Below are 288,358 nucleotides of genomic sequence, written 5' to 3' on the forward strand. Positions count from 1 at the left end.
CCGTATCCAGAACGTAATTGTGCCAAGGTTACGCGGGACTCTCGGGGCAGCTGTAGCTCTTCGTCTGCAATAGGTGGTGGTTGGACTCCGATAACGGCATTCGGAAGTCGGGAGCTTAAGAAGGTGGTAAGGGTCTCCCGATGAATGTCGTTAATGGCCTGTCTGTACACTGTCTGATCCTGGAGTGGTCTGTCTGTTTTGTCCTGGATCTCGTCCACGTAGTTGAGGAAGTGTCTCCTGATGTGCCTGGGAGGTGGCTCAGGCTCGAGCAGGTGTCTGCATGGGTGAGGCCTACGGTGACACCCTAGCAGAAACTGCTTGCCGAGCATTTTGTTGTGCTCCTTAACAGGGAGCATGTGAGCCTCGTCATGCAGGTGTTGAATTGGGGACATCAGGAGACATCCTGTCGCGGTCCTAATGGCAGTATTTTGGCAGGTCTGGAGTTTCGTCCACTGCGTATCACTGGTTCCAGGCGACCAGACAGGCGCGGCATAGTTGAGAACCGGTCGGCCTATTGCTTTGAAAGTCGACAGCAACATTTCTTTGTCTTTGCCCCAAATGCTGCCGGCGAGCGATTTGAGGATCTTGTTGCGATTCTGTACTCTCGTTGCAATAGCGGTTGTGTGCGCTGAGAAGGAGAGCAAGCTGTCAAAGGTGACTCCCAAAATTCTGGGGTTATTTACCGTCGGTATTGGGGTATCATCGACGTGCACCTGAAGTTGCAGCTTGACCTCCTTTGTCCACGGGGTAAAAAGGGTCGCCGTGGATTTAGTGGGAGAAAGTTTTAAGTTTCTCGCAGTGAAGAAGCGAGAAAGGCGGGCGAGGTAGTCGTTTACTTTGGAGCATAGGCCATCAATGTCATTGCCCGACGCCATTATCGTGCAGTCGTCGGCGTATGAGACCAGTGAGACTCCCACTTCTCTGTTTTGAAGTTTGGTCTCGAAATATCACCGACGAGTGACGACCACTCAGGTAGTTCGCGGTCCACCTGGAGTCAGGTGTTCTGTGAGGAGTGGGAGTAGAAGGGCTTCAAGCGTCTTCACTACTGCGGAAAGGAGAGTTATCAGACGATAAGACTCCCCTTGGTTGCCGGGTTTCCCAGGCTTCAGTAGTGGGACAACTCTTCCTAATTTCCACTATCAATGAGAGTGGCCATAGACAGGTTGAAGACCTTAGTGAGGAATTCTACTCCCCAGCTTTTTCAGCATCAGCATGTTCAGTCCGTCGGGGTCAATAGCTTTTGATGGTTTCATGTGTTTGATGACCCCCTGAACCTCGTCGCTGGTGAAAGTAAGCGGTGCACTGTTGTATGGCAGTTTGTGCAACCGTCTGGTGGCACAACGTTTGGATCTGTCGACTGTAGGATGCAGTATAAATTTCCGGCTAAAATAGCTCGCGCATCTCTTCCGATCCGACGAAGTACGACCGTTGAAGGTGATATCCACCTTGTCGTTGTACTTCGTCGGGTTCGACAGGGACCTTACGGTGGACCAGAGCTTACTCACACCAGAGGTGAAGTTACAGGACTTCAGATGCTCTACCCATTTGGTCCGCTTATGTTGGGTGACCAGTTGCCGGATCTCCGAATTGAGATCCTTTATTCGAGGATCCCCGGGATCGGCCTGGCGTAGGCGGTCACGCTCGTTCGCCATAACGGCTGCTTCGGCTGGGAAATTGGGACGCAATTCCCGGATCCGTCCAGCAGGTATGAAGCGAGCCGCGGCGGCTGTGATCGCCTTGCGGAATGCGCGTTCGCCTGCGCGCACTTCGGTGGAAGTGGGTAGGGCTGCGAAGATGTCCTCAGTAAATTCCGCGAATCTGGTCCCATCAGCTTTGTTAAAGTTGATGTATGACCGGTGATCCGCGGAAACAAAGTCGGTAGGTCTCTCGATCGAGATGATAATGGGCAAGAGGTCTGATGCAAGCGATAGCATAGGTCGCCAGGTTATGCTATTTATCAGACCAGCGCTAGCAATTGTTATGTCAGGCGATCTGCTGCAATTGCCCACTACCCTAGTGGGGGTGTCGTCGTTTATAGTGCTGAACGTCGAATCGTCTATCTGCTCTGTTAATAGCTGTCCCCTACGATCCTTTGGCAGGCTTGAATGCCAAAGATCGTGATGCGCGTTCAAGTCACCTACTACCAATCGGTTTTCTCCCCTGATGAGCGCACCAATATCAGGGAGATATCCTGCCGGGCAGCAGGTGACAGGGGTATGTAAATATTAAATATTTCGAGCTCGGCATCGCCTGACCGGACAGCTATACCTTGACCTTCTAAGGTGCTGTCCCTGCGGTCGATGCCTTCATCGATAAGACGATACTGCACGGAATGGTGTACTATGAACGCTAGGCCACCACCGTTGTCTCGCTCGCGGTCCTTTCTGTGCACATTGTAGCCGTCCCTGGTAATCAGGGGGCAGCTAGCATGCAGTTTTGTCTCCTGGACCGCAGCTATCTTGATTCCGAACCGGCTCATGAAGTCGACTATTTTGTCAATCTTGCTCGTAAGTCCGTTGCAGTTTAGTTGCAAAAGCTTGAAACTTCGCGGGAGAGATGTCGTAACTCGGCGGGTGAGGGATGCGTGATGTTGTCTGCGTTGGTCCTGCTGTGCGTTCCGCAAAATGGGTTGTGGCCCGATGTTGACTGATGGCCGCGCCACTGGGGGCGGTTGCGGGTGCAGAGTTCTGCAGCAGGGGTCAACGTAGTCGCGTGTCCACTCACGGGTGGTGTGCAGGCCGGAGCACCTCCGAAAATGGCACCAGCCACTGCAGGAATTGCATTGGACAGTTGTCAAGTTCCGAGGAACTACGGTCTGACACACGGAGCAGACTGTGCGGGGGACCAGGAGCTGCTGGTTTGTCCCCGCACTGGGGTAGGAGCAGGAGGGTTGTGGATTTGAGAGGGAGTTGTGTTGCTCGTGGGGGCTCCTTACCGTTGAGGTGTTGTTGGTGGCGGCAGTGTGATGTGCCTGTGAGCGGGAGCAACACGTGGCCACATACCTTGTGGACCACTCCCTGTGTGTCTTAAGGCCTGAGCAGGTCTTAAGATGGTACCACCCGTTGCACTGGTTACACCTAACCGAGGTGGAGTTCGGGTGGAGCCGTTTGTGGCAAATGCAGCAGCAGAATACCTCTGGTCCGGGGTAGGGTTCGACGCCAGCCCGGAAGAGAAGTATTTGGAGCAAACTAGCTCCAATGAGTTGCTCCTGTGACGAAAGATTTCTTGGTAAGAAACGGTACACTAGACAGGGCTAGTATACTGAGGCGGCAGCCCTTGGTCGGGAAAACCCCGAGTCATTCCGGTAACGTAGAACCGGCTGCCATGGGAATGTCGTGGCGTCACTTCGATGCAGTTGCATGAGAGAGATGTGAAAAAGCGAACAGGAATGCAATAAAAAGAAGAAATTAGGTACACAAACAACACCGAAATAAATTGCACAAGTACGACGTCACACACACAGCGATTTTGGCATATTCGCTGAGAGCAAAGAGGCGGTATCACGTTCGGCGACACCTTATTATTCTCTCCATCATGGGTTGCTGCACAGAGAGATTTTGATCGAAGTGGCATGTACTAGCTTGCTGAACCGTATGCAAAAGAACCTCTTCGGACCGCTCCTAGTGAATTGCAATAAAAAACTTTCTCCGTGGTATGCATTTCTGTGCACATGCCCATCTTGGCCCTTGGAGTATTTAGAAGAAAGATTATTCTGAAGATTTATGAACGTTTGCGCGTTAGCCTACATCTTTCTGCACTGTCATAACCGCGACCAAAAGCGGACACAAAAGCATAGAACGCAGATGACGATATTATACGTAAATTATACGTATGTAAACAAGTTTTGCTGGGACGCTATAGTAGGAATCGCAAAACTTCTCCGGAATGTATGAAAAATGTTAATCAGCTCTCTGACAGCATCCAGAAACACGCATAACTCTTGGACTGGCCGAACAAGTGACCGGCATTAAGGATATTCGAGACAACACTAGTTCCGTTAATGCCGTTATGGAAAACCATTCACTTTCTTTCGAAGACTTGATTAAATTCACATAATATAACCATTTTCCTGTTGATACTAGTACTACAATTTGGGGAGGTGCAGACATCAATTTCAATTCCTTCAGCTCGGAGTGCTGAGATCGTCTTGTTCCCATAACAGTCGCTTCTACAATAAGGGAACGACCCGGATTTATATACGACCAAGCACTATCACTCCTACAACATATCCAAGGACTATCACTCCTGCATACCAACCATTCATTTCCTATTGCAGACATAAATCTGAATTTGCGTGTAAGACCCGAGTGACACCTACATAATTAATTTCCAGTTGTCCTAAACAAATTTCAGAGCTCCACAGACTATCGAAAGGCTCTAAGGCAATCGACACTTTGAAGAACTTTCCTATCCTTATGTGAATACCCTTAAGAGAGATGAATGGCTTCGCATTGCAGACATAGAACCCGAATCGTCCCGTTAATGCAGGGTGACGCTGACACACTTATGTTTTGAACATTGGAGCATTTTTCCCTTCTGGTTCAAGGCTGTCGAAATAGCTCTTTTTCTGAATCTGCAGTTAATGTTGCTAGAACGACTTGTATACCATATATCATGCATACCTTTTCACTCAATACCTATTCACATTCTCTACTTAACCAATTCGTTCCACCCTCTTCCCTTTAATCTGATAGCGCATCTAGTCTAAGTCTAAATTTGATTCAAAACATCTAATGTCCATGTACAATTTAGAGTAATTAAAAATTAAATAGAAAAATTCAAATCAACTGCTTTTCACTGCTTCTGAATTGACGACAGAAGGTGGCGTCTTCCCAAAACAGTTACCTCCTTTTGTTTGTATGCTCTACTACTTTGTGTTTGCTGCTCTACTGATACTACATTTTCAAGACGATTTGGTTCCCAGAATGATAGAATACAATATTGCCCCTTCCGCGTTCGCTGTGACGTCATTTCTTAAAATAAACAATCAAAAAGAAGAAAAATCGCTTGTTTGTGAATAAGAAAAGTAACCGAGTGCAATGAAAACTGTTAATTCAAGAATTTATTTGTGGCGTGCGTCTTGATGTTGTTCCACAAATGGAGGGACCTGAGGATCTTTTTCATGGCAGAAATACACTCGGAGGTTTGCCATTGCCTGCCGAGGGGCGACCGCTATTAGAAAAATATTTTCTTTCATTTTGGTGTTTCACCGAGATTCGAACCTAAGTTCTCTCTGAATTCCGAATGGTAATCACGCACCAACGCAGTTGGCTACGGCGGCCAAGGAATTATACACACACATTATTAGTATGGCGTTTTCGAAAAAAAACGCAAAAACAGGCATTTGGTGGTATTATTATAATTCGTCCTTCGCAATTGAATACGCGGCACTTCATTTTTATTAGTTTACTTAATTTAAAAATCACTAATCTTAAAATCGTAATGCTGCCAAGCCATTCAATGAATATTCACAAACAGGTAACTTCTCTTCCTTTTGTCTATTTATTGGAAGATATTGCGTCATCGGTTGTCAAAATCGCGAAAAATGAGTAGTACACCGTGCTTTGGTTCGATTTTAAAATCAAGATTCGGCCATACTTTAAATAAAATGAACTCTTTTAGAGTAAAAAACAGTTAATACAAATATAAGCGAATGTTTATGGATCGAAGTAAATGTACACTCATATGCATGTACGGATTAAAAAGTTGTTTCTATTAAAAATCTTAATTTTTTAATATAAAATACGCTTCAAATAATAACGCGTTAAGAAAACTACAGCCGTTGTATTACCTGCTCACACAGCGCAGCTCTCTGTTCAGCCGTTGACTTGGCAGCACTGTATATGGAGCTAATTATTCTGCCCCAATCGTCATTTGCCTTTAGTAGTCGGGTATATGTAAGCAATAACGGTAGTTGTTTATAATCAATTCGGTGGGAGTGTGGAATAATGGGAATTTATTTTGATACAGTTTATTTTGGATACGGTATTTAAGGTCACCGCTTTTGGAAATATAAAGTGAGCTAATTTAAATCAGCTGTATGATTAGTGTTAGGAATTCCAACAAAGCAACAGCTTGCAGACGTGAAAGATCACTTGGTAGGCCTTGAAAAACGGCGAATGGTATTAGTAACAGTACGCCAAGTAAAAGCATTTGCAAACAAGTCCGTCTATTCGCGCTTACACTGCTCACTATTCTGTTTGGAATTCAAGACTCTTCAATAAGTTGCAACAATGAGTTCACCCCGTTGCGTCGGAATTTTCGCCATAATAGTAATGGTAGTGAGACTTTCTATACTAACATCTGCTAGTGTAATTCCAGCTGGATTGGGGGGTGGCCCAGTTTCGCCTGAATTAGGTCTTTATGATCTCAATGATAAGGTGACTGTCCTTACAGTGAACAATTTTAATGACACGGTACTACATCAAAATCGTTCCTTGCTGGTGGAGTTTTATAACACATTTTGCGGTCATTGCCAACGTTACGCTCCGCACTACAAAGAGTTAGCGGAAAGATTGTATCCGTGGCGTGAAACTTTACTAGTTGCAGCCATCGACTGCAATGCATTCGAAAACACCGGAATTTGCCGTGACTACGAAATATTTGCATATCCCACATTACGTTATTTTTCACCTGGTTATATGTGCAAAGAAGGGAACTATGGTCAATTTGTTAAGCCAAATGTCAAAGTGGATGAGCTTGCAGCGAATATGGCTCAACGATTGGTAGCAGAAAATGGCACCGATAGACTGCCAAATTTTCCAAATCTACATAGTGTGACGGAAAACGAAGAAAAAAATATTTTCGAGGGCTTAGATAGCAATAGAAAGTTAGTGATATTAGCCTATGAACCGGAGAACACCACCGTGGGTCTAGAGAGTGTTTTAAACTTTCACTTATGGCCGGATGTGCAGGTACGCCGGATCACTGATTTAAATGTGGCCAACAAATTCCAAATCGACGGAGTACATTATAAGATAGCAACAGTAGATAGACAAGGAAACGTGGTACCATATAGTGTGAAAGAAGACACACCACAAGCATACGTGGCTACAATTCAAAGTATTCTAGAAGCGCAGCATTTTAAGCCCCGTTCAGTAGAAGGGAAAAAAGGTGTAGCTAACACTGCACAAGTCCCTGATGACGAAACCGGGCGAACAGCTATAATTTCTGAAGTGCTTCGCAATAAGCATCTCGTTTATCAAGTAAGTCTGAATATTTTACAGATACAACAGAATTATTAACACTAATTTCAGAATATGCAATAAATTGTGGTTGTATTGACAAAACTAGTAATATGCCTAGGCACATTTGTTAGTACATACGTGTGCTTGTTTAAGCTAAATAGGAATTGCTCAAACAGCTGTACCATCTAATGCGTCGCGTGCTTTCATTCACATAACATAGCCACTAGTAGACCGAAAGTAGTGAAGTCAATTCTTGAAAGCGACATGATAAATCAAAATGATTTCTTATTCAAAGCTTTTAGATCTAATTGTAAACACTGTTATAGCAGCAACAACAACAACAACAAAGTTTTTCCCAATAGCCTTTTATATTTGGTCCTTATGGGATAAGCTAATAATTTGATAAAGTCAATAATTTAATATCTAATCGTTATTCTTAGTGCAACGCTTCCATAATTACAATATTTGTTATTAAATAGGTATCGTGTTTCCACAGATGACTAAAGGCATTTGAAGAAAAGGAAAATAAATATAATATATTTCGAAAAACACAGTACTCATTACCTCTCACTCCTTCCGTGAAGGGTAGTTAAATCAAAGATATACAAGTTTCTCGAAGCATCAAAGTAAGCCAATAGGATTAATTAGAATTGTATTTATTAGAGTTCCTATCTGAATTGTTTCAGAGCTTATCAGTTTGTTATCAGGCGTGTTGCAGACAGAAAGAGTGTGATTTTTTAGTCAATTTGTTAAATTTTTGACAATTCAACTTTGCCACTAACGAAAGCAAATTCGAAATGCAATAAGACAAAATCCCGCATTCTTATTACAGGAAATCTTATTTCAAAATACAAAAATTAGCTTTTAAATAAAATATCTTAAAAAATTCATATTACATAATTTAGAAAAAAATTGTCATCTATGACTCCACATTATAATTTGCTTTAATTTGCATAATACTGCAAATGTTTATTTTAGCAATAATTGTTTAATTTTAGCATTCCGAAATTGCGCTTGACGCGGGTGGTAGACAGGTGTCATAGCTAGCAATTTGTTTTATCGCCTTAAAAAATACCTATGCGCATGACTTTACGGCATTCGTATGCAATTTATGTAAGGAACTAATTGCTTAGAATTTATAACACACAAAAGCACAAAAATGAAGTATTAAATTATTTTGTATTTAAGTTAGTTCTAAATGCCATAATAACGGTAAAATGTGAACAGGTAATTTTTGCATACCAAAATATAATAAATCAATGTGAGCACAAGTACAGCTTTGTATATTACGCTACAAATTATTTTCACAAACAAGCTTCAAGTTGTTAGTTTGTATTTCTATTTGTATGTAAAAGCGCTATTAACTTTTTGTTGCTAATATAAGTTTTTGACTGATGTGGAATATGTGACGGTCTATCGTGCACTCTTATCAACTGATTAAAAATATGTACAAAGGTACATCTGCGTATTGGAAGCGCTTGCTTGATAAGCGCTTAAAGGGAAATGATCAAATATCTGTTAGGTAATTAATATAGGAAAGCAATCCATAAGAGACAGTTTTCACGGCAGTAGGTTCTACGTAACCGGAACTACCCAAGGATAAAAAAAAATATTTTTTTATTTATATTTAGTTTCAATAAAATTTGCTGTTATACATCGAAGAAAATAAATAACGATTTTAAAACCACGATGTTCTAACAAAATCATCGATCCCTACCTACGAGTATTTAAATAAAATAACGGGGAACATCCGTTTCCTACATGCCTTGATCATGTATATCCTCTTAATTCGTTCAGCTCAGCAACTAAATATAAAATATCATCACCTGAAATGCAAAAGGCCATAAGGAAAAAAAAAATTTAATTGATTTGTATCTATTACACAATATTCAAAATATTAGTAAAAAATTTAAAAATTCTTAAGAGGTACATACATAATTGGGCTTTAATATTTTACGAAAAATAACCAAACGTAAGTTTTCAAAAAAAAAAAAAAATCGGCCGCCGTAGTCGAATGGGTTGGTGCGTAACTACCATTCGGAATTTACAGAGAGAACGCAGGTTCGAATCTCTGTGAAACACCAAAATTAAGAAAAACATTTTTCTAATAGCGGTCGCCTCTCAGCAGGCAATGGCAAACCTCCGAGTGTATTTCTGCCATGAAAAAGCTCCTCATAAAAATATCTGCCGTTCGGAGTCGGCTTGAAACTGTAGGCCCCTCCATTTGTGTGGAACAACATCAAGACGCACACCACAAATAGGAGGAGGAGCTCGGCCAAACACCCAAAAAGGGTGTACGCGCCAATTATATATATATATATAAGTTTTGAAAACTAACACTCTATAAGGCTCTCATCATGCCCACCCTAAAGTATGGCGCAGAAGCTTGGACGAGGACAATAGACGTACGAGATAGTATTTGAAAGAAAGATTCTGCGTAAAATTTTTGTACCTTTACACGTTGGCGACGGTGAGTATCGAATAAATATTCAGCGGCTACTATCCAAATGGATACAAACGCTCCAACTCTGAAAGTATTCGATGCGGTACCAGCTGGTTATAGTAAAGGAGGAGTAAGGGCTTCTCTACGTCAAAAAGATCTGGTGGAGAAGGATTTCGCTGTTCAAGTGAAGTTTGAAAAACTGAAGTTTTGAAAGCAAGTCCCCGATATTTGGTAAAACTATTTATTTAAATTTGCTGTGAGCAATATTTTATTCAGAATAAAATGTAGAGCAAGCAATGAGTTTTCTTAAATTTGGAAACTCTTGAGAACGAGACATTGATTCGCCATATTTTTATAAATATAAACTGTGCTCCTAACCAAAAGATAAATCTTTAGCTTCTGTTTGAAACTATTGCAAATGCCAGCTCTTATTTATTATTAATTTTTTTTTTTGTTTTTAGAAGAGGGTTTTTATTTTTGTACTAAATACAATTTATTTGAAAATTCAGGTTTCCAAAGAGTTTTTGAGTAGAATTTTTTTCTTAATCTAGCCCATATAAATAATTTCATATGAGATAAGTACTTGTACCTATGTGTAAAATCATCTCTCCTCGAAAAAATAATCTAATGAGAGAATAATATGTATACACATTTTATTAATTTTTTTATCAAAAAAATTTAGAAATGGAAATATTTTCTTGTTTCAAGGAATTTTTTTACTATGAGTATTTTTTAGTTATTGAGAATTATTAATTGATTGACGAAAGGGTAATTTTTGACTCGCGAAATTAAATATTTGTCCACATATTTCGTGTTTCACATTAATTTAATCCATATTTTTCAAAACATGCTATTATTTAAAAACCAACGACTTGCGTGCTACATCCATGCATACATATGTGAAATGCAACGTTTCTCAATCCTGCTTTCAATATTGTATTTAATTAAATATCTTGTTTGGCCACCAATCATAGTTTTATTTTTATTCAAACAGTTGTTTAAACTATTTATTTTTCCTCATTATTATTATAGGCGGACCTCGAAATGGCCATACGTCAAATGCTATTCAACGAAATACCTAAAGTACATGAGATACACGGCGAGCAATTGTTGGCACTACAGCGTATACTTGGCGTACTGCAACGTTATCATCCACTTGGTCCACAAGGCAACGAGGTCATTCGGCGTCTCCATGAATATGTACTGAATGCTAATGAATCGGTTAACGGCGGCGACTTTCAAACCATGTTGGAACATTTGAATAAAACTCTCGGTCCAATATTCTCTTCAAATCACTTTGTCGGTTGTGTAAGCTCTCAGCATAATAAGCGTGGCTACACCTGTTCGCTTTGGACAATCTTCCATTATTTTACTGTACAGGCAGCGCGTCTTGAAATCAGTAATGATCCGCTGGAAGTATTAACGGCCATACATGGTTATGTGAAATACTTTTTCGGCTGTACGCATTGCTCAGAGCATTTCCAGGTAAGTCAGTGCATTGAACAAAGGGTTAAAATACACGTAGTAATAAAGTAACGTAAACACATACATACCTACATAAATTACATATGGCTATGTATGAATAATTAGTTTTGAAGGTTGTCAACAGCTGTGCACTGAAATGAGTCCCGGAATCGTTTTAAACTGATAAGTATTGATTCAGGTTTTGTTTTTTTTTTTTTGCAAAAGATTTTTACAAAGTTAATTACTTGCTGGTAGCGTATTTAAAGACGAAATTGAAAAAAATCGCTGATACATAGTAAAAAGCTACTATATCAGCAATAAGTTTCACTAGAAACATATCGACACTTACAAATTAAAAACAAACAATTAAGGGGGAACACCACTGTGAACGCGTGAAAATTAAGTGATTTTCATGATTTTTTTTTTTAATTAGGGATGATTATTTGAGGATCGGACAAATTATAATTTATTTAACATATATTCAACTATACTGACACAAATTTTTATAAAAAAAATATTAAAAATTATAATTGATATTAATATAAATGCAATGACGTCATAAAAAACTGATGCACCCTGGTGGCCACGACACAGCGCTGAAAAATCATCTGAAAGCAAAAAACCAAAAAAATTCTTAATCTATACATCAAAGGCTATCATTGTACGTGGCGGTTTCTTTTTTATTTCTTTTCTTTTTTTTTTTTTTTTTTTTTTTTTTTTTGAGAAAATAGTGCAGATGCAAAAGGAGTTTATGTTTTTACCCTTTTTTTGTTTTCGAAAGGCTTGAAAAAATATAAATTTTCGGAATTTTAAACAACGGCTATGTACGACTGTAGCCAATACATGTACAAAAAAAAAATTAAAATCGGTTCATAAGTCTTCGATAAATCGAGGCCACCGTGTTCAGAAAAGTCGTTGAGAAAAACGCGTTTAAAGTTTTCATTGGCCGTTGTAACTCACTACCTGCACTTATTGCATTGGGTATAACTTCGTCAATTTTCAAAATTTTAAGTTAAAAATTTTTTTTACATATTTTTAAATATATCTACTTTAAGGAAATGCAAAAAAATTTAGGTATACACGCACGATAAAGTGGGATTTCTAATTTTTATGTTTTCCGCTATTTATGCTTTATTCGTACTCTTCATGACATGAAGTCGCAGAAGATGAACGAATGCAGCTTGAGTCAAACTCTAGAACAAATGGGAACCGTAAATAATGATAATTTTTCTAATTTCAACAAACTAATCCATCGGAAGGAGAAATGATGTTTTCATAAGGAGTACACCAACATAGCCCTTGTTACAGGGACTACCTTCAGCTGCATTAATTTTTATTTTTGTTAAGTTATGAAAAAACTCAAATTATTTGCTGAGATTTATTTATTATTTGAAGGTAAAAGTTATTTTTTGACTTCATTTTTTTGCATTCATTTTTATTTTTGTTAAGTTATAAAAAAACTCAAATTATTTGCTGAGATTTATTTATTATTTGAAAGTAAAAAATAAAAACCTGAGTTTTATCTTTGCTTAAAAAAAGTTGATTAGAATTGTGCTTATCATTATTATTATTATTGTCATCTTCATTATTTTTATAATATTATTATCGTTATAAATATTATATTTTAACACTATTTTATTTAATAATAAAGTTCGTAGTCGTTACGGGCTCGGGTTGCAAATAAACAGCCATGATTATTTAAACATACATATTCTGCATACAAACAAACATTTGTTTACACATTTGGCTGCTTTTCTACCCACATTAATGTTTACGTAATTTTTACTTTTCTCGAATTTTTTTTTTTTCATGCCACTGTCTCTTCTTAACTTAGGTATACAGCTGTTGTCAGCTAATTAGAAACGCTCCCTTTTGATAAACGCTTGATGAGCATAATATTAAACTGTTTAAATTTACCGTTATTTTTTCTCTTAAAATCATTTGCATTGCTTTTGTTACTCTATTTACTACCCAATGCGCCTAGTTTTGTAGTTGTGAAATTGAAGTACCGTTAATATTATCCAACGCAGTGCATGGGTTACTTAGTTCAAGGTAAATAAACTGAGACGACTAATTAGAAACAGTTGTTCAATGGAAGCATATTCGGCAAGTTGTGTTATTTTAATAGTAATATAATCGACTTTTTGGTGTGTATATATTTTAAATTGGTTGTTTAAAAGCAACTAAAATATTCGTCTTCAAGATGTGTAATGGGAAAAAGCAGCAGCTGTACACCTGCCCTGCGGAGCTCCATTTTTGACCTTCGTAAAGCTGGAAAGTCGTACAGTGAAATTTCTAAGCAAGTCAAATGCTCAAAAACGCTTTTTAACGCCTTAAAGCATATCCAACTTTTTAAGACTGTTGACAATGTTCCACGTAAGAAAAGGCCCCGGAAAACTTCAGCAGAAATTGACCGCAAGATAGCAATCATCTCCAAAAGAGACCCAAAAAAGACTTTCACTGACATCCAACGGGAAATTCATGATCAATACAATTTCGAAATATCCAAGAGGATAATTGCTCGGCGTCTGGTCGAATCTGGACTGCATGGCAGAGCAGCGCGCAAGAAGCCCCTTCTAACCAAGATACAAAGGAGACAGCGAGTAGTCTTTGCGAGATTCCATTGGTCATGGACTCCAAATCAATGGAAATATATCGTTTGGAGCGATGAAACCAAGATAAATCGCATAGGCCAAGATGGTAGAAGTTAGGTTCGACGGCCTCAACCAACCAAGAATTCAATCCTCGCTACGTTTCACGGGTAGTGAAGCATTGTGGAGGATCACTCATGGTGTGGGGATGTTTCTGGTGGAATGGTGTTGGCCCAATCCATAGGATTGATGGAATTTTAAATAAGGAGAAATACGTCGATATACTAAAAAATGTAATGTTGCCGTGGGTTGAGGAAAATTTGCCTGTTATATGGAAATTTCAACAGGATAATGATCCAAAGCACACGGCAAACTTGACGAAACAGTTTTTCGACGAAAATTCCATCAATGTTTTGGAATGGCCATCATCCAGTCCGGACTTAAACCCAATAGAGCATCTCTGGGGTGACGTTAAAAAAGCCGTAAGTGCCGAAAATATCCCAAATATGGATGCCCTTTTTGCCGAAGTAAAAACAGCATGGCAAGCAATACCTGTGGCGCGCTGTCAGAATCTCATTACATCAATGCGCAATCGATGTGGGGCAGTGTTGAAGCAAAAGGGTTATGGAACCAAATACTAACATAATCTTTATGTTGATCTGATAATACATTACTGTTTCTAATTAGTTGCCCTATCCAAATCGTGCATTTCACATGCTTTAAAAAAATATATATATATTTAATAAAGAATTGGGATAAAATTGTTTTCCACCAGTTTTTAAGTTTATCATATGTTTAAATAAAGTTGGCAACAAGTTATGAAAATACGTGTTTAAAAGGAAAATGGAAAATTTATTTTGAAATGAGTGTCGTTTCTAATTAGCTGTCAACAGCTGTATGTTGTGGGAAAGAATTATTTAGTTCATTCAGCGAATCAGAGCTCCATCTTCACGGTTTTTTTTTTTTTTTTTGATACTTTAGTTCATTGAACTTGTATGTATAGGGTGTTTTTTTAACTGCATGAGAACTATCGATATCCATAACTATGGTTGGACACCTCAGAATGGCAAACTGTGTTGACATTTCTGTTCAGCACGTCGTTTGACAAGTCATCATAAATCGCTTAACGCCAAAATAACGCTTCCAAATTAAAGAAATTTACTATGAAAAAATAAATATGTTGGCAAAGCTCGGCCCTTATTTCTTTCGAAATGAGAAAGGAGCTACCGTTACAGCGAATGGCGAACGCTATCGAGCCATGCTGACTGAATTTTTGTTTCCAAATATTAATCAGTTAAACATCGACGACATTTGGTTCCATACATTCAACGAGCTTAACAATTGAGTTATTGCAATATTCAAGCCACCATACGAACAAAATTGGACTGATCGAACGGACTATGAAACTCGTAGCCGCGGCCGAATATTGGACTCAAAAAATAAATTCCACGAAATATCGGCCAAATTATAATAAAAAAATACATCCAATATTTTTGTTCTTTATTATCATTTAAAAGTTCTAAAACTCTTAAAAAACACCTGATATATAAGTATAAACGACTGTATGTTTCCCTATGATCGATTTTTACGTGTTTTTTTTTTCAATTATCCGCACATTTATAATTTTCATAATATAAAAGCGTATTTCTGTTTGTTACAATGTTCGCTACATTTACTTATAGAAAGTAACGATATATTTCTGGCTGGTGCTTACCTGACAGTCCTTGAGCAGATGAGAATCCCGGGTTTTCCGATAACATAGAAAATAAACGTAATTTTGCTTAGGTAGAAAGACCTCTTTGTATGATATATTTCGTTCCTCTTCCCGAAAAAAGGTAGCTCAATGTGCACTATCCTCGCCTGATGTCTTTTGATAAGACGATCGAATTGAAGATGCATTTAGAACCAAAAAATTACAATACGTTGTTTTCGTTGTTGTAATAACATAAAACATTCTCCATACGTGTTTGGGTAATTAATGTTACTGTAAGGCCAGTCCTTTGGCGGTTATAGAAATAGACTCGTTAACGTAAATTGTGTGTTTCAGGTTTCCACGCTCGGCAATATCGATTATGAGGCTTTGCTTATAATTCCACTTGATAAATCGTGATAATCAATAGGCTATATAGCCTTGGAGGAAACCTCCTTATTGTAATTTCTGCAAAATATCGCGACCCTGATGCCACCTAGCGAGCTCATTATTATCTTTTATTACATCGTTATCGAGATCTGAGTTATGCTGGAAACTTCAAGTTAAAAAATTTGTGCTGATCAGGCAAGATTGAACCAACCAACTTAATGAAATTAACGGGGGGGTTTTATTGAAAACTATATTGCAACGGAACCTTTTGAACATTTCTTCTTTACCAGTTTTCAAAAGGTCGGTTTTTACAAAAGAACGAATTTTGGAGCATCCTAATACATACACACCTGCATACTTATATAAAGCGTTTTTCAGTAAGAGCGCTTCAACTTTTTTTTTGAATAAAACACAAACGGTTTGACTTTTTTAACAATTTTTTTTTTTATTATCGAGTTTAAACATATACATTTAAGTATGAAATTCGATTTCTTGCAATCGTTGCTCAAGTATGTAGCGTTCCATGATGAAATGTATACTAATGAAGTTTACAAATGACAAGCGAAAAATAAAAAATATTGCGTCGTTCGCTCTCCCTATCGGAAAAAAGTTGAAGCGCACCTATTGAAAAACGCTTTATATGCAAGTATATTTCCAATACTTAAAACGATTTATTGTACAGTCCCTGCGCTACCTAAAGCCCGATTTCAATAACCAGTTAATAATGATAATGAATGATAATTTATTATTATTATTATTTTTATTAATAGGTCTATGGATAAGTTCGTGCGGTTTTACAACAGATGGCGTAACTTGATTATTATTCCATCGATCCACATTTCCAAACATTCATTGGAGAGCTACTGTCGTAAGGCACAAACGTCAGTATAAGTTTTTTATTTGAAGCGTAAACAACAATATTTTTACCACACTTGAAAATGTCGAATTTCGTGCCAAATAATGTGTTTTTGCGGGGAATTCTTCTTCATTATTTTAATATGAAGAAAAAAGCAGCCGAAAGTCATCGTATCTTGGTGGAAGTTTATGGTGAGCATGCTCTAGCTGAGCGAACGTGCCAGAAGTGGTTTGCACGCTTTAAAAGTGGTGATTTTGGCTTGGAAGACGAAGAACGCGAGGGTGCGCCGCCAAAGTTCATGGATACCGAATTGGAGGAATTGCTCGATCAAGATCCGGCTCAAACGCAAGAAGAGGTTGCAAAAACTTTGGGAGTTGATCAATCAACCATTTCCAAACGTTTAAAAGCCATGGGAATGATCCGAAATTCAAATTTCGAAAAAAAAACCGCACGAACTTATTCATAGACCTATTAGTTTTTCGTGATAATATAAAAAATAAGAAATATTTGTGTTATTGGCGTTGTAGGTGTAGGTGCAGGCGATAGAAGAGAAGTTTTGCAGTTACACCTCAACTGATTTGCTTATTGGATAGTTTTGTCAGTAAGAGCTGGACCGCAGACAACAAATACGGATATTAGCTGACTTGATACTAGGAAATAATTATTTATTTGAAAAAAAAACTCTTAAATTACAATTTCTTAAACTGTTCCGAAATGTCAGAACAATTAATGTGATTTCGAACGCGTTAGTGCAAACTAGCAAATGCATCCAGCCTTTCTTGTTCTTCTCTTTAAAATTTTGATTATTTTTCATTCGCAATAGATATTAACTGTCCTTTCTCGGCAATTTTGCTATCGAAAATTCCTGAAATTATGAGAATTAAGTCTAATAGTTAATCCGCATTAGTTGCCTTAATTCCTGAGATAATTCCGACTTAAGCTATTAACGCCGTCGTCTGTCTAGGCTATTACATGGCTGCACTTACATAGAAGGGAGGGACACCTTTTATATTCATTTTGATTCCTTGTTCAATGCTAGTGAATGTACTTTTTTATCTATAATATTATTAACTGATGCACACTAATCACTTATATGCAATTCCCGCAGGCCATGGCAACTCGTCGGAAAATTTGGAACGTACCCAGCAAAGATGAAGCCGTGCTCTGGTTGTGGGCCGCACACAATGAAGTAAATAATCGGTTAGCTGGTGATGACACTGAGGATCCTCAATTTGCCAAAATACAATTTCCCAGCGAATCAAGTTGTCATCAGTGCCGCAGAAGTGATCAAAGTAAAACTGACGTCAACTGGGATAAGGATGCCGTACTCAGTTTCCTTAAAAATATACACAATCCCGGCTTTGTCAGCCGTTACGGTATCGACAACGAAGCTGTGTTGCAGCCATCGCTGGATAAGTTGCGCCAAAAACGCAGGGTCGGTAATGTGTTCTCCGAAATGGACATGCGCATGGGTATGTTGTTGTATGGGTTCTGTGTCATCATGATGGTTGTTGCATTCAAACTATTCGCCATTAAAGGTTATCGCAAAAGGCCATATATGCATGACGCGCTCGGAAAAGTCTAACATAGCACCATGGAGATGTCAAGTAATAATAATAATAATAATAGAAAACGCAGTGAAAATGACAAAGTTTCACCATTATGTGAAACAGAGTGATACATGAGACGAAAACTTGTTTTTTACAAGACAAAGACAAGGACTCTCAATTAAGATTCCATTTATAGTGTAATATGTATATAATGATGTGAAGATTATGGCTTGAGCATAGACTTGAGGTGTAAGCATTTGAGCATTTCAAAAGAAATCGAAAGTAACTATTTTTAAAAGCAAAATAAATTCTAAAATTATTGTTGATCAATTACGTTGCTTAATATACATATTTACAATGAATACAAAAATTCTCAATACTGTAATTCCAATGATGTTAGTTAGCTATACATATGTACATTTATACAAGCCTTCCATACATAATATTGTATATTTTTAAGAAATGAGCGATTGTTGTAACGAACCCACAGAAATTACATACATTTATGGTATATTATAAGCAACTGCACCTACAACAAATTTTTATTACTTTTTTTACTCTGACACGCGACACGACAAACATAAATATATATGTACGAGTATGTACGAGTGTTTATGGAAACAAGTAGCATTTTCTTTATGCCAATTTGTGATCCGTAATATAAAATCTAGTTTATGATTGCAAAGTCAAATAAACCGAGCAGCTGATAATTTGCTATTGTGATGCACATCGGACTCATTATATTAATAGATTTATTTGTAAATAAATAGAATAAAAACATCATTGAATCTCTCTTTAATTCCACACCCAAACAAAGAAGACACATTTGAGCTGTGGCAGTAAATTGATAAGATAAGCTTTTGTTGTACGAGTTTGTTTGCTGTTATTGAAAGTGTAAGCGTGTAAAACACACATCCGGGGCATGTCCACATTGTAGTAACAAGACAATGAAATCGCTACCGAGATGTAAGATGTAGTGAAACAACAAATGCAAGCAACCATTCACAGATAACATTGCTAAATTTAATTATTAACAATGAACACATAATAAAACTGCAGGCCATCGCAAATGTAAACAAGTCGTTACCATAGACTACGGTACAATACAAAAACGAATTTCAAAATTTTTGTTTTTGGAAATTTCGTTTTTTTAGCCATGTGGTTATAATTTCGTGATATGGAGTTTGGTATGTACATATATATATTAGGTTAGGGAAAAAGAAATACATTATTTTTTGCGAATGGTTTAAAAGTGTTTTATGGTCGAAATTTAGTTCCTGGACTGTGTTATTGCCATGCCGGTCAAGTTCGATTATTTCTGTGATTTTAACGACATTTTCTTTAACAACAAAAATGCCTGAAAGGCATTGATGAAACCAAAATTGCCCCTAATTAGCTGTTACAGTATCGGCACCATAAACACTATTCACAATTTCAGGCCCGGCTTGCATTTTCGTCTTTATCGAATTTTCCATTGTTAACTTCCTGTAACTCACAACTGAATAGAACAAACAAAAAACAGCAAACAAATTTTTTTAATGTGAAATGTCACCTTGACAACGAGTATAAACTTTATAACTCTAACACTTTAAACACTACAGCCATTTACTAAAAAAATAATGGATTTCTTTTTCCCCAAACTAATATATCTGATGGCGGCCGCCGTAGCCGAATGGATTGGTGCATGACTACCATTCGGAATTCGCAGAGAGAACGTTGGTTCGAATCTCGGCGAAACACCAAAATTAAGAAAAACATTTTTCTAATAGCGGTCGCCCCTCGGTAGGCAATGGCAAACCTCCGAGTGTATTTTTGCCATGAAAAAGCTCCTTATAAAAATATCTGCCGTTCGGAGTCGGCTGCCGAATCCGAATAACAGATGACAGTACAACTCAGAGGCTTGTCATTGCCTCCCGAGGGTGCCCGTTCCAGAAAAAACTTGTTCTATCGTTTGGCGTTTCATGCCCAAGTTTCAAACCCAGACACTATCGAATGGTAGTCACGCATCAACCCATTCGACTCTAACTACCGCCGGTATAAGGCAGACTATTACGATTATGTTGACCTTAATTAGTTTTGTCTTTCAAATATGCTGTACTAAGAATTGTCTAAAAATATTCCTGCTAAGCAACACAACTTTTTGCTTACGTTATAAGAAAATATCCCAACTTTAAGGGGTTATATATGTACCTTGTGTTGGACTAAAAAATCGAAAATTTTTTTATGGCATGTTCTAAAAGTGCATCATCTTAAAAATATAAATTCAAAAAATCATAAAGATCGGAGCACTAGAACGAAAGTTACAGACCATGGAAGCGCGCGACCTTTCTTGGAACGAGAAGTGTACGCAAAACTTTAGACGCGATTATCTCGAAGTCGTGTTTATTGAAAATTACCGTCGCAGTGATCATTATTTATCAAAAACTATTTGACCGATTTGCATACACTTTTTTTTAATTACTCGAAGTTACAACCTCGTCAATCTGAACGGTTCACTTTTTATAAATATTTGCATAGTTCGCTGGAATTATATTAATTTTTTTTTTTTAGTTTTTCAACCTCTCCAAAATCGTTTTTTTGGTGCAAAGCGGTTTTCATATCGAGAAAATTTTTGTTTGGGTAAATAAACCGTTCAGATTCACTAAACAACATTTTTCTACAATAATCATTTAATTTTTTTGATTTCAGACTCCGGATGAATATCGTCCAAAGCCGGTATGTAACCTGTTAGGTTCAGTAGATATTGTGTATGGTACTGGATCTCGTCAGCATAGTCTAAAAGATGCCTCCTGACATTCCAAGAGGTTGCTTAGCCTCCAGCAAGTGCCTGCAGATGTAATTCCTGGGGTAGCAGCCCATCAAGAATTGCTTGTTGGATATCCTACTATTCGATTTAACAGGGATCATAGTAGCCTCGCTATGAAGATGTTGTAAAGGATGCATACCATGGCAGTATTTTGGCAGATTTGGAGTTTCATCCACGGCGTGTCACTAGTCACAGGCGACTAAATGAGCGTGCATAATTCAGAACCGGCCGGCCAATTGCTTTACTTGTCACCAGCAACAGTTCTTTTTAGACCTTACTGAGGAGAGCAAACTAATAAAGATTACATCCAGTAATTAGTAGTTGTTAACAGTCGGTATTGGTGTGTCATTCATTTTAATCTTCAGCTGTAGATTGACCTCCTTCATCCACATGGTGAATAGAGCCGCCGTGGATTTAGTGGGGCAATTTTGGATTTTCCTTACAGCGAAGAAGCGAGAAAAGCTGAAGAGATAAGCGTTCATTTTTGAGCACAAGCCATCAGTACTATTGCCAGACGCCAATATCAAGCAATCGTCTTCGCATAAGATGAGTGAAACTCCTTCTGGTCGTTAGGGATGCTTTGAAATATACATAGACGGTAAGAAGCAAGGTTGAAAGGGCACTACCCTGTGGGACACCTTGCTTTTTTCTCTTCTGTTTTGAGTTTTAGTTCCGAAATATTACTGACTAGTGTCGACCACACAGGTAGTTTGTGGACCCCTCCGACGGCGGAAGAATCAACTGTTGAATATCATTGAAAGGCGAGTAATGGCTAACTGTATCGAAAGCCTCCAATAAGTCTGACGTCCTACTCCCCCAGAAGCAGTTTTGGTTAAGCTCGCGGTTAATCCGTGTGTTTATGGACCTGTGGTGGTATAAACTAGACTTGTCTAGTGCGCTGAACCCTACCAAGCTCTTTGCCCTCTTTGCCTTGGGAAAAAATCAATTTTTTCAATATTTTACATATATGTAATTGGATGAGGCATTGTGACGAGTAAAAGGAACAAAAGACCTTTAGGTCGAAGTGCAAATCTTCAATTAATTTAATTCTAAATCTCATACTTATAAATTATTTGCAATAAATTTATTCCAGATTTATTAGCATTTAGTTAATCGCAAATCGCGAATCGTGTATTTATTATTAGTTCATAAAATCATCAACGTCTTACAACTAAAAATCATGTAGGCATAAATGAGCGTCAGCTTACAAACGAAACTACAATCACGAAATATATGTTTTTAGTCCAGTAATTTCTTCTTCGACTTAGGTGTAGATATCGTTTTGAGCGCCACTCTTCTTGGCGTCCTATTGCTTGATATGGGTGTTTTCGGTGTTGGGGTCTTCATAGAATCTTCATTTGTAGTAGATGTCTCAGCAACTATAGATTTTTCGGCATCTTTATTACCTAGTTCAGTTGTCGCCTTAGCAGTACCTGCCATAGAATTGTCTATGGAATCCTCGTATACCAAACGTATATCTTCTGTGCACTCCAGCGTGGTATCGTTGATTACGGCCGGTTTTGAAGTACCAGTAACATTCAATTTAACAGTCAAATCGTCTTTTGTTGATTGCGGTGCCGTCTGCTTTGCAGATCCCTCATCGTCCACTTCCATAGGTGTTGGCCAAGCATCAAGCGCTACTTCCTCCACACTTGTGGTAACCGGTGGTGCTGGCGCTACAATAATTGCACGCGGCGTTCGCCGCACTGATATTGGTGTTGCACTCTTAGACTGTCGCGTTGCACAAGCACTTAGTTTAGCACCGGATGCTGGAGACTGAATGCCCTGTGCTGGTATATTTGTAGCCATAGTAGAATTAAGAGTAGCTCCACTCGTTGATGGTGTGTTAGTGGTTTTGATTATGTTAGGTAATGGAGCACCACGGGGAGTGCGTCTAACCATTATCGGTGTGACTGGACGACTCTTTTTCTCCGGCGATTCAAATCTTTCATCGGAACTAAGAATTTCTTTGTCGATAATAATTGTAGCGCCAAGTGTTTTCGTAATTGCCAAAGCTGCTGTAGAATTACTAGAGTTCTTTAGTGCGTCATTACCAACAATATCTTTATCTGTTGGTGGTATAACTTTTTCTTCGCCTTTCACACATTTTGAGTCTTCAATGGATTTTCGCTGTACTGCTTGCACTTCTATTACTTCATCAGTTTTTTGCTCTTCGGGTATTTCAGCTAGTGGATCGCGCTTCGCCGTACCAGACTCCTTCTGCTCATCGGTAGATGTTTTACTCTCTTTTACGCTTTGCCCATCGTTTTCCTTTTGCTTCTTGGTTTTTTTTACTACTGCGCTTGTATCATTGGCACTAAGAATTTGTGCCGCGTTTTCATATTCTTCTCCTAATTCGCCTGCCTCAAAGGTGATTAGCGAACAGAAACCATCGGTGCTTGATACAACCACAATGCGGCCATCACTTGACCAGGTTACATCGGTCAACCGGGTGTAATGGATGTTCGAGATAACAGCAAAAGGTTGGCGCTGCTGTGTATCATAAAAGTAAACCGAACTACGTGTAGCTACTGCGAATATCATGCGATAAGGCAGTGGCACAACTGGTGGATTAACATCGGCTTTATGTGGCCGCAATCTATACAGAATCGGGCAACATCGCACCGCTACAGTGTACTGTCCAGGACAAGGTAATACAATAGCAGGCTGACGAAAAGCGTGACGGCTAAAGACATAAGTGGTGTGCAACGATTGAGCGACACCTTCAATTTCCGCAACACCAGCAGGTGTCAGCAGCAACTTGCCATCTGGCGTAAAACAGAGTCGACGAAAGAATGTTTGTAGCGTGTCATCGTGGAATAAACGCAATCGTTGTCCATGCAGTTCATGGCCCTCACTCACAGGCAGCGATGTTTTGTTAATACGATACAGAACCCTTTTTGTTTGTATGTCGAAAATACGCAGAAATCTACAGGAAGCAAACAGTTATTTACTTTAGTGCTGACTAAATAATGGATATCGGTACTATTAAAGTTTCATGAAATAAAGAGATCTAGAGAATCGGAGTTATAAATATCAATTGTAAATGTAATGCGCCGGAAAAACAAAAGGTACCATAATTACTCAGATTTATATTGAGTAAATATTTTGTTTTCAACTGCATTCCACAAAAGTATGTGAATAAGGATGTATGCTCTTACAACTGATCTTGAAAAATTATGTCAGTATCCCTTGGCATAATATTCATGAATTTTTAATAGTTCCCCTTTGTTTTACTTTACCTATCTGAGCTTAGTGTTGCAATATACTGATTTTTTGGATCCCAAGCCACTCCTTGAACAAACGACTTATGATCCCGCAACATGCCAATTGATTTGCCTTTGTGCACATCCCAAACAATAGCTGTGTTATCCACTGAGCCACTTACGAGAAACTGGGAGTTCGGAGCCCAGCTCAAGTCATAAATATCCTCCATGTGGCCTCGTAATACCTTCAAAACAATCCATACTTCTTTGTCTTGTTCGTTAGTGTTGTCTAATATATTCAACGGTTCCAGTTCACCTTTCTGCTTCCAAATAAATACGACACTCTCGTCGTCTCCGGATGCTAACAGTTCGCCATTTGGTGACCATTTCACAGCATTCACAGCACGCTGATGGCGCGTTAGATCTGCAACTAATTCTAACTCTATATCGTTTTCGTTCTCGGTATAATTCATGTACCAGATGAGTACGTGGGCATCCGTTCCACCAGAGGCAAGGCGATGTTTAGCAATGGATTTTTCTGCCAGCCCGACTGATTGAGGCTGTATATCAACACTCAGCACTGGATCGCGATTGTGCCAAGATATTTCGGGTATTTTGCACTTCATGCTTCAGCTATTTACTTTATAATTTTACTTGAAGCTGAAATCTTTATTAACAATCACTTATTGCAACCACAAGTCAATCGAAAGCAAAAATTGTATTTACGCGCCAAATCCCCATCAACAGAACACACCTCTGCTTTGCAATGTCAAAAGTAAGATAGACCAAAACAAAATAAAAATAAGGTTACCGCATACAATTTTAATTTCGGAAATATACAATAATTCGGAGTTTTAGGATTATATGAATATTTTCAAGAAAGTATCTTAAAAACCCAGTGTAAAGATCTGCAAAATTAAAATTTATGGGGCTGTGCTTTCCTTTTCTACCACGATATATTTGCTTATAATGTCTAAGTGCGTGGCCCGAATTTAAAAATTATAACACGCAAATGTAGTCACTATATCAGCCTTTTGATTTATATTACTTTTTATAAATTAAAATTAAGAATAAATAGCAATATTTAACGTTAAAAATACGTCTTTTTTGCATAAGCTTGAAAAAATGCCCTATTACAGACGCCTATTTCACTTAAATACAAACACAGAAAAGTACCAAAATCACTTATAAACATTCCTTATTACATTAAGATTCGATTTAAATCTATTTTTACTAAATAATAGTCCAAATTCTATTAAAATTCTATTATTACAAATGTTCTTCTAACCGTTTGTAATACCGTGCAGAATAAATTTGAGGAGCGAACTGTCAAACGAACGATGAGAGAGAGAAGAACAAAGCGAAATAAGAAAAACCCAGTCAACCAAAAAGGAGCACTTCTTTTATTGTTATTTCTATTATTTATAGGGGCGCTTTTTTGATTTCAAATATACATATTTATATACAATATATGTAACAAAAACAAATATTTTTACAAATACTGAAAATTTGGAATAAAAATTGCGCGATTTTTAGTCCAAATTTTCGCCTGCGGCGCTTTTTTGCTTTCAAATATACATATACAAAAAAAATTTTTATAAATAGTGAAATAATGCAAAATCGGACAATTTTTGACCTAAATTTTCGCCATCGGCACTCATAACTTTTACGATAAAACCACGTTTTAATAAGTGCTATGAAATATAAAACCTAATTTAAATGCTTGCTGCGTTGACGACTGCTGTATACTCTTCTCTTCAACTGTATTTCAGTACAAACTGCAAATGCGGTCGGACAAAACCTAATTTTTAAACTTCTCCTGGGGGTTCCATAGGGACACCAGGAGGTTGGGACTTTCACAGTTATAATGGTGTGACCTTGCTCTTTCTAAAGGGCGTGGTGGGTGGTGCCACGCTCCCTCCCTCTCCGTCCCCCATTCAAATATATCGTGGTAGTAAAGGAAAGTTTTGCCATTTATGGTTATGCATTTAAATTTCGTATTAAATGAATTCGGAAACAACTTTTTGCCACTTTACAAGTCCCATATACTATCTAAAGAAAAAGTGCACAACAGCTCGATCTGAAACTTCAAACGAAGATGCCAGTTTAAAAATAATAAGGATTTTGAAATATATAACACAAAAATATACTTTAAAGTTTGAATTTTATTATATTTAAATTTGATTGGGACAGTATATTTTTTCTGATAATTTCAGTGTTTTTTTTTTACAAAAAATGTAAATGCCCCTGAAGGAGAGGAGGTATAATGGCAATATCGCTTATATTTTAAGTATAATAATAATAATTGAAACACTATGCTATTCTAATCGAATTCTAAAATTCTTTTATGGCTCACCGGTTTTGAAAGAAATTTAATACTAAATATTGAAAAAATTTAACAATAAACCTGAATGCGAACTTTCGACATAGCTAAAGCATTTACAGCCTCGTATATTTGGTTTACAAAAATGGAATACGTTCTTAAACTGAATAAAAATAAATACGAATAAGTAGCTTAATTTACATTTCAATGTATGCATTGAAGAGGATGTTCCTTCCTTTTTTGTAATCAACTATATATTTTTATTTTATAAATTACCTTAAAATTTAATAGACCATACCGCACGATCGGACGAAGGTCGATTGCCGCCTCTTTAATTCCCTCATTCTTATCAATACTTGTAATAGCTAAATGAATTTTGTTTTGCCAATTAGAAGCAGTTACAGCAACACAAGGAAAAAACAAAAACATAGTTATACAATCCAAATGTATATTCCTTCAATGGTTGGATGAACTTTCAGTGAAGTACGGGTGTTGCATGGCCTGTTCCGCACTAATGCGCTGATTTGGCCGACACACTAATAGCTTCTGCAGTAAGTCCCGACCCTTGGAATTTAGACGGGGTACTATTTGGCTCCACGATGTAATAGGCGGAAAGGCTATAAAAAAAAGTTTATCCATATGAAATTTTTAAAATTTTCCAGAGGTTATATTCTGCACATACATGGAAGCGCCACATAGTCAGCCAAATGAGTCACTCCAGGCCATGATTCTTCTGAAGGAGTACCAAGTACACGGAAGATTTTCATCAGCTGATCCAAAACATCTGAGCCAGGGAAAAGTGGGCGACCGGCATCGGCAAGCTCAGCGAAGATGCAACCAGCCGACCACATATCGATGCTGGTTGTATATAGCTTTGCGCCAAAGAGTACATCTGGCGGTCGATACCACAGCGTAACTACTTCAGCAGAGTAGCACTTGACAGGAATGCCAAACGCACGCGCGAGACCTTTAAAACAATAAAGCACAATACAATTTCACTTTCTCTTCACAAAGTTTTTTGTTTACCAAAATCAGCTAGTTTTAGCTCCCCGTTTTTATTTATTAATAAATTCTGTGGCTTCAAGTCACGATGGAGTACATTGTGGCTGTGACAGAACGCAAGTCCACGCAACAGTTGTAACATAAAGCTGCGACAAACTGCCATATCGATTTCTCCATTTAAACTATCAAAGTATTTCTTCAAATCCTGGTCGCAATGCTCAAAAACCAGCGTCAGCTTCTTGTCTGAATGCAGCACATCATAGAGACGCACAATGTTTTTGTGCTTCAACTCCTGTATTTACATACAAACATATTCATCGTGCAAACATATTAAATCGAAAACAAACAAAAAAATTTTCTTCCTCCCACACACCTTTAGAAGACAAATTTCCCTAAGGGCTGAGCTGGGTACTCCCTCGTCGTCTTCATCCAAACGGACACGTTTCAATGCCACAATCTCCATGGTCTCGCGATTGCGACCCTTAAACACAGTACCATAGGTACCCTCACCGATTTTTTCCAATTTTTCATATTTTTGCATTTTAAGCAACACACAAAACAACCGGTAACTAACTTAATTTATAGCCAGCAATTTTATCAAAAATTTGCAAATTTCTTAAAACATTTACTCCAGTGTTGTAAATGTTCGCTTGAGTTTTAAAATAATACGAAAATAGAAATGTTCTAAAAACTGATAAGAGATGTCTTGTGAGGAGTTGCAGATTGGCATAACACGAATAAATAAATTTTAAACTACCGTCTATACTAAGTAAGTACGTCTTTCACAAACAAAAATTTAAATATTTAGTTAAATATTAATTCTAAAAGCTATTGTTAATTAATTCTAAATAAACACTTTATTATTGTCTAATGCGTTCTAAAAGTGAGTAGTGTTGTAAAGCAGCTTAACAGCTGTGTATTTTTTCGCATTACCTTTTCCCAAGGCTTCTTAAATGTCAATTGGGAAAAATCTGTTGTGGATAGAGTAGTTACTTTGCAAAAAATCCTATCAAATGTACATTAATTGTAAACTATTATTCGGAAAAACGTATTTAAATATATCAATTTAATGTCTGTGTTCTACGCAGCAGAGTGGAAGATGTATTAACGTAGCGGAAAAGTAAATATAACATGAGTAAATTGAAGTCATTAGCCGCGGTGAGAGGCGCTGTTGCTCGTTTTGCCCTGCTATTTGCAATCGTAGTCGCAGTCGATGACGCTGTCTTGTTGGCCAACGGGCGGCTTTGTCAGCATCGCAGTCATAATTGTCGCTGCCGCTGTTTTTAAAAGTCGATTTACTTCAGTGATAATTACTCCCCCTTTTTGGATACCTCGATATGTTCTTTACTGTGTTTGGCTACTGTTGCTCTACTGATAACTTCAATTAGGCAGTGCAAAGCAAAAACTGCGCTGAAATTTGATCAATGATAGGAAAAATTTTTGAGTATTAGTCAACGTTGATAAAAATAATACCTTAAGAAAAATGACGAAATTTGAATGTTGATTTGCTTAATTACATTCTACACTTTTTATTTAATTTCAGAGGGTCATCATCATTGAATTCTTCACTTGTTATCGCGAGGTCGTTGGGTCATCAACGATACACCCGCTGGAAAGAAATAACGCAGTTACCAGTGTTGCCTCTAAACAGTGCACATTTTAGCTAATTTAAGTTTAACAACTTTACGATGGTGCCGCCAAAGGATAATGTGGACCTAGAGTGCTTTCTGGTAACAAAGCACTCGTGGAAGGGGAAATACAAACGTATTTTGGCTATTGGCACCACGGGCATCTCCACATATAATCCGGATAAATCTGATCTGACAAATCGTTGGACTTATTCAGACATTGTTTCGGCGGCACCAAGCAAAACCTCAAATGTTAGTGAGCCCATTTCGTTTTACACAAATGTTTTAATAAAAATATTTCATTTCATCCACTGCAGATACCTAATGAATTTGTGATAACTATAAAAAAAGAGAAACGCGTCGATTCCATACGACTTTCATCTGAATATCGCAATGACATACTTTGTTCGATATTAAAATACTACAAAGAATTTGCTGATAAGCCGAAAAATTCACAAGTAAGTTTGTTGAGCTAACACGCCCATTCGATTTATTTATACCAGATTTGTCTTTGTTTATATGTACGTATGTAGGTTTTTGTTATTTTTACTTAAATGTTTGTTTACATTATGCTTGCAGCGTTTCCCTGCTTATAAGTATCATTGGTCCGGCATCAGTTTACCCACAATGCTTGAAGTCACGCCGTGCTCATTAGATCAGTTAGATCCAACAACCAATGAAGTGCTCACAAGCTACATGTACAAAGACATAGAAGGCATAATAGGTACTAATAGTTCTTTTGTCATAATATTCTGAAAACTGAATGCATGTAATGGGCTTTAACCACATATATAATTGAATTAAATGTAAAATTAACACTGATTGAGACAATTGCATTGAGCTAACATTTTAGGAATTTCAGAATCAGTACAGGACTCCCAAGAATTTCATATAACACTTTTTTTCTGAACCTAATGCATTCTAACCAGTTAAAGTTCCCTTAAATCACTTAAAAATTTTTCTAAAACAATTTTTTTCTAACCCAATTTAATTTGAATTACTTGTCTGCCTTCTCTACGTTATAAGTAGGCATTTCGGACTATGACGGTGGCATTGTTATGGCCCATGGTGGCTTCAGTCGTCTACATCTCTTTCGAGCATTGAACCATCATGAGATTGTGCAGAATATTGTTCAACGATCAGTTCAGTTTCTTGGTATTGAAACTAAGATACTCAAAAGCCAAATAACACTTGAGCAATTCGAACGCCAAAGGTTTGGTGAATATAGGTAAATATTTTGTGTGTGTATATTCAAATTGCCAAATTTACTTCATACATATACATTAATTGTAATAATATAATACTTCACTAACAGCGGTGATCAGTACCAAACGTCTATGACCGAGTTCACTGTGCAAAAGATTACACCACGTCATCCGGATCCAGTGAAGCGCATACTTTGCCTCACGGAAGCAACACTACTGGAACGCGATCCGCAGACATATAGCGTGTGCACGTTACGTTTATTATCGAATGTATTTGCGCTTGTGCGCGATAAAGACAATTTACAACGTTTTTATATAGAATATAAAAATGGAATATTGCGACAGTATTTAACAAATGATCGCGATTCGTTATTGGCTACGCTATTGGATGCTGTGCGATCGAGCGGTAACAAGGATGTGCATGTACGCATAAGCAAGACACCGCGCGGTAAGCGTTATGTACCATTTAATTGTTCCGTTGATGAGGAAACCGAAGCGAATTTGCTGCGTTTGATTATCAATAATGTGCAAAATCCAACGAAACGATTCGAAGTACTGGAACGCTTCAATGCCAATATTCCGCACAGTGGCCTCAATTACAGTGTAACGCAAGATGTAAGTAATAAAAAACACCCATTGGGAATGTTAATTAAATTTTGTTTACTAAATAATTTTCAGAGTCTCTTTGCCGAGAATAAAGAGAAACTCATCTTGAGTGCATTACAAGCACTGGCACAAAAAGAACTAGACAATCCAACAGCACAATTGAACAATCTCGAAATAGAAGCAATTTTTCACGCGCTCACACGTTTACTTGCTAGTAAAGTGGGCTATGGTGCATTTACAAATTTACCGGGGTAAGCTGTTTTAAAGTGATGTCTTTGGAAAATGCTATTCATAAACTTTCTAATGTAAACATTCTTATAGTTTTCGCGAAATTATTGGTACCAAAATTGTTGCCGCTCTACGCCGTAAAGATTTGGCTGTTACATACTCCGCCATCGACATGATTAACTCACTGATGCATTCAGTGAATGCAGACCATGATTTGAAGCAAGAACAATTAAATAAATCATCGATACTTTCGTCAAAATCCTTTTTGGAAACATTGCTCAATATGTGGACAATGCATGTGGTATGCCCACGATTTAAATTTATTTTGTCAACAATTTTAATAGAAAATAAAACTGATATCAATATCTACTTTTCGTCAGAGTCATGGTAGCGGTGCGCTGGTACTTTCCGCCATGTTGGATTTCCTCACATTTGGTCTATGTGTGCCTTATAGCGAAACAACAGATGGCAAACAGTTTGATATTTTACTTGAATTGGTTGCCGAACGTGGTCGTTATTTGTACAAGCTATTTCAACATCCCTCACTGGCTATCGTTAAGGGTGCTGGACTTGTTTTACGCGCCATCATCGAGGAGGGTGAACTGCATGTGGCACAGCAGATGCAAGCGCTCGCTTTGGATGAAGCGGCTCTGTGTCGTCATCTACTTGTTGCTTTATATACGCCATCGAATGATCCAACATTGGCGACTCACCGCCAGTTATCGCGGCACTTAATTGGACTTTGGATTACGGACAGCGAGGAAGCGTTAGAATTATTTAAACGCATATTTGTAAGTGATTGAAATTGGGGAATAGCAAAAAAGCTTAACCATAAATTTTTGATTATAGCCCGCTGGCTTACTGATGTTCCTGGAGAGCGAGGAGAGCGTACCAAAGACTGATGTGGAGGATGATAAGTTGAATTTTCGGGACAATTTAAAACTTGCAATACAGCATTCCAATAGAAATAGAAAGAACGTAATAGAGAAACACTTACAGGTATGAGACGAAAATGTGCCAAATATTTTTTGTAGCAATATTAACCAAAGTTTCAGTGCATGTTTTAATTTAGTAAACGTAATTGAGTTTGAAAGTAGCGCTAAACATGCATTGAAAAACGGGGCCTTAAAATTGCCTCAAAGTATGTAATCATTTCATTTAATTATTGGAAATTCACCGACAATTGCTTCTCTAAGGCTTGTTTATTTTTTTATTCTAACAGGATATTAAGCATTGGGGTATGAATCTCTTGGAACAACAGGACCCCGCTGCTCAGGCTATTAAAAATCGTCCAGTAGTACTACGTAATAGGCGGCAGCGCAAGAAAAAAGACGATACTGTTTTAAATTTACCTTATTTCTTTTACAACTTTGCCAAAGACCACAGCTTGCCGAATTTGATATGGAATCACAAGGTTAGCTAACAAATTAAATCAAACTCAGGGTAGGGTAAATGCTAATTGGGGTGCCTAACATTCAGAAATCTTTCATTGACTCATTCAACATTTATCGCCAAGAATTTTTTATTTGTCTTGCCTTTCGCTCATTTGAATCGGTAACGAAACTTAAGGGCGAATAAATTGAAAAGAGTACTTCATACTTTCATCACATATACACATATGTGTGTGTATGTAGGTAGGTGAAATGGTGGAAGTATCAGTCTGGCACTCCCCAAGTAGCATTAAAGCACCGTTTTGCTAACATTTTGAGACCCCTAATGACACTGTATGTACTTCACATAGATATTTTTCAATTAAATTTTTTTCTTACAGACACGTGAGGAGTTACGTATTTGCTTGGAGAATGAATTACGTCAATTTATGAACGACCGTGACTTAGCAGGCAATATGATTGTGGCGTGGAATTACCAGGAATTCGAAGTCACTTATCAGGTATAATCATTTGAGAAGAAAATCAAACAAAAATTTACAGGCATAAAATAATAATTAAAAAACCTTCTTTCCTTTTAGTGCTTGGCTGATGAAATCCAAATTGGTGACTATTACATACGTCTAATCTTGGAGAAAGACGACTGGCCCCAAAATCTTGTGAAAGATCCGTAAGTATATTATATTTTTAGCCCTAGCCCAGAATCTATTTATTTATTTTCCTATCGTTTTAGTATCGAACTTTTTAATGCACTTTATCGCCGTGTTCTCTGCCGCCAGCGTGTCAATGATGACCAACTTACAGTAGTGTCATTGCAAGCACTTGCAAAGGTCTATCGTCGTTATCACAAAGAAATCGGCCGTTTTAGTGATATGTCATATATATTGCAATTAACCGATCGTGTATGTAGTTGTATAATTTTTGTGCACACATTTTGTTCTAATAACAAAATTTTTAATTTGAAATTTGATTTGTAGTGCCTCTCACCATCACTGCGCGATGCACTTATTAATCTTATATCCTGCCTAGTGTTGGAGAAATCTAATTGCCGTCCACTTGTTGATCACGTGCAGTGCCTTGTCGACTTGATCACTCTGGCACACTTGCATAAGGGGCGCGCACAGCCTAATACAAAAACTAATGTCATAGAGGCTGGGCCGAATATGGAGGCTTATGAGGAGAAAGATTGGTATTATAATATCGAAAAGGAAGGACAGAAGCCGGAGCGTCAAGGTCCCATTACATATTCAGAATTGAAAGAACTCTGGCAAAAGGGTGTCATTACACCGAAAACTCGTTGCTGGGCTATCGGTATGGATGGTTGGCGCTCGCTACAACAAATTCCTCAACTAAAATGGTGCCTTATCGCCAAGGGTACACCCATTTACAACGAGACCGAACTGTCATCAAAGTTGTTGGACATACTTATAAAATGCACGAGCTTCTTTCCAAGTCGCACACAAAACGGCACTGCCGTACTTATTCCCGGACCTAAGTTATCACGCAAATTGTCCGAATTTGTGTGTTTGCCACATATTGTGCAGGTGTGTCTTACACATGATCCCGGCTTGCTCGAACGCGTTGCCACGCTACTGTGCCAGATTATGGAAGACAATCCGGAAATGCCGAAAGTGTACTTGACGGGTGTATTTTATTTTATGCTCATGTACACCGGTAGCAATATACTGCCGATAACAAAGTTCCTAAAAATGACACACATGAAACAGGGCTTTCGCAGTGATGAGGTAAATATTATCAGATTAATTTTGTATACGCAATTTTATTGTAAATATTTTCAGACATCGCAATCCGGCATAATGCATCGCAGTATATTAGGGCAATTGCTGCCAGAGGCAATGGTATGCTTTTTGGAAAATTACAGCGCTGAGAAATTCGCGGAAATATTTTTAGGTGAATTTGATACGCCTGAGGCGATTTGGAGTTCAGAAATGCGACGTTTGCTCATTGAAAAAATATCTGCTCACATTGCTGATTTTACGCCTCGTTTAAAGGGCCACACGATGGCGCGGTAAGTTTTACAGCAATTGAATTAATTCACAAATAAAACCTAAAATGAAGTGCTATTAAACTAATTGATTCACATCATCTATTGCAGCTATCCTTACCTTGCCATACCGGCGATTAGCTACCCGCAGCTGGAAAATGAACTCTTCTGCCATATCTATTACTTGCGTCACCTTTGCGATACGCAAAAATTCCCCAATTGGCCCATTGCTGATCCGGTGCAGCTGTTGAAACACACCTTAGAAGCTTGGCGCAAGGAGGTTGAAAAGAAACCACCACAAATGACTGTGCAGCAGGCATATCAAGATCTCGGCATCGATTTGACAAAAACACCAAAGCCAGATGAATCGATGATACGCAAAAGTTACTATCGTTTAGCGCAAATGTATCATCCAGATAAGAATCCAAATGGTCGTGAGGTATTCGAGAGAGTCAATCAGGCTTATGAGTTTTTGTGCTCGCGTTCGGTGTGGTCTTCAGGTGGGCCGGATCCCAAAAACATAGTCCTGGTATTACGTACACAAAGTATACTTTTTGAGCGTTATGCTAATGGTGAGTTTACTTATATTAGTAAATCTTATCTTAAATTTTAGCCATAAATGCTTATCTGTTTGTTTTGCATCCATTTAGTCTTGCGCCCCTATAAGTATGCTGGCTACCCACAGTTGATTAAGACCATACGTCTGGAGACGCGCGATGATGATCTTTTCTCAAAAGAAGTGCAATTGTTGTCGGCCGCATCAGAGCTTTGCTATCACACTGTACATTGCTCAGCATTAAATGCGGAAGAGTTGCGACGCGAAGAGGGCATTGAAGCACTTTTGGAGGCCTACACTCGATGCGTATCAATTTTGGGCGTCGATTCTAAACCCGACTCGCTACACTATCAAGTAATTTCGAATGTGACGCGTTGCTTTGAAGTGGCCTGTAACTTTGAGAAATGCAAACAAAAGATTATTACCTTGCCACAATTGCTTTCGGATGTCTGCCGCGTAGTCTACTTTAAGGTACAGAAAAACATAACCAAGTTATTGCTCTATTGAGACGCTCTTTTTACTACTCCCCTTAGCATACACTCTCGGTTAGCCTAGTGACCAGCATGGCGGCGAACAACTACGAACTTCAATGTAATTTAGTGCGTAACGGCGTGCTCTGGTCGCTTCTCCTCTTCTGGTTCGATTATGATTATACGTTGGACGAAAGTGGCGTGCAGGCCAGTGATAAAACCAATCAGCAACAGGTTGCTAACACCCTAGCCAAAATGGCTGTTCTGGCTTGCATTGCTCTCGCCGGTTACGGTTTGGATTTACATAAGGCGACGAATGGCGCTGATAATAGTGGCGGTGATGGTAATGACTCACCTACCACAACTGCAAAAGCGTCAAAAATAAATCCTGCTATCGCTTCGCCATCCTCCTCCGCGTATACGAAAAATGCGCACAACCCACTGCAAAACACCAGCAAACAATTAGCAATAACGAGTAGCGGCTCGGTCGATGCTGAGCCAAAGACTGCCGTTGCTAAGCAGGACTCTAATGCCAGTAACAAATCCGATGCACTTTCTAATGCATCGTCCACTGAGAAGGAAGGAAACGGCGAGACGAATGGCAATACAATCGCTAAGACAAACGACTCGAACCTACCGAAGTATACAATAGTCTCTGAGCCGAGAAATACAATCGTGAAGCAGGTGCTGGATCGCTTGCTCACGCCGTACATAGCAAATAAATTGCCCAAAGAGCGCGCCGGCGATGTGAGTTGAAGAGCAAACTTTTAATTGATTTATGTTTTTTTTTTGTAATTTTCTTTTTCCTCTTTAGATTTTGAAAGTACTTACATCAAATACGCGCAACCCCTACTTGATATGGGACAACGGCACACGAGCGCAATTGGTTGATTTCTTAGAGACCCAGCGTACAACAGCTGTAAAGGAAACATTTGAAGATATAGCTGAGGTTTATAATTTAGTATCAGAATTCCAGTACGACGCTTGCAAGTAAGTGTAATAAGCCAAAGCACGCTAACGAGATTTATTAAAAAAAAACCTTCGTTTCGCTATAGAGACGAGCTACAAATTGGCGGTGTCTACATACGCATCTATAACGAAATGCCAACATTCCCTATAACTAAACCGAAACAATTCATTATTGATCTGCTGGAGTATCTCAAGCAAGCATATCATTTCTTAACCACCACCAGCAGCAAAGAAGAAAATACCAATTTTCCTCCTACACCCATTGCGCCCACAAAAATTGTGCAAGATGGCATTCTAACACCCACACTTGCACCAAACCATCCACAACTACAACAGCAACCCGCTAGAATAGGCAAAACATTCGATGAGGTGCTGAACGCTTACAATCGCTCAAAGATACGCAATAAAATAGAAGCCAGTGCATTACTCGAACAACAACAAATCCAACAGCAATACATATACGATTTCGCCAACGATGCGGCATTGCAACAGCATGTGATAATGGTGCTGCAGGCCCTCATGGCTGTGATAAAGTGTAACGCCGAAGTAGAGATACAATGCATTGGTAATTTCAATATGATTTTCGGTTTTCTAGCACATAATTTGTTCAAAAATGTAAGTATAGGTAATTTTTATTTATTTTTTATATTTATTTATTGAAATATGCGTTTATTTACATTCGCAGAACACCGCCGTAAAAACGATTGCGCTTGAAGTCGTCGCCTTGGTGTCTCGTAATAAGGATTGTGTTTCAGAGATAGCGGCATGCGAATTGCTCGGCCAATTTTTGGTAGCGCTAAAAGACCCTGATTTACGCAACAGCCAAGTTAAAGTGCTCGAAACCATGTCTGGCCTCATGAATGTGCAAGAAATGATTAAGGAGGCGCAGAACAAAGGTGCCATCATTTATTTGCTGGATATGTTTTGTAATTCGCGCAATCCACAGATACGTGAAATGTGCGCCGAAATAATGGCAAAGATGACAGCGGATCGGTTAAGTGGGCCCAAGGTATGGACTACCCAATCAAGTATTTTTTATCTATATAACATGGAGATGGACATAGTGATATTCTCAGACCTCATTAATACGTTTTCTACAAAACTAAAACAATCAAAAAGCTTAGCAAAAGATGATTTCAAAATATTATGTATTATGGCTGGATTTCTAGTTTAAAATTTTATCAAGTTTTTCTTATAGGCATTATTATAAATGGCGCTTATACCCGTTTTGGGTGTTTGGTCGAGCTGCTCCTCCTATTAGTGGTGCATGTCCCTCCACATACGGAAGGATCTACAGTTTTATGTCGCCTCTAAACGGCAGATGGTCTTTATGAGACGCTTTTTTCATGGCAGAAATACACTCGGAGGTTTGCCATTGTTTGTCGAGGGGCGACCGCTATTAGAAAATCTTTTTCTATAAATTGCTATTTCATGGCCGGGTTTCAAACCCAAGCATTACCGAATGGTAGGCGCGCTCCAACACATTCATCTACGGAGACCGCTATTATCCATATTTTTAGCCAAACCTAATGCGATTTATCCTCAATGTTCTACCTATCACTGTTTTTTTCGCTTTTTACAGGTGCGCATTACAATTTCAAAGTTTCTCCCTCCACTTTTTGTCGACGCTATGGTTGAATCGCCACAGACTTCAGTGCAATTATTTGAATCAATACACGAGCATCCTGAACTGATATGGAATGATAAGACGAGAGGGAATGTATGTGAAGCGGTAGCAGATATGTGCGAGAGGTATTTGCTAGTGACTAAAATCTGATAGAAAATTTGAGAAATTAAATTTATATGGATTTTTTTTCTCTCTTTACAGCTTCTTTAGAGCGCAAAAGATCAACGATAAACATCTGTGGAAAGATCCCGAAATGCTCAAGGACATCATCTCCAATGAAATTGTTGTTGCGGGTGTATATTTGCGTTTGTTTGTGAGTAATCCTGCCTGGACATTACGCAAGCCGAAACAATTCTTGGCAGATTTGCTAGATTTTGTTGTAGAACAAATTAGCAAGAGATCCTCCGAGGCAAGTGTTCTTAAGTTGTAGTCAAAGGTATTTTAAATAAAATAACATTCTTCTTCCAAATAACAGAAAGACGCATTGGAGTTATCTACAAACGCTTTAGTGGAGTTATTACGCTCGCAGCCAAATCTGGCCGACGATATACCTATTTTGGGGCACATACCGAAGCTATTCAATTTACTGTCCGTACAGCCTAAAAGCACGCTATCAGTATTACATCAGCTCTCACTATCAGAGGTGATTACTTGTGAAGCTTTTAAAGCAGATTGTTTCTTTTTTTCAAAGCATTTATATTAAAAATTTCACCTTATTTACCGACAGTTTTGTGTAAGCGCTGTGTCGCAAACTGAATGCATACTTCCGCTAAAAAAATGCATGGAACAACATCGGGATTGCATTGAAAAGTCCTGTGAAACGCTAAGCAGACTATTCAAATACCAACACGTAAGCACTTTATAATATTTTATATACGCTTTATCTCATCGCACGAACGAAAATTATTGTAGGATTCGCTGATTAGTCAATCGTTAGAGGTTAATTTGGTGCCATTTTTATTGGGCCTCTTGGATAGCCGTCTAGAGTATGTGGACAATGCTTCGGCGGTGAAGGCGCAAATTGTTGCCGCCCTCAAGGGTATGACACACAATCTCAATTACGGCGAACGAGTTACGCAAATATTGCTGAAGCATCCCATATGGGCGGAGTACAAAGATCAACGGCACGATCTCTTCATAACAGACACCAATATTAGAGGGTATCTAACAGGTAATGTTATATGTATATATATTTGGCTATTCGGAGAATGTTGCACAGACGTTATAATGTATTTTTCTATTCAGGCATAAATCCCACCGCTGGGTATTTAACGCAAGGGCCAGCGCAAAATATTGACGTACTCACCTCGCCGCCGCCTATTGATCGTGATGATCCGTCAGCGCGGCCGGCCATAGATTAGTCAATATTCCAGGCATGCAACAACAGCATGCAGCAATATCTACGTGCTGTAGCTTTCGTTGTGATGTGGCAACAGCATCGGGCAATCAACTGTAGTGTCAAGGCTTTAATTGAGATAACAATGTGAAGCAAAGCAAGCATGCTAGATGTGCTACTCCCAATCGATTTGTGTATAACATAGCGTAGGCACTCAAAACAAATGACTCCGAACTAAACAAAAAAGGAAACATTATTGAAATGCACTTAATCGTAGAATGATTTATTACTTGAGGATTTTTTTGTTTAATATTATTATGTTTTGTATAAATTTATGTGCTATATAAGGCGCATATGCACGAAGAAACTAAATGATGAAGAGTATTTTTCGAAATTAAGAATATTTAATATTTCCTTAAATTGTGTATATTTACTATTTACTAAATGAATTGAATAATTTTAATAATGCACTCACAACGGCGTCGATGTGTGTGTTTCTCGAAGACACCAATGCAAATTATGTTTACAACAATGGTGTATATTTGAAAATTGCAGCGCAGTAGCTATGACGCAAAGTAAACCAAGCAGAACATACAAATTCAATATTCTTACAATTTTCAAGCACACTCACACATACACACATACGTGGAATTTTTATATTTGTAGATTATAAAGTTTACAAAATGCATATATACATATGTAGGTGCATACAGCAATAGTACATAATTACACATACACATACTGCATATAAATATATACATACTCATATATATATATGTATATACATAAATATATCCAACTTAAAGTGATACAGAATGAAATGAAACTTAATAAAAATCCAAATTCATTTTTAATGAATGTGCTAAGCATTGCTGTTTGGAATTTGTAGAATTTCTCCCGTTTTTTCATTTCGCTTCTAATTTGATGGCATCTGCAAGCGCAAAATCTTCTATTCCACTGCGAAGTACTAAGTATTGAATAGTAAGCAGAACGCCAACCTAACATAGTCAATTGTTGAGGCGATGGCGGTGCCTAATATGCGCCAACGTTCCAAGTACAGGATCAGAAAAATGTTGTACTTTTCATTGACGATGCGAAATGAGTAGAGGCGATGTAAATAGCCCAGCACATCAAGTTTCTCGGGAAAAGCTATGTCATAATGGCTGAAAAGTGGTAAGAATTAGTAGAATTTTATTTTAGTATGACTACTGTTAGCGTCAAAAGAAAGTGTACACCACACTATGACTACTTATTTATTTTGTAATTTCAATTATTTTTTATATTGTAAAAATATAGTTCATACTACAATAAGAACTATATAAAGTAAAGTTTCGAACTTGGTATAAAATTTGTAAAAATTGAGCAAATATTCATCAAATTTTTCGGCCATGCAGTTTGATAGATCATTGAATTTTGGTATAATAAAGTACAAATTTCAGGTGGTTTAAAAATTGCGTTAATTTTTGACATTTTTTTACTGCTGACGCGTGATGGGTGTTTTCTTGCATATAAACAAAGTGGCGTTAAATGGAGAAAATACAAGACCGCGATCGAAAAAAAATCTCAAAAATCAGTGTGATTTTTGACCTGCTTAAAATTTGCACTTTACTTAAAGGGGGCAGCTCCTCCAGACAACGAGCTTTTCAATAATTTTTTGGTGAAAAACTGAGAGTATTTATTATCTTAAAATAATTTGCATATTAATATGCATACTTAAATGAATATAGAAATTAAAAAAAAAGTGGTGGCGGTACAGCTGATCAAACGTGGCTCCTTTAATTTACGCCGTACAATGTACAGCCTCTTGTAATCGGCTGAAATCAACCAGACAAAAATTGTTCATTAAAATTAAAACTTGAAGTGAAAAAGAAAAAAATACATTTTTTTATAAAAAAATTGATCAAAATGTCGTTCTTACTCATCTTTCGTTCGACGCTCATCACTTCACTGACTTTAAGGGACTTTTTAGACTTTCCATTAAGCTTAAAACATTGAAAAGATATTCTTTAGATTGTAAATGAATTTTTAAAGCAAAAAAAAAAAATTGAAAAATTTGAAAGTGCTGGAGTGCTGCCCCCCCCTTTCGGAATTTTGAAAACCACTTTTGCGCAGTCTTTACACTCACGGTATCCTCTCCATGAACAGTGTTTATTTCTGCAGCAGCAGTTGTTGCATTTTTACCACTTTTATAAAAAAAATACAAAATATGCCTCTCATACGCGTTCGAAGATTCCATTTTATTTTTTAACAACACGTGCTTCTATCCGGGATTAAAATCACTTGTTGAATGCACAATATATCAAAGAAAATACAAATAGTTCCGTTATATTCCGTGAATAATTATTTGTATGCAAAAATCGTACAAAAGTGAAATTATGGACTGATATTTAAACTTTTTCGTAAAAATCAGATCTGTTTGGTATCTAGTTTGGCAAAGCAGCTTATTTGAGTTTAGCTGTTTATGATTTTAGATCAATAAATCTCGATATTTCATAAAGCATCTTATGATAGGTATTTTAATTCAAATGCATGTTTTTAAAAATATCTAAGTCGACCTAAGTCCACATTTTACTTTAGGGAAGTTGATGATTCAATTAATTGCAGAAGAGGAAGTGACTAAGAGATAAAGAAATGCCGTGAATTATTACCCGTTATAGTTTTAATTTATAAAAAATTGGATTAAAAAAAAATTGGTTTTGTTTTTCTTGCCGGAATTAGTCTACTAAATTAAACGCTGGTTATAGCCATTGCCACCCAGATTACCGTTAGGTTGTTTAGGTTGTTTCTATGAGAAGTGTGGGCCTTAGCTGCCACAAATAATATAAGATGCCAGCGGCATGTCACTTCAATTAATTTCATAAACGAGTTGAAAATTTCAGACTTGTCTTGTTTTTCAGGACTACAGATATGTACGTAGTTATTTTATTCAAAAGAATTACAAAGATTTTAGTTAGAAATTGAAAAGCTTGGCCTAAATCTCATCCATGGTGTTGTTATTGTAGCAGCATAAACATTCCCCATACATGTACGTGAATGCTACTGGAGAGACAGTCCTTGGCCGTTGTTGTAATAGCATAAATATTTCTCATACATATACGGGGAATGCTGCTGAGGTAACAGTCCTTGGCTGGAAATAAATCCGGGTCATTCCGGTAACGTCGAACTGCTGTCATGGAAATGGTTGTATAATCTATCATATAGGGTGGTGCAAAATTAATCACCCTATCGAAAGATTTATAATTTTTGCAAACACTTATGAACTAGAGAGCTGCAGTATACAAACAAAAAAGCAATAGAGCGTGATTAATTTTGCGCCACCATGTATTTAATACGCAATTGTTTTTCCTCAAGATTTAAAAAATTTCCCATCACTCAAAATAATTTTTTTTATTTAGTAAAAAAGTTATTTAAAAAAAAATTGGATGATTTATTTCGCGCCACCTTGTATTTAATACGCATTTGTTTCTTCTCAAGATATAAAAATTTCCATAACTCTAAATAATTTGTTTTTATTTAGTAAAAGGTATTCAAAAAAAAAAACTGGCTGATTAATTTTGCGCCACCTTGTATTTAATACCCATTTGTTTTTTCTCAAAACTTACCATACCAAATTATGACTTACTTTTCGAGTATATACTGCACCTCAGCGTACGACCAAATAAATATTACAGCTGGATATATCGCACCCTAAATACAAAAGGGTCACAACTCAAAATATGCCTTCTGCTGAGATATGAACGAGACGTTATCAATAAAACGGTCCGCGGATGACATATGGCAAAAATAATTTTTTTGTTTTTTGATAGGACTGTTATAAGCTTACATGGCAAATTTCAGCGTGATATGTCACATAGTTTCTTTTCTGTGCTACTGTAAACAAGTCAAGCTCGAGTGTGGAAAATTTTGAGTTGTGACCCTTTTGTATTTAGGGTGCGATATGATGGGCAGCAATACAAATATGGCCAAGATAAAGGTGAAAGCCACTTTGAGAATGGTGGGAAAAGGTAGCGGCTGTAACCATGTGCTCACTAAATGATCGATAAATGGTTGCTGATAGTAAATTAATTTACTAAACAATGACATCTGCTTCCACTGTTTCTTATAGAAAAGAAATGAAGAATAAATTTTTGATTCTTAATTTTTATACGATTTCAGAATCTTCAGAACAAATAAAACCAACTTCTACGAACCATATCAGTAAGAAAGCAACACAAAAAAATTTACAAAAGTAGTTTTTGGGGCTTGGATGAACCCAAAATGTGCATATATTTATACAGCAATCGAAGCAGTGTTCGAAGCATTAGGCCTCCACCACGGCTAGTTTTACAGTACCGCCAGAATGCATAGGTGTAGAGCATCCAAGTATTTACTATTACCAGGGCTGGGCCGGTGGATAACGAATTATTCGAGTGATTATCGTCACTCACCTATCTGCCATCTGGATCTCGACGTCCAAGATTGAAGAACTCCACACTCTACAACTAACAATAAATGTACTCGTATGTATGTATATGTATTTCTAACTCGTTAGTGTGTTGCATTATACGGAACAAACATCTTTACATACATACATACGTTGTGTAAGTATTAAATAACGAGACCGACGCAGCAAAACCATTTATTTTTAATTTTTCACATATTTACTTATTAATGCCTTCAATATACATACGTCCTTCTTCTATTCTTAAAATACTCCATGCTGTTGTGCATGTAAAATCCCACCTAGCACTTCTTAAATTCCAAAAAAAAATATATATATATGTATATTCCATGCAAATCTATTATTCTTCGAAACTATGCTGCAAACCTTTTGTTCGCTCCTTCAGGATGCGTACCGTTGTTGTTTGTAGTAGCATCAACATTTCCCATAAATGTACGAAGAATGCCTTTGGAGTGAGAGTTCTGGGTCTGATATAAAATGACTCGCCATCCCAGTATCGCAGAACTGACCCTTGTAGGAACGAGGACGCGTGCTGTCTTCTTTTCGGGCACTCCGTGCGTGAATCATATTCAATCTCTTTTCGGTCATCTTGAAAACATTCATTGTCATGCATTTATTTGACAAACCATAAATTTCAGTCAATCTGCTGAACTTAACATTTTTCTATAGCAGCGTCAGATTCGTTATTTGATAGTAATGCATGATTCAATTGTTAATTATTATTTATTACTGAATCATGCTGGGTAGCCATGTATTCATGTATGTATGTATGTATGTATGTATGTATATACATTTAAAGCAAATAAACCCAAAAGCAAAATTGTTGTCTGTTAACTTCAATTACTCACAATTTTTCGTTGATGTAAGGGTTTATACCAAATTTTTCGATACATCTGCTTAAACCATTTTTAATCCACAAAATAACTAAAATTGCGTGATATGCAAACAAAAATATGTAAATAAATAAATATTGATTGATTTATGAATGTAAATAAATATAGCTTTTGAAACGAAAAGTCAGTTAAAATAAAAAGTACTGAAATCTCTTGCGAATAAATGAATTCTCTTTTTGTTCCTTTGTGCCTTGTACCTTTTTTAAAACGGATAAGTTTACTTAGTTATGCAAAATATTAGCGTAAAGAGATAAGCCTGACTCCAATATTTTCCTTCCTTTATGAACAATATGAATACGCGCTTTGTATGTCACTGGGTTGAAGAGGAGGAGCTATTGAAACAAGCACTAATTAAATAAATAACAAATAAAATAAATAAAGCGCTAAGACCCTTTACTCGTCTGTGGCTTGGCCATACAATTACAAGGTCTAGCACTCGAAGTGTCACCAACTTCAGACCATTCAGATGCTAAAAATTCCACCGTTAAAAATGTGCAATTAATGTATAACTGTCGGCAAGAGGTTGATTTGCTCAGACGAAATTGAAAGAATTGCTTAAGCAATTCATAGACTTTTTTCGTTGCATGGCACAGCTGAATGCCTCTATCGCCAGTGCTGCGAGTCGATTTTTTTTTTTAGAATATTTAATTTATTGTATAAATAAGTAAGAAACAATAAATAAATAAAGAATTTGTTTTTTTTTTTAGATGAGTCCTGCACAGTGGCAGGACATAAATCTCGATTGTTCCGACAACGAAAATCGTATTTATTTCTTAATACAAATACACTCACTTCTCATACACTTTTATGAGCTGCTATCAAATGTCTTTACTTACTTTTTTTACTTACTTTACTTACTTTTAAGTATTTGCGCACAAACGATATTCAATAACGCGGTGGCATATTTTGCATAAAATATTGCATTTGTTGTGGCTGATGTTGTCCCATGTTTCCGGCCATATGTTGCTGCTGCTGCTGCTGATGTTGTTGTTGCTGCTGTGCCATTAAATTGTAATTAGTCATTTGCGCATGATTTCCTGGCGCGCTACCACTATTACCACCGCCACCTACTCCACCCATTGGCACATTTTGTTGCAATTGTTGTTGTTGTTGCTGCTGCTGCTGCTGTTGCGTTGGTTGTTGTGCATTGCCACTAGGCTGCATTTGCACTTGTTGCTGTTGCTGCTGACTCTGAGCGCTGACCATATTCGATTTTTGTTGTTGTTGCTGTTGTTGGAGCTGTTGAGCTTGATGTTGTGCGACAGCAGTTAGCTGTTGTTGTGTTGCTGTTTGATGTTGCTGTTGTTGTTGTTGCTGCTGCTGCTGCTGCGCGATAGGCATATTGAGACTGCAAGAGCAAAATGTGAAGTTTCGCGATAAATGAATGTCTGTGGGTGCACTTACTTCTTCTCGGTGTTGATATCTTCGATATTCAAACGCGTTATAAAACGTAGTCGCAATTGCAAAGCAGGTCGTAAACGCTTGATGATCACTTCTGATTCGTTTTTGATGACATTACCGACATGAATATATTTGATGTGGTAGCTGAAATTGGAAATACTCGCTTGTAAGGATGCAACATTTATTTATATGCAGCTCGAATACTTACAGAAAATCGCATATAGTATCTATGTACTCGAGTGGGGCAGGCCCGTGCGCTTTGTCTACCACATCGAGCATTTCGTATATCATTATTGCAATGCCTGCCACAGTGTTGGGCTTCTCTAAATCGATACGCTGTAAAAATGGACCAAATACATGACACAGGAAAACCAGCTGTTGCTCGGTGCGCACACACGGCTTCAACTTATCAGCGATGTACCTAAGCGAGTGAACGATTAAAATAAATACGTTTGTGGCAAAATAAAACTCTCACTCACTTGGTCATTGACGCTAACTTAAAACCACCCATATGATGGAAAATGGAGTGCGCCACGGCCAGTATTAAGACATAATTCTTTTCAATCATTGATTCGCAAACGGTCTTGAAATTAAATAGTTCAAAAGCCGAAAAACGGTAGTTCCATTTCACCATTTTAGGCGCATTTAATGCGTCTTGCAAACGATCATAGATAACACTCCAGTGTGTCTCGGGTAGTGCGGCTAATATAATACCCACCGCATTGATGTAGTTATGTATCTCCTTTTGAGGTATCAACGAATAACCCTTGACAATGACATCTACAACATTGTTTGCCACAATCGACGGTGCGATTGGCAAACTAAGCAGCTCGACACAAGTGACATACAGCGCATGGGCTGGTGCATTGGGGAACTCATTGAAACGCCAATCGGTATTGAAGAAGAGATTTTTGCCCGTTATCGCTGCAATGAATTGAAAAGGTGAGAATCAGAGTAAATTGTTGAGTCCTACATATCAAAAAAGAGTAACCTACTATCAGAAAGACGCCGCACCAAGTTGATATAGTAATTTAGTTCTGGATTCCACAGCAACTCCTGATTTTGCATAAATATCTTGTATGGTTCACTAACACACCAATTCGGCGGACGTATGTCGCAAAAGGCACCAGTAATGGCGCTGACCTGTAAAGTTTGAAATTAAAATATTTGCATTTTTTTTGTTGCTCTGCAGATGCTTACCAATTTCTTTTTTAACGATGGTCGTTCACGCAAAATACGTTCATAGAAATGCAATGTGTTGTATAAATATGTAATGGGGCGATCTATGTAGTAAAATATGAAACATTAATCGCAAATTTTCGCGCGCTACAAAGATGTCTAATGTACGCACCATGAAATTTGTACAAAATACTTAGATGATCCAATATCACTTCACATATTTGGTGCACATGTTGTATGGGCAGTTCAATAAAGCGATGCACAACAATGTCCAATACTGGCAAAAATCTTAGACAAACATTTGAGAAATATACGGGCAATGGTGGATGTGAGGCCGATTCGTCAGGCGCGAATTTTTCGGGGTACTTCTGATGAAATGACAAGTGTTTCTCATGCCTGAAAATGGCCAAAAGGGACATTGACAATTTTTGTATTTTATATTACAGTAATAGCATTAATAAATCCTACCAATTATTTTGCTTCCAATGATCGGGATGATTCTCTTTGCAAAACTCCTGTATGCGATTACGCAACTCCGATGTCTTCAATAGCAGCAATTGTATTATGAGGAAGCACACCTGTGCCTCATTGCCCTCTTGCGTGCGCAATGCCAAGCACAGTACAACACGATCAATTGTTACGATATTGTATTTCCAAATCATATTGTTGATGGTGTCCACACATTTGTGTATGAAATCTTTGCCATTACTATTGGCCACTTCACCGACTAAGTAGTCGCATAACTTGCGTAAATGTGCTGATAATGCACGTGCGCTAATCCCCTCCAAGATTCTGTAATGAATTTTGTTTAGAACTATGCAAAGTTGTTGCAAACTAATCATGCATTATTTACTTGTATGCCACCGGACTGACGTTTTCAGTTTCCCAAATCATTTTGAAGAGCAGGCAAAGGAAGAGTGGGTTGGTACTGGGCCGTATAAAATGATTCATGATATCGTTGTCATTCGACATTGAGGTCCAGTTACGATATTCTTCCTCCACTGACTTTTTAAGTAGTTGTTTATTCTCTAAGGGATGATTATTTTGCACGAAAAATTCGTTCAACGCAGGCGGGAAACAGGCTAGAGAATGTGAGGCCCAAGAATGTGGCGTGTTTTGCATAATAATACTGAGCAGCTCTTTGCACCAAGGCTGCAGTTCATCGCCTGTGTGTAAGAGGAGAGTATTGTGTAAGCTTAAAAAAATATATATCGAATTTTAATAACTTACCTAGCCCAGTCATGTGCATTGATCTTGCCAGCGTTAGTATAAGCACGCGATTCAGTTCTTCACTTTCGCTCGACGCCACAGAACCAGGTGGCTTCTCACTGAAATAACGCGACATTTGCGGCTGCATTTCAACTGAGCCCAAGCCAGTGATAAGGCGCAAAGCCGTCGACTCAAAGCTAAACAGAATTTTTTAATTTTAAAATTGTAAGTTAATATTTTTATTACTGCGAATATAACATACCACAAATTTAGCTGCATTTTGTTGGTTTGCGGCGAAACGACCGTACAGTGCGAAAGTAGCTGTAAACGGTATTGTGTTGGTATGTGATGTAAGCGATATAGGAACATTTCCAGCAGCGTATGCAGTATACCCCAGGCTTGGTGTTTGAATACAGCGGGTAGTAATTGTTCTACAAAAACAAAAAAAAAAAAAATTATATAATAATTGTAATACGAAAGATATAGAAATTGGATATTTGAAATAACTTACGCAAGAACCCTTTAATGCCCAAAGATTCGATTTCAGTGTAAACGAGCAACCGTGCATAGGTTTCGACTAAAGCCGGCGCTGGTATGGAGCTCTTTGCCTGCGCTTGTTTAATCATTTGCGTAAAAAAACTGCAACTCATACATTTAATGCATTTATTCTAATTTGTAGAAAACTTATTTTCATGTTACCTGTGTATGAGCGACATTTTGCTGTGCACAGTCAAGCTATCCAAAACCACCATAGAGAATGGCGCCGAGGGTACTTGACCACCCGCTGCAGTTTTGGCATTGCCATTTAACGCCTCGGTTAGTATATTCATTGGACGTGAAAAATACTCTTGATTAGTTGAATATGCATTACAAATAAGTATAATACGAAAATCATTGCCCAAATTCATAGACATCATTGTGTTCGGCATAACTAGGTGTTGTAGAAAACTGTAAATAAGCAAAGTAATTATTTGGCGTACAATACACGTCTAGTAGAGAGACATACTCATGATGGTTTTTCAATGCAATTGGCAAGGGTCTGTTGATATTCATATTTTCCAGCCTAGCTTTTTTCATCAGGTGTATCCAAATGCATATGGGCGCCATCTGTATATAAATAGTAGTAAACATTTTTTCTCCATATTTTTTCTTTACTTACCTGACGCAATAATGAGGATTTCGTGCAATCTGGTAATTTTAAAGGCTCCTGCTCGGGGTAAAGCAAGTCAAATAGTTTGAATGTAGGTAGAAAATTCGCTATCTATAAATGCAATAAATTAGTTTTTGTTTTGTTTTCTGAACTTTTAGTGCTACGTACTGGATTTTTCTGTATGCTGCCAGAAATGAATTGCAAGAGTATCCACATAAGCTGATCGCGTCCCTTTCGCAACTCCTTCTTGGAAAGCTACAATAAATCAATGAAAGCAAATGTGAATTGGACAAAATTATTTGTATATTTTAATTTGATCGATTTTACCTTCTCATACAATGCCGTCACTATGTGCGAGAAACTTACAAACTGGAAAAGCACAAAGTAAATAAGCTGTGACGATAGATGCAGCCATACCCATTCGTTCATGGAAGTTTGCTCTTCGTATACATTAAAACTACTGCCCATCATAGAGTCATTGCTCTCAGTCATTTCCATTGCCGATATGATCAAATTCACTAATTGCTCTTCAAGGGCATTGCAACGTTGCTTTTGTTGCTTCTGCAAACTCATCATGACAGATACCATTTCTTTGGAGTATGGTTGATCAAGCACGTAACGTAAAAGTTTGGTTTGCTCCTCTAGCAGATCCGCATCGTAAGGCAGATTACCTTTAAAAACGAAACGTAATGTATTCGGATCTAATTTCCAAGAATTCATCATATGATCCGCATAGCCAAAGCATTCAACAATAGGCAACATATGCGAGTGACCAATGATAGAGACCATTTGTGCGGTTCTACGGAATTCCTCCATGAAATCAGTCATCATTTTATTAATTGTCTGAAAGTTTATGCAGTACGATTTTAATTATTGTTAAGAAAACTGGTAAATAACAATTACCCAATGGTATGGTGGTGGCTTCATTATTTCATTGGCAATAAAGTAACCCGGCAGTAAGCAGTTATTCCGATCAAATATGTAGTTCAACGTATCCCTCAAAGCCTGCAACTGTGGTAAGAAACAGACGTTTATGTTCACGGGGAAGGTTTGAGCCTTGTCACGACACATCTGAAAGATTTTTTCATATCACTGTAGGGTATATATAATGAACCAATTAACGTCCCGTTTCTCTATATGCATACCTTCATTATCTCGCGCACTCCTTTATAGTCTACAAGCGATAGCACGCGCTTAATTATTTTGAAACTTTCGACCCAAAAGTTTGCATTTTCATATACTAATCTATCGCAAAGCAAAATCTTATCACACAGCATTCTGCAAGTAAATATAAAATAATTATATGCAACTAAGGAAAAGCAATTCGTTAGACATTAGACATTATTACCTTGCTGTTATAGCATGTGTCTCCGCCAGTTTGCTTAATGTATTCATTAGCACACGAAGGTGTGATATATTCGTGGCTGTTGCTGCACGTTGCAAATACTGCCTCACCAAACCCTCTTTGTTATCCTGAGGCACATCTTCGAATTTACGCACTATTTTTTTATGAAAAAGCAACATTTTTAATTCACATCCATGCCAAGCTATCTTATATAGTTTGGACTACTCACAAATGCATTCAGTAAAAGAACTCGCCTTGTCCTCTTCGGCATTCGACTTATACACAATAACACTGAGAAACGCTTCCTCAATTGGCTCCACTTTCTGTGAAATATATAAAAAACACTTGTAAACATGCACACACGGTAGCTCAATGTACTTACAAGGAAACTGTTGACTGCTTCTAATATTTCCGTGTCCATTTCTCTCTTGTTTCAGATAATTAATAGTCGTTCTATTAAAATAAATATTTTTTCTAAGGAAAAACAATAAAAAGCGTCCTGTAGAGCTGTAGACCGGCTACGTAAACAAACAGATGTTGCATATCGGCAAATTTGTTTGTTATAATGCGACCAGTGCTGCCAGACTCGTTTTTAAACGCCACTATAAAATACATTAAAACTTACACAATTTAGAATGGAGCGACTGTATTCAAAAGCTCTATTTAGAAAATACTTCCACAATATATTTCATTACTATTCTAAACCACTTGGAAAAATAATTGTTCTTAGTCTACGCACTTAAGGCTGATAAGCTGTAAAAACACGAAATAAATAACACTTAGATCTGATCATTGCACAGATCCCTAAGTAAAAACACTCTCAACTGGTTCAAAAAATGTCCACAGCTGAGAATCAGGTTCTAAAACATTCTTTTCTGTACCATAGTTACATAAACAATTATTAAATTTCATAGAAACTCTTGTCAAAAAGTCTAAAACTGTCATACGAATTCAGATATTTCTTAATAAAAAAGCATTATTACAGCTATTAAAAAAATATTATTTTGTATTTTTTTAAGTGAGACTTCTTAGGCGTCGATGGACGAGCGAGAATGGAGAGTAAAATTTCAAGGCCATGCAACTTTTTGGACATTTTCGTTCCACGAGAGAGAAAAAAGATATAACTTCGAGAAAAAGGAGAGAGAGAACTATACCTTACATATATCTTAGATACACTTTAGGCTATTTTTCCTGAGTTTTTCCTTGTGGTTGCTAATTTCAAGTGAGAAATAACACTACTTTTGGCGCATGTTTGTTGGTGCAAACTTGCAGGAAATATATTTTTGGTGCCTACGTTTTGGCGCGTATTTCCGTTTCCTGGCTAGTGCTTGTGCGTACTATAAAGTGCTATCCATTTCGGCGTCGGATTTATTGGTATTGCCTTGCGGTAATTTGTGCCGTTGCTGCGGTCCTGGAATCGCTACGTTTGTGCGGGTGATAAACGCTCGGAGTAGTGCGCGTTGTTGCCACGGTTTGTGTCCGGCGTTTACCTACACCGGTCGACCCTTCTCCGTTTTTTGTAAATTTTGTCTATTTGTATTCTCTGCAAATGTTGTGAATTTATTTAGATATATATTTTTACTCTCTATTTCTCTCTATCATTCTCTTTCGGGTCTCCCCCTCTTTCTTCGTCTGCCTTGAAAATTTCACTTCTGTTATGTGTACTGCGCTAAACGCACTTTTTTTCAATATTGTATTATTTTTAATAATACCATAAAAGTTCTAATTTATCATCCCTACCCTACCAATAATAAATAAAATAAATAATTGGCGCGTACACTATTCATTGTCTGTCTGTTGTGTGTTTGGTCGAGCTCGTCCTCGTGTGCATCTTGATGTTGTTCACTAATGGAGGGACCTACAGTTTTAAGCCGACTCCGAAAGGCATTCGGAGGTTTACTATTGCCTGCCGAGAGGCGAAAAAAAACTATTATTATAGGTATTTAACTAAACGCTATTTGAAAAAACTGTTTCTATTATTTGATGTTCATGCACGGATATTCGAACCTATGTACTCCGAATGGTAGTCACGCAAAAAGATCAAGCACACCGGAACGACCCGGATTTACGATATATCCGGCCAAGGATTGCCACTCCAACAAATAAAAAGTACTAGAATTTTACTGAAATAAAACTAGGTACTGTCAAAACATCTATTGCGTACTGGTTACCCCTCGTTGCATTTATATGAAGATTTTCTAAGCGATTCAACATCGCCTATGAAGTACCTTAAAGGGTGTTTACGAGAGACGATTTTATAACATCAACCACATTTACGCAGCAACCTTAGTTGAACGAGTGCTGAGCAATTTTCAGCGTATTCACATTTTGATAAACTTTTGAAAGGTTTTATAAAATTTTATTTATGTTAGATCTAAGTTTGTTGATGGGATGTTCGTGCTAATAAACATATGAACAATAATGCACATCCTTTTTTTTATTATTACAATGTATGTGTTGAAATATCGTTTGTACAAATATTTGGAGCTTTTACATTTATAAACATTTTTTATTTATTATATGTGACCTGGTCTATGAAAAGGTACCTTACGTGTCAAAAAATCATTTTCCACTTTTTTGTTGATTCGAATAGTGTGTGAAAGGCTCTTTAAAATGGTGAAAACCAGAAAGTCATAATTTGTTTAAAAGTTTGTTAAAAGTAAAAAAAAAAAGAAAAGTACAAATACGAAAAAACTGAAAAGTTTAAACTTTAACTGCTGTTTTCTCGAAAACTTGTTTTCACACGTAAGGTACCTTTTCGTAGACCAGGTCACATATATTTTTTAAATATTGCTTGTGTACGTGTGCAATAACGCTTTATTTTGTTTTAATAATTAGTATTTGTTATATTTTTGGTTATTGTTTCTGAATTATAATAATTAGGCGAACAATAAAAAATTGACAAATATTAATGATCACAAATATTATACCACACTTTGTTTGGAAATCTATCATCCCTGTTTTGTTGGAGATCTACCACTGCTTTTATTAATATATCATTACTGAGGTGACAACACTGTTTACAACCCTGCGAAAATTCTCTCTCTTCATTCATTTGTTTTTGACTCTCTTAAACTGTTCTATAAGGCGGTGTTTGTTCGTAGATGACGTTTGTTTTCGTTTGATTTAGTGAAATTTTACTATCGGCGAAACAAGTTAAATAAATTAATAGCGTTTGCGGCTTAATTGTTTCTACACCATAGAAAGAATATAATAAAACTTGTTTAATAGTTCTGACGTATAATGGGTTGGGGATTTGTTACTTGTGGTCCCAATGAAGCGCTTGTGGTTTCGGGTTAGTATTTTTGTGAATTCTAATTGGGATTCTAATGCCAGCAAAGAAAGTGAAATTATATATGACGTCATTTTGAGGGATATTGATTTTTTTTTTATGTTCGACTTAATAGCGCTGTACGAATTGTGCCAATTTAAATTTATAATTTTGCGATGTGTAACATTTTTAAGTGGCGCTTTAGCCACTAGGTGCAACTGACCTTGGGATAGAACGAGGTTCTAGTATGTACATTTGTATAAAATTGTTCCACCCAATACTGTCAGTATGTATATATGTACATGTAGGTATGTATATATTTGTATATATTATGAGACGGGTGTTTTTTTAGCGGTAATGAAATCATTCTTCAAATCTGAATATTATTTCTTATGACAAAGCTGGTTTAGTAACATACAGAGGCCAATGACTTGACGTACTTGCACAAAATGTAGTCCAAAGGAGTTAAATGTGCTACTTAGACTATCTTTTACCTAAAAGGTCCTTTTCTTAAGAAGATTTGGTCACTAAAAGGAAATTAATGGTTTCACACCATTTTGCGCCGTTTTATCTGGAACCGCTTTTGCAGAATAAAAAATTCGTGCGATATTTGCCTGTAGTGCTCACCCGTGATGTTCTTGTTTATTTCATCATTTACTACATCTAACTGAATTTTTCGGCGTGTATTGAGGCTTTCAAGAGCCTTGCTAAAATTGTCATGCCAACAAAGGCAATTGTAATATAAATGGCAGTCGCATTCGTGACACAGCTGTGATCGGTGTGTTTTTTCTCAGTGCTCTGGTTTCATTTGGAAAAAAAAAAAAGAAAAGGCGTAGTGAAATAGAAAATACAAAAGATAGTGACATTTTTTTTCGCGGAATTCGGTGTATAGCGCTGTAATAGTTCTGTTTGTGAAAACCACGTGTTTTTTTTTTTTTTTTTTATTACTTCCTGGAATTTCTACCTGAAAGGCTAACGTATAGAGTTTTCCTACCGCAAAAGTGCCTGCGGTAAGCCGCAAAAAAGGTGATGCGATGGCGTCCTCAACGCCTTCGGCATCGTGCTCAGCAGAGGATTTTGAGGAATTTTGCGCTAGCAATGAATCTCTGATCCATAAACCTGCTAGTGATAAAGTAGATACAAATCTGCGAAAGACTAAAAATAAAGGTCAAAGCGATATATTTAAGAAAAAAAGAGTGAAACATGTTCTTGATCCGACCAAGACACATGCTTCGGTTGAGAAGAGTGGATCTCAGTCAGATGGAAATGAGAGTGAGGAGATGATGGAGTGTGAGGTTGTAAAATCTTCGAAAGACTCCGTAAAAATGCAAACTATTTCTAATGCTGAAACTGGTACAGTTGATAAAAATGCAACTACCAATAAAATCCAAAATACAAACAAATCTGATAGCTCCGTTTACTATCCATCAAATTTTATAGGCAAACCTTTTGTTTTGGTAGACACCTCAGAGTGTGACCTATTCAAAAATATCAAAATTAGAAATGGCATGAGCCTATATCAGCATATCCGTCACTTAAAAATACAGGATATTGATATAATTGAAGCAGTTGGTGTCACCTTGTATAAGGTATTCTTCTGCAATCCCAAATCGGCAAATAATTTCGTAACCAACAATGACATTCTAAAAATGAAACTTAAGCCGTTCATTCCCAGAACGGCCTTTGAAACATATGGCGTAATTCGAGGAGTTGCGCTTTACCTTTCAAATGAAGAAATTCTGAGAGATATAAAGTCCGCTAGCAAGGTAAACTTCGTACAACGTTTCCTTAGACGTGATCCGGAGGATTCAAGCAAATTTCTCCCAACCTTCTCAGTTAAGCTGGGATTTTTGGGCAACAGCCTACCTAAGGATGTGAAGCTTGAGTATACAAATTTTCAAGTAGAACATTACTATCCATCTGTTAGACAATGCTACAACTGTGGAAGATTAGGACACACACAAAAAGGCTGTAAAAGTAGTAAACGCTGCTTGCTCTGTGGAAGTATGGAAGTTTGTATACCGCCCTGCAAAATAACTCAATGCATTCTATGCAAAGGTAACGACCATAAATATTCAGATAGGGAGAAGTGTCCAGTATGGAAGAAGGAGAATGAAATTAATAAATTGAAAACAGTAAAAAAGTTATCGCGTAAAGAAGTGCTAAATACTTTCTTTCCGAGAAGCAACAACCGCTTCGATGTCTTAGATGTTGAAGATACGGATTTTCCGGTACTGGTTGAGAACGACAACATGATCGACTCTAATGAAGTCATAAATCGTTCCTTGACAAAAAAGAAATATAGCTCAGTTGTCAAGAAGGGTGCAATTCCCAAACAATCTTCTGTCAAGCCTGATAAAGTCTTGAACAAAAATACTAAGCCTCGTGTGGTTCCAGTCTTTGAAAGACAAGACTATCAAATTACTTCCCAGCTAGAAAAGGTGTTATGGGAGCTAGTGAAGATAGCTAAAGCTACTTGTGTAAGACTAAATGATACTGAGACCCTTGCCCAGGTCACCAAACTGAGCGGTATGAGGGATCAGATTTTGGCTAATCGAGACGTAGCACTTTCTAAGTGCGGTTCGGCATCAGTAGATTCATTAGATGAAATGTCTGCAATATAATTGCCAATCTTTGAAGACAAATATAGACAATATTGATTATTATATTAATAATAATCGTGTCGATGTGGTTTGTCTTAGTGAAATATTTGAGTATAATGAAAATAAATGTAGAAAATTTATCAATTTTAATATCATTAGAAAAAACAGACCAGATGGCTATGGGGGTGTTGCCATAGCCCTGAAAAAACAGATTCAATTCAGGAGCATAACTTTTGCTTCTAATCTGGATATAATTGTTGCAAAGACGGTTAATTTAAACCCAAACTTTGTAATTTGTGCGGTCTACTTCCCTCCAAGTCTACACTTAAATGAATTTGCGACCGAAGTCAAAAGGTTGTTTCAGTTTCTAAACGGTTTTAGAAATGTGTTAATTTGTGGGGATTTCAATGCCAGATCGACTGTATGGGGTGACAGTTTAAATTCACCCAGAGGTAAGAAATTGGTTGAACTTGTAAATTCATCCGATTTCTGGTGTCTGAACAATTCTTGTTTTACTTTTAAAAGAGATCTAAACAGGACCGATGGGTCGGTTTTGGATCTAACCTTCACAAATGCTCCTACCAACTGTACTTGGAATCTTCTGCCTTTTCAGCTTGGTGGTAGCCACCATTTCCCAATTCTAATAGAGTTCTCCAAAGTTAGTATTAACAATCCCAAATTTCTGGCCAAAAAGAAGCTTCTAAATGCCTTAGGGGATATTTCCTTTGATCCATGTTTCGAAATGATTGAAAATAAACTTCAAGAAGAAATATCTGCTGCCACCTTCCGTTGGTCTGAGAAATGCAAACCAAAGGCTTGGTGGAATGAGGGACTAGCCAAGTCCTATCGTCTACTTGTTGCTGCTTACAAAAAAGCTAAACACTACCCATCTCCGGAAAATTTGGAAGTAGCTTTGCAACGCAAGAAGGTGTGGCAAGCTGAAGTAAAAGAGGCCAAAAAAGAAAATTTTGAGGAAAAAATAGCGGAGCTGAATTGTAATTCAAATTCGAGAGAGGCGTGGAATTTTGTTAAATGCCTTAGAGGAGTAAATGGATATTCTGCAGACTCTAAGTGGAACTCAGACAATAATGATGTGTACCTTAAGCATTTGAAATCACAGGTACCACCCAACTCTGCTGTCTGGCAGGAATTACCTAATACAACTCCTGTATCCAGGCTAGCCTTTCAGTATGATGAAGTGGTCACGGTGCTTAATGCCAAAAAACGGCGCTCAGCAGGAGGCTGTGATGGAATAACCTACGACATGATTCGCGCTCTCTCTGACAAAAGCTTATGCAACCTTCTAACAGCTCTAAATGACGCTTTTCTTGCAAATAATATTAGAGAATCGTGGAGATGTATTAAGATTGTTCCCATTCCAAAAAAAGATAAAGACCTCACAGACTTCAAAAATTTTAGACCTATTTCCTTGATTTCAGTCATGTTAAAGTTAATTAACCAAATGCTCAAGCTAAGAATAACCGATGCCTTTGATGGGAGTCGCGCCCTCCCCAGGAACTCTTTTGCGTACAGGAAGGATAGATCGGCTGCTATGTGCATCAATCAATTACAACATGAAATTGCTATATGGAAAAATAGAGGTCTTAAGGTTATACTCCTTACTTTGGATATAGAAAATGCCTATAACTGTGTAAGGGGTAATCTGTTAGTTGATATACTCAGAAAAAAAGGCATAGAGGGTCATTACACGTCCTGGATTGCGAATTTCCTATCCAATAGAGTCCTAAAAATTGGTACGGATTCGGTTGTTGTAAGTGACGGCTTACCCCAAGGTAGCTGTTTATCGCCTATACTTTTTAATGTCTATACGGCTAAGTTGCACGATATTCAGGATAGTTGTACCGCTATCTATCAATTTGCGGATGATTTTATTATTGCCTCATATCATAGAGATTTTGATTTGGCTGAGGCCAATCTCCACAGTAAAGTTCGAGAGTTTAATCTTGTGGCAAATACGTTAAATCTGTCATTCAACCTTGAGAAATGCAACCTGATGTATGTTGCAAAGGGAAACCGTAAAACTCTGAACAATAATTTTGGCAGTGTGATGATTAAACAGACAAAAAGTATCAAGTTCCTTGGTCGAGTAATAAGCTCATCACTAACCCTAGGAACGCACTATGATCAGATAATCAAGGACTCGGCCTTCAATTTAAATTTTTTCAAGATGTTGACTTCTGTCAGGGCTGGGTTACACCCTCAGACTGCTATGAAGTTCTATAGAAGCTTTATAAGATCAAAAATTGAGTATTGTAGGACCACCACCGGTCATGCAAATAAGACTGTGATCAGAAAGATTACTACCTTTCAGAATTGCTTCCTTAGGAGAAGTTTAGGGGTTCCTCCAGCTACACCAGTTCCCTTGTTGTATGCTGTCGCCTATGAGTTACCACCCACTGAAAGATCTCTTTGGCTTACGGCCAAAGAAATCGTGAAATTAAAACAAACAAACTCTAGCATTTACAAAATGATTGAAAACTCTGCAGAGGTTAAATCCAGTTATAGCTTTGTTTTCAAAAAATTTGAAGAGATTTTTGTGAATACCAATGTAAAAGTAATGACCGTAAACTGTGAAAACTTGGTGGTGATAGACGACTCCTTGTCGAGAGCGAAAAGCAAATTTTCTAATCATGAAATTAAAGCTATTTTTGCTGAAAAAATCGATGAACTCAAGCGTAATGGTGTCGATCTTCTGGCAACTGATGCGTCTGTTGAGCGTAATGCCGTTGGGTGTGGCATTTTTAATGTTACGAACAACACGGAGCATTTGTTTAAAATAGAAATGCGAACCTCCTCCACTTTTGGTGAGTTGTGGGCCTTGCTTAAGGCCTTAGATATTGCGAAAGAATGCAAAATGAGCAAGATCTGTATTTTTACTGATAGTCTGAGTTCATGTCTGCTGCTCAAGAAAGCAAGCTCCAACAACTGCTGTGTTACTCTTTTTAAACAAAAAGTAAATGAATACGGTTTTGACAGTGTTCGGGTGATTTGGACGCCTGGACATGTTGGTATTCCAATAAATGAAAGAGCCGATGCTATTGCAAAAAAAGCTGTTTGCTACGGCTCAATATTGAGCGTAGAATTCACTTTTGAAGAGGCACTCAGAATTATAAGAAATTTAATATTCAAGGATTGGTATGACGGCTTTCGTTCTTTCTCAGAAGAAAAACCAAACCTTTTTGCCAAACTGCATGATTGCTTGCCGACAAAGCCTTGGTTTCATAAAACTTCCTTTGATGTCAAAATTATCAAAATGGTAAATAGAATACTAGTAGGATGTACTTATGACAGCGTATATTTGCACAAAATAGGGGCAAATGACACTGATCTTTGTATGTGCGGTGAAATTAACTCTTACGTTCACAGAATCTTTAACTGTCCACTCCTTAATCACATCAGAACAAATTACAGCTTTTTTGATTCATACACGGACCTCGTTTCCATATTTAAAAACAATGAAGTCTTTAAGTCTTTTATTGCATTTCTTGGTGCTGCCAACCTTTCCTTTTAAATAATGTCACTCTCAAAACTTTGATGCGCCAGAGCACTTAGTTTTGCATACCGAAAATAGGTATTTTTCAATACCAAACGTTGAACACCCTGGCTTTTTGTGGATGTAAAATCCCGCCAAACACATCTCAAATTCCAAAAAAAAAAAAAAGTAATATAAATGGAAAAACAGGAGTAAGTCTCATCACGGAACACGAATTTGACTATCGAAGATCTTTTGGAATTAAATTTTCACGAGTTGTATAAGTATTAAAAACATTGTTAACTTCAAAACATTTTCACAAATATTGCTATCGAAAATTCTACAGCAACACCCGGTGCCTACAATAATTGCGTGAAATTGCTTTTTAACAAGTGGTTATTTGAGTCATGAGACGCTGGTAATTTTTTTTTTGTATAAAAAAGATAAGCCATAAACGATTTTCAATAAATAATGGCTTACATCGAACATAAATGCATATACATACATACGTGCATTTATAATTATATGAATAATAACAATTTACTTGCATTACACAAAGGATGCTGCTACATGAAGCCATTGCTGGTTCCTGGCGGACGGGCCTTCGTATGGCCTACCATACAGCAAGTACAAAGGTATGTTAATTATTTGAGATATTCGTTAAAACAAATATAAATAATGGATTTACTGTCTTAGAATCTCACTCAATACGATGACACTGCAAGTGGAGAGTCCCTGTGTTTACACCAGTCAGGGTGTACCCATTTCGGTAACTGGCATTGCACAAGTAAAGATTCAGGGACAAAACGAGGATATGTTATTGACTGCTTGTGAACAATTTCTCGGCAAAGGCGAAGCTGAAATACAGCATATTGCGTTGGTAACGCTTGAAGGGCATCAGCGTGCAATTATGGGCTCCATGACGGTTGAAGAAATCTATAAGGATCGCAAAAAATTCAGTAAACAAGTGTTCGAGGTGGCGTCATCTGATTTGGCCAACATGGGCATAACGGTTGTCTCGTACACCATCAAAGACATACGTGACGAAGAAGTGAGTTTTAATAATAATTTATCATAGCTAAATACACAGTACAAACAAATGCACCACTTGCACAGCTAACCTTAAAAATACTCAGAAAAGACAAATTATTTCGGCATCCTCTTGTTTTGCGAACTCAAACTACAATTACCCTTTGTAGTATGCAGTTTGTTTATACTAATCGCACACTTATATCCTTGATATCTTTTTATTTAGATTTACATTGTTTTATTTTACTTCATTTTATTTCATTTTACACGTATCTCACTTTATTTAATTTAATTTTGCTCTTTTTATGGCATCAACCAGTCTATTTCAGGAGATTATATGTTACTATTTAAAGTTCACAAGTACTTTAATTTATCAATATGCTCTATAAATTCACGTAGGATCTGGCTTTATTGTATATCTATCCATTTACCACTATCTATTGCTTTGCTAATTAATAACCAAATTTCAAGTAGTACCTATAACATAGTTTGAATGAATTTCTGCTGAAAATAATTTCTTCTTTTTTCGGAATGGTGAATGCATACTTAATGTGATTTTTACAAATTGCGTTTTTCGTAATGAAGGGTGATTCAAAGGTATGTTTAATATGTTATAGTTTTTTGTAGTAATTTATAATTGTTGGTTTGTGTTGCTTTTAGTGATTAATTTCATATAGAAATATATAAAAAACACACGGAACTATAAGATTGTTTATAATATGTAAGCACTTTGAATATACAAATACAACAAAAGTATGAAAGTAATTAAAATCTTTAATATTGTGAGTTAGTTTTTGTATCGCTGTTCGTATTTTAAAATATTTTTAGTTTTATTATTGTTACTATTAAATGTAAAAAATAATTAGTAGTAAATTATAAAAATTAAATTATTAATTATGAAAAATAATTTATATTAAGATAATGATTAAAGGTTATAAGTTAAAAATAATATATATTTAAATATATTTATGCATGATTTACAGTTTTTTTATGAACAAATAATTTTTTTATCTGCTCAAAGAATATAAATTGTAATTGATTTTGATGAATATCAATTGTTTCATGATTGTAATTTTTTATTTAGAAATAATAAATGCTTAATTTTTACTTCGCTGTTCAGGAAAGTAATTATTGATTTTTAGTTTTTTATTTGAAATTAACAATAAATCTTCTTTTGCTCAATAATAGGGGTTATTTTTTATTATTCGTTTTTTTACGCAAGAATAATTTTTTTTATGAGATTGATTCATTCGTTGAAAAAAAGAATAATTTTAATTTTTAGTGACGGGTAATCAAATAAAAAATTAAAAATATGTGCAAAAATAGAAGTAATACATGTTTAATTTTCATTTTTCTGTTCAAGAAAGTAATTATTGATTTAAATTTTTATTTGAAATTAACAAAAAATTTTCTTTTGCTCAATAATAAGTGTTATTTTTAATTAGTTTTTTTTTTACTCAAAAGTTATGGTTTTCTTTATGATTGATTCTATTCTTTTATTTTTGTTAATGAGTAATCATATAAAAATTTAAAAATATGTGTAAATTAGAAGTAATAAATGTTTCATTTTCAATTCTCTGTTCAGTAAAGTAATTTTTGAGTTTTATGTTTTTAATTAAAATTTAAAGAAAATTTTTGTTTGCTCAATAATAAGGGTTATTTTTAATGTTTAGTTTTTTCGCTCGAGAATAATGTTTTTTTATGACATTTATTCTATGGTATTATTTGAGGAAAAAATTATTTTTATTTTTATTGATGAGTAATCAAATAAAAAATTATATTCGTACTACACAAAAAAAATTAAAAATATAAATATTTAAAGAATTTAAATTAAATATAAAAATTTAAATTAAAATAATAAAAAATTAAAAGCTATCAAAAGGCGATTATTTTTTTCCCAAAATATTTAAATGCTCAAAAGTAAATAATTTCGCTCAAGGAATAATGGCTATATTTTAGATAAAACCAAAAATTACAATGAGGTTTATAATTTTTGTAATGAGGCTCATAAAAGACACTTTTTCATGAGTTGGAAGGTCTCAGTAATGTGAAAATCAGGGATCTTCTAAAATTTTCGTAAAGCACATATTGGTTTTAAGAGAGATACGGAGCAGTTCTCACGTGGAATCACAATGGGCTATGAAAATGGAACAACTCGGCAATCTAACCTAACCTAAAACTCATATAATAAAAATCATTGCAGATAGGATTGAAATTTAGCAATTCAAATATTTGTATGTATTCAAAAGTTATTTGTTAAATATAAAATATGTTTTTTTAACTTAATAAAATGTAATGTTATTTCTTATGCATGCAATAAAAAATGAAATTTGCACAGATATCGTTTCTAAACCTGATGTGAGTTGTGGAAATGTACAGGAAATATTTTCATTGGTCACTAAGAAATAAGGCACATACAATTTACTTACATACACTCATTCATACATGTATGTGGTTGCTTATGAATTTAGCATTATTGTAAATACTGGCTTTAAAAATTTTACTCAATTAATCGCATGTTGTCATATGTATGTATGTATGTATAATTGGCGCTTACACCCTTTTTGGGTGTTTGGCCGAGCTCCTTCTATTTGTGACGTGCGTGTTGATGTTGTTCCACAAATGGTTGTCTTATACTTGTACAAAATACAAAGTGTATTACCATAAATATGGAACGTTTATGTATTTGTCGCCATGACGTAACGCATAAAAACTCTATTCCTGCTATCTATTCGTACACAATCCCACTAGTGGTGCATCTCACAAATTTTGAATTTTCTATTTTAACATTTTCAGGGTTATCTAAAATCTCTGGGTATGGCACGCACCGCCGAGGTGAAACGTGATGCACGCATTGGTGAGGCCGAAGCGCGTTGTGATGCCCAGATTAAAGAGGCCATTGCTGAGGAGCAACGTATGGCATCACGTTTCCTCAACGACACCGAAATCGCCAAGGCACAACGTGATTTCGAATTGAAGAAGGCCGCCTACGATGTAGAAGTGCAAACGAAAAAAGCCGAAGCGGAAATGGCTTATGAGTTGCAGGCTGCAAAAACAAAACAACGCATCAAAGAGGAACAGATGCAAGTGAAAGTGATTGAACGTACTCAGGAAATTGTCGTACAAGAGCAGGAGATACAGCGTCGCGAAAAAGAGCTCGAGGCCACTGTACGTCGACCAGCTGAAGCAGAAAAATTCCGTTTGGAAAAAATAGCCGAAGCTAATAAACTTCGTGTCGTTATGGAGGCTGAGGCCGAAGCTGAATCGGTATGCTAGATGAGGAGTGGCAATTTTTCTTTTTATAAAGAGAAGCATTTTACAATATTACTTCATAGCACTACTGAGGCATTACTTTTGTTCATTTTAGATTAAAATACGTGGTGAGGCTGAGGCATTTGCTATTGAAGCTAAAGCGAAGGCTGAGGCAAGGCAGAAGGAACAAAAAGCGCTAGCTTGGAGTGAATACCGCGAAGCGGCCATGGTCGAAATGCTGCTGGAAACATTGCCAAAGGTAATTGGAACCTAGTTTTGGTGTTATTACTATTTTTTTATTCAGTTTAGGCACAAATAACAGAATTACTATTACTAAAATAGCATAGCGTACGGTTCAATTTATCTATAGACTGCTAGAAAAATTATTTTTAAAGTATTTTCGTTAGTTATTTGTAATAAAACAACTATTTTTCTCATGAATAGGTTGCCGCCGAGGTTGCTGCGCCATTGTCGCAAGCTAAGAAGATTACCATGGTTTCAAGCGGACAAGGTGATATCGGTGCTGCCAAATTGACCGGTGAAGTGTTGCAGATCGTTAACAAAGTGCCAGAATTGGTGAAGAATATTACTGGGGTCGACATTGCCCGGGTACGTCCTAATTCTGAATTTATTTAAAAGAGAAGGAAAAAAAAAGAAAATCGAAATATAAATTAGTAACCAAATGAGGGAAAGTAGAAAATTTTTTTTATTGTACAGTTTGAAAATTCATGCGCGGAACTAAAAGACTTAATTAATTGACAATGCATTTATTAGCTTAACGTTAAGAAAGTACATGAAAAATGTTTAATATGTGCATCAGCGAACGTTTGAGAACAGCGAAAATTAATATTATATTTATTTCTTTTTCAAACTTTGCCAATTTATTACTTTGCATTAAAGCATATATGTATCTCGTCGTATGAAGACAATTTTTGTAACATTTTAGCCACATTAAGGTGGGCTTGCTACTTTTCAAAATTTCTTTCCATTTTTCTGGCTTTTGATTTTTATAGGAAAAAGCTTATCGAAATTGCAAAATTCTTGTTTCGGAAAGAGGCAAAAAAAAGCAAAATGCTGCTATACTAAAAAATTAACTTTTTATAGAGAAAAAATATAAATTATAACTTTAAATTTTTTATTTGCGCATAAAATTATAAAAAAACAGCAAATAACACACATTTTTTGGTATGTTAAACCTAACTGGGTTTCAGCCACCGCGTCGTATTTATTTGCTTTAAAGCTTTTAGTCGTCTTTATTTGAATTCGAATTATTTGAAAAATTATGAGTAAACCGCTTTTAGCATTAATTTTGTCTTTTTGTGTAGTTCTTTTGCAAAATTTCGTAAATTGGGTTAGTCGGGCGAAATATTTGTTTGGTCGAAAATAAATCCATTATTTTTTCGATAGATGGCTGTAGTGATCGATATCTCGTAAAGTATCGATCAGACAATATAAAGTTTATGGTCGTTGTCAAGCTGACATTTCACACTAAAAAAATCCTTTTGCTGTTTTTGTTTGTTCCATTCAGTTGTGAGTTACAGGGTGTTAAAATGCAAGCCAGACCGCCGAAATTGTGAATGGTGCTTATGGTGCCGATACTGTAACTGCTAATTACGTGCAATTTTGGTTTCGTCGATTCCGTTCAGGCATTTTTGATGTTAAAGGAAATGTCAATAATATCGAAAATGTCGATAAGATCACAGAAATAATCGAAATTGACCGACATGTTAGTAGTCGGAGCAGCGCCAAGGAGCTAAAGATCGACCATAAAACAGGTTTAAACCATTTGCGTAAAATAATGGATTTCTTTTTCCCCAAACTAATATTTAACAAAAAATTTCAGTAGGGATTACTGAAGAAAAGTATTGCGTAAGGATTATAAAGAACGAAGAAAAACATTGACTATTTGGAAATAGCTTTTTTTAATTCTAAAAAGAGAACTGTTATTATGCTTTTGAAATGTATGAAAACAACGTTTTGGTACTTCTATTTAGTAGTCAAGCGTTCGCACAAAGCAAACAAAAAATTCTATAAAAATAGTTAAAGTTCTAAAAAAATGTACAAATAATTTTGATAAAAAAAATGTTTGCTTTCAATACAGTACCACCTCGATATAATAAACTAGTCATAGAAGAAACACTATCGCACTGCTGCGTTGCTTGAAAAATATTTTTATACAAAAATTACCTATAAAAAAGAAATTTGAAGCACCGAAAAGCATCTTAAACTGTACATATTGATTTCATAGTAAACTTAAAGCCTTAGTTCCGTTTATGCAACAGTCGGGTCCACCTTGTCAGAACCACATGTATTTATATGCGTTTGAAGACTGCCATTCTAGTAGGATTAGAGAAAACATAGCGAAATGCTCACTAAATAGCTTGAATAACTTTTTTACTAATATAAATAAAAAAAAAATAATTTTGAGTAATGGAAATCATTGTTTTGACTTTTACGCGCTCTATTGCTGCTCTGTTTAAACACGGCAGTTGTTGCAAGTGTCAAATATGATTGCAAAAATTATAAATCTTCCGATAGGGTGATTAATTTTGCGCCACCTTGTGAATGGATTTAGAAGTTTTTAATTTTTAATTGGTTATAAGAAATAAAAAATAAAATTCAAGCAGCTAAATTCATCCGAATTTATTATATCGAGATTTTGACGATATATGTATGAATGTAACGAAACCATCGATGTACCGAAATACTTGTTCACAACCTTGTAGATTTTATATCAAGCAGTTTACCATATTCTTATATAAACTGAACCTGAAAATCATATTTTTACTTAACGTTTTCATGCACATTTTTCCCACATTTTTTCTCAATTTAATTTACTTACGCCTTCTTTTTTGTTCATTTCAGTCTGTGCATGCTGGCTAAATTACAAACACTATGCTTCTACCAAAAAAAAATAATGAAGTAAAGAACGCACACGAATATGTATTGCACAAAAGAAAAAAGTGTCAAAATTCTTAAACCAAAGATTCTTAAAAGACGTAACCACAAAAAACAAAAAAATTGCCATAACGAATTATGTCCTGCACATAAACATATTTGTATGTAAATTTGGAAAATGACAACGATACATTTTTGGAAAAAAAACATTTTCGACAAGTGTACATAAAATTTATAAACAACACAATAAGTAAGCACAAGAAAATTTCCAAATTCTCTAAAAGGATGTGGGATCGAGGAATTTGACATTTTGCTTCATGCATCAAGGTGTTGTTAGTCTTAAGCGCAAAATCGCAAAAATTTACTTTGAAAACAAATGCAAAAAAATCTATAAAAATCTAAAAAAAATAATATCGAAAAATACTTGTAATGGAAGACAAATTTATAAAATATAACCAAAATGTAGCAACTGTACTGCTGCGCGAATTGCATACAAAATTTTGTCTATCTTTCTAACATTTACAATTTTCAAAACATACTCGCTCTACTTATAGTCGTATATCAAGTACACTTTCAAGATTAACAGCTATACACACACACGCACGCCTACTTACCCACTTAACGCCTGTACTTCGTTGCAAGTAAATAAATTTCAAGTGAATTGTTTTTCCAAGAACAGCCCATAATTAATCAGCCAGTAAGATTGTAAGCAGTTTTATACTATGTAACTCAAACTACAGAACTATTATGTCGGTTTGGTTGAGACAAGTCGCACTGGCTGTTTTAGTAGGAAACCCATTTAGTTTGCGAATATTTGCTGAGATAAAGCTTGTATGTGCGTGCATGTGTGTGTATGAAAAGACTTCTGCGTAAGAGCAACAATGAGAAGTGGAATTTTGTATTGTGACGGTAGTTGAGATTAGTGCATTATTTTGCAAGAAGTTCATATTTCCTTAAACGTAATAAAAAAATTAATATGTAAAAATATTATATTTATATGTATGTGTTTTTTTTTCAATCCAATCCAGTATAGTTTTGAAACTTCGTTTACGCTCTACATTTACTGCCTTTATATATACCGTTTGGTTGAAATAGCAACTTTTCTAAGCGCGGAATAACATATTTTTCTAATTTTTTTAAATAACTAAAATTTGTACATTTTTGGAAAATAAAAAAAATGTGTTAAAATTGAACCGAATATTTTAATTTTAGTAAAGCGTGTCGAAATTTAAAAATATAAACACTCTTATAAGCAGAAGTTGACAAAGACAGCAGACAAAAATTATTTTTATGAAATGAACATCATTTGTGGAAGAACAAGAGAAAATTATAAAAATTTGCATTCAACTTTTCGCGTCACTCTACACAGTTGGAGTTGTAAACGACGAAAACAAAAATATTTATGAAACAACTATCATTTGAAGAACAACTTCCTTAATACTTATTGCATTTATCTATCTACCGAATATGTAGCGAATATTATTGGCTTTAAAATTTATAATCGAATTTGTATCCTTCACCTTTTTAATTTAGAATATATTTATATTTGTGTATCAAACTTGTAATTTGTTTGTCTGAATAAAAACATTTTTTGAACTTCGAATATAAAAAATATGCATCTGAATGAGGAAGGGAGGGAGGTAGGGTGAGTAAGGTAAGTTCAGCATTTCACCATGGGAGCCATTTTCTTCAACTTCAAGGTACTCAGTTTTACAGTCCATTCAATTTTAGTTTGTAAATTAAACATTATATCTTGAAGTCGCCCAAAAACCGCGTTGATTTTTGAAAATTTGTTTTTCATACGGTGCTGAGAGGTTTTTTCCAAATGAAGCACGTGTTCGGAAGTTTTTTATAACGCAGAAAATCCTCAATAGCTCGGCGAAAAAAAAAAATTGTCAAAAATCAACGAGAATTTTGAGCCACTTCAAACTTACACCAACATGTAATGGGCTATAAAATAGCATACCAAGAATTTTTCTAAATTTGTCTAAAAATTCTGAATAAAAAGTTGGAAATTTTGATGAATTTTTTTAAATCGTTAAATTTTTAGGAAATTTGTACAAGATATGAACTTTGAGTTGTAAAATATTTAAAACTTGGTAATTCGTCGCACATTATTTTGAACACAATTGTACTCCCTCAGCGCAACCAATCTAAGGAGTCGGCTAGAAACTGTAGGTCCCTCCATTTGTGGAACAACATCAAGACGCACACCACAAATAGGAGAAGGAGCTCGGCCAAACACCTAACAGAAGTGTACGCGCCAATTATTTATTTTTTTTATTTTTATATCTTGTGAGTGGCCTTTGTAATTAAGTTAAGAAAAATTTGGCCTACTGATTTCGCGAAGAATCCCACTTTTTTTTTCTCGGTAAGCATTCCAATTACTCCAACCTTTTGAAACTTGACAAGGGTCAATTCTTGGTCAAAACGCAATGATTCGTTGATCAGATAGAGATTCCTCTTGCAAAAACAGCCGTGCTTTGATATTATGCGCCATAATTTTGTTGATTAAGGTAAAGGATGATAGCCTACAAAGCTTGCCCATCTGAAGCAAAATTGTGAGAGTAACTTCGGCTGCCACGTCATTGGAGATTTTGCCCGCTCATTCCACACGTATTCTTTTTTTATATTTCTTTGACAATAAATTGAATACCAAGCAAAAAAAAAAAAAATGAGTGTAACCTTACAATTTAGTGTCGTTCCTAGTCAGAACAGTTTTGCCTGTCATATCAAATTTTTTATAGCGAGCCACTCCCTTTCCACGTCGACGCCTTTTAACGAAGCTTACATCTTCGACCTGTGAAATGAATGACATCTCATTTCTCTTGGTCCATATTTCCATATTTTAAAATAACACGTCTGGCACCAAATTACTTCATCAATATGGCGGTAGCTAATTAGCCAATTAGCCGAATGGGTTGGTGCGTGACTACCATTCGCAATTCGGAGAGAAAGTAGGTTGGAATTTCAGTGAAACACCCAAATGAAGAAACGGGGTTTTCTAATAGCAGTCGCCCCTTGGTAGGCAATGGCAAACTTCCTTGTGTATTTCTGCCAAGAAAAAGCTCCTCATAAAAAAGATCTGCGTCTCTGAGTCGGCTGTATGTCCCACCAACTGTTTTTCGAAAAATTTGTTTGTGAAATTTTATTTCCTATGCTTAAACATAACGATTTAATAATAAAATGTTTGCTTTCTCGTTCCCTCTTGACAAATCGGCTCCCTTAGCAAGGCACTGGATTACTAATTCTAGAAATCTTGAGTAAAAGTGGAGGAAAAGTAAAATTTGTAGGAAAAACATTTTGTCTTCTTTTGTTTTCTTTTGTGTGTTTGCTTATGAGCAGAAACTTGCCCGGTATGTTCAGGACCACCACGATATGGAATACATCCTGACATGCCGCTTAAATCAGGATACTATGGAGCATCTTTTCAAGGCAATCCGCGTGAAAGATGGACATTTTGCCATTCTGAGCTCGATGCCTTTCAAATACAGGTTGCGGAAATATTTACTAGGTTGCTTTAAAAATACATAACTTGCCTAAAAGAGTTCATTTAGCATAATGTTATTAATGATAGCCTTCAAAGAGCAGGTTTTTTATGAAGATATTGTTCATGGCAGAAATACACTCGGAGGTTTAACATCTCCAGTCGAGGAGCGGCGCTATTGCAAACAACATTTTCTATGGGTTGGAGTTTTGTGCCCGAGGTTTCGAGCCCGTGCACTTCCGAATGCTAGTCATGCACCAACACATTTGGCTACGAAGGCCGCCGTCGATATAATAATGATTAATTTAAATAAGAACAGGTAGTTTGTCAAGTTGGTTAGTTACGAATGTAAAAATAATTGTGACTTGGGAGTCAAAACTCCAAACTTACGTGGGTGAAGCATAGTAAAGTAAGGTGTGGGTATGTTCAAACTTTACATATATAATCATATATGATGCTTTACATATATATATATACCAGGTGTATAAGCTTAAATCCGCTGATTGCTCATAGATGGCGTTAGTGAGCATATCAAGTTACCATAGAAATGCCATATTTTTTTTTTGCATGGGTTCGACACCTGTTTACATCAATCACTGCACATCATCAGTGATTTCATACAGCAACACACTTTTTTCCTTGCGTAATCATGTCTAATTTTGTGCCAAAAAAAGAGCGTATGCGGGAAGCTCTGCTTTTTTGCTTTAATTTGAAGAAATCGGCTGCCGAATCGCATCGAATGCTTGTGGAGGCCTATGGTGACAGTGCATTATCGGAAACAACTTGCAGAGACTGGTTTCGTCGGTTCAAAGACGGCCATTTTGACTTGAGTGACAAGAAGCGTGAAAATCGGCCCAGAAAAGTTGAGGACCATGAATTGCAGGCTCTTTTGGATGAGGACCATACTCAATCGCAAAAAATGCTTGCCGAGCAGTTAGGTGTCACTCAACCAGCCATTTCCATGCGTTTACGTGCCATGGGAAAGGCCCAAAAAGTCGGAAAATGGGTACCCCATGAATTGAACGATAGACAGATGGAGCGACGCCAAAACACATGCGAAATCTTGCTGGCTAGGCATAAAAGAAAGTTGTTCCTGCATCTTGTGGTGACTAGCGATGAAAAGTGGATATACTTTGAGAATCCTAAACGAAAAAAATCATGGGTCGATCCCGGCCAACCATCAACTTCTTCATCAAGACCTAATCGCTTTGGACGCAAGACGATGCTGTGCGTTTGGTGGGATCAGAAGGGTGTCGTTTACTATGAGCTGTTGAAACCTGGTGAAACTGTTAATTCTCATCGCTACCACCAACAACTCATCAAATTGCGCCGTGCTTTGCGTGAAAAAAGGCCTCGTTATGAACAAGGACATGAGAAGCTGATTTTCCTCCACGACAACGCCCCATCGCACACGTCAAGAATGGTCCAAAACTACTTGGAGACAATCAATTGGGAGGTGCTACCTCATCCCGCTTATTCACCAGACCTGGCCCCTTCGGACTATCATCTGTTTTCATCGATGGGTCACGCGCTCGCCGAACAGCACTTCGATTCGTACGAAGACGTCCGGAAATGGCTTGACGAGTGGTTCGCCTCGAAAGATGAAGAATTCTTTTGGCGTGGTATACACAAATTGCCCGAGAGATGGGAAAAATGTATAGCTAGCGAGGGCAAATACTTTGAATAAATTATTTTTTTGCTTTCTATAAAAACAAAGGGTTTTTTTTTTACTAAAAAACAGCGGATTTAAGCTTATACACCTGGTATATGTATATAATAGTCGCGTAAACCCTTTTTGGGTGTTTGGCCGAGCTCCTCCTCCTATTTGTGGCGTGCGTCTTGATGTTGTTCCACAAACAACAGGGAAACTTTGTTTTTAGTCAACTAAATTTATCATGAATCCGCTTCTTCTATGAAAGAATTCATTAGGCTCATAATGCTTAGGTAATATTGCGTAGGGGAATAAGTTTCTGCTTTCGTAAAAGAGGTGTCGCTAGTGATACTATTTTTGTGTTCACTCTAGTATTACACTGGTGATTTGAAGGTGTATATGTAAGGACTCGATCGCAGTAGTTGACATCCGTTTGAAGCGTAAAGATCCTTTTTTATCTGACGTCAATGCGGGAAGTCATGCTTCATTATTACCTTTTAAACAAAAGTGCAGCTGAAACGTGCCGTACATTGATCAATATTTATGGTAATCACGCTCCATCAAATACAACTGGTTTCGTGTGGTTTCGACGGTTCCAAAGTGGCAATTTCGACGTGAATGATAAAGATCGCGAAGGGGCATCGAAAAAATTCGAAGATACTCAACTACAACAATTATTGGATGGAGACGCATGTCGAACCCTTGGTGATAAGTTTAAAGAGCTGGATGTTTGCACGCGATGGTATTAGTCCAGAAAGCAGGTAACTGGGTGCCACATCAATTGAAGGTGAGGTATATCGAGAGACATTTGGTGACGTGTGAGATGCTTCTTCAACGGCGGAAAAGAAAAGGTTTTCTGCATCGCATCGTGACTGGTGATGAAAAATGGTTCTATTATGATAACCCTAAGGGTCGAAAATGTTGAAGACTACCAGGTGAACCAGGTCCATCGACTGCGAAAAAAATATTAATGCTTCAAAGGTTATGTTGTGCATTTGGTGGTATCAGAAGGGTGTTACCTAATATGAACCCCTTAAACCATCTGAAAGCATCACTGGCGATCGTTACAGATTGCAGCTAATGCGTTTGAATTGAGCTCTCAAAGAAATGCGGCCGGAATGGGACGGTCGACATGTCAAACACATTTTGCTACATGACAAAGCCAGGCCACACGTTCCTAAATCGATCCAGAAATATTTAGAGGGACTGAATTGGGAAATCTTGCCCCACTCACCGTATTTCACAGACATTGTACCTTCGAATTACCATCTGTTACGATCAATGTAGTCAGCCCTTATTGCAGAGCGGTTCACTTCTTGGATGAAGTCAAAAAAACTCCAATTTTTCGTCAGAGGAATCCGTATGCTGCCTGAAAAATGGAGTAAAGTTGTAGCTTCCAATGGCACATACTTCACATACTACTATGTATTATTTAGTTGTTTAAATAATTCGTAACTTTGGCTAAGAAAGGACGGAAACTTATTCCCATACCCATATAATACTTAAAACCATTTTTTTATTATCAATAATCAATAATTGTGAATTTCCGTTTCTCCCATATATTATATTTATTTATAATTTAAGTAAAAAAGGCACTTTTTTGCTACTATTTTTACCAAAAACGTATTTAATTCTTCCACATTCTTCGCCCATCTTAAATACGACCTTTTGTAAGGGAGTATTAGACTTCTAATGACCGAAGTGAGCAAACCTTTAATAATTGAATAATACTCAACCATTCAATTTCAATAATGTTACTACTTAACACGTTATCTTTAATATTTCGAAACAACCTTGGGCACAAATGTGAAGACTTAATTTGATCAACAAAAATAAATTTCAAGCTCCAAGGATCGAAGGCTTTGGGTGATTTGATATACTCACACGACGCCACGAATTTCGCTATCCTCCCACCTTGACCTTGAATTTTCCACACACAACAACACATTTTGATATTTTTTTTTTGTTATTTTTATTTATTATATATAATTCAAGATGATCTAACACTGTGATTTTTGTTTTATTTTCTTTTACATACAAACATGTTTAGTTTTTTTCTCCTTGTTTATTTCTTTTTTTTTGTTTTTCTTCAACTGTGTTGTGTATAGTTGTGAGTGTAACTGTGTGAGTGTAGCTCGTGTTTGCAAATGTGGTCCTGTGGCTGTTCTTCGATTTGTTTCTTTATGTGTTCTTATTATAATCTTTGCAGTTTTCTAAATTATTATTATTTTTTTTTTATTTTTTAATTTTTATTAGCAAGTAATGCCAAAAAAGTATCGATTACATTATCATTCTTTTTTTTTTAATTTTTATTACATAATTAATTTGTTGCTTATGTACTGCTTTCATATTTTTTAAGTTGTTCCTTTTAATTATGTATCAATAAATAAAATTTGTTATCGGTTTGCATTTTTTTTTGTTTTTTTATGTTTTAGTGATATACTATTAATTTCATACCGCACGTTCCGGTTTGCTTTCATATACTTTTAGTATGTGAAATGTGAAAAAATAGTAAGTATGTATTAATGTTGCATGTATTGAGTTTTTAAGTTTATTTAATTTTTAATGATTCACATAACTAGCAGTTATTTTTTAGTTTGATTTGAAATTATTAATAAATGAAAACGATAATTATTGAATTGTAGTTACGCGTTTTGTCACCTAAAAGTCTGCATTAGTTGTAAATGAAATTTGTCGAACGACTCTAAGGATCAGTTTTTCGGTGTAAACTTAACTCCGCTTTCCAGGTAAACAAAGTTAAACCCTAATTTGTTAGGCACTGAAAAACTGGTCACTGAACTCAAATATGAAATGACGTAGCACAATACTTATGTATGTTAGAAGCTCAGCTGAATAACATTGCATTCACAAAAATCGATTCTAACTGGTCAGAAACTCATGTAATAAATAGTGCGCCTAAAAGATGCAACGAGAGAAGAAGATTTTTCTTATGCAAAACTCCAGCAAAATACATAACAAAACTAAAGAAAATTTAGGTGCATTATTATTTTAAGCTATGCAGCGGTTAAAAAAAATTAAAATTTCTGGCTGCAGCTTAAAGTGTGAGTAATTGCCTCATCTTCGTTCAGTTATATTCGATAGGGGTAAACTCAATTTCACTTACATAGACACCTTTTCAAATCGAATTGGGAAGTGTACTCGGGTTGAACGTACACATTTTTCCTGCGTTGGCGGAAATTTTAAATCGGCTGCATAAACGGTTTTGGAGTTAAGTTAACTGCCAAATCAGTCTGCCAATCAAGTATTAAAATGAAATAAGGAATTTGAATTTGCTTAAAATACAGTGAAAGAAGATAATTATTTAGCTGGACGAGACAGTTATTAACTTATTCGCTGTTATAAAAGAAAACTCGATTTTAAAAGTCCTGAATGATAAAATCAAACTGAATAAAAACATTTTAGGGATGCCCCAGCCTTTGGACTAACTTCATTCAGTTTTGAACTCGCGTTGAGTATGCACCGCTTATGCTTATTGGCTTTTTTAATAAACTAACACTTGTAATTTATCTTGAATCCTAATATTAATGAACGTTAGAGGCTGCCTAAGCCACTTTAGTGGCTATGCATGTGTGAGAGCCGTTTTTCGCGATTCGAAAGCGAACGCTGCGCCACGTTGGTGCAATGCTATTGAACGCCGAATACGAGGCGGTGGAATAGTTTGCCCGTTCACTTCCCATTATCACTCTGCATTGCTTGAATGAACATTGAAATTGGCAATTTGTGATTTTGCAGACCCGTGTTTCTGCATGCAGGTAATTTAGAGTTTGTACATAATTTTAGGTTTAGGCAGCTTAGAAATTTAAAAAAAAATTAAAGAATGTAAAATGTTAGTTATCAATTACTTCACTTAAGTTACTGTGCTGTGTATTCTTACAAAAGAATAAAAAAAATCACAAACAAATTTAATTAAGTTTAGTAAATATTTATGTTGCAGCTTGAATTTTTTAATAAAAATTTGTTTATGCTTCTAAGGTTTAATTTAATACATACATACGTGTGTATGTGTGGTTTTTCCGTTTTCAATTTCATTTTCTTATCGTTTTTTACCTTTCTTTGGTACTTAGGAGTAGATAAAGAGAGCGCAAATGTCAAAAAAGAATTCAATTAATTAGTAAAAATATTTAAGTTACATCTTTTGTATGTACGCATGTATGTATATTACAATTTTTTTTTCGTTATGTCCATAAGTAAGCGAATGTAATGATGGAGAATAAGTACATAAGTTTGTATGAATGTATTTATGTATGTATGTATATATTTATTAAGTAGCGACATCCTAGTCCGCCACCAATATATATACATATGTATATATGTATATGTATGTATATATATGGATATATTTTTTTCTAACTTTCATGTAACTAAACTAAGAAATATACATAAATAGTATGTACATAAGATTCTGTACATTCGTGTGTATGCGTGCACATGCGCATGGTACGTGTATGTGTGTGTGTCCATGTAATCGCCTTTGCATGGCAATGTATGCTTGTACATAAATATTTTGAATCGAAACAATCTAATTTGTATGCGAGTTGCAGGTTAGAAGAATAAATATTCGTACAAATTGGACGATTGTACATACATACAGTTTCAGTTTTCAGTTTTTCGTCTTCAATTTACTCATTGTTCTTTGCCCTAGTTATTAATCATTAATCATTAATTTTTTCAGTTATTTATTATTTTTGTCTTCATTTCTTCGCAATTCTCCGCTTTAGTTACCCTTGCTGGCTTACATCTTTGTTACTTGTATGTATATCTCTAAGTTACACATATGTATGTATGTATAGAAATTGATTTATACATATTTCTTACTTTTGAATTGTTTTTATTTGCTTTTATTTGCATTTTGCTTAGTTCCATTTATGTCATCATTTCAATCATTTTAATCTTTACTTTTCGTGTATAGAAACGGAATACCTCTTCGTAAAATTATTGAGAAAAAGTTTTATGCTTTGGTTTGTTTGTTAAGCAGAAGTTGTACGCAAATTCGAAAAAGAAACGAATTGTACACAGGACAGTGTGCAGAAATACTCACTCGCAGGCCGCTTATAACCGTCTCTGGTTAGGGGAATTAACACATTGTGTACGTAATTAATATATTTCAATATAAACTACATAAAGTTTAGGTTAAAAAATTAAATAATTTTCGATTTATTGAGATTTAACCGAATAACTATATTTGAGCGCAGAATTCCTGCGTGAATTTGAATTTCAATACCGGCATGATTTCGCCGCGAAATGAACTTGCACGCAATATGTTAAAACGCAAAGTAATCCAAAGTTTATATATTAAGTTCCATCCTTTTTTTGATTTGGACCCTGTGCACACAGAGCGATATGTTGAGTGATACGCTATGAAAGCGACATCGACCTTCTGAGAACGTGCGAGTTGAATGAAAGCTATAAAAACAGTGCACACTTGTGTGACAACGACACATATCGCTTGCGTATCGGCCAAGTATGTTCCTACGTCGCTTTCATAGCGCATCACTCAATGTATCGCTCTATGTGCACGGGGCCGCTTTCATAGCGCATCGCTCTAATATGCACCGTGCCTTAGGCTCGCTCGCTTGACTCGCACTTGATGCGAACCCTATATTTTTTAGCGCACGAGTTCTACTCTCCTCTTGTTGAAAAATAACACAAGGTTTGCATATAAATTCGGTTCTCGTTTTTTCTTTACTTAGTGCATTTTTTTGGCTCACTGATATTTTTTTAGCCCTTGCGCACTACTGGTGAGTTAAAATAAAGCCTGTGAGCGAGCTGCAAATACAATAAATAAAAAAAAATGAAATAAAATAAATACAAATATTCGCTGCAATTGGCTAGTGAATGCACTAAGCTGGAAAGAATTTCGCACTCTGCTTATGGCCATTGTTTTGACGTATTTTCGTTAACATTGCATTTTCACTTTTTTTCTACATTCAGTACCCGTTTTTAAAATTTTTATTAATATAAATCAATTTATATTCAATTATCAGAATCAACAAATACTTTTATATAAATACATACATATGTGTGGTTGTATGCTAATTCAGTTTAGAGTTACGCATTTTTGTTTTTTTTTTCTTTTACCTTACGCCTCTGCAACGATTCACTTGGTTCTATATAAATCAGAAATAAGTAGTCAAATTAAATTGGTTATTCAGCGAACACCCCTTGTTTTAGAACATTAATTTAATTAAAGTTTTTGTTTTTCGCCTTAAATGTCTCACATCTCCATCAGTTTCTCTTGAGCCTTCATTTTAGCTCCATAAAATATGAAGCCCATCAAATGTTAAGCTCAAACACATCGTCACATACACATGCATTATACATATGTATGTATGTAGGAATGTATTAAATGCATGTATGTATGTATGTATGTTTGTGGATGCATTAAACGCACTTATGCGTGCTTACATGTGTTGTCTGTATGTTGGTTTTCTATGAACTTCTGTTTGTCATAAACAACTAAAGCGAATTATTTTAGGCTACAAATCAGATTCAACATCTATAGTTTGTCTACCTATTAAATTTTTCTTTTTCTTCTTAAATTTTCATATTTGTTTTTTGTTTTTTTTTTTTTTTCAAGGCATTCACGCCACTCACTTACATCTTTTTCAATGCAAATTTATATTACTTTATAATATTTTCATTATTAATTTAATTTTTAAATTTATTTTTATTAAAGTTTAAATTTTTTTTGTGTTTTTTGTAATATTACGTTTTAATGCTATCAATTTTCATAGATTTAAATTATTTTATTTTATTACTTGTTTCTTGTTTGTGTTTTCTTCTGCTTCTAGTTTTATTAGTTCTTAATAATTCTTTTTGTCATTAGTAAAATGTTTGAAAGTTATGATAATTACAGTTTTTGGTTTGTTGCGATTATTTTTCTCCGTCTTCTCCTCTGCTTGCTGTTGGTTGTCGTTTTTTGTGTGTAAAAATGTTGAGTTTTAAGTAAATAAAAATAGTTGTTTTTACATTAAACGGTCAACAATTATAGACACTTCCTGTTCTATAGTATGTAAATTGTTGGTATGACATGTCGTATGATGAACGTCCGATGAGTTTGAGTCGATTGTGTGCAAGTTAGTTACGTATACGCCATGGCGATGAAACTCATCCTATGTTAATCACAATTTCGTGTGCGATTTTGTCTGTTCTGTGTTTAAATCAGTTATCTGAGAATTTTCTTTTCGGTATTTTCTACGAAGATGAAAAGTAGAATTTATCTTATTGGATTGAGCGGATTTATTTCAGTCCACTTTAGCTGCGTGCTTCCCAGACTACCATAATTAGGCATATTTTATTCTGTTGCAACAAAAAAATCCTTCTGTGCAAAAGGTTATTATATAATTATGAGGTAAATTTAAGAACCGCTAAAAATGTTGTTAGAATTTATATAGTGCTGTACACTAATTGATGTTAGGGACAGGGTCGGTGAAAGCAGTTAAAAAGTACTGGTTATTCAGTTTACTGTTGTCCATTTCTTTCTAACATTTCCTCCTTGCACACTTTTTATTTAATTTAGCGATTTGCACGCAATGCAAATATATGCAAACTTAGTATTAAATTAAACTTAAGTGTAAATTGGTCACGAAAGAAATAGTAAGTATTCCCTTCTATGATTTAAAAAAATTAACTTCATATATTGGAGAATATTGTAACGGGCGTCTAATTTCTTCGAAACTGCAAAGGTAAATTCGGTGCGGGCATACAGATGTATAAATATACAAATAGGTTATAATGAGGCGGTCCTCTACACACAAAGTATAATTCAATTTCAGGCTCAATTTATCCCAACATTCGAAAAGAGACCGCTTTAGCCTCTTTATAATAGTTTAAAATACATGAATTCGGAAAACTGCATTTCTATAACCGCCCTCCAGTATATCTATAAGTGAAAAATAGTATCACATACAGCGATGGAATGTTTTCAGGATTTTTTTAGATATCCGATACTACAACTCAAATGCAGTACATAAATATGTGGTGTTAGTTTCTCTTTTATTGTATTTTCCAAAGCGTCAGTCTCGACCTAAGATTCGAAAATATTTAATAAAATTAATCTGTATGAGAGGTATCAAATGAAAGATTACGCGGAAAATGTAAACAATTTATTTGTTTTTTTATTTACAATTCCTGTTTTTAAAAACATGCGAAAATTTGAAACTTTTATCCTTCAGTATCTTTGTAGATAAAACAAATTGCCCAATTTAAAAATGCTACTACTTCAAAATGTGCATATAGGTATTGACTATTGGCAAACATTTTTACTACCGTTTTTGCTAAAGACTATCAACAAAAAGGGAACAAGGCAATTCAGATCTCGCATATACTCGTATGTGCGCGCCATTAGGCTTTGAAGTGGTAAAGTAACTGAGATGTCGGTGTTTCACACACACGATAAGTTTAATTAAAATTTGTTTTCTCATTTTCCTTTCTATACAGAAATGCTGAAGCACTGCGGTAAAGTGAATAAAAATATTAACAGCTAATAAAAAACTTTATGTATATTTTTCAGTTAGGCGTTTGGCCGAGCTCTCCTTCTCCCATTTGTGGTATGCGTCGTGATGAAGGGACCTACAGTTTTAAGACGATTCCGAACAACAAATGGTTTTTTCACGAGGAGCTTTCTCTATGGCAGAAATACACTCGGAGGTTTGCCATTGCTTGCTGAGGGGCGGCCGCTATTAGAACAACCTTTTCTATTATGTCAGCAGAAAAAAGGAACCGCCGAAGCAGTGGTATATTGCCTACTATTGATTTCTCTTATACGAGTACTGAACACAACTTCAAATTGGTTTTAAATGAATTACTGAATAGTTTTTAAAATGTGTTAAATAAAAAAAGAAACCCAAAAAGAAAAAAAAATAATCCTAGCAAGGTAAAAAGTATTTGCTTATTTGCTGGACTACTTGCTTTTTAATAAACTAAAATCAGCTCTGATATTGTTTTCACTACTACTTCCCTTTTCACAGGCATTTTTTTGGGAGCTGTAAGCTGCCCTATGGGCACAAAAAAAGGAATCAATAAAACTGTGTGCTAATTAAATAACTAAGACTTAAGGAAAATTTTTCACTTAAAGAAAAGTCTTTGAAATGAATAAACAAATTCTTAACATTAGCAGAGAATGTTTTTTTTAATTATTACGCAGCAATGGCAGAGTCAAAGGCCGCGTACTCTTTCGAGTCACGCTTTTAGTTTATTTGTTCGGATGGTGACTTTTTGTATTTGGCCAATTTAACTTTAACTCAGCATTAAACGGATTGGCAAAATTGATTAATTTTTTCAACTCAATGGTATTTCAAACTTTTACAGATTCGTTACAAAGTGAACTAACAGCGTCATTCAAAATGATGCAGAAAAACGCACTTTTAATTATGGTATTATTTTTTTACTTATTCTATTATAGATTTAAATTTTTGAAAAAAAAAACTATTTTCTAAAATATTATTAATTATCTCAAAAAAACTATTTTCAAAAAAATCAATCTTTGAGGTAATTAAAATATAATATTATATAATTTAAGGCGCGTTTTCGACATGATTTCGAATGCCCCGCGCGTTCATTCTAAATCTGTGAAAGTTTGAAAAAAAAAAAAATTAAAAAAAAAATCAATCTTTGAGATAATCAATGAAAAAAAAAAAATTAAAAAAAATTGTTCCTTTACATTTGAAAAAAAATTTAAATCAGTCTTTGAGATAATTAAAAAAATTACATAATTTAGTTCGCGTTTTTCAGCATCATTTTGAACGACGCTTATTAATGACAAATATATGTAAACGAATCTGGAATTTAACGTTTTCGCTCGCGATTTTCATCATTTATTTTTACACCCTATTTTCAACTCAGCAGTTAACATGCAGGCCAGCATAGAACACATTTTCTTTTATACAATATTAGGCAAATATCATTTGGTTTAGGTTGGGTTAAGGTGCCGATTAAGGGACTCATTGCCGCAACAGTATTCGGTAGTAAGAGGGTTATTTTGCGACACACTACTTGAAATATTCAACAAAAGAAATTCCTCGAATGAAATAAAATTTTTCTAAAGTGTCCAAACCTTATTCGCAATATACTGAAACAGTTTCATTGGCCCATTAACTATCTTCCAATTATCCCCACTTTGTCCGCGGTGTGCGGGTGTTGTTTTAATAGCAATTGTAATGTGTTACCTAATACTTTGTTTTTGTTGTAGTTTAATAAATGCATGTATTGATGATTGAGGCGAGCTTAAATAATATTAAATACATATTTATTTAGACTTTATTAAAACTGATTTTTGGTACAATTGCAACTTACGAGTATGTGAATATACGTAAGAGTAAGTAAATCTGTGCAGACAGTGTACATTTATTTATTTAAATAACTTAACTACAGTAGCATCGAATTTATATATGTATATGTATATATTTAGGGGAAAGAGAGAGAGAGAGAGGGAGGAGAAAAAGGAGAAAATTGAGAAATAGCAAATTTAAGCGGGGGAAACCCTTTAAGTTATACACAGAAAAATTTACAAATAGGCGCTTTGTTGTAATGCTGAAATATTCGACAACTATTATATACGAGAATTAATCACACATTTTACTATGTTTGGTGACACACTTTCACGAAGAATATGAAATATTCTCGTTTTGATTACGCAAAAGTTTGTTAAGTTAAACGCCTATCTCTGTGTTTTTCGTAGTAATTAAATGGCGCATAAATTAAATTGGATATGGCGAGAGAGCAAACTAAACTTAATACTACAAATCGCAAGTGGTAATTATTTTCTAAGACAGTTAAAATATTCGAAAAGACATTGAGATTAGATGCAACAGTTTTTTGTTTTGTAACTGTAGAATGTGAAAGTAAAGCGAGTAGGGGGGAGAAGCAGTATATGTACGGCTATGGGCGCTCTTTGACTTTTTTCATGTGGACATTTTGACCGGCATTTTTTATGTGATGTGTATTTGCTTACTTTTCAAATAAAACCAAATAAAATGCAGTGATTTTACATATTTGTACAAAAAACAAATGCAATAAAAAATGCTTCTATAAGTTATCAAAAAACAAAAAAAAAAAAACAATTAAAAAAAATACCCACAACAATATTTAGTAATTTCTATTTTCAGCAAAAGGCAATGTAAAATTAAATAAATTCAATTATTTCGAGCCTTCGGCTCACACATAATATAAATACATATACATTTATAATAATACATATACATACATCATAATCAATAATAATAGTATAAACAATTACACGTAAATTGTGTTAAATGCCATTTCACTAAATACATAAACATTATTCATTTATTACATATTTATTTTAATGGTTAAACATATTTATTTAGTATAAATCTCCCATTTACATTTCTGTTTACTTTTTCTTTTTTTTTGTAATTTCGTTATTATGTTTCTTCGTATGTAGCGTAATTGTATTGTATTGTACGCATGAATGTGCGGCTGTGTTTATGTAGAAAAAAAAAATCCAGCTGAAGCGGAAGCCTTTTACAGACCACGAGCAGAAATATGGAAGCGATGCAGAAGCTCTCGTGGCACAAATATTTATTGTGGCACGAACAATTTTGTATAGGCGGAAATACTTATTGTGGCTCGAACAATTTTGTATTGGCGCAAATATTTATTGTGGCTCGAGCAATTTTGTATAGGCGAAGAATTTTCTAACGACAGCTCTGGTTTTATAGAAAAAATGTGCGTTTGCTTTTAGCATAAAGTTTACAAATTTCTAATAATAGTTCCAAAACTCTTGGTTGTTTTGAAAATGTACTTGCCTTAACCACTATTATTTCGTACACCTATGATTTCTGCTCATATACACAGCTTGTTGTAAAATATAAAGCACACCACTGTGCTTTTATAAACATATACATAGTTCATAGTAGAACAAAAACAATATAAGGCAAAGTTTAGAATTTTGCACAATTTTTAATTTTCTTTAAATTGTTTTAGTTACAGCATTTTTTTTTATTTAAAATTTTGTACATATTTCAAAATTTTTTAAATGATTTCTTTGTTTCGAGTTTTGTACAAATTTTTAATTCTTTTTAATATTTTTAACCAAATTTTGAATTTTTTTTTAAATAATTTTATTTAATGAATTTTTTTGTTTAAAATTTTGTACAAATTTTTATTTTTTTAATTGTTTTATTTAAACATTTTTTTTTTTGTTTAAAATTAAACATTTTTTTTTTTTAATTATTTTTTATATTATTTTTCAAAATCTCATCAAAACTTTAAACTTTTTAACCAGGTCTTTTAGAATTTTTCCGGGTATGTAGTTTTATAACCCATTGAATTTAAGTATGACAATGCAAGATTTTAGGTCACTATAAAATACCTTCAATTTTTGGTTTTTCTTTTTAACTTTTATTTAAATGGCGGGATGAAAATTCACAAAACGTCAGGGTATTCCATCGTCTGTGAGATCATTGGTATTTAAGGCAATGCTAAAACTTAATGGTAGCTTCTTTAACAAACGAAAGCAAATTTGCTGTGTATGCCTTTGATTTTTTTCTTTTTAACTTTTATTTAAATGGCGGGATGAAAATTCACAAAACGTCAGGGTATTCCATCGTCTGTGAGATCATTGGTATTTAAGGCTATGCTAAAACTTAATGGTAGCATCTTTAACAAACGAAAGCAAATTTGCTGTGTATGCCTTTGATTTTTGACAATGTTTTTTTTCGCTCAGATGTTACACTTTTTTTCGATACTCACTCCATAATTATATGGAAGACAAAGCCTAGCATCGTCAACAAATAAAAAAAAAATTACAAAAATCAGCGGTATTTTGTAGTCACTAGAAACTTGCACTTTGTTATACTAAAGGTCAAAAGTTTAAAATTAAAAAGTTTAAGGCTTAGATAAAATTTTAAAGAAATTTTAAACTTTGCATTCTGTTGTATTGTGAATGTTTTTTTTTTTTTTTTTTAGTATAAACTATATTTTTTTGATAATAGTGTATTTATAACTTTGCAATCCAGTATATATGAGCAAAAATCGTAGCGATACGACTTTATAGTGGTTAGGGCAGTAGGTGCGTGTTTTTTTTAGCGCATATGTAAAATTTTATAACGGTTGTTCAGACACGAAATTTCACAAAAATTTTCAAAACTTATAAAATCTTATATTATTATCTACCTTTTCAATTGGAATTGGAATACTAAAGAGGCCTGTCATTTCCAGTACAAATATAATGAATGGCATTCCCAAATGACTAAAAGTATTGAATAGCTGTGAAGAGTAATGGATTATTATTTTTTACATGGTTTCTGCTCTAAAACGTTTGAAATATTCAAAAGAGCAACTAAAACTTTATATTTCATGCCTACATATTTGTTGTAAATTAAAGTAATAAAATAGAAACAGTATAAATATAATTTAATAAAATACTAACAATCTCTTCGAAATATTTTGCCATGTTGGAAAATAAATAATAACAATTTCTTCCGGCATATTTGCATAAACTGCTCTTAGAATGATACTTTTAGAGTTGCAAGCAGTTAAATAAATGTTTGCCATGTTTATTTTTAAATAACGCGCGAATGAATGGGGAAATTCAGTCCGTAAACGTGTCGACATTAATGAGTTTGGTTTGAATATGGCTGAAGAAATTTCAAAAAGAAATGGCAGCAATGTGTGCATTTTTCATTTATCTTTCCTACCAACGAAAAAAGTATATATTTCGATAGAAGCTTAAACAAAATAGGACACCCTTATTGCGAATGCCGACTGGCATTAGAATAGACTTTTATCTATTGAGTTATATGTACTCGTACAACTAAAGCCAAAGATAGTCGATAATTGCTTGGCAGTCGTTTATCTATTACTAAGCGACACTCGCAGAGCGGGTGAAATATTTTTAAATTTTTGGAGAATATTTTTAAATTAACATTCATCGTGAAATAAACATACAATATTGCATTTTTTTATTCTGTTAATTTTACTAATTCTTTTGGAGCTTAAACAATTTCAAAAATTTCAATGAAGTTCGCATGATCTACATACATGCCCCACAAATTTACAGAAAAACTTTAATATTCTTTTAAATACTACTTTCCTTCTGAGAATTTTATTAAAGCTCACTCTGAGATGCATAAAGAAACATGAAGAATTTCGCTGAAGATCGCACGATCAGCAATGCTATAAGAATTGCATACTGTATCAAAAGCGTAAGCTCGCTAGAATAAGTCCCGTATTTTCTCTTTGCGCCATTACTAATGCAGGGTGTAGCCAAATTTTGAGAAGCATAAAATTTAGTATGCAATAAGGGGAATTCTCTAAGCTTCACTATTAAATATTTTCCTTTTGAGATCCTTACTGCGCTTGATCAAACTTTAATAACAATACAAATGGTAATATTTTAATTGATTATTGCTTTGGTTGAAGAAACACATACATCGCCAGACTATCAGAGCCATAAGCATTGCAAAATTTTCTTGAAGATCAAGGTGATTCAAAATTTGGTAAAAATACTATAGTACTTTATTATGAAAAACAATTAGTGATGAGCAATCCAATAGGCGAGAAGCCAAATAAAAATATTTGAACACTAATACGCAACAATATAGAAAACAAAAAATAGCAAAAAATTCGGATTTTTTCTTCGTAAAATACTATGGCCACAACTTCAGTCGCTCTTTCAATAACATTGCAATACGAAAAACCTACAAAAATAGCCGTCGATCTAAACACAAAATCAAAAAAACAACAAATATAAAAAAAGTATTTCTGCAGTTTTTAGCAAACCACTTCGCCTTGATATCAAATGTGAAATCCGTACACGCAGTCTAAAGTTAAAGTTAATTAAAAAAAAAAAAACAACACAAAAATTGTCTAAACTGAACTCATTTGTGCCGATTTCCTTTCATACGTATTTTCTGTTTATTTGATTTTGCACTTTTAGTACATTTTGCATTTGTGTGCGTTCGTTCCGTTCCTATTTGTGCTGATTTAAAGGTATGCATGTAATTTATATAGTAGTGTGCGTGTTCACCATCAGCGTTCTACTAGCAAAGGAAATCAATTTATAATTATGTTTGTATAATGTCTCCATGTGTATGTAATAATCGGTCACTTTAGCTTTTAGTCGTCTTAGTATCAGCCTAATGTACATATGTATGTCGTTTAGAGTACACTAGAAGAGAAGTAACGGTGCATATGCTCTAAGTCGAATTTTTGATTTACGTATTACACTTATTTTGTTGTTTTCACCTCTTTTCTAATGTTTGTATGTATCTACAGTACATACATTAATCATTCGGCTTTTTACAGTGAATCGGCAAAGATTTTACATTACAGTGACCAGGTTTTTTTTATGTATGCATGTATGTATGTATAAGAACTTAACATTGACTGTTTCTTAAATTGTTTAATTATTTGTTTTCTCTGGCTATTATAATAAAGTTTGCTTGTTGTGTTTTTCTTCTTCTTCTTAATAAGCTTAATAAGTAATAAAGTTCCTTGTGTGTTTTGATGCCATTGTGTGTGTGTGTTTGTGTGTGCGTTTATGTTTTACTTTGTTCTTTTGTTTATTTTGCTTGACTAAAATGTACATTTCGCTCTTCTGCTGCTACTGCTGTGGTTGTTGCGTTAGCTTTCGGCTCCAATTTAAAGCACAACGCCTTAACAAACCATTCAATCAGCTATCCATCACTCACCGCCATCATCGTCATTATATAATCACATAAATCTTTTGCAGTTTAAATATTAGTCCTGTGATATTTCGAAATTTTCTTTTTTTGTTTTGGTTCTCAAAGAAAATAATAAAATCATGGAACTAAATTTGCAATTATTTAAAAGTAAAATAGCTAAGTAGTAGATTTAATAATCCATTGAATTGGTACAAAAACATTTTTGCCTTGTTTCGTTACGCTGATGTTTTCGATAAACTCTTGTCTCGTTCATATCAGAGAAAATACTAAAAATTCTTGAAATCTTTCCGCAGTTATTCACAGGTATTAAAATGAGTCTGCTTGGCATTGACCTCTTTACTTTAGTTTGGTACTTTTTGGATGAGTTGATAATGTTAGTATTTAGTTAGTAGTAGCTGTTGTTCTGGTTGCGTTTGTGATTGCAGTAGTGGTATGTAGTTGTAGTTGGTAATCGTAGTAGTAGTTGGAGCGGTGGTGATGGAGTCCGACAATGATTCTTGCAATGCGCTGCTTGTTTGCTTGCGGCACTGGACTTTAGTTTTTATTACTTAATACAGACCGCAGCCTCTCAAATTGTTGGCAATAATCACATCCGTTACCGCATCAAAAACAAACTGTATATTGTTCGTATCTGTGGCGCACGTCATGTGGCAGTAGATTTCTTTTGAGGTTGATTTGTTTTTCGCTTCGAATTGTGCCTGAATATACGCAGCAGCTTCACTGTACTCTTGACCACCTGCAAGGAGAAAAAAAATTATGGAAGCATGTATCGATTTGAAGTACAAAAGAAAGTGGAAATTATCGTAATAAAATAATATTAGTTAGGGGAAAAAGAAATCCATTATTTTTGCGTAAAACTTTGGCACAAATGGTTTAAAACTATTTTATGGCCGATCTTTAGCTCCTCGGCGATGCTACGACTACTAACATGCCGGCCAACTTCGATTATTTCTGTATTTTTATCGACATTTTCGACATTATCTACATTTAACATCAAAAATGCCTGAATGGAAATCACACGTAAACACCATTCACAAGTTCAACGGCCTGGCTTGCGTTTTCGCCTTTGTCTGTAAAATGTACCGAATTTTCCTTATTTGACTTCCAATTTTAACACCCTGTAACTCACAACTGAATGGATCAAACAAAAAACAACAAAAGAATTTATTTAGTGTTTAATTTCACCTTGACAACGAGCATAACCTTTGAATTGTTTGATGGATATTTTGCAAGATATCGATCACTACAGCCATCTAGCGGGAAAATATTGGATTTCTTTTTCCCAAAACTAAAAAATGATTTCAGTTACTTTTTAACAATTTTTTTCTGTATGAGTTACGTTTTAATTTTATTGGAAGAGTCAATTACAAGAACAATCTGGGGTATATTTTTGCGCTGAATGCGAATTAGGCCTTTCCTGTCTGGCCTCTCTGTCCATCAGGTCAGGATTTTAAGTATTTCTACGTAAATGTCTTAATAAAGTCTACTTTCGCCATTTTTAAAACTTCTTTTAAAAGTTCAAAAACTTTTTTTATTTTGTATTACTTTATATTTATTTTATATTATTTTTAAATTTATTATGTATTATTTTTATATTAATTTTACGACATTTAAACATTTGTAAAGCACTTCAACTCTTTGAGAATCATCGTCCTGCTAGGGATAGCAAAATGCATGCATCGTAAACCAATTTTTGAAATGGAGTTTAGAAGCTAAGAATGCATACTAAATGATTCCATATATGAAAATAAAGAACAAAAGATATATTTATGCCACAAATAGAAAATTTACTTAGAATTACTTAAAATTCTGACGCGATGGACTATTTTAAAGGTCAGATTCATATTCAGCGCAAAAGAATACACAAGGGATGCCTCTGCTTGTTCTTGTAATTTAAAATATGTTAATTTTTGTATTAATCGACTTGTTAATGTCGGAATCTGTGTTAAAATTGCATGTAACTGGTTTCATTCTGTTTATCTAAGCGTAGAGTCCGCGACAAATGATAGCTCCTCAATATTTTGATCAACTTTGACCATTTCTCTTTTTTTTTTAATATTCATTATTAGTGTATAAAACGATTACTCATTGTCCTAAAAAACTTAGTTCAAAAATTCGTACAAAATTTAGAAAACTTTCTCAAATTTTTCAGCCCAATTCCACGGATTTTAATTAGAATTTCTCGAAAACTTTTCGGTTTTTATTATAAAAAAAATTATTCCTATTTCCTACTTTAATACCGCGCAAGTTTTTTATATAACGAATGAACGCGTACGACATTTTTTTAATACGGAAAAAATGCGCAACACCGTGAGGGGGAAAAATTATGAAAAATCAACGAGAATTTTCAGCCACATCAAACTTACACTTCATTACGCTCAGATTAAGAACCGTGAAATTGGGGTGTGCGTATATCAAATTTCAACTTACCTGTATATTCTGGGAAGCAGATTGTCAATGGACTCTTGCGAATCTTTTCCTCAAACAAATCCTTTTTATTTAAAAATAAAATTATGGAGGTGTCCGTGAACCACTTATTATTGCAAATGGAATCAAACAGCTTCAAGGACTCTTGCATTCGGTTCTGAAAAGGGAAGATTATCCAATAAGAAATTAAATATAGCGAAAGTAAATTTTATTATTGCTATACTATTTTTTCAGCTCTTTCTAAAAAACTATTAAATCTATTGCTTTTGCTTTTTTTATAAAAGAGTTTGCTTTGTAGATCTAAAAGCAAAAGCTGCCCAAGTCAAATGTGATGATGTGTTAAAAGTCTAGAGAATTGTTTTACTAATTTTTATTTTGTATTAAAAAAAAATAAAAAATTAACCAAAGCGCTTAAATTCCATGAGCTTTTGGCATACCGAAAATGAAGATATAGTTATATACATATATGCGCATAGATATAAGGTGGCGCAAAATTAATCACGTTATCAGAAGATTTATAATTTCTGCAAAAGGCGACATGCGTCAATCATATTTGACACTTGTTAGCTAGACAGCTGCAGTGTACAAACATACAATCAATGGAGCGCGTTAAAGTCAAAATAAAGATTTCCATCACTCAAAATAATTTTTTTAGTAAAAAAGTTATAAAAAAATGTATGCTTAATTTTGCACCACCTTGTATATGTAGTAGGCTTCTACTCCCTTTGTTGGGTGTTTGGCCCAGTTCGTCCTCTTATCAGGTCAGTCCATAAGTTCGTGCGTTTTTTAAGGTGGTTTTAAAATTAATAAAAAAGATGTTTAAAGTACTTATTAATCAATAATATATTTCCCTTCATTATTTACAATGTCTTCGCAACGTTTAGGCAAATTTTTAATTCCCTGCTCAAAAAATTTTTTGTCCTTGGAGCCAAAATACGCTTCGATATCCCTTTTTATAGCTTCTTTTGAGGAGTAGTTCTTGTTACTCATATGGGATTGAAGTCCACGGAAAAGGTGATAATCACAAGGTGCAATATCAGGAGAGTATAGTGATGCGGCATTAGCTCTCATCCGAGCTCGTTCAGCTTGCCTAATGTTTGCCTTGCGGTATGAGGTCTTGCGTTGTCGTGGTGAAACAAAACTTTGCGTCTATTCACTAAGCATTACATAGTTTCATTATTTCGAAAGCGACGAAAGGTTCCGCATGGCATCATCGTTAGAATGGGATCGAAATGTTTCTTGCTCTGCATCTTTCTTGTGCGCCATTTCATTGGCTTGAAATATTCTCATTTATCGCAATTCAGTTAGCTCATTTGTTTCGGCGCTACGACAATCGAGCATACAGAATGACACTGATTTACTCCTAACCAAAAACTGGCACTTAAGCAGCATACCCCAAAAATTTATGGTAAATCTTGTACGCAGTTACAACCACAGAGTGCTTGTTTAAGGTCATCTTGAAATAGATTATCGGGCAGGTTGTAATTTTTTCCGAGTGGATTTCAATGCAATTCAATGAAAATTTCAATGAAATTCACTTCAGGACACCACAAAAACTTGTCATGGTTCGTACCACTCAATCAAAATGCCAATTGGTGGACAATAAAGGATGCCAATTCGACGTCTTGGAGCTGCGAAAAGACCCTGCTAGACTTTATTTGTGGGGATAAGTATGATTCAGACCATTAATACGACAGTGAGCCGAGCCAGAAACCGTCAATTGAGCTGACACGACACTACTGTGCAGGAGTGCATTTGAATGAAGTAATACTCTAAAATTAATCGGTAGGTTTACTCTTTCTAATAAAGAGAAAATCCTTAAAACGAGATTTTTGACAGGATTTCTAAACAGTAATCAGTCGATGTTCCACTATCTATAATGGACTCGTGTATATTTAATGAAAAGCTTTGCTTGATGTAAACATATCTAAACACTTAAATAAATAAAACAAAAAATAAAAAAGAAACTAAAACTCAAATTTCTTTCGTGCTTACCGTGGTTTCATCTTCATGCAAGACTTGATCATATTCAGACATGGCAACGCAGAAAATAATCGCAGTCACATCTTCGAAGCAATGTATCCATTTCTTTCGCTCCGATCGCTGACCGCCAACATCAAATAGTCTATGGAAAAATAATAAATAAATCAGTGTAAGTAATTGGAAAAGTAGAAAGCGTATCCCATGCAAATGCTCACTTGAAATTGAGATTCTTGAAGGAAAAGTGCACTTCAACAATACCAGTCGTCTTGACACGAGTGCGTAGAATGTCCTGCTCGGTTGGTTGGTAATCCTTGGCGCCTAACCGATCCAAATCATCGAGGAAACTGCAAGTAGCAAATGGAAAGGAAACATTTAATCAGATAAATTCATAATTCAGTTTGTGTGTTTATTAATTGAATACAATTACACATAATTAAATAAAATACGGGGAAGTGATAAGTACTCTTCTGCGAACCAGTACACTTTTCGCAGCCAGTGATTGAATTTAAATAAACTTTGAAATAAAAAAAATGCCCTCATTCAACTGCTCGTTCGACTACGTAGAAAATCGCTAAAACAGGAAAAATGTCACAGCAACAAATTCAATAAAAAAAGTTGAGGGTTCAGCAGCTTTAATAAAATCAGCAACCAACTACCGGCATAACTCCGCTGAGTAAATATATTTTAATTAGCTACTATTGCCATAAACGCAGTTACTTGTACATACTCCTGTGTTCAAAATAATGGAACGCGACGAATTATCAAGTTTTAACTATGCTTTTTGTGTTTTGTATTTAATTTTTTTTCTGTTTTTTATGTTTCTGTAAAACAATATAGTGCATTCTACAACAAAAACCATATAATTCAAAGGTTCAAACTTTGTACAAAACACAGAAAAATTTAACAAATTAAAAAAAAATTCTGATCGAAATTTTGAACTTCTAATCAGAATCTTTATAAAACTTCAAATTTCAGTACAATAAAGTGTTTGAAGTCGCTCAAAAATCACGTCGATTTCTGACAAGCAGCACATAGAAGAAAAAAAAATTCAAAAATAAACGAGAATTTTGAACCACCTGACACTTACACTTTGTTAGACTAAAAATTATCTAAATTCTAAACATTATGAATAAAAAGTTGAAAATTTTGAAGTATTTTTTTTAATAATTAGTTAAATTTTTGTGTGTTATATACTTTTTGTTGCAGAATGCACTATACTCGTACTTTTGGAAAAATCTGTAAACAAAAATTTAATAAAAAAATAGTTAAAACATGGTAATTCGTCACGCTCCTACTACTTTGAACACAGGTATATATATATACGTGCACTCGCCAATTAAGCCATAACAGAAATACCACAACACCATCAACAACTCATTGTAACCCCCATTAGCTGAGGGACTGCAATTGAAAGCATACATATATATTAGAGTTAGACATTTTGTGCAGAGAAGCTGACTAGGCGAGAAGCAACGTGTGCTGGAGCGGAAGCAGCATTGGTTGCAAATAAATACATATTACTTTGACAATACAGATATACATATAAATAGAATTGATGATAGCTACGTGGTGGGTGAATAAGTGGAATACGAGGTGCTTTTCCGTGATATAGGATATGCCATAAGAGTAGGTAGCTCATATAGTGGTCGCCGTTGCCAGTAGGCTCTAGATTTGATTTCCACTGTGCTTATTAAAATCATTCAAAGATTTTTTTTTTGAAGTGAAACTTCTTAGGCGTCGATGGACGAGCGAGAATGGAGAGTAAAATTTCATGGCCATGCAACGTTTTAGGCATTTTCGTTCCGCGAGAGAGAAAAAATATATAACGTAGAGGAAAAGGAGAGAGAGAGAAATATATATATATCTTAGATACACTTTAGGCTCTTTTTCCTGAGTTTTTCCTTGTGGTTGCTAATTTTAGTAAGAAATAACACTGCCTACTTTTTGATTGTTGGTGCAAACTTGTAGGAAATATATTTTTGGTGCGTACTTTTTGGCGTTAAATTTCCTTGGTGCCTACTGTTTGGGGCGTTTTTTGGTCCCAATTTTCCTTATTTTCCTTTCCTGGCTAGTGCTTGTGCGTACTATAAAGTACTATCCACTTCGGCGTCGGATTTATTGGTATTGCCTTGCGGTAATTTGTGCCCTGCGTTTGTGCGGGTGATAAACGTTCGGAGTAGTGCGCGTTGTTGCCACGGTTTGTGTCCGGCGTTTAACTACACCGGTCGACCCTTCTCCGTTTTTTATAAATTTTGTCTATTTGTATTCTCTGCAAATGTTGTGAATTTATTTAGATATATATTCTTTCTCTCTCATTTCTTCTCGGGTCTTTCCCTCTTTCTTTGTCTGCCCCGAAAGTTTCACTTCTGTTATACGTACTACGCTACACGCACTTTTTTATAACGGTGTCAATACGCGACCACCAACCTTGGGTTCGATTTCTGCCAGGGAGTAGCTTTTCATAAACATCTCATCTATCATATATTATGTAAATGGAAATATTAATGAAATCGCTTAGAAGGACCCTAGTCATGAGCAGAAAATACAGCAGAACTCGGGTTAAGTTATTTTTTGATGACTGTTCATACGGATGCAAATTTAAGAGAGGCGTAAGAGGTTTTAATGGGAACTAAAACTTGTTATTGTATCAGACAGTCTTTAGTTACTTACTCGATCTAGAAACGCTCAGAGAATATAAAAGAACAGGTTGTCCACATAGTGGATTATACCCAGAAAATATCGAAAAATGAGTTATTAAAACAAAAACTGTACGATAAAATACATTTTTTCCAGTAAAACAATATTTCGTTAATGAAATGAAATATGTATACATTTGCCGATGGTTTGAAAGTTAGAGTTCGCATTTTTTAAAGGGCCAAAGCTCCCACCAAGTGATTGGTCATTAGATTCTGGTAGAGGGGAGAAAAAATATAGGGTATAGGTAAGTTCATGTCGTAATTTTATTTTAGGTGGTCAAAGTTTTTACTCTTTTGCTAATACTTACGGGTAATTGGCAAAAGATTATGACAAATGAAATTAAGTGATCCTTACATTTTAGATATAAGGTGTTCTCAGCGGTTCTATACCCAAAATAACGTTCAACATTTCTTCCATTCTTCAAGAAATGGAACACAGGGATATAACGGGTTAATGTATACTACAACAATATTTGCCATAAAATCTTACTATACGTCTCTTAAGGGGTTACATACGTTCAGAATTTTCAAAAAACCGATTTTTTTCGATATTTCGAAAGTGTAGTATCTTAAGAATATACCGTGAAATTTTCATGCGGAAATTCCCAATATTATAGCTTCTACAGCCCATTAACTAAGTAGAGAGCAGTCCGCGCGCTCCTGTACCTCAAACTTTAAGCTCGTTTTTCTCGAAACTACTTTTTCCGTCACGTTCTGCATAATAACTTATACTGTTTTTAATATTTTTTGATGCGGTTTTTTTAATATTCGAAAGTGTTTTCTCTATAGATTTGATTTTTGATATTTTTATTGGGAGGTTGAATTAGTTTTAAAGGTGACACACAGATGGCGCTATTTATCACTTTATCGCGTTGGCAATACTGAATATATATTCATGACAAAGCCTCATCCCTAGGCTTTGTTTATCAGTATCTGTCATTTCGCTGAAGTATAAACAACGCAGTGTTTTCGTGCTCCGAGTATGTCAACTTTCGTGCCGTCGAAACGCAATTTGCGGGAAGCTTTGCTTTTCTGCTTCAATTTGAAAAAAAAAATACAGCCCAAGCCCGTGAATTGCTGCAGGAGGCCTACCCAGACCATACTCCGTCGATTTCAACATGTGAGTACTGGTTTCGACGATTCAAAAGTGGTGATTTTCACACCGAAGACAAGGAGCGTCTTGGCCAGCCCAAAAAGTTCGAGGACGCGAAATTGGGGGAATTGGTAAACGAGGACTCGTGCCAAACCCAAGAAGAGCTTGCTGAATCATTGGGCGTTGATAAATCAACCGTTTGCAAGCGTCTAAAAGCGATGGGAATGATCCAAAAGCAAGGACATTGGGTCCCGTACGAGTTGAAGCTGCGCGACGTCGAACGGCGATTTTTTACGTGCGAATTGTTGATCGAGCGACAATATCGGAAGGGTTTTTTGCATCGGGTGGTGACTGGCGACGAAAAATGGATTCACTACGATAACCCAAAACGCAAAAAATCATGGGGTTTGCCCGGCCACGCATCAACGTCGACGGCCAAGCAGAATATTCACGGCAAGAAAATCGTGCTCTGCATTTGGTGGGATCAGGTCGGCGTCGTATATTTTGAGCTGCTCCAACCGGGCGAAACAATCACGGGGGATCGTTATCGACTGCAATTGATGCGTTTAAGCCGGGCATTGAAAGAAAAACGGCCGGAAACGGTAAAAAGGCACGACAAGGTTATTTTTCAACATGACAACGCTCGGCCGCATGTTGCTCAACCCGTCAAAAAATACCTTGGAACGCTTGGCTGGGAAGTGTTACCCCACCCGCCGTATAGTCCAGACATAGCTCCCTCCGATTATGATTTGTTCCGGCATATGAGTCTCGATTTGACGGACCAGCGGTTCTCCTCGTACGAGGCTACCAAAATATGGGTTGAGTCATGGATAGCCAAGCAGCGGCCAGAATTTTGGAGAAACGGCATCCGGAAATTGCCCGAAAGATGGGCGAAAGTTGTAGCTAGCGATGGCCAATACTTCGAATAAAATATTTTGTACCGTTTTTTCACAATAAAGCCCCAAATCTTCGAAAAAAATCTTTAAAACTAATTCAACCTCCCAATATTAAAAAATTTTATAAACATAATTAAAGTGTGACATTTATGACGTAAAACCCATACTTTTTTTAAAATGCCGTAAATTGCAAAATTTTTCGAAATTCGAGAATCCGGCTTGACAGACTATAACTACAACTTTATTTTATAAGAATTTTTTCACTTTTTACACATCCATCAACATTTCAAGGAGAACTGATGCAGAGCGTGGAGCAACTTTTTTCTCATAGTATTTTGGGTTACGTGTTTTTTTATGTACTAATTTTTGTAAAGAAAAATTGAAATAAGTTTTTTTATAAAGTTTTACTACTAATAAGCAATGCATAGACATTTTTTATATTTATTTCTATTGTTATCTCTTCTAAAAACAGTTTTTATTTTTTGGCGCTGGTGGACGTATGTAACCCCTTAATACAACAATACTCCAAATTCAACTTAAACGCCTGAAATTTTACTAAAACAATTTTGTTCCGTAAACGCAAACGAAATTAACAAAAAAAAAATAATAATAATAATAATTGCCAGGAATTGGTAATTTTTTTAAATAATTATATATTGTTTTTTGACCGAGTTTTTAGGTGCTCAATTCAAAATTTGTGCTATGCAAGCTAACATGCAACCAAAAAGGTCAAGAGCTGTTGGTTTATATACGGACGAAATAAGTAACTTTTACGAGTCAAACTACCAAAGGGTTATTGGGTTAGAATTACCATTCGGGATTGCATAGGTTCGAATTTCCGTGCATGAAATACTACAATGAATTTTTGTTTCTAATAGCAGTCACCCATCGGCAGGCAACGGCAAACCAACGAATGAATTTATGCTATCAAAAAAGTGTCTCATAAAAACCCGTTTGCCGCTCGGAGTCGACTTAAAACTGTAGGTCTCACAAATAGGAGCTCGTCCAAACACCTGACAGAAGTGTATGTCCCATAATTTATTTATTTTATTTTTTTTTAGTAATATGGAAAAGCATTTACATAATTGATTTATAAAAAAACAATCGATTGTTTTCTGTTGTTTTCATTTTATATTTTTTCTTATTGTTGCAGATAAAACAAATGAAATAACCTTCAAAATCAATTAACTTATAGAATCATTAACTATCTAACAAAATGTTGCTAATTTTCACGCTTGTTAATAATCTTCTTCTTCTTAGTAACTATGTACACATAACAAATTAACACACATAGCAAATCAAAAAAAAAACAAAAGCCAATGTTGGAAGTTTAGTTGACTTGAATTTCAAGGCATCACATAACTAAAGCTTGAATTGAGTACAAATGTGTCAAAAGTACGTATCGAATAAAGTGAAAAATATCAATATTAAAATATATAAGTTAAACTCATCTCAAATCAGCAAAAAACAATCATGTCTCATATTTATACGCAGTAGTTGACAAAATTTCATAAAAAAAAAATTATAAGTAAATAAAAAATACATAGATACAGTGGCGAGCATAACTGAGTGCAGGGTGATTTTTTATATTTATTTTATTATATGTAATATATATATTGTATATAAAAATATATTATATTAGTTTGGGGAAAAATACATCCATTATTTTCCCGCTAGGTGGCTGTAGTGATCGATATCTTGCAAAGTATCCATCAAACAATTCAAAGTTTATGCTCGTTGTCAAGGTGACATTTTACACTACAAATTTTTTTGTGTGTCTGTGTTTTGTTTGTTCCATTCAATTGTGAGTTACAAGGTGTTAACAATGGAAAACAACAAAGGGAAAATTCGGTACATTTTACAGTTTTTCTTTGATAAAAGCGAAAATGCAAGCCAGGCCGCTGAAATTGTGGAAGGTTTTTATGGTGCTGATCCTGTAACAGTTAATTCGTGCAATTTCGGTTTCGTCAGGCATTTTTTATGTTAATGAAAATGTAGATAATGTCGATAAAATCAGTGAAATAATCGAAGTTCACCGGCATATTAGTAGTCGTAACATCGCCGAGGAGCTAGAGATCGACTATAAAATAGTTTTAAACCAGCTAGGAATTGTACGAGTATAATGCTTCTAAAAAATGAATAAGAAAATACGCTTCACTTTTAATAATATGTTAACTATATCATGTTATGTTAAGATTACATTACAGATGTGAACTTTACATTGAATTTTTGATGCCTTTTATTCTATGATTTTCCAAGAGAATTTGTACTTAGTTTAACTGTAACCTTTTCTACTTCATTCAAAAGCGAAGATATGAGGAAGAGATTATTGTACATTAAATTCAATAAATACAATAATACAAATACAATAAATTTTACGCATCGTTTACTGAAATATCTAGTCGTTTTATGTTGTTGGCCATCGCGTTTAGCAAAACTTAGACGCAGCTTGACTCTTGCGGCTAGTTTAGTTTTGTTTTTGGTTTTAAAACAGCGCAAAATTTTTAAAAATACAAAACTTCCAAAATTTGTTTATAAACAAATTTCTTTGATTGTTAAAATTTAGAGTCAGTCAGACAAGATTTGTACGGGTTATGAGTTTGGCTGACTTAAAAAATACGTTTAAAGTTTTCAGTGCAATATGCACAGCGTTGAGAGAAGCGTCAAATTCAAAATAAGAATTGCTTTGAAATTTTTTCAGCAGCAACCCTTTGAGTATGTCATGATTAAGGCATCAGAGTGTAATTTAAGCAAAAACAAATTAATTTTGTGTAATCTTACTTTGGACTAACCCGTTGAATTGTTTAGAAGAAACAATTCGTTGAAAACTATAATCACAAATTTTTTGTGTACTAGATTTTTTCCACGAAATATCATTTAGCTTTCAAGGTTGAAATATGGGGTAGCATAATTTCGTGTGTTCATAATTTCGTTTCGCTATTACCCTTTAGCAATTTTTGATTAAAAACCTTATTTTGCAACACTAAAATTTAAATAGTGGCGCAAGTCTCAATTGAGTGCTGACGGCGAGCATCGAACTCGATGACGGAAAATGTAATTATGATTCTTGGATTATTTAGCGGCAATGAAATAAAATTTAATGAAAAATAAATATTTTGTATTTTTTAACGCTTGAAATGTTTAAATTATCGAGTCGATTTAAATTGTGCTTTTACAAAAAAATCGATTATGTATTGGATATTTTTAAGAGCTTGAGAACTTAAAATGAGAATACGAAACATAAGTATTATTTTGAATGAATTTTTTTTTATTATAATCCGGTAGAATAATTTCATAAATTATCCATTCGATCAGTTCAATTTTCGACTCTTTTTTTCCAATAAATCTGGCCGTATGGCGTCAATGGTGACTTGAATATTACAATAAATCGAAGTGTGCTATATGGCAAGTTGCGCCGTGTTGTTGGAACCAAATGTCGTCGATTTTTAGCTGATTAATTTTTGAAAATAAAAATTCGGTCAGCAGAGCTCGATAGCGCATGCCATTCACGGTAACAGGAGTTTCTTTCTCATTTTAAAAGAAATAAGGACTGATGATGCCGCCACTGCTATATGAACTTCGCGAACAGATTTATTATTTTTTTTCAAACAAATTTTCACAATTTTTAAACGATTGATGATGACTTGCCAAACCTTACTGAATGGAAATGTCAACACACTTTGCCATTCTCAGCTATCAAACCATATATATCGATATCGAGAGTTCTCATGCAGCTAAAAAAGCACTCGATACTTAGCATGGAAGAAAATGCATGACACCTTAGCGCAAAAAATTGTCAAAAATCAACGCTAATTTGGAGTCACTTGAAACTTGCACTTTGTTGTACTAAAATTCAATGGGATATAAAACTGCTTACTCAGAAATATTCTAAATATTCTGGTTAAAATTTGAAAGTTTTGTTAAAGTTTTGAAAAATGTTGTACAAATTTTGAAACTTTGTGTTACATGATTTTTGTTGTAGCATGAACTCTATTTTTATTTTAGATTACTGCCATTTTTCAATACTTATATTTTATTTTATAATATTATCTACGTTAGCTTACATAGTATAGTACATATATTTGTATATGTATGCCATATTTTGTATTAAACATACAAACCTACAATAACAATAACATAAATGTTCCGTATCACTGCACAGGCTTGAAATCCACTATGAAATGGAGGAGTGCAAGTCTCTGGTTCACATCGTGATGCTACAATTGCCATAATAGTGCAAATTTACTTAAGCTATTTTCCCCATTTACTTAGCCATATGTACAATTGTTTGCCTTGCAACACTGCGATTGCTCAAAATTTAATAGTATAAGTAATAACTCTTGAACATTTTTTAATGATGCCATACGTTGGTATGTATGCATGTGCCTAATTAAATTGCGGCAATATGTAAACAAACTGATGGGTGTTACAGCTCATGCAGCCCACTGTATCCCAAGTGATTTTTCAACATTTGGGAGGTCTTTCGTGTTTATTGACGGCAGTGCTCTCTTCTGAATTCATCAAAAGGAGATCGATTGCCATTAATAATGTGAAAATTTACTTTGGCATATTCACGCTGGTGTTGCAACCTACGTATATATGTATATACATACTTTCATTAAGTTTCAAAGCAATACTCTTTAAATTTTCAGCTGAAAAAAGTTTAACTTACTATTGAAATGGTTCCTAAATATAACGCACACCTTATGAGGGTTAAACGCCTTCACGCGGAAGTTGTTCAATGAGGTGTATGTTAAATGCTAACTGAGAAAGTAACGGAAGTAGCACTCGTGGCACATTCGATTGCCAAAGTATAGATGTGCAATGGATTTTGAAAAATTCGATTTTTTATTTGCAAATTTACAACATTTATATAAGTACAAAACTATTAACACCAATAATCGCAAATATTTCATTTCCTCATAGTCAGAGGGACGCTGTATGCTCTCGAAGGTTGAAGTGCTAAACAGAAGAAGGGTAGATAACTTTATAAAATAATACAAAAGGATACTAATTAGCAAGTTTCATTTGATAAATTGACTTGTTTGAAATTCATTTTACAGGTTTTCCAATAAGAGGTTTTTTTTTTTTTTTTTTTTTTTTTTTTTTTTTTTTTTTTTTTTTTTTTTTTTTTTGTCGGGACAACTAGCAAGTGTAGCACTCAGACATTAATTGAGTCCATTGTACTACACTTGGATTCCCTTTTAATTTTCTTTAAATCTACCCGATCTCCGAAGAAATCTGAGTAGATCTTGTGGTGCCAAGGAGCCAAGATGGTCGCTTCTTAACACATCAGTGCCAAAGACCTCAAACCTGATTCGGGCGAAGGCGGGGCAGACACACAGGAAGTGGTCCGCCGTCTCATCCTCCTCTTCACAAGCTGGGCAGAGTACACTGTCTGAGATGCCCAACCATTCCATGTGCTTTGCCCACAGAAAGTGGCCCGTCATTAGTCCAACCAGCTGTCTGCACTCCTCTCTGCCTAATGACAGAAGGGTTTGCGACAGTCGATCGGACATGACAGGTAACATCAGTTTTGTCCATCTGCAGCCTCTCTCAGCCTGCCAAGCTCGCTTGTGGGTAGTAGTTACCCATTTGCTAACCGTGGCCGTGATGGCCGCAGAGGGGAGTGGCAAAGCGGGCTCTGGGCCAAAGAAGTTGGCTTCAGAGCCCATCTTAGCTAAGGAGTCAGAGGTCTCGTTACCCGCGATATCCACGTGTCCCGGGACCCATGTTAGCATCAGGCTGTTATGTCTGCCGACATAGTTCAGCCTGGATTTACAGGACTTCACTACCCCTGATGTGGTTTGAGGGCTGTCTAAGGCCATAAGCGCTGCTTGGCTGTCGCTGCAGACACATATAGATCTGCCTCTCCATCGTTTTTCCACAACAAAGTTCATCGCTTCTTGAACTGCATACACCTCCGCTTGAAACACAGATGCATGCATTTCAAGAGCAAAGTGCAGTTTTGTCCCGCTGGATTCCACGTAGACCCCAGAGCCGGAGCCATGCTCGGTCCTGGAGCCATCCGTAAAAATGCGAAAACAGTGTTTGCCGGGCTCATTTTCTGAGTCTCCCCACAACTGAGCCTCTGGTAGCACTACACTGTATCTCTTTTCAAGTACGACTCTTGATGGCATTGAGTCAAGGGGCATGGAGAGAATCGTTGGATCGATGTCCATACCTTCTCTGTGTTCCAATGCCGGACAAGGGCCGTACCAGTTCCCACTGTGTTTCAGTCTGCAGATGGCCTTCAGGGCCTCTCCTCGGATGAAAGCATCAAGTGGTGGTAAACCAATCAGAGCCTCTAGTGCCGGGCCTGAAGTAGTCGGAAAAGCTCCGGTGCAACAGATGGCCACAGTGCGTTGTAGTCTCGATAAGGTCCTCCTGACTCCCACTAGGGATAGTCTACTCATCCAGACCACTGATGCATAGGTGATAATGGGTCTTATCATAGCTGTGTAGATCCATAGGACCTTGCTAGGAGAGAGACCCCACGTTTTCCCAAAGACACCTTTGCACTGCCAGAAAGCTGTCAGCGCTTTGGATGCCTTTGTCTCAACGTGTGATTTCCATAGGAGCTTACTATCGAGGATTACTCCTAGATATTTAATTTCCTTGGATAGCTGGATTGTGACTCCTTTTAGCTTTGGCAGAACGATTCCGTCAAGCTTCCTCCTTCTGGTAAAGAGGACAATACCAGTCTTGGCGGGATTTGCCGAGAGCCCGTTCGCACAGCACCAAGTGTCAATCCGATCCAGAGTTTTCTGCACTTTCCTGCAGATGTTCATAAACGAAGAGCCTGTTACCAAACCAATAAGAGGTGCTATTTTGATATTCAAAGAAAACTAATACTTTTTAATATATATGATCGGAGGTTTACTTCATTATAAAGAGGAAGGTATGCCGTTAATAGTGGAAAATAACATCAGGCAAATGATCACCACGACCACGCTTACAGGAAAATATCCTTTTCATGAAATTTTCCATAACCGAATTGCAAAGTGGCTGCCCTATGTCCTCGATAGCCTCACGAATTCCATCTTTGAGGTCTTGAATCGACCCTGGGCTGTTGGCGTATACCTTCTTTTTCACGTGGCCTCAAAGAAAAAAATCACAAGATCTCGGTGGCCAATGTGCTCACACTCTTCGAGAGATAACACGGTTCGGAAACTTTTCCAGTAAAAGATCAATGGTTTCGTTGCTTATGTGGCACATAGCACCGTCTTGTTGAATATAAACGTTGTCCAGATCAATACCATCCAATTCCGGCTACAAGAAATCGTTAATCATCTCTCGATAGCGCAATCCATGCACCTGTAACATTTGTTATTAGAAAACCCTTTATAATATAATCGCTATTCGCACTTCATAAGGCCTACTACCATTGTGCGTTTAAACCTCTTCGAGAAGAAATTAGCCGAAGTAAACAGGAAGTTGTATCGTTGATATGATTTTTTAGTCGCTATTTGTGCGCTATTGCAAATTGCTTCGTTACTTCAGCCACAGTTGGTATGCCCAGATCACGATGAAGGGCGCTATTCCTTATATATAAGTAGAATGGTGCGTTTGCTACGATGCGTAGGATTTTATTTTGCAGACGTTGGATTGAGGTGAGGTACTTTTGGGAATATCGATGCATTGATGAAGATTGTCTTGTAAGTACGCTTTTCAGGAAAAACACTTGTTTAACTTTATTCTCCAATTGTTAGCCCTTGCACCTTATTCGTTGCGTTTTCGAAGTATAAAATAAATGTATTAATACTTGCAGCGTACTCACGAGCGCATATAGCGCTAAAACTTTTGAAATATTGATGAACATTTGTCGAATTTTTATAAATCCTGTACAAAGTTTGAAATTTGGATTATTATGGCATTTGTTATAGAATGAAACATATTAAAAAAAAAAAAATATTAATAATTTAAATAAAAAAATTAATAAATAAATAGTCTAAATTGTCAATATGCGATCCCTCCCTTTATAATAATTTCGGGAGATGTAATACCTGTATATTTCTTAATGTTTCATTCGTCTACGAGAAATGGCAAAACAAATATTTCTGCATAAATAAAAGTAAAGTAAAGGAAAACGCTTTCAGCAACAATTACAACAAAAACTATCAATAGATCGCGTGCAACTGCAGTAGGCAGCCAACCAAACCAAAAAAGCAAATGTAAAAAAAAAAATACCTAACACACTTTCGGTTTGATGGCATTTTCAAATCCAAACATGAGTAAAGTCTATTTAAGTACGAGCAAACATGCAATTTGCTTGTTTTTTTTGCCTGATCGTAATTTAGGTTTAATTCGCCGCCAAGTTGTGGACAGGTGATGGCAGCACAATACACATATACACCAATACATCTTGCATGCATTTACGAGGGTGCCTTATACTGTGAACCCAGACACCTACTTGCTTAGCCCTTCGCTGCTGCATTGGTTGAAAAGATATTAAATAGTTTTACAATTTCAATTGTCGAGCCCTTTGTACAGTATTATTTCAACAAACTGTTGCTTTATTCATTGAGCAAGAGCTCACATTCATACTAATCTACATTGAATATATTTTAAACGGATTTTAATGTACACTCATTGGTTTTGGCAGTTTTGTGCTTGGTTCGGTGTAAGTTGTTGCTCGTGCTGCAGAAATGGTTGAATGCATAAATGTCGGTATACACGAGCGTACATTTGTGCTTGCTCCGTGGGAGGAATGTATGTATGTTAGAATGTAGTTACAGCCGAAATTCACACGCATGCAGATTTATTAGAGCGTGCAATTGGTTGGTGTCCACATGCCAGTGGTTTGCGCTCTGATAATATCTGGCGGCATAGATTGACAGGGGATGCAATTCCATGCTACGGGTAATTGAGGTTTCAGATTAGTGTGGTGAAATACGATCATTGGAAACTTTTGCCATCACTTCAAAAAAAAAAAATAATAATAAATAAATAAAAAAATAAACAAATTTTTGTGATTGAAACCTAGCACTTCCTATAAATTTACAAAGATTAAGTGCCATTTTGCTTTCTAACTAATAAAGTGTGCTTCACTAATCGAGCCGATAAGCTATCTGATAACGTTCAAGTGCACTTCAATAAAAAAATAATAATATGCCCAACAAAAACAATATAACTAAAAGCTTTATTTATAGCCCATTGAATTTTAAAATTAAAGCTTGAAGCGGCTCAAAAATCGCGCTGGTTTCTCAAATATTTTTTTGGCGGTCTTGTGAATTTTCTTAATATAAAAAAATCGTCCCTTCGAAAAAATTAAAAAAAAAAAAATCAACGATTATTTTGAGCCGCTTTAAACTGACACAATATTACACAAAAATTTATTGTGCAACAACAAAACTGCACACCGAAAAGGTTTTTTAAAGATTCTGATTTCAAGCTTTTTAATTTTAAAGATAATTTATAAAAAAATTTAAATTTTGTACAAGGTTGGTAACTTTGAGTTAAATTATTTTTGTTTTAATATCAACTATATTTTTATAAAAAAAATTTAAATTTAAAAAAATTCAAAACAAAAAATGTTAAACTAACAAAAAATTTTTAATTAAAAAAAAATACAATATATAAATACAAAAAAGACACAAATAAAAAAATAAATAAAAATATGAAAATAAAAAATGCTAAACTAAGAAAAAAAATGTAAAAAAAGTAAAATCAAAATAAAAGATTAAAAAATTACAAAAAAAAAATGTATTAAAAATTAAAACATAAATAAATATTAAAACAAAAAAATATATAAAAAATATATTTTTTTTTCTATATTTATCAAATCTGTAACAGTTACTATCAATAAACAGATAGTAGTTCCCCATCTGCGAATCCGAATTTGAAATACCCTTTACTGTAATTAACTGCCTTTCGCCTATTTTTACTATTGTTTTCCAGTCTCATTTAGTGGAGATTAACTACTCTACTTTTATGCATACAACACCACATCGACTTCAAAAGAGACACAACTCAAAACTTTATGTTTGCCAGAAAACATATAGCAATAACAGCAGAAATATAATTTGTTTTTGGAAGGAATTCACAACAAATATATATAAAATCGATTTTTGCTTAATAGGAGAGATGTGAAGTGTGAAAGTAAAAATATGAAAATTCGTTTCTGAAAATTTTAAAGTTAGGCCACTTTTGAGGAATATGTGCGGTATGTACAAGATCTAATTGGCGTCTAACAACATGCGGAAATCGTAAAATTAAAATATATGCCTATGAATGTATGTAAGTATAACCAACAGAGACAAGCGGCTAGAAAGTAGAAAGGCTGCAAATGCTTAAAGTACGCAAATTTGTAAGCAGTTGTCTGTAGGCCTTCCTAATAGGGTTAATAGTTTGCTTTGCAACATTATGTCAAAGTAATATTTAGGAAAATTGCAATCATAGCATTAGAGTAAAATTACAAAATTAACCATGCAGAGAGGAAAATGCAGTCGACCGAAAGCGAGCAAGGCTTGTATAACTGCATTGCGGCAATGCATTGCCGAAAGAAGATTGTGAAATAATTGAAATGTAGACTAATGACTAATAATAATCCACTAAGGAGAAGTGACCGACTTGTGCAAGAGAATTCGATTTCTGGCAAAAACATTTCTAAGCTATTTCTCTGAAAATTCGAAGGAGTAGAAAATTGGCGGAAATTATTGTGATTTAATTTTTTGGTTCACTCTTCATTGTTATTGCTCTCGATTTTCACAGTATTATAATATATATAAGTCTATAATATATGTACGAGTATATGCAGGTATGTTAAAGTTGTGTGTTTACAATTTTGTCACGCCGTGTATATGAGAAGAAATTGTAGGGGTACGAATTATTGGTCGGGCGAAAATAGATTTAATTATATAATAAAATAAATTCTTATAAGCTATCAAAACCATTTTTATTTTATTTTCTTCTTTGTACTATGTTAAACAAAAAACTCATATGAATTCTTTATGCTATAAATAAAATGGAGCCATTAGGCGATGGACATTAGTTTGGTGAATCTCTCTTTTTGTTTTCAGCAATCTCCTTTTAACAATTGCCCAGTATTTTTCAATGGGTCGCAATTGAGAACAATATTTACCTCGAGATTTTCGTACCAACTCATGGCAAAACGACTATAAGGACACGATGCTAAATCGGGCCAGAACAGAACTGAGCCTTTATGTTGTCTTATGAATGATAGCAAACGTTTAATTTTTTTAGCATATAAATTAGCGTACTTTTCGGACAATTAAACGTTTTTGCTATGACAGTGTGCGACAAATGACCATTTTATTGCTTATAGCGCATACTTTTCTCTGCAAGCTCAACCTTAACCGAGCACATTTTGAAGAATACGTAGAAGTGACAAAAAGTGAATACGCTAAATTAAGAATGACAACAAACACTATGAATTTGCATATTTACGCAAATGATTAGAAAACACAATGGACTAGTTTTTTTCCATTCTTCATTTTGCCCATTCTTTAGTGGTTAGAGCAAGTACACTTTTATTGTTTTTTCACGGCATAAATCTAAAATAAGTTTCTAGGCTCCACAATTTGATTATTATGAATCAGGTTTAGCTTAGATAGAATTGTCAAGGCATTTGAATTTTTTAAAATCATTTTTTCTGTGAAAATAAGTATTCGGGCATTTATTGGTACAATGAATTTATTTTCTATATTTACTTTTACTACAGGTATTCGATAGAGGGTGCTTTCGAATATTTTTTATACATATTGAAACTTTTTTTTTGCAGTTTTCAGTTATTTTAATTAAAAGCAATTTTTTTCCTTCTTTATGCGTTTATATGTATGTACATATCATATATGTATATATTTATATTAATAAATGACAATGACAATTTTCGCATACGAGCAAGAGGCGCGCCATCTACGACGCGATATCGAAATATTTATTTCATACATTTATATTTTTTTAGCAACTTCAAGCCCTCAGAAATGTAGCAATACGCGAGAGAGCCCTTAAAGGTGTATTCGAGAGGAAACGGAAAATGTGTGAAATGCACGACTGAGTTTTAAGTTGCCGAAGATGCGCACACAACAAAGCTTATCTTCAAGCAAATGACGAGCACGCACCCTAAACCCACCTACCAACCAGCTCACGTCTTGCGCTATTGTTGATGCTTAGTTGGATTGCTCAATGAAAACGCTCGCAACATACGTAACTTCGAACAGCAGCTGCACTCGTACAAGTGGAACCTTGCTTGAGCTGAGTTTAATGTGGCTAATAACAACAAATCACATCAGCCGCGCATTGTTAACATGGTCTGGCTTTTCTGAATTTCATATAAGACTGCATGAAAAGCTACGACGAAGTTTAGTTTTGCGCGCGCGTTTCGTGAAACAAGTATTTGGGTCCCACTTTCGGTAACTTATTGCTACGTTCGAGTTTGCGTGCCACATGCTTACCTAACGTGCAACTAGCTGTGGCGATGTTTTTTTTTGGTTCCATATATTGGATTAATGCAGTGATATCTCCAACACTATAAAAATTTGCTATCTAAAAATCCAATTTCGTGTTGCAATTTGGCAAAGTGTAATTTACCAAAAATATTGCAGTTTTTACTGTTGCTGTTGTAATTGTTGCTAAAGTGCTTGTTGTAGTATTCCAAATTTTACTCACTACCAATTCCACAGTCAAACAAATAAGGCATTTGCTGAGTGCCTCCACCGTCGGTGCATTCAAGTGTGAAAACATTAGCAACAAATGTTGTTGTTGTTATTTCGTTTTTCTTTGTTTTTGGTTTTGTTCTTTGTTGTTAAGTCGTTGCAATTCTTTTGATATGAACATTGTTATACTTGAACGAATGCAATAAAAGAATTGAGGCAGAGCAAAACAAAAAGGAATAAATAAAAAAAACTGTAAATTGCTGGTGTCACTTCAAGCCAAGGTAAGGAACCACCGCCAAGTGTGGTGCCTGTTCGACATTCGAATGTTCGACATTTGTGAATCTATGTATGTAGATAAATAGCAGAAATTCAGCTATAGCTATGCGTGAACAAGACGCGCAGAAAAAGCGAGATTTAAGACAGCAAAAACAAATATGTTGAGAGCCTTGGTATTGCAAGAAAAGCGCGCAACGAAACATTTGTGGCATAAAAACCATTTAGGGCAATACATTTTTTGAAATGTTCAGTTGAAGGAGTAATTTTGTAAACGAATATTGAGATAAATTAAGAATTTCGCTGAGATTGTAAAAATGTCGAGCATTTCAAACTTGAAAAAATGTTTGGAAATCTGTGAAACTAAAAAGTATGGATGCCACTGTGAGCCTTTAGAAAAAAGAAAAAAATGTTCGGATATTTATTTTTAGGGCAACCAAAAAATTGCTAGAAAATATGCATTTTTGGCACCGAATTTGGCACAGTAAATTAGCTTTGAAAAAATTTGTTTTACAAAAAAATGATTCTTATTTAATATTATTTCATATTCCAGTACGAGTAACAAAAATATTAAAAAAACAAAAACATAACTCAGAGCACAGGCACATAAATTCTGAAAGTTTCGAAATAAAAACACTAATTCAATTATGGCGGCCGCCGTAGTCGAATGGGTTGGTGCGTGACTACCATTCGCAATTCACAGAGAGAACGCCGGTTCGAATCTCGGTGAAACACCAAAATTAAGAAAAAAAAAAAAATAAAAACATTTTTCTAATAGCGGTCGCCCCTCGGCAGGCAATGCCAATCTCCGAGTGTATTTCTGCCATGAAAAAGCTCCTCAAAAAAAAAAAATATCTGCCGTTCGGAGTCGGCTTAAAATTGTAGGTCCCTCCATTTGTGGAACAACATCAAGACGCACACCTCAAATAGGGGGAGGAGCTCGGCCAAACACCCAGAAAGAGTGTACGCGCCAATTATATATATATGATTTAATTATGTAACAAGACAAAAGTATTAATTCACATGGTTGTTGTAATATAAAAAAAATGTTTTAAATTTTCGAACAGAAATCAATGTCTGTATGTTGGCCGCCATAGCGGAATGGGTTGGTGCGTGACTACCATTCGGTAGTGCCCGGGTTCGAAGCTCTGATAGAAGGAATAGAAGATAGAAAAAAGTTTTTCCTGACAATGGGCGTCGCTCGACAGGCAATAACAAATGTCCGAGTGCATTTCTTACATAAAAAAGCTCCTCATAAAAATCTATCTGTTGTTCGAAGGCGGCATAAAACTGTAGGTCTCTCCATTTGTGGAAAAACATCAAGACGCATACCACCAATTGGAGGAGGACTTCGCCAAATAAAGGGTGTAGCGCCCTTCGCGACAAATACTATTGAACATTGAAAATGTTTTTTCAACGTTCACCGTCATAATAAGCGCATATTTGAGGGTTAAAACTTCGAAAATTCTGCATATTGAATTTTGGTGTGATATGGTTTTTCTTGCAATTCAGCCACCAGTACTTTTTATCTCAATCTAGCCTTTGTTTTTCGATAACATTGTGCAGAGATTTCCTTCTACTTCCAACTCCGAATTGCGGATTGTAGATGAAAAACGTCAACATTGATAAACATGAAACGACGGGACGCCTGGACGCTCACGGCGGCCATAACTGGCTTGTCTTCGAGAGTCTCGAACAACTGTCTGTCTTAGATGTCAACAACCTAAAAAGGTTCTTAAACCGCCTGGACTGGCCATCGTCATACTGTAAATAACCGCTAAAGAAGTTGGTAAAAAGGATGTGGCAACAAAATGGTGCGCAAGCGCTAGTTGAATTCTGGATGGTGATTCAACCAACTAACCGTTAAATTTACTACTTATTTCATAATAAAGGGTTTTCCAATAACAGGTGTTAGGCGTTAAGCAGGAGATGTGATTAGCGATTTTTTATGACCGGAATTTGATGGTATTGATCTAGAAAAAGTTTTTTTCAACAAGACGGCGCTTCGAGCCATACAAGCAGCGAAACCGTTGATCTTTTACGGGAAAAGTTTCCGAACCGTGTTATCTCTCGAAGAGGTGATCACAATTGGGCACCGAGATCTTGTGATTTAACACCTTGTGAATTTTTTCTTTGGAGCCACGTGAAAGAGAAAGTTGGCGTAGGCCAACAGCCCAGGGTCGATACTAGACCTCAAGGAAGGAATTCGTGAGGCTATCGGGGACATAGGGCAGCCACTTTGCAATTCGGTTATGGAAAATTTTTTATGAAAAGGATATTGTTCTGTAAGCGTGGTCGTGGTGGTCATTTGCCTAATGTTATTTTCTATTATTAACGGCATACCTTCCTCTATATAATGAAATAAACACCCGATCATTTATATTAAAAAATAGCATTATTCTTTGAATATCAAAATAACACCTCTTATTGGAAAACCCTTTACAATACAATAAATAACTTTTTATTAAATAAAAAACAAAATGTTTTTGAGTGAAGGAAATCTATATTTTGAGCTTAACGTGCTCCATTGCTTGTCTGTTTGTATGCTGCAGTCTAATTCACAAGTGCCAAGTATGCCATTTGCAAAAATTATGAATCTTCTGATAGGGCGATTATTTTGCGCCACCGTGTATAATAATTTTTAATGCAAAGAAACTAAAAAAAGCAATAAATATTTATTCTAATACATTTTTTTACACCCGGTTAACCACAGCTAGTTGATTGCATTGACCCCCCACAGAGAACTTTTTGCTCGCCAATGTACTAAGTTCTTTTGCAAATGCAAATAATCTACTAAGTTTTTTTCTGTAAACAAAAGGTGAATCACCACCACCAGTAACGCCAACTAAAGAAGCATTATTGAGCATAGGGCGCATGGTAGCCAAGGATAGAGAAAATAAACACAACTTTATAACGCAATTTTTCATAAAGTTAGTTTCATTTACTACTACCAACTATGTATGGGCTAAGTGTTGTTGTTGCATTTGTATAAAGTTGGCATATAAAATTTCATTTTAATATTTTGTAGTGACAACAAATTACTTAGCATATGTATACATGTATGTATGTAGGTGTACAAGTATATAATGCAGAGCGTAAAAGTGAGTTTTCGCCATTATGAAGTCTAGTGCAAATGGGTGTTGTCAACAATTGCAGTTGCAGGAGATGGAGATGTACAAATGGTGGTGATGATGAAAATGCTGATGATGTTGACAAATAGCTGTTTAGGCGATATTAATGATACTTGAAACCAAATATACATATAAGTATAATATTTATGTATCGAATTTTTTAGACGTGTGTGTTTGTCTAAGCGTAGATTGCCAAATAAATATTTGCACGATATGAGTGATTACAAATTTATTAAGCTAATGAAAAATTGATAGATATAATAAAGACGGTAAAGTTACAAAGATTAACTTGAGGAAGATAACAAAAAAGGCATTTTACTGTATTTGGAGATACCTCGGTGTCTGTACTTGCAAGTAAATACTGAATACTTTTTCTCCAAAGCAGGTAATTTTTTAATCGATGCTGTTTTCGAGTTTGCTACTGGTATTCATACTTTTTTGCAGTATTTGATATATGGCAGCGCTATAACTATGTATTATTCTTTCATGTCCAAGTAGGCCATGTAAATTTCAAGCATCCGTTATTTTTTCGAGTTTTCTTTCCTTGTAACTTTTGCGTATAATTTATTTTGAGAAGTTGAGACTTTGCGATTTTGCAGTAGAAAAGTGTGATCTTTTTAGAGAGCGAGCTTTTTATAGACTACACCAAAAAGGCTAATCGTAATATTGATGAAGTGAGCCGCTACTTGAATTGTGAAATTCATTGTACCAATTTGCAATATGTCAAAAATTGTGAAAAATGATAGCACGAAATTATTGACCGTCTAATTCCATTTTTGTCAGAGATAAATTCTTAAATCCATTGTAAACAGCACTAATATGGCTTACACATAGAAACTGAGTGTGCTTATGGTACACGGTGGCGCAAAATTAATCATCCAATTTTGAGTGGTGTAAGCCTTTATTTTGACCTTTACGCACTCCATTTCTTGTCTGTTTGTGTCAAATTTGATTGAGGTATGACGACATTTGCAAAAATTATAAATCTTTCGATAGCGTGATTATTCGCCACCTTGTACCTGATTTGAAAGAGAAATTTGAAAAAATTAAACCTTATTTTCCGTCACTTTATAAAATTTCACTTGCTTATTTAATTGTCGTATTAACCGCTGCAGCGGCCGCTGTAGCCGAATGGGTTGGTGCGTGACTACCATTTGGAATTCACAAAGAGAACGTAGGTGAATCTCGGTGAAACACCAAAATTAAGAAAAAGTTTTTTCTAATAGCGGTCGCCCCTCGGCAGGCAATGGCAAACCTCCGACTGTATTTCTGCCATGAAAAAGCTCCTCATAAAAATATCTGCCGTTCGGAGTCGGCTCAAAACTATAGGTCCCTCCATTTGTGGAACAACATCAAGACGCACGCCGCAAATAGGAGGAGGAGCTCGGCCAAATATATATATATATACATATATTTTAAATATATTAACCTCTGTTCCTTGCGAAAGATTTCTCTTGAAAGCGGGATATTGATATTGATTACCAGCCACAGAGGATATAAGGGCCAATTTTATATTATTAATATATTTATAGGACATAGTCAAAAACATGGTTTTCCCACTTTTTTCGAGTTATGTCATGTATGTATGTACATATATGCCCTGTTCATTTCACTACCTTCCCACATTCTCATAAAGGGTTTTCCAATAACAGGTGTTATTTTTGAATAGCCCGCTATTTCGGATGCCACTTTTGAAGCTGCCATTTTTTGATATTTGACAAGTAGAAACTACGCTATTAATAAAAATGGAACGTTACACTCTTAAACAACGCATTGAAATTATTACAATTCACTATAAAAATTATCGAAATTTGGCAGGGACGGTTCGTAAAACTCTAACATTTTTGGGTCATCGTGAAGCACCTTGTCGGACCGCAATACAGAAATTGGTTAAAAAATTCGAGCTGTTGGGGCAAGTTAGTGATGTGAAGAATAAAACCAGTGCACGTCGCTAAAGAACAGCCGAAAATATTGCTGTTGTAGCCGAAAGTGTTGAAGAAAACCCAGGTTTTTCCATTCCTCGTCGTTCTTTGGAATTAGGCATTCCACAAATGTCATAACACCGTATTTTGCAAAAAGATTTGGGCCTTAAGGCTTATAAAGTCCAGTTAACACAAGAACTCAAGCCGGCCAATCATCAACAACGTCGAGTCTATGCTGATTGGGTCGTTGAAATTCATGAAAATTATCCGGAATTCCATCAAAAAATTATCTTGACTGATGAGTCCCATTTCGACCTCGGTGGCTTCGTGAACAAGCAACATTGTCGGATCTAGGGGCTCAGAAAATCCAAGAGTTATTGTTGAAAAGCCTCTCTATCCTCAACGTGTGACTGTTTGGTGCGGTTTATGGTCCGGCGGAATCATTGGACCTTACTTTTTCGAAAATGAAGCTAGAGCAACACTTACGGTGAATGGATTGCGCTTTCGAGAGATGATTAACGATATTTTATGGCCGGAATTGGATGGTATTGATCTGGACAACGTTTATTTTCAACAAGACGGCGATACGTGCCATACAAGCAACGAAACCATTGATCTCTTATCGAAATAACACCTCTTATTGGAAAACCCTTTAGTGTTTGCTGTCTTATTAATTAATTCTATCATAATTTGAGAAACAAACTTTTAGAAAAATCCAAGCACTTGCTGATTGTTGAAAACATTAATGCAACTGGATAAGAAAGTAGACTTAAAAAATTGAGCAATTTATATGCCCGTAGCAACCAAATGTTATTTCAAACAGCAAACCGTATCCACTTGTGTTGGCACTCAAATTTTTTGTTTGTTAAATTCTCTGTAGATTAAAGATTTATAAATCCCTTTTGCTCTCATTTTTCATTACCAGCAAAAACATAAATAATAAAAAATCAACCAGCCTGTTGGAGCTGTGGAAGCGTCATGACTCATCTACGTAAAACAGCAACAGCGCTTGTGAAGCGTACTTCTTTTTCGGCTGCCGCAACGGCAATACCAAATGCAGTGACCTTGCCAGAGGCGCTAACGCATGCGCCACCATCAAGGGCGAGTGCACCAGTAACACCAATAGCAACACACGTGGCCGAGGAGAAACCGACGAGGTATGTAAATATATGTCAAAAAAAAAAACACAAAAAATATTTGCTTTTAATTTTACAAAAATTGTTCCTTTATAGTATTCCTGGCACAAATGCACGTCCTTACTCAGCCGTACCAGGCCCCTGGGGCATGCCAGTGTTGGGCAACTCATGGCGTTTTGCACCGCTAGTCGGTAGGTAGAGCGCAAATACTTAACCATAAATCGAAAATATTTTCCTATTTGTTTCAGGTCAATATCGCATACAGGATTTGGATAAGGTTATGAAGGAGCTACACATTAATTACGGCAAAATTGTTAAAGTTGGTGGCCTCATAGGACATCCGGATTTGTTGTTCATCTACGATGGCGATGAAATTAGAAATATTTTTAAAAAAGAGGAAACCATGCCACACAGGTAAGCAATTTATTTAATATCTTTATTGACTTTGAGTTACAGCTTCAGGAGCTACTTTTAATGCATATGTATATATAATGCGTATATAGTATATAAAAAATAAATGCATTTCTAAAACTTAAGCAAAATTCACAATACGAGCATACACGTGGCTATTAGGGCTTTGCGCTCAGACCTGCCTCGACTCAGTGACAGGAACATTTTTGGTATTGGCCTCTTGCCGAATTCTCATATAGCACTTTTAAACAACCGAGAGCGAAAACCACTGCCTGCTCTGTGAAATGAAAATATTTGATTGCCAGTTATTATTATTAGTAGCATAAAGGCCGTATAATTTGAGGTTTCAAACTTCGTCCAAAATGCGTAAAATTTTCATCAGAATTCCGAAGTTTTTATTCAGAATTTTTATTTTTTTCTTTGATCTTGCACATATTTTTCCAAATAACGACTGAAGGGAATGAAATGCAAAGACAGTCCGCATTCAAAGTTTTGGAAACCAACGAGATGTTCAGCAACTTGCACTTTGAAACACTGGATTTAAATGAGCTATAAAATCACATACAGGAAAGAATAAAAATTAAAAATCTCCACTAAATAGTTCGAAAATTTGTAGAACATTTCCTGCATTGTTTTTTTAAGTATTACTTTCGAAACTTTAAAATATACTGATTTCGTTGTAGTATGAGCTATATTTTTAAATAAAATTAACAAAAGAAAATTGGCATAAAAATCATTGCGAATGTTGTAAAAATCGCTGTGCCAACTTTTTTAATTCCCTGTACATCTTCACAAAAAAATTAAAATTAAAAAGAAAATTGGGTTCGTTGCTTTCTACCCAATTAACATTAAAAATTAAATAAAAATGTTTTACATTCAACAAATGGATTAAAAGCGCAACGTTGGGCGAAAAAAATTATGAAAAATCAACGAGAATTGTTAGTCTTTAAAAAATGCACAGTATGCTATTATACTAAAATTTAATGGGCTATAAAACTGCATACTTTGTTTACGGATTGGCTCAAAGTTCTACGGAAGAGTTGGTGGGGACATTGTTCGTTAAGTGTCCATGCAGTGAGACTTAGAATTGCTTGAAGTCCTTTCTGCAGAAACTGTCTGGAAGGACGAGGTGGAATCACCTTAACACCTTCTTCGCAGCTGCCATGCACTCTCACTTTTTCGCTACACCTGCGGATATTGCGGGTTTAAATAACACACACTTGGTGAAATTCATGAATAGCTTGAAGCGGTTAATACGAACGTAAATAGTCACCATCTTTTAATCCAAAGCCCCTTCTTTCTTTTTTCTACCTGTCTGGTTCCTTTCCTTCTTCTTTCCCCACTCCCCCTATATGGTATGGTAATTTTGAATATTTGTCCAAGTGGGCTAATCGCAAGGTACGCCATTTATCCAAAACTAACCTAAAATACATATTTTTTTAAATTCTGAATAAAAACTTTGAAATTTTAAATTTTTTTTTTTCAATTTCGCACAAGGTTGAATTATTTATTTATATGGTTTTCAGCTGTACTTTTATGATGAATCAGTTAAAGCTAAATAAAAAGTTAATACATAGTTGTAATATGTTCAACTGCTATTATTTAATCACCACTGTACATGCCCAAAATTTATTAAATGGTAAAAATGTGTATTCGTGGAACATGTAACCGTCATCACTTCAACGCCGATTTACCTATCTATTGCTTTCGAATATTAAGTGCATTTTCAAAGAGTCCTGTGCTGCAAAGTCACATAAGTATAGATATGTATGTCAACAGACGTTGCAGCAGAATGTCTATCAGAAAAGATATGCGTATGTGTATGAATATAGCAGTTACAGCGACCAATTAAGTTAAGAGTGCACCATAGGCATACTCGTATGTATGTATGCATAACATGTATGTATAGGTGTGTGCCCTTTGCACGCACTCTCTAGAGATTTTCCACTGTTGTCGATGAGTTTCCTCTTTGTTTTTATGCACAAACTTAATTAGACATTTAATTAAAAATTGATTGCCGTAAATTGCATTTATCCATAGACCCAACAGCAAGAGCAAAAAATGCAAGTGCATGTGTAGGTACAAAGCTAAAATTTGATCTTACATAAACACGTTCTCCTGAGCGGAGATAGAAATATGTTTTTGCAAAGAATATACGGGCCTGGTTCATTAAGTATTAAAAAGCAAACAATTGCCGAGGTATTCATGCGGATACTCTATAGAAAATTGAAGGTGTATAACTAATTTCGAATTGGCTGAAGGTGAAAGTTTATTTTGTTGTGGTCCGTTTCAAGCTGTCACTGCTTTATGTACGGACTAATCATTCGATTTTCTTACTGTTTACATTACTTTTTGTCAATAAATAATAGAGAGTGGCAGAATAACAGGTGAATACTACCTAAATGGTGTTTCGACTCATGAATTACGTCCCTAGCCTTGATTTTATTCAGTGGTGTCAACTTATTCCCCCTGTGTTTTATATATAGGTATATATAATTGGCGCGTACACCCTTTTTGGGTGTTTGGCACAGCTCCACCTCCTATTTGTAGCGTGCATTTGATGTTGTTCCACAAATCGAGGTACCTACAGTTTTAAGCCGATTCCGAACGGCAGATATTTTTTATGAGGAGCTTTTTCATGGAGGTTTGCCATTGCCTGCCGAGGGGCGACAGCTATTAGAAAAAACTTTTCCTTAATTTTGGTGTTGCACCGAGATTCGAACCTACGTTTTCTCTTAATTTCGAATGGTAGTTATGCATCAACCCATTCGGCTACGGCGGCCGCCGTAATAGGAAATTTTAGTTTGATAATTTAACTTTACATGCAATTTACAGTTTTTCCGAATTTCAGCTTTGAACGAATAAATTTAAATAATTTTAATTTTTTAATTATTTTTTAACTACAATAAAAAATTCCAGCTCAATTTGAATAAAAAAATATATAAAATAAATTAGAAAACGCAATGCTGCTCTGGTATTTGAAGAAAAAATTAAAAAAAAAAATAACCAAAATAGTTCCGATTGTTCTAATTTTCATATAGAAATTAAAATAGCAATTTACGAAAAATAATAAAAAACTGAAATGAATTTCATTAAAACAAAATGTCATTTAATTTAAAAATTTCAGTTCATAAAGACTGTTTTTGTTTAATTGTTTATGTTTATGTTTGTGTTTTTTTTTTATGAATTGTTATGTTTATGTTTTTTTATGAATTGTTATGTTCATGTTTTTTTTTTTTAATAAAATTAGAAACCTTAATTTTCCAAAATCTCTTTGTTGGTACAATATGTTGGCCTAAAGTTGCGATTTTTTTTTTTTTTTTGAAATTTACAGTTTTTGAAAAAAAAATTTGGCAACAAAGTGCCGTACTAGATCACTCTCTCCGACCAAAAAGTCATGCGAGTAAATCAAAATTTGACCGGACAAGAACCGTGAATCCACCTTAAGACTAGCCTTTTCGGTAAGGAGGACCAGCAAAAAATTTAAAGATTTTTAAGCTATGAAAACTCTGACAAAGGCACTTACTTTGTACTGTAATGCCTATTTTGGTATTGTTTTCAATTGGATTCAAATTACTTATCATTTTTAGAGTACTTCTTTTATTTCAGCTTCAAGGCATTTAGCTCTATCAATAAACGAAGCGAAATTTTTTTTTTTTTAAGAAATGTCTGCCATAAAATACTTGACGTTCAACCACACTTCAGCGCCCCTTGCTTGAACGTAAACATCATAAAAGCCTACAAAAACAGTAATCGTTTCATAAATAGCCTACAGCTGATTGTTATGACGCCACACTCTGAATTCCATTGACGCCTTTTTCACTCCATCTAAGGCAGCGTTAGCAGACGCGCATCTCGAAACAGACTGAGCAGGTATGCAATGCGCCACGAGCTATGCGTGATACAGCGAAAAAAGTAATTAAAGAAAGTCACAAAAATTAAAAGAAAAAAAACTAATAATAAAACATTAAAAGTAAAAAGAGCAACACAAACATACTCGTACATATATATTTATAAAGAATTACCGCATTCAAGCTTCTGTTGGCTTACATGCAGTCGTAACCACTCATGCACTATATGTACCTACAGTCATATATTATATGTGAGCATAGGTACCACCCATACACACATTCACACATTTACATAATTGCGTGCGTGTGAAACTTTTTTAGTAACGATAATCGAGCGGCATTGGCTTGTGCGTAATTTTCTTTACCGGTGCCGGTGCTGGTGCCAACTATCCGGTGAATGAAGTTGTGTTAGAATCGTAAATCTTGATAGGAAGCACTGGCCCGGCAGGCGTGTTGGCCGAATATGTAAAAAAGCGTTGCGCATTAATGGCGGGTGAATATCACAGGCGACGTTCACATTTGCACGTCCGTTACCCAGGCATAGTCTGTTGAAAGATCGCAACTTGAAGCTGTTAAGACGAGCCGAATTTGGGTAGATACAATATTAAAGTTGCATATACAAAGCCGGGGTTTATACATACTTTGGCGTATAAATATTTATTTTTTGTTTGTTTTTGTTTTTATTATTTTTTTTATGATTTGTGAAAGAAAACTTGACGCAGACATTGTAAACTAAGCATTTCGAATATCGTTCCGCGAGTCACATGTCAATTTGTTTTAATAGAGCCGCAACATAGGCGCTGTGTGTGACCTCATTACGCTATGAAGGCATACAAATGTATTTATTTATTATTATTTTCATTTTTTTATTTTTATGGCACATGAAATTGTGCGTCTTTCAATTTTTTGCTATGTCAGTTATCAGTTCCTTTTTACGCAATGCGAGCCTACTTTTGCGACTGCGAAATTTAATGGCGATATTCACTATTTTTTACTAGTACTCGTACATTCCCTCCATTCAAATATGTATCCTACGCTCCTTTGCTGAAATAACGTCGTTACAAAAAAAAAAAGAAAACATGTTTATGCAAGTATGCCCACCTGCGCTCAAAATGATAGAAGCGCGACAAATTACTAGGTTTTAACTTGTTTCGCAAATTATCCTTAAAATTTTCAATTCACGACATGGAGTTTTACAACCCATTCAAAAAAGAGTAAGCTTTAAGTCACTCAAAATCACTTTGATTTTTGATCATTTGTTTGCATACGCTGTTGAGCAATTTTTTCCATATGAAGTCAAATAAAATATAGCTTAAAAAAACTAAAAAACACGCTTTTATTGCTAATCGAACTAAAAAGTAGAAAATAAGTTTTAATGACAAAGGGAGTATGCATTTTGCTTCACTGGGATGCATTTTGCTTCACTTTCATAACCCTCTGTACATAGGTAGTTGCCAATAGAATGATTGTAATATTTACTATATCAAGCATCCCACGCTTTTAACTCTAATTTGAATTACTCTATTTGTATCTTAATTTTTGTTATAATTCTGTTCTGAGGTAGTTGACTATGACTGATCCTTCGATTTGCTATTACTTCATTATAGGTCCCTTTGTCATTAAAACTTATTTTCTACTTTTTAGTTCGATTAGCAATAAAAGCGTGTTTTTTAGTTTTTTTTAACTATTTTTTATTTTTAGTATATGTAGGTGTTTACGAGTAATATACTATTACACAACCGCACACTAAATACTAACCTCAATGGTGGTGTGGAAACTAAAAATTTCCCAATTTTTGTTTAAAAAAATACCCAATTCATGTTTCTACCGGTATGGCAATATTGGCAAATGTTATAAAAAATGCACATTTTTCAGCGCTCTCACGAGAAAAAGAGTTTCCCATCTAGTCATCTATGTTGTGTGTTCCGAGTCGATCAGATTTTTAGAAGCCAGCGAAAATTAAGCTCAAAGATTCCGTTACAGTCATTCATACATACAACCCGAGCTAATAAAAGTGTGTTAAAAAAATAAAATATTAATCCTGGCAATCCTAATAAGGATAATGGAAAATTTATCTCACATGTCTCACACTGCACTCGTTCTTCGTGACTATTTCGCCAAAAATTCCACGCATATCGTTCCGCAACCACCGTATTCGCCTGATTTGGCTCCGTGCGACTTCTGGCTATTCCCAAAACTCAAGAGACCACTACCGGAAATGAACTATTTAGCATGTTTCGGGGATTGCAAAACTCGTTGGCATAAGTGTATTTCATCGAGAGGGCATTATTTTGAAGGGGATGAAATTGATTTACAAGAATAAATGACGATTTTTCATATTACAACCAAATTCACCTTACTTTTTGCCCACAGGTAAAAAAAGAAAATATTAATCCTGGCAATCCCAATAAGGATAATGGAAAATTTTTATCAAATTATTGCATTGTCATCGGTCCTTGATAGGTGTGCAAAATTTCAAGTCGATCAGATGTTTAGAAGCCAATGAAAATTAAGCTCAAAGATTCCGTTACATACATACATACATGCATGCATACATACATACATACATACAACCCGTCCTAATAAAAGTGTGTTAAAAACAACGGAAATTTTGTCCCACTTAAAACTTTCACTTTGTTATACTAATATTAAAGGGGCTATAAAACTACCATACATAACCGGTATTCTGATTTCTAAAAACAGTTGGAAATTTTGTTGTATGTATTTTGTGTTTTTTGAAATTTGATAAATTCTTGTAAATTTTATACGAAATTTGCAGGTTTGAGTTATATGATTTTTTTTCTTGTGGAATGCACTGTACTTTCATTAAAAAAAAAACACAAAACTGGTTAAAAAAACATTGTTAGATCTTCATGATTCGTTACACTTCTATTATTTTGAACACAGCTGTATAAATGACCACGAACTTGGCTTTTATGATATGAAAAAAAATTCATGGCGTTATCCCCTAACAGTATCTCTTTCATTAGTAGGAAATATCTATGCCTTTTTGTACTTTTACTTAGGCAGGCATAGTAAATTGAAAGCTTTAGGGCCGCATTGCGCGAGTTTTCGATTTTTCGAGTTATCACGTTCTTCCAGCAAACGAGTATTGCATGTGTACCTAAATATTTAACACCTTTTATTTGATTTTTTGGTGTACGCCTATTTCTTTTTGTTGATTTTCATAACCCAACGGCTTTGGTGCGAATTCGCACTTTCGATTTCAGCTTAAGAGTTTTATTTCTTTTTTCTGTGTATTTGAGCTATCAGCACTTTTTGTGAACGCATGCTAAATAATAGCACAGTAAAACCTCTTTATAACGATTCGATTGGAAAATAAAAAAAAATTGTTATAAAGAAAACTGCAGTATGGAACTTCTATCAACTTGTGTTAGAATAAAGTCATTCGTTGTCGCCTGTCGACATCGTTATCTCAGCTAACGGTATACCATGGAAACATACTGTTTTGACGAGATCGATCCATAAGGAAAGAGGTGTTAGATAAGGCACATGAGGAGGTGATTAGGTTATGGTGGTAGTTGGTCTATACGACCAACTCACTTAGACATTACAGGTCCGTTGTGATACCACTGAGTAACACGGGCACCTCATTTATTCATGTTCATGAAACCATTTTGTGGCTCTTATAGTAGCGCAGGATTGGTTCAATCTCAACGCCGGGCAGTTCCGTAAGAGAATTCAAAAAGTATCTACCTAGAAACCCTGCTCGGATATTAGCTGAGGCTGGACAATTGCAGAGGAAGTGCTCAACTTTTTCTTTCTCTTTCCCTTCCGCATCTCTACAACTTCTACAATATTCATGGAAAAAAACTACTAGTCTCAAGAAATACCCCCCAAATAGTCAATGGCCGGTTATATGTTACAAGCCACGAACTTCGAGATATCCTCCCTTGAAAGGCTAAGCAGTTCTTTTGTATTTTTCTTATTTATTTGTGGCCACAGTAGCCTAGCTGTTACGCATATGGATACTGTTGTTTTTCATTATTAGTTTGCACGAGAAAAGTAGTACCTTTCCTGGCTAGCTCAGCGGCTTTGCAATTTCCCTCAATGTCTTTATGACCGGGAACCCAAATGAGGCTGGCCTTGAATACAACACTAATATCATTTAGGACTGCCCGGCATTCCTTTGTAATCTTTGATCTTAGTATAGCCGTATTCATAGATTTAATGACCGCCTAGCTATACAAGAAAATATTTATTTCAGTTTTTGTTAAGGCATACGTATTTAGATACGTAGCCACTTCTTTTATAACTAGAACTTCTGCCTAATAGACTCTGCAGTAGTCTGGTAGTCGAACGGATAGTTCAAATCCTAATTCCTAAGGAGGTGATTAGTGTCGTGCGGAGCACCTTCACATGTCGGACTTATGTTGAGTGTGTCAGCGTCGATTCTGGTTAGACAAGAATCTATCCAAAGCTTTGAATACACATTTGCCGCCGGCGATGGTTTTATCCTTTTCAAGATAATCTATGTGGATAACACCGCGTGCATCATAAAAAACGTTTGCCATGACTTTGTTCGCCGACAGACCCACCTTGAATTTCTTTAGGGCATGTCCACCCGAAGAAAACACTGTTTTGATTGTTCCTTTGGCTGCGGTTTGTGATGATGGATCCATGTTTTGTCCACGGCTAGACTCCTTAGAACTAGTCACACGGTTGCGCTTACGGTCGAGTGTGAGCAGTCGTGGCACCCGTCGCGTATGTAACTTCTTCATGTCCAAATATTCATATAAAATGTGATGCACACGCTCAGTTGATTTGCGGACACCAACTTCAGCTAACTCACTTCGATTCTGCTACCTTTCAATACCATTCTATAGATTTTATCGACGGTTTCTGACGTGATGACATCTTTTGGCCGACCTGCGTCAGTTATGCTGATATGCTCGCAACGGATTCATAACCGTACAAACCCCACTTCTTATCCATACAAATTGATAGCGCAGAGTCCGTTGATTTCGGTGATGGCTTTTTTACGCAAAAAAATAAAGCTTAATGAGAAAATGTAATTCACGTTCTTCCATTTTCGTTGAAACTCGCGAACTCGTCTGCTCTGAATGATTGTAAAATACAAATTAAATGCCGCAGTTTGGCCAAAAATTTTACAATATTTGTTTCATAGTTGATTTTATTTGTAGTCGATAGCAGCAGTCTTAAATTTAATGCTACTATTAGGCAAATTTAAAAACTCGCGGAATTAACAAACCGCCCTCGTACAAGTCCAATTATACTGAAAATTAATTTTTGTATTGCATATTTCGCTTTTCACACTCACAGACCCTCAATGCCTTCACTCAAACATTACAAAGGGAAATTGAGACACGATTTCTTCGGTGACATCGCTGGACTCATTGGTGTGTAAGTGTTAAAGAGCGAACAGAGAGGAGATTACAATTCGCTGTTAAAAGTTTTGATGTACAAACACATATACACACTCATTTGGTGAAGAATCGTGTAAATGTAATGTAATGTATTTGTAATTTTCTAGACATGGCAGAAACTGGGCGCTGTTCCGACAAGAGGTACAACAAATACTACTACAACCACAAACAGCAAAGCAGTATGTGCCGTCACTTAATGAAATCGCCAGCGAATTTATGCAAAGGTAGAGTTTTCGCACAAACAATTTAACGTACATACATATGTACATACATACATGACATACATTTGCACAAAAAACATTTTCATAATTTCTTAATTTTCTTTTTTCAATGCTAATGTTTACTGAATTGTCACAAGTGAAACAGAAGAAATGCGTTGAGTGTTATATCACCATAATGATGTTGTTGCTTATTATAAATTACAGAGTACATGAAATGCGCAATGAAAATGATGAGCTGCCTGAAAATTTTCTACATGAACTACACAAATGGGCGTTGGAATGTGAGTATAAATGATAGTAAAAGTAATATGACTAAAAGGACATTTACAAGCGCACACATATATACGTACGTGTGTGGGTGTATGTGTGAATTGGAGGTTGTATATAAATACGTGTGCGCATAATAAACGGAAATATTTCTCTTTATGTGTTACTTGTCAGCTGTGGGACGCGTGGCATTGGATACACGCCTTGGCTGTTTATCACCAGACGGCAGTAAAGAGTCGCAACAAATTATAAATGCCATAAATACTTTCTTCTGGGCTGTGCCACAACTGGAATTGCGAATGCCATTGTGGCGTTTTTATCCAACGAAGGCTTATCGCTGTTTTGTAAAGGCGCTGGATCAGTTTACAGAGTGAGTTTTGTAATGGATGGGTAGGCGTAAATCCGGATTTTGAGATAATTAGTTAGAATAGTAAAATATTGATACTGTTTGCAAGCCAGTTATTTTGGAATACCACACATAGTTGCTTTTATTAAATTTAAAATTTGTATTTTCTACTTTCTAGAATCTGCATGAGAAACATTAGCCGCGCAATGGATCGGGCTGATGCTGCGGCAGGGATGCAAAATGCTACGACCGATTCGATTGTGGGACGCATTGTGCGCAAAACGGGAAATCGTAAATTGGCAGCAGTATTGGCGTTGGATTTATTCTTGGTCGGAGTGGATACGGTGAGAATATATACAAGGTGGCGCAAACTTAATCATGGTGGTGGTGGTGGAGGTGTTGTCTGAGTGACACAGCTTAGACCCAATTAGACCAAAAGATGCCATTTTGATACACCACTACTTTTTATTAATCGAACCATATTTATTTGACTATGAACCTGCCTATGTGGTCAATTTTCTTTTCAGCAATTTCTTTCTTTCTGGTCTCCCAATTGGTCGGTTATTGTTAACGTAATTCTGATTATGTCTGTTTGTGGCTTTCTTAACAACTCGTCAGTTATATATATATATTAGGGTGGTCCAAAAAAAATTTGTATGCTGCCGCCCCCCAAAATAGTAAAGAATGAAAAATAAAAAGACCCGTATTTTTTTTTTTTTTAATCAGACCATATTTAATGGTGCCACCGGGGCTTTGAAATATCCCATGTATTTTGAATGGGGAAAAAATACTTTTTCGTAGATTTCATGTAAAAACCTGGAAAATGAATATATTTTAACCGGATAACTCAGTTTCTCTTCATAATTGGTCAGGGAATAACAACCAATTATGAAATAATTAATTTTTTTTGTATTAACTATTTTCATAAAAGTAATATAAAATATTGTTTTTCGATTTTTTCTTAGATTTTAGTTTTATGGGGGCTTTTTGGGGTTCTATAAAAAATAGTTAATACAAAAAAATTAATTATTTCATAATTGGTTGTTATTCCCTCACCAATTATGAAGAGAAACTGAGGTATCCGGTTAAAATATATTCATTTTCCAGGTTTTTACATGAAATCTACGAAAAAGTATTTTTTCCCATGCAAAATACATGGGATATTTCAAAGCCCCGGCGGCACCATTAAATATGGTCTGATAAAAAAAAAAAAAAACGGGTCTTTTTATTTTTCATTCTTTACCATTATGGGGGGCGGCAGCATAAAAATTTTAATTTAAATTTTTTCCCATGCATTTTTGGACCACCCTAATATATATATATATATTAGGCATGGTCGATTTGTGGGGAGACAAAAAAATCGCCCATTGCTCTGTGAAAATCATATTCTAGGGATCAAAATAAGAAACTTTGCCGAAGGAACCATACCTCTAAAACGAATTCTGATGTCCCCCAATTTGGGTCGAACTTTTAGTGTCTTTTGTGGAAAGGCAAAAAAATCGCCCATTGCTCTGTGAATATTATATTCTAGGGATCAAAATAAGAAACTTGGCCGAAGGAACCATACCTCTAAAACGAGTTCTGATGTCCCCCAATTTGGGTCGAACTTTTTAGTTTCTTTTCTCATGAAAATGCCAAAAATGGTGATATTATGAAATGATTGTATAGGGAACCCCCCAGGGGGTGTGCCACTGGCATGGGTGGATCGGCGGTCCAAAGTTAGTGGGGGTCGGTCATACATTTGGACTCGATTGGAGCACTCTAAATTTGTCAAAGTGGGATTTTTCGTTCGACCCAAATTGGGGGACACCAGAATTCGTTTTAGAGGTATGGTTCCTTCGGCAAAGTTTCTTATTTTGATCCCTAGAATACGATTTTCACAGAGCAATGAGCGATTTTTAAATCGACCCGCCCTAATATATATATAATTGGCGCGTACACCCTTTTTGGGTGTTTGACCGAGCTTCTCCTCCTATTTGTGGTGTGCGTCTTGATGTTCTTCCACAAATGGAGGAACCTACAGTTTCAAGTCGACTCCGAACGAGAGATATTTTTCGGTTCTGGATTTGTTAAAATTGGGCCACGTTTGTTTAGTTATTTTACATGTATCCGTGTTAGTCCACTTGTCAACTGTCTACTTCTGCAATAGCGAGAAGATCTCCCTTTTGCACACGCCTTGGGGAAAGCCTATTTCTACAGCATCGAACTCGTTATAGGATGCCCCTGCCTTGCCAATTCATCAGCTTTCTCATTTTCTTCTATGTTCCTAAAGTGCAGTAAAGTATCAAGTTTTCTTTGCATTCTCGGACGATTTTTGAATTGATTGTAGGTGACTTTAAAGCTAAGATGGCTGCTTGACTATCTGAAAAAAATGCATGCTTCTCTTATTCCGAGAACTTCTGCTTGAAAAGTACTATTCCAATTTCCCAGGCGAAAAGACTTGGAGTTTCGAGGCCCTTCGAATGTACACCCGCGCCGACGCCACAATCCATATTGGATCCGTCAGTGTAAAGTGCAGTTGCATTCTCTTTGAATACTGAATTAAAATCCCATTCCTTTCGCGGGGGGAACTTTAGCTTGAACTCTTTTCTGAAGTTTGGGATAACGTTAGTAAAATCTAATGAGCTAATCATAAATTTCGTTTTTGAATAGCTTTTTTGCGAAACAAAAAAAAAAAAACGATTTTAAGAGATGGAAAGCTTTATTTTGACCTTTAAGCGCACTATTGCTTGGTATGCTTGTATACTGCAGCTGTAAAAGCTTTGTGAAAGTTATAACACATACGGATTGACTCCTCGAAACTAAAATTGTACTTGGTAAGAAGCACTTTTCAAAATATGTGTTCCTGATTTTCGTCGTTAATCTGTGAAATAGTTTTATTGTGCCATGACTGTGGAACAGATGATTAGGAGGATTTTCGTATTTCAATTTATTTTCGTAAAAACCCAACCACGAGGACTGTTCGCCCTCGATTAGAACCATTACCTACTATATAAAAAATGATCGTAAAAACTGCAGGCTATGGTATTTTAAGACACATTTTCTATATTTAGCACCGCTTATAAAAACCATAAAAATCCAAGTTTCAAACCTAGAGTAAAAAAAAAATTTAATTTTATTAAAATTTCAGTTTTTTTATCAGTCTTTAGGTATGATATTTTATATCCCATTAAATTTTTGTAAAAGTTTCTAGTCGCTCAAAAATCGCATTATTTTTTTAACACTTTTTCCTGCTGACACTGTTGGCATTTCTTTTAAAATAATGTGCGGTTTTTGGGCCACTACAATCTTGCATCAAAATTCACACGATTTTAAAACTGCATACTCTAAAATTTTAATTAAAAGGTTAAAAATTTTGTGAAAAGTTGTATGTTTTTTTTTGTTCAAAGTGTAAACGGACGCATGTATGTATGTCTTGGGTATAATTATTTCGATTTAACGTCAAATTGTATCTCTATGTTGTTGTTTTAGTAATTTCATTAAATTCGTTTTCATTTTGTGTATTTATTTTATTAAATTTTTTCATTTTTTTTTTTTTTCAATTTTCAATTTGCAATTTTTGTTTTTTTTTACTCTTCAAAGACCTCGGTGGCTGTCTCTTCAACCATTTATCAGTTGGCTAAAAATCCCGAGAAGCAGCAAAAACTTTTCGAAGAATTACAAAAAGTGTTTCCAACGCGTGAAGCGGAAATCGACCAAAACGCTTTGGAGCAAATCCCTTACCTGAGAGCCTGCATAAAGGAGACCTTGAGGTGCGATATTTTTATACATACTATACACATGAATTCATAATTTTTGTTAAGGATAATTACATACATGCATTTTATTTTCATTTTTGTTTCCAGAATGTATCCGGTCGTCATTGCGAATGGAAGAAGTTTACAAACAGATGCCGTTATTGCTGGCTATCACATACCCAAAGGTGTAAGTATATGGCGGACGGGCTTCGGAGGAAATACTAGTATCGCACGCGGCCGAAAGTTCGACCAATGGCAACAACCGTTGTAAATAGTTGTCCTTCTTTACCTCTATGCCTTATATTTAGCGCTCTATTTCTATATTGTTATTTGTCTTTTTTACTTTAACTTTATCTTGATCACACCTTTATCCCTATCGTTATCTTTATCTCTATTTCTACCTTTATCTCTATATCTATCGCCATTTCTACCATCGACCTCCATCTTCATATCTATCTTTCTCTTTATATTTATCTCCGTCTCCATCTCTATCTCTATCCCCATCCCTATCCCTATCTCCATCTTCATCTCCACCTCCATCTTTGCCTTTATGTTATATCTGTCTATGTCTATCCCTATTTCTTTCCTCATATCCATTTCTATATCTACCTCTATTTTTAACCCTATCTACATCTCCATCTCAATCTTTACCACTATCCCTATTCCTAACGCCCTTTCCTTCTCTATCCCTATCCTATGCCCATCCCTATCCCTATCTCTATCTTTATCCCTATTCCTATCCTTATCCTATCCCTATCCCTATCCCTATCTCTTTCTTCATCTCTATCTTTTTCTCCATCTCTATCTCTGTCCCTATCTCCATCTTCATCTCCACCTCCATCTTTGTTTTTATGTTATATCTGCCTATCTCTATCCCTATTCCTTTCTCCATCTCCGTTTCTATATCTATCTCTATTTTGAACTCTATCCTATCCTTATCCCTATCTCCATCTCTATCTCTGTCCCTATCTTCATCTTCATCTTCATCTCCACTTCCATCTTTGTGTTTATGTTATCTCTGCCTATGTCTATCCCTATTCCTTTCTCCATCTCCGTTTCTATATCCATCTCTATTTTTAACTCTATCTCTATCCTATCCCTATCCCTATCCATATTCCTATCCCTATCTCTATTTCTACCTATATCTCTATCTCTATCTCTATCCCTATCTCCATCTTTATCTCTATCTTCACCTCCATCTCCATCTCCATCTATATCGCCATTTCTATCTTTATCTTTATATTTATCTCTGTCCCTATCTTTGTCTTCATCTTTATCCCTATCATTATCTCTATTTCTATCTGCATGTTGTTGTTGTAGCGGCATAAACATTCCCCATACTTACACAGGGGAATGCTGCTGGAGTGACAGTCCTTGGCCAGATATAAATCCGGGTCGTTTCGGTAACGTAGAACCGACTGTCGTGGAAACGTATTTCTATCTGCATCTCTATCTCTGCCTCTCTTTCTATCTCTATCTGTATCTTAATCTTCTCTATACCTGCCTTTAGGCGCATGTGTTGGCATTTGGATTAGTGTAATTTTTGAATTGATTTTTTCGTAAAATAAATAATTAAAATTAAATAAGAAATAATTTAATTGTCAAAATTTGTAAATAATTCGAATTTCTATATGAAAGCAAAGAGGGAAATTCTTTGTTTTAGTGGTGGTTGGTGAATCGAAAGCAGCTGGTATTGTTCCTCTCCTTGAAGTTCGTTATATTGAGGTTTTGCTGTACATAACAGAAATTCCACATTTTGTTTATTTCTACACATCTTTTTTCACTTGTCTACTTTTCACAGACACATGTCATATTCCCGCATCTGGTAGTATCCAATGATCCCGCATATTTTCCACAACCGAAACAATTTCTGCCTGAACGTTGGATGAAGCAAAGCGAAGCGAGTAAGTTAGCATACCATTTTTCATACGATTGCAGGCTAGGCCATGCCAAGGCATGTGTCAATTCCAATTGACACAGTAAAGAGTAGCCTCACAGAATATTTAAAAACGAAAACAAAAACAAAAATAATTTTCTGTAAACAGAATAAATTGATAAATCAAAAAAAAAAGACAAAAATACAGCAGCAAAATTCGCGTACGACGCAATGCCTTTGTAGAAATTTATTCATGCCATGCACTTTCATTACATTTCATAGGTGCGCAATGTCCACATGTCGGTCGAAAAATTCATCCCTTCGTCAGCTTGCCGTTTGGATATGGGCGTCGCATGTGTGTGGGCCGTCGCTTTGCCGAGATCGAATTGAATATGCTGTTGGCAAAGGTGAGTCATATGTACGTACTCGTATGTACGTATTTTGCACTAAGTGAGTGACAGCGAAGTGGCTGTTGCCTTTTGTGTCGCTCAGCAAAGCACGCATTTTAAACAAGTGCACCTACGTACCCATCATCAACACTGGCAAAGTCCCCCCCCACACGAAAATATGAGAATTTCCCAGTAAATTGCAAATTTTGCCAAATTGTGTGCCTACACATACATATGCATTTGCTTTTACCATAGTTTCGCTTATTTCATACGTACCATTTCATTTATTTGCAGATATTTCGAAAATACAAAGTGGAGTACAATTCCGGCGAATTAGTGTATAAAGTAAATTCAACCTATATACCAGAGTCGCCACTTAATTTCAAATTGACGCTAAGGGATGAGTAGGGCTGGTTGGTGGTACGACAGTGGACCGGCTGGTAAGCTGCAGTGGTTTGTAACACACCAAAGTTGCCTAGTAACAGATACAACGGTGCTTTCGAGTGGCGCGACACACACTCTCCCACAACTACTTTCAATGGGTGTATTTGCATAGCTATTGTTTTTGTTGTTCTAATATTACATTTTTGTCTCGCCAATATGAATTTTATACGTGCTTATTTTCCATACAAAATGTTTGCTTAGCGCAAATATAAATTATGCTAATATTTGGTAAATTGTGTACTTTATGGCAGTATTATTAAATTTTATGTGTACATACAATGGAAAATTCTGAGGTCAAACCCTCTTAGATGTAAAGCGACAGAGTTGAATGTTGGCTTGTTTATTTTTATGTGAGCTATAGATGCCGAGATTTGGGAGGGGCACCATAGAGAGGAGATATGTACATCACATTAATTTTGATCGCCCGAGATGACTACGACGATATACCGTTTGAGACAAAATAAAAAAAACGGCAACAAACACAAGGTGACCGAGAAAGCTTTAAGAACCACTTTAGAGTTTTCAAAAACTTCGTACAATCGCGTGAAAATAAAGAACAAAATTTTAAGTTTTTACAAAATTCACACAAATATTTACTAGGGTAGTACACAATTAAAATCATGTGTTCACAACTAACTACGTCAGAGTCGTATCAGCCCTGTCTAGAAAGGAAAGCAGAACTATCGTAGGTATACTGACAGGCCACAATTTGGTAGCGGCACACGCCTACAAGATAGGAATCGTAAACAATGATAACTGCAGATCCTGCAATGAACTGGAAGAGAGGGAAACTCTAGAACACCTTCTATGTTCTTGACCTGAATCAGCTAGAACCCGAATGAAATGCCTAGGAGCTCCAAAATATGAGAAGTTAGAATGTCTCTTAGGGTTTGAGCTTCAGGGCTGACTTAGATTCGCAAATGACGCAGGCTTATTATAAGAAGTCTACTACCAAGAAACGTATACGTCAACATCTTTATTTACAGGGTCCGGCACTCGACGTGTCTGTTAGTTGGCTAAATGACAGTCCAGAGTATTGTTTACAAGTGCGCGGAAGCATTTTGCCGAGAGTAAACGCGAAAAAAAAATCAGTAATGGATTTCAAACGTAATAGCGTGATTGCATTATATTTGGCTGGAAAATCACCACCAGAGACTGTTCGTTAGCACGAGCACTTTAAAGTAAATGACTTTTTTGTTTATCGCACGATTACTCGTTACAATGATACTGGTAGCATCGCGAAACGTCATGGAGGTGGTCATCAAAATACTGCAACGTGATGTGAAATGATTCAAAAAGTGAAAAAGCGACTAGAACGAAATCCCCGACGAAGTGCCAATCAAATGGTGAAAGAACTAAAAATATCTGATCGTAGCATTCGCCGCATACTGAAAAATGATCTCAAAGTCAAGCCTTACCATACAATATCCAAAAGGCGTATGATCTCACACCAAAGCAGCCACAAGTCAGACTTGAGAGAGTGAAGGAGTTGCTTCGCTTGGCCGAAAGCGGTCAATTTCCGAACATTTTGCTTTCTGACGAGACAATTTTTCAAATAGAGCAATTCGTAAACTCCCAAAACAATAGGGTTTATTTGACCGACCGTGCATACGCGATTTTGAGTCATCGATGGGCCACAAGGAGGCAGCACCCGCCACAGGAAATGGTTTGGGCCGCTGTAACCGCAGATGGGCGCTCTCCAATCATTTTCATTAAGCCTGGCGTCAAGGTAAATGCGAAAAATTATCGGGAAAGTATTCTGGAGTGGCAAACCATAGTGGCAACCATCTCACAAAGCTCGAGTGAACCAATAATGGCTATAAAACGTTCCGAACTTAAAAAACGTTTACACAGTGGCACTCAAATTCACCAGACGTGAATCCGATGGATTATTTTCTTTGGGCCATTTTGAAGAGCAAGGTCCGAACTAAAAGACTGAAAAGTCTTGAGGCACTGAAAAACGCCATTGTCCGCGAGTGGACCAAAATACCTGCAAGTCACATTTGGGCAGCTTCCGATTCGTTTCTGGACCGTCTCAAGGCCTTGTTCAAGGCAAAAGGTGATCAAATCGAGCAAAAGTAAATTGATTCTTAATTTTGTATTATTTTCACACACTTTTTACTTTAAATTCAGAAAAGTAATTTTCTAAACTACAAATATATGGCCTTTTTAATTTTAAACTTTGAATGCCGGACCCTATAGCATTTGTGGTACATATATTTTTTTTTTTTGTTGTAAGTGAAAAATTATATTAGAAAGCTTTACATTGGCGAAGCACTTCCAGAACTACCTTTTTTAAATTGTTATAATTTAAAAAAAAATTCTCGCTTTATATAAATTACATTTTCGAAGTCGTTTGTATGGAAGTAAATTTTAAGTATCGTATGAAAAAAAAAATTGTCAAAAACTAACGCGATTATTGAGCGATTTCGAACTTACACTTTATTGTACTACAATTTAATAGGTTATAAAACTGCATTGTCAAAAAGGCTCTAAAAGTTCTGATTAAAATGGTGAACATTTTGGCAATAATTTTATGAAATTTGTTAAATTTTTTATAATATTTTATATCTTTGATTTATAAGGTTTTTGTTAACAATGTACGATATTTTTATTAAAAATTATCGAAAAACATTTGCCATGAAAAAAATTTGCGAATATTGTAAACAGACGAAGTGACTTAATTATGCGCGCACAAATGCTTATATAAAGTGATTAGCGTAATGTTAAGATAAGTTAAGCGTAATGATAAGTTTTAACTATATTTTTTTCAAATTAATTTTAATTACTCTTTTTTATACAATATAAAACATTTTACAACAACGAGTAATAAGTTTCAAATTTTGTACAACATAAAAATTCGTTACATAAATTTTCATAAAAATATCCTATTTTTTTATCAGAATTTAAGTATGCAGTTTTATAACCTTTTCAATTCTATTATAATAAAATAAAAGCAAGTTTGAAGTGGTTGAAAATTTACGTTGATTTTTGATAATTTTTCTACTTGAAGGTGTGGCGCATTTACTCATTAAAATGAATGCCATTTGTGTTTTAAATAAAGTGGCTGCCTCAATAGCATTGACACTTGAGATCTGGTAATGTTTCGTAGCATAAAGAAATGGTGTTACAGGTGCTCGCACTTTTCCCGCGAGAACGGAATGATCGAAAAGGTATTATTGTGTGTACTTTTTCCCCATTGTATTTAATAGCATAGTCAAAGAGTGAATTTCCTTGATATACTCATATAATCCACTTCAATGGTAATGGAAAAATTTTATTTAATATATAAAAATCAATTCAATTCCTCTCCATCAAAGTAAAGAGTCATAAAAATAAAATACTCACTATTTAGCGGAATCATTCAATTGATATTCGTTGCTACGTGAGAAGCACTCTTGAACACCAGCATCCTGCCACAATCGTTTCATGGCAGCCAAAAGCTCCTCTGAGAAAGGCTCCGTGTCGTGCATGCGTTGGCAAACATCAAATACCATTTTTGCATCGTTCTGAAAGTAATAAAGGAAACGCACACACACGCGCGCACACAAGGTGAGTTTATTAAATTCTCTACGTAAATGTACAGTACTCGATAAATGTATGTATGTAGATATGTATGTATATGATTCGTATGAGACTTGAAGCAGCAGGAAATTACAACTAAATGGAAGATAGCAGCGTACGAGTTGTGTTAAGTAAAAATGTAATGGCATATGAGATTCGCAAAGGACATCAAATGCAATAACGTCAACACACACGGCACTTGGCAGCAGCTGTACGTACCGAATGTTATACTTGCATATTGAATGTGTGCATGAGTGTATTCGTCTGCACTTGCAAAAGCCGCAATGTGGTTGCGGCAAGCAGCAACGCTATCGCCACTACCAATGTATGCATGGACGTCGTAAGTTTTTGTTGAGTATCCACAACCCACAATCCACAAACTCCAGCTACATTTACACTTAGATGTTGGCTCTTTAACATATTAGTACATACTCAGCACGTATTTTTCGTATCCCTGCCGTTAAACCTACTAGTTTCGAAATATCTTAAACCAGTTCATTGCGTGAACATTGGAGTAATCCAGAGTGCATTCAAAGAAATTTGGCGGATATTTTATTACCGATGGGTCCAAGAATGAAATTGGTTCTGGAGCCGGATGGTATTTAAACGATAGTAATAAGTATTGTTCGCTATGGGAGGAATGTCAACTCTTTTCCAAACAGAAGTTGTTGCTATTCAGAAAGTAGCAGAATGGATAATTGAGAGGTGATGGAGCGGGAAACAGATTGCAGTCTTTAGTGACAATTAGGCTGCAGCACCTAAGACCCTGAAGAATGTAAGAAGAAGTTCAATGCTGTAGCAAGACGGAATAAGCTTGCACTCATATGAGCCAGGATACTGCGGTGTTCAGGGAAATGAAATTGTCGATGAATTGACCAACTACGGATCAGCGGTTACCACACAAGCCATTAATCGGAATCAATTCTGCAGAAATCATAAATTATATCAGTGATTATGTATGCAATTTACATAAAGATCGATGGTCCAGTCTAAACGCTGCAAAACTGCAAAGTGTTTTGTGACAAGTACGAACAGAAAACTGTCGAACTTTCTTCGAAAACTTGGTAGTAAATCCGTATTATTACAGGGCACAACCCATGGGGTCAGCATATGACCACCATTGGAATCATTGAGTACCCGATTTGCCTGTCTTGCTTAGAGGAGCCGGATAGCACTGATCATTTTCTGTGTGAGTGCCCTGTCTGTGCTAGAGCAACGCCACAAATTTTATGTTCCGATGTCATAAGAATTAGTAAAATTCGTTCTCGCAAACTGGAGGATATTTTCAGATTTGCCAAAGAATCTGGATTATTCTCACAGGACTAGCTATCTCTGTCTCTGTCTCTATTCTATCCTAACTCTTTTTCTCTGTTACTTCTCTCCTTTCCTCCTTGACTATCAGCCTTTTATTTTCCAAAGCGTCAAAGAAAAATAGTCTTTTTAGCCTTTAGCGTGATATTACTTTAAGATTGAGTTAAAACGTTAAAATATGCTTATGAGGAATATTAAGCTTTAAAACTACTAGGTTGTTCAATAAGTTTTGCGTTTCGATAAGTATAACACAATTTTATGGTTTGAAATACACTTCGTTATTTAGTATAGTCTGCCTGAACATCAATATACTTGTTCCAACGAGATTCCAATTTATGAAATCCATCCCTGAAGTGAGAATCTGAAAGGACTGCAAAACACGATTCCTGTTATGACCTCATCATTTGATGAAAAACGCTTTCCACTATTGATTTTTTTTGTCTGGAAACAGATAGAAGTCGCTTGGGGTTAAATCTGGTGAATACGGTGGATGCTCCAACAATTCGAACTTCATTTCATAAATTTTGGCCATTGTCAGTCGAAATTCTCTTGTGACACGGTGCATTGTACTGATAAAAAATAATGTTTTCTTTTGCAAACTGCTGGTTCAGCTGGTCTAAAAGGTTACAATAATATTTAGAATTTATTTTTTTATCAGTTTCCAAGTAGTCCACAAATAAAATTCATTTCGCATCCCAAAAAACTGATGCGAACACCTTCTTGGCCGATTTCTGGACACGAACTCGTTTCGTAGCCGAAGAACCAGGTTCACACCACACCTTAGCTTCTTGTTTTGATTTAGGATTATGGTGATAAGCCCAAGTCTTATCCATAGTGATGAATCGACGCACAAAATTTACATTATCTTTTCGAAAACGCTGTGAATGTTGCAGAGAAAGTCGAATTCGAATGTGTTTCTGTTCCATTGCTAGCAAAAGCGGCACCCATTGTGCACACAACTTTCTGAAACCCAACATTTAAGTCAAAATATTGCTTATACTGCCCAATGAGATGCTTACAGCTTCTACTAAATCTCTTTCAGTCACTCGACGACTTTCCAATATGATATCCTGTATTTTTTCTACGACTTCTGGTGTTGCTGCTGGTTTTGGACGTCGTTGACGTGGATCGTCTTCAAGGTTTGTACGACCACGTTTAAATTCAGCAATCCATCTTTCTACTGTACCAATTGATCTCGAAAAGTCCTTATACACTTTCAACATTTGTTCATAAATTTCCTTTGCTTTTAAAGCGTCCAAAATAAAAATTCAATCACTGCATGATACTTGATTTTTTCCATTGTAGATAAACGGCTTGTACACAAAGAATGAATTGAACAGATTGAACTGAAACTTCACATAGGTACGTTCAAAAATGTACCAACATAACAAAAAAAAAACATTTTGGCTATTAGCATCGCCATCTCTTATCGAACCACAAACCTTATTGAACAACCTAGTATTACTAAATATTGCTTAAAACGTTTCCATAAAAATTGTGTTAGGTTTGTTACTTGAATCTACGTTGGGCTGCAAAGGGTTAAGGTTGGAAGCATTCTTATTTATAGTAGCAGAAGAATATTTGTTTTGCATACAACTGAGCTTAGTCATATTGCGACTGAAACAATTCTATGTAGTCACTCTCGAACTAGTATGACTCCTTTCATCAAATACCCGTTTTTGAACTAAGAATGTTTTCTCTTGCCTTTCAATGCGTGGATACAGCAACTTGTGCATACAGTGGTTCATATACATACATATACTCGTAAGTGTGCTTTATATTGCAAGTAGTGTAGGTGGTAACTGCGGCTACTAAACTACTTACCTCTCGTTCATTATTGCTGTACTGAATACTGAGGTTTGGCATTGCTCTAAGTATGGCAACTAATGATTGTATTGTGTTGCTGTAGACAACCGGCCGATATTGTTTGAAGTCCTCTGGGGTAAACCCGCTTTCGTGAATAATTTTCATTTGTTTCACTATTGTGCTTTTGCCCGATTCACCAGCACCTGCAAGGTAAGAAATTAGATTAGAAACAATTGAAAATATTTTGTCACTATTTTAATAAATATAATTTGTTTAAGAAGAAAGAAAATACATCACTTAATTAAATAGAGCTTAACATTGAAGATGATTTTTTAACAAAATTACTTATTAATTCAATTATTAATCATATAAACATTAATCGATATCTATATGTGTTAGGCATTATACTTCAGTTTGCGTCGTTTCAAAAAAAAAGAAAATGTCTGCTATAAATGTGAAGAAATGTTTATTACTTAATCCATGTGAAACCGAAAAATTTGTTGCCAGACTCAAATGTCAAATTTTAGAAATTCTGTTTTTCGGAATGAAGGAGCACAAAATAAAAAAAAATTCGAATGATTTCGTGCTGAGATTTGGTTTTTTATAATTTAAAATGAGATTGATTGATCAAATGTCCTATTTCATCCTTTTACATTCCCAGTAAAATTTGGGGGGTTTAAAAATTCACAGAATGCTTGTAGAATTAAAATTCAACGAACAATATCCAGAGCAGCAAACGATTCGCCCAAACTGGACAGTTGCGTTCAGGGTATGGAAAGACTTGCACCTAAACAACGTTTACAAATCGTACACGAAAATCGCATTACAAAAATCAACGCTCTGTGAAATGTTCATCGCGGGCTCAGGCCAACTAATGGCTACATCAATAAGTAAAATTGCCGTATTTGGGCTGAAGAGCAACTCGAAGTCATTCAAGTACAGCCATTACATCCATTGCAAACAAACCGCTTGGTGCGGCATATGGGCTGAAGGAATCATCGCCCAATATTTCTCCAAAGACGAGACGCCATGATAAACGACTTTTTGATGCCGGAAATTGAAGCCCGCAATCTCCTTAACATTTACTTCAAACAAGACGACGCTACTTGCCCACAGCTCGTGAAACAATGGATTTCGTGCGTCGTCATTTTGGTGAGCAATCTATCTCTCGTCTCGGAGCAGTAGATTGGGCACCAAAATCGTGTGATATCACACCTTTGGACTTTTATTTCTGAGGGTAAGTCCAAATGCTTTATGAATAAGCCAGTTTCGATTGAGGCATTGGAAGCCAACATTACTAAAGTTATTCAAGAGATACCGATTGAAGTCCTCTAACGAGTCGTTATAAAAATTGGTGTTTACGTATGGCCGAATTACGGACAATTGAAAGCGATTATGTTTAAAAAAAAATGCCATGAATGATTCTACACAAAACAAATAAAGATTGCCCAATCAATTTGGATTTTCGTTGCAAAGTATTATAAAAAAAGTTATATAAAAAAACCGAAGCTGTGATGTCGCTTTGCTGCGAAAATTATTAAGGCACGACATCATAGTGATAGTGATTTAGAAAAGGATCGACTTTGGTTGTGGCTGTTTCGCGTGATTGTCATATTGCTTTCGTATTTGCTGCAGCTGCTGTAACTGCTTTGTCTTGCTTTCGTGTTTCCTTTTTATATCGAGCAGGTAGTAAATTTCATAGTTTTTAAAGGGCAGCAAAGTTCCAAGTGATGTATGCTTTTTACTTCTAGAGTTTTCATATGCTGAGCCGTTGTTTTTCCACAGGCAAAGCCACAGTATATTCATCATCATTACTGTTGGCTGGGCAACCCTGGTCGGGTCTTCGCCTCCAATAGTCTCGGTTACGTGCCTTTGTCCTCCATGCCCGAAGTCTCAATAAGCCTGTGTGTTCTTCTACACCGTCAATCAATCTAGGCGGCGAACGGCCCCTTCTTCTCTGTCTGAGACATTTACCGAAGAGTATTTGTTGAGGTGGGTAATCCGTGTTAGTCCGCAATATGTGACCTGACCATCTCAATCTATTGATCATGATTGTGGTTATCACACAGTATATTCACGCCAGTAAAATTTTGAAATTGTGCTATGGTTGAGCTGATTGAAATAGCGCAGTTGAAGCCACAGCACAGCTAAAAGAAAAATTTATTTGTGCTGCGCCATAAGTACGGCTGTTGAGACGTGCATAGCATAGGGAAGCCAAATTGTATTCAGAAAAATTATTGCTTTCGCAGCACACCCGCAGCATATTTTGTAGTGCTGTTGCTGTTATGTTTGCAGTTTTTCAAAAGCTAGGTTCGGAGCATGAAATAGTGATGTAGCGCCGAGCTTTACGAGACGAAAAACCTTTTATTTGTAGTTATTGCTCTTATGCCCATGACAAAAGCTCAGGAAAACTATTATCACGATTTTCAAGGCGTTCAGGTCGGGTCGGCAATCATCCAATAGTTTTTATATAATTTGTTACCTATGTGAGACGCCACAGTCTTTATTGCTACCTGGCTTTCGGATAAAATCTAGTTGAACTTCCAAGGTATTCTCTATCAGAAATTGCAATTAAGTGCGTCTCCACTCGAAAAATGGTATAGCTACGCTTTGGTGTTGACCGAACTTTGGTCACCTGATCATTTGTGAATATTGCCACTAAAAAATATATCCTTGAACCTTCTGGTGATTGGTAGTTTCGACCATGACATTTAATTAAACATTAATTGCAATTTCAATGTCAAATCGTTTACTTCTGTGATGTCCTAATTCATTGATTTCCTACATTGCTTTTTTCATTTGCTTCCATTTTTAAGTAGCATTTTAATACTAAAATCCGCCTAATTAAATAGGCTCATTTATAAATTACTTATATATGCAAATTGTAGCAATTTCTCGATACATATAAACTGTGGTGAGTGATTTATCATCAAAACAAATTAACAGTTCATCAATCACATTCATCTCATAACATTTTTTATGATCCTTAAAAGCACTAATTAGGCATTGATAATACAGTTCTCTCTTTCAAATTTCCAAGTACTACTCAAATACGCTCGAGTGCCAACACTTGAGTTAGTGCAGTTGATTAGCAACAAATGTACGATGTATACGACGAGTATGCAAAATGGAAAAAGCTCTGCAAAGGCCAGAGTCATAGCGCCACTGTGGGGCCCAAGTGTACGAAACTGCACTATAAAACAACCAACACACAACCAATTAAACACAGTGCACGCATACTCACCACCACTATGTGCATACATATAAAGGGTGGGTCTCAACAGTTTAAAATTATACGTTAAGTGTTATTTTGTCTTTGACAGTTATTTCGAGCTCAAAAATGTAGAAAACACTAGACTTCACGCTACGACGTTAATCACTTTCCGCTTGAACAACATTCTGAAATACTGTGGACTTCCAAACAATAGTCGCGTTTTTGCCCATTTATTGAAAAAAAAGTTTGGAACGAGGCGCATTCTCGTCTCGAAGGCCATGCCAGCCAATCAAGTTGTCGCATAGGTGATCGGAAAACTCTCTAACAATTGCGAAGAAGGCAATGCATCCACAGAGAGCATCTGATACCGATTTGGAGTGGTTGCATTAATAGAATATTTTCGAAAACGCTGTTGGAAATGCCATTTCGGTCATATACACATTAAGGCCGGCTTTTTGTGGGCTGAAATGGAGGATATGAACGTGGAAGAACTTTCTTCTTGATGGGCGCGATTAAGCCTCGAAACTTCCAAATCCTTTCGCAAGAACTATCGGAAGTATGCATTTCTCAGATAGTCAAGCAGCCATCTTAGCTTTAAAGTCACATACAATCAATTCAAAAATCGTCAGAACTTAATACTTTAGTGCACGCGACAGACATTACTCTAATCTGGGTACCTGGGCATAGGAACATAGCAGTAAACGAGAAAGCTGATGAACGGGTAAGACAGGGGGCACCCTATAACGAGTCCGAAGCTGTAGAAATAGGTTGTCCCCAAGGCGTGCGAAAAAGGGAGATCTTCTCGGTATTCCAGCTATTTTAACACTGATACCTGCAAAATAACTAAACAAACGTGGCCCAATTTCAACAAATCCACAACTGAAGAGTTGGCGAGGTTTTTCTCTTCCTCTGCTACCACCAGCTAGTACCGCATCGAATACTTTTAGAACCGGAGCGTTTGTATCCATTCGGACGACATGACTCAGCCAAAGTAGCCGCTAGATCTTCATTCGCTGCGCCATGTGTATATCGCCGTAAAGCTCATACAGCTCATCGTTCTATCATCTGCAATATTCGTCGGCGCTAACGTGCAAAGGTTCAAAAATCTTCTTTCTCTCAAACACTCCAAGCGACGCCTCATCGGATATTGTCAAAGTCCAAGCATCTGTGCCATACGTTAGGACGGGCATGATGAGAGCCTTGTAGAGTGTTAGTTTTGTTCGTCGAGAGAGGACTTTACTACTCTATTGTCTACTTAGTCCAAAGTAGCACTTGTTGGCAAGAAAGATTCTACGTTGGATTTCAAGGCTGACATTATTAGCTGTGTTATTGCCAGTTCCTAGATAAACGCAGTCTCTTACAACCTCGAAATCGTAACTGTCAACAGTGCCGTGAGTGCCGATATGCGAGTGCGCCGACTGTTTGTTTGATGAACGGAGGTACTTCGTTTTGTTCTCGTTCACCACCAGATCTATTCTCTTAGCTTCTTTATCCAGTTAGATACGAGAATTTCACTGTCAAATAAAGCAAGCAAACTTTGACAATTTTGTCTTCTTTTTGTGCGTGACTACCATTCGGTAGGCCCCGGGGTCGAGGTTCACTGTAGATAGCAAATGATAGAAAGGCATTTTTCTAATAGCGTTCGTTCCTCGGCAGTCAATGTCAAGCTTCTAAATGTATTTCTGACACAGGACGCTCGCCATAAAATGGCTTAGAAAGAGGTGACCTAAAACTGAAGGTAAGTCCTTTTGTAGAAGAACGTCAATATGCACATCAAGCAGAAGGAGAGAGAGCTCGAGATGAGTGGAGTGATGCAGGACAGAACACAACTACAATTTCTTATTAAGACAGTATATAGACAGGCATTAATCGACATTCATTGGGAGCTCTTACAACCGTCCTAAACTCCCGATCCTCGCATGCTGCCTTTGGAGTCCAAAAATCGCAGACGAGGAGCCTCAGCTACCTCGTGAGATCCGCGTTACTTTGGCACAATTACGCTCAGGATATTGTAGTATGTTAAACTTCTACTTATCGAGAGTCGACTCCAACGTACTGGATATATTTGGGGCATGTGAAGGTACCTCGTCTGATACTAACCACCTATTCTCACATTACCTCTTAAACCCACTCATCCAACACCCCTCTCCCTCCCCAACAACAGCAACAGCAAATCGGGCAAATAAGCACAATATCTAATATACTTCTTCAGAACATTTTTATAGCATAACTTAAAAGAAACTAGCCGATGATCCACCCATTTTACGAAACTGCATTAACGTGAGGACGAATAAGTGTTTGTAAAACTGCAGTTGCATGCAAAAACAAAAAAACAACAGAAACAAACACAAGAAATACCTAAACAATGGACTAATTGTTGGCATGTGTGGACACATGTAAGTCAGACAGCCTGTGGCATTCATGGCATTCACTGCAGCTGACACTGGCAATGCCGATGGTAAATACTGATCTTAAAGATGCCAGCAATTACCAGCGTTGATGAGTGGAATGATGATGCATCCATATGCATGTTTGCATGCGTGCGTGAGGTGATGTGCCGGCGAATAAAGTGGCTGCTAAAAACAAACTACAAATGATGATGATGTCGTTATGAGGCAGAGATATTGATTATGGCGTAGGCACAGCGATTGACGTTGGTGATTTGTCGAAAGACTACTCAACAAATAGTTCAGTTTATAAGAGTACACTCACGCACATACGTGCATGCTGCTCAAATGGATGGTGTTGAAAGATGTACATATATATAGATGCAGTGCAAAGAAATACAACAAAAGAAAGAAAAAACAATTCAGTGCCCAAAAGCAAGCCACAACTTAATTCACATATACTACTACAAAACGATGCGTGTGTAATCTGATGAAAAACATTTCCAATCTGTAAAAATTATTTCTTTTTTATTTCCTGCCAAACCAATTCTCAAACACCTCACCTCCTCTCGCCGAATTGTCGAACCACAGAATGCGTTGCTATTATGAATTTATTTTAGAATGCAAAACTTCGCCGCAAATTCAAGTGGAATGCGTAAGTGTAATAAATAAACATAGAATGCCAGGTAGATGAGCTGTAGCGTGACGAACGAGGGTTTCTCCAGAAAATATGTAGATAGGCATTTCTTTTCTGGAAACCCACGTGGGGTACAAACTGAGAATGAAATTAATATTAAAAAATAATCATAAATAGAATTCTAGTTAAACGCCCAGGAGGGAACAAAGCTTACTATGTACAAAATTTTACTATTTCATAAATATTTATACAGCCCTCACAAATTCGTGTTCTTATTCTCATTCAGAGTTCGAAAATATGACGTGCATTCGATATATGGAGAAATGCGCAACACCGTCAGCGAAAAAAAAAAATATTAAAAATCAATGAGAATTTTGAGCGCAAGTAATTTCCTCTATCAACCAGGCTATTAGACAATCTGAATCTTTTAGAAAACTGAATATGATAGGATTTTGTACGAGTAAGTGATATATTCTTACAGCAAAAATTATTAACTTTCATATTAAAGATATCAAAAGATTGGAACATTAACAATAGCCAATAATGGCTTCCAGTCTATAGTAAGAATTTCATTGTTAATAATATCAAAAATGTAGCATTAAAACAAAAAATTAGGGATTTGATTTTCACCATAAAGGCTCTTAAAGTCATAAAATTCTAGTTTAATAACAAGAGGTAGGATGTATGCCAAAACCCGATAGAGGATCGAGGTATTCATGTTAGGTGGAATGCAAATTCTCATTCATGAAAATAATATCTAAAATTCCGAAAAGCTGATTTCTAAAACTATTTAAAAAGCTCTCTACTAAATAAAGTTTTACTGTTCATCAGATTGAAAATAATATCGACCACTCTCAACGCGAAATTGCGTAAAGAACAAAACGGCTTCAGCCCAAGTTGTTCCTGCATAGATCACATTAACCCCTTTCCGTGCCATTTAGCTCGACGAAACTCGGGCCCAAGTGTTACGCGTCAACGCGTGGTAAACAGATCAGAATAATATAAACTACTTTGTAACAGCAATTATGAGACTCGTGACTAACTGTACACGACCCCGGCTCGTGATATTTACGTTTGGACCAAAATTTTCATCACGAGTCAGACTCGTTAAACCACGGCAAGGGGTTAACACCTTAGGCATACCTATAGAGCAATCAAATCAAGATCACCACTTTATCTACTCTTTGTTGACTTCGAAAGTGCGTTTAACACCATCTCTCAGGACGATATAAGGAGTTTGTTGCAAAGCTACGGCGTTCCTGACAAAAACATCGGCGTTATCAAAGTCTTGTATAGTAATGCTAAGTGTACGCTTCAAAGGGAAACTCAGCGGCCTTTTTCAAACTAGATAAAGAAACAAAACAAATGGATCTGGTGGTGAACGAGTAGAAAAGGAAGTACCTCTGTCATCAAACAAACAGTCGACAGTTGTTAACAATATCAGCGATGTTGGCGACGGCGATGGAATGATGAGCTGTATGAGCTTTACGACGAAATAATAAAGATCCAGCGGCTACTTTGCCTGGATCATGTTGTCCGAATGGATACAACCGCTCCGACTCTGAAAGTATTCGATGCGGTACCAGCTGGTGGCAGCAGAAGAAGAGGAAGGCCTCCTCTGCGTTGGAATTATGAGATGGAGAAGAACTTGGCTTCACTCTGTGTTTCTAATTGGCACCGGTTAGCACGAGAAAGAAACGTTTTTTTTAAACTCGGCCAAAATCGCTTAAGCAGTGATCGCACCAATTAAGAAGAGAGAGGTGTTGGACAGGGCTCCCTCTTATCGGCGCTTTTGTTTATAACAGTTCTTGATGCCGTCTTAAAACTCACAAATGCAGAAGTTCCAGAAGGATTGCAATGTAGGCTTTACCAGAAACTTAGCGATCTAGATTACGCTGACGACATCTGCTTAGCTGACGCCACTGCAAAACTTTGCCAATTAGAAAATAATTTATGCGTAGTCGGTCTTAAAAAAAACTTCACGAAAGGTAAGCTTATGAGAATACAAACAACAAACACATCCACTCTTGAACTTACTACCAACCGCCATCATTATCGAAGATGTGGATGAGTTCTGCCAAATCACAAGAGTTAGAGGCGCGGTTGCGAATGTGGCAGCTCATATCTGAAAAGCACGAACTGCGTTTCATAAGCTTAGCAGTCTGTGGCGATCCCTGTCACTAAAAACAAAACTTAAAATCTTTAATACCAAATTATGTGTCTGACCACATAATCGACGTCTTTAAACGTTTGCCAACAAATGCCTCAGAATTATTTGACTTATCTTTTGGCCGAGAATAATCTGCAGTATGGAACTTCTTCTGCTTACTAAAAGCTGCCCAAGTAATTCTGAAATAAAAATGACGAAAATGGAATTGGGTGGGTCATACTCTCCGCAGAGTAGATAATAATGTTGCCAAAATAGTTTTCAATGTAATGCGCAATAAAGTCGACGCAGAGGTCGCCCTCATCAAACTTGGTTACGCCCAATCTCCTACGAGTCTTTCCAACGCCACCTGGAACCAAATTAAACACATAGCGGTTGACAGAATTTGTTGGAGAACCTTTATTTCTGCCCTATGTTCCAACTATATGTAATTAAGTTTATTTTAAACTACTTAGTCCTGCCGTAAGTTCTGTTACGAGTTAAGTCCGTTATACTCGTAGATATGAAATTATCAATCATGTAAATATTAATCATATATATATTATTAACCATGTAAATATTACAAAAACAGAGGTTCATTTTCACTCGAAACGGTCACCATCCTTCTACACAATTCTTTAAACGATTAGGCCATTCAGCTAATGCAGCACGCACGGTTTGCATGGATATTGACGTCGCTGCTCGAACCAAAGATTGTTTGAGACTCTCCAAATTTCTGTGAGGTCTTCGACGGGCCATATTCTCCAATTCTGATCACAAACTGTAGTCTAATGGAATCAGATCTGGATTTCCAGACGACCAATCTTTTGCGGCTATAGGCCCAGCAAAATTGTTTTTTAGCCACTGCTAGGTGGTTTTTGCCTTATGGCCTTGGGGAATCTTGTTCGTTCGTCAATTATATTTGACACTTGTGGACTAGGCAGCTGCAGCGATAAACAAACAAGCGATAAAGCGCGTAAATATCAAAATCAAGATTTCCATCATTCAAAAACATTAATTTTTTAATTATTTTTTTTTAGTAAAAAAGTTATTCAATAATGGGTTGGATGATTAATTTTGCACTACCTTATATAAAAAAATATAAATTTCCTTTCGCATCGCATTTCAGAGTAGACCCCTGAAAATATACAGCTCATATTATTCAAAGACACATACACAAGTACACATTTTCTACGTTGTTTTTTTAATTTTCCATACGGGCAAGTGTTAAACGATTTGTATAGTTTATAGCGAATTGATATTTTTCCAATCAATTCAAATAGTTGCAAGTACAAACAATTCATAGATTTAGAGCTGTATGTGAGTACATGGAATTTTCACAAATTCGCCAGCACTTAAATTTTTGCAATTACGCAAATTAGTTCGTCTAAATTATGAAAATTAAAAAGATATAAAACGTTTTGCAAACTCACACATACGCTCACACCATATTGGTGGAAAAATAAACGTGAAAATTTGTGTTGATAACACAAACAACAACAACACGTTCCACGTTCATGAGTGCACAACACAGCCATGTATTCATATATTCACCCAGTAGTACATTACACTGCGTGCGGCTAGCCTGGAAGTGGCACTTTTCGCACACTAACCTCATATGAAATCAACTACCTGTCTTTGTTTGCATACCTAAAGACGGCACTTAGGTGTGGCAGCTGCCAAATTTTATGCTAACTCTGCTCTGACAATAGTCAATCGGGTAAAGAATAGACGGCACATTTTTTGTTTATCTTTTAAGGGGAAAGAGTTTTAGAGCTACGTTTTCTTAATGATTTCCATGCAATATTTGGCAAGGAAGGAATACCTATAATTTATTGAAGCGTTGAGTATATTGTATACATAAATTCAAATGAATACATTTTTTTTTAAGCGTTTCCTTCGAAAAAGTGTAAAGATAAAATATGCCACTGTCAGATGTAGCTGTTTCGTATGCACTCTGGAGGCTACATATTTTTGGGATATGAAGTCAATATGGTTTCAAATACATTTGAAGAAAGCATAAACTTTATGTTTAAAATTTCGGTGTACGTTTGATGGAACTTTTTTTTGGGCTGACGTATTCATCAGTTATAGTTGTTTGCGCTGTTGGTGGCGCTGATTTCGAGATATACCGAAAAATAACTCTAAAATAACAAAAATCCGAATTGGGCACATATTGATTACTTTGTAAATGGTCTGAGTCATTCGAACCTACTGCATATCTCAAAATTAGCTGAAATTCGAAATTACGCATACATTTTTCCACATCAAGACTTATATTTTCGAGCACCGAAGCTGGAAGGAAAACTATACGGAATGCAGTTGCCACTTTTTTCAAATTTTCTAAGCTTTTTAGTAACCCACAGCATTGCAATTTCCTTTCGCTTTAGTCAAGAATCGTTGGCATATGAATAGTTCTATGATTCCTCTCTGCAGGGCAGCAGTCCGAAATATTGAGCAAACACTTGCTCTTTACATTATTTCACACTCTGCTTAGCACTGCACTAAATCGCACCAACAGCTCAGCTCTGAGAGTTTTGTTCACTTGATCCTGATAGTCCTTGACTAGACTTCCTTTTTTTCTGAATGGTAACTTCTTAGTACTGCAATAATTCATATATGATTCTAGTGCCAAATTAAGCTACTGACTGTAACATCACTAGTTTTATCTGGGTTCGCATGTTATGTCCGAACCTGAAAAAGTCAAGCTTCTAAAATCTTCATAATGTCTAGATCATTTTTGCTCAAACTTCGAATAAACCCGAAAGTTCAAATTTAAGTAAAGCAATATATCAAAAGTATATCAACTGATTCAGGCTGGCAAAGCTCAATAGTTGGATGTAAAAATACTGTGGATGTCATACTCGGTGCTGGTCCCATACCATAGGTAGATTTTTGTTAAAGCGCAGCTGAAGACCGTCAACGGAAAAGGGAATTGTACGCAAAAAGATTGTGAAAGGCGTATTTGGACTCATGGTAGTAATTTTGTTTTTTTTTGTCACAAACAGGGTTTCGAATTTTTACACTTGTGCTCAAATAATTAAGTCACTTTATCTTTTTACAATATTCGCAACATTTTTCATGTATAATAAAATTTTGTTCGTTAAATTTTTATAAAAATATATTTCATTGTTTAGCAAATAGCTTATAAAACAAAGTTTAAAACTTTGTACAAAATTCAGAAAAATTCAACAGGTTAAAAAAATAATTGTCATCGAAATTTTTAAACAACATTTTTAGAATATTTCTGGGTATGCAGTTTTATAGCCCTTTAGATTTCAGTATAACCAAAAGGCAATGACTTCAAAATACTGTTGGATTTTTGACATTTCTTTCATACGATTTTGAAAATTTTCTTCCAAATGAAGCACCTGTTCGGCACTCTTCCAATCGATTGTAGTAAAGGACCTGTGCCATTTATGAAACCGTCCTAATTTTTACAGCGGGTTTCTTATAGACATAGAGATGGGGTAAACCCACGAGCCGACATCTAGATGCGCCACAGGCACACACGCATGCATATGGATATGTAATTATATATGTATGAGTATACATGCAGACTCGTGTGCCTAATATTGATAGAGCCAAAAATATTCCAAAATTGTATAGTTCTGTTGTTAGCCAAGAAAATGGAATTGAATGAAATGTAAACAAAAGTGCGATGAGCTAAACCACCGTAGACGCAATGCAGAGCAGGGCAGGGCAGGCTAAGACAAGGCGAAGAGCACAAAGTAAACTAAACTATAGCCAACTAAGAGAAAAGAAAAAAATGAACGTAAACGTCAAACAAAGGTGGCGGCAGCACGGTTAGGGAGGATTAAGTGTTGATAATGTGTTACTGCTGCGCTATGATGTGTTGCGGTTTGATGCGCTCAGCTGGCAACTGTGATGCCTAGCGACTACTTGCTTTCAGAAAACGATTTTGTTTTCAACGGCAAGAAAAATAATAAACGCTTAGAACATACGTATGTACATATGTAGTAGAAGCAAATTAGGCTAAATTTAGAAATCGAAGAAGCGTTGCAGCATAGGGTGTACCAATAAGGGTGGGCCGATTTTTAAATGGAATCGAAGACAAATTGAAATTAAAAGAATTAAAAGAAATTGCCTTTTTCTTTATTTGAAAATCTTATACATGCCATTGTGTACAAGAGGCCGAATTTTGTATAGTTCCGGCTGAATGAATGTGTAGTTCCGAGCAATGAATTGGGCTATGTTGACTTTGAGGGCATCGGTCGGTTGCGGCTTATTGGCATAGGCCTGTGACTACAGAAAACTGCACAGGTAAATCTGATGAGGTTGAAGTTCCGTGAGATTTAACTGTACCATAAAAAATGTTAGCCTTTGGTCAACCGCCAAGGCCAAGGTGTTTTGACCTGAGTGACTGAATGATAAACAACAGATTTCACAGACGCCGCTAAAAAAACATGGTTTGGTGGCCTATCATTCACTTCGAACTATAAGTATTAGAAAACCCTGCATATGTATACAAACCCACACTCATGGGCAAAATAATAGAATCCTGATATTTTGACCAGCTTTGATTTTTTTTGTATCGCGAAAACGCACAACCCTCAAGTAAATAAAGGATCAAAAATCAAAGTGAATTTTGTGCCATTTCAAACTTGCAATTTATTATAATAAAACTGAGTGTGCTAAGAACTGTGTTTCCAAATCTTTTTTTAATTGGTAAAAGGTTTGAAATTATCCGAATTTTTAGAAAACTTGTACACAGTTTGGGGCTTTAATTTATATGAAAATTGTTGTAGAATGAGCTGTATTTAATATGGATATATATATAATATATATATATGTTTTTTTGAAAATTAACAAAACAAAAAAAAGTAGTCAAAACTTGTAAAATTAACGCGATTATATTATTTTGCCGATAAGTGTATAAGTCTGTAGGTGTAATCGCATGTCCTCCAGCTGTGAACATTAAAATGGCAGTACTCTTACAAAATTATTTTGAAGTCACTTATTTTTCCCCATACATCATACAAAAGAAATTTTCAAAACTAAATATATACGAAGGGCTAGGGGTTTTGAGATGTGCAGAGTTTATCTAAATAAATCTGGCAGCAACGTAAATAACGGTTCTTTATTACGTTTAAGTGCAACATTGAAATAGCAGTGCCTTCAGTTGTTTAAGTTTTTTTTGTTCTTCCTTGTTCACTCCACTCGGGAGCATAGGGCCTCGACAAGACTCAGTTTTGCGTTGGTTTCGTTAATCGATTTTGCTTTCTGGCAAGGTAGGTGATTAGCCTGCCGCTAGGCTAGGCTTGTTTAGGATTATCCAAAGAATATTAGTAACATTTTGAAGAGATTTAGAAGAAAGTATTTATTTTTTTTAATTTCGGTGAGTGTCATGCATATAATTCTTATATTTTGACTATAGAGGATCAAACAAGAACAACGAAAGCGGATTCAGAAATTGAGAGCAGATGAAAGATCTTACACAGAAATACAAAATATTATTTCATGTTCAGCAAAAATGATTTCAAATGCAATCATATTTGTGGAGAAACCGGAAAAAGAGGAGAAAAACGAAAAACTTCATTGCAAGACGATCGCGCATTGTTAGGTGCTCCAAAGAGAATCCCATGAAGTCAGCCTAACAAATAAAAAACGAGGTAAACTGAAATGTTTTTGGATAATTGTACGTAGAAGACTGCGGGAAGCTGGATAAGCAGCTCGCAGCTTACGGTAAAAGTCACTCCTGACACAAAAACATAAGACAAAACATGCCAGCTGGACAGCTGACATGTGGCGTAATATTTTATGGACTGTCGATTCTAAAATAGTTTCGATTGGCGGCACGGGTTCACGATAATATAATATGTTAGGCGTCCACCTGGCACCGAAAATCAGCCACAAAACACTCTAAAAACCATTAAACATGGGGGCTCAAAAATAATGGTATGGGAGATGTTACGCATATTATAGCGCAGGCTACATACACAAAATTGAAGGCATAATGGACACCAATATTTATGTGGAAATAATGCAGAATGTTATGTTGCCGCCTCTACAAGCAGGATAATTATCCGAAGCACCCGCGAAAATAAAATTTAGATTATGGAATGGTCCAGCTTAGTCCCATGAACTCAATCCTGTAGAAAATCTGTGGTAAGAGCTGTACTGAATGCTAAACCGAGTAACTATCAACAACTTTTGGAACTTGCTAAAGATGTGTGGCTAAAGATTCCGAAGCATGTGAGCAATTGGTGTACTCAATGCCACGCTGTTGTGCTGCCGTAATAAAAATTTGGGAAATTCAACCAATTATTAGTTACAACTTTGTATCAGAAAAATTAGCAATGCAGTTTTTCTTATTTTTTTTATAAACTTGCTGAGAATGCGTTATGACCTTTGCTATTTTAATGTTAACCCTGATTTACTATTGTTTGTTGAAAAAAGTTTTGTTTTTCGTTCTAGAAATGATTTAAATATGTGTCCAGTTGTAAAATAAAATAATATAATATTTCAAAATAATAATAAAAACTTACTTATCATATCAAACATTTATTTGAAAAAATCTAATATTGGGTAGTCGAAAAAGTCTTTTCGTATTTTGTCAATAGATGTCGTTGGAGTCATCTATCTCCAGTGCTACCAATCACATTGTGTCATATCATATGGTGTTAAAAATGTGACATTTTAAGCTTCATTTAACCAAAAAAAAATTAAATTCGGAGAAGTTGAAAAAAAGTTATGGCTGTTCAAAAATGAGTGGAAATAATGAAGAAATGCGCTATATTTTGAAATTTTTGTATAAAAAAGGGAAGAATGCCACGCAAGCCACCAATGAAATATGTGAAGAGACGATGCTGTATCAGTTCGTGTAGCACAACAATGGTTCGCTCGCTTCCGCTCTGGAAATTTCGATGTGAAAGATGCACCTCGCTCCGCTCGACCTATCGTTGAAAAAGTCGATGAAATTATGGAAAAGATTGACCAGGACCGTCACATAAGCTGCCATGACATCGCCAAGGCACTAAACATTCATCATCAAACGGTTTTGAACCATTTAAAAAAGGCTGGTTACAAAAAGAAGCTCGATGTTTGGGTACCACATCAATTGTCTGTGAAAAATTTAATGGACCGAATTAACATCTGCGATTCTTTGCTGAAACAAAATGAAATCGAACCATTTCTGAAGCGAATGGTAACAGGAGGAGACAAGTGGATCGAATACGACAATAATGTGTGAAAAAGATCATGGTGCAAGGGTGGTGAAGCTCAACAAATGGTCGCAAAGCCAGGGTTGACGCCTCGAAAGGTTATGCTGTGTGTTTGGTGGGATTGGAAAGGAATCATCCACTATGAGCTGCTCCAGCCTGCTTGAACGATTGATTCTACACTTTACTGTCAACTAATGAGATTGAAGCAAGCTATCGAAAAAAAACGGCCAGAACTGATCAGCAGAAAGGGCGTCGTCTTCCATCAGGACAACGCTAGGCCATACACATCTTTGATGACTCGGCAAAAACTGAGAGAGCTTGGCTGGGAAGTTTTGATGCATCCACCATATAGCCCTGACCTTGCACCATGGTAGTCCGTTGTTTCCGTCAATGCAGAACTCCCATAATGGAGTAAAGTTGGCTTCAAGAGAAGCCTATGAAAATTACTTGTCGCAGTTTTTCGCCGAGAAACCACAAAAGTTTTACACTGATGGAATAATGTCTCTAGAAGAAAAATGGTAAAAGGTGGTCGACCAAAATGGTACATATTTGGTTTAATAAAGTTCATTATAAATATAAAAAAAAATTAGTTGAAGTTTGATTAGAAATACGAAAAGACTTTTTCGACTACCTAATATTTTTTGGTACTGCTATTTTCGTATTCGCAACTGCACTTATATATCAGTTCGACATAACATTTACGAAAAGTCATAAACAAAAACAAAACAAAAACAAAAACAAAAAAAGAAAACAATGAAAAATGAATTAAAAATTAAATGTTTGAGTTAATTCAGCGAAGTGATGGGGAACAAAAGTTCAATTTTGACGCGGATTGGCATAAACAAGTCTGCTAGTCAATTTATGCCCCAAACTCATGTCCATGTAGTCAAATAATTTCTAATATGAAGCTATAGCAAAATTTTTAATCGAAATGTTTTGATTGCTGGTACGTGGAAAACGCCAAAATTTACATAATGGAAAGCCGTAAAATAAGTGCGAATGTGCAGCACCCTTTCAATGTATATTTTTGTTAATAAGCGATTGACCTGAATTAGAATATGTAGACATACATACATACGTACATTTTTACTGCTATGAAAAGTGGTTATAAAAAAATGTAATGTAAAGTAAAATTTCTGTTTCTGTTTGGACTTTAGAGCTGCCCCGTTTAGTGAATTACTTTAGAATCTACGCCGCCACTCCACTTAAAATCTATTCCAATTTACCAACCCCGACATCAGGTCAAATAACAAAAATTTTACTTCAAAAAAAATATGCATCTTTTTTGCCTTATCTTAATATTTCATATAAGTAATTTTGACCGGCGTCCGCCATAGCGGAATGGGTTGGTGCGCGACTACCATTCGGTAGTGTCCAGGTTCTTGCATGACACACCAAATGATTGAAAAATTTTAGTCTAATAGCGGTTGCCTCTCTGTTAAAAAGGGAAGAACAAAACATACCGAACCACGCTATCGTAGGGTCGTGTTGGCGTTGCGAATGTGGCAAACATTGAAATTGGCCGCTTCCACTTTTGTCATAACTTTTACATTTTCTGTCCTCTTAGGCGCTGTTTGGGCGCTCTTAGGATTGACATATTTGTAATGAAAATGCCGTTTACTTTAACACTTATAATTATTTCTATAGAAAGTTTCTCAATTGAAAATAATGAATAAAAATGACAAAATCTCAATAAAAAAAAAACATAACGCGAACAGACGGAATATATGTAAGTAACTTTCGAAGAATATCCAGGCATGGTTAGTTTTAATCGCTTTTCTAGGGCGTTTTTTTTGGCAATAACTGTAAAACACCCTAGCAAACAGATTTTTCGTTTATAGCTCGAAAACGCATCTTGGGAAAAATAACTGAAATTGAACAAAGGGAAACTTTTAGCCTAAAAACACTTTTTCATGTAAGCTGGTGTAATTTTCGAAAGAGGCTTCATTTTTTTTTAAATAATCTTTTTTTTTTGTGAAAAAGAAAAATTAAATTTTCTTTTTGGGAAAAAGAAAAAAAGTTTATGAAAACTGCTTTTCCTTGCTTGTCTGGTGAAAGGAAATAAATCTGGCCCTATGCATCCATTTTTGAGTAAAAATAAAATATCCTCTGGCATTCTCAGCAAAGAAATCATGACATTTGCGCCCCACCCAATGACAAACAACTGCATCTGTATATAAAATAGTGTTAGGCATACAGACATGCAGATATACAAAGCAGATAGAACACATACGCACTGGCAAAGGCGCTGGTAAATTAATAACCTTTTAATTTGAAATTAAAGAAATGCTGGAACGCGTTGGCTTTTCAGAAAAACATGATTTTCAAAAACAAAAACCTACGGCAATGGCAATCGAAATTTACGCAGGACCCAGAATATAAAATACAGCTGGCATTAAAGAGGTCATGAGTCATTCGCAAAAAGCAGCTACACGTCATTTGGTAATTACAATAAATAAGTATGTTCGCACATATGTATGTATGCATGTATGGAACACACAACCAGCGGAAATAACAGAATGAAATTCTCACACTCTATTTTTTGCATTTTTTTATTTGCGTTTACTTTTGCAGTTTTTTTTAACTTCCGCTATTTGATGAAATGTTGTTTTAAATTTACGATTGCATGCTTAGATATTCACGAAGATTACCAGTAAAATGTAATTAATTACAAATAAGAAAGAAATTGAGTATTTGGCGTTGGCATTATGGTGAGTTTACTACTTAGAAAAATGCATAATTAAATATTAATTATAAAAATATAATGCCGGCAACTAGAAAAATTTACAAAAAATAAAAAAAAGGATCCATCAAAAATAAAATTAAGGATAGAATAGAATAGAATAGAATAGAATAGAATAGAATAGAATAGAATAGAATAGAATAGAATAGAATAGAATAGAATAGAATAGAATAGAATAGAATAGAATAGAATTAAATGCAAAGTGTAACGCGGCTCAGTTTTATCGGAAAATTAAAATTCAAACTTTTTGGAAAGCTCTTTTCACGTGCTAACACGTGTTTGATTAATTTTTGTTTGCTTTTAGTCGCTCGTGAGTTATAGCGTCGCAAACATGGAGCAAAATAAAGAGAAAATACGGCATATTTTTCAGTACTACTACGATAAAGGCAAAAATGCATCTCATGCTGCCAATAAAATTTGTGCAGTTTATGGACCCGATACAGTTTCCATTTCCACCGCACAACGATGGTTTCAACGTTTTCGTTCTGGGGCAGAGGTGATCGAAGAGGCGCCACGGTCCGGAAGGCCTGTCGTCAAAAATTGCGATAAAATCGCTGAATTGATCGTAAGAGACCGGCATAGTAGCAGCCGTAACATCGGCCAAGAGCTGGGCATAAGTCATCAAACCGTTATAAACCATTTGAAGAAGCTTGGATTCAAAAAGAAGCTCGGTGTATGGGTGCCACACGACTTGACGCAAAAAAACATTTTTGCCCGTATGGATGCATGCGAATCGCTTCTGAATCGCAACAAAATCGACCCGTTTTTGAAGCGGAGGGTGACTGGCGATGAAAAGTGGGTCACTTACGACAACGTGAAGCGCAAACGGTCGTGGTCGAAAAGCGGTGAAGCTGCCCAGACGGTGGCCAAGCCTGGATTGACGGACAGGAAGGTTCTTCTGTGTGTTTGGTGGGATTGGCAGGGAATCATCCACTATGAGCTGCTCCCCTATGGCCAAACGCTCAATTCGGACCTGTACTGCCAACAACTGGACCGCTTGAATGCAGCACTCATGCAGAAGAGGCCATCTTTGATCAACAGAGGCCGAATTGTCTTCCATCAGGACAACCCCAGGCCACACACATCGTTGGTGACGCGCCAGAAGCTCCGGGAGCTCGGATGGGAGGTTCTTTTGCATCCACCGTATAGTCCGGATCTCGCACCAAGTGATTACCACCTATTTCTGTCCATGGCGAACGAGCTTGGTAGTCGGAAGTTGTCCTCAAGAGAGTCCTGTGAAAATTGGCTCTCCGAGTTTTTTGACAATAGGGAAGCGAGCTTCTATGAGAGGGGCATTATGAAGTTGGCATCTCGTTGGGAACTCGTCATCGAACAAAACGGCGCATATTTGACTCAAATCGCATTATTATAACCAATTTTATGAACAATTGAAAATTCAATAAAAATACCGCAAGACTTTTTTGCCAACCTATATTTGCTTATCTGAAAATGGTGATATATTACAAACTGACCAAGAAATCTTACAAAAATGGCGACAACATTTTGACAATCTTCTAAATAATAAGCATCAAGAAGAGCATTCACCTTGGGGGCCTATAGCTACAGCTGAAAACATCATCCCTCCACCAGAATTTGACGAAATTATCGTGGCCCTCGAAATGGAAAGGCAAGCGGCGAAGACTCTATAGCGGCTGAACTTCTGAAAGAAGGTGGTGAGGAGTTACATAAGTGCCTCCACCATTTAATAAGAGACGTACGGGAAAAAGAATCCATACCATCTGATTGGCTAGCATGCATAATTTTTCCAGTACACAAAAAAGGCGATAAGAGAGTATGCGATAATTATCGTGGTATCTCACTGCCGTGTTAAGCGCCTACAAGCTCTTTACAAATGGTCTCTATGAACGAATCAACGAATATGCTGAAAGAATAATTGAAAACTACCAATGCGGATTTCGTAGAGGCAAGTCTACAATCGACCAATGTTTTGTTCTTAGCCAAATGTTTGAAAAACACTATGAATACGGGCTAGATATTCACTGCCTGTTCATTGATTTCAAACAAGCCTTCGACAGTGTTAAAAGAGATAGGATCCAGCACATATTGCTTATTCTTGGAATACCTGCCAAACTAATAAGGCTCGTTAGCGCAACGCTCACAAATACACAAGCAAAAGTGATCATTCAAGGGAAGCTCACAGAGTCGTTCCCTATTGAAACAGGTGTAAAACAAGGTGCTCAACTGCTAGGCATTTACTCAAGCTTTTCTCCCAGTTTAGGGTGTGTGTGTGTGTATTGATGCTGTCCTATAATGGAATGATGGATGCTGGAAGGATTCAGCTTTATAAGAATCGGTTTTAATAGCTGAAATGCACTCGGAGATTTGTTATTGTCTATCGAAGCGCTACTGCTATTAGAGAAAATGCGTATTATTTCGCTAAAGCAGTATTTCGGACTGATTTTTTACTGACTGTTTGCATGAATTGGAATATAACTCGAAACGTTATGGGAATCCAATTATGAAACTTTTAGGCATTATTGGTCATGATCTGATTAATGAAATATAATAAGAAAAACATCTGAGAGGGAGTGGTTTTCATCAAAAATTATTGTACAAAAAAAAAAAAATTGTTCAAAATTCAGGAAAAGAGCGTATGAGAGGTGGTGCTTTTCAAAAATTACAAAAAAAAAAAATTATAAAATTTTGAACTACTTTTTTTTAATTATTTATTTGTTTTGTACAAAACTTTATGAAATTTTTTTAAAGCATATTTTATATTGAATTAAAAACAATTGAAAACATTGAATAAGTTTTAGGTTAGGTGCGCAACTAAGTTCGCGCTGTTTGTCAATAGATGCCGCCAGCAGTGTGTGCTAGTCGATCCTAACATAACCTAAACGCCATAAACCAAGCTTAGACATATGGTAAACAAACTGCTTCGAGACATTAGTGATTTTGTTTTAGTTTCATTTACTTTTGGTTTTGTGAAAATGTTTGATTTTGTGCCGAATATTCGTCATTTGCGGGAAGTGTTGATTTCTCTTTCATTCGAAAAAAAAAACGGCGGCTGAGCGAGAGCTACAAAAAGTTTATGGAGATCCTGCTTTAAGTGAAACAACGTGCCGAGATTGGTTCCGTCGCTTAAAAGACGATGATTTTAATGTTGACGACAGTCCGCGAGAAGGAAGGCCAGAAACCTTCGAAGACGCTGATTTGGAGGCATTGCTCAATGAGGATAGGTGTCAAACGCAAGAAGAGCTTGCTTCAGTATTAGAAGTTACCCGATAATCCATTTCCAAGCGATTGCATGCTTTGGGAATGATTCAGAAACAGGGGACTTGGGTTCCTTATGAGTTGAAATCAAGGGATGTTGAACATCGTTTTTTCGCCTGCGAACAACTGCTCCAGCGACTAAAAAGAAAGGGTTTTCTTCATCTCATCGTGACGTGATTCATTACAGCAATCCAAAGAAACTAAAGTCATGGGGACTGCCCGGTCATGCTTTTACGTCGTCGCCTCTGCCAAATATTCACGCTACGAAGGTAATGCTATGTATTATTTGGTGAGACCAAGTTGGTGTTATTTATTATGAACTGTTGAAACCAAGCGAAACCATCACTGGGGATCGGTAGCGACTTCAATTAATACAATTGAGCCGAGCACTACGCGAGAAGCGGCCGCAATACGCGGAGAGGCATGAAAAATTGATTCTACAGCATGAAAACGCTCGGCCTCACGTTGCCAAACCCATTAAAACCTACCTGGAAACACTGAAATGGGAAATCCTACCCCACCCGCCATATTCTCCAGATATTGCGCCCTCCGATTATCACCTGTTCCGATCGATGGCGCATGGTCTAGCTGACCAGCAGTTCCATTCATATAAAGACATCAAAGAATGGAAAAATGGAGACATCCGTGGATAGCCTCAAAAGATGAACAGTTTTACCGCAACGGTATACGAGATCTACCAGGAAAAAGGGGAAATAGTAGGAGCCAGCGATGGGCAATACTTTCAATGATTCACTTGTAACCATTTTTTCAGAATAAAGTTGCATTTTCATCAAACAAAAAAAAAAAAAAAGAACAGCGAGAACTTAGTTGCGCACCTAATCGTTTGTTTCCAAATTTTTTTAAATTTTATTTCTACTATACTAAGCCTAAAACTGAGCCCTCTTTCAGAAAAATTTACAACAACTTCCAAAATACTTGGATCACTTGACATGGAAGCGCTCATATGTTTTAAAAGTACGATTTTATAAACATTCTTAAAATTTTGTTTTAAAAATAGGATTCATTAAAAAATTTTCCAATTTTGTGTTTTGGAGGGTACAAAATATTTATGTTAAGTTTAATCCCTTTGGATGAGCTGTTGCATTATCTGAAATTAGAATTTTTTTTATTTTCGAGTTTTCATTTTTGTATTCAACAGCTGCAGCCAATCGCTTATTACTTCTCGAGTCATCTATGCTCTTTAATTAGATTTCCAATTTGCTGGCAGTTCTTAGGCAGGTGATAGGAACCCGTTTTCACAAAGACCGAGGATGGCCTGCTTTATCTATAACCAAAGCAACTATACTCCCCAATGGAGTTGAAGGATTCATTAAAAAATTTTCCAATTTTGTGTTTTGGAGGGTACAAAATATTTATGTTAAGTTTAATCCCTTTGGATGAGCTGTTGCATTATCTGAAATTAGAATTTTTTTTATTTTCGAGTTTTCATTTTTGTATTCAACAGCTGCAGCCAATCGCTTATTACTTCTCGAGTCATCTATGCTCTTTAATTAGATTTCCAATTTGCTGGCAGTTCTTAGGCAGGTGATAGGAACCCGTTTTCACAAAGACCGAGGATGGCCTGCTTTATCTATAACCAAAGCAACTATACTCCCCAATGGAGTTGAAGTATCGAAAATACGATTAATGACTTGAAAAATTCGTAAAAACAAAATAATAAGACACTTTTTCAGTTCATCACATTGACATTTTTATTATATCCACTTGAATATTGTAAGCATAAACTCTGCTATTTGTATCTGTTATAAATTTGTCGAAAACTCATCAGGCACCACGTTCATAGTTTTAATTACATTTCTTCTGCACATTAAGCCTTCGACTTGTTTAAATTAAAATCTACCTCTGAATTTGGTATTAAAAATATTTCTTTTTGCCGCCTTACTGTGCTGGGTACCAGCAAGAAAAGTAATTCATAAAAAAAATAAAAAAAGATAAATTAAATTATTATTATGTAAAAAACAAACTAATTATGAAAATTCAACCAATTTATTATATAAATTCTGTCCTCCTATAAGCTTGGATCATCTCTGATCAAAAGATTTATAAACAATTCTGCCTAAAACTAAAGGAGGATTAACTGCCTTGTGAAACCAGAACCTTTTTGCAAGCTTACAAAACTCTACATAAAGGAAGTTATCAGCAACTGGAAAGACATGGAATTCCTAAGGCACCGGAACAAAAGTCTAGGATAGACACAGGGAAAACAAAAAAATGTATCTTGCCTACTAGAAAAGCATCAAATAGGCTCCGAACCCAGGATAGAGAGAACTTTCGAACCCTCACTGGTTATCATTTCAGGAAACTGGGATCAGTATAGTCTTGGTTATCATTTCAGGAAACTGGGATCAGCCGTTTTTGCGAACTGGAGAATGGAACGGCAGAGCAAACCTCTGCGAATGCGTAGCACTTCCAACCCAAATCAATTGAAAGCCTTTAAATACGCTCGCGGTCAACAACATTACATCATATTAGAAGATGTAACGCATTATGGCTTATTAAAACGAATTCCTGCGTATATTGCTGAATACAAAATGAAGGCAATCAATTTCTCGCTTAATGGCAAATTTTTGAACGCAAAAAAGTAAAAGGGAGAAGTGCTGTTACTTTGTCTGCGGCACAGTTTATTGCACAAAAAGTAGAAACGATGCCATATATTTAAAAAAAAAATGTATTTGAGTTAAGAGCGGAGTAGATTTTGAGTTAAGCAAGGTAGTGGAGTTTATTCTAAAATTATTCAAAAATCACAGCAAATCTACTCCGTTCAGAGTAAAGTCCCAAGGCTTTTTTCCAGCCATATTTGCATAACGTAAAATTTGTGAGCCTTTCCGGCATGCGGAAAACATTAAAAAAAAATAGGTTATTGGAATTTTTTCTGAGAGACTTTTGATTTGATATTTTTATAGAAAAATGAATGTGAAATCTGCGTGCAAGAAATTTGTCCGACCATTGAAGATTGAAGGTTATAAAGATTGGGCATAATGAGGAGTTTTACTGCTTGTAATCAAAGTCAGCCGAAAAGCCGTACAACCAAATCTCGCCTTTTACTTATACATACACAACTATAACAAGTTTACACACACACACTTATACTTGTTTATTCTGACACACAATTGCGTTCTAAAATTGAACCATACTCCTATTTTTGACAGAAACTATTTCGACTTTTTAGTTGTTCCTGTAAAACTTACCCAACAGCAGCAATTTTATATCCTTGGCTGCCTGTATGCCATCCTCTTTGAGATTCCTTTCAATCAGGCGACTTCTGGCGGCTGCTGCCCTCTCCTCGGCAGACTGTGCGCAGCCCATGGTGCGTATTGCTTCCACGCAAAACGTTTTGAAGGTCGTTTAAATCGGCCGTGAGCGGCCGAATTCACAGCAAAACAGGAAAATTTCAATGCAAATGCAGATATTGCACGATTTATTTGCAAATTAGTAGCGAGCGCCTAAAAACACACTTCACTGCAGCAAATGGTTGCTAAGCAGTTATTTTTATTATTTTTTTATTTATTTATATTTTCTGTTTTTGCGCTGGTGAGTGTTATGAAGTAGGGGCCAATGGTGTGCGCGATTAGGGAGATACAACAACGCCGTGCATCATTCAAATATTTCACGGTTTGCTCGATTTTCCTTGTTTATACAAATAACAGAAATTTTCAAAACATCCTATTCACTTTTGTTAATTCGCACTAAATAAATTGAGTTTATTTGATTTTTTTTTGTGGTCAAATCGCTGACAGCATTTTGCTTTATTAGCTGCGATACGAATACCGTCGTTTCTCAGCGCTGCAATTGTTGATAAATAAACGAATTTGTATGTGGAAATAGATTCTGTGCCAACATTTATGCTGTACACGAACCACCGTGAGTGCGCAGGAATTTTTCCAGCAGACGCCTGAGAAAAAATTATTTTTCTACCGATATTTTCGAAATCGAAATGGGCAGCGGGAGGCAAGAATGCTGCTCGGATGGAGGGGGCGAAGTTGTGTGTATGACGTGTGTGGGATTTTATGGGAATTGCGTTTGTATGTATGTATACGTGTGTGAGGTTGCGTATGTGTTGGAACACACAGCGGATATTGAGAATACTTCTGTATATGGGAGGAAAAGGCAAAAATGAGTATGAGCACAAACAAACTGTGCCACATTTCCTACACTTAAGGCTAGCTACAGTCGTTTTCTGGAATTTCGGGAACACCAAAGTGGAAGTCCTACTCTATATTCAAAGAATTTTAGCTTGTTTTGGAATTTCCAGGTTTTTGCCTTCTCTCTTTTGTATCAATTAGGCACACAAATGGTTTTTCATAAGTAAATGAGCTTGTAATCAAACGACTTCTCTGCCGTGTGCTTCCGTTTCACAGACGGGCGCGTTTTCTACCACCACGACACATTAAGCGCCAATGCAATGCAACAGCTACTTTTGAGCCGAGAAAAGAAAAAATCAATTGCATTGCATGCCTACCGTGCTGGCTGGCCATTCCTTTCAGCCTGAAGGTTACTCCAGGCATAGACTGTGGCGTGCACAGGGGTGCTTCTGTGAAGAGAGCGCACTCGCTCGACAAGTTGCCGTGCAACCGTGCACTAATTACGGTACATGCGAAAGAACATACGGCCGAATAATAAGTAAGTAAACGAATGGCATTGTAGATACTCGTACTTCGTGGCAGGCGTTGCAAGGCGCGCGGAGAGCACACTTACACACATACAAACAAGCAACTATGTGTTTGTGTATATGAACTTGGAAACACACTTGTTATGCTTTGCTTTTGCTTTGGAAGTCCTCTCCTTTTGGACAATTCTTCGTACGTAAATACATACATACGTACATATGTATGCATGTGAAACACTTGTTCATGCGGCACTCCTCACACGAAACGGCTGGCTGGATGATAAGTGAGTGTTAAAGTTGGTACTTTAAAGGAAAATGGTAGGAGCGCAACTGCGAGCGGGCATGGGAGTAGGCCACGACCACGAATACAAAAAATGGATGTGTGGAAAGAGTGAATGGAGTGGCGGTGTGGGAAGGCGAGTACTCGTACTACGTCTACAAATAGGTATACGAGCGTATTGGGTAGGCAGCTGGGTATTTTAGGTGTTTGGGTGGCACTGAGCGCTTGATGAAGCACAGCATTTCGTGCTCCAGCAGCACAACGGCACTGTATAATTTGCACAAATTATGAATCACTCGAACATATCGCGTATAGAGAAATTCAAATATAAGTACTGTTACTTTTTCACGCTAAACATATAAATTATAAGCACATAAGCACCCACACATACACATTCAAATAATAATATTGTTACTATTAATTTTTGTTTAATTTCTTTCATAAAAAAATTTAGCTTCACACGCACACGTCGCATTTACTGCACAAGTATGGCAAAATATGGAGGAGCATTGAAAACCCGAAAATGCTGCATCAAAGGACATCACAGCACAGCTCAACCCTCACAGAAATCATATTTTTCTCTCTACTATCACGTATGAAACATCTGTGTATCACGCCAGTTAAACAATAATTCTATATTTTTTGGTGATTTATGCAAACCCACTTTTTAAATAAAAAAATCGTGTTTTCTTTGCAAAATTCACAAATTTTTTCACATAACTGCTTTTTTCACAGATTTTTTATCATCAACACACACGCTTTACAGTAAATTGACAGCGAGCGATTGACCGAGAATGTGAAAATTTTATATTTCGTTAAACGACAGCGTTGGCGACGGCGACGACTACGACGACAACGATGAACAGTAGCAGCAGCAGCAAGAGTAGCACTTGTGCGGAGCCGCCCTATTCGACGTCGGACAACACTTTACAGTCAAGTTGAAAAATTCTCTAAAGGCTCGCAGGCAAGCTGGTTAGCTGACTGACTGGCTGGTTAACAGTGCGTATACGAAACATCAATACGAGTACGTACATACATGCATGCCTACTCGGCATGTGCGTGTAAGAAGAGCGCATGAACGAAACGAAGGAAACGAAAGCTGACGTGCAAACGAAGAGCTGTGAATTTGTAATGAGTAAATGTACACAAAAGCCGAGAAAAAAAGTTTGCACCAACATTTCCACAATTTCCTATTACTCAATGGAAATTCACTACAACACAAAACTTTAGTACTACAACAAGCACATACACATACACAACACGTAGTATGGTATATGTACTGGTCGTACTAGCATATACAATAGCATGGCGTTGGTGAAGAGCGAAGGAAAGCACTTGAATAGCAATGAATCGTATCGGAATACACACACACACTGAAACAAGCGTTCGCCTTATAAACACTCATCTACTGCAACTATGTAGATGTGTGGCTGAGAGATGTTTAACAGCTGCCACTTTTCTTGTTGGTTGAGTAGATATTAAACAACGGCCGATCGGCAGTCTGTTTGCTCAAAAGGTTGGCGCTGGAAAATTGGAAATTCGAAAACGGAAAGCCAAAAATCGAACAACAACTTCAACAGAGTGGGAAGTTCATTGTTAACTATAGGTAGAAAAATATATTTATGCGTCGAATATGAGCACTTTTCCGTAAAAAAATTGAAGTTGTGTGGAGATAAGAAAATCAGAAATCATTGTCATCATTGCGCTGAAAGAATCCTGTTGATTTCTTCTTCACATACTCACTTCAGTCAATTAGTGATCCGACCTGCAAGCCAGTGCAATACCGGGAAATATCTTCTATTTTGAACAAAATAAATATTTTCTACTACACTGAAAAAATAAAATAATAAAATAAATATTTTCCACTAGTATAGCTAGGACTAAATGAAGATTTGACAATTTATTTGTTTCTTATTTAATTTTAATGTTTTTGTTTTATGGAAAATATACAAATGCTTGACATTTTTTTATATGAAAACAAAAAACAACTGGCAACGCTAAGGAAAAAGATTTTCAAAAATCAACGCGATTTTCAGGCACTTCAAACTTGCACTTTATTATAAAAAAAATTCAATGGACTTTAAAATTGTACACCCGAAATAGTTCCAAAAAATCTGATTTTTAAGGGTGAAATTTTAATGAAAAAATGTTGAGCTAAAAAAGAAATATTTTCTCGGTAGATGGCTGTAGTGATCGATAATCACGTAAAGTATCGATCAAACAATTTAATGTTTATGCTCGTTGTCAAGGTGACATTTCACACTAAGAAAAAATCTTTTATTTTTATTTTTTTGTTGGGAGTTACAGGGTGTTAACAATGGAAGTCAACAAAGAGAAAATTCGGTACATTTTACAGTTTTTCTTTGATAAAGGCGAAAATGCAAACCAGGCTGCTGAAATTGTAAAAGGTGTTTGTGCTGCCGATGCTGTAACAGCTAATTACGAGCAATTTTAGTTTCGTCGATTCTGTTAAGGCATTTTTGATGTTAAAGATGCACCTCACACGCCCGTCGCCGATAATGTCGATAAAATCACAGAAATAAATACTATATCGTTACTATATCTAAGATACATATATAAACAGAATTTTGTGAAATTTTTATTTGAAAATTTCGAAAACTCAGCCGTTGGTACCTCATCTTCCTTGACGTCTCAAAAAAAAATGCTCTTGCCGTGGACAGCATAACTCATTATTGGTTCATCTAAAATCAAAAAGCCAAACGGATTTCGTTAGTCCTCGTTGTTGTACGAAGGAAACAAAAAAAAAAATTAAAATTTGAATTTTTGACAGACTTTGAACCAAAAAACACATTTTTTAGTGAAATTTTCGACATACATTGGCTTAAAAAAATAGTTGTAATTACAAAAAAATCGCTTCATAACTTTTCGATATATGGTGTCCACCGACTTAAAAAATGTTTTGAGATAAATACGTATACCTGCGAAGCGCTCAACTGACGTGGCCTAATGGGCGGAACTTCTGAAGTGTCTATCTCTTAGAATTTTACTCGGATCGACTTAAAATTTTAGGAGAGTATTTTAAACATACTGTACTATTTAATGATACAAAAAAAATTCGATTTTTTGAAATTTTCAAACCCGCCTAACCCCTTAAGAAAGAATTTTTTTTTTAAATCATAATTTATAGGTTTCTTATTTTCTAAGTAAAATTGAAGTTACAAATAGAAAATTTTAAATCCATTGATAATTCATTATGTAGTCTATTTCACAGTTCAAATTTCTACATATATACAAATGAAGCAATTTTGTATAAAAAACCTCACAAATACGAGTACAAAGGTTTTTAAGGCGGAGTAAAAACAAAACTTTTTATAGATATTCATTATATCGAGGTTTAAATATAAAAAGTGATATTTTTGTATTAAAAAGTCACTTTTAAAAAGCATACACCTGGTAAACTATGGACTAGAATTTCATGAATATATGTAGTTTGAATCCAGTTGAGGAGGCATGCAGAAATGCGTCGACCTCTACTCAGGGCGAATCAGTAATAGCAATCACTGCTCTGGCTGATAGCCACATAACTTGCTAATAAGTATTGTTACTTTTTTTTCGAGGCTATTTTCGCCATCAATATGACTCGAAAGTTTTCAAGTTTTATTTAGAAACAAATATAAATAAAAAACAAATGATTTTGATTGATGGAAATCTTTATTTTGACCTTTATACGCTCCATTGCTTATTTGTCTGTATACGGCAGCCGTCTGGTTCACTAGTGTCAAATACATCAATCACAAATACAAGGCCATTTGCATTAATTATAAATTCTTGATAGGGTGATTAATTTTGTGCCACCCTCTTTATATATGTAAGTAGTACATCCTTTGAGCATCTTGCATTTTGTTGTTGTTCCACAAATGGCGGGACCTACAGTTTTTCTCCACCTCCGAACGGCAGATGGTTCTTTATGAGGAGCTTTTTCATGACAGAAATACATTGGCAAGTTTGCCATTTCCTGCGGAGGAGTGACCTCTATTATAAAAAAAACTTTTCTATCATTTGATATTTGATTTGGGTTTCGAACGAATGGTAATCACGCCAAAGCCATTCGCCTACTGTGGCAGGAGAAACAATAATTGAAAACTTTAAAGTCATGCTCCTCGATACATGGTTTGGAATACTTTTGGAACAAGACGTGCTTCTGGATTATCTTTCATATTTTTTAAATCAATTTCTTTTGATTTCAAACTCCCTGCACTTGAGTCTATGGTTTGACATGAGTTTGAAGTGTTTGGTTTAGATTGGCTTCCTTCAACTTGTGCCATAGAATCGGTTAGATATTGTGTACTCACTTGACTTTATTTTAACGACTTCGATCGATCGGCTTAGGTTTACGGAGACTTGTTTTCTTGTACTATGCGAATAAGAATATCTCAAACTAACATCTTTCTACATGCACGAATTTCTTCTTCAAAAACTTAAAAAAAATGCAATATGAAATTGGTAAAGTCTGCTGAGCACTCAGGCGGCCAGGAGTCAGATATGATTGAGGCATCTAGCGACAAGTTAACATTTTGTTTATAAGCCAATAATTTTTTTCGCGCCAAAGCAAATCTACTGTATTTTTTATTTAGAATTCTTTATTTTAAGAAGTGCCTTTCGAAAGGCTTTTCTATGACTACATACACATCATTTTTATACACATTTTTATCACATAAGACATGTGAACACAGGTTGGCAGCTCTAAATCGGCTGGTATTTAGTGGTTTCAAGGTATTGCGAGAGATTAATAGTCACGATGGTGGTGTAGTACTCGCTGAGAGTTCAATGGTCACCGATGACTTGCACAGTTCGTGCTCTTACGAAGGCGCATGCGCAGTATAGCATACACTCCCAGCTGGAAAAGTGGATGCTCAGTGCAGGTTGTGTACCTCACACAATGGGCATTTGTACAACTGTAACATATGGAGACATGTACCGCTAACATTTCTACATACATATACACAAGTGCGTAAGAGCACGCACGATTAACGACGAGGCGGTTGGTTCCCATCGCATGACGCTTTGTTTGAGGAAAATGGTTGGTTAATTGGGTTGCGTACTAAAATGCACAGCACACAGAATATTTTTATTTTCTTTTACTATTTTACTGCTTAACCAGCATAGCGTTATTATGTATGTATGTATATGTATTTTTTTTTAATTTTGCTTAATTTAATTTTTGCATGCAGAGCATATTGTACGAGTACTACTTTTTGGCGAATGTTGCGAACATTGTAAATAATGGACAGTCCATCTGTCTGTGCGTCAGTCAGAGAGCACGAACGGTAGCTGGACAATTTATCATTTAGTTGAATATTCATTTATTTGGACCAACAATGATCAGTGGCCCTTGTGCCCTTCAACTCACTATGTAATCTGTGACTGTGTGCGTGCATGCGCTTGTTCGTTATGAAGCTTCGAAAGGAAGTCCTTATTGTTTTTATTATTTTTATTTTTGTTTTATTCAGGCCATTTGCCGTAATTTAACTAATGCCTCGAATAGCTGCACCGAGCGGAACATTTCACGTATTGCTCCCATTACGAGACTTACTACTTTACTTATTCGTGAGTGCCAATGTGGCGTCAACCTTGCTGCCGCTACGCCTTTCGTTTCGCTGTGATTGATTTGGTTCTGCTGGTCCATGCCATGCAATGCAATGCTTGCTGACAGCGCCGATTTGTACCTACTAACATTTGACTTGAAAGTGGGACTGTAAAGTATTTGTTTCGTATACTCGTTTATGGGTGGAGAGTGACGTGGGAGGTATGTTTTTTATTTGCAACTCTGTCTACATGTGATTTAAGTTGCGAAATCTTCGGAGGTTAACGGAAGATGTTATAAAAAAAAGCTACAATCATAATACGGAGAGTGGGGCAAGAATAGCTGTGAATCAAAGGTGACGAGGAAGCTCAACTATTGTGAATCAAAAGAAGGAACACTAATTACAATGTGCGACAAAATGGCAAAAAAAGACAAGAACGCGTTCAGAAGAGATCGTGAGTCCAATGGAAGATGACAAACGAGGTGGCAGGCCGACGACGTCCACTGTTGAAAACATAAACAAAGTGAAGGAAAAGTAGATCAATAAACGCAAATCAACCAGTAAAGAGAATTTGAAAATTGCTTATGGGTCCTTTCAGGTCATTGTAGGTAATGATTTGGGTTTGCGACGGGTTGCTGTAAAGTTGGTTCTAAACGACCTGAAATTCATTCAAAAAGGGACCGCGTTGATATCGTCAATACATGATTTCCAAGGCTGCATTCGACTCAACATTCATTAAGCGTATCTAAACATCAGGTGAGTGAGTGTAGACCTACGAATGAATGAAAAAAAAACAACCACACCATTATCAGTCAAAAAAGAAAGCGATACTTTTTATGGATTAAAACCAGAACTAGAAAGCCAGATAGTTAATAAGGCCTATCATTTGGGCGTTATGAGAGGTTTGCGTGAAACAATTCGGCAAAAAAGAAGAGATTTATGAGAAAACAGCTCATGATTAGCGCACCGTCGCACAGTGCCATCATTAGCCGTGGATTTTTCACCAAGAACGAACCATCTATCATCCACTGAATTCACTTGATATGGAGCTTTGCGATTTTTTCCGTTTGATCAAGTCAGAAAACCACAATGAGCAATGCGTTTTAACAGCCGAAGGAAGTAATGAATGTAATATTGGCTATACCGAAAATAGAGTTCCAGAAATGTTTCCTGATGGGTCCATAAATTCGTTGCAGATGTTGGGGAGTAGTTCGAAAGCGATAATGCCATTTTTGAGGAATAAACTTGTGCTTTGAATTTTCTTATTTCGGGAACTTTTGATCAAGGTGATATTTGATGTTTCGTTCGCCTGCAAGTATACAACTCTCAACAGCCAGTTGTGTTAATTGTTTATTATTTCATTGCATACTGCATAACTCTCAACCGTTTTATGAAATAATTCATTGAGAATCTATGAAAGTTAATGACTCTGTACTCATTTTCTTAGTTAATATTTTCTTAGCGAATGCTTGGATATTTCTTTTAAATTTTTTATATTTTTTCTTTTTAATTTTATATTATATTATTTTTACTCTATATTTTTTATTAATTTTATGTTGTATTTTATTCTATATTTTATTTTATGTTTTTTTTTTCGTTTTGCAAAAGAAACTGATTCCCGTCCAAAAGTGTAATGGTTTTGTGAAAGTTTGGGATTAAATTAGCGCCTAAAAAAATCTCAGCACGTTCATTTTTTTAATCTTTGTACAACTTTTTGATTTTGAATTCTGAAAATTTAATATCGGATTTGTAATCAGCGAACCCAAAAACCTACAGTAGAAATTTTTATGAGCACGATATTTTATTTTACATATATAGAGAAAATACGTTACACCGTCAAGGTAAAATTTATCAAAAATCAACGATAGTTTTGAGTCACTTCAAGCTTGCTATTTTAATGGGCTATAAAACTGCTTACTCGAATTTTTCTTACAAACTCAGACTAAAAAAGGTTGCAACTTTGATTTAAATGAGAATTTTTTATAAAAACTTAAAGAAAATTAAAAAAAGCAAAAGAAAAAATTGTCAAAACTCATGAAAATATAATATTACGCTTAAAATTTGCTGACCACAGGTCTAAAATTTACTGCGTACCCGGTTTTTACATACATATATATATAATTGGCGCGTACACCCTTTTTGGGTGTTTGGCCGAGCTCCTCCTATTTGTGGCGTCCGACTTGATGTTGTTCCCCAAATGGAGGAGCCTACAGTTTCAAGCCGACTCCGAACGGCAGATATTTTTTTATGAGGAGCGTTTTAGCTATTAGATAAACATTTTTCTTCATTTTGCTCTTTCACCGAGATTCGAACCTACGTTTTCTCTGGATTCCGAATGGTAGTCACGCACCAACCCATTCGGCTACGGCGGCCGCATACATAAGTACATACATGGTTATTAATGTGTAAGTTGAAGTCTCTAGCACTTCAAGCAAATGAAACAAATAAAAAAAAAAACACGTGTTTTTGGGTGTTCTCCAATTTTCTCACAAAAATTCTGATGTGCGACCAGTTTCACATCAAAAACAACCATGTACACCTGTGACTTTCAAAACCCACTAAACCTCATCGCAAGTATGGAGGTGGTAAAATACATACATCCATAGATACACACCAAATTACCTTGGACATTTTTCAAATTTTCTCACAAAATCTTATTGACAATCTGATTTTATCTACATATTTGGCCAAATTTTTCGTTATCATACGGTTTGATATCGATAAACCGTATGTTGACAGATAACAAAGAGTCAAGAGCAAACAACAAACTCAATAAGCAATAATCAAAAACCGTACTCTTACATGCTCTCATTTCCCCATGTCTGAATGCATAAATTGCGGAATATTGTTCCATTAACTATGAAGCACTTTTTTTCTAATCTAATAAACAACAAATGCCGACAAACGAGTGTACTAATACATAAGTAGAAATGCGCATATGTGAGTGTGGATATGTTGAATTCGCAAAGTCTGCAATGACGATCAACAATTGACTTACATACTTCAAATGGCGAGTATGCGCTTGAAGAGCAACAAATCCATTTAAATTCGAACAGTGTAGTTGAGAATTTTGTTGTAGTATTTTATTAAATTTTTGTTTTCTGTTTTTAATTTCTTACTAAATTGATTTAGCGAATAACAAAAGTCAAACTGCCAGCCAAAGCTGCTGTCGATGGCGATGATGAGTGACAACAACAAAAACAACTGCAATAAAGAAACGGTAATAACAACTGCAATGCAATCAAGTGTAGAATTGACATCTCAGTGCCGCAGCAGCGTTTAACTGCCGTGGTGGACATGATTGTATGCACGAGCAGATTCATTGTGTTGGCTCTGAGCGGTCAAGTGCGCGAAGGGTTGAAAATGTATTTTGTATATGCGTACAATTGATGCCATGACTACTTGACTTTTTCAATTAATTTCTACTGGCTGATTTTTAGTTTTTTGTTTTTACAGTTGTACTATATACATGCATATGTATGTATGTATGTATGTAAATACACAACTACATTTCTAGTTCATTTATTTATTTATTTCGTGTCATCAGTTAGACTATGTTTTTATTTAGTTGATCTTTGGCTTGCTAAATTAGCAATTTGAGTGTTTGTAGCTACTATCGTGGCACAGTTAGACACGGCATTGTATATTGATAAAACAAAAAAAAAGAATTATGTTTAATATTTATGCAAACTTGAGGTAATTTAATAAAAAGCCAGGGATCTATCAAATGCGCGTCCGTAAATATGAAATTGAATATAATAGAAAATGTGAAATATTAATAAAAAAAATAAAAAATGCAATAAAATCAGTTTAGGTTCAAATGGTTGTCACTCATTTCAGTTTCGCACAAATATCTGCAGGGTGCTCCATATAAAAAATTTAAAATTATAAACAACACAATACAAATCAATTTTTTCCTACATATTATTGATTTATACGAAAGAACAAACCTTACCATCCCATCATTTATGGAACAAGATTTTAATTATGTGACTGCCACAACTGACTACATAGTAGCGCTTCTTGTTAACCCAGTTTAGCAAGACCTTGGGGACGGTTTCTGGCTTAGCGGCTTAAATTGTTAAATGATTGTTTATATAAATTCGTCCATTCATGGGATCCTACAAGAAAGTCTACCGGCGTCAAAGCGCAGCTCCGAGGTGGCTTCGGCTGAATATGCGATTACCGAACTAGGCGTGCAAAAGATCGATTGTTGTGGTATGGGCTGTGTAGCATAAAAAATGAAATTAACTGGGGAAACTATAATTTAACAAGGTGGTACAAGCACAAGCATTATTTTACAAATGAAATAAAATTACTTAAACAATTTTTTTTTTGTTGTACATTATGAGTTTTCCATCAGTTCAAAATCTATTTTTCTACAGATGCATTGGCCTTTTTTGAGTGCCGTCGGAAAGTGCGATTTTAACTTCTTTTCAAAAAACGCCCTCTTATACTACACAACAATGACTATGGAAATACTAAAAGTTTATAATATTTCCCCAACGTTGCTCAAGAGCAAAGCGATTCGTTTCATTGCACGGATATGACAGTGACTTTCTGTCGCAATTTCCAGCATTAACGAGCTGTCACTGTCAAAATAATATACTATTAAAGAAAAAACAAAAACACTATACGAACCACCCTGCAAATTCTAAATAGTCATCCGCATGGCCGCAATCAAACAACTTCAAAAAGTAATGGGCGATGTTTAATTGCAATCAAAAGAAGTGCCACTGCAGCGTTTCGTAATAGACAAATATAAATTTATCACAACATATTAACTTTTAAAGGTAAATCGAAGTCGAAGAAGGCCAAGGTGGGTCTGGGTGTGGGCAACAAGAGCGTGCCGCTAGGCTTTTATTATTACCTTGAAAATGGTAACCCGATCACATGATGTAGAACTGTTGGACGGCCGCACAAAAACCCACTCTTTTGGCACATCGATGACACCAACACCTGTCTGGAGGGTTCGAAAAATCGAGTTAAAAGCAGATTATGTTTCGCGTCGGCGATTCAACGAAGTGCATGCCCTGGTTAAATTTTTTTTGATGAAAAAAGAGGTTTTAACGTACGCATGCTGTCATGTGATAGGTTTTTGCTAAGCTTATTAATCGTCAAATCAAATATTATTATTCACTCTTGCGACTTCTGAACAAAATATTTAATTTAGTCGTTCCCCATGTGATAACTTTTCCTTCATTATGCCCTGCATACACTCCCACAATTCATTCAATATTTTAGCAAACGGCAAAACAATTGCGCACTGCGCCGAAAACTATGCTAAAAAAACGAGCGTATCCGTGTGAAGAGTTGAGTTTTCATTGGTATGACAGTAGCACTCACACAATGAACAGTTATGTCACGCTCTTTTGTACATGCACTTACGTACACACACACACACCTACTTATATCATCTAATGCATACATAGAATCGATGTGAGTGTGAGATATGAAAAAAAAGTTAAATAATTTCCAATGAGTTGTAGTGACGACTGGAAGTTCCGAGAAAAGTGAGCTGGTAATGTAAACTTTCCATAGGAAATGGAAATGGAATAGAGAGAGTGAGAGAGAAAGAGAGAGACAGAGGTAGTAAAAGAGAAGCCTCTTGTTTTAGTTGTAGACACAGTTTTGTTTGTGTTGGCAATGTCACACAGGATATGGTTTTGCTCTTCTTCTTGTTTAGAATTTTGTTGGCAAGTGTGTTCAAGTGACACACTCAATTTGATAATCGCTATAACTGTAAATACATACATTCACAATGATAATTTGGCAAAGGTCCACACGAAATGTGGTAATGATCAAAAGGAGGGTAAGAAAGATAGTTTTTGAAAAATTTAGTATCATGTAGCCTGCTTTGAAAAAAACGTTTAAAGGGGGCGGATAGAGGAATGTATCCCCATCTCAAAACTGAAAACCGCACCTTCCGGAGGATTATAGTTTTTAAGTAATTTAATGTTAAAATTGTGTAGTTTAGCGAAAAGTTGGTGTTGCCATACACCTGAAATAAAGTTCATATGCAGAGATGTTCAGTGTAGGGTTGATTGTAAATCTGCAGTATTTTTTGCTGTCATTTAAAATTGAGAAACATTTTTGAAAATATAAACATACAAAATTGCAGTAAGAAATTTAAAATAAAAACAGTGCGATTGTCTGGATTATGTTATGCACGTATTTAACTCATCGAAGCTTAAAAACACTGATATTAAAGGTATCGCAAAAAAGAATAAAGTAATTAAAAACCAACAATTACGGTTTATAAGTATATTGTATTGCTTCGATCAGTTTTACAAACGGGTCTTCATGCTTTTTATTATATAAACAGATTTTCTCCACAAAAATTCGATTATCATATCTGCAAAACAAATAGAGTAGTTGTAGTTGTCTTTATTAAAAAACTAGTTTCCAGTCAAAAAAAAATAGCCCTCATCAATCCAACTTCGGTTACGCAATGCACAGTATTGAACCCAAAATTAAAACGTCATATCGTCCCCTTTCTGTGTAAGGCTCGTAACTTAATTTTTTTCGAAATTGAGGTGAAAAACACTCCTTAGCACGCCTGTTACGTAAAACAAAACATACAATGTTCATAATGATTATAGAAATTTTTTCAGAGCGTTTCGATTTTTCTCGTATCTACATGTTTATTAACACTAAACTGAAATACCTCATTTTTGTTTTAATTTGCAGGCATCCGGCAACACTATACTGTTGTCATTCCAATCTTCTTCTTATTCGCGTTTAAAAGTGGAAAAGGAAAGCGATTATATGGATAAATCCATTTGCATTTCATTTTAATGAAAATAATTCGAATGCAAAAGTAAGTAAAATATATAGTGTAATGTGCCAAATTATAGTGAAGTTCCCGAGGGCACTTTGAATAATTACGAAACTATTATTTCCCAATACTTTGGAGTTATAAAGATTGTTGCTTAACACCTCCCTAATATCTCTAGCAAGTTTCATTAATTAAGACATTATAGTTTGCCAAAAATTGCCCAAGTTTGCATTGCGAATCCCAGCCGATAGTTTAGTTGGTATGCTTCTTCGTCAATTGGTTATTTTGCACTTTGTTTTTAAAAAATTAAACTAACATAGGAATACTATAATTTAGCAAGGTGGCTCAAGCACAAGTATCATTTTTCAAGTTTATTAAACTATTTTTTCTTTTTTTTGGTATTTATCAGTTTTTTGGGACCACCAATTCAAAATCGACTCTTCTGCAGATGCATTGGCTTACGTTTTTTAAGTGACAATCGACGCATATCCATCTGTAGGGACTTAAACTGATTAAAAATTATAAATTAGAGCGGACAAAAAGCAGCATTTTCCATTTGGATTACTCGGTTTATAGTACCTGGCGGCCGCCTTAGCCGAATGGTTTGGTGCGTGATTACCGTTCGGAATTCACAGAGAGAACGTTGGTTCGAATCTCGGTGAAACACGAAAATTCAGAAAGAAAAACATGTTCCTAATAGCGGTCGCCCCTCGGCAGGCAATGACAAACCTCCGAGTCTATTTCTGTCATGAAAAAGCTCCTCATTAAAATATCTGCCGTTCGGAGTCGGCTTGAAACTGTAGGTCCCTCCATTTGTCTAACAACATCAAGACGCACACCCCAAATATATTTTGCAAATTCTAACGAGGGAAAATTATGTGGCCTGGTTTTTGTATATTAGTTGATTTTTTCTGAAGGGTGGTTAAGTTTCAAGGGCCGGTGTTGATTTTGAATAAAATAAATTTTTTTTAGGAAATTATTGTCATTTCTCTTTATTATGATAATATTGGTATGGCTCAATTACGTATGGAACAAAATATCGGCCAAATGGCAGCCGCGGCCTCGGCGGCACACCTCCGATAGTCCAAATTTTCGATGACGGTGAGGCATAATTGAGGTTCTATGCCGTTAATGTGTGGAATTATCTCATCCTTTAGCTCTTGAATTGTGGCTGGCTTATCGACGTACACCTTTTCTTTCAAATAACCTCAAAGAAAGAAGTCCAACGTTGTCGTTGGCATTTAGGTATGGTTCACATTCAACACTGGCCCTTGAAATTTAACCATCCTTTATTTAAATTTCTTAGTGGCCACCTGGAATTAAACCAAGGAAGCACTTTGCTCTAACAAATTAATTCGTTTTACCCCAAAAAAAAAAACAACAACAATTGTGCATTGGTGATATGAAGAAAATACGCACCACCGTTGATCAGAAATCAACGAAAATTATTTCCAACGAGCACTTTACGATTCGAAAATTTAATGGAAAAATTCTGTACTAATTTTTTTTTTTTTTTTTATTAAAAATTTGGAAACTTTGATGAAAATTTATCGAATTGTTGAATGAACCATATTTTTTAAAAAATTTATATTATTAAAACAAAGAAAAGTAGTCGAATCTGGTGAAAATATCGCGTTTCAAATTAGCTGCACTTCCGTAGCCGAGATGCAGGCTATCGGACGGATCACAGGCTGTGGGTGGTAAAATGTCTTCACATATGGAGATTAGCTGCGAGTAAGTTTTTCCTAACCAAAAAGCAGTTCCGGACGTATGAGGTTGTGCAGTGGACTCTGTACAATATTTTAAAAACTACAAAGTTAAATCCATCACCGACAAGGCGAGGAGTGACGCCTTTCAATAAGTATTTTGCCCTAAACAGAGTATTTTAGGTAGCAAGCGTCTAAGCCCCGAAATGCTGCTCCCACCGGCTAAATCTAAGGTGGCATCCGCATCGTGCGCATAGGGATCTTTTAGGCTAACAACGAATGCTCCTGAATGAAATTGGTTACTGAAACCGAATTATTCGTTAGCAGCGGGACAGTCGTCCTAGATACTTAGGTACATTATTAGTTAGGTAATTTCTTGCCGGCCGCTGTAGACGAATGAGTTGGTGCGTGACTAGCATTCGGAATTCAGAGAGAACGTAGGTTCGAATCTCGATGAAAGACCAAAATGCAGAAAAAGATTTTTCTAATAGCCGTCACCCCTCGTCAGGCAATGGCAAACCTCCGAGTGTATTTCTGCCATGAAAAAGCTCCTCATAAAAATATCTGCCGTTCAGAGTCCGCTTGAAACTGTGGGTCCCTTCATTTGAGAAACAACATCAAGACGCACGCGACGAATAAGAGGAGGGGCTCGGCCAAACACCCAATAATAAAATATATTGTATATACAATTTCTGATTAATTTGTTTACGAAGCATGCTGCTCAAAACTTAGCCGTTTCCGAAATATCCGATTTTAAAAATTATTTAAAAAAAATACATACATATTTTTCTTTTGCCTGTGCATTCGATTTTTTTAATGCCATTTCAATGGTTAAATTGTTTTTTGTTTTTAGTTAAAAGTTATGTCAAATAATAAAAAAACATCCAATAAAATTTTAATCAAACTCTAACAGTTAAAAATGGCTGCTTGATAAAATTTGTAACTTACAATTTTTCAGAAGTTCAGGAAACACTTCACATCTTTAAAAAAAAACCTTGGGTTGTTTGGAAAATATTCCGCAAATTATATAAGAAACTAGCATATCGTTTTAGCTGGCCGACCAGTGAACCCTTTTACTGATATACGAGTATTGAAGTTAGACGGGAACGTTTAAGAAATTTCTTCACAAGAACTGAATATTGGTTATGCAAGCACCGCAACAACTTACAAGACCCTTGTACCTTAGCGTTGGTGAGTTACTTCAGACCTATAATTGCTTAAAAATAATGGAAAAAGACCCACACACGCATCATTACTGGAGACGAAACGTGGGTTTACGAGTACGGCATGCATTCCAGGCATCAGACCAATGAGAGGAAAGCTTTAAATGAACCAAAACCAAAAAAACCACGTCGTTTTCAGTCAAAAAAGGAAAGCGATGCTCACGGTTTTTATGGATTACAACGGTATTATATGATTTTATACCGGAAGCTCAAACAGTTAAGAGATACTATAATATTATTTGGGCGTTGTGAGATCTTTACGTGAAGTAATTTGCCAAAAAAGAACCGATTTGTAGGAAAACAACTCGTGAATTTTGCGATATGTTAACGTACTGTCGCATAGTGCCATCATTAGCCGTGAATTTTTTACCAAGAACGAAACGAATAACGTCCAACAGCCATCGGATTCACTTGATATGGCTTTTTGCGATTTTTTTCCGTTTGATCGAGTCATAAATCCACTACGGGAAATGCGTTTTAACAGCCGAATGGAAGTAATAACAAAATCGGAGACGGCTCTGATGGCTATACTGAAGATAAAAGTTCAGGAAATGCTTCGAGAGCTGGATTGAACGCTGGCATAAGTTCCTTGGAGTTGATGGGGAGAATGAGGAGAAACTTACATTTTGAATTTTTCTGAATATACTCCGGGAACTTCCTGATCAAGGTGGCACTTCGCAAATAAGATTTCAACCATCGCAAAAGCATAGAGGCAAAGCCTAGGCATGCAAACTTGTTAACTAAAATCGAATGAGAAACTTTATCAAATGCCTTAGAGAAATCTGTGTACGTGAAATCTACTTGAAGGAAGCAATGCAGTATGCACTACAGACCACTAGGGTAAAAGCCGGGGAACGAATGGAAATAAAAGCAAGTTGATTTGGTAAATTGAAACTTTAGTTATAAACCAAATTCTTTTTTTTCCAATTTTATTTTCGCTTTTGAAATTTTATTTTCACTTTTGAAAAGAGAGGTAATAGAAGTTCCTTTACAATCGTCAATAAAAGTATCCGAAATGAGTGGCTTGCTAAAACATTTAGATTCCATACAAAAACTAGAGCAAGGCAGTTTTTTAACAAAATTGCTATCAAATCATCGATATCGGTTGTCACAGACGGTTTTAGTTTGGAAATACCATTAAACATATCATTAGAGACCCAGAACTACGTTCCCACAACAGTCGGTTCAACGTTACCAGAACAACCCGGATTTATATCCGGCCAAGGACTGTCACTCCAACAGCATCCCATCTACTTGCAAGGGGATGTTTATGCTACTACCACAAAAGACCCATAACTAAATCACGTATTCCCTATAAAATCAAAATCAAATCTTAAAATACCTTGAGTTGATGGGCTAACTGAAAAATTACTCTTTTAAGCTGTTCAATTTAATTTATTGATTCAAATTGAAATGTATTATAAACAGTTTTTCATTTTTCATACCCATGTTTGCCCTTTATACATACATATATTAAATGCTATTGTACAGAATAATTTGTTTATAGTTAACCTGAAATCTTCACGATTAGGCGGTAATTGCCGTTATACAGCCATATACCGTTTAAGAACGGTGTGAAGAGCGCTTAACTCGCTTCGGGGCCAACACTTGAATGCTGATGAGAAGTCTAGGCGACAGCTACAATAACAATAGCATAAACCGCTTATCCTGCCTCATCTCAACTATTCAACACTAGCTTTTGTTATTACATATTTAGTTTGTTTTTGTTATTGTTATTGTCGGCGATGACTTATACTCTACTCCAGCACAAAGAATTACTCGACATAGTGGGAATGCATATACAAATGTATATATGTATGTATGTATATAAGTGTTTTTGTTGTTGCCAAAATGTTTCACTTGCAGAGGCGGCAACAAAAAAACAAACAAACCGGTTAAAGCAGAAGAGAGAGCAGAGGAGAACTCAGGGGAAGCGGTGGACAAATACATGTAAAGAAGCAACCGGTGCCACCCACTTAAAAGCGTATCTGCAGCCAAGTAATCAAGGAGTGCGAATGGAAGCGGTTAAGTGGTTGTTGTTTCTAACTATGATGTGCTCGGAGTTGTTGTTGTTGACTTGCTGCAGCTGGTGGATGCTTCACATTTCGTCGTCGAGTAATTGTGAATTTAGCCTTTTTGCTGTGATTTCCATTTTAAAACATACACAGGAACAACAAAATTTATATGCATGCAAAGTATCCCAATTGGAATGTGCGCTATACATTAAAGCAGCAACAAAATGTATTTATATCAGGTGAAAGCAACAGTGTGACGCATACAACCCTGGCAGGCAAATACAGAGTTTCATCTTCAATTTGTCGTGTGAATGACATAACTCTCGGTCTGGGTCCAACTAATCCTGTTGACTATTGTTTGAATTAACCATATTTTAAAAGCTTATTTAGTACTAGAATTCCAGTTAGACGTGAGTGGGTTGACAATATATCTGGTTGAAAATACAACTTACGGTTCTTTACTGATGACTCGAAGCTTGACGATAAAGTTGTCTTTAGCTTCTACTGTAAGAAGCCAAAAGTAAGCCATTAACGAGGTAGCTGTCTTGTTAGGCACAGACCTTTAGAGAAGTCTATATTTGTTTTGATAGCCAAGTGAGATTAAATTGCTCAAAGATTGAGCGTACCTAATTTCGGCTATTGCAGAAGCTGCACGAGGCGGAAGAGTTTATCAGACATCTTCTCTGTTACTGTCCCGCGTAGCATGGCACTAGATTTATATACTTTGGCTCTTTATTATTGAATGATACTGATGGCCTTAGGGATATAAGTGTCAGCCAGGTCAATGGGTTTACACTTAAAACAAAATGGTTTAACGAGGAGTAGCAAATAAACTGCTGCTGTGGTATCACAATGGGTCGGGAATGGTCTAAGTGAATTGGTTTACAGACCGACTGCCACTTCTACCTACCTACTTTGTGGTGTGAATCTTAATTTTTCTCAACAAATAGAGAACCCTAGGTTGTGCGCTGCTGTTCATTCTCCGAACTGTTGATGGTTCATTTTTATGTGAAGATTTTTTATGAAAAATTCGCAGCGACTTTTGCTGGTTTGCCAGCAGGTGACTGGTTTTAGATAAACCTGCTTCTTTATTTTGTTTTTTTTCTAGAAAAATCAGTTTATAAAATTTCTAAAAATCAAGAGATGCACCAAACACAAATATTCACGGCCGTAGAGACCGTCTAAAAATGAATTTATGCCAATAATTTAGTGCCGCCGTGCTCGAATTTTCTTCTTCTTCATCTTTATTGTAGGATAGGTCCTGCTTTTTTCAACAACTAAAATCACAATATGTTATTGTTTTTTTTAATAAAAATATAAGTGCAGTATTCGCATCGGGATTCACATATTCAACACTCGTGCCAACGCTTTGGTGGTCTTCCTGGAGGTCGTGTCGTTTTAAAGGAGCCTTTCATTACAATCTCTGCCAACCGATCATCTTCCATTCTCTTTACATGCTGGTTGCTTTATTTTCTGCTCTTGTGGCTCCATTTTACTACTTCAGTGATTTTGCACATCTCTCGTATCTCCTCCTTTCGTTTAAGATGGCGTATAGTGTAGCCAGCTATTGCTCGCAGCATTTGTGATTTCGGCGGTGGATATTATTCGCTCTGCTGAAGTTGTTTCCGCTCGAGTTTCAATCCCATATGCCACAATTGGCCTTAGGCATGTCTTACATGCGAACTTTGCTCTTGGAAAAACAATTCAATGAGTATCAAGAGCAAAGTTCGAACTCTCTTATATGGAATAAAAACCCTAGCAACGTTAATAAAAAAAATTGCCAAAAATCAACGGTAATTTGTAGTTACTTTAACCTTGCACTTTGTTACACTAAAATTTAAGGGACTATAAAATTGCATATCTAGAAGAATTCAAAAAATTCTGGTTAAAAAGTTGAAAGTTTTGATGAAACTTCTGAAAATTCATGCAAAGTTTGAAACTTCGCGTTCTAGAGTTTTCGTTGTAGTATGAACTATATTTTATAAAAATCAAAAGTAGTGGAGCGTTTATAATTTTGCAACGTGGTGTATATTTGAAGAAATCGTAGGCGTACGCATTAATACAAGGCGGCGCAAAATTAATCACGCTATCAGAAGATTTGTCATTTTTGCAAATGGCGTCATACGTCAATCATATTTGATACTTGTAAAGCAGACGGTTGCAGTATACAAACAAACAGACAAGCAATGGAGCGCGTCAACGATCAAAATAAAGATTTAAATCATGCAAAATATTCTTTTTTACTCAGTAAAAAAGTTACTCAAAAACAAAATTGGATTATTAATTTTGCGCAGTTTACAGCAGTTAGACCAAGTACAAAAACTTAACGGCTTCAAACAAACGTTTCCTATTGGGTTAGCATCTTACAGGCAGCCACATAGCACAGAGCAGTACACATAGGTACTCATATTAGACACGGCAGTTCGCTGAGTGCAACGAGTACTTAGAGCACAAGTGGGAGTTGCTGTAAGGCTGAATCTATGTGTGTATGTATGTATGTATGGACGTGCATTCATAAGGATTTGGCTGCTAGTAGAACGAGTGGGCGTCACTGCAATCAGGCAAGTGGAAGGAAATGCCTTTTTGTGAATGTGTCGGTGAGAGTGTTTGAGTGTTGAGCGACAGACAAAGATGTGACAAGAGTACAGAAGCTCTTGCCGCCAGGGTGAATGGAAGAGAATGCAAGTGGGTAGATAGTAAGCTGGCATTACTGCATTTTGGAACATAGTAGGAATGTGCATACATAAGTATGTACATACAGGTGCAGTACAGGACATTCAAACAAGTGCCTATAAATGCACATTTATACACACTTACATAATTACATACATACATACACATATATATAATGACACTTTTTCGTGTGATTGTCAAATGGCATTCATGGCAGGAACGTTGAGTGCCGAGGATTAAAAGCGATTTACAGTGAAAAACTACTAGAATGCAACAACAACAATGACAAAGCTCAAAACAACATCAAGTTTGCTGAATATGTTATTGCTTTTCTCGCAATTACACGATCCTTTTAAACATAAACACGATGTAATGAACAACGAGACAATGGGTGCTTACAATGCAACAACAATAAATTGGAAGAAAGCGGATATTATGCAAAACTATTGGCGAACGAAAAACTATGAACGACAAAGTTTCGTTTTAAATGCATAATTTCGAGAAATCGATTTTTCCTGGGTATGGAAGAGTATTCTGTAGATTCGCAGCCTTGCAAAATTCTCAATTTTTGGACGGGTAAGCTGATACTTAGCGATTACCCAGGGCGGCACGAATTATAAACAAAGCACTGGACTACAATTTTCCGAAGATTTCTTGCGTGCTGTCAATTCTAAAAATCTGAATTCAGAATAACGACAGCATTCGAAATATTGCGGGTTAAAAGTGCAAAGCACACGATTTTTATCGCAATCTGAGGTTCGAAAATCGCACGAATAATTGTGGCAAATCTATCCTCACTATTTGGTGTGAACACCACTTTTTAAAGTGGTAGCATTATTGGAATTTCTCTTCGGAAATGAAACCTTACGGTCACCGGAAAGTCGAAAAATCAGTGCTGGCCGGTCGAAGACGTAAAATGTGGCAGATAGCAGAAGAAGTATAGAATCAAATTCGCAAAGAACGAATTGGAGAGACTTGAAATGAACATTTGCACATCAATAAAATTAGAGCGTGAATGCTTACACCGCTCGACAAGCGGCGATTATTGGAAAGCTGTCAAGATTTTTTTAAGGGTTGTGATAGAGTGATTTGAACAAAATTTGCAAGCTTATTTTGACCGTTGATGAAACTAAGATTTGTCAGCTTTATCCGGAGCTCAAGCAAGAATCGAGATAGTGAATTAAAAGGTGAGAAAGGCCATCTAAGAGATTCAGGCCATTAAAGTTAGCATTCAAGATTTTGGCGACCATTTTTTTGGGATACCGAGGGAGTTAATCTTAAAGCATTGAGAACGTTCATATTTGCCATTTAAAAGTGAATGCATATAAAAGTAGATGCCTTTTGTAGGCATGGCCAACATTATAAATGCAAAGAAAAATTTCATCGGTAATGTTTATAAGGGGCATAGCCACGAATCATATTAAATACCACTTCCTACTGGAGCATTTACTTTTCCATTGTTCTTTATTATATTTAAGCTTTAGTATTAGTAATATTTTTGAGTTGTACTTTAATTGATGAATGATTGAATAAGTAAATAAAGGTGCGCGGGTACAAAAACAAGCACGAGATGCACGAGCAACCTTCGAGTAAAAGTAATTTTTCGCCTCTAAAAGGTAGGTTTTTTTAACTTTTTCATGGCAGAAATCCACCGAGACAAATTTTTTCCCATTACTTGCTATTTTACGTTCACTTTAGGCTTCGAGCCACGGTCCAATTGAATGACAGCCACACACAAAGCCACAAATACCAACCGCCGTTGGCCCATCATTTGCATGTCATAAATAAAGTAGAAACAGTAAAGAAAATCGATAACTAACTGCTGGACAGTGCTTTTGAAAATTGATTGCAGAGCGGCGATTTATTTTTGTTGTCTTTTGTATTTGTTGTTTTTTTTTAAGTGACTATAATAAATATTTTATGCTAGTATGTTTTACTCCTTAATACGAAAATTACATTTTCCACTTACCCAGTAGCAAAAGTTTGATGTCTTTCGCCGCCTGAATGCCATCCTCTTTCAGATTCTTTTCGATTTGCTTTGAACGCTGGAGGGCAGCACGCTCTTCGGCCGATGTGGTGCATCCCATGGTGTTTCAAGTGGAGACTTTTTTGTGCTTGGCGGAGACAAAAAATTAAAGTGCTTAGCTTCTTCGATTAAAGCGAATATATTGCAATGCAATTGCTAACAAGAAGCGCCTGCTGTTGAACACAAGTTGTTACAATGTTTTTTGTTGTTACTGGTAGTTTTTCTGATGCTGCTGTTGCAGTTTTATTTTATTTTTATTTATTTTATGTTGTGCTTTCTATGCGTTTCACTGCTTATTAAGTTTTTTACTCAATCTGCGTTTTTTCTTAATTTTCTACTTTCGTTTTAAATATTCACAATTTCGCTGCACTATTTATTTCTTACTTCCTTATTTTACTGTGCTTTACTCTATATGCTTGCATACATACGTATGTATGTGTATATTATTCAAATATCGTTGGGTCGTTTCATGGACATTTCATTAAATCACTAAGCGAAAAAATGAGTAAACAATGATTACATGCAAAAAAGTTCACATTAAAACAATAACAAAAGCAGAAACAAATAATAATACAATAATAAAATAACTGTTCATGTTTTTGTGGCGCTGATATCCATAAAGAACCACTTGTCACATACACCCACCCACACACATACAAATGCATATATGAATGAATATGTTTTTTTTTTGTCTATGTATTGAATGATTTCACAGTCCCATTCTTTTTGACGTTTTATGCACATCTATGCATTTCACCATACTTAGGTAGTTTCGATTTTTGTTAAATCTTTTTTGTTTTTTTTTTCTCAAATTGTACAAAAGCGTTCACAGCGCGAATAATTGCGAAATCGTTCCTTTTGAGATCTCATCACGGGCTTACTGACCGATTGCTTTTGTTTTTTGGTTTTGTGGCGAATAGCTGACATGAATCACTTTGCATTCCTCTGCTGGCGATCACTTCGAGAACTGTTCAAAAGTGACGACACTTTCGTAAGTAGCTCTGGCTTGACGTGAATTGTATTGGAAATGTACGCGAGAATGATTAATTAATGTCAGCTACTCGGCTTTGGGTGCGGCTGTGGCAATGCGAGCTGCATTATCTGAAACAGATTGCCTAACAGCCAGATGGATATGTGCACGAATGTGATGCACCTGTGGTGCTTTTGAAGCTGTGATTGGTTGTGAGAGCAATAAGTGGCACATAAACAGTAACAGAGTACATATTGACAATTCGCATATAAAAACAATGCAATGTGCAATGAAAATTAGAAAACACACTTCGAGGAAGATTTTTTTTTTCAATACTCATTTAAAAATTAAAAGTTTTAGACATCATTATTTGATTATATGTAGAATCCCCGCACAGATCGGTGAATTGATTTCATTTGCTGCAAGAGTGTCATAGTAAAAAAAACGAGAAAAACGTGGGGCCGTTTTTCAGCATAGAATTTACTATGCCTCCTTAAGACAAAGTAAATAGCTTTTTTTGCCGCCGAGGGGCGACCGCTATTAGAAAAAACCTTTTCCATAACTCGTTGTTTCACGCCTTGAGTGCGTTTCGAATGCGAGTTACACCGAATGGTAGTCACGCACAATCCATTCGGCTACGGCTATAAAAATTAATCTAAACATTTTTTGAAGTGAAAACTTCTTTAAAATCGTTGGGAGTGATTTGAGAAAAAGTGAAACGAAAAAAGCGACACTCTTGGCTACGAAGCGTTATATTATATGTTGATATAAACGTAGCGACGAACTAAATAACTTTTAGGCCAGCGCCGACAGCATGGCGCGCTAGCCGAGCGACTAGCAATGTGAGCTTCCGATCCAAAATCCTTGGTTCGAATCACAATAAAAAAAATTTTTTTATACAGTTATTTTATTTTATTTTATGATATGTTTATGAGGAGCTTTTTTTCATGGCAGAAATACACTCGGTGTTTTGCCATTGCCTGCTGAGGGGTGAGCGCTATTAGAAAAATAGTTCTCTCTGTGAATTCTGAATAGTAGTCACGCACCAACCCATTCGGCTACGGCGTTTGTTTAATTTTACTGATGCAAAAATGAGGAAAAATATATGAATAAAGTTTGCTTACTGTTTACACATTTTCCAAAGGTGACGGAGAACCAAAAAAAAAAGTCGATTTTCAAACAAATACGAGTGCATATGTGTAATTGTGTAATTGTGTTAGAGTTTCGGTCACGCAGGTTTTGCTGGGGACGCTCATAATAGCAACCGCGTGTGTATTTTTATATTCGTAAATATTTTCATTTTTAATATTTACCGCAATTTTACCGAAAAATAATGCAGAAAAGTGTCGTGAATATCGACAGAAAAAAAATCAATAAATAGCATCACGGAATTCATTCACGAAAATTTAATAAAGTATACACCGGAAGTATCGCGGATACTTAGAAAAGATTACGATAAAGTTCCAATGATTTTAAGTGGCGATTTTAACGTAAATTTTGCATTGGACACAGCGGTTCTTTCAATTGACTTTCTCAATACAACATTCAATTTAAAAATGTGTAACAATCGCACTGAATCGACAACACGATCAAAAACAACAATTGACGCGGTATTTCAAAGATATGTTGACAACATCGAAACCAAAGCATTTGTATCATATTTTAGCTATCATAAGCCACTCGTATCATTTGTTGAAATTGAAAACATTGAGGATGAATAATAATAAAATGAAGAAAATAAAATATGAACTTTATAGCAATATTATAATGGACCTATAATTATCCCGCTCCTAATGCTGCTTTCGTCTCATTCTCTCTCAGTTTGTTTTACGGAAGGTTTCACTTCTATCGCGTCTAACCGTTAGACTGGTATTTTTTTTATCATGACGATATTCATTGATCACTTTGGAATCCCATTGACTAGCTGCGGTCTGTTCCAGGAGGAGTGGGCTTCGTGTCAACTCAGCGAGCGGTGAACAAGTACACAAACTTGTAAGATCGTGAAATCTTTGTAGCCATGTGTGGACCGGAAACGCTTGACGCGGTGCCCTTACAGGCCATTCTTCGCGAGGTATGCAAGCTGTTAGACTCGGCTTCACTTCGAGTTCTTTTTGCGTCAGCTGTATGGTGGATGAGATGGAATCATCTCAGCACCTTTCCCTAACTCCGCTGCTTTCACGGAGCTAGATTTAAGTATCACTTCACTCTTCCTTCTTTGCAACGCTAGAAAATCTTTATTCTCTCCGGCTTTTATCTGTATCTCTATACCGATAGATGGTATCGCCGATGAGGTGGAAATGACGAATAATTATTAGAATTCTCGGTCATAAAAATAGATGTTCGGCCATTTTCTAATTTTACCTCTAATACAGATAAACTTTGAATTTCAGTTTTTACCAGTTTGTGGACTTCCTATTGTTATTCAAATTGAATGCTTAGTAAGCAAAAAAACGTATCCGTACTTTCATTGGCAAGGCTCGACATCCACGGAGCTTTGTACATTCCAATTGTCTTCCTACTGATTGGATAATTACCAAATCCGTATGGGTGAAATTTTTGAAAGACTGTTTAAATTTTTTCAAGCAAAATGTAAGTACATATTTTGCCCTGATATAAAGGTAATACTTTTATATTCTATTTTGAAGAACGCACACCTGAACTGTCTTAGTTTTATTTAGTTCATGATATGACGACAAATTACTTACTATTTCTGGCAGAAAATTAATTTAAAAACCATATGGCCTCTGGTAACGCTCCAGCGTGCTTGTCCAGCAGGCTTATATGTGTGCGTGTCGGGTGACACTCGTACTTGCTTCGTGTCACACATACTTGTTGTCGGCTTTTGCATGATGAAAATCAAAAATTTTAGATATTAGCGTCAAGCACCCGACACGCACACATATAAGCCTGCTGGACAAGAATGCTGGAGCGTCACCAGAGGCCAATATAAATTATTAAACGAAAACTCAAAAACTTTGCTCTGGATGCATGGTAGGGTTCTTCTTCTTGATTGCCGCGATTACCGCTTACGCGATTTTGGCCGAGTTTCACAAAGCGCGCCAGTTATTTATTTCTCGTACTAACCGGTGTAAGTTGGACACACCAAATGAAGCCAAATCCTTCTCCGTCTGATCTTTCTGTATATCTTTCCAACGCAGCAGAGGCCTTTCTCTGCTACTATCAGAGCACCCATTCGGACGACGTGACGAAGCCACTGGATTTTTATTCGCTGCGCTATATTTGAGTCAACCTAAAGCTCATACAGGTCATTGTTACATCGCCAATGTGCAAAGGTTCAAAAATCTTCCGCAGAATATTTAACACTCCAAGCGACGCCTCATCGGATATTGTCATAGTCCAAGCGTCTGCGCCATACGTTAGGACGGGAGTGATAGTTTTGTAACCTTGTAGAGTGTTAGTTTTGTTCGTCGAGAGAGGATTTGACTACTCAATTGCCTACTTAGTCCAAAGTAGCACTTGTTGGCAATAGATGTTCTCCGTGGGATTTCAAAGCTGGCAATTGCTGGTTATGGTTGTTATGCTACTTCCCAGATAAACGAAGTCTCTAACAACCTAGAAATCATAACTGTCAACAGAGACGTGGGTGTCGTTACGCAATTGCGTCAACTGTTTGACAGCAGGTACTTCGTTTTGCCCTTGTTCCCTTGTTAACTGCCAGCCCCATTCGCTATGCTTCCCTATCCAATTTGGAAAAGGTAGGGTTGCATTTTTTTTTAATATACTGCTATCATCGAATTTAAATGTTACTCTCTTATTTAAATATGCTTTGCGGGTATATTGAATCGAAATACTTTATAAATTGGCGATGCTCTTATATCATCTGTCCAATTCAAAAAAGTCCGTATATTTAGTGGAAAAATGTTTAGGGTTTCGCTACGCATTTCTTCGTAAAATGCATTCCTTTCATATACGTGACTATTCGGTCAAAAAATCAACACACAATTTACTACAGGGAATACTCTTTGGATTCGTTCAATTCTAGCAGCATGGCACGAATAATACGGAGACCAAATGAAGGATGCATACTCCAGTTTGGAACGCACAAACGCCATACACAAAAGCTTTAGCGTATAAGGGTCGGAGAAATCGGCGCTATGACGCCTCACCAAAGCAAGCATGGCGTAAGATTTGGCAATAATTAAATTCATATGACTAGTAAAAGTACATAAGTTTCGAATCAAATATTCTAAGCTGTAATAATGTTTTTTTTTTTTTTTTTGAACGAGGGAAAACCTAAATTTTTACGCTTTTTAGGTTTTTTAAAACGAAATTTTCTATGAAATTTAAAAAAATCAGGTGATCTGAGCTGTGGACATTTTTTGGCGACCAGCAGAGAGTGTTCTTACCTATGGATCTGTATAATGAATCAGGTGTAGCAGCTGTTATGAGAATAAAAAAACGCAAACAAAGTCAGTGACTTGAGCGAATTGCAGCGAAATCGGTTAGAAAGAATAAAGATTGTGAAATTTATGAAGAACATTTGATCTCAATTGTATATACATAGGAACATGCGTTTAATTTTTCTACTTAAGCTTATTTCAGCTCCATTCCGGTGTCGCAAACATACACACATATGGTATGGGCAATATTACCGTAATTTATGCAAAATTTTGCAGTTATCGCAATTTCAGTTTTTTATATAAAAATTCATCTTCATATACCTACATATCCGTAAACAAATATTCGCACAATATGTGCCTACATATGTGCATACATATACCCATGCATTACTATTGAATCAACATGGAATTCCATTCGAATGGAGGCGAAGCGCTTATCAAAATTTTTGTTTTTGCTCACTACGGTCGTTTAGGTTATTGCAGCTGGCGGCTTTCGTTCTCTCCTCTTGCTGTACGCCTTGAAGGGTTATATATATATCTGAGTGTAGGCAAAAGCCAGTTACTATTTGTTGCATATTCATATACATATACTGCATATGTATGTATATGTGCCCACATAAATAAATCTTTATATACTTTTTTATATATTTTTGTGAATAAATGGTCATGCTTTGAACTTCATTCGGCAATGTGGCTGCCCATTATAAAAGCATTGCACTTACTGCCGATACACTCAGTCGATAATAAAATGCCGAAATTAGTAAGAAGGAAAGAATGGATAGGTAGGCATGCCTGAATTTATCTTATCTGGAAGTGCACAGATCAATCGTTGGGCTGTGATAAACATCCATATTTCACACACCACATGCCACCAGCCATCGTTTTCGACTCCGGTTGCGTCTGTGGTGCTTTACGTACAAGCCTGTATTTTGGGTGCGATTTCTGCACTAAGGGGGACATGTACATATAATTATATGGAATTTGTAGGTAGAAGAATGACATTTTCTGTTAAAAAAGCTTTGATAAGCGGTAGCAACAAGCCACTAACAGCATAGCTGCCAACATCTCAGAATTCTCCAAACAATTTATGGTAGAACTAATTGTGTTATAAGCATAATTTTTATTAAAATTATATTTTAACATCAAAATAGCTAGTTTCAACTACATAATCTCCTCGCTGGTTTTGTGAATCTTATATGTAGGTATGTATGTAAGCAAAAGGGACACATTTGTACGAGCTATTAAATTTTTTCGTATTTTCAGAAGATTTGTACTTTGGCTCAGATATTAAAGCAACCCGTACGTTTGTATATGGTATCTCTTGGGTTATACTGCATATTTAAGCATGTATGTATGTATGTATTCTCTTCGATGAGCCCGCTGCCACCCACACACCACCCAATCAACCAGACGCACTTGCTTCGCTTAAGCGCAAGCACAAATCAGAAATTATTTTAAATATGAATTTTTGTATATTTTTTCGCATGTATCAAATGTATACAAATTCATCCATATGTCGGAGTATTCGCAAATTCTTCACTTCAAAGTGTGTATTTTTTTTTTTTTTTGCCACCGCCCCGCCCGTTGTGCAAAGGTAGTAGAACAGTTTTCGTTTGTAACCACGCCGCTACTGGGCATTGTAGTAGCCATTAGCGCCCGGTGCCGCCTCACAAGCCACTCATTGTAAATGTTGTTGCTTCTTGTGACACCACTTTTGCATCGATTTGGTTTTTTTTTTTTTTTAAATAGTTGATTTAATTTCTAACACACATTTGACAATTTGTTTAATATTAAATGAGAATTTTCTTCTTTTGGAAAAAACGCGTATGCGATTTTCACTGAATACACATCTGGCGTTTCCACCTCGCCCAGAATGTTGCGCCTTGTGTGTATTTGTTTGTGTGCATGTGTATAGTTAGTACACGATTTTGCGGCTGGTGCTTCGCTGATCAATGGGTGTTGTAGACTTTTTCTCCAGCACTTTTATATATGTTTTCGGTGTACTAATAACGTTTTCTTCAATTACCACTATGCACTTGCACTGTTTTCCAATTTTTATTGATAAATTCCAATTAATACAATTCGCTTTGCTGGAGTTATTCACAAATTTCTTCGAGCTCACGACTTTTTTGTGTAACCCGCCCGCAAACTTTTTCAACTCTGCTGCTGCGAATGCGACTGCTCCTTTGTATTGGGTGCTCTCTCACACGGCGCGGCATGGCATTTGTTCACTCATTTTTTCATCTTCCAATTTGACGCTCTCTCACATTGCGCGCTTGACAGTTGTCGCTCTTTTTATTCGAAACTTCGAAATCGATAATGTATTTTGCTGTGTGCAGAACGATGGGAGCTGCCAGACTTGGGTGCGCCGGAAGCTGCCATCTGTTTAAATGCTTATGAAATTTAATGGCATGGTTTAAATTAATTTATACTTAACTAAATACATAAATGGTGTTCACTCCATAGAAACTGTGTGGAAAACGCGCAATGGCATGCAAATCACATTTCCATGAGTATCAGATATGTAAAACTTTCGTAAAAATCTCCTTTGCCATTCGGAGCTGTATGGCTTCCTATTTGTGGGAAAGCATTAGAACGCATACAACGCACTAGAGGATAATTTCGTTCTAAACAACCGTCAATAAGTTCGATTGGAACGTAGAAGTTGGTGGAACTAAAATACTGACTGTACGCGTTCCCACGACGGCCGGTTCTACGTTACCGGCAAGACCCGGGCTTATATCCGGTTACGGTCTGTCACTCCAGCATCCCCCCAGCGGTGCAGGGGTTAGAATATGCCCGAGGTAAGGTATACCTGTCGTAAAAGGCGACTAAAATCTAGGTTTACCAGTGCCTGAGTAGTATGGGTGCCCAACTGGCAGTGTCTTCGGGCACGATGTCTTACCGGAGACCATAACTCGGTACCACGGGGAAGAGGAGCCCTCAGAGTTCGCTCTGACCTATTCTTGGGAACGGACCTTCGGGGAGGTTTTCGTGGTGGCTGTGGTTAAGACCTAAAGCGCGGGTAGAGCCTTTTGGCTCGATGTAGAGTTGCATTGTAACCAGGTGCCGGGACCTTCAGAACGGCAGAGGTATGGGTAGGCCTCGAGCCCTACCAAGGCGGTTAGTGTGTCCATGCCACACTGCCAATTGGTACCTTAAATGCTTTTTGCATTTTGGGGCGCTGATCAACGCATTGTGGTAACTATAGCAGTGTAGGGAATGTTTTTTGTTGTTACAGCATTAATCATTTCATATCACTCTCATCCCGAAACACAGCTTAAAAACTTCGTGTCTAATTTTGTGTTCACCTGCAATATGGAGTGTAAATGCATCCTCTAAACGCTTACAGACTTCTTGAGCGAAATGCTAAATATTTTTCACTATTTGAGGGAGAGGCTAAATAACACTTTAAAAACCCTCTGAACCGTGATTTCCCCTATAGGGTCTGAAAAACATGGAGACGATTTCAGGTTCGTCACCGTCTCCCATCATACTTTCGTCCCAGGAGGATACTCATCTTCCAGCGACACCATAGAGATGGAGTTGTCATGAAAGAAAGTATTTTAGCCATACAAGGACGCCTCTCTCTGGTCTCATGAGGCATAAATACTTCATATGAACTCAGTGATGGTCAAACTAAATAAATTACGAAATTTGGGAAAGAGCCTGAACACTGAACACAATTACGCCAAGATGGTCGCTCCCACGACAGTCGGTTCTACATTACCGGTACGACTCGGATTTATATCCGGCCAAGGACTGTCACTTCAGCAGCTTTCCCCATATATGTATGGGGAATGTTTATGCTGCTACAACAACAACAACAACAACGCCAAGATGGTGCCTTCCTAAGAAACGTTGCACCTCCTTTCGTCTTGCGGTAAATTTCTGTGAATACTTTGAAAATTTAATTTAAAATTTAAAAAAGTTGTAGTAGAATATTTTAGCGCTTCATTAAAATGCCAAATGAATTCAATTCGGCTTTGGAACTGGAGCATAAGTTCACATTCCGCCCACATATTTTTCTATAATGCAAAAACACAAACAAAAAAAAAGAAACTAAATCGATGTTTATGTATATATATATATTTATTAATTTATATTGAGATAAGTTGAATTCTTTCTGCATCCGTTTCGAAGAAAATCATTTAATATTAAAGAATAAAACTTTAGATGCTCAATTGAGGATTGGAAGCATAATATCCGAAAACAAAAAAACGCTATTCGCTTAACTTATAACACTAATCGGTAATTATAACTAACATTAAAGAGTTTTGAATAGAGCGAAAAAATCTGCTTAAATGTCTTCTACCGCTTGCTTATCTGTTAGACGTGAGTCGTACAATAGTTCGTCGCGTAAACGTGTTTTTTTCACGAAGGGTGCGGATGTATACAAATTCAAGCACAGTAATTTATTTTTAATTATTTTGTGTTTACTTAATCGGTGATTGTTAAATGTATTAAAAGAAGAACGTTTGGCTAAAATTTGAAGGCAATATGTGTGTGTGTGTGTAGGAAAGTTAAAAAAGAACTAAGAACTAAGGTAACACCTAAAATTTCAATATTTTCCGACAAACCGTTTTGACGTGTTTATATGATTTTTAAGCGGCTCGTAAATTAGGGTATTCGCGAATATGACTACTTCCGCCACAGTAAATTTCATGCATAATACGTGGGCTTGGTGTTAGAAAACAAAATTGAATAATTATCGTTGATTGTTTGAATTTATAGGGAAACAAGATAGTTGATATAATTGATTAATTTTTTTTTTTTTTTGTTTTAATGCGATAATTAGAAAAAATCTAAATGAGTGCAATAAAGAGCACAATCGGAGCACATGCTAGCGATTGGGTTGAAACGCAACCACCACGGCGACGTTGACGATAGCTACGATGTTTCGAACATCTTCAAGCGCAGAGTGGGTCAATTTTGTGGAAAGACATCTTCGATATTTACGAACGCGCACGCACCAAGCGATGCCTGAGCCATCACCTTAAGTAATTCGGAAGCGTGCGCTACGCACACATCAAGCGGGGGGCGACGCGCATAGTTCATCGATTCTGGAAGAGAATGAAATCGGTTACACAAAAAATTGTAGTAATAAAAGTAATAAAGCCTCCTTCTCTAATCTTTGGACTTCTAGTAAACAGTATTAAATTCTCGAAAATTTGCGAATTAAAATTAAAGCTCGAAATAAATTTTAAGTTTGAAATTTACTAGTTTCTGAAATGTTGTTTTTAGTCCATAATTGAGAAGATATTTTGCATTATCTGCTTACCTAAAATGGCGGAATTGAGTGCTGTGCAAACCATTTCTCGTTTCGTGGGACAAAGTTGCCAACCTAAGGGACTGGACCAGGGATTTGAATAGGCGATTAAACTAAATGCATCCTGAAAAAAATAAACAAAAAAGAAATATAAGATTTTTGAGCTTATGAGTAAATTATTAAATAATTATTATGTTTAATTTTTCTCAAATTCGGAAAAAATCGATTTAACTCGAAAATAATCTCGCTCACAGGGTGTGCATGATTAAAGCTACGTCCACATATAGATTTTGGATCGCTTGTTGTTTCACTAAATACAATTATATACATATAATTGGCTCTTGACCCTTTTCGGGTGTTTGGCTGAGCTCCTACTCCAATTTGTGGTGTGCGTCTTGACGTTTTTCCGCAAATGTAGATACCTATTACTTTTATGCTGCCTCTGAACGGCAGATGATTTTTTTTGGAGGAGATTTTTCATGGCAGAAATACACTCCGGGGCTTGCCATTGCTTGACGAGTGGCGATCGCAGTTAGAAAAATCGTTTTCTATCATTTGGTGTTTCATGTTCGGATATTCGAACCGTTGGACTGCCGAATAGTAGTCACGCACCAACCCATTCAAATACGGCAGCCGCTTAAATAAATAGAATTAGCATTGAAAATTATTACATAATTTACCTATTTTTGCCTTAAAAGCGAAGCGAAAGTGAAAGTTGTAAGCAGAAAGACCCTAAAAACTCATTGTACTAATTTGTACCTCCACTGGGTGGAAGTTTACGGTGTTAGCGTTGTTCCATGATTCTTCAAAATACGCGACACGATATTTTAACCAGTTTTGAAATTTTTTTTAACGCTCAATATTTTTTTTCACAAAAGTATAACTTATTGTGCAACCAAAACCATATGAGCCCATATTTCAAAAATTGTTGGTATGTAGTTTTACAGCTTATTAAATTTTAGTATAATAAAGTGCAAGCGAAAAACAGGGTCTCTCTATCTAACGAAATACCCAAGTCAATACGAACATTATACAGCTAACTAGACGAAAACATGATCAGAAAATTCAGGACAGATGGGAGAGTCTGTAGACTTGCAAGAATTCAAGAAGACGCTCCCAGTTGTACTCGATTTATACTATCACTAACACGAAAAGATTGTAGAACTATGATAGACGTGCTGACGGGACTTGGCCCAGTAGCAGCGTAGACTTATATGATAGGGGTATCGAGAGCAAGGCTCAAAGGAAACTGTAGAGCTTGGCCTGTGGTATTCAAAACACGCTTAAGTTATTTGGGGGGGCATCACAGTTTGACGGATTGGAAGGCATATCAGCAGTGCGTTGGTAATATCTTCTTGAATTCGCAATTTAAACAGATACCATTCAGGTGGACTATTTCAAAACGCATAACTAATAAACTCCATCTGATGTCGCTATGGGCCGCAACTGATCTATGCGTGACTGCAAGTAAACCAGGTTTACCTAACCGAACCTACAGTGCAAGTTGGAAATTGTTAAAAACTCCTGCCGCACCTTCTTCTTTATAAAAATTTGTACGGCTTAAGTAAAGTCTTGATCTGAACGTGAATCAGTTGGTTTTTCTTGTGCCATATGTTTACTCACTTCCAACATTTGCCGATCCTCATCGTTCATTTTGTTTTCCTTTTCCAATTGCTGCCCCATTTGTGAAAGCTCTTTGCCGAATTCCAATATTCTTTCTATGCCGTGACTGTATTTATGAGTGGAGGGTGATACATCGATATCTGCTGAGATAAGTGAATAAATTTTATTTTGTTCAAAATATTTGTAAATTTGTATAGCGATGTGTAAAAAATACAAACCCATTTCCTCATCTATGTCTAAAGAAGTAATTAAATGTGAAATGCCGTTTTTGCACGAGTTGCCTATAAATACATATATATATATAATATGAATATATACATATTTTTTATAGGTGTACAAAAGCTCTGTTTAAGAAGCTCAACTTCAACATTTTTTGAGGTAAAAATGTATGAAAGCTCCGCCCTGCTAACTAAAAACCTCCTTTATTTACCGTTTGTATGTGTATTTGTCTCCATTTCAACATCATTCAGATAATCAATATTGCTGGTGTTGTTCTTATTACTAATTGAAATCGCATCATCAGAGCAGTTCTCATCCGAAGCACTGTGAAGAAAAAATTCATTACGCATTTAGTTAAAATTTAAATATTGTCTTTGCTTACGATGCGTTTTTCATATCCTGTTGATGCGCATGATTATCGACGTTTATCACAGCTATATTTGTAGTTGTCCCCATAATCTGTGCATTATTATGTGTTACTGTGCTCTTACCATTCCGATACGATTTGGTTGACTGTATGACCGATGTTTGATTCGGGGGCGTTGTCTGCGTTTGTGTTGTGATCGAATTTGTTAATTTATTATTAGTGGGGCAGTACTGAACCAACAAACAAATATAAAAAAAAAAAATAAAGGTACAAAAAAAATTAAATGATTACATGCACTTTAACTATCGTTTAATTTTTTTTATAGCTAAGTGCTGCTGTTTTTTTCGTTCTATTCGCTTTACCTCGATATCGGTCCCGTTCACCATTTCTATAAATTGTCTACATTTTAGCATGAACCAAAGATTTTTGTTACTCTCCAATAGTCCCGGATAGGAGCGCATCGTGTGCTCGATGGCTTGACCCATTTTGCCAGACATTACCAGTTTCAATATTTCTACATGAAGAAGCAACAAAAAAGGGCTTTAACGTTTGTGGCTTAAGGTTTTTTAATGACAACATACTCTGACGATTTCGAATAGATGTCATATCTTCTTGCAACGATTGCCCAGTAGTTCTGGCGAATGCTTCTGCAGTCTGACTATATCCATTATGTAAGAGATAGGATGACACCATTCTTTAAAAGAGAAGATAAATATTTTCGATATATTTAATTTATAATAGGCAATTTTTCAAACTAATGCCCACTTATGAAGAAGAGTCGTGGGATCACCCTGATCAGGTGCCATGGGAAAATCATAAATGGTGGTTCTCGTTTCAGCGCGCATTTGTTTCATCATGTCCTCGATTTGATCGAATTTGAATGGCTCCTGTCCAAAGTTAGCGTCAACCTCTTCACCAGGCGTCTGTAGGCCAACCGTTGGATAAAGTTTACTCTGACATATATAGGAAAATTAACGATTATAATTTCTGGTTTTCTTGTAATACACAAATAACCACATATTTTTAATATCTTACAGGTAAATCTCTGAATGCGACACCCAAGTCGATGCCATTTTTTGTATAAAAACATGTATTATCCACAAAGTTGACACAACAACCGATTATGTCGCCGGTTGTGAAGGTCGGTCCGTACGACTGACCATTGCCAGACGAAGAAAAAGAATTGCCATCGTCTCCGTGATATCCATATGATTGCTTGTCCCACCCTGAAAGAGAAATACGCGGAAGAAAACAAAACGGTTGTTTGTATTTGTAGGATAAAGCTTACGCGCTGCCTTTACCTGGTAAACGGTTCATGCGAAATTGTTGAGCTGTCAAACCGATACCCATGTAACCGTTCTTGCCTTTCGATATAATTTTCACTTCAAAATAGTAAAGACCACAGGCGGCTGGAATTGGATGAGCTGTGCGCACAGAGGCGGCGTCATTGTGTTTGTTACCTACGCCTGAAATAAATAGTGCGAATAGAATAAAAATTATAACAACAAAATTATACGACAGGAAGATGTGAAAAAGGCTTGGAATTGTAGTAATCATAGGGAAATTATTATTATTTTTTTTTTTTTTTTGCTGGAGTGACAGCTCTTGACCAGGCATATAATTATATGTAAATCCGGGCCGTTCCGGAGCCCTACTACTAAGCGTTGACGTTGCTAGGATACCTATAAGATAACTCTATCAAGGCAACTAATTCAGTGCGGCAAATGCTATCACAAAAGATGAATTGAATTTCTTCGTCCAAGTGTGCCCATTTTAACCTAACCTAACCTACGTATTACTGGCAAACTCATAGACTAAACTAAACAACAACCCTAATTTTAGATAAATTTTAAAATGTATGCACCATTTTTTTATACAATTCACCTAGAATGCTTTGCCTTCCAATCAGGTCGCCAAACTTAATTTAAATGCAATCTATACGCAAACAATAACAACAATCAGTGTACTAACCCCATATCAGCTGATTATCTTTACATCAACTACATAGTTGACAGTCGCAATCAACAACAATAAACACAAACATACCAACATAAATGTCAAAGAAGAATGGTGAAGGAAAACAATAGAAATGCGTGCTTAATAAAAGTAAAAAAAATGTCCAGGCCAATGACAAAAGGGAGCGAAACGATAACGAGCGAAATCTGCTTTCGTGCTTAGAGAAGGGTTAAATATATATATCAAACGTTCTCTGTCGTGCTGAAAAACTTCGCGTTTGCTTCCTTTCCATTTATTCGTTGATTTGTTGACTCGTTCTCCTTTTTTAGTTCATAAAATGGCAGCGCACACTGCACTACACCACAGCGTTACCAAACTTGGGTGTTTCCGGACAATTGTGGTCTGATTAATTTCGACCGCTATTAAAAAAACATTTTCTATATTCTGGAGTTCCATGAAGAACTACAGCAGCCGCAATTAGTTTACCAAAAATCCAATTAACAATTTGCATTGAAAAGTGGCATTTATATGGTTATTTCGGCGTAGTGCCATATTTCATGATAAGTTGTAGCAACTGTGAATTGTTACAAATTAAGTTAATTGAGTTGATTCTTCGATTGCCGCCGGATTTGGTAAGGAAATTTTTCAGTGGCAACACTGCTGTACCGTTGTTTGCGTGAGAAAACAAAGACCAAATAGGGGAAAAACAAAACAAACAATGAGGCGAATGGAAAATGATCAAGTGCTACCAAAATAACAACAATGACTTATATTTGCAATAAGGTTGAATTTCGTCGAACTTATTAAATTTATCGATGAGTTGCTGCTATGGGTATCTACTATAGTAAATAAGAATCCATTGGCGGTAATTCATGTTTAAAGCCCGAATTCAAGAAAGATTATCGTTTTCGATGGAATAAAATGCCTTGGCTTTTACATAATGATTTTCTGTTTTGCTATACACCTCAAACCAGGTGCATATATGCCTCACTATATAGCTCGCAGCACTGAATGTAGCGCTTTGACAGTTACTGCGTCCTACTGTGCCCAGGCGACAAGGCTATCACCCCAGCTATCAAACCTTATTATTTCGAGGAACTTCATATTGGGTTTTAAAGTTGCATTATAAATCGTATTTGTAAAGTGTTTACTCACCTTTGTAGTGTACACGTAGATTATTCAACGAAAGTCCAATCGATAGGCATTTTTCGTGTGGACTCCAACAGCGTGGCAGTGGAGTTTCAGATTCGTTCACATTTGGATAGAGCATTTTTAGGCGGTCTGTTACTTGTTGATGCGAATGATGATGATGGCTGCTGCCGCTGCCACCACTTGTGGTGGCGCCCTGTTTCACAGCCGCGCCGCCGCTGGACGGGTTATCGCTGTTGCTGCTGGTCCCAAGCATATTTGCTGTTAAGAGTACGTTGGTATTTGCGCCGTTACTAGAATTTAGAGAGCTGCCGAAATTGATGCTGCCGCCGCCACCAGATAGCGCGGGTATGTCAAACACAAATGGTGGGTTACTGCTACAGCCACCGAAATTAGGGTAATAATGATGATGGTGGTGTAGTGGTAGTGGATGCGTAAATGGATGGTGTGTAAAGTGCGGGGCGTAAGAGTGTGCAGCAGATGGCTTCGGTGCCCTAACTCGTTCGAGGCCCACGTTCAATTCGTCGTCTGCGTCCTCGTCTTCGTCGTCCTCCTCTTGCAGCAGCAATGGCAGTGATGTTGGAGGTGTTTGGTTACGTTCGCTAGATGCGCTGCTTCCAGCTGCAACTTCACCTATTACGCTCAGAGTAGAGCGTTGAGCACCGCTCAAACTTTCCTGTTGTTGTGATTGGTTTTGTGAACCTGGCTGTTGTTGTTCTTGATGTTGACTAGTTGTTGCAATATCAGCGCTAAGTTCAACAACTTCACCAGCGACAGATTCTAATGTAGATGCATCAATCGTATCGGCAATTGTGGTACTGTCGTTGAAAGCACATTCGTGCGTTGGACACTGCTGTTGTAGTTCTTGTTGTTCAACAGATTGTTGTTGCTGTTGATCTTCACCAAAATGCGATGGTGATATTGCTTCCTGTAGTTCCTGCTGCTGCTGTTCGAGTGGTGGTGATGGCGGTGGTGGTAGTAGTGCGTGTTGCTGGAGGGAGGGAGAGGGAGAATGGTCAAAATGAAGCGTATGGGCAGAGTGTGGTTGTTCTTGTTCATGTTGCTGATGATGATGATAAAGTTGGAGATTGTGTGACGATGATGTTGGCGACGACGATGATGAGGAGGATGAGGGAGGTGGGGTAGTATTGTTATTGAATAAGAGGGGTGAAACGAAAACTGAATTATCCGGCAATTGAGATGCCGTTTGCAACGATGGCAATGGCGGTTGTTGTGGTTGAGGCAGCCCAACTGCGCCGATATGATCCTCATGATGTTCCTGCGACAGCTGGTGCTCCGGCTGCACCAGCTCCGCGTCGCCATCATTATCTGACGATTGTAGCATTGGCAACATCGGCAAATTGGCAAGCAAATTGCTGCTACTGCTGTTGCTGCTGCTGCTCGCCGACGAATTCAGTTGCTCATTATCGTTATCGGTGTCCATCTTTTATTCAATAATGTTGAAAATATTGCAGAAAACTGAAAATATGGTACACACTTTTTAAATATCTGTCTTAAGTGTGTAGGAAGGATGTGCTATGGTAGAGAATTTTGCGGAGGTACAGTGGTTCATCGTTAAGGTGCTTAGTGGTTTACATCATCAACATCATCGTCGCAAAATCAGCACTAATGGGTGCTTAAAAATAGATACATATATCTTAGTATTAAATAAATAAAATATAAGAAAGATTTACAGTTTGTAAAGGGTTTCATAAAGAAGCCACCATTGAATAGCATTGCCATTTATTTATGAAGAACGATGCCCTATATTTATTAGCATCCTTGCAAGGTATTAATGCACAAAAATAAAAATCTGCTCCACTATTATGCAAATTTTCCACCCATTTTCTCACCCTAATATGAGTACAATTTTTATTAATGAAAAGGTAACATGTTCGGCATGCCATTTATCTTGGACCTTTGGTTGGATCCGGAAAATCCAACTCCACAGTGGTGTACATATAGAGAATACACAAAGAATGAAAGAGGCCAAGGCTGCGCTGACCTAATTGCAAGATGACCCTGGCATGGAAACGGCTAATAATTTAGCTCGGTCTTTATAAAAACATTATTTCTATACATTTTCAGTCAATATCACAATAGATAGAGCGCCATAAATAGAATTATTAATAAGTAGAACCGAAATAAAAGTTTATCCAATATAACATTAAATATTAAGCATAAAATTCTATATTTTGGTGACAAAGAAGACAACTTCACAAACACATACAGGCACACAAAATATTGGTGATAGTGCTAATCTTCCTGCCTACTAACTATTGCGACGCATTGCACTGCATGTTCTTTAGTAAATCACCAGCCATTGACTGATTAGGAACGAGATGTACAAAATCAATATATCATCTATACGTACATTAGTTTAAACTATGTTATGTGCATATTCGTTATAAATACTCTGCAATTTGTATAAAGATGTTATAAGTTTTTCGTTTAAAATTAGTTCTATCAATTTTCAGAGTTATTCACTTTTTACGACTTTTCACGGATTTACTTTTCCCCTCTCGAAAAAAAGCCAATCACACATCAAACACACGCACAAGTACGCAACTCCTCATTCTTTTCACGAATTATTTCTTTTGCTTTCTGCTCGCTTTGTGTTCGATGTTTATGCGTTCTTTCGTGTTATTTCCTTCTGCATTGTCAAATTCTTCTTTCATCTTCTTCAACTTCTGGTGTTTTTCTTCTGTTCTACGCTTTGACTACACATTCGTTGGGTTTATACCTAACACCAACAACAAACAATCCAAACACATACATACACACTTCCATGCAAGTGAAATTCGTAGGGAAAAATGCGATGTAAAATTGATGAACAATGGAGCTGCAAGGTAGCTGACCATCGAGCCTTCCTGTAAAACAACTGGAAAAGATTTCCGAATATACATATGTACGTTGTGGTAAAGTGACCTCACTCTTCAATAAATTTTACGCAAAAATTAAAACGATTGTGGTCCCACGCATTGCGCTGTCACTGTTTGTTTTTCTGCAATTTTTCATCATTTCATTCACCTTGGCACGACACTAAACGCACAGCTGATTTTTTGTTCACTTCCCCACGGAACACGTTGGCGACACTCCTTCACTTGTCCTTTAAAAGCCAAAATCGAATTTTTAGATAATATTTTTAAGTTATTTTTTATTTTTGTCCTTTCCAGAGAAATCACAACTTTAACGTCGACTGTCGATTATCGCAACAAGAACGGCACAGTGTTGCCAGTGACCTTTGCAATGTTTATCGAAATTGTATTTTTATCGAATGGCGCCAGATGTGCACCTTGATGCGATTGCGAATATGATTGAACATTTTTGATATTTCTGCTTTGTAATTTAATATTGTTTTAGTTAGTGTTGCCAGACACCTTAAAAAAAGACTTCGTCTGCAGAATTTTACACAGACGTTGTCTAGAAGGGTGTTTTGTTAATTTGTAGAATTTTTGAGTAGTCTACATTTTGAGACATTTTCTAACTGTCAGATCTATTCATTCGAGCAACAACAACATTTTTAAAATAAGAACTGTCATTGGAAAAATAATAGAAGAATGGAATGCATGACAAATAGATGACCCACAACCCAACAACAACTTTTCATTATTCCGTTTTACTGACATTTCCAAAGCAAAGCGAATTGAGTACCTTAGGTGGCGCCATTAAAAAACAGTTACTTTATTTTTCGCGATTTTGACAAGCCAGGCGTCAGCTCCCTTCGAAATACAAAGCAAACGAACAAAACAAACAAAAATAGGAGAAATTACATGTTTGTGAAAATTCAGAGAATGACTTGGTAGTATTTTGATTTGTAAGAATTAAACTAATATAACGAAGTGCCGCGTGTTTAATTGTGAAAGCACAAATTAATAAAAAAGCCTCCAAATGCAGTTTGTTTGCGTTTTTGCGCGGAAGACGCCGTGTCAAGAAAGTATGTGAGTGGGTGTATAATTTCTTGTGTTTGGTTGTTTCCATTGCTTTCGTCTACTCTTTCTTTTCACAAACAAGTAATTCCTCTTTCTTTTGTTAGTTTATTCATGGACTCTTACGACACAGCGAATTCGGATAACAAGAAAAGATAAAATGATTTCCATAAAAACCAAGTACTACTTGTAATATAAATTACATAATAAATTCTAAATTTACTGGACTAATCTGTCAAAATAGTTATTTATATTTATACTAATCCAATCAATATCCAAATATAATTATTCTAATATTTAGACCTTTTGCACTAAAATACTGTAATTTATTAAAGATAGAAACCAACCTGGTTTACGCCGGGCTGAACTCAAATCATGTAATGATTTAAAAGTCGAACAAACTTAATTTTTGAACAGCTACACTCAAAATTATATCTTAATCCAGCATCGAGATCGCAAGCAAACTTTTTTGTCGACATAAACTCTCAAAAAAAAAAAAAAAAAAAAAAAAAACACTACTTACTACTACTTACCGAGACTCTATCATCCTTGGTATCTGACGACATCTGCTATCGAACTTCCCAAGCATACTTTGTGTCCAATCCAGTGGAATATAAAAATGAGATGGTCGCCGATTTGTAAGTGTCAGCGCAACAGTGATGGTCAACGATAACATGGCACCCTCCTCATTTTCATCGTCTCCTTTGAATGAGCACCATTAGAAACTATATTTAGTTTGAAAGCAATACTTACTTGAATCGTTTATTAATAAATCCAGTACATTTCGGAAGCACAATCCATTTAAAAGTTTTCTTTTCCACTTGTAATCGGCATGTCAACATAGATGGAAGAAATGTCTGGCAACACCAGAAAAGTTTTGCGTCGATTCTGCAATGACTGCTAGAAAGGAGTGTTCACAGTATGATGTAAATGTCTGTAAAATGTTTACATCTGTAAACAAACTGTGAACACCCCAGATGTTTGAATCTTTTGCATTTGTCTAATGCCCAGGTTACACTTGCTTTAAGGTGACCCAATATTCTGCTTGTTAGAATCATTTGAATCATCGGTTATGACGTAAGTTATAACGTAAGCTACATCTTCATTGTTAATTTAATTTTTTAAAATACTGTTGTCAAAGACACAAAGCCTCGCCCATTGAAAGTGCTGCAATAAATAAAAAAATAAAAAAATAAATAAATAAAAAAAGTTGTAAGAAAATGTTTATATATAATATAACATTTTTTTTTGTAAATTGTCATATTTTTTATTTATATTAATGCATGTAGTTGAACTTCATGACTTTTGTCTATTTATATGAATGAAATAGTTCACTACTCGTATTTTTATGAATTATATCAATCGATCAGAATTTGTGTAAGGCGAAGCACGAAAAAGCTATCAGGTCTGATGAAAGTATTTTTTTATACATATGATTTCGAGACATACATATATTTTAGTAATTTACAGTATATGCGTAAGGCAATAACGAGGTAATAATAAAAATTAAACTAAATATGAAAATGCAAAATGAAAAATTGGCTGAAAAAAATAGAATGAAGCAATAGGTTCAAATGCATATATATATATATATATATATATATAATTGGCGCGTACACCATTTTTTGAGTATTTGGCCAAGCTCCTCCTCGTATTTGCGGCGTGCGTCTTGATGTTTTTCCACAAATGGAGGGACCTACCGTTTCAAGCCAACTCCGAACGGCAGATATTTTTATGAGGAGCTTTTTCATGGCGGAAATACATTCGGAGGTTTGCCATTGCCTGCCGAGGGGCGACCGCTATTAGAAAAATGTTTTTCTTAATTTTGGTGTTTCACCGAGATTCGAACCTACGTTCTCTCTGTGAATTCCGAATGGTAATCACGCACCAAGCCATTCGGATACGACGGCCGCCTAGTCTTATTTTTTTACGATTCTATGATCATTTGGCTGTAGTGCTTTTCAGTTCATCCTCTAGACAGATGCTGCAAAATGGATTTTAAGTGTTGCCAAATCTCTCAGCGTTGATATCATGCTCGTATGTTCGGAAAGGACACTCACAAAATTCGAGAACTGCGGATTTGTTACGTTACAAGTTTTCTTGAGCGATTCGGATCCACATGTGGGCAGGAGAGTGTTGCGACTTTGAAGTTTGTGTACGTGCCCAGCGCTCGATGAATCGGCCCGAAGCCCATCTCTACAGGTGCAGACCCCAAGATGGTCAGGTTCAAGGACATTCCAATACTTTAATATAGCGAGAAGACCCCCTCACAGATCCTCTGGCCAGTTAGCACTCAGCAGTTCTATACATGTTGTACCTGTAACCAGGTACTCTCATCCGGTACTCTCATCCGGGGTGCTAATTGTCGCTTGGCTGTCAGATTGAGTTTTACTTCTGTTATAACAGGTGGCGCTAAAGTAATCCTCCTATCAGAAAATGCTATAATATAAATTTTGCGATTGGCCCCTAATGTCAGTTCTGTTTTGACATTTGTGTAGTAAACACATGCGAAATGCACGTTAATAAACAATGTTACGCTACACTGCTCCAGAACGCGGAATATTGCTGATTATTTATTTGACCAATAATCGGTCGGTGACTTTGGCACAACGTGAATTTCGTCGCAGGTTTCCTCGCCGTCCAACGCCTACTGGTGAAACACTGCGACGTTTAGCCGCTCGCCTCGAAGAGACTGGCACAACACGAGATGCTGCTAGGCGTGGCAGACCCCGGAGTAGCCGTTCTGCAGAGAATATTGCTGCTGTAGCCGAGGATGTCATGGAAGCGCCGTCGACATCGACCAGACGACGTGCCGCGCAAATGGGTATCAGTCGACGGCCTTTACGGCGAATTTTGGTACAATATTTGAAGATGTTTCCGTACAAAGTCCAGACGGTGCATGAGCTGTTAGCTGCTGACCGCCAATCGCGTCTAACATACGCTCAAGCCATCCTTAATCACCACCAAGAGGAAGATGATTTTTCATCAAAAATAATCATGAGTGATGAGGCTCATTTCCATCTTGGCGGTTACGTAAATAAGCAAAATTTACTCTTCTGGGGCACTGAAAATCCGCGTGTAACCCACGAAGAGCCATTACACCCGCTCAAAGTCACTGTATGGTGTGCTGTTTTCCCTGGAGGAGTCATCGGACCTTTTTCCTTCGAAGACGTCGCGGGCCAAACGGTTACTGTGAATGGTGAGCGCTACAGAGCAATGATTAACGAGTTCTTATTGCCGCAACTTAATGAATTGGGATTGGAAAACACGTGGTTCCAACAGGACGGTGCAACGGCACACACTGCACGTGCCACAACCGATATGCTGAAGGATGCATTTCCCAGGCGCCTAATCTCCCGTTTTGACGATTTGCACTGGCCAGCAAGATCGCCTGATTTGACCGCTCCAGACTTCTTTTTGTGGGGCTTTTTGAAGTCGCGGGTTTATGTCCACAAGCCTCAGACTCTTGCAGCTCTTAAAGACAATATCCTTTAAGAATGTGAGGACCTATCGCCGGAAGTTTTGGCCAAAGTGATGGAAAATGCCATAAAAAGGGCTCAAATGGCAATCAACTGCGGCGGCGGCCATTTACATGACATCATATTCTCGACTTGATGTAAAAAAAATTAAAAGACTAAATAAAAATAATCCACAAGAAGTTTTTCATTTTTTTTTAAATTACAGCCAAAAAACATCGCAGGGTTACTTTTGCGCCACCTTGTAGTAATTATACAAGTAAATGTGACTGTAAATGTGGGTAAAAGTGACTGCTGGACTAGTAGTAGTCTCTGGGGAGTTAGGTAAGTGGTAGCTGCAGGTTCAAAGATTCCTTATTTTATACAGGGTGGCTGATGAATTTTGCTACATTAAGAAACTCAAATAACTTTTTTTTTAGTGTATGGAATTCATTTATTTTTTTTTCAAGTTGAAGGTCATTAAATTTTATTAAATGTAGCTTAACTAGTTTTAAAAATAATTGAATTTAAATGCCCCCCATGCTCGTTGACACAAGTGCGGCATCTTAGTAAAAAGTTGTTCATTGCTGCTTTGAGAGTTGCGACAGGAATAGCCGCAATTGTTGCCCGAATGGATTGTTTTAGTTCATCCAAATTTGTTGGCTTTGTTTTATAAACTTCTTGTTTACATAAACCCCACAAGAAAAAGTCAGGTGCAGTAAGGTCAGGCGACCTGGGGGGCCAACGAAATTCGGAGTTTCTTGAAATCAGTTTATTGGGAAATTTTCGTCGCAACTCTGCCATAACAGTCTGGGCTATGCGAGACGTTGCCCCATCTTGTTGAAACCACACAGAGTTGAAAGGAATTCTCTTTCGGCGTAGTTCTGGATAGAAAAATTCTTTCAGCATTTTCAAATAACGGTCTCCAGTAACCGTAACGGTGTGACCATTTTCTTCAAAAAAATAAGGCCCGACAATACAGCGTGAAGAAACCGCACACCACACTGTCACGCGAAGAGGATGCAATTCCGTCTCGTGGAGTATCTGTGGGTTAGAAGTACTCCATATTCGACAATTTTGTTTGTTCACATTGCCGTTTAAATCGAAATGGGCCTCATCAGACATGAAAAGGCAGTTTAACATGTTTTGGTCTTCTTCCACCATTTGCAGGATCTTCTGGTAAAATTCCAAGCGAATCGGCAAGTCTGCTGCAGTCAGTTTGTTAACCATTTGAATTTTGTAGGGAAATAAGTCTAAATCTTTGTGTATTATTGTTTGCTACGACTGTCGGCTGATACCAAGTTGAGCAGATAAGCTTCTTGTTGAAACCCTTGGATTGCTTTGTATAGCTGCAGCTACAGCAGCGATCGTTTCCTCCGTCCGAACTGGTGGGTTTCGATGGTAAGGCCTTCTTGCGACTGTTCCTTGCTCAGCAAAATTATTCACCAGTCTCATTATGGTCCATCTGCTCGGGGGATCGCCGCCAAACATCCGCCTGTACTCTCTCTGTACCAAAACTACGGACTCCAGTGCGTGATAGCGGCGGACTATCCAAATTCTTGTTTGCGTGTCCCAGTTATCCATTTTAATAAATTTTAAAGATCAATCTCCAAATTAAAACAAAAATGGAACAGATAACTTAAAAAGAAAAAAAGTTATTCAATTTTTTTTTGGTAGCGGCTTTCATCAGCCACCCTGTATATGATCGCTTTTTCTTTTCCAAAGCTTTTTCTGTCTATCTTAAATAGGTTACGCTTGCGTGATACTCCAAAAACTATATGGAGCCATGTCAGCTTAAGAACCACTTCCATCGCAACTACAGAGCAGGTAGGTATTACGCTTCTTTTCCCCAATTGAGGTGGTTTTGGGATTCGATTCCGAACCCCCACCATGCAAACATGCAAAAAGAGGCCCACTCCCAGATGTTATCTAAGGCATGCGTTCAGACCTCGTTCAGGCTCAAAGACGGAAATTATCTCAACCGCACTTATACATTCAACCCAATGGCGTTGGGTTTGGAATGTATTCCAAAGTTTGAAGATAGCCCTTTGCTGAAGGTGATTTATACACAACAGTTATTTTTTAGTGCAGAACTTTGACGCCAAAGATGTCTCGTAGTACTCTTCCTTCAAAGATAAGCAGTTTTTATTTATCCCCATCTCTGAAGGACCAGGTTTCACTACCATATAGCAAGGTTCGAATAATAATTGAGCGGTACAGAGACTTCTTCGTTCTCTTGTCTAGAAGGCGCCTCCCTAACTGATTGCACAAAGAGTAATATCAGCGGTTCGCCATTAGGATTCTGTGAGCAATTCCTGCAGAAATTTTGTTGATTAATGGTTATTCCTAGGTACTTAAATTCCTTCCCTACTTCAAAACTATAATCACCGATTTTGAGTATTTGAACCACATTGTGTTTGACTTAGTCCGAAGAAGTTGAACAAAGCGCTTTAGTTTTGGCTTCATTTATTTCTAAGCCCATGTTTTTTGCTGCTCTTTCTATACTTTCGAAGGCTTCTTTTATATTAGGCAGCGTTGATGCAATAATGTCTATGTCGTCCGCGTAAGCCAGTTGCTCTTTTTAAATAAAGCAGTATTCCCGATAAGCCATACTTAGTGTTCGCTATATCATTTAGGTTTACTAAAAATATTATTCCTGACACCGGACTTCAACACAGTGGAATACAAAAGTAATCATCACAATTTTCTTAATTATCTACATAATATCTTTTGCCGCATCTACGAAAAACACCACCCTCCGGAAATCTCACTGTACATCAAGTCGTGGTTAGAACACCAACATTAGTAGATATGCCTTACATTTTCAGAGAGAGCAAATTACGTTATCGTTTCCGTTACCGTCACGACTAAATCTGACTAAATTCCGGTACTGAGGAGAAGTCCATGCCTCTCCACAAAACATTTAGCAATTCTTGGTAGTAAAAGTTTTTCACAATGCACGTGAAATGAGATCCTTGTGCCGACTTTGCAGTGTAAGAGTATGTAGCGCGTTCCGAACTTCATCAGAAGAAGTAGCGCTTGTAATATCTAGGCTTTGCACAATAGACATTTTGACGAGGGCTGAATCCTCAAAAAGTAAGATGAGCCGTCAAGCAGTGAAGGAGAGTTGTTGGCAGAAATAGCAAAGCCAGTGGAGCAATTCAGAGAACGGACGTTTGGCATAGCGCTTGATTCCTTCCATACCAAGTTGGCTAAACAGACGATATGAGAGGGCACGGTTGCTTCACACGGCTGGTGTTTCTTGCACGGAAATTTTAATGGTAGTCACGCACTAATCTGTTCGTCTACGACGGCCGCCTAAAAAAATCAGCTATTCAATAATGTATATCTTGTCATGATTTCGTAGTTGTGCTGAGCTTTTATGCGTCATTTACTCAGAATATACGAGGGGTGCCTTTTATATGTCGGGATTTGGCAACCCTGGTGTTGCAATCTGGCACCTGACAGCTGTATAGCAAAGTTTGACATTTTTTGGCTTTTACGTACTCAGAACGTTTTGAAATACCAGCGCTATTTGTGTTGTTTACAGTAATCTAAAAGATTCATCTCGGTCCAAAAATGGAATTAAATCGTGAACATTTTCGTGTGATTATTTTTTACAACTTTCGACGTGGATTAACTCAGCAACATTGCATGGATGAACTTAATTCATTTTTTGGCGATGAAGCTCCATCAAGGACCAGTGTTTATCGATGGTGTGGTGAATTCAATCGTGGTCGTAGTTCACTCCAAGACGATTTTCGTGAAGGTTTCCAAAATCAGTTGTTGTTCCGAAAACCATTGATGCTGTGCGCGAACTGATGTTGCAAGATCGTCATGTGACCTATCGTGAGATTGAGACAATCTTAGGCATTAGTGGGACCAGCATACATTCAATATTGCATAAACATTTGACTGTCAAAAAAATTTGTTCGCGTTGGATCCCACACAATTTGTCAATCGCTCAAAAAAAGGCTCGTGTCGATTGGTCGAAGGAAATGCTCAAAAAATACGATCGCGGGGCTTCGAAACACGTCTATGACATCGTGACAGATGATGAATCGTGGATTTACGCGTATGAGCCCGAAAGTAAACAGCAGTCGACTGTATGGGTGCTTCAAGATGAGCCAAATCCAAAAAAAGTTGTTATCGCACGAAGCACTTCCAAGCAAATGGTCGCCTGTTTTTTCGGAAAAACTGGACATGTCGCAACTGTACCACTAGAACAACGCAGAACAGTAAATTCTGAGTGGTACACAACCATTTGTTTGCCAGTTGTCTTCCAAGAAATTAGGAAAACCAATCGCCAAAGACGGATCACTCTTCACCAGGACAATGCGAGCTCTCACACATCGGCTCAAACAACTGCATTTTTGAGCACCCAAAACATCGAATTAATGGGTCATCGGCCGTACAGTCCTGACCTGGCACCGAATGAGTTCTTTTTATTCCCGTACGTAAAAAACAAACTGAGAGGTCAACGTTTTTCGACACCTGAAGAAGCGGTTGCGGCATTCAGAATGCATGTTTTGGAGGTACCTCATTCAGAGTGGCAAAAGTGATTCGACAATTGGTTCAAGCGCATGCAAAAGTGTATAGATCTTCATGGAGAATATTTTGAAAATCAATAAAGTGATTTTCGATGATTAAAATTTGTTTTTGTTTTCTAATCCCGACATATAAAAGGCACCCCTCGTACAAGCTGGCCCGAAATGAATCAATAAATCTTGTTTTTGAATAAATTTTTACTAAATAAAAAAAAATTATTTTGAGTGATTGAAATCTTTACATGAGAAAAACAAAAGCGTAGTAAATACAAAGTGGCACAAAATTAATCATCCAATTTTCTTTTTGAGTAACTTTTTTACTAAAAAACAAATTTTTTGAGTGATGGAAATCTCTATATGTTGAGAAAAAACAAAAGCGTTGTATGTACAAAGTAGCGCAAAATCAATCATCTAATTTTGTTTTTGATTAACTTTTTTTCTAAATAAAAAAAAATTATTTAGAGTGATGAACATCTTAATATATTGAGAAAAAAAGAAATGCATATTAAATACAAGGGGGCGCAAAATTAATCATCCATTTTTGTTTTTGAGTAACTTTTTTACTAAATAACAAAGAAAATATTTGAGTGACGGAAATCTCTATATATTGAGGAAAAACAAAATCGTAGTAAATACAAGGCGGCGCAAAATCAATCATCTAATTTTAGTTTGGAATAACTTTTTTACTAAATAAAAAAATTTATTTTGAATGATGGAAATCTTAATATATTGAGAAAAAACAAATGCGTACTAAATACAAGGTGGGGCAAAATTAATCATCCAATTTTTACGTGCTGCATTACTTGTCTGTTTCTATACTGCAGCTGCCTAGTTCACAAGTGTCAAATATGATTGACGTATGATGCCATTTGAAATAATTAATTTTGCGCCACCTTGTATGGTATGTATTCAAATATCACTTCTTTGTCTTGGTGTACTCAGATGCTTCTTTGAATGTATAATAACTTGAATACTGATCCTTGAGTCATGACGTATACCACTTCTTACTGTTCTTCAACTTGAATTCTTCTAGCGGTGAAATTGTTAACCTCAACCAGAGACTGGGTACCTCACAGAACAAAAGAAGTGATCTGGTTCTCATAGAGGGGTTTCGTCCTATGGCTGACAACGTTATACCTGTATTCATTGTCGCGAACCCACAACAACAGCCTCGGATAACTGAGGCGGAAATCAATGGTCTGCACAAGACTGTAATGCTAATGATGATGAGATGATGATGAATATTTCATTGAAGCTAAATAATTCTAAAGAGTCAAGCATAAAAATCATATAAAAATTAAATACAAATGGGTCACCCTAATGCACATCATAAATATTTATTTACTTATCATTTGCTGCATGGCACAGCTTTCGCAAAAGTTTCTCTCATCGACTACGGGAAATTACTATTGAAAGCTTAGCCACCAATGTAATTTTCTGTTAACTAATACGGAAATTGAATTATGTAACAAAGTAAAAGAAAATCTTGAGCAAGTTTGCAAAGTAGCATGGAGAATGTTAATGAAACCAGAGAATGTTCCATTATTACTTTTGTAAACTTATTTTCAGAGAATTTATTGACAACGAAAATAAAAACTGTTTCGTTAACACTCTTGCGCTAAGTTCACCGATTCCTGTTATTAACATTTGCTGTTGTAAAATTTACACCATTCTCTGCTATACCTTTTATTAACATAAGTGGGCCGATTTCCGCTGTAGGCATACTTGCTTGCGTATACGCGCTATGGGAATGTTAAGCATTTTGTTGGTTGACTATATTTCGGCGTAAGCAGCAGCACAGGTGAAGGAGCATTTAGAAGAACTTACATACTATTTGGCGGGTAATTGCATTGCTACGAGCAGAATGTTCCCTCAGTTGTTATCGTCCGGTTCGGCTGTTTGGTTTGCTCAGCGACAAGCAAAATTTCAGTAGTGTTACGTCCTGCTAATAGTAGTGAATGGAATTACTGTTATTTTCGGTGCACTAGTCGCGTGAACAACAAACTACAGCGAACAACTCACGTGGAAAAACAACAACTTAACTCTATTCAAATTTTACTGTTTATCTGTTTGACAATTTTTATTTACTTCGAATATGTGGACTTTTTGTTGTTGCAGTTCAATTTGTTCGGTGCTTCTTTTTTCTTACCGACGTGAATTGTTTGATTTTAGTCGTGATGAAAATTTTTCATGCCACTTGAAATGCCACGGGATGCAATTTTCTAAGTGATTTGGAAGTGATTGGTTTAGCTGCTTGGCGTTGTGTCGATTGCTTCGGCCCTTACAAGTTGGATACGCGTCGGTTTTTTTTTGTTTAGCGAATTGTGATTGACGCCTAAGGCGGCAGGTATGCGGTGGCTCATTGACAAGAATGTCTCAAATACTTTCGATGTTTGACAACTTTTGTTTTTTGTGAGTAGTGAGAGTGCTTGCATGGATCGCCTTGGAGTTAGGCTTGCGGATTGTCAGAGCAAGAAGAATTCGCTTAGTGAAAACTTGTTATCGAAGTTATTTTGTGGTGTTTGGTAAAAATTGTCGAAAGTAATGGCTGAAGTGTGATTTATTAAAGCAATGACTGGCTAAAGTTATTTGCTTAACCCAAAGGTAATTGTTTGAGATAACAAAAAAAAAAAAACTTATCTGTTTGTAAGTTTAAAGTTGTGCTAAGGAAAGTGTGGAGATATTATGTTGAATATTGTTGAAGTTTTTAACTCTGTGTTATGGAAGCCATATTTATCTTCCCCTTCGTGTCATGCAATTTCTATAGTTATTAAATTAATTTATATACGAACTACGTTTGATGATATGCAACATACCTGGAACTCAAAACAATAATAAATCACATAAAAAAATTTTGCACCATGGGCAGTCATTTTGTTGAAGCTTAAATTACAGTGTCTATTTTTAATTTGGGACTTGTGGCACAAGTCTTGAATATCTTATAGTATTGATAAAAAAAGAAAGCAAATTAAGCTTTTTAGGCTTTTTACGCGTCAAAATTAATTGGCGGAAGCGGATAAAGAAAAAATATCAAAGCTCACAATTTATGTTAATAATTCAAAGAAATCGAAATTTTGAAGAATCACTTACACAGTGCTGCAGGAAAGAATGAAGTGGAAATACAATACATACCCGGTTAGTGATGTTATTTTTCTTGCAACCCCTTCGATCAAAATAGCAGATGTGCCATACATCCCCAAAATTCTGATTTCCAATTTGAAACCGGTGTTCACACCTTTGCGTACTTATAAACTTATAACTTCGTTTTCTTACCGATTTCATAAAGAAAAAACTTGGAGATTTCAAATGGTGTATATTTTATTAAGGCCCTCTCCTCATTTGAAATGGTGTTTTTTGGGTATTTCTTTAAAAGCGTGTAAAACGGAAATGAAAAAAAAAATTTTTATTTTTGTTTTGAGTATTTTATTTTTTGATCTATTCTAAAGAAATGAAAAAAATTTTTTGGTCATGCAAGGCTCGTTCAAAAAGTTGCCAGCCTTTAAAAAATGGTCTTCCACTCATAGGTATGTCGCTGGCGACACGGATTCCGGGTCTCACAAGTGTCTGAAATCAAAAAGACAAAAAGGTATGAATGTCGTCATCGTGTGGTCTGCGATCTTAAAAAAAAGAACTTTGAAAAAATGGTGGATGTTCAAGGATGGAAAACCGTTGTTTATCCTTTTTTGACTTTAAAGGTCCGAAAAAAATACCAAACTTTTTTTTCCAATTTTACATCATTTAAATTTTATTTCGGCCGCCGTAGCCGAATAGGTTGGCGCATTACCACCATTCGAAATTCAGAGAGAACGTAGGTTCGAATCTCGGTGAAACACCAAAATGAAGAAAAACATTTTTCTAATAGTGGTCGCCACTCGGCAGAAAATGGCTACTCATAAAAAATATCTGTTGTTCGCAGTCGGCTTAAAACTGTAGGTACCTCCATTTGCGGAACAACATATCAAGACGCACACCACAAATAGGAGGAGGAGTTCGGCCAAACACCCAAAAAGGGAGTACGCGCCAATTACAATATATATACATATATATATTTTTTTAATGAGTTAGTGCTTTGGAAATTACATCCCTAGCTGACTTCTAGTGAAAGCTTAGTGATATTCGACTTAAGTGAAGCGAAGTTATTGCGTCTAAAGTGTGAGTATGTTTGTGTTATGGGTACAAAAATGAGTTTCGAACAAAAAACTAATATGAAACTTTGTTTTAAAATCGGTAAAACGTTTACCGAAAGATTTGAAGTGAGTAAGTCCATGGCGATGATTGTCTATCTCGTGCCAGAGTTCATGAGTGGTTTACATGTTTCAGATATTGTTGGGAGGACTTAAATGACAAATCAGTAATCACCAAAAACTCCATCGAAATTGTTCGTAAATTTATCAAAAATGAACCGAAATCATCGTTGAAATTCATGAAATCGGAGATTAAACTCATCTCCAAAACATCGATTTATCGCATTTTAATTGATCACTTGGGCTTACGAAAGGTCTGTGCACGTGTCATTACGCACAAGTTAACTGAGGACCAAAAAACGTGAATTCAACATTCCAAAGACCTCATTAAAGAGGCGAGAAAAGACGAGAACTTCCTTTACAACAATGTAACTGGTGATGAAACGTGGTGTTTCCAGCATGAACCTGAAACTAAGCGTCAAAGTGTCGAATGGAAGACCCCAGATGAGCCAGCACGCAAAAAATCGCGTTTGAAGAAGTAAAAAATCAAGTCGGTGCTCATTTGTTTTTACGATTGCAAGGGAATTGTCCACAAGGAGTTCGTGCCAACGGGCCAAACCGTCAATGCAATTTTCTATCTTGACGCTTTGAAGCGTTTGTTGAATCGCATGCGTCGAATTCGCTCTCAATACCGCGAAGGAGGAAGCTGGCGCTTATTGCATGACAATCCACCATCTCATCGATCCACTCTTGTGACTGATTTTTTGATTAGAAATCGCATTTTAACCATCAATCACTCACCGTATTTGCTTGATATGGCTCCCTGTAAATTCTACCTATACGGAAAATTGCATTTGGCCATGAAAGGAAAACGTTTTGGATCTGTAGAGGCCATCCAAAAGCTTATACCGACATCCTGAAGGACATTCCGGTCAATGACCTGAAACACTCTTTCGAAACAGCCTAATCAGAATTCAACGTTCCAGCTAATTTTTCTTAAATACGCTTTACGTTCAATTCCTGCTTATCGGTCTGTAACATCATAAATGGCAGTATTAACTGCTCCTCTATTTGGAAATTAATTAATTTCAATGTACATATATATATATAATTGGCGCGTACACCCTTTTTTTGGTGTTTGGCCGAGCTCCTCCTCCTATTTGTGGTGTGCGTCTTGATGTTGCTCCACAAATGGAGGGACCTACAGTTTCAAGCCGCCTCCGTACGGCAGATATTTTCTTTTTTATGAGGAGCTTTTTCATGGCAGAAATACACTCGGAGGTTTTGCCATTGCCTGTCGATGGGCGACCGCTATTAGAAAAATTAATTTTGGTGTTTCATCGAGATTCGAACCAACGTTCTCTCTGTAAATTCCGAATGGTAGTCACGCACCAACCCATTCGGCTACGGCGGCCGTCGTAATTCGCGTACTGCTTTTTTTGTTCGAAGCTAAAGTGAATTTAATTTAATCTCATGTTCTATCCATTCAGATTTTTATCTACAAAAAGTATATTTTTCACTACTTTATATTACATTTTTCAGGTATTTAAGTCATAGTCGAGGAATTTCCCCGTTGTAAATAGTCTGTAAAAGCTGGCGTTCATTGACTAAATAAATAAAAACATTATTAAATCAATACTATTTCCAAACTTGCCAATAATTCAAGAAAAAATTCGAAAAGAAGTTCCCTATTTCACAAAAAAAAAAAAAGAAAACAAAGTGAGAAACATAAAAAAAACTCTTTTACAGAATTTCATATGTAGTGTCCATTTAGATTTACTGCGATATAATAAAATAGTTAAGAAAATCAAATATTCTTAATATCTATTCTACAGCCTCTAACGCTGTAATGAAAGGGTCTGAGACAGCACTTGAGTATCAAGGGTATATTGAAGTAAAGGGTGATCAGATTGGAGGTACTTTTTCCAAGATGGTACTTTTTCCAGATCACGCATGACTACTGCCAAACTAAATACATAATTTTTTCAGTATTCATTGACATTTCATCATCAAAAGACTTACTGCTCAACAACGTTTACAAACCATACACGAAAATCGTATTACGAAGATCGACGATAAACTTATGGTGTACAGCGATGAGGGCCATTTTTGGCTTAATGGCTACGTCAATAAGAAAAACTGCCGTAATAAGAATCATTCAAGAACAGCCATTACATCCACTGAAAAATGTCTGAAAAACATGGCATCCCAGCAAGCACGGTTTTCACATTTAAAAAAAATGAGGAAACAATAATACAGTAGGTTCTGTTTTTATGCGGCTTTTTTTTATGCGGTTTTGAAATAGTGCGGTTTTTTTTTTTTAATTACAAAATGCATGTTGACCTATCGGGAATTGTACATATAAACAAGATTCTAAACCAGCTAAGCAAAAACTCATCACAGATTACATCAGAAATGCTAACCCTACAAGTATGGAAGATATATAAAGATATAATTTTCAAAGATACAATATTTTGTTTATGCGATTTTATTTAATTATTTCAGATTCATGCGGTCTATGGAACGTATCTATAGTAATAATATGGGACTAGTGCCCTTTTTTATGCGATTTTATTACATTATTTCAGATTTATGCGGTTTTAGCATTTGAAACGTATCTATAGTTTTACTATAGAAATACTAGCTTTTTTTATGCTGTTTTTTTTTATGCTGTTTCTTGCGGAACGTATCTACCGCATAAAAACAGAACCTACTGTACTGCTGTTCGAGTCTGGTGCTATTTCTGGGTATTGCAAAAGAATGAGGAAAGCAACGTTTAAAAGTGTAAACGAGGCTGCCCTCGAATGCCTTACAACAGCTAGAAATCAAAACATGCCAATATCCGGGGCAATATTAAAGAGCAAATGGAGTTAACAATGCGAATTGGCGATAAAAACTTCAAGGCAGGTCGGCTTGACAAATGCAAGCAGAGGTACTAAGTACGCGTTGTAACTGTTGAATTATTTATTTAAAGCGAATACTTTGTTTTATTTGAGGCATTGCGTGAGTCATAAAAATGTGTGCGGTGCGATTAATGACGTTCCTGACGAGGACAGTGAGAAATGGAAAACTAAAATTTTAGCAAATTTACTAGAAAAGCACAATGAATGCGATATTTTTAGGCGGATGCAACAGATTTGCTCCTTAAGGGGGGACCCTCATTTAGACGGTCGAAAAATGCATCATTTTTGGGAATTTTTTTCTCAGGTAAAATAACTTCAAACGTTTTGTAATTCATAAAGTACTTTAATAAATGTCTTGACTGTCTACAAAAATTTTCGGAGAAGAAAAAAAACATTTTAAGTATGGAAATATACACCTCGTCCATGGCACCTCATTCTATCTGTGTACATTCTAGCGCTCTGAATTTTTTTCTGAAATAAAAAAACCAAATTTTTTTTAAAACTTTAGGATAATACCTTCGATGTGACATTTTGATTTAAAAAAAAATGTCGAAATTGATATTTTTTACCCAGTTTTATGTTAAAAGTGATTTTTCATGCATAAAAATTGACTTTAAAATTACAAAAAAATATGAAAATCTTTTTTTTTAAAAAAACACTTAATGTCACATTGAAAACAATTTAATTATCTTTAAAATGAGCTATTGTATTCTCAATTGTGTACACAAAATCGAAAAATGATGTTTCGAGAAAAACTCGTTTAAAGTTTTGGATACAGGCGATCAGGCCACCCGTCGCGTCCTGTTAAAAATTTTGTCACTCCTTCAAAAATACAGATATCGACTTGAAATTTTGAAAGTATATTCTTAAATAGTTGTAGAATAGATTAAAATTATTTCCAAAAAATCGATTTTTTTGACCCGATAAATGAGGGTCCCCCCTTAAATGTTTATCAGACAAAACATTAGCTTTCAAAAACGGAAAATGTTACGATGGCAAAAATAGCCAACAGCGAGTTACACTAATGGTGGCAGCAAATATGGATGGTTTAGAAAACCTTAAAATTATTTTGATTGGAAGTAACAAGCCTCGATGTTTTTGATAGCATTAAGAGGTTACTCGTTGATTATAAAGCTAATTCAAAAGCATGGAAGACCGGGCAACTTTTTAAAGTATGGTTTTTGAAACTGGATAAGTACTTTCGACATGAAAAACAAAAGGTGTTAATGCTCGCCGATAATTGTCCGGTACACCCACAAGGCGTAGTAAATAAATTAAAATCTATTGAGTTGGTGCTCTTTCCACCAAATATGACCTCCAAATTGCAACCACTTAACCAAGGTGTCATTCAAAATCTGAGGTATCTAGGTTGATCTGGTTGATTCGCAGTCATGCATAGACCGATTCGGTCCATAGCAATATCAGATGGAGTTCTTTCGTTATGCGTTTTGAAATAGTCCACCCGAAGGGTGCCTGCTTCTGTTGCGAATTTAAGGGGTTATATACAGTTAGAAGGCCGAAAAATAACGAATGTTCCAGAATTTTTTCTGAGAAAACTTTTAAATTTATTGACCTAAAAAATTTGTACACATATTATGATATTTTAACTGTAATTTAAGACTTAGTAAAGGAGCTACAGCTGATCTCCGAGAGATCCTCTCAAAAAAGATGTTTTACGGTGACCACTATATCTCTGAACTGGATTCTCTGAAATTAAAAAACCAAACAGATTTCGTTAAAATAATATTAAAACTAGTAATTACTCGAAGGAATAAGCAAAATAAATTTTTTTGACAAAATGGCGGTTTCTCAAAAAACAAAAAAAAAATAGATTGTTGACCAAAATTTCGGCCTTAAGTAGACATTTCCTGCCCACTGTTGAGATGTCTTCCAATCTGTCAAGCTGTGGTGCCACAAATATCTTAAGCGTGCGTTGAATAACACAGGATATCCGCAAAGGAGATGACCTACAGTTTTCTTTTGAGCTCTGTTCCATACATTTTCTGCTTTCCTCGCTGCTCGAAATTTCTATCTTATAATCGTACGCAGCCATGTGACTATGCCCCATCGCCTCATCTGTCATAGTTCTACAATATCTTTGTTTGTGATAGTACGATTGGGAGCATCTTTGCATTTCTGCAAGTGTACAGACTCTATCATCTGTCATTTATTTTTTGATCATGTTGCTTCATCTAGTTCGCAGTATAATGTTCGTATTGACTTTGGTATCTCGTGAATACGATACGAGAACGGAGAGACCCCGTTTTTCGTTATATCGTCTACTATCTCGTTCCCTTCAATGCCCTTATGGCCTGAAACCAAATATACATATATGTAGCTTATAATTCGCTGCCAATCTTACTACCGCCTCCCTGCTCTGAAGAACGATCTTCTATGTTAGACCAAACGTTGTAGTTGCTTGAATGGCTGCCTGACTTTCTATGTAAAAGTTAGCCTTGGAATTGAACCCAGTAGTAAAACAGGCTAGGTCTTCTGCCTTTCCAACTGCGACAACCTCAGCCGGAATACACTGCAGTAGTGTGTAAGCTTGCTCGACTTCCTTAGTTCTAACTCTGGAAAGTATATCCCAGCGCCTACCCCACGCGTCATTTTAGAATCGTCCGTATAAAAGTTGAGTGTATTGCGTTTGGAGCTAAAGCCCTTACGCCATCCTCCTTTTTCGATAGTGATTTTGAACCTTTCTTTTCCCTTTAAAAACTGGAGCTAGACTCCAAAACAAATTTGAATTTGAGCTCAATCGATTTAGTAGTTTTGGAATCTTTAGTATTATTCGGCCGCCTTAGCCGAATGGGTTGGTGTGTGACTACCATTCGCAATTAAGAGAAAACGTAGGTTCGAATCTCGGTGAAACACCAAAATTAAGGAAAAGTTTTTTTCTAATAGCTGTCGCCCCTCGGCAGGCAACGGCAAACCTCCGAGAGTATTTCTGCCATGAAAAAGCTCCTTATAAAAAATATCTGCCGTTCGGAATCGGCTTGAAACGGCAGGTCCCTCCATTTGTGGAACAACATCAATACGCACGCCGCAAATAGGAGGAGGAGCTCGGCCAAACACCCAAAACGGGTGTACGCACCAATTATATATATATATATAGTATTTTTATATAATCCCTATAGAAGACAGACAAGCAGATGTTTATATAAGAGGTGGATAAACAGAATTGGTACACAATATAATAAGTGTTAACTACGTACAAAAATGTTCTACATGCAAACAAATTTACACAGGGTCTGCTTAAGCTTTGCTCTACACTGTATGCTCGCACATACCTTCTACTCAAATATGAACGAGACGGTATCAATAAAACGGTTCGCGGATGACATATGGCAAAAATAAATTTTTTGTTTTTTGGTAGGACTGTTATAGGCTTACATGACAAATTTCAGCGTGATATGTCACATAGTTTGTTTTCTGTGTTACTGTAAACAAGTCAAGCTCGAGTGTGTTCTTCGAATTCTCTTTTATGACTTCAATTGTCTCAAAATGTTTTCCACGGAGCGGCAACTTGAGCTTGGGAAACAGGAAAAAGTCACATGGAGCCATATCAGGCGAATGCGGTGCTTATGGGATGATATTAACATTATTTTTGTTCAAATAATCGCGAACAAGACGTGATGTGTGAGCTGGTGCATTATCGTGATGCAAGAACCATGACTTGTTGTCCAACAATTTCCTTCCTAACAGTCCTACCAAAAAACAAAAAAATAATTTTTGCCATAAGTCCGTTTTATTGATACCGTCTCGTTCATATTTGAGTAGAAGGTACAACGCATTCATGTATTCACAATAACATCCTTCCTCTTCAATAGGCCCAAAGGCAACGTCCAAATCCAAGTACAAGTACGAGCACGAGTGTGCGCTGGGCACTACAAGAAGGTACTTGAAACCGTGTCGTTGTAGTATGAATAAAAAATGAAGGAATGCCCTTAATATTACATTCACACTCGCGCCCTTGACGCTCACTCAACCACTCAGCCACCACTAACTCTGACGCCCCTCTTCATAAAATGTTAATTTTAATTAAGAACTATACTAAACTCAAATACAAATAAAAAAAAAAACACAGCGACAATGTCCAAAAACAATAACAATAGAAACTGTAAAGCGCAAAATGAAATCCAAAAAAAAAAAAAAAGTATATAAACAAAAGTGTTGTGTGTACGAGTAAAAGGAAAAGAAAAGAAAATCGCGAAACAATAGAATATGCGAAAAGTGCTTGGAGAAGTTCTTCTAATGACTTGGGGCCACACAACTTTTACCCGTATTACGTATACGATTCCCACCCCACCACTGATTGGCAGTGGGTCAAGCTTGCGTTATTTATTGTTGTTTTTAAGCAAGCGAATCACAGCAAGCAGAGTCTTATCCATTGTTCGGTGAAGACGGAAAAGTGAAAATAGACTTGGTCGCGTATACGACAAGCACGCAAACTGTAACAAAAGAAATCGTCATCATGGTAGATTTGCTCAACTTTTGAGGAACTGATTTCTGTTCGTTAGTTTACGACGCAGGCTTTGTATCCATATGTTCATACGCGTGTATTTATCTGTCTGCCTTTGTGGTGCGCGGTGTGCGTGTATATGCGGCTGTGTGCGAAACTTGCAACTGAGTGCCTGTACAAAATGCATAAATGCAAATGAGAGTTGCGGCATTACACAAATGTTTACTAACTGACTGCCTGACTGACTGACTCAATAATTTTTGCGCTTCAAAGGAAGAAGACGGGTGTGCTGGGGCGTTTAAGTTGACAATGAACGAAAATAGAGGCGTAAATTGGAATATGAATTTCAATTTCTGGCAAAAAAGGAAGCGTATGCAAATATAATGCAATGCTATGCTGATTGAAATAAATTTCCAGTAATCGGTTTTGCAACAGTAATGATATGCGAAATTACATATGCGGTCGTTAATATCAGTGTGTGAGTAATGTCGCTGTGGAAGCCATTTTTTAATTTACTAAATGCCTGAGCCTTGAAATTTTGCAAAAGTTGTGAAGTAAAGTAAGTTCATTTGTAAATTAGAAACATGAATTCGTTTAACATTTTCTTATGGGTCAGGGACACGCCCGTTGTAGTACAACCGATAAATATCTACTCTGAGAGTCAAGCTGTGATAAAAACTCTACGGTGCAGTAGGTAGGTAGGTAAGTAGGTAGGGTGGTTGTCATAAGACACACTTAGACCTTCCGCAGGTCCATTGTGGTACCACTGGAGCTTATCCTTACTCTACGTGTTCCTTTTCAAACCATCCGTTTGCTTTAATAAATGAGCAGAGCTTCGTTAGTTTTAGATGGGCTATGTCCGCTACATCGGTTAGATATGCTGTATAAAGAGTGCGCAGCCTTCTCATAGCTAGGCTTTCACACTCACATAAAAGGTGTCTGGCTGTTTCCTCTTCTTCTGTATTAAGACAGCTTCTACAGAAATCGAAGTACGGGAGTCCTAACCTTCTAGAGTGGCTGCCTATTAAACAATGACCAGTTAATACACCTATCATTTTTCTTATAGATTCTCTGTTGAATCTTAGCAAGATCTTCGATCGACCGCTTTTCCAGTTCGGCCATGTCTGTCTGCTTAGTTCGCATGTTGTGAGGTTTTGCCAGCTTCTATTTACCTATTTGATGGTTTCCCTGTCTATAAGTAATTTACAAGTGGCTATGGGCAGCGCCTTATCCGGTTCGAGATCGAGCGTTGTACCGGTTCTTGCAAGTTCATCCGCCTTACAGTTTCCTGCAATGTTCCTGTGGCCTGGTACCCAGATAAGGTGCACCTTGTAGCACTTAGATACGTCATCTAGTAGTTTAAAACATTCTAGAACTGTTTTTGACGAGTGCGTTTTTGATTCAAGTGCTTTTATTGCTGCTTGACTGTCCGAGTAAATGAAGACTTCATTTGTGGATAATACTCTCGCTTTTATTTCTTTAAGTCCCTCTTTTATGGCAGTGTCTTCCGCCTGAAATACACTGCAATGATCAGGTAAGCGAAATGATTGGCATACTCCGAGTTTGTCGGACCTACCTTGTTGTCCAGTTTTGAGCCATCTGTGTAGATGTTTAAGTCATTTATCTTAACAATGAGCCCGTTATCCCATTCCTCTTTGGAAGGAAATACTGTGACAAAGGATTTATTAAAATTGATGTCCTTGGTCTTACAGAAATCCGTTGTGCTGGGAATGCAGGGGAATTGTTCTAAAATTGAGGAGTGTCCTCTTTGGTTCGTTCTGAGTAGGCCGATTTCTCTTAGTCTGAGAGTTGCTTTGGCAGCTGTTTGCTTACCGTATTGCTCTATTGGTAAAATGTTAAGCATAATATTTAGTGCATCTGTGGGTGTGGTTCTAGCTAGCCACCATACTACTATGCCGTATGTTAGGATTGGTCTGACAATTGCCGTGTAAAGCCAATATACGATAGATGGGGAGAGACCGCAACTGTGCAGTAATAACTCCTCCAAAGCAGCCGTTGAATGTAAAGCTATTCGAGCTGAGCTGACTAAGCCCGAAACAGAAACATTCTTCGGAGTAGCATCGTGGATGAGCTGGATAGGAGGCGAACTCAACTTATACCAATCAACTCCACCCAGTATGTAACCATCATTTAACCTCAAGCAAACTCTGAATCTGGCAGCCGCCGTGGGCGAATTGGCTGGTATATGACTAAGTAAGAAACAGTTTTTTCTAATAGCGGTCGCTCCTCGGCAGACAATGGCAAACCTCCGAGTGTATTTCTGCCTTGAAAAAGCTCTTCATAAAAACATCGTCATTATCTACACTCTTAGTTCTTTGGATGTTTGGCAATTTTAGAACTCGTACCCATACATAATATTTCATCGTATTTTAGAGAGACGGAGTGGTTTCACCATATTGGAAATTAGAGAGTGAAATTTGAGCTCAAATAGGTGGTATCACACTAGGCCTTCAACCTAAGTGGACCCCCACATCTCATTGAGAGCAGAAACTACACCCATAGGTACAAGAAATGATCAGAGACTTGAATTGGCTGAGTGTGAAACAGCAAATATTTTATCACGCTATGAAGTTCGTTTTTAATATAAAGCACGGCAAGTTACCGTATTACCTGAGCGATAATCTCAGACACACTAACGAAACCCGTTCATATTTACCCATATGTTACTGTTAAAACAACAATAACAACTCAGGGAAAGTAACAGTTTTAGACTACCACTGTTTAGAACAGAAGTTGATAAGAAAAATATATTCTATTAAGGAATCAAATGTTTTCACCAGCTACCAACTCAAATAAAAAATTCTGTTAACATGAGCACTTTCAAGAGGCCGATTACATAGAAACTAGACCCTCCCTTTCCAAGCAGTGGGAATATGCATTACATTAAGCTATAAATTACGCTGTAAAAACTTGATAAGTGTACACTCTAATTTGTTTTATTATACACATACGAGTATATCTATGTAGGAATATTATTATTGTACTATTTAGCATATAAGCGTATATGTACATGTATAAATTAGGTTTTAAGACCATAAAACAGTTTTCTCAGTTTATAACCTTGGCATAATTGTATGCCATACGAATTACCAAGTAGTGTTCCACGATGACCTAAATTGTGACTTACAAGTGCACATCTAGCGTATTAAATATTCCATAAGCTTGATGAGAATTATAAACAATGGCGCAGATGAATGAAATTCATACCCAAGACGGTGCTAATGTGATGTGGGGTTCACTAGACAGGCCTAGTTTACTGGGGCGGTAGCCCTTGGTCGGTCCGAGTCATTCCGGTAATGTAGAATCGGCTGCCATGCCTTTACCATCTGGACAAAGGAGGTAAAACTGCAACTCAAGGTCAAAGTCGATGACACACCAATTCTGACTGTCCACAATCCCAAAATTTTAGGTGTAACTTTTGACAGTTTCCTCTCCTTCTCTGCGCGCACAACTGCAATTGTCACAAAAGTCCAAAATTGCAACAGCGTCCTTAAAGTGCTTGCCGACATCACTTGGGGCAAAGACAAAAAAATATTGCCATCGACATTTAAGGTAATATACCGGCCGGTTTTAAACTATGTATGCTACACCTGTCTGGTCGCCTGGAATCAGTGATTCGCAGTAGACAAAGCTACAGACTTGTCAAAACACTGCTATTAAGACAGCGACCGGCTGCTTTTTAATGTCTCCTCTTCAACACCTTCACAACGAGGCACAGATGCTACCTGTAAAGGAGTACAGCAAATTGCTCAGCAAACAGTTTCTGCTTAGATGCTAAGGCAGGTTTCACCTAAGAATGATAGAAAGAAGATTGCGTCCATCAGAGAGTACGTGACGTCACGTTTTTCCAAGTTGCGCAGTATTGCCAACCATTTGCTCTTCGCAATAAATTTAGTGCTTTTTTGTACCGAAAATGCGAAAATTTTGAAGTTTCGTGTTTGTTTCTTTTTTTTTTATTTAAAGCTACCGAAGCCATCTCATTATTCTTTTCATCATGGGTTTCACCCATGTATACATCTGCTTGAATCAGAGCAGCCTCTCAGGCACGTTAGAAGACACCTCCTCAATTACGCAAGACAAGACAACTTTCATCGAGGTCTAACCACCACCTACAGCAGATGAAGAATTCCAGCCTCCAGACCCGCGTAACCTTGGCACAATTACGTTCTGAATATTGTAGTAGGTTAAACTCATACTTCTCCAGTATTGACCCCGACATACCAAACATATGTCCTGCATTTGAAGGCACCCCACACGACACTAACAACCTTTTCAAATGTCCCCCCAAACCACTCATCTAACCACTCTCTCCCTCTGGACCCAACCTGCTGAAACAGCAAGTTTCCTGGGTTTACCTTTAGATGAGTTAGACGAAGATGACCGGTAATTTACACTACACTGACAGGTTTTTGTATTGCTGCTATAACAACAACAATGGTGCTAATGTATCACGCATTTATCTGTTAATAAATTATATCATAGGGCAGTTGAGAATTACAGACTCCCACTCGTGGTAGGCGAATGAAATTTTAAGCACGTGTCCCAAACAGCTTAAACACTAATTGCATATAAGATAATAGGATGGCTGATTTGCGCTGATTTGAGGCATTCAGGAAAGGTGTATTTGGAAATAATACCTAGCCGAATTGTTTTTTGCGAGACCATTATTCGGTAGTGCCCGAGCTTGTCAGTTACTTAGGACATGAAACACAAAATGATAGAAAAGGTTTTTTCTAATCGTAGCCACCACTCGACTAGGAATAGCCAACCTTCCAGTGAATTTTTGCTATGAAAAAGCTTTTCATAAAAAGTATCTGTCGTTTGGAGGCGGCATAAAACTACAAGATTCTCTTTTGGTGAAACAACATCAAAACCCATGTTATAAATTGGGTGCTCGGCAAACTGTCCAACAACAATTACATAATTGAATGTGATGGTTAGATATTTTTTTGCAGATTTCAGACCATGTTTGATGTACTGTCCTATAAGTGAGCTCCGTAGATCATTTTTGTTTGCAAGTTCGACGAAGTTACTGCGAGCTGTAAGCTGTAGTTTGCAAGAAGTTAACCCTTTCTTAAAAAAGCAGCAAATGCTGTTCTATCATATTGTGTGTTACCTCAAAAACACTTTGGCCTCAGTACGACAGAAACAGGATGTTTAAAGGCGAGGGATCACCCGCCATTCAATGTCCATACTCACTGGGTGATCGGAATTCATGCGAAGAAGTTTGTACTTCCGTTCAACCTCAATTACAGAAGCTGTGGGGAACCGGCAGGGAAAGGGACTGTTGAGCACTTTCTTTGCAAATGTCGGGGCTTAGCGGTTAGGCACTTGAGGTTTCTTAGTGTGCCTTTCGGGGATAGCCTGAGGCAGTCCCGCAGCCTAGATCCCGTGTCTCTCCTTCACTACATTAACAGCACTAGATGGATGTAGTTAGTTTTTCTTTCTTTAAGTTTTGAAATTTTTCGCTGGTAGTGGTCTACATTATGGTATCAAAATGGCATTCTAGTGATACTTGGTGTGTACCCATGGTACTACAATCTCACCTACCTTTCTACCTAACTCTACGGCCGAATTAAGAAGTCCGAGAGTATACCTCATTTCCTACTTGTCGATCTAATTCTGAGCTGTCGGCTTTAATGAGTAGAGATTTCGTGTGTAAGCCCAATTCCAAATAACCCTTCCATTGGTTCCTAGCGGGTATTGGTGTTAAAAAGCTTTTTTTGTAAAGGGAAGATTAGGATGAATAATCTGGACACCTGAAATTTACGGTGCAATTGTCAAGAATTTCGGAGTGACCGAGTCATGAGTTTACGCCTAACTGATTTTAACGGCGGTTAGATACTCAAATTCTCATGTAATTACTGTTGTTTGTTTGTTTTTTTGAAGGTTTATATTTGTAAGTTGCTAAAACCTTTTAAAATTTCACAAAATCAATAAAATCTTTAAAGAGAGTCTTCTACTTCAAAAGATGATAAGGCCCTTAGCACAGTTTGAAAATCTCTCAGGTTCTAGTCACTATCTGTTCTTAGTGAATCTCAAATGTCACTAAAAATCAGTTGTTCAAATTACCATTGCAATTCCTCAAATGTAACAGAATTCTTCAATGCAGTTAAGTGTTCTGTGAACACAGGCTATATTTATAGAAATTTTAATTAAGTATTTGAACATCCCTAATGCACACACTTTAATGTAAATATATATGTATGCAATGCATTGATAAAACTGAACTTTTCGCAATTCTAATTTGTACACTCAAGAGTTAACTCACACCATTTTACTCTGACATTTGCTCCATCTTATACATATGCGACTGCACCAAGCATAGAACCAACAGTCTATTATCCTTTTCGAAAACGATTCAGCAAACAATTGTAAATGTACGTGATCTCACTATGTAAACATAAAGACTTTTTGAATCAGATTTCGAAGGCAAAACTCAAAGATGAATGACATTTCTGTCCGTTGCAGATGCATCCAACCCAGTGGGAAGAGAACTGATAAACGTAAGCACAATAGAAGATATGCTACATTTGCTATGCAGGGAAGAGGTAGACAAAAATGAGAAAAAGAAAATCAAATTCAATCTATTACAATATGGGAGGAGTACAGTTGATAATGAGAATGCTTACACTTGCTGCTTAAATAAAAGCTGCCTTGGGGCCTCAGGATACTTTTCATCAACGAAATGCTACATAGTGGCATAGAAGGTGCCATTTAGTGCTGTCTGGCCTGGTTATGAGAAATGGTGTGAGACTGTGTTTCACTAGTGCTACAATTTGTTTTCACGTATTTAAGTATTACAAGATATTTTAATGGAGAAATGATTGAAGTACCAGTCTGGCACAGCTCAAGTGTAACTAAAGCGGCGTTTTGGTACCATAATGAGACCTTGAACCGGCAAGTATCTGCAGCCAACCAGAGCTTTTGACGAAATGAAGAAGGTGATGGGATTTAGATTGGAGCACTGCCCAGGTTGTCGTAGAAAGAAGCTTCTTAATCGTCTAGCTGCCAAACCCGGACATTAACAGAGAAAACCCTCAACAGTATCCTTTTCTGAAAGGTCCCCACAGCTTCTGCAACGGGGATTAAATGGTAAACTTAGCTTTTCTGCGCGTGTACCGATTGTCCAATGAGCGGTAAAACAGTTACGAGTTTTGAAATTGAATGGCAAGGAGTCCCCAGAATTTTCTGTGCCCTGCGTCTATTGTAGTGATGCCAAAGGGGTTTCAAAATAGCATATGAAGAAATAAAGCTCCATCTCTCCTGCATATTTCTGAGAAAAGGTTGTGCAATTCTCCTTTGACAACAGTCTAGGAGATGCCGATGTCTGGATAGGAGACCTCTGAGACCGATTCAATTGACTCTTTCTTGGCAAGCTCATCAGCAATTTCATTTCGTTCTATGCTCCTATATCCTTGAACCAAGATCAGAGCGATGCTACCTGCACTCCCAAGAGACTTGATCTCCTCCTTGTAGGAGTTGACTAGTTTGGATCTACACCAAGGCGTCTTCAGTGCCTTGGTCGCAGCTTGACTATCGGAAAAACTGCCTCCAGAGGCCAACCTCCTTTAACCTGATTGAAACGTAATTAAGGGCAGCACTGGGACAAGTTCTACATGCTACGCTGATGTCAAGACAAGAAGTCCTTTGCCCCCGCACCCAGTTTAGTGATATCATAGCCCTTTCGAAGAGTTTCCCAGAAAATCAGGCATTCAATCACTATAATTGGAAGTATCAGTTCGTTGTACATTCAAAGAACGACTTGTGGCTTTAGTTCCCATTTTTTGCGGTACATAGATTTGCAGGACTAGAAGGCTATGCTGGCCTTGTTTACTCGATTTTGAATGTGTAGCTTCTAATGGAGCTTGGAGTCAAGCATCACTGCAAGATACCTAACTTCCGATGAAAGCAGGAGAACGTGGTTATTTAATCTGGGAAGTCTAAAGTGTAGATGTTTATATTTTCTGGTAAATAACATCAGCTCCGTTTTATCAGAGTTGACTCTGAGGCCGAAATTGGCAGCTCAGCGACTGAGTACAGCCAATGACATTTCTAAGATCTCAGTCATGACTGAGGTAAACGGTCGCAAGTCATCGGCGTATGCTACCAACTTAAGCCCATCCTTATTTAACTTTGCTTGAATGTGTTTTCAACTAAGTTTGGGAAGATATTAAATGTATACCCACCCTGTATTTTTCGACTTTGGAACCAAATTGAGCCCTTCTGTTAGCATAACGAGAACAGCTCACATTCAGAGAGGCAAAAAGCCGTTCATCAAGAATTTCCTCTTCTTTTTTTCCTGATTGGAATCTGTGATTGATTAAAAAATTAACTAATACGTCACTATAATACTTACATATATTCAATCAAATAGGGAAATAGCAATCCATCACTTGACTCAAATATTTCGAGCACCATTAAATTGTCGGCTGTTTTGGTCAATAAATTGATACATTTTGAATTACATTTTTCACTTTCACTACAGCTGATACTCTTTCTCATCAGGTGTTGGAATTCGAGCAACAACAACATTTATTAAATTAGAAGTATAAAAGAAGATAAAACAGAAGAATGGAATGAATGACAAATAGATAAAATTAGATTGTCCGCACTAGCATTGTCCGTCATTCCGTTTTGCTGGCATTTCCAAATGAAAGACGAATGGAAGAAGAGGAAATCAACTACTTTAATCACACAACCTTTTATAGATACGTCTTGGCTGATACGATGTGCCGAATTTTCGAATTTCGCTGCAAAAAGTTGCATTCGTAAAAACAGCCTCCGTTTAAGGGAATTCTTAATACCTTTGCAATGTGAGTCTTCTCAAGTTCTAGTATATTTTAGTATAGAATTTTTGCATTTCATCTATAGAATGTAAAAATAAATGCAAACATTTTCAGTGATAAATAAAGGGTTTTCCAATAAGAGGTGTTATTTTGATATTCAAAGAAAAATGAAATATAAATGATCGGATGTTTATTTCATTATAAAAGGGGGAGGTATGCCGTTAATAGTGGAAAATAACATCAGGCAAATGACGAATACCATCTTTGAGGTCTTGAATCGACCCTAGGTTGTAGGCATAGACCTTCTCTTTTACGTGGCCTCAAAGAAAATAGTCACAAGATGTTAAATCACAAGATTCGGTGGCCAATTGTGATCACCTCTTCGAGGGATAACACGGTCCGGAAACTTTTCCCGTAGAAGATCAATAGTTTCGTTGCTTGTGTGGCACGAAGCGCCGTCTTGTTGGAAATAAACGTTCTCCAGATCAATACCATCCAATTCCGCCCATAAAAAATCGTTAATCATCTCTCCTGTTTAACAGCTAACACCTGTTATTGGAAAACCCTTTATTATGAAAGTATTGATAGATCTTTGCTAAGTACCACAGAATCAGAATTTAGAAGCCACCTCTCTAGAGTGCTTGGTTGTTGTTGTTGTAGCAGGATAAACATTTCCCATACATATGTGGCCCATACATATATGGGGAATGCTGCTGAAGTGACAGTCCTTGGCCGGATATAAATCCGGGTCGTTCCGGTAACGTAGAACCGACTGTCGTGGGACCATGTGCTTGGTCATAGCACCTGCTACTTTAAATTTCTTAAGTTATTAAAGTTTTTAAAGCTCTTTTGTTATGTCAGAGTTAATATTTATGTAAATAGTCAGCCAGCTGGAAATAAGTAATTGAAGAAAGCGCGATGTTCAGTTCAAAGTTATAGCAATCGTCAGCTGACTGAAGGCGCCCAAGAGCGTATAAATAAATATCTCCTTTAATAAATACTTCACTTCCGTATATGCGTACAAAGACACACACATGCGAACATTCTTGTTTCTATATACTTTAACGCCCTGCCGGGAATTTTTTAGTCACCTAGTAAAATAACAAACTCACTTCTAGCTCACTCATTATTTCTAAATTTTAATTGGTTTTAAAATAATGCACCAGTCATGGGCGACTCAATTACATCTCAGTTAAATACAATAACTTTTAAATATATTTCTTATATAGGTTATGCTGATGATCTGTTGGTATACATAGTTGACTGGCATGAGGAAACCATTTTTAAGTGCATAATAAACAAATGGCGCACCAACAAAGGGCTCTCTATTAACCCCTCGAAAACGGCGAAAAGGGCTCTCTATTAACCCCTCGAATCAACTCTTCAACTTTCCACAAAAGCGAACTATCTTTTCATCCATCGTCCCACAAAACACTCACTTGGAACTCTCATCTTGAGAAAGTTACTGCAAAAACCACAAGAGAATTTTTTGCCTGGGAAACAAGGAAACTGAACTTCATAATGACTTACTCGACATTCACTAAGGTTGTTAAACTTTTAGTCATTTTCGTTTCCCTAGCAAGGCGGCCTAAAGTTAAGCAAGGGAAGGCGGTAAGGGAACTCAGCAATAGTACAGCCTCGTCTGTGTCAGTATAACAGCAGCAATGAGATAATGCCCACCTGACGCATTAGTTGTGCTCTCATTCCTACCACCATTGACCATTTTAAATGGATATGCAGCTCGTTTGAGCGACATCCCCAATCTAAAAAGGGGCGGTATTTAAAGATCCCAGATCTTTCGACATAATCCTGTTCTTTATAGTTGATATTTTATTACCCAAAGCCAGTCTCTTCAATAACTTTCAAGTTCTTATTAATGAACGTACGGCCTAAAGAAATAATTATATCACCTTCAAACAAGGCTTCCAAATATGGTGGGCCGATTTACATTTCAATTAAAAAAAAAAAATTCAAGAAAATTTCTATACAAGACACATTGGGGACATGTCTTGCAAAGTGTCCTCATTAAATATTTGCATTAATTAAAGCTAGAATACTCAAATAAATAATAATTTAATAGCATTTTGGTTTTTTCCTACCCCTAAAGAAGCATTGACCTTTGATCATCTTTCATGGCGCGCATCAACTAAAGTTTAGTATTTGTGCAATTTTTCATGATATTAATTCTGAAATGTTTAAATAATAATTTCAAACAATTTGTGCCGTAATGGCAAAAAAAGGACGGCAAAAAATCGATTCCAATAGATTTTTACGCAACAATTATATATATTATATATATATATATATAATTGACGCGTGCACCCGTTTTGGGTGTTTGGCCGAGCTCCTCTTCCTATTTGTGGTGTGCGTCTTGATGTTGTTCCACAAATGGAGGGACCTACTGTTTCAAGCCGACTCCGAACGGCAGATATTTTTTATAAGGAGCTTTTTCATGGCAGAAATACACTCGGAGGTTTGCCATTGCCTGCCGACGGGCGACCGAATTAGAAAAATGTTTTTCTTAATTTTGGTGTTTCACCTAGATTCGAACCGACGTTCTCTCTGTGAATTCCGAATAATAGTCACGCAGCAATGTCAGCCTTGAAATCCAACGTAGAATCTCTCTTGCCAACAAGTGCTACTTTGGACTAAGTAGGCAACTGAGCAGTAAAGTCCTCTCTCGACGAACAAAACTAACACTCTACAAGACTCTCATCATGCCCGTCCTAACGTATGGCGCAGAAGCTTGGACGATGACAAAATCCGATGAAGCGACGCTTGGAGTGTTCGAGAGAGAGATTCTGCGTAAGATTTTTGGACCTTCGCACGTTGGCAACGGCGAATATCGCAGGCGATGGAACGATGAGCTGTATGAGCTTTACGACAGCATAGACATAGCGCAGCGAATAAAGATTCAGCGGCTTCGTTGGCAGCGTCATGTCGTCCGAATGGACACAAACGCTCCGGCTTTGAAAGTATTCGATGCGGTACCAGCTGGTGGTAGCAGAGGAAGAGGAAGGCCTCCTCTGCGTTGGAAAGATAAGGTGGAGAAGGACTTGGCTTCACTTGGTGTGTCCAATTGGCGCCGGTTAGCACGAGAAAGAAACGACTGGCGCGCTTTGTTAAGCTCGGCCAAAATCGCGTAAGCGGTTATCGCGCCAATTAAGAAGAAGAAGTCACGCACCAACCCATTCGGCTACGGCGGCCGAAATATAACCAGGCAGAAATATATACAGGCCATCGAAAATGTATGTATGTGTGAGGGAGTGCCTCCGTAGGAAAATAAGAGGAACCCACATTTACATTTACATTCAGATAGTCAAGCCCCATAACTCTAAGCCCTATTAACTGTACTCACCACACAATTGGTAAATGAATGCTTGTATCTCCTTAACGCGTTAGGGAACTTCAACACTGCATTATTAGGCTGGGTTCTGGACATTAGAGATATGAGGTAAATGAAATAGGCTATCATCTAGTTAAAAAAAAAGACGCACTTGTCTCTAATTGGTCCTTAGCTTTTCTGTGGACTTTTCTAAGTTTCTCACGTTTCTTAGAAAGTAGTAGGAGAAGAAATTTGTTGAACAATGGTGAAATTCTATCGGTCAGCGACAAGCCAAATAATTCCTAACGCCGCAAAGAGGCAGCTTATACAACACACATTTAGTTAAGACTTTCATTTACATGGCAATGGTAGAATGGGTTCCATATTGATAAACAATAATCTAGCCAGCTTCGAACTAAGGAGAAGTAGAGTACTTTCATGGTCAAGGAATCAGAAACTTCCGCATTGCGACGTAAAAATCCAATCATAGAAAAGCTTTAGAGATAATGTAATCAATATGTTTCGAGAACGTAAGTCCTTAATCGAAGATTACGCCCAAGCCTTTAATATCTATTCTCTTTCCGACTAATTTGAATTTGTTCAAAATATTAACATAAATAAATGAATTGAGTGAATGAAACCACGCAGCATTTGTCGGCATTCAAGTGCAGGTGGTTCAGGGTACACTTTGCTTGAAAGTGCTTAAGATCCTTTTCAAGACTGGTACATTTTTCAATACAGCGGAATTGTAAAGATAACTTAACGCCATCTGCAACATTTTACAGATTAAAATATTTTTGGTAAGTCGTTTATGAAAAATTATACAGCGCTCCCTCTTCCACAGTTACTACATATATCGCATTCCTGCGTTTTTTCGAGCTGCACAGTGTAATTAGCCTTTTATAAGCCAGCGTCAAAATAACCAGATTATATTTGGCTGAAAACAAACTGAATTTCTCGGCACTAGTCACCCAAAAGCAAATAAAATAGTTGAAGTAACATTTTCAAGTAATTCAGAAACAGTGAAATTCAAGTGAACTTAAAATTTGACGAATTTCCTACCGGGTAGTCATTTGAATTGTTATATAGTGTATATTGACGTATTAAATGTATAAGCGCGCGCAAAATACGCTGCGCTATGGGAATTTGTTCAGATGTTTTTTTTATTGTTTTTGTGGCCACCACTCCTTGTTCTTTCTTTCCCCAAGTCTGAATTGCTCAGTTCGCTCGGGCTTACGTCTGCGGCCGGATGGCATGCAGCATAATTAATTTGCAACAACTTATAATTGATTAACAATTGAAATCGTATGGAAATAATAATGAGGTAAAAAAAAGAAAAAAATAATACAACGATACAGGATGCATTTTCATGAAAGTAAATTAAAAAATGTGTGTACGTATGAAAATATTTTTCAATGTATATTTCTGATTACACTTTAAACGTCCATTTCCCTGTCATATATTTATAATTTCATAAATAAAGTTTAATACTTTGCGTAGTATAATATCACACGAATTTTCGCTTTAATTTTTTCACATAGCAAATGGCAGATAAGCTGTATTTATATATGATATATAATTCGCTTTGCTTTCATTTCACACAAACTGATGCCTGAGGCATATTGACACTGCATAAATCAAGATGGGACCTTGAAGTCCTCTTTATTTTTGCTTCAAGTGCTACCAGTTGGCCAATTCATGGCTTTATTGCGATATTCACACTATCGTCTTTAATATTAATTTTTATACTTTCGGCAATTAAAGCCTCGAAAGGTTGATTTTAGTTAAGGCTACGATTTACTCGAGATGATGAGTGTACGACAGCAGTATTAAATATTTTAATTTGTGGGATTGAGTACATATAATAAATAACATAAGGAGTGAGTTGAAAAAAATTAATAATTTTAAAATTTATTCAATGTTGAAAATTTTGCTACAGACTGATATTTTCAGCATTTTAATATATTTTTTTTAATTGTCCCAAAAAAAATAAATTTGTTTCAAATAATTTTTTTACGGTTAAAAATACAAGAGTTTTATTTTATAATAAATTAAATTATATTTTATAATAAATTAAATTATATTTTATAATAAAATAAATACAACTTTACAACTGGAGCCCAACAAAGTGGCCAATTTGAGACGAACTTTTTTTAAGTGAACGTAGGAGTGGAAACTCTGATCAAAGTCCAAAGAGTGTTAACAGTGAAGTGGCATTGCGTTGCACTTTTTGTCGAAAGAAAGGTCACTCGCCGGAAAACTGTTTCAAAAAACAAAAGGCCGGTGCTGCGGAAGCTCAGTCAGTGGAAATTGCACAGGCAGTAACTGTTAAGCCTAAATTTGTTTGCTATGGTTTTAATACCCCAGGTGTTACTCGCGCAAATTGCGCAACATTTCGATACAAAATCCACTTTCTGAAGGTTTCTTGAATTTTAATTCAATAACTGTGAATGGTATTGGAAGAGACATACCTATGGTCAATGTACAACTTTTCGATGTACCAGGTCACACAGTTTTTGATTGTGGTGCACGTACTAGCGGAGCGAGCGCTAGCCTAAAGCCTGTCATGGACTTTAAAGGCTGTAAATACCGAAGTGTGAAGTGTGAAATTTGTGTTATCGACTCTCTTTTGTAAAAACTCTTAAAACAGATGCCAGCGCACAAGCGCTAGATGCAGTTTTACTTCAGGGGGAGGGGAAAGATAAGTATCCCATCGAATACGCGAGCCGACTTTCAACCGAAACAGAACGAAATTATTCCATTAAGTTTGCAATGAACAGCACCAAAGGGCAAAGTATGAATTTTACTTCAGGGTATCTCACTTTTGGATGAGAAAAGCGAACTCTCGACGATGTGCAAAATGATGTTTGGGCAATAATGGAGAGCGAAAATTTTATTCCACAAGTTTCGCCTTACCTTCGAAACATCACTGAGAATTTAAAGTCAGCAAAAGAAATTGAGCAGCGTCTTCAAGACAAAAACAAAACTGTCGTTGATAAACACAGACGGCCCCAAACTATTTCTTATTATATAAGAAATAATAAAACTTTTTTTAAGCACATTTTTTTTTTTAAAAAATTAAAAACGAAAATATTAAAAAGAATGAAATATATTTCCCAGTTTGTCGAGTGCTCGAGTGTGTTGAAAAAAATTAATAGTTTTAAAATTTATTCAATGTTGAAAATTTTGCTATAGAGACTAAAATATCTTCGGCTCTTATCAGCATTTTAGTTTGTCGAGTGCTCGAGTGTGTTGAAAAAAATTAATAGTTTAAAAATTTATTCAATGTTGAAAATTTTGCTATAGAGACTAAAATATCTTCGGCTCTTATCAGCATTTTAATATTTTTTTTTAATTCTCCCCAAAACATAATTTTTTTTTCAAATAATTTTTTATAAAAAGAATAAATTTTTTATAAAAAGAATAAATTTTTTTCAATTAATTTTTTCATGAAAAAAAAAAATCTAAATTTTTGGTTCAAAGTTGGGGGAAATTTTTGTTTATTATTTATTTTTGAAGTACTTTTAAAACCAAAAAAAAAATTAAAAACGAAAATATTAAAAAGAACGAAATATATTTCCCAGTTTGTCGAGCTGCTGGATTGAAACCTTAAAACAGCAATCCTCGAGATTTTTATCTTCTTTTTCATTTATGCGATAATTGCTTACTCGATTTTGGCCGAGTTTAACCAAGCGCGCCAGTCGTTTCTTTCTTGTGCAAATCGGCCATTTGCTAACACCAAGTCAACTCAAGCCCTTTTCCACCTGATATTTCCAACGCAGAGGAGGCTTTCCTTCTTCCACAACGAAAACTTTCAGCTGGAGCGTTTGTGTTCATTCGGACGACATGACCAAGGCAACAGAGCCGCTAGATCCTTATTCGCTACGCCATGTGTATGTCGTCGTGAAGCTCATACAGCTCATCGTTCCATCGCCTACGATATTCGCCGTTGCCAACGTGCAAAGTTCCAAAAATCTTACGCAGAATCTTTCTCTCAAACACTCCAAGCGTCGCTTCATTGGATGTTGTCATTGTCTGACATGATCAGAGTCTTGCAGAGTGTTAGTTTTGTTCGTCGAGAGAGGACTTTACTACTCATTTACCTACTTAGTCCAAAGTAGCACTTGTTGACAAGAGATATTCTCCGTGGGGTTTCAAGGCTGATATTGTTATCGGTTTTAATGCTGGTTCCTAGATAGACGAAGTCGCTTACAACCTCGAAAACATGACTGCCAACAGTGACGTGGGTGTCGATACGCAAGTGCGTCGACTGTTTGTTTGAGGTACTTCGTTTTGTCCTAGAGATCTACTGTAAGTCAAATGCTTGTTTAATAAATCTTCAGACAGAAAATTGCACACATTTCCGGAATCAGCTTAAATGTAGATGTGCCCAACAGTGATGGCCACCTTCCATAATTCGCATTCGCCAAAGTGAACATCCGCAGGAGTAGGAGGTAAGGCTGAAGTGTATGTTGTGAATTCCATTCAGTTGTTTCAAAGCTGTTCTAAAATTTAATTGGGAAGATTTGAAAACGTTAATCAATGGGTTATGATAATATGAGCTACTCCACGCATTACAGCCAATGAATTATGTCTTTAGCGAGTTTTTACTGACAGAATATAATAATAGGTTTACATACAGTTTGCCAAGAAAATGTTTTTACATACTAAAATATTCGAGTTATTTGCACTTTGTTTATTATTAAATTATTTTAAAATAATTAAACTTTGAGTAAACTTTAGCAATTTAAACTTAAAAATAATAATTGTATGCATGCTTGTGTATATTTAAATATACTTTTCAAGAAATTTCAACATAGTTTCTCTTAATTGCTAAAATGTTAATTTTATTATTTTGCTTAATTTTTCGGTTTTTCGGTTTGTGCACAAAATATTCTTTTATGAGTTATTTTGAATACTTCGTTTTTGCTGTAACTGCTGATGCCTAACAGCGTTCAAGAAAGAGTGTCCCGTCGCCCTTTTGGCTGGCAGTTACAAGCCTATGGTGTGAGTGGTAACCATGATTACCCAGCATTAAGCCAAGTATGCTGATCAGGTGCAAAAAAAAGTACGTGTAGCGTAGTACACATATAACAGAAGTGAAACTTTCAAGGCAGACAAAAAAAGATGGAGAGACCCAAAAGAGAATGAGAGAGAGAGAGAGAAAAAGAATAAAAAAAAAAATAAATAATTGGCGCGTACACTTCTGTTACGTGTTTGGCCGAGCTCCTCCTCCTATTTGTGGTGTGCGTCTTGATGTTGTTCCACAAATGGAGGGACCTACAGTTTCAAGCCGACTCCGAACGGCAGATATTTTTATGAGGAGCTTTTTCATGGCAGAAATACACTCGGAGGTTTGCCATTGCCTGCCGAGGGGCGACCGCTATTAGAAAAATGTTTTTATTAATTTTGCTTTCACCGAGATTCGAACCAACGACCTCTCAGTGAATTCCGAATGGTGATCACGCACGAACCCATTCGGCTACGGCGGCTGAGAGAGAAAGAATATATATCTGAATAAATTCACAACATTTGCAGAGAATACAAATAGACAAAGTTTATAAAAACGGAGAAAAACAGGTCGACCGGATACAAACCGTGGCAACAACGCGCAATACTCCGAACGTTTATCACCCGCACAAACGCAGCGATTCCAGGACCGCAGCAATAGCACATATTACCGCAATATCAATAAATCCAACGCCGGAATGGATAGCACTTTATAGTACGCGCAAGCACTAGCCAGGAAACGGAAATAAGCGCCAAAAAAGCGCACCAAAAAAAAAACGACAAAAAAATTGGGACCAAAAAACGCCTCAAACAGTAGGCACCAAAATATATTTCCTACAAGTTTGCACCAACAAACAAGCGCCAAAAAGTAGGCAGTGTTATTTCTCACTAGAAAATTGGCAACCACAAGGAAAAACTCAGGAAAAATAGCCTAAAGTGTATCTAAGATATATATAAGGTATAGCGCTCTCTCTCCTTTTCCTCTACGTTATATCTTTTTTCTCTCTCGCGGAACGAAAATGCCCAAAACGTTGCATGACCTTGAAATTTGATTCTCCATTCTCGCTCGTCCATAGATGCCTAAGAAGTTTCACTTCAAAAACCAAACAAATGCTCCAGAAAGTGTTTTTACATATCTGTTTTCTTCATCGTTTGCAAAGAAGATTTGAAATACCGTTATACCACTGAGTTGCTGCACATGCGTTACTAATCAATCAATTTGTTCCTTCCAACCTTTGATCTACAATCGGTATGCTACCCATAAACACACTCTATCATGACCATATTTTTATATAATAACGCAGTGTGGAGTTTTTGAACCATAATTTTTTATGTTTTAGGTCTTTCGATTTTTCAAATTGTTGGTACTCGTAATAGATTCTGTTGAAATATGCAAGAAAATCATCAGTAACAAAGTTTCTACTGAATCCGAAATGTACGATTCCAATATTTGCACTGACCTTAAGCAACTTCCTTATTTAAAACTAAGAAAGGAACATTTTTTAACAATTACTAACCAATAATTACATAAAATAACTTGAAACTAATTCTCATAAAAATCTCATTTGAAATAATATTTTTATCTTTGCAGAGAACATCGCTTTTCGGAAACCTTAACGATATTTCTTTTCCAAAAAAAAATAGGCAGCATTGTATATTATGAAATCGTCAAAAACTTCGTGTTTTGTGTTTAAAAGTGTAGTACCAATTGTATGAAAATTCCATACGGTCTAGAGCAGAGTTTTCCTTTCGTTAGGCATCAAAAAGTAATATCTACTTTTTAAAAGTGAGGAAAAAAAAATTTTAATTTAAATATTTGAAGACAAAATAAGTTTGTCCCAGCGCCATTTTTCGGCATTTTCTTACGACTTTTCTCCATTTTTGACACACCCGTTACCAAATACATTTCTATTCTGGCCAATCTGTGGCATCGCCTACGTTCGCCACGGCCCAATCGGGCTGGTGGCGGCTACTTTCTTACCGGCACCTCACAATGGAATGCCGTCGAAACGACGGGCGGTATACACTCGGCCACCGAAGAGTATGTGATCAAGAGTGGACGTGGTCGTAGTTCGTTGGAAGCGATCGCACGCGCAGCCGTTGCACCATTAACGGCTAGCTCCAGTGCGGCAGCGGCAGGCGGTGGCAGTAATACGAGTTCAACGACAACAACAACAACTGCAACTAGAATGATTGCGCCACGTTATCGTTTTCGTGATCTACTACTTGGCGATTTCTCATTCAATGACGACGGAGAGAGGTGAGTGGCTGTGACTTTAATTAATTTTTAATTTAATCATTTGATGTACGTGTGTTTTTAGAAAAATTGAAAAAATCTAATGCATAATTAACTTATTTTGGAAGAATGCTTTTTAATTACTCGCATAGCGCCTTTGACGAATGCACTTAGGCAAAATTTCAGCAATTATAATAATTAAATTTTAAGCAAGTCGCTTGTGGCAGCAATTTCAACAATCGAGTCATCACCATCGTCATCTGTCACTTTGAATTTCCCAACGGCAACACAAGTCCTTTAAAATTTGCATTACATCAAGAATACTCGTTTGCATAATTTGTTAGGGCTCAAAATCGATTGACAGTGATCGATATCTTGGCGTGGTTATGATGGTTATGATGTGAGTGGGACGGTCATATTGTTTAGTTACTATTGGCCATCATTCGCTACATAATTTGCTTTGTTTTTGTATAATTACTCTATAACGCCATAATGACTGCATTAATGGCTAGTCACAGCTCGAAGTGATAAGTGATTAATGTACATAAGCGCTAATTGACCGACTTTCTCGCTGCGAGCGGTTGTGGGTGACTTTATTTCATACACACGCAAGTCACTTTGCATTAGTGGTTAAGAGAGATAATCTACAGAGATTCGATTCTTGTGGGTGTATACTCGTACATATATATTTATATAGTATACGTGCGGTAGATGTTGACTAATAATGTCCCCAATAAGGCTTTTCTTCATTAACACTTCGACTCATTTAAAATTCTATTGGTATATATGTACATACAGGGTGAAGTCCGAAATAACCAAGACTGAGCTAAAATAGAAACGACAGGAGCTTTGTTCTAACAACTTCGAGTATATTTATTCAAAACAGTCTCCTCGATACACAGTTTTGCGTGATCTAAAAGCTTTTCGAAAGAGTGTTTCAGGTCATTGACTGGAATGTCCTTCAGGAAGTCGGTACAAGCCTTTTGTATGGCCTCTTCGCACGCAAAACTCCTTCTTTTCATGGCCAAATGCAATTTTCCGAAAAGGCAGAGGTCACAGGGAGCCATATCAGTCAAATGCGGTGAGCGATTGATGGTTAAAATGCGATTTCTAGTCAAAAAATCAGTCACAAGAGTGGATCGATGAGATGGTGCACTATCATGCGATAAGCGCCAGCTTCCTCCTTCGCGGTATTCAAAACGCCAAGATAGAAAATTCCATTGACAGTTTGGCTTGTTGGCACGAGCTCCATGTGAACAATTCCCTTGGAATCGTAAAAACAAATGAGCATCGACTTGATTTTTGACTTCCTCTAACGCGATTTTTTTGGGTGAGGGCTCGTCTGTGGATCAGCTTGGAGGTACTTTTTTTGGCAGATCACGTGTGACTACTGTCAAACTAAATACATATTTTTTCAGTATCCATTGACATTTCATCATGGAAAGACAACGTTTACAAATCATACAATCGTATTACGAAAATCGACGCTCTGTGAAAAGAGTTGATCGCTCGCTCAGGCCAACTTATGGTGTACATAACCATTCAGCGATGAGACCCATTTTTGGCTTATTTGGCTTCTTTATTTGGGCTGAAGAGCAACCTGAAGCTATTCAAGAGTAGCCATTACATCCGTAGAAAAGAACGGTTTGGTGCGGCCTAGGAGCTGGAGGAATCATCGACCTATATTTGTTCAAAGACGAGGCTGGCGCTAATATAACAGTGAACGTAGAACACTATCGCGCCTCGAGAAACAACTTTTTGATGCCGGAAATTGAAGCTCGTGATTTCCATAACATTTGGTTCGAATATGACGGCGCTAGTGAGCAAGTCTTTTCGGTCAACAATTTATCTCTCGCCTAGGACCAGTGGATTGGCCATCAAGATCATGTCATATCACATCTTTGGACTTTTATTTGTGGAAGTATATAAAGTTTAAATGCCTTGTGGATAAACCGGCTTCGATTGACATTACTAAAGTTATTCCCGAGATACCGACCGAAGTCCTCCAGCGAGTCATTCAAAATTGGTGTCTTGCGCCCAACATTTGAAAGGGATTATCTTTAGAAAATAAATTTAATGAATGGTTCTACACATAAATAATAATTCCCCAATCAATTTAAATTTTTGATGTTTTATTTCAATTTAAAATGCGATACCTCTAAATTTATCAGCCTTTATTTTGGGGAGAAATCAGAAAAATTGTCTTTTTCTAAAAAGACTCTTTGTTAATGAATCGGATGCAACTGATATGGCACGAAAGTGAAATAGAGGGGAAAGTCAATAGCACTGAATTTTCGAGTAGTGAAAGAGAGCATCTTCCTTATACAGCTCCTAGAAAAAAAACGAGTGAGGATTATTTCTGATTCTGAAGCCGAAAAAGGGCCACCAATTAAGAAATTTGCACCGAAAAATCTACTGATGGGACTTTATGGAAAACTTTGAGAGAAGGTAGAGACGTAGGTAGATTACCAAGTAAAGACTTCAAGAAATGATTTTATTTTCCAATTAGCTGGAGAGCTAAGAGAAACCTATTGAGACTGAGGCGCTGAGAACATTTCCGTTCCCATTTTACAAATTCATGGTGTTGACGTACGGAAGAAATGTCAAGTTCAAGCATTATGCCAGAGAGCCTTTGTGCTAAATGATTTAACATTTTTTGCGGAAAATGTGAAGGGTATTTTGATATTCAAAGAAAATGGCTATTTTTTAATAGAAATTATAGGATGTTTATTTCATTATAAATGCTTACAGGAGAATATCCTTTTCATTTTTGAAATTTTCCGTAACCGAATTGCAAAGTGGCTGCCCTATGTCCTCGATAGCCTCACGAATCCCATCTATGAGGTCTTGAATCGACCCTGGGCTGTTTGCGTAGATCTTCTCTTTCACGTGGCCCCTAAGAAAAAGGTCATAAGGGTTTAAATCACAAGACCTCGGTGGCCAATTGTGATTACCTCTTCTAGAGATAACACGGTCCGGAAACATTTTCCGTAAAAGAACAATGGTTGCGTTGCTTGTGTGGCACGAAGAGCCGTCTTGTTGAAAATAAACGTTGTGCACATCAATACCATCCAATTCAGGCCATAAAAAATCGTTAATCATCTCTCGATAGCGCAATCCATTCCAAAATAACACCTATTATTGGAAAGCCCTTTATTTCAGAAGCATAGTTTATGTATAATAAGTTTTTTCCCTGAGGTTTTCAAAAATAAATCTCTTATTTCAATTTAGTTGGAACTGCTTTATTGCAAAAAGTTTCAATTATTTTGTATGAGTCAAATTGGCTCGCTTTAGTAAAACCAGGTAATATAATCAACACTCGTAAAGTAAATCTGATATTTAACGCTGTGAGAATCTAGAATTCCCTTCACGGCTACTATAGGTAGGGGTAAGTGCAAAAAGGTATTCCACAATTATTTTAATCCTGTAAATTTAATGTGATTGCAATTTAATGGTCTTGTTTCACATACATATTATATATATATATATATATTATATAGATTAGATAAACAAAAAAGTATCGGACTCACTCATTTGTAGTTGTTAATATTGATTTCCATTATACACATATATTTACACTTATGACAAACTCTGACTCATGCAATCATTCTGTCTAAATGATTAAAGCTAAAACACACAATTACCATAATATCAACGCCATACCTTGGTAAAAGCCAATATATGTTTGTATGAAGTAACGTAATTATATGTATTTCACCAATTTTTTTAGTCCTTTAATGCCATAAGCGACACATAACGAGTTCTCTAAGTACCATAAAATAACTGCTGAATGGCTATAAAATAGTAAAAAATGCACATTCTTGTAGTCAGTCAATAATTTTTATTGCAGGGTGGCTTAAAATTAATCAACCAAATTTGTTTTTGAATAACTTATTTATAAAAGAGAACGATTTTGAAGTGCTGGAAATTCTTATTTTAGACCTGCAACGAAATTCTCTTGTTCAATGTTTTATTTATTTATTTATTTGAAGGAGTTAGGAAAACATTACTTCAAACTCACTACTAATCTTTTTTTTTGTCCGGACAACTAGCAAGTACAGCATTCAGGCACAATTATGTCCATTGTACTGCACTCGTATTCCCATTATATTTTCTTTAAATCTACCCGACCTCCGAAGAAATTTGAGTAGTTCTTGTGGTGCCAAGGAGCGAAGGTGGTCGCTTCTTAGCACATCAGTGCCAAAGACCTTAAACCTGATTCGAGCGAAGGCGGGGCAGACACTACTAATATCATACTAAACAATAATGAAATTATATATAAGTACACCAACCGAAACGTGGCTGGCGTCGAGTGGCATTACTTAAAAATTACAAAGCTTTACAAACAAATGCCTTTGGATTAGATGTAAACATTTTTGGTCTAACACTGTCCGAAATGTGGACTTGTGCAGATCACCAAGCAAGAACCAATTGAAGAGGTGATAAGAAGTCGTAAATTAATCGGGCTTATTCTCAGAAAGGACAGGGAAAGCATAAGCAGAACAGCATTGGAATGAAGTCCTCAAGGACACAGATGACCCGGTCGTCTAAGAAATAATTCGAGGCTGTTCTAACCTTCGTGATTTAGAAGCAATTAACCAAACATGAAATGTCGCAAAGAGAACAGCAGGTAATAGAATAATTGTAAATGTGTTGTTGTAGAATAATAAAGGAATATAAAAAAGTACACTCCACTAAAAAATTTTAAGACCAAATAAATTTCCTTTAAATATTTGTTGAAGTGGTGGAGGCTTCGATTTGCTTAAGTTTTTTTTATAATATTTTGATCAATTTGTGACGATTCAACATTAATCGCACTTCTAAGGTTTTGCGCTATAAAACTGTCTTCAATTTTTGAAAACCGATTTAGAAAGTATTGCACATATTATACATTTTCGTTGGGTGAGGGTCAAGGCTGCAGTCATTTTTTGTCTGATGAAGATATTCGGAAGAAAATTTGGCAGCCATTCGCCACAATTCCTTGGGGAAATTGTCTTCTTCAATTGATTTCGGTTCACTTGTGCTTTCAGATGATGATGTCATTGAGGGATTGTTAAAGATTAAAAACTCTTCTCATTCGGATGTAGACGGGCTTCCTGTAACTTTTCTTTGATCACACAGTTAAATTAAGCCGTTTCCAATTCATTTGATATGCCTGTGTAAAGCGTCACTCTTCACACTTCGCTGACCTATATACATACTCTGCGTTTGTTCAGTCCAAATTAGATTATGCTGCTTTTATTTGGCGACCTTATCATGCAGTCCATACAAATCGAGTTGAGAGGGTTCAACAACTTTTTGTGCATTTCGCACTACATTCACTCAATTTCTCAGACCCAAAACCATCATACGAATGCCGCAGTCGTTTGATTAGTCTCTTTCCATTAAGTGACAGAGGTACTTTTCAGACAGTACCATTTATCTTTGATCTCATTAATGGCGAAATTGATTGCCCGGCCCTTCTAGAAAGAATACAGTTTAATGTTCCTTGCAGAAATTTTCGCCGTTGCAAGATTTTTCACGTTGGCTTTAGTAGGACATTATATAGTGCCAATGCGCCACTCGTTAGATCGTTGTCTGACCTTAATTATCTCTCCACCCTTTTGGATTTGGACTTTTCTAGGGCCAAACAAGTATTTCAAATGCAATCAAAAAATTACTTTCTATGTAAGAAACCAAAATAATAACTTGTATATATATGTATTAGGCCGGGTCGATTTGTGGGGAGGCAAAAAAATCGCCCATTGCTCTGTGAAAATCATATTCTAGGGATCAAAATAAGAAACCTTGCCGAAGGAACAATACCTCTAAAACGAATTCTGATGCCCCCCCAATTTGGGTCGAACTTTTTAGTTTCTTTTCTCATGTAAGGGCCAAAAATGGTGATATTTTGAAATGATTGTGTGGGGAACCCCCCAGGGGAGTTCCAGGGGGTGTGCCACTGGCATGGGTGGATCGGCCGTCCAAAGTTAGCGGGGGTCGGTCATACATTTGGACTCGATTGCAGCACTCTAAATGGGTCAAAGTGGGATTTTTCGTTCGACCCAAATTGGGGGACATCAGAATTCGTTTTAGAGGTATGGTTCCTTCGGCAAAGTTTCTTAATTTGATCCCTAGAATACGATTTTCACAGAGCAATGCGCGATTTTTAAATCGACCCACCCTAATATGTATGTTATTTTAGTTTTATAATTATTAATTTCGTTAAAACTCAATTGAAACTTGTACATATTTTTAGCAATTTAATGGCTTATGTTGATAATCTAATTTTACTAATATACATAGACTTGTTAATATTAAATATTGTAAATTTGTATTTTAGTGAATTTATATCTTAAATGTCTGTTCTGAATTTTGTTAGACATTAATGAATAAATAAATAATCTTCCCAAAATTGGTACTTTTCAGCAATTGTCAATCTGGCTTGATTGTGTCGTGTGGTTAACTTAGGTTAGGTACTCTTTTACATATTCCATGTTAGAGTAGAATCCGCTTGTGACATTTGTTGCATACGACGAGTAGTAACTTCCAGATTAAGAGTGTGTTTAATTCCAGCAGGGCTATTTGATTTATTCATAGCTAAACATCATCAACAATTAGCACAAAACTATTGCTAAGAAATTGGTTAAAGCTATTGTGTTTTTTTCTAGTACCTACTATTTTAAATGTTATAGGATTTTTTTAACTTTGTAAAAAACTTTTTTCGCAGGTTTTTAAGCTTGCATAGATCATCGGTGTACAATGGAATTTCGAAAGTCCTTTTTCGAATGAAAAAAAAATATATATTTTGTAAAGAAATGTAGAAAAGCACTCAGAGGCATACAAGCTCGCGAAGAAGCCTTAGCCCAGCTAGTATATACATAAGTATAGAGTAAAGCCATGTCAAGTGATCCTCGAAAATTTCACTAAGTCACGGATTTGAGCGCAAGATGTCTCGTTGTGTAGTCAAAGTCATGTTAACGCTGTTCTATAAATATTTCGCGCAAATTCCAGTTTTAGCAATTGTTATTAACAATCAAAGTTTTAAGCAAAATTAAATTGAAAAATGAATTACTCCAAAACTACAATAGATAATGACGTGAAATTTTGCATACCAGTAAAGTATTGTCTGTACTATTTTTTAAGTGTTAATAACTCTTTTTATTGTGACAAATAGATAAATAAATAATAACTTTTTGTAATCAGTTGCATTTTTTCATGTTTTCTTCACGCTGTTAAACAATCGGACTTACGAATAATTGTGCGGAAAACGTTTACCTTCAATAATCTGAAATTAGAATTTTGTACTTTTACTCCATTCCCGAGATATTGACTGTTTTGCAACTTGATGCGCTCGACGGTGGCATTGCTGCCATCGGCTGATCGGTCGCGCGGCGGCTTGAGGGACCGCGCAAACTGAAGCAGCGTACAACTACGTCTCACTTTCTGCACTTTGAGTAGGACTGAAAAGCGCATCAAGTTACAAAACTGTCAATATCTCGGGAATGGAGTAAAAGTACAAAATTCTAATTTCAGATTATTGAAGGTAAACGTTTTCCGCACAATTATTCGTAAGTCCGATTGTTTAACAGCGTGAAGAAAACATGAAAAAATGCAACTGATTACAAAAAGTTATTATTTATTTATCTATTTGTCACAATAAAAAGAGTTATTAACACTTAAAAAATAGTACAGACAATACTTTACTGGTATGCAAAATTTCACGTCATTATCTATTGTAGTTTTGGAGTAATTCATTTTTCAATTTAATTTTGCTTAAAACTTTGATTGTTAATAACAATTGCTAAAACTGGAATTTGCGCGAAATATTTATAGAACAGCGTTAACATGACTTTGACTACACAACGAGACATCTTGCGCTCAAATCCGTGACTTAGTGAAATTTTCGAGGATCACTTGACATGGCTTTACTCTATAGCAATATCTCACCTAGTCAAAACTAGGTCATCTGCGTTGAATATATGCCCTATTCTGGCTTTACTGTGAGTTTTTAATTCTATTTGCTGCGCCTGTTTTATATTCATAACGTCTGTTGTGGATCCAAATACGTTAACTGGCCTTTTGATAGTTACATAATGGATTGTTTTATTAAGCCCCTTGTGTTAACGATGCTTTTTTGCTAGCTTCACACAACTCGCAATCTCTACCAATGTGCTGTGATCTACTTCTGATGTTAGAAAACATATCGAAGAACAGACACAATTCCTGGGTTGGCCATCAATAGCTTATTGTGGATCTGCTGAACCTATTAAGCGTAGTCACAGTAAATTGCTGGATGTAATTTGATCTGCTTGTAGTCTGCGATGAACCGCAATTAGAACGCCTCTTCGGCATCCAGCATCCAGAATGGCATCCAGCTCTTTTAGTGTCACGATTGCGAAATATGTTAAATAAATTAGAATCAAAACATTCTTTATCATGAAAATTTTAATTCAGCCATATTTCAATAAAAATTATCACGTCAAAACTCCCATGGGCTCTAGGAGTATTTATATAATAGCAGACTTAAGTCTACGTTCCTTCTATTCTTGATGTAAATACACGTACCTAACTGGTGAGTCTTGCCCATCGATGTCTGAGAAAGGACAATTGCCCCGTTTTTAATTTTTTTTTCGATCTTACAAGATTTATACTTTTTGCAAATGGCGCCGTCCGTCAATCATACTTCACACTTGAGAACTAGATGGCTACAGCGTACTAACAGACATGCAATGGATCAAAATCATTTTTTATGTAATAAAAAAGTTATTAAAAATATAGGATGATTAATTTTGCGCCACCTTGTACGTCCTATGGTCCAATAGGAGTTAAAGCAAATATATATATTGTATAATACAATACTCGGAAGATGAGATTCATTACGCATTGCAAGCCTTCTTTGATAGCCTTGAGCCAGTGTTAAATTGGGCAATGACCTACAATACTCGTATATACAATAATTCTATCAAAAGACCAGGTAACGATTAATAAATCAAAATATGCCATATATCACTTTTATACTGAACTCCTTGTGATACATAACAACTACGCCAAAGCATAATCAAATCATCGAATTTCATAATCAAAAATCATCAATTTCAGTTCTCGCTGTGAGTTCTGCTTTATGTTTTTTATCCACTGCTAACTGAAGCCTAGAGGTGAAATTTTGGAAAGAAAAAAGTCAGCTGGTCATTTAAATACGGTGGTCGCTCAAAGGAATTTGGTGAGTTTTCGGTTAGAAGCTTGTCCACAATGATAGTTTTGAGTGGTGGTGCGTTATCATCACGATGAGTCAGAGTTTTGGTTTTACATTAATTTGTTTTCTGATGAATTTGCATACCCATTCGTCGCATAGCTCCCAAATTTTGATTTCAATTTCAATATCTTCATTTAGTCAAAATTTAATTTTTTTACAATATTGTCTTCCAACACTGAAAGGTTTAACACTTGGTCTTTCCGATGAAGTTAAATAACTAGGAGTAATCTTGGATAAGAAGCTGACTTGGGGGACACACATTGAATCACAGGTGAATCACGCATTAAGGATTTTTCAGCGATGCCGCAGAGCCTTTGGTAAAACCTGGGGTCTGAAACCTGATACAACAGGAAGCAATAAAAGCAATGTGTAGACTCCATAAATATGGTTTCTGGCACGAAGACGGATCTTCGGGACACAGAGAAATCTTTAAGTTGCTATCTGAGCAGTATCCACTGTTTTTGACACCTGAAGACGACCTGATACCCACAGTTTCATTTGGAAGGAAATTTCATGTCATTGCTTGAGTAATGGAGCAATCAAGAATGCATTCAGGGAGGTTTGACGTATATTTTCTTTACCGATGGGTCCGAGAATGAAACAAAACAGGCTTGTACTTATATGGGTTCCAGGACACTCCGGTGTTCAAGGAAACTAAATTGCCGATGAATTGGCCAACCGTGGATCAGCGGTTCTCCAACAAGGGCCAGATCCAATAATTGGAATCAGTTCCGCAGGAATCATGAATTGGATCAGCCATTATGTATACAATCTACATAAAGAGCGATGATCCGGTCTAGAACGCTGCAGAACTGCAAAGTGTTTTGTGACAAGTCCGAATAGAAAACTGTCAAACTTTCTACTAAAATTTGAAAGGAAAGACGGTCGGGTGATGGTCGGTATCATTACAGGACACAACCCATGAGGTCAGCATATGACCACTATTGGAATCATTGAAGACCCAATGTGCTTGTCGTGCTTGGAGGACTGAGCACTTTCTCTGTGAGTGTCCTACCTTTGCTGGAGCACGGCTATGAGCTTTGGGTTCCGATGTCGTGTGAATGAGTTACATTCGTTCTCTTAAACTGGAGGATATTTACAGATTTGCCAAAGAATCTGGAAAATTCTCACAGGACTAACTATCTCTATCTCTGTCTCTATTATTTTCTATCTCTTTCTTTGATACTTTTCTCCTTCCCTCCTTGACTATCTACCCTCTTTCCAGAGCTCTAAATATAATAAGCTCTTTAGCCTGAGTGTTTTATGAGCCACCAAATCTCCTGGTGCTCCTTGGCTCGACCTTTTCAAATTTCAAATTTCAAACATATATTAGGTTGAATTGCAATTCTATATTTTATAAATTTAATTTAATTTACAAGTCTTTTAAAGTTTACAGTTGAAAAATGTTCTTCCACATATACCAAAATTAATAGATTAAATCTATAAATATTTATTTATTTACTTGCCGACATTTTTTAAAAATTTGACTTTTTTGTGAGGCTGTACTTCTTAAATATTGCTAATCTTAAGTCCTCACTATTTCTCAAATTATACGGTTGAATATCCCTTTTTACTCTTATATGGCTAGATAAGTACGAAGGCACAAACTAATTTTTAAATCTTACTTTTTCGGATTTTCTAACCTCATAAGCATACTTTAAATTATCAATTCCATGTACATTTGGATAGAAAGTACCCATTAGAAATAGAACTGCAACCGAACTCGAGCTGCGGCTACTATTGGTGTACCATTAAGTAAGACCTTGCTACGTTTCATTTCCTTTCATGAAGAGAAAAATTAATTTTTCATTTTTATTATTTTGTAGTATTTTCTTAAATTGCTGTATTTTAATTTAGAGCTGTTTATTGAATTCGAAGAAACTTAATTCTCTTCCAGTTCGACTCGACGACATCAGAAGCCGCTGAACACAGATATCACTCAGTACTTACTTAAGGAGTGGTTGGTAACTACTTCCGACTGAGGAATTTGAACACAGATATCACTCAGTACTTACTTAAGGAGTGGTTGGTAACTACTTCCGACTGAGGAATTTGTTTTACTAATTCAAGTTTTTTCTAGAGCACATCGTTAAATGATTTTAATGTGCGCGTCTCGAAATGTGAGCGCTTCCAGTCCAGCAATATTCTCTACATTTCAACGATAATTTTCAATTACTGTTGCAGAAAAGTCGAGGTGGAACCGCATTTTATATCGAAATGCTGGCCAAGTGTATTCTTCTATTGTTTTTATAGCTTTTATGGTTATTGTTTTCTATTCGTTGATTCCATTGAGAAATCATATTTTGAACAGCAACAAGCATCTGCCATTTTTACGAGCGGGACGGTGAAAGGACAAGGCAGGCGAAGACTCACACATCTAGATGGTGTGAATCTAAGTCCATTGATGACACCATCAATTAATTCCTTCCACAAATCTTTTAACAAATCTCCTCGCCTGTATTTGATCTAAGCTAGGAGAAGTTGAGCGGGAGATTAAAGTATACAGAAATATTATTCGTGTGTTGGAAATACAAGAAGATTTTAATTTATTTAACTTCCCACTACTACACCAGCACTACGTCATTCTTCAGGCAGCTGTTTCACTTGTTGTATGGTGTTCAGGTGTTCAGGTGTATGAATTGTTTTCTACTAGCGAATCCCTGCGGTGCAATAATGTCACATAGAAGCCATAGAACACGCATGTGTGCATCCATAAGCTTTCCTACTTGAACGAAAAAAAATCTCTACCAAAGTGATTGTTGAGTCAACTTACAGCTGTGCCACGGCTGCCTTTGGATTTTGGGGAAGTAGGCACAAATATGTAAGTGTGCATTTGTTGTAGAGAAGTTAAATGTATGCAAGTATGTAACATATACACCTGTGTGCACAATAATAGCAGCGCGGCATATTGCAGTGTTTTGAAATTTATTTACCTTTTACTTAATTTTTTTCGTATTTCTCACAAAAATTTAGTTCATATTACATCGAAAACCATAAAATCAAGGTTTCAAATTTAGTAGAAAAAATAGAAAAAATAAAAAAAAATGTCATCAAATTTATCACTTTTTGGTCAGAATTTTTAGAAAAATTCTTGGTATGTTTCAAACTAATATAAGTAGAAGACTTGAAAAATTTGCATCAAATTTTCACTATTTTTAGCCATAATTTCTACAAAGAAAATTAAAACAAATTCATAAAATTTTCACACGTGAAAACTTCTGGGTATGTTCAAAATTTGTAGAATATTACAAATGAAATCTAAAAAAATTTCATGGAATTTTTACTCTTTTTAGTAAGAATTTCTAAAAAAATTCTGGGTATGTTCGAAATTTGTAGAAAATTTGAAGACAATCAAAAAAATTGCATCAAATTTTTACACTGTTTAGTCAGAATTTCTAGAAAATTTTTTGAGAAATTTTCACACCTTTTCGGCAGAATTTCTAGAAAAATTCTGGGTATGTTCAAAATTTGTAGAAAACTTTAAAAAAATTGCACGCAATTTTTACATTTTCTAGTCAGATTTTCTAGAAAAATTCTGGGTTTCTTTTAAAATTTGTAGAAAAGTTAAAGGAAATTAAAAAAATTTGCTTCAAATTTTCACACTTTTTAATCAGAATTTCTAGAAAAATTCTGGGTTTATTTCAAACTTAGTAGAAAACTTAAGGAAAATCAAAAAAATGTTAGTCAAGAATTCATAATTTTTAGTCAGAATTTCTAGAAAAATTCTGGGTTTGTTTCAAACTAAGTATAAAACTTGAAAAAAATCATAAAATTTTCACACTTTTACGTCAGAATTTTTTGAAAAATTCTTGGTTTGTTTCAAAATTTGTGGAAAACTTAAGGAAAATCCAAAAAATTGGCATCAAATTTTCAAGCTTTTTAGCCAGAATTTCTATAACAATTCTAGATATGTTCAAAGTTTTTGGAAAACTTAAGGAAAAAAAACTGCCTAATATTTTTAACCTTTTAAGTCAGAATTTCTAGAAAAATTCTGGGTTTATTTAAAAATTTGTAGAAAACTTAAAGAAAATCCAAAAAAATTTCACTATTTTTAGCCATCATTTCTACAAAGAAAGTTTCTAGAAAAATTATGAGCTTGTTTCAAACTAAGTAGAAAACCTGAAAAAAGCTCATAAAATTTTCACACTTTTACGTCAGAATTTTTTGAAAAATTCTGGGTATGTTTAAAGTTTTTGGAAAACTTAAAGAAAATCTAAAAAAAAATTGCATAAATTTTTCAAATTCTTTAGTCAGAATTTTTTGAAAAATTATGGGGTTGTTTCAAACTTAGTAGAAAATTGAAGGAAAATCAAAAAACTGTCCATGAAAATTCACAATTTTTATTCGGGGTGATTTTTGATAGTTTTTGCTTTTGTTGATGGTGTTACTTATCTCAAAACATCACATCAAAACAATCACTTCAACGTGCAATGTACTAACGCAGAATTCAATGGGTTATAAGATTGCGTACTAAACATTTTTCTAAAAGTTCTGATAACAGCTTGAAATATTAATGATAATTTGTTGATTTGTTTAATTATTTATTTATTTAAAGTTTGAAACTTAAAATTGCATGGATTTTCTTGTGGCATGATCTATATTTTTAATGTTTGAAACTTAAAATTGCATGGTTTTTCTTGTGGCATGAACTATATTTTTATAGAAAAATAAAAATTTTTTTTCATTTATAAACAAAAAATCGGAAAAAGTTAAATAAGAGATAAATAAATAGTCAGCACTTTGCAATACGTCGCACTGCTATTAATTTGTGAGCACAGGTGTAAGCGTAGAATTATTTGCTCCTAGTAGACCTCTAAGCTGAATAAGGCGGACAAATTGAATTTTTTCTGTCAATAAAGACCTAAACACGTGTAAAAGTTTCCTGTTGTGTACCTGACAGGTATTGCCGCTCGGTTAGTGGTGGCTATGAAGTAATTGCACACCCATACATGCACGCAAGAAGTTTATGTTGTATGGAGGAATTCGCTAGTAATCGGAGTGGTGAAATGTATGAGAATGTGCGCGTACATACACATTTGCTCATTTGTAATGGCGCCTGAATTTAGTCACGCTTGCGTTATCAACCGCCCAACTGCAACCGTTAATTGCTTGCAATTAAATATCTTACGCTTAGTTATTTTTATGTCAGTGTTGCGCGCGTGAAAAGGTCTACAGAGAGAAGCCTGGAAATGGCTAAAAAAGGCTATAAAAAAACTAAGTAGTGTCATTTTAGCTGCTCTATTTTCATCGTTTTTTTATGTTTATCTATTAACAGTCGTTATGCAACTCTGGTAAGCGGTCATTATCCTAGCTTAGAGTGCTTACATGAATGTCAAATAAATTATTGAATAGCCCGTGAAAATACTATTTACGGTGTACTGCACGTTTTACCATATTTTTTCGAATAATTAATTTTGCTTTCAATGACGTTTTTTGTATTTTTTGTTCACATTTTTCTTCAATTCTGCTTAATTACAATTGCTATATTTCCTTCTTATATTTCCCTGCTTCGTGAAAATATGTGGGTAATTTTTATTTGATTGACGTGGGGAACTAATATATATTATGTTAAATATTTTTACAAGCATAAAATGTGTTATACCATTTGCATAATTCGGTGTCCTAATAGAATTTATTAAATAGAAAATTGTGATGAAATTAAAGGTACCTACGTCAATTTTAGTAATCTTTGATCATGAGTACATTTCTCAACAATAGTGATAATAATAAATCTAATAAATATTCGCTTCCCTCCCAACCCACACGGCCCGACTAGCATGACTCAAATTACCTAGGAATTCTTCGCTGTTTTGGCGTCGAATGAAGAAAGGGTAGGTATTGAGTTCTAATTTTTTTCCACTACAGAAAGGTTGACATATAAATATAGCGGCCGTGGCACGGTGCAACGTTCATAAATAAGTTGTAACTAAAATCAATAAACTCCGATTTCACTAAACAATTTTATTGGCAGTATTTTCATTACATTTTATTCAGGGGGAAATATGATATGCAAGGTAGTGCAAAATTAATCATCCAATTTTGTTTTTGAATAACTTTCTTACTAAATAGAAAAAAAAAACAATATTTTGAGTAATGGAAATCGTTATTTTTATCGTTGACGCGCTCTATTGCTTATCAATTTTTATACTGCAGCTGTCTAGTTCACAAGTAACAAATATGATTGACGTACGACGCCATTTGCAAGAAGTACCTACAAATCTTCCGATAGTGTCATAATTTAGGCTCACTATGGCGCCTACTCTTCATGAGGGCAGAATTACTAATTAAATTCACTGTGTTTAGATTTTCAACCTTTTTTTGTGTAGAGGTTTTAATAGCTGATTACACTACACTGTACCCTTCTAAATTCAATCCCGACCTTCGTTTTGTCACATTGGCTCCAGTCCTCGTGATAACAGTGCTAGGGAATTTTCTTTTCTCTTTCACAGCCATGTAAGCTACTTATTTTTGAGGAAATTGCAGCAAAATCACCTGACAATTGTGGCCGACTTTCAATGCTAAACGCACAGAATCTCTGAAGATGTAAATTATTCTTGTTACACTAATTTTCTTATAACGCGGCGCTGTCTAATAGGCAGGCACGTCAAGAAGATGAGTCAAGAGGAAGAGTCGATTTTGCACCTTCTGGGCCACTGCGTTGCTCTTGCAGTTGTACCATTTTAAGTAGACAATTTCTTTTTTTTTTTGTCGGGACAACTAGCAAGTGCAGCACTCAGACATTAATTGAGTCCATTGTACTACACTTGGATTCCCTTTTAATTTTCTTTAAATCTACCCGATCTCCGAAGAAATCTGAGTAGATCTTGTGGTGCCAAGGAGCCAAGATTCTTAACACCAGTGCCAAAGACCTCAAACCTGATTCGAGCGAAGGCGGGGCAGACACACAGGAAGTGGTCCGCCGTCTCATCCTCCTCTTCACAGGCTGGGCAGAGTACACTGTCTGAGATGCCCAACCTTTCCATGTGCTTTGCCCACAGAAAGTGGCCCGTCATCAGTCCAACCAGCCGTCTACACTCCCCTCTGCCTAATGACAGAAGGGTTTGCGACAGTCGATCGGACATGACAGCTAACATCAGTTTTGTCCATCTGCAGCCTCTCTCAGCCTGCCAAGCTCGCATGTGGGTGGTAGTTACCCATTTGCTAACCGTGGCCGTGATGGCCGCACAGGGGAGTGGCAAAACGGGCTCTGGGCCAATGAAGTTGGCCTCAGAGCCCATCTTAGCTAAGGAGTCAAAGGTCTCGTTACCCGCGATACCCACGTGTCCCGGGACCCATGTTAGCATCAGGCTATTATGTCTACCGACATAGTTCAGCCTGGATTTACAGGACTTCTGGAAGATCTTAGTTCGGTGGAAATTAAGAACTTCCTAAAGTTTCTGAACGGTTCCCAGTGGTTTTAGAAGAGATTAGACAAGTTCCTCACGCGACATCTGAATGGGCTATGAGTCTGAATGCGCCCCACAGTGGACAACCGCTGCAACCTAATCTAACTTAACCTTTGCTTGCAACTCATAAATCGAAAATTGGGCGATTTTTTACAGAAAGTTTCACTGAAATGTTGAATATTGGCAGTTAGTACACAACGTTTTCAAAATATAGTAGTAGTAATGCGCGAAAAGTAACGGTACCATGAATATGTCAAAGGGAAGACGAGTATACAAATAGTGCTGCTATATTACAATTATTTGTGCTAGAGCTCCAGATGCCCGGATATCACACAGTGGGGCTAATTCAATACACGCTCGAAACGTTTATTCGAACTTTTCGAGCTTTTGAACATTTGGAGAAGCTAATCAAAAATTGTCAATTTTATTCAACTCATTTTTCAGCATTTTTTTAGTTTTTTAGCGACGTTGGCATTGTGCATAAATAATTTTTGAATCATACCAAAAAAGTGCAGACAAAAAAGTAAAAATAATCAAAAGTATTACTCGAATTCCTCGAAAAAGCTGGACATGCTCGAGCTCACACCTGAGGTAACCTGTGAGTAATGGTCCCATGGTGTTACTCGTTGATAATTTCCCGGGCTGTTCGAAAATGTGCGAGAGCTCTACTTTGCACATTTCAGAAAATATATTTTTATATATATTAGTTTTTTTACCTATTTTATAATGCAAAAATTATAAACTTAACACAGGTCAAGCTACCTAAAGCACCTGAAAAGAAGTTTAAAAAATATTAAAATTCGAAGTCTACTGACCAATCTCAGATGTAAATAGTTTGTGAATTTCATTCAATTTGTTTCACTAAATCTATGTGTTATCAATGCAAAAATAAATATTTATAATTTTGTAATTTTTACTACACTCATTACACTGTGCGCCGTAGCCGAGTGGGTGTGTACATGATTACTATTCGGTAAGATTTGGGTTGGAAACCTATTGTGACTATAAAATACCAAATAATAGAAAAGGTTTTTTCTAATAGTGGTTGTTTCTCGGTTGCTTTCAGAGAAATATACCAAAAGTGCTTGTGTACTTGAGCGAAGATACTCGTATTCAGGTTAACTCCAGCCGAAATGGAATGAACCAGAGTTCAGTCTTGTGAACAGTTTAACTTAAAATATTATTTTTAGCAGCTTTTTACGTGCTTTAAGCGACTATTTGAAGGAGAGCGATTATATTGAGAGCTACATCGAAAATGCCTTAATGTGATCATCAGATGTGAAGAATGTTTTTTATTTCTTTTTATGATATTTTTTTATGAAGAACTCATAGCACTTACTACTATCAACTAGTTAGTATATAATTAGGCTTTCTGCTATTTTTTCATACATGGCTGGTTGCAAGCATTAAATAAATAGTTTTAAGCTAATACTGAGCTAGATCCAGTAATACCAGCTAATACAAGCTCTCGAATCTCGTGGGTTTTCTCACAGGTAACTCTGCGCGAGGAATAGATGCTGTGAGACTTGGAATCACCTCGAGCCCGTTTTGCGCTGGATGTATGCAGGATGAGGTGGCATCATCTCAGCGCCTTCTCCTTAGCTGCCCTGCTCTGGCGGGGCTAAGATCCAGGCATCTTGGCTCTTACGTCTTTGCTACGCCTGATTATATAGTTGGCGCTGACATTAAAAATCTGATGAACTTCATCAGCAGCACAAAGCGGTTGACGCAATCGTAGCATAGTCATCGTTCGTAATCCACACGCTCGTAACCATCCCAGTACCACCTCTTCCCGTCCTCTCCCTGTATCCCATCGGTCTTTCTCTTTCACCTCACCTCCTTCATAATGGTATCACAAAGGACGAATCCATTTTTCTTCGTCCAAGTGTGCTCATTTCTTGGGCAACCATACCAATCTAACCTAACCTAACTCAGATAGGTTGGGCATCTATGAACAGAACCATAAAATCGAGTTGGTGCATTAGTGTTTCGGTTCGGTTTAGTTCGATGCTTCTGAGGCTTATCGAATGCTAATAAAAACTGTTAACTTAGTGAAGCCTTAACTGTGGTCTTAACTATAACAATATTTACTATCATCTATGTACTATTGGTACCAGAGCCATAAACAGCTTACATTATCTTCACATATAGGTATTGCTATTTATTTGTTCATTTCGAAAGGGCGGAAACTAAAGAAAAGATAAGAACATAAGCATATACAACAATGCAGAAAATCAACAATCAGCTGTTTAGTATAGTTAGGAAAAAATAAAAATTCTATTGGTCTGTACGGTTATGGTTATTACTACGACATTATGGCATGCCCCCTCTAATGGGTTACAATGTTGCGCTTAGTCTGGTTCGATCAGCAGTTTCATATGATTATGGAGTCTCTAAATTTAATCTTTATAATGGGACTCTAATTAGCAAAAGAACTCCTTTTAAGTGGGATATACACGCATCATACACGCGGCCGCCGTAGCCGAATGGGTTGGTGCGTGACTACCATTCGGAATTCACAGAGAGGTCGTTGGTTCGAATTTCGGTGAAAGCAAAATTAATAAAAACACGTCGCCCCTCGGCAGGCAATGGCAAACGAGTGTAATTCTGCCATGAAAAAGCTCCTCATAAAAATATCTGCCGTTCGGAGTCGGCTTGAAACTGTAGGTCCCTCCATTTGTGGAACAACATCAAGACGCACACCACAAATAGGAGGAGGAGCTCGGCCAAACACCTAACAGAAGTGTACGCGCCAATTATTCATTTTTTATTTATACACGCATCAACATCTGCGGAGCCGAACGCTTATAGTATCAAGGGTATTTATTCTATGTATTTGGTGACATTAACGCGTTGTGATTTATTATGAACTATTTATGGACGATTCCATGTGAACGGTCCCAGTATTGTTGTTCTTCACTTCATCTAAAAATTGGCTTATTTGTAGCCTCGAGCACAATAAGAAGTAAAGCATAGTCCTAAGTTCGCGTTTCACGAGAAGTGCCTATCAATATCTATAAAAATTCCATAGCCATGATATATGCATGAAATTTCATATGTATCTAACGGCAAAGTAAAACTCAGTTCCTTTCAAAAATTGAGAAAACTGGCAGTTCGAAATGCTTGAGTTCGAATGCTCCAAATATATGACATTTTTAAGAGAAATGTCTTCGCAAACACTGTAAATAATTCTTCTTTATATTTTTTTGTGTCAATATATATGTGCATTAATTTGTTTAAGAACACTTTTCCTACAAAAATTTGCCATTTGCTTCTAGGGCGATGCTCATATATTTTACGTTTCTTCTCATCTGACAATGAATGTTGCTAGCAACATTTCACGGCAAGCTAAATACATGTTGCTGGCGAAATTTCACTTCCATGAAGTCAGTACTAGCCTTAAAAAGGAAATATTTGGAAAAAATTGTATCTAACTTGGAAATTTATTGAATGTTGGGAATTTTCGTTCGGAAGTTTTTAAAATAAAATATTTTGTGTTTGAAATTTTTTTTTAATTATTAGTTAGGTTTCACAGGTTTACTGTACGTATTTGATTGAATGGCGAAAATTTATGGGAAACCCACTAAGAAGAACAAATTTTAGAGATTACTGATCAGTGCCTAATCAGATAATAAAAAAATATTAAAAGAGTCTGAGGATGGGTTGTTTTCCACAAATGAAAGAGAATATTTTTTTTCTCAAAAATTTTTAATAAAATAATATAAAAAAATTTCCAAATAGTTCTCAGAAATTTTTATGAAAATTTTTTTTTTTCAAATTTTCTCAAAAATTTTTAATACACATTTTTTTCATTTCAAAAAATTGTACCAAAATTGTTTTTCTTCTCAAAAATTATTAACCCAAAACCAAAATTTCAATAAAACAAAAAAAGTGTTCATTTAAATATATTTTATCCTAAAAAACCAAAAAAAAAAAAAAAAATCTTAAAAATATTAAAAAAGACCAAAAAGAAAATAATATTTTATTTTAAAAAACTTCTTAATTCGCGCGATAATCGCTTACATTAGTCAACAAATGCCGACGCCAGTTGAACACACCAAGTGAAGCCAAGTCCTTATCCACCTGATCTTCCCAACGCAATGGAGGCCTTCCTCTTCCTCTGCTACCACCAGCTGTTACCGCATCGAATACTTTCAGTGCTAAAGCGTTTCTATCCATTCGGACGACAGTTTTGAAAACTCCATACTAAAATTTTTAACTCTGAATAAATTTCAAAATTATTAAACCCTTTTCAATTTTTTTATTTCGCTCTTATACTTTTTCTTATGGTTCTATACTGAAACCTAAAAAGTTTTACGAAATCTTTAAAATCACAGGGTCCCGGTGCCGGCAACTAATGTATTTGAGCCGAGCGCTGAACTTGAAAATATATAAATGTGCTAGAAATATGCAAAGGTAAATACATTTTCACAAAGCAATATGATAATATTTTCACGCAAAAATTGTGCCCCAACTCATGAAATGCCACGTAGTATGCACTCCGATCTATATAAATGTTATGTATTTATGTGTGCATAGGTGTATATTTCAAGTAATTGTTGTTGAACGTGGCGTAATTAACATGTTGTGTGCGTGAGTGAGGGAGCCTTAATAACATCCTAATATTGCGTGCATGGAATATTTTTTCTCACCTTCCTTTCATTTACAAGTAACAGTTTGCTCACTAGAATTGACTTGTTTCTATTCCGCTACGCCGTTAGAATATCGGATTATTGGCATTAAGTACAATCAAATAACAAAAGGGAACATGCACGAACACACACATACACATATACATATCAGTATGCGAAAATGAGAAAGGCAAGTTAAATGTGACGGCAGAAGCTTAAAGCGTCAGAAGTGAGTCTTACCTTCTGTCTACTTATACTGTCTATCATATCTTGAATTGTTGACAAAATATTATAAAAAATAAAAAGAAAAAAAATGTGACCAGGCATTAAATTGCCGCTTTTTGGAAACCGTTATCAATACCACTTTTATTGTTTATTTTTATTAGTCATTTTTTTCAAGAAAAGTAACTTATTTAAAACTCACCATTTTTCCTTTTTGCCTTCAAATCTCCTTTGTTATCGTATTTACCTCAAACTCAAAATCATTTTGTTGTTGACAGGATGCACCGATTGATAAAGGCAGCAAAATGGTGTAGGTGGCAAACCCTTAATGGGCAAATTCTGTTAAACATTTTTATTTCACTGTTGGCAGGGCGCTGATTTCAATAACAATAACAATACAAGCGTTCATATGTAGGCTTGTGTGTAGTTATATCGGGTGCTTTTGAGCTGCATGAGATATAGATATCGATGACTATGCTTTAATGGCTTGATATTTCTGTTCAGTAAGGTTGGGCAAGTCCTCATAAATCGTTTAACGCCAGAACAACACTTCCAAATCGTGAAAATTTACTTTGAAAAAAGTAAAAAATTTAATAAATCTGTCCCCAATGTTCATAGAACACATTCCTTTCGAAATGAGGAAGGAGCTGCCGTTATGGTGAATGAGAGGCGCTATCGAGCTATGCCGACTGAACTTTTATTTCCAAAAACGAATCATCTACGTAAACATCGACGCCATTCGGTTCTAACCAGAAGGGGCAGCGTGCAAACCATTTATTGCAATATTCAAGCCACCATTCATGCTATACGAGCAGATTTGTTGGAAAAAATAGTCAAAAATTGGAGTGAATCATGTAACTACTAGCCGCGGTGGAAATATGCCAGATATGATAACCAGAAAATAAATGCCATGAAATCTTTTATCGGTCTTGGTTCGTGCGGCAGCTTCCATTGAGATGATTGAACTTTGGTTTCCACGTCATAACCATAAACCCACGATTCATCATCAGTTATGATCCTCTAGAGCAAATTTGGGTCGTCGCGGACAGAGTCCAACATCTCGTTAGCAATGTTCATGCGATGCTGTTTTTGGCCGAAATTGAGCAGTTTTGGTACGAATTTTGCGACGACCCCTCTCATGCCCAAATCATTGAAAATTGAATGGCTCGAGCTAATCGATATGTCTAGGTCCTCAGCAACTTCTCTAACGGTGATTCGACGATTGGCCAATACCATTTTCTTCACTTCATCAAGTTTTTCGTCTGTTGTTGAAGTGCTCGGGCGTCCGGCGCGCTTTTCGTCATTCACATCTCCTTGACCTTCTGAGAACATTTTGTACCACCGATAAACGTTGCTTTGGCCCAAAGTAGCTTCTCCGTATGACACATCCATCATTCGGAAAGCATCCGTGCACTTAATTTCGTATTTCACACAAAATTTCCTACAGGTTTTTTGATCCATCTTTTTAAATAGGTAAAAGTCGAAGACCAGCCGAAACACGTGCAAGCAAAGCTGTCAACAATTAATTGAACATTTAAAATAGCCGAACTCGTCGGCATGAGTCAGAGACATGAGCACCAACATATCGCGATACTTTTTGAACACACCTCGTATTATTAGCTTGGGGAATAAGTTCGGAGCGTTTTTGCCAAAGATTCTTATTTAAACAAAAAACAATAATTAAATATTCCACCTAGCTGTTTTACAACCTCTTTTCAACTCTCGACCAATTTGTTGATACCGTTCCGCCAAAAATCGCCTGGTCTGGTGTCAAAGAAGTTGTTAAGTCAGTTTTTAAGCCGCTTTATTATCAAAGGTAACACCCTTTTTGACAGGGAGTGGAAAAGAAGGTAACCGGGCGGTGCAAGGTCCGGAGAATACAGCGGATTCTGAAGTTCCACCTCTTGGAATGCAGTTTTGTGCAACATGAGGCCTGGCGTTGCCGTGAAGAAGTATGGTTTGACCATGTTGATCAGGTCTCGTCAGGCTCCCAATTTTTTGGCAAACCATATTGAATGAAGACGATTGAGAATCGTTTGATGATCGAAGCTCATTTTTTCCGCCAACTCACGACTGGTTTGGCGACCGTTCCCCCTCAAAAGTGATTAAAGACATTCTTTATCGACGTCAAAGTCGCTTTTTTTGAACTTTACAAAACATTTCTCTGCTAAAGACTCGCCTATGGCATTATCAGGATGGCTAGTTCCGAAAGAAAATAGTAAATACACATAATCTATAATATTGTGCGGAGATCAGCTCCTCTCAACAAGTGTTACTTTGGAGTAAGCAGTAAAGTCCTTTCCCAATGAATAAAAACCGACTCAGCATGTCTTTACAGAAGCTTGGACGGCAATATGCGGCGGCCTTCTCTTGGAGTGTTTGAGAGAGAGAGGTTGTTGAACCTTTGCACGTTGGCGCCAGCGAATAACGCAAACCCCAGAATGATGAGCGTCTACTTCACCGACCTTTTTCGTTTTTTCACTGCGAGGAATCTCCAACTTTCCCCCCCCCCCTAAGTCCACGGCGACCCTCTTTACAACCTGGACAAAGGAGGTCAAACTGCCTCTCAAGGTAAAAGTCGATGACATACCAATTCCAACTGTAAACAATCCCAAAATTTTGGGTGTAATCTTCGACAGTTTGCTCTCCTTTTCTGCGCACACAACTGCAATTGCCACTAAAGTCCAAAATCGCAACAACGTCCGCAAATCGCTTGCCGGCAGCACTTGCGACAAAGACAAAGAATTTTTGCTATCGACATTTAAGGCAATAGGGTGACCGGTTCTAAACTATTCTTATGTTTTGCTTTGCACCCACTGAATTTTATTGAACCGATTCGAGCTTATAACCCTCGTTGCCAATTAATTGGCTTAGAATTATTTCTTTGTCATTTCTTCTCGCCATCCTTTCGGGTAAAATTGACTACTCGTCCCTTCTTAAGTTAATTGATTTGAATGTGCCATGTATAAGCCTTCTCAGTCTCGATACTTGTCGCATAGGCTTATAAAAAATGCCTTACAATGCCAATGCTCCAATTATTAGAGCTTTGTCCGAGTTGAATTATTTGTCGAATTTTTAGAGCTACAATTATTGGATTTAAAATCAATACTATATAATAAATGGAGGTGCTATTTGCATAATGTTATTGAAATTTACCCTTAGGCGCATTATATTAAAAAAATATATTTTGTTATTAGGAAACAACTAGTCTTTACCATTTAACTTTATTTATTTAAATAAATAACTAATAACAATTCATGAAAATTTAATAGCTTTCAAAAAAATGTTCATCAAAATTTTCGACCTGAAACTTGAAGACACTTTTGGTTATACAGTTTTATAGACCAATCAATTTTAGTGTAATAAAGTATAAGTTTGAATCTACTCAAAAATTGCGTTGATTTTTGAACATTTGTTTTGCATACGATGTTGAGGATTTTCTTCCATGTAAAGCACGTTTTCAGAAGTCTTTTATATGGAAGAAAATGCTAAACACATAAGCGAAAAAAAATGCTAAAAATCAACTCGAATTTCGAGCTACCTGAAACTTGTACTTTTTATATTTATATTAGATGGCGAATAAAACTCTATACCCAGCATTTTTGTAAAAAATCTTTATTTATTTGTTTACAAATTTTTTAATTTTGTAAAAATACTGAATAAAATTTTGGAAATTTTGATTAGATTGTTTTTTTAGATTTTGCATTAATTGTGAATTTTGTAAAAAGTTTGAAGCTTTGAGTTACATGGTTTTTGTTGCTGAATGAAAAAAAAATTAAATACAGCAAAAAAGAAAACAAAAGAAAAATATGTTCAACTTGCTAAATCTGCATGCTCCTATTATTTTAAACACAGCTGTATGTATGCATATGTTGGTGCAACTGATGACTCAATACATATGTTCGGTGTTGTTTGTTTACAGAAAAATATTCAATTCTTTTACTCAGTTATTTGCGTTACTCACACGTGCGATCGCAACACATTTATTTATACCCTACATGCCTACATACGTAACTACGCTTGAATGCCAGTGTTCATAAGTAGACTTATTGCTCTTGCGCATGGCTATCTTTGAGCGCACATCTTTCTAAATTTGAATTTTAGATTTAATTTTATATCTTGATAAGCCGATTTGACTGCCGTCTGCGCGTGTGAGGTACACACACATACTCCACACACACACACACAGTCGCTTAGGCATCGTCCTTTATTTTTACCTCTAGTGAATTTGCATTCTAATGGCAAGCAGATGTTGCAGGGAACAAATTCGTGGGAGTGAAGCTGCACTTACGCAAGGGCAATTTATTTTACCCTGCCATGCTATGGCATGCCCTACTATGCCCTACTATGCCCGATGCTGCACTCCACCTTCACAGCAGCTAGGCAACAAATTAGTTTGTGCTCATTCCGTGCTTAGTTTTTCAAATATTTCCTTCCACTTAAATATTCGCATCCACTTTGAAAAGAACCACACATTTTTGGTTGATTTTCGTGGATTCTATTTGTTTAGTCTATTCTTGTTTTTGTTTTTCCACTATTACTACGTCGTGGTTGCTTGTTTTTTCCCTGAAAATTATCACTGCGGATTGTTTTGAATCTTCATATAATTCTATTTTACTTGTTGATGAGCTTCTCACCCTGCGCCCTGAAATATGCTACACTTTATCTGCACGTCATGTTTGCCATGTTTCGCTTTCCTTACCTGGCTGATAATTTGTTTAAAATGTGTGTTTTAAATTAAAATTTCATTGTTCCTCCAACAAAAACCAATTAAAGTATGGCTGAGTGAAATAAACATTTAATTTATCGGATTCAATTAAGTTGCACGTGGGCATTGGGTCCAACGGTGTGCGTATTGTATTGTGCGAAAGAAATATATACGGGCACCATAAATATACACTAAATCCACTTACGTCACAAGCCATGCCAATTGTGGCCCACCGGCGAGGTGGTAAAGAGTGCGCGGAAAGACAATAAGCATTTTCGGACAGCTGTAAAGCGAGTGAGAAATATGAAGACACTCAATGAAATTAAGTAAAATTTATAAGATTGCCATGCAGTAGACTTAAAGAGCTGTGTGCTGGTGCTCCGTCGAGGATTTGTTTACCTTGAGTGACGTTAATGGGGCTACAAGTGTCTGTGCGCTGTTCGTTGCCTGGGTAGCATAGCTTCGCTGAGGGCTACTATTGGGAAAGAGCTACGAAAAGTCTGCACCACAGCGTTGTAGGGGAGGCATTTGAGTTGGTGCTGCTTGTACATAAATATATTCTTGCGTATAGAGAGTGTTTCCAAAAGAGTATTAGATTTGATTTCAATCGTTATGGAAACAATTAGAATTAATTTGCAACCAATTAATTGTTTATGCGGCGAAAATTTGTATCTGAGTTTAGTTCGAAGAACTGACTGAGATTGCAGCTTCGTGCTTTGGATAAGAACTTCTTCAATTGGCTTTTTTTGACCATTTTAAGGCGCAAGAATTTAAATTTATTCAAATGGCATTGATGGCAATAAATCTAGAAAAAAATGTGTCATTCCAACACTGATGCATTTTCTCTTAAGCTATTTTATTATCCACGTTTTTGTTGTTGTATCAATTTGCTAAACTCTACCCAATGCAATGAAGTTAACGGTCATCAACGTCTGGCGCATCAAGCGCTAAGCCCAGGAAATAGGCTATTTTTAGACCGTGGGAGCAGATGGAAAGAGCATTAGATGAGTGTGATTAAGCGAGCATGTAAAGACATGGTTATTGTCAGCTTCACATGCCGGACATTTCATGGGCATTTCAGTGGTTCATCCTTTCTGGAGGCATTTAAAAAGAGGCTGAAATTACATGTTGAGCTTAAGTTAATACCTGTTTTAAGTGCGACTCCCCAAATGATTTTCCTTGTGATTCAAGGCGCTCATTATTTTGGGAATTAATATAGTGATTCAAGGAGCTCATTATTTTGGGAATCAATATGGTGGAAGTTTTGAAAAATCTTGTACGTCTCAATCTTGTTTTCAAAGAGCTGAATATCGATGTCAAATACATGGTGGTGCAAAATTAGTCACCTTATCGGAAGATTTTAAAATTTTTGCAAATGCTGTCCTACGTCAATCGTATTTAACATTTGTGAATGCAATTCAATCAATAAAGCAAAATAGAGATTCCCATCACTTAAAATAACTCAATTGGATGATTACTTTTGCGCCACTGTGTACAATATCCCACTTTTTTATAATAAATTTATATCTTGTGCTTGACAGATTGTTTTCTCGTCAGTGATATAGCTTGTACCATAAATCTTGGTGTGGATTGTGTAGACCATATCTAATTTTCGGAGGCCACAAAAAGGACTCATCAGGTCATGAACTTTGCACAGGATAATATTTTCATTCAGGTCACCAGCTGGTATTCACATATCGATGCAGTTTTGTAGTTTGGCTTTTGAGAATCCAGACTCAATGTATTTTCGATTTTCTTTGAAAAACCCTCTTACCACGCAAAGGATTTCCTCTGTTTCGAGAATGTTGATATCGAATTACTTTCTTAGCGATATTTCGAAGAGGCTGGCAGAAGTGAAAATCGTGTAACGAGACTTTTTGCAGACCTTTGCGAATCCTTTTAAATAGCAGTTGATCCAGCCAAGTCAATGATTCTATATTATTGTACGAATACGGATAATAAATGTAAAATATTGTCACAGTTTTAAACAACCGCAAAAAAAGGAAAAAATCTGCCATTTCCTGCCCTATGGATGGAATGCCTTGCCCTATGGAAGGAAAGAATGCTAACCCTGGGCCAATCGCTGTTCGAGAGCCTCGAACAACTGTCTGGCTTAGACATCAAGGACCTAATAAGATTCTTAAACCGCACAGACTGGATATAGTCATGCTGTAAATAACCGTTAAACAAGTTGCTAAGCAGGATGTGGCAAGAAAATGGTGCGGAAGCGCTAGTTGGTTTCTGAAGAATCACCACTGGTTGGTCATCAACCTCAAACAAACTTCGTGAACATATCAAGAAGAATATTCAGAGTTAAAAAAAACAGTACACCTTTGCGGCCATCTGCGCTAATCAATCTCGGCTAATCAATCGACAGCGAGATTCATATGATGGTTTCGGGTCTGAGAAACTGAGTGAATGGAGTGCAAAACGAACACAAAGTTTTTCAACCCACTCCATTCCATTTATATGGACTGCATGATAAGGTCGCCAAATAAAAGCAGCGTAATCTAATTTGGACTGAACAAACGCATAGTTTGTATGTAGGTCAGCGAAGTGTGAAGAGTGATGCTTTACACAAGCATATCAAATGAATTGGAAACGGCTTAATTTAACTGTGTGATGAAATTGAGCCTTGAATCAAAGAAAACCCCTAAATCTTTAATCGCATCAAATGAAATATGATTATTATTATGCTAAGAGGTACTAAGGAGGTTTTGAAGCTTAGAAAATGTGATTTTATGACATTTTTCAATCTTAAGAAATATATGATTCATGAGACGTCAGAAAAATAAGTTACTCGGCTCTAACTTTAGGACGGCTAAGTCACTCTAAGTTCTTATTTCAGCATAAACTTGTAGACCATCAGCATAGAGAAGTAAATTTGCAAAGGAAAAACAAGAACAAATATCTTTAATAAACAAAAAAATAAAAATAAAAAATGCCTTAAAATACTGCCCTGAGGTACACCAGAGGTGGTAATAACCTGCTTCGAAGAAACTCCAGTGCACCACTTTACTAAATAGGATCGAATCCAATCAAGTCGAATAAAATTCAAGTTCACCACTTTACTAAATAGAATCGAGTCCAATCAAGTCGAATAAAAACCAGGAAATGCCAATTTAGTTATTGAAATCGTAGATCGCGTCAATTTGGTATACACTCTAGAAGTCTGCGTGGCGATCTTCAAAAACAAAAAAACGATAAGTTAGACAACGTAGATCTTGCACCTATTCCTGGCTAGGACTAATCAGACATTTCACGCTAAAATATAACACATTCAAAGAGCTTAGGGACAGCAAATAATTTAGAAATTGGTGCGTAATTCGCAATATCTTTCCTATTGAAAATTTTGTAAATTGAAGTAAATGAAGTTAGCTTCCAATCAACGATAAATTTTCGTTCAGCCAAGGATTTATTAAAAAATAGTTTTAGAGGTTGCACCGTAGGGCTAACATTTTTAAGTAATGTTACAGAAAGGCCATTGGCATCAGCTTGAGAAGAGTTTTTAATCTTTAACAATACCTTAATGACGTCATCACCTTATCAAGTGAACCGAAGTCAAGAGAAGCAGACAATTTCCTCGAGAAATTTTTGCAAATGGCTGCCAAATGTACTTCCTGAAAAACGGCATCAGACACGACGTTAGATGAGAAGAAATCAGCAAATAAGTTCGCCGCTTCACTGACAGAGGAAAAAATCCTTATAAAACAGTATTAGGAATAGCAGTGAAAACCAAGCTTGGTAGAAGCCATGCTAGTCTTGAGAATAGCAGAAATCACATTGCAGTCACTTTCACCATCCTTATAGCGGTAAGGTTCAAATGTAAAAAAATATGACATAAAATAGAATAGCAAGAAACTTTTTTAATATCACCAGGAGTACTATTAGTTCTTCCACAATTCCATCCGTTTCTCGTGGATGCGCTCTGAGAATGACGAAAAAGAATGAATTCTGTCTAATAGCTTTACTTTATATTGTACAGTAAATACTACAGAGTTGGAGCAAAACCTTCAGTTCGGTTACAAAACCTTCAAGTATAATAATTTTTATCACTTTGACCCATCTAAATCTCATAAGAAAAAGTTATATTGACGGCCTTCTGGCCCATGTCATTGCCCATTCCTCTTCGTTGCTGATATATAGCAAAATCAACCATTTGAATGGGATCCTTTCAGAGAACATCTCACTGCTTTCAACAACGGCTAAAGAAGAATTCAAGGATAGTTTCCTCATTTGATAATTTTATATATCCAACGTGGTGGGTGTAAGATGATTAGGATGCGCTGCTGAAATTAACACTCAGAGACATATTTTTAGCAGTTAGAATTTATTACGATGTGTACAATTTTTCCATTTTTTTCGTTTAAAAAAATTTGCTTTATTTTCAATTTTCCACGAGTGCTCTCATTGTAACTGCCCACTCAGCGAACTACCAAACCATGCAGCCTAATTTCATATACCCGGATTTGCTAAATTTTTTCTTTTTCTCTTTCATCGCATGCTTCTCCATATTTGCACTTCACACATACGCATCCAAAAATGTTCTATTGTTTTACATATTTTTTCCATTTTTATACTAGCATGCCTGTATGTATGTATGTTGGTGTTAAGCATTGCTTGCCATTTGTCGTGCCAATATTTGCATTCCGAATAAAGTTCAGTGAAAATTGAAAGCGTTGAAAAAGCGAAAATGTTTGTGTTCGTTCACATTTTTGCTGTTCTTGGTTGCTGTTGATTAGCTGTGGCGCTGGATTCTGTGAAATTTCAGTATCTTATTTATACACTCTCATTTCTTATTATTTCGATCTGGTTAATTTTGAGTGAATAGAGCCATTGTCTGCAGGTATTTCTGAACGAATTTCTGAGAATTCAGAATTTAATGGCTGCAGTCAAACGGAGCTGTGCGTGTGTGGGTCTGCGTTAAAAAGTTTTCACATAAATTTTTCTTAAATTTCTATTCAATTTCTGTAGTTTATTTTAATGTTTTTCAAATTGAGAAATTTAATTAAAATTTTGAGAATTTTTTTTTATTCCTTTGTAAAAGATTTTAAAGGAGAATTAAAAGATAACAAGAATTTGTGATTATTTTTCGTTGAATTTGAGGTGTCTGAAGTGAGTTGATGTTAAACGAAATGTTGTTTTGTATGAGGTTTAGGTGCATTCCGCATGAAGACGAACTTGTTTTGAGTGGCTAGAGAAGAAGTATGTGGAAAGCTACGGTTTTACAGCATTAAATTTTAGTACAATAAAGTTTAAGTTTTAAGTCGCTGAAAAACCGCAGTTATTTTTGGCATTGTTTTGACATACGATGTTGAGGATTTTCTTCCATATAAGCACATTTTCCGAAGTCTTTTACAAATATATGGGAGAAAATATGAAAAAAATTTTCAAGAATCAACGAGAATTCGGAGACACTTGAAATTTTCACTTTATTATATTAAAATTGAATGGGTTAAAAAATTGCATACCCAGAATTTTTCTAAGGGATTTTTTTAATAAAATATATTCAATTTCCGTGAATTTTATAAAAGGTTTGAAGGTGTGAGTGATACTTCCAAAAAAAAAAGAAAAACACAAAAAAAAAAAAATAAATAAATGAATAAAAGAAGTGTTCATCATCCTGTTATTTTCAGCATTGGTGTACATGCTCGGATTTCGTCCACTGAGTGGTACTAGTATGCATTCAAGTCTTTAAGAAAGTCTCAAGTTCTTCGCTCACCTTCAGATCTACTTTTTTACTTCTTTGTGTAGTCGAGAAAAGGCAGAACATAAATATGAGCGATTCCATGTCAAGTGGTCGAACTATTCTGGACATGGTTTTAAATGTTTTTGAAAATTGGGTTGCTCGCAGGCTAGAGTTAATAAGAAATAAACTGAAAAACTGTAAAAAAACTGTAATTTTTTAGTGGTATGGAGTTTTTAAAGCGAAATATTTTCGGGATTTTTAATACCTTTATATGTTTTTCTTATTTTTTAGAATAAAATATATTACACATTTTTTTTTTAACATTTTTTATACGTACTTATGCGAATCCTACTATGAAACTTTCAGCGGCTACTTAGCATAGTCTCAGCTTTTAATGAAAAAAGTAAGAATAAAATTTGAGGCGGGGTCTTCGTGTTTTACTGATGGCAAAAGAAGAAGTTTTTCCCAAAAAAATTTATCATAAAATAAAATTTTTTCCAAAAAAAATTAAATTTATTTTAAATGTTTCTTTAAATGCCATTTTTCATAAATGGAAAAAAGCGATTTATACCAAAATTTATCAACCCAAAATTAAAATTGTTTTTCCAATAAAAATTTCTTAAAAAGTATGGCTTATGCGAAAAATTCAATTGGTTTTAAAGGGGTTTTCCAAAAAAAATTAGATATTTTTTAAATGTTTTTTTTCCAAAAACAATTTTTTATTGTCGTTTTCGTGGTAAAAAAAAAGTTTTCCCAAAAGAATTTATCATAAAAATAAAATATTTTCCAAAACAAAATCTTCGTAAAAAGAATATTTTAGCCAAAAAAATTTAATTTTTTTAAATGTTTTTTCCCAAAGATTTTTTTTAAGTATGTTTTATCTAGAAAAAATTTGTCAGGAATGTCATTTTTCACAAATGACAAAAAAAATATTTACCAAAACTTATTAACCCAAAAGTAAAATTGTTAAAAAGTATATTTTATCCACAGAAATTCAATTTTGTTTTCAATTTTGAAAAACAACGTTTTTTAACAAAATTTTCTAAAAATTTTTTTTTTCCAAAAAAAATATTAAACATTTTTTAAATGTTTTTAACACAAAATTTTTTTTAAAAACTGTAGTTTATCCGAAAAACTTAAATTTGTTTAAAGGGTTTCCAAAAAAGTTTTACTAAAAAAGTTTGTTTTCTCCAAAAAAAAAAATTAAATATTTTGTATATGTTTTTTCCAAAATAATATGCTTCAAGATATATTTTATAAAAAAAAAATGTTTTTTCCAAAAAGTATTTTTTTTAAATGTTTTGGATACAACAATTTTTTTTTAAATAAAAAACCAAGGTATTTTATTTGAAAAGATGTCACAAGTTCATTTAAATAAATCTCATAATTTTTAATTTGTTTTTAAATGTTTGAAATAAATTTTTTGTTGTATTCAGCCTCCAAATAAACAAATTTTCAGAAAAAATATACGACAATCTCCAAAATACGTAGGTCATTTGACACGGAATCGCTCATATAAATACGGATGTAAGTGAATTAAGATTCAATGGTTCCATTGGCTTGCGTGATTGAATCCAAATTCCTATTCCTATTTTCGAAATATTTTCCAAGAAAATATTATATTTTTCTAGAGTATGGTTATAAGAAAATTCTTGTGTAATTAGCATTATTCACTATTTTAAACAAGCAGAGGGCACCGAGAAATCTTTGTTACCCACAGCTAGTCCTAGGATGGAGAAGTTTGATATATAAAATTCTAAAAGAAAAAGATTTCGCGTATGGGAATCCATCACAGTTAGTAAAAATACAAACTTGTGTGCTATATTTTTTATACTTTAGCTTTGAAAAATTTTATATTATTCTGCAACAAAAAAAACACACGATCATAAATTAGAATTTTAACAAAGTGAAATATTACTTCGAAGAGAATTAAAAAAAAAATAATATTTTTGTAATTTTATCTCTTATTTCTTTTCCAGGTATGTACACATTTACAAGGTTCATATATTGAAAAGGTATGTCTTTGATGTATTTCAGTCATACTGAAGCTAGATAATCTTGGTAATTTAGAATATTTTCGTTTTTGTTTTATCTATCAAGGAAATTCTATGCGGTCGGATATCATATTTTATGTAAAGGATGTGTACATTTATTTTCTTTCGCTATGCAATGGAAAATATTTTAAGATTTAATTAAAACGGAATAAAAGGTTTCCTCTGTAGAAATGGATTACTGTAAATGAGTACGAGTACCGCGCTAAACAATCGTGCGTAGGTATTACGATGCAATTATCTGCTTGCTATAGGAAACCCATCCTTGCTGCTAAACTCAGAATACATACTTTTGGGAATCTACAACAAACAACCACTAGCAAAGAGATACAAAATTAATGCCATCTTCCTAAATTTGCTGACGAATTTCCACACCATTTAGCGAGCCCAACAACCTCGCTAAGCTAAACAAATGAATTGTTAACACATATGAAGCGTCTATACTATATGTACACCGGTACATGTGTGGCTTTATCAGCTCACACTTCAAACACAACCGATATCAATTGACATGTTTCATGAGCTATTTTTATATCAACATTTATTGGTATATTGTATTTATTCGTAATTTTGTCTTACTGTCTCTCTTTTTCATACATAATTTATTTTCCATTAAAGTTACGCATACGCCACGGTGCCATTTTGCTTACACATCAACCACTTAGGCATGTAAATATTTAAAATATTGGCAGCACTTTTTGCGTGCAACATAAAATGAATTTTTTGATGAAACAAACATGAAATATATTTTTATCATCCAAAGCTGAAAAGCCGAATTATTCAAAGGCGATGGATGAGCCATCTTATACGCGCATAATAAAATATCAAAGCTTAAAGACAGCGGTTTGAAAGGGAAGGGAAATCTCCAATGAGTTTGCATTTCCGTAGTTTGATATCTTAAGCAATACTTACACACATATACTTATATATGTATGCCAATATATATGCGTAAGTATGGATAACATTCCTGTGCGAGTTTGCTTTGACGAGTGGCATGCATGTGATAAAGCACCTCCCAGTGTGCCCTATTGAATATATAGGTAAACTACCCCAATTATTGAATTCCTGCTTTCCTTTGCGTTTCCTCACCACCTATTCAATGTCATTAAATTACAAACTTTTCATGAAAGCATTAATCTAATCCCCGAATTACTTAAAGCAACGCGCGCTAATTAATTTAATAAATTGATCTTAATTTCCCACAAACTGTGCGTTAATCTCTATTCATTTGCAAGAGTGTAATTTAATTGCTGACAAAATTTTTGCTATAGTAAAACTGATTTAATTTGTTACATTAAATAAAATTTCTCGAAAGTAAAGCAGCAAATTTGTAAGTAAGTAGTACGTGGAATGAACTACTAATACACAAAATTTCTCCGCTATCATTTTCATTTTAAAGTTGAAAGAAAAGCTGTTTAAAAAAGTTTTAAATTTGCTAGCGTATGACCGTTGGTTGCTAGCAGCTCACTTTTATCCTTATCAAACTGCGTTACTCATACGCCATGCCAACTTCATTAAATGAGCATATTTATGTATGTATGCATATGTGTACGTACATTCATACAGAGCCTAATATAAAAGGCTGGATAACTTAAATTCTGCATTTGTTTGTATTTGGGTAGGTTTTTAACCAAATACAGCCCTCGAAATTATTATAAAGCCATCACGTGTTGACAAGTTTTGACTATTTGCTTATTTATTTTTGAGATTTAATTAAATATAAAATGTAATTTATTCTATAACTGTCATCGTTGTCATTCGAGTTTCGAACTTAGGATCAGGTAAAAAAAAAATCGAAAAATGTCAAGCAAAGTCTCAAACTGTTTAGTTAGAATTAAAAAAAATCGTCATGCTATTTCACAGCCCATTAAATTTTAGTGCAATCAAATGCAAGTTTGAAATGGCTCTCAATTTTCATTGATTTTTGATCATTTTTCCTTTGAAGGTGTAAAGCATTTTCTCCATAAAATGAATACACAAAATGGTTTTTATACGGAGAAAATGTGAAGAAGGGGAAAAACTAACAATATTATGAGCAACGACAAATTTTTAATTTGCTCTACTAAAATTTAATAGACCAAAAAACTGGATACTCAAATTTAGAAGAAAAAAACAAAAAAGTTGATTAAAAAGTTCGAAATTTTATCGAATTTTTGTAAATCTTGTACAAAGTTTGGAACTTGGTTTGTTAAGGTTTTTGTGGTGCCTTATAAAAATTTCGATACGATATTGTGACCCACTAGGATATCATTACATCCAGAGAACCAATTTGTACGCCTGACGAATCTGTTTAAGCTACTAGTGTCTATACTACAGACACAGTCTGGACTGTTCCTACCAGAAACTTGGAACCAATAAAGTAGTAACCATTAAATTAATCGCTAACCTATCTGCTGCCATTAAATAAATGAGTTTGACAATTTTAAATCGAAGTGTGTTCAAAAAATAAAGTGAATTTTCATTTTTCTCAAAACTTATTCATCAATTTATACTTTATGTCCTTCAAAGTAGTCCCACGCAGATATAATATACTTTTCCCAGCGCTTTTTGCAATACTCGAAGCAGTTCTTGTATGCACTTTTTGGAATTCGGTTTTTATCTCCCCAATCATCGCAAAACGTCGTCCTTTCATGGGTCTCCTCAATCTTGGGAACAGGAAAAAGTCGCAAGTGGCCAAATCTGGTGAATACGGTGGCTGAGATAAGAAAGCGGTGTTGTTGTTGGCCAAATAATCTCTCACAAGCAAGGATGAGTGACCAGGTGCATTGTCATGATGCAAAAGCCATACATTTTTTCCACAATTCCGTTTTTTGGTTTTGTGTTGCTTCACTCAAACGGCGCATAACTTCAAGGTATTTCTCCTTATTATTATTTCACCTCAACGCCATGATAATCGAAGAAAGCAGTGCGCAAAGCCTTGACATTTGATTGAAGTTGGTGTGCTTCTTTTGGTCTTGGCTCTCATGGATTCTTCCATTGTGACAATTGGGCTTTTGTTTCGATGTTATAGCCATACTAATATACCCATGATTCGTCACCAGTTATGACACTTTTAAGCAAATCTGGATCATCGTTGACGTTATTCAACTATTCCTGAGCGATGCTCATGCGACTTTGATCAAAATTCAGTAATTTTGGAACGAAGTTCGCTGCCACACGCTTCATGCGAAAAATTTTTGAAAAGACTGCACGGCATGAGCCAATACCAACATCCTCAGAAACTTCTCTAATTGTGCTTCAACGATTCTCCATACAAATTTTCTTCACTTTCTCAATTTCTTCATTTTTCATCTGGGGCATCCAGAGCGAGCGTCGTCATTCACATCTTCTAGACCTTCTGTGAAAAGCTTTTACCACTTGTAAACATTTTTTTAACTCCGAGTACTCTCACCGTATGGCACTGTCAATATTTCCAATATTTTTGAGCACTTTATTCCATTTTTTATGCAAAATTCGATGCAACTTCTTTTATACACTTTTTCGATAGTAGAAATCGCCGAACACGCAAAAAACTTGTCTTATATATGCCTCTCACAAACATACTTATTACTCTATTGGCGTCAATGCTAATTCCTTGAAGAAATATTTTCCTAGATGTTTTCGCGTAATCTTATAGAGTGTTGAACGTGACTGAAATACCGCTAGACATTTTCTTCATCTTTTGTGTCGCTACGGCTTTAGCAAACTTCCTAGTCTAGTCCAAGTCCGGCTGCATATCTTCCAATAAAATAATGCTCCTTGGAATAACTAAAGTAATGAAACTCCCACTAATGCCTTGCTTTAATATAACTCAAATTTACATCTTACCATATTTACTTCATACGATGCGACTTAGCTTAATTTAGTTTACGCTGGTTGCCCCTCTTCATAAGCGTGTCGAGGAGGGCCACTTCAATCTCGTGGTTGTTGTGATGCCTCTAATTTGCACTCAAGCTTCACCTCTAATTTTCCCAAAGTGGTCGTCTCTCGGAAATGTACGATAACATGGCTACCGGTTCCAAGTTTGCTAGACATCCAAAGAAATAAGAGTTCAGACAACGAAATCGCGTTCTGGCAAGAGCAGAGGAACACATGCCTCAATTTTGATTTATGTCCTATTTACTATGAGGAGTATTCTAGACCATTTTAAATGCTTAATCGAGGAAAGCCACATGTCTAAAAAATACTAATTCGGAGGGATTCCAGCTCATCGGTTATAAGGCTTAAAAAAAGTGGATAATGAAGCGCTTAGCTACCATCTTTTTAAAAGGTGCGTGAAATTCAATTAGTCGAACCAAGACCTTGAAAGCTGTGTATTGTATTGTTGCTACATTCTTTTTAGGATGCTAGAAATTCATAAAATTCTGCAATGCATTTGTACCTCAACCTTTACACAAAATTTTTTGAAGGATTTGCTCAAAATCATCCCCAGGTTATTTCCTTTTCTTTCTTTCCTGCTTCTACCTGATTTTTCAGAGTTATTAAAATGCATAGATACTATTCTGGCACTGAATATTGTGTGTATGGCACAGGTGTATAATGTCACTGAAAAATTTGTGAGAAGAATTGAAGTTATTGCCAGTTTCTTATGCAAAGTATCTCCAAAAACTGGCGGAGTTTAAAGAAAATTCTTCCGCAAAATATATGTCCTAAAACTACCGTCAAATTTTAGAATTCACATTATTTGTCTACCTGCACTTCCTTTTTCTGCATGCGATAGACACTGTATGCCGTAAGTTTACCACCATTGATCTCGGTGAGGTATCTAATAGGTCTATCGATAAGTTCGTGCGGTTTTACAACAGATGGCGTAACTTGATTATTATTCCATCGATCCACATTTCCAAACATTCATTGGAGAGCTACTGTCGTAAGGCACAAACGTCAGTATAAGTTTTTTATTTGAAGCGTAAACAACAATATTTTTACCACACTTGAAAATGTCGAATTTCGTGCCAAATAATGTGTTTTTGCGGGGAATTCTTTAATATGAAGAAAAAAGCAGCCGAAAGTCATCGTATCTTGGTGGAAGTTTATGGTGAGCATGCTCTAGCTGAGCGAACGTGCCAGAAGTGGTTTGCACGCTTTAAAAGTGGTGATTTTGGCTTGGAAGACGAAGAACGCGAGGGTGCGCCGCCAAAGTTCATGGATACCGAATTGGAGGAATTGCTCGATCAAGATCCGGCTCAAACGCAAGAAGAGGTTGCAAAAACTTTGGGAGTTGATCAATCAACCATTTCCAAACGTTTAAAAGCCATGGGAATGATCCGAAAGGTAGGCCATTGGGTGCCGTATGAATTGAAGCCAAGAGACGTTGAACGCCGTTTTATGGCATGCGAACAACTGCTTCAACGGCACAAAAGAAAGGGTTTTTTGCATCGAATTGTGACTGGCGATGAAAAGTGGGTCCATTACGACAATCCAAAACGTCGGGCAACGTATGGATACCCTGGCCATGCTTCAACATCGACGTCGGCGCAGAATATTCATGGCCTGAAGGTTATGCTGTGTATCTGGTGGGACCAGCTGGGTGTTGTGTATTATGAGCTACTGAAACCGAATGAAACGATTACGGGGGATGTCTACCGACGACAATTGATGCGTTTGAGCCGAGCACTGCGAGAAAAACGGCCGCAATACGCCGATAGACACGACAAAGTTATTTTGCAACATGACAATGCTCGGCCACATGTTGCACAAGTGGTCAAAACATACTTAGAAACGCTCAAATGGGATGTCCTACCCCACCCGCTGTATAGTCCAGACCTTGCGCCATCCGATTACTATCTCTTCCGATCGATGCAACATGGCCTGGCTGACCAGCACTTCCGTAATTACGATGAAGTCAAAAAATGGATCGATTCGTGGATTGCGGCAAAACCGACCGAATTTTTCACAAAGGGAATCCGTGAATTGCCAGAAAGATGGGAAAAAGTAGTAGTAAGCGATGGACAATACTTTGAATATTAAATTTGTAACCATTTTACGTCAATAAAGTTTCAAATTTCGAAAAAAAACCGCACGAACTTAAACATAGTCGAAGCGAAGTTTTATGCTTCGACAATGCAGAGAGCCATTGAAATAATATAGCTGGCGTGAGCTGAGAAATCTTCCTTCGTTGCAAACTCCGCAGACTTATAATTATAAAAAAATATCCTATATAAGACTCGTTAACTCGGTCGCTGTAGCCGAATGGTTGGTGCATGACTATTATTCAACGTCAAATTATAGAAAATGGAGGAGCTCGGCCAAACACCTAACAGAAGTGTACGCGCCAACTATTAATTTATTTTTAAGACTCGTTGAAGCCAATTTTTGCACATATTTCTTCTATACTTATAGAAAAAGAGTCCTTCATCAGTTTGAGACCTTGCATTTTACTTTGCTTTGCAACTTCGGGATTTTCACCTATTAACACATCTTCCAGTTGAGTATCAAAGCCACCTGGCATAAGGTTGGTAAGTCTAGGAGACTATTTACTTTATCGAAGCTACAGGTTATGATCATCAGTGTTTTAGAGAGGCAAATGAAAGACTCTGCATGAGGCCAAATCAGCCTTTTCTGAAGGATCTTTTAAGACTTATCACCACTGACAATCTTCCTCTTCTGCATTGAAAACCTCGGATTGCTGTCTTAGGATATCACTTGAATCGCATTTGGTACATAATTTATATTTCACTAAATTTTTTTTAAAACTTCTCATATCAAGGAAATTCCAAATATAAGCCCATATATTACAAATGGTGGTGATGGTGGTAGTAGAGTTGTTGTCTGAGTGACACAGCCCAAACCCAATTAGCACAAAAGATGCCATTTTGATACACCACTTGTAGAACTGTTTTTTATTAGTTGAATCACCTTGATTTGACTATGAATCTGTCATGTCGTCTATTTTCTTTTCAAGTTAACCATCGAAAATTCTCAGCATTCTATGTCGCA

General features: G+C 36.3%; 10 protein-coding genes and 1 long non-coding RNA gene across 18 annotated transcripts; 5 read left to right on the top strand and 6 right to left on the bottom strand.

Moving 5' to 3' along the window:
* Window positions 1-5,873: 5,873 nt before the first annotated feature.
* LOC129243915 (sulfhydryl oxidase 1) lies at window positions 5,874-18,954 on the top strand. 2 transcript variants are annotated; one of them, XM_054881364.1, is made up of 4 exons: window positions 5,874-7,205; window positions 10,663-11,115; window positions 17,730-18,093; window positions 18,160-18,954. In XM_054881364.1, the coding sequence occupies exons 1-4, from the start codon at window positions 6,234-6,236 to the stop codon at window positions 18,204-18,206; spliced, it is 1,836 nt and encodes a 611-aa protein (XP_054737339.1). In that variant the 5' UTR covers window positions 5,874-6,233; the 3' UTR covers window positions 18,207-18,954. The 2 variants fall into 2 exon arrangements, with proteins under 2 accessions (XP_054737339.1, XP_054737338.1); XM_054881363.1 differs by having other exon boundaries at window positions 17,730-18,954.
* A 3,117-nt stretch (window positions 18,955-22,071) lies between these two features.
* LOC129245679 (chromatin assembly factor 1 subunit B) lies at window positions 22,072-24,935 on the bottom strand. The gene is made up of 2 exons (XM_054884006.1): window positions 24,220-24,935; window positions 22,072-23,906 (listed from the first exon to the last, which is right to left on the bottom strand). Exons 1-2 carry the CDS (start codon window positions 24,807-24,809, stop codon window positions 22,217-22,219), a joined length of 2,280 nt encoding a protein of 759 aa, XP_054739981.1. The 5' UTR covers window positions 24,810-24,935; the 3' UTR covers window positions 22,072-22,216.
* A 1,393-nt stretch (window positions 24,936-26,328) lies between these two features.
* On the bottom strand, window positions 26,329-28,181 carry LOC129244442 (cyclin-dependent kinase 5 homolog). The gene is made up of 4 exons (XM_054882069.1): window positions 27,882-28,181; window positions 27,533-27,800; window positions 27,189-27,473; window positions 26,329-27,123 (listed from the first exon to the last, which is right to left on the bottom strand). Exons 1-4 carry the CDS (start codon window positions 28,047-28,049, stop codon window positions 26,963-26,965), a joined length of 882 nt encoding a protein of 293 aa, XP_054738044.1. The 5' UTR covers window positions 28,050-28,181; the 3' UTR covers window positions 26,329-26,962.
* Window positions 28,182-28,486: 305 nt separating this feature from the next.
* Window positions 28,487-40,392, top strand: LOC129244466 (dnaJ homolog subfamily C member 13). Its single transcript, XM_054882106.1, has 28 exons — window positions 28,487-28,628; window positions 29,052-29,388; window positions 29,454-29,594; window positions 29,716-29,860; window positions 30,166-30,364; window positions 30,452-30,956; window positions 31,020-31,198; window positions 31,269-31,476; window positions 31,556-31,966; window positions 32,025-32,174; window positions 32,398-32,589; window positions 32,947-33,066; window positions 33,145-33,233; window positions 33,297-33,465; window positions 33,541-34,308; window positions 34,363-34,592; window positions 34,680-35,140; window positions 35,219-35,595; window positions 35,658-36,341; window positions 36,409-36,584; window positions 36,650-37,178; window positions 37,249-37,572; window positions 38,146-38,315; window positions 38,392-38,599; window positions 38,666-38,833; window positions 38,918-39,040; window positions 39,103-39,361; window positions 39,436-40,392. Exons 2-28 carry the CDS (start codon window positions 29,197-29,199, stop codon window positions 39,549-39,551), a joined length of 7,293 nt encoding a protein of 2,430 aa, XP_054738081.1. The 5' UTR covers window positions 28,487-28,628; window positions 29,052-29,196; the 3' UTR covers window positions 39,552-40,392.
* Window positions 40,393-40,488: 96 nt separating this feature from the next.
* LOC129244465 (uncharacterized) lies at window positions 40,489-44,952 on the bottom strand. 2 transcript variants are annotated; one of them, XM_054882102.1, is made up of 4 exons: window positions 44,816-44,952; window positions 43,462-43,624; window positions 43,149-43,203; window positions 40,489-40,689 (listed from the first exon to the last, which is right to left on the bottom strand). In XM_054882102.1, the coding sequence occupies exons 1-4, from the start codon at window positions 44,858-44,860 to the stop codon at window positions 40,494-40,496; spliced, it is 459 nt and encodes a 152-aa protein (XP_054738077.1). In that variant the 5' UTR covers window positions 44,861-44,952; the 3' UTR covers window positions 40,489-40,493. The 2 variants fall into 2 exon arrangements, with proteins under 2 accessions (XP_054738077.1, XP_054738078.1); XM_054882103.1 differs by having other exon boundaries at window positions 43,462-43,618; window positions 44,816-44,951.
* Window positions 44,953-45,721: 769 nt separating this feature from the next.
* LOC129244467 (mediator of RNA polymerase II transcription subunit 23) lies at window positions 45,722-51,670 on the bottom strand. The gene is made up of 22 exons (XM_054882107.1): window positions 51,527-51,670; window positions 51,374-51,467; window positions 51,148-51,298; window positions 50,945-51,077; window positions 50,703-50,870; window positions 50,127-50,642; window positions 49,968-50,054; window positions 49,809-49,910; window positions 49,656-49,756; window positions 49,349-49,597; window positions 49,161-49,288; window positions 48,912-49,080; window positions 48,671-48,846; window positions 48,294-48,606; window positions 47,909-48,232; window positions 47,613-47,836; window positions 47,462-47,544; window positions 47,257-47,404; window positions 46,741-47,185; window positions 46,470-46,682; window positions 46,265-46,405; window positions 45,722-46,208 (listed from the first exon to the last, which is right to left on the bottom strand). The coding sequence occupies exons 1-22, from the start codon at window positions 51,563-51,565 to the stop codon at window positions 45,746-45,748; spliced, it is 4,467 nt and encodes a 1,488-aa protein (XP_054738082.1). The 5' UTR covers window positions 51,566-51,670; the 3' UTR covers window positions 45,722-45,745.
* Window positions 51,671-54,213: 2,543 nt separating this feature from the next.
* Window positions 54,214-68,688, top strand: LOC129244468 (flotillin-1). 2 transcript variants are annotated; one of them, XM_054882108.1, is made up of 8 exons: window positions 54,214-54,439; window positions 61,071-61,146; window positions 61,208-61,562; window positions 62,126-62,137; window positions 64,337-64,807; window positions 64,908-65,051; window positions 65,237-65,401; window positions 67,658-68,688. In XM_054882108.1, exons 1-8 carry the CDS (start codon window positions 54,388-54,390, stop codon window positions 67,673-67,675), a joined length of 1,293 nt encoding a protein of 430 aa, XP_054738083.1. In that variant the 5' UTR covers window positions 54,214-54,387; the 3' UTR covers window positions 67,676-68,688. The 2 variants fall into 2 exon arrangements, with proteins under 2 accessions (XP_054738083.1, XP_054738084.1); XM_054882109.1 differs by lacking the exon at window positions 62,126-62,137 and having other exon boundaries at window positions 54,215-54,439.
* Window positions 68,689-85,358: 16,670 nt separating this feature from the next.
* On the bottom strand, window positions 85,359-196,307 carry LOC129243452 (G protein alpha o subunit). Of its 3 annotated transcripts, none has more exons than XM_054880491.1 (8): window positions 196,081-196,307; window positions 188,667-189,212; window positions 140,323-140,507; window positions 136,972-137,132; window positions 93,125-93,253; window positions 92,922-93,051; window positions 90,930-91,083; window positions 85,359-89,235 (listed from the first exon to the last, which is right to left on the bottom strand). In XM_054880491.1, exons 2-8 carry the CDS (start codon window positions 188,782-188,784, stop codon window positions 89,048-89,050), a joined length of 1,065 nt encoding a protein of 354 aa, XP_054736466.1. In that variant the 5' UTR covers window positions 188,785-189,212; window positions 196,081-196,307; the 3' UTR covers window positions 85,359-89,047. The 3 variants fall into 3 exon arrangements, with proteins under 3 accessions (XP_054736466.1, XP_054736467.1, XP_054736465.1); XM_054880492.1 differs by lacking the exon at window positions 196,081-196,307 and adding an exon at window positions 189,609-189,626; XM_054880490.1 differs by lacking the exons at window positions 188,667-189,212; window positions 196,081-196,307 and adding an exon at window positions 165,059-165,643.
* On the top strand, window positions 110,036-133,800 carry LOC129243451 (probable cytochrome P450 49a1). Its single transcript, XM_054880489.1, has 14 exons — window positions 110,036-110,492; window positions 116,463-116,694; window positions 116,770-116,864; window positions 116,922-117,087; window positions 126,240-126,320; window positions 126,451-126,567; window positions 126,769-126,845; window positions 127,006-127,201; window positions 127,356-127,521; window positions 130,760-130,929; window positions 131,023-131,101; window positions 132,716-132,818; window positions 133,073-133,197; window positions 133,474-133,800. The coding sequence occupies exons 2-14, from the start codon at window positions 116,516-116,518 to the stop codon at window positions 133,585-133,587; spliced, it is 1,668 nt and encodes a 555-aa protein (XP_054736464.1). The 5' UTR covers window positions 110,036-110,492; window positions 116,463-116,515; the 3' UTR covers window positions 133,588-133,800.
* A 1,818-nt stretch (window positions 196,308-198,125) lies between the features above and the next one.
* LOC129243883 (ran-binding protein 9) lies at window positions 198,126-207,878 on the bottom strand. 3 transcript variants are annotated; one of them, XM_054881299.1, is made up of 13 exons: window positions 207,668-207,878; window positions 204,644-206,116; window positions 202,834-202,998; window positions 202,568-202,758; window positions 202,298-202,485; window positions 202,114-202,226; window positions 201,895-202,046; window positions 201,548-201,762; window positions 201,377-201,489; window positions 201,165-201,227; window positions 200,947-201,086; window positions 199,336-199,447; window positions 198,126-199,117 (listed from the first exon to the last, which is right to left on the bottom strand). In XM_054881299.1, the coding sequence occupies exons 2-13, from the start codon at window positions 206,079-206,081 to the stop codon at window positions 198,981-198,983; spliced, it is 3,027 nt and encodes a 1,008-aa protein (XP_054737274.1). In that variant the 5' UTR covers window positions 206,082-206,116; window positions 207,668-207,878; the 3' UTR covers window positions 198,126-198,980. The 3 variants fall into 3 exon arrangements, with proteins under 3 accessions (XP_054737274.1, XP_054737272.1, XP_054737273.1); XM_054881297.1 differs by lacking the exon at window positions 207,668-207,878 and adding an exon at window positions 207,012-207,417 and having other exon boundaries at window positions 200,947-201,089; window positions 202,828-202,998; XM_054881298.1 differs by lacking the exon at window positions 207,668-207,878 and adding an exon at window positions 207,012-207,412 and having other exon boundaries at window positions 202,828-202,998.
* Window positions 207,879-218,461: 10,583 nt separating this feature from the next.
* Window positions 218,462-247,516, top strand: LOC129244884 (uncharacterized). Its single transcript, XR_008582390.1, has 3 exons — window positions 218,462-218,915; window positions 218,989-219,172; window positions 246,854-247,516. It is a non-coding gene; the product is annotated as an uncharacterized LOC129244884 (long non-coding RNA).
* Window positions 247,517-288,358: the final 40,842 nt, after the last annotated feature.

Source organism: Anastrepha obliqua, chromosome 4 (genome assembly GCF_027943255.1).
Source record: "Anastrepha obliqua isolate idAnaObli1 chromosome 4, idAnaObli1_1.0, whole genome shotgun sequence".
Taxonomy (NCBI): domain Eukaryota; kingdom Metazoa; phylum Arthropoda; class Insecta; order Diptera; family Tephritidae; genus Anastrepha; species Anastrepha obliqua.

What these genes read in the sequence shown, in the direction of transcription:
- LOC129245679 (XM_054884006.1), bottom strand. Translation starts at nt 24,809, where the DNA reads ATGAAGTGCAAAATACCCGAAATATCTTGGCACAATCGCGATCCAGTG. An exon ending in GCAACACTAAGCTCAGATAG is followed by an intron (nt 23,907 to 24,219) that starts GTAAAGTAAAAC and finishes TGCTTCCTGTAG; the next exon opens with ATTTCTGCGTATTTTCGACA.
- LOC129244467 (XM_054882107.1), bottom strand. Translation starts at nt 51,565, where the DNA reads ATGGACACGGAAATATTAGAAGCAGTCAACAGTTTCCTT. An exon ending in GAGTGCGCGAGATAATGAAG is followed by an intron (nt 50,871 to 50,944) that starts GTATGCATATAG and finishes AAAATCTTTCAG; the next exon opens with ATGTGTCGTGACAAGGCTCA. An exon ending in GGTGCGGCGTCTTTCTGATA is followed by an intron (nt 47,186 to 47,256) that starts GTAGGTTACTCT and finishes AATTCATTGCAG; the next exon opens with CGATAACGGGCAAAAATCTC.
- LOC129244468 (XM_054882108.1), top strand. Translation starts at nt 54,388, where the DNA reads ATGGGTTGGGGATTTGTTACTTGTGGTCCCAATGAAGCGCTTGTGGTT. An exon ending in ACCATACAGCAAGTACAAAG is followed by an intron (nt 61,147 to 61,207) that starts GTATGTTAATTA and finishes TTACTGTCTTAG; the next exon opens with AATCTCACTCAATACGATGA. An exon ending in TGCTGGAAACATTGCCAAAG is followed by an intron (nt 65,052 to 65,236) that starts GTAATTGGAACC and finishes TCTCATGAATAG; the next exon opens with GTTGCCGCCGAGGTTGCTGC.
- LOC129243452 (XM_054880491.1), bottom strand. Translation starts at nt 188,784, where the DNA reads ATGGGATGCACCACATCGGCCGAAGAGCGTGCTGCCCTCCAGCGTTCA. An exon ending in ACAGCAATAATGAACGAGAG is followed by an intron (nt 137,133 to 140,322) that starts GTAAGTAGTTTA and finishes TATTACTTTCAG; the next exon opens with AACGATGCAAAAATGGTATT. An exon ending in TGCATGAAGATGAAACCACG is followed by an intron (nt 91,084 to 92,921) that starts GTAAGCACGAAA and finishes TTCCCTTTTCAG; the next exon opens with AACCGAATGCAAGAGTCCTT.
- LOC129244442 (XM_054882069.1), bottom strand. Translation starts at nt 28,049, where the DNA reads ATGCAAAAATATGAAAAATTGGAAAAAATCGGTGAGGGTACCTATGGT. An exon ending in GGGAAATTTGTCTTCTAAAG is followed by an intron (nt 27,801 to 27,881) that starts GTGTGTGGGAGG and finishes ATGTAAATACAG; the next exon opens with GAGTTGAAGCACAAAAACAT. An exon ending in TGACTATGTGGCGCTTCCAT is followed by an intron (nt 27,124 to 27,188) that starts GTATGTGCAGAA and finishes TTTTTTTTATAG; the next exon opens with CCTTTCCGCCTATTACATCG.
- LOC129243915 (XM_054881363.1), top strand. Translation starts at nt 6,234, where the DNA reads ATGAGTTCACCCCGTTGCGTCGGAATTTTCGCCATAATAGTAATGGTA. An exon ending in ATAAGCATCTCGTTTATCAA is followed by an intron (nt 7,206 to 10,662) that starts GTAAGTCTGAAT and finishes TTATTATTATAG; the next exon opens with GCGGACCTCGAAATGGCCAT. An exon ending in ATTGCTCAGAGCATTTCCAG is followed by an intron (nt 11,116 to 17,729) that starts GTAAGTCAGTGC and finishes CAATTCCCGCAG; the next exon opens with GCCATGGCAACTCGTCGGAA.
- LOC129244466 (XM_054882106.1), top strand. Translation starts at nt 29,197, where the DNA reads ATGGTGCCGCCAAAGGATAATGTGGACCTAGAGTGCTTTCTGGTAACA. An exon ending in AATTATTTAAACGCATATTT is followed by an intron (nt 31,967 to 32,024) that starts GTAAGTGATTGA and finishes TTTTGATTATAG; the next exon opens with CCCGCTGGCTTACTGATGTT. An exon ending in TAATAGAGAAACACTTACAG is followed by an intron (nt 32,175 to 32,397) that starts GTATGAGACGAA and finishes TTATTCTAACAG; the next exon opens with GATATTAAGCATTGGGGTAT.
- LOC129243883 (XM_054881297.1), bottom strand. Translation starts at nt 206,081, where the DNA reads ATGGACACCGATAACGATAATGAGCAACTGAATTCGTCGGCGAGCAGC. An exon ending in CCCACGACTCTTCTTCATAA is followed by an intron (nt 202,227 to 202,297) that starts GTGGGCATTAGT and finishes TCTCTTTTAAAG; the next exon opens with AATGGTGTCATCCTATCTCT. An exon ending in GACAAATACACATACAAACG is followed by an intron (nt 201,228 to 201,376) that starts GTAAATAAAGGA and finishes ATGTATTTATAG; the next exon opens with GCAACTCGTGCAAAAACGGC.
- LOC129243451 (XM_054880489.1), top strand. Translation starts at nt 116,516, where the DNA reads ATGACTCATCTACGTAAAACAGCAACAGCGCTTGTGAAGCGTACTTCT. An exon ending in GCGTTTTGCACCGCTAGTCG is followed by an intron (nt 116,865 to 116,921) that starts GTAGGTAGAGCG and finishes TATTTGTTTCAG; the next exon opens with GTCAATATCGCATACAGGAT. An exon ending in ACACAAATGGGCGTTGGAAT is followed by an intron (nt 126,846 to 127,005) that starts GTGAGTATAAAT and finishes GTTACTTGTCAG; the next exon opens with CTGTGGGACGCGTGGCATTG.
- LOC129244465 (XM_054882102.1), bottom strand. Translation starts at nt 44,860, where the DNA reads ATGTATCGAAAAATTTGGTATAAACCCTTACATCAACGAAAAATT. An exon ending in CCTTACATCAACGAAAAATT is followed by an intron (nt 43,625 to 44,815) that starts GTGAGTAATTGA and finishes CTTTTCTATAAG; the next exon opens with AAACAGTGGAAGCAGATGTC. An exon ending in TGTATTGCTGCCCATCATAT is followed by an intron (nt 43,204 to 43,461) that starts CGCACCCTAAAT and finishes AGGGTGCGATAT; the next exon opens with ATCCAGCTGTAATATTTATT.